The sequence below is a fragment of the Eschscholzia californica genome, unplaced genomic scaffold (assembly GCF_041429995.1).
Source record: "Eschscholzia californica isolate CP2 unplaced genomic scaffold, dmEscCali1.0.p SCAF_6, whole genome shotgun sequence".
In the NCBI taxonomy this organism is placed as follows: Eukaryota; Viridiplantae; Streptophyta; class Magnoliopsida; order Ranunculales; family Papaveraceae; genus Eschscholzia; species Eschscholzia californica.
In genome coordinates, this window is record NW_028238483.1 from 39096422 (window position 1) to 39300403 (window position 203982).

Here is a 203982-nt window from a genome sequence, read left to right on the forward strand (position 1 = left end):
TTAAACTAGTAACGGTAACAACTAACAAGTGGTTGTCAAGTCAATTTAACTCCCCCATTATCCACAATTATTCAAATTAATCCCACTTTTTTGGGTCAAATATTACCGTTTGGCATCTTTGGATTCAAATGTATTTCTATTGGGTCCATGGGTCTTAAGTCCAAAATAAAGTTCAAAAAGGGTTTAAGGTCCAATCTTCTTAAAAAATAGATTTTTAGTCCTTTTCCGTTTTGAAGAAACATTGTTGATACATAATGTGTTATGTATAACACATATTAAAAAAATGAAATAAAGTATGAAAAAAATGAAATAAAGTATGAAACTTTAACAATAAATAACAGGTAATTTATGAAACAAAACAAGAATCAATAAATAGAAAAACACTTTAATCTTGACATATAAACATACTTTAACTAAGTTGGACTAAATATCCATTATAATTATTATTTTGGCTTATAATCCTATATTAATATTAGGGTGGACTAAATGTGTGTTTAGGGGTAGATTTTTGGACTAGAAACCCAAAATTCAATTTCTATTGGGCAAAAACCACACATAGGATGCTCAAGTCAACATCTTCAAGTACCAATCTATCAACATCTAGATCCTCCACTTCACCTTCTTCCATTAAATTTTTTTTAAAGAGAAATGTTTCATTCAACAAAAGGAGAAAACAAATGAACAGTCCATCAACAAGAAGGGCTAATAAAAATACGCCATTCTTCCATTAATTTGCTTCAATGTTTGATCAAGATAAATGTTTTTTGATCGCGGAAATAGTCGTCAGATGAAGAAGAATTAAGTTGGGGAGCAGTTTACCATTTCTCTGTTTAAAATTTTACAATATTAAGATGTCACCGAGGCAAGTTTTATCTCCAGGTAAGACATATTGCGTATGAACCAAGGGGATAATATCCCTACTACATCAAAATATTTCTTGATGCTTTCAACCAATATTTTATTTTCATATTCTATGTCCAACTTTGTATGTATGTCAAGGAGCCTATCACACAACAAAAAGTTGTATGTTGAAACGATAATAATATGAGTTTCGTTTGAGTCGTATACCTAGTTGTATTCAAATTATAATGGAGAAAATATCTGGTTGTATCAAATGAGGCCCATTTTGTAGTTGGATTTGTTGAAGGAGCAAGTGTCACATACACGTGTGAGGGAGGCCCATCTACTTAACTTTAAAGAAAGAAACAAACAAAAGCAAAATTAAGTCACTAAAATCTCGTGTTTTACTACCTTACTACTGGCCAACTCATGTGAATAGTGTACCCCTTAAAGTTTCAACCAATGATTTTGACTTACTAAAGGCAATCACTTATTACCACACTAAAATCAACACTTTGATTAAGTGTTTAATACCACTATAATGAAATTATATAGTTCCTTTGATTCGTTGTTTCTTTTATTATATTTATTGATATTTTGAGAATAATTTGACGTATGTAAATGGTCATATAAAAAATACAGTATTTAAAGTTCTGAACTCAACATTAATTTGTTTTTTGGTAGTGCAATATAATGAGATTATGTAGTTTCAAGTTAGATTTGTCAAATTTCAATAAAAAAGGTTAGATCGGTCAATAAATTTTCAGAATCAACCACATTCTATATCTCTTTCAAAAAAAAAAACACATTGTATACCTCATACAAACATATAATTTTTCCATATCTATGGAAGCCTATGTTAGACGCACATATATGATATAACGCAATAGAGAGTAGTCGTAGGAGAATAGGTAGCCTCCTATGAACGAATTGAAGTTAATATATCATGTAAGTTTTACTCATTTTTATGTTTATGACAATTTCTCAAAAAATACTTGGCTTTTAATCAATATTACCTGGCCTTAGTACTTTTTAAGGGCATTACCCTTAGTATACACGTATCTAGTGCAACCTATATAAACTAGAAATATCACAAACCCAAACCAACTACAAAACTGGTGGGTATGGAACAACCACCACTACCGCCTTACACTAAAGAAGCTCCGCCAGGCATCACCGGAACAACCACCAACAGCCGCCAGAAATCTGACGACACGGCGCGAAATACAAGACACCCAGTGTACAGAGGTGTAAGAAAACGGCGGTGGGGGAAATGGGTGTCAGAAATCCGGGAGCCAAGGAAGAAATCAAGAATATGGCTGGGTTCATTTCCGACGCCGGAGATGGCGGCGAGAGCTTATGATGTGGCGGCGTTTTGTCTTAAAGGACGTAATAAAGCTCTACTTAATTTTCCTGATGAAATTGAGCTTCTTCCTCGACCTTCCACGTGTACGGCTAGAGATATACAAGCAGCAGCAGCTGAAGCAGCTACTAAGGTAATGGGTAATGAGAAAAGTAAAAAGGTAGAAAAATCCAACGGGCAGGATGAGAATGAGGATGATTTTTGGGCTGAGATTGAATTACCAGAGTTGATCAACGGTGGGGGAGGCGAGGTTTGGAATTCATTTAGTTGTTGGACATATCTTAGCGATGAAACATGGATCAACGGATGTAATTAGCCAAACAAAAGTTTCTATTCATAGAAACAATTGAGTTGTCTACTCATACAGATGTCTCACATAAGAAGTTAGTTGCAGAATTTTGAAGAATTTGTTCCATCTTATATACTTCATCAGACTTACTTCTAATGTGAAAGGTTTGTATTTACTCGTAGATAATCTAGTTGTTATATAAGTATATAAATACATATATATATATATATATATATATATATATATATATATATATATATATATATATATATAAACATATACCTAATATATGAAGTACTAAAATCTTCCTTGACTGGTGATTTCAAGAGGTTAGATTTGTGTTGTTTGTTGTCTACATGTCCAGTATTTAATGAATTTACTACAATTCTCGTGGAATAAATAGCCAATCAAGTAAATTTTCTTTACATTTCCCCAACAGTGTCAAAATTCAAATGTATGTGGTACAGAACATTGTACGAACTAGATTGTCTATTTTTACACTTACGAATTATGGGAAGAGTATGTATAAGTGTCAAAGCTAAAATGCATTTCTTTTTATTCTATCAATGGGATATAATGATGGCTTCTTTCTTAGATTGATTTCGTTTTATTTCTTTCAACGAAGAAAACTATTATAACACGTCTTTCCATATATATAACGGGACTTATATATAGTTGTTCTATTTTACAGCTATGCGTTATATATAGTTGTTCTATTTTACAGCTATGTAAGGATAATATGGAAACTTCTAAGGTCTATTTAGAGGAGAACATTTTTTTTCTACTACAAGAACAATGAGTGTATTTGCTTAAAAGTTGAGTTATTTTGTTTGATAAAGAATTCTCATTTGAGTTTGCAACGCGTTTGTTGAAGACGTGACTGTTTTGAATTCGTATTTATTTCATCGACATCAACGGAACTCAACAAGTGAATACTGTTGTAATATGTAAACTGAATGGGTAGCATACCATTTAGTCACATAATACTCGGAATTAGTCACGAGGTGTCCCAACATTTATTGATTTGTAATGAAATTAAAGTATGAGTACGAACATATATCGCTTTCATTTTATCATTATTCAAATTATAATCATATGGGTTGTCCTATTTAGACGTGTACAACTTGGATACCCCTCAGGGAACAAAATTTGCAGGCTTTGCTTGGTTGGTGGAATACCTCTTTCATGAATGACATATTACTGTAATTCTACTTTCCAAAATGATCATTCATAAATTTTGAATATACAAACTTAATTGGTCCGTACACCCGTCAACGGTTGGTAGCCCAAGTGGTTCCAAGGTGTTGACATATACACTAGAAATCCCTGGAGGTCCCAGGTTCGAAACCCCATTCCAGCTTTAATCTCTATTAATCTATTTATTTTCTTTTAGTATCTATAAATTACTCGAAAGATAAATTTATTTGTCAAAATTATTACAGTATGTCAAAATTATAACATTTTTTTTAGTAATTCTTTTTGTGTATAATTTTGAAATAACAAATTTAAATTGAATGAATTTCATATTTTTCATATGCAAATTGACAAACCAATAGATGAAAACCACAAGAAGGAAGAAAAAAAGAAGAATATAGAAGGGAGGTGGATGGTGAGTATTCAATTAATATGACTAGATGGTGGTCCATGAGTGACTATGACTATAAGTGAAAAGAAAATAAGAAGATAACAAAGAAGAAAGTGGTCCAAAATGGGAATGTGATTTTTGTATGAGTAGTAGTACTATTGTTATGATCTGTCCAAAATTTAAGCTGATTTGATGGGAGCTCTATAGTTTCTTTCCTTTTCTTTTCTAAGTTTATTACAAATTTACAATCAATAATATTATACACATTTCATCTATTGATCACAAGCGAGTAGAGTTTCAACAACAACAAAAAAAAAAAAAAAAAACTATTTACATATAACATGGAGGTAAATAATGCGACGATCCTCTTGCGTCGTCTGACTTGTTTGATAAAATCAAAATGGTTTTGTGATTACTGCGAGAAAAAATTGGATAATGAAAATGATCAATTAATATACTTTTATATTCAGGGCAAAGGTGTTGAGAGCATATAAGACTTATGGTAATATAGAGTTTTTTTTTTCACTAAGATTGATTGAGCTAGCTAGTTCTTTTAAATACACTGATTCTATGCATGAGCTGCCTCTTCTAAATACACCGATTCTAAGCATGGGTTGTTTCTTTGACATGCCGGGCATCGACCTATAGAGAAATTTAGACAATCGGAGTACAGTTAGGAGACATGTCCGACATAATATAATTTTTCTCTTTGAAAACATAAATTGATTACTTGGGTAGTTGGATATTTTTGTAATAGAATTTTGATAGTACCACTGACTTTAGAAAATGACATAGACACATTTAGATTAACTATCCTCGACTCAAGCAATTATCATATGATAAGAAACGCTCCACAAGTGTCCAATCCTAGCTAATAATTATACCCTAGCAGTTAGGGGTGGGAATCAGTTCGGGTCGGACCGATCGGGTTCATGTTTTTCATCGGGTTAGATCTGTCGGGTTTTTAAACTCTCTGTCCATTCGGCTTTCGGGTTAATCGGGTGGATTACTTAAAAAATCCTAGTACCCAAAACACGTCCACGTCCCTCAAACTTTTTGAGTTTTTCGGGTGTTGGGCAGTCGAGTATCGGGTGTTCAACAAAGTTTCAAAATATCTCGGTCGAAATGACCAAAATATTTCTATTTCGATGGTACTGAAATTTCAATAGAAAGTAAAATTTAATTAAGTTTTTCTTAACAATATTGTGTCACAGACACTCCGCACTTGGACAACAATATATGTATATATATCTATATTATACACTTCAAATACTTTAGAAATATATCTATGTATATATATATATATATATGTGTTATACATGCATACATAAATACATACATATAATGTGCATAGGTATTATTGAATAAATGGATGACATTATTAAGCGGGTTATGGTCGGTAAAGATTATCGGACGGAATGCTGGGTAGCACCTCAAAACCCGTATCCTTCCCGTTGATTTCATTGGGTCAGTCGGGCTAAACCCACTTTCGTATTTCGAGTGCCCGCGGACTCTAACAGACTAGGGTACCCGTGACTGGTTTCAAGTTTGCGGATTTTTTTCCCAACCCTACTAGCAGTCAATTGTTCTTAACTTTCCCTCTATTACTGGAAATACGATACACATTTTACATTGATAAAAATCCTTCTTAAAATTACGGTAAATATAAATAAATTGATCGGACCAAAATTTTGAGTCGTAAATCGAATTCGAGATCGACCTATATCTCCGGTACTTTTAACAGGTGGTCTAGTCTTGCTGGTGAAGACGTCAACATTCATGTTTGATGAGTAATGCCCTAACTTCAAACCCCAATAATGTTGGAGGAGTAGAGGACCCATTATCTAGCTTATAGTGTGGTCCTCTAACTCTGCAAAATGCTTGATCACTTAACTTTCATTCTCACTTCATTGATCACCAAGTAACGTGCATTGAACTAGGGGCTACAAGTACGATTCACACAAAATTACGTACTAGATGAAAAATGGAAATATATTTTTATCAATTTTGAAATTTACAATTCTTATAAGAATTTTTCAATAACATACATTCCGTTATCTATTCCAACAAAAAAATGATACCTTCTGTTATCATAATGGAATATATGTCGAAAAATTTAATTCTAAACAAAATAAAAGTTTATTTTTTGTTCCTAAATGAAAGATGATTGGCGGACTTTCACGATTGTAGATTCGAAACTCGGGTTATGACTAACCTATTTTAGAAAGAATAAATAAATAAACCAACCAAAGTAATTCAACTAGAAGGAGGATAGGTAGTCGGTTTGTAACTAGGTTAGATTGGACAGACCACCATAGCCCTACTCCATATTAGGTTTGAATTAATAAAGTAGAAAGGATGTTAATTACACAAAAGATGATACTCTATTAAAGTTACTATTATTTTGGTTATGTGAATGTGAGGACCCCATGGGCTTTAATGTTAGACCAATTTCACTATATAATAAAAGATCTAGACAGAGAAAATGTACACTGCTTAATCCATGTGAAGTTTCAAAAAGAAAAGGGCAAGAAATTTAATATTTAAGTTATTGTGTTTGGATTCACATATACTCATATTTATTATCGTGTCATATTGTGTCATAATGTGTAACATGAAAGTATAAATCTATGTAGCGAATGTATGATTTTGTTATTTTGCTTCTTGTACATTCAAATACTAATAGAAAATGATAAGAGGTAATTTCTAGAAAGGTCAAAATAATATTGAAAATGAGAAGAAAAACACAAAACATTTGAAAATTATTATTCAGGTCAAAAAGTGTGCAAATACTAAAATACCCCTTTTTGTCATTTTGTGTAACTAAATTCTTTTATTTTTTTTTAAATTTTAAATCGATATAACTTTTGTTTGAGATGTCGGATTTCTATAAAAATTATATATTTAGAAATGATTTTTCATTAGCTTTCTAACAAGATCCACGTTTGCAACAATCTGTTATGCAAACGTTTGTTTGCATTATGTAAACTGCAAACATGCGTTTGCATAATGTAAACTGCAAACTGTGTTTGCAACAATCTTTTCGACAAACATGTATATAATCTTGAATTGCATATCTTGCAAACTCGATTTGCAAATCGAGAATATAATCTTGTGATAAAAATCATTTGGTGACACCAAAACAGAGTTAAGAAATTAAGGTGAAAACAAAAAAGTAGAAGTGTTAGGAAACAAGAAAGCAATTAAACTCCCAACAAAATGATAACTAACAACATTAAAGTTGTTTCGAAAAAGATTAAAAAAGGCGGCGAACCACGTGATTATTTATCATTATAATGTAAACATTATCTAGTCCAGAGTACTCTTTATAACCTTAATATAGTCATGAACTAAGTAGACATAAAAAAACATTAATCTTCCCACCACTATCTCTGTAAATTTTGCTCTCACTCATAAGCAAAATGAATGTAAACAAACCATCCCCCACAAAGATCAACAATACAACCATAATGATCAATGAAGTAATATCAAAATTCTCACTCATCATCTCAAAATACTTCATTCCTTCAGCCACAAGACCTCCATGAACCCAAGCACACAAAACACCCAAAAACACACATTATTCGGCATCACCCCATGATTCTGCATCTGCAAAAACAAATTAAAGCATTCTTGATTATGACCATGCATTGCAAGGCCTGAAATCATGGCACTCCATGCCATCACATCTTTATCTTCTCCTAATCCATTAAACACCCATCCAGCTCTTTCAATACAACCACAATTTGCGTACATATCAATTAAAGAAGTCTCTAACATCAAGTCGATTTTCATTCCACATCTATCTATATAACCATGAACCCATTTCCCATGCTCAAGAGCACCTAATCGACCACAAGCCGATAATACACTACACATTGTAAACTCATTTGGTCTAACAAAATCAACTTTTAAATCTTGCATTTCTCTAAACAAAACTAATGCTTCTTTATATTCATCACATTTTACATACCCATTAATTCTAACATAATTAGTTCTGCACAAGCACTTAAAATGCAGGCAATGACAAATGGGTCTGGTTTAATTCATGGTTTTCTCATTTCATGGTAAAGTTCAAGTGCTTCTGGATAGGATCCATGGTGTGACTAACCAGTGATCAGAGATGTCCATGAGATCACATCCTGCTCATTCATACAGTGGAAAACCCTGAAAGCACATTTTAAGCTGTCATGCTTTGCGTACATATCAACAAGAGCATTGCAAACTAGTTTATATTTTTCAAAACCAGTTTTCGTTATCAAGCAATGAACATATTTCGCATTTTCTAAATCCATAATGGAGGCCAGCGAGTTCAGTACAAATGGGTACGTAAAATCATCAATTTTCATTTCTCTTTGATGCATTTTTCTGAACATGGATAAAGCTTCTTTATATGACTGAATTCCACAAAGGAAAATCCGGTTGAGGAATTTCATCAAACACCCGATGGGCAGAATCAAAACACCCATATGATGAATACATATTGATTCATCCAAAACTGTAGAACTTGAAGCCTTCAATTTCAAAGAAATAAAAAATACAGAGTTGATTCGTGAATAAGCAATTCGAAGCTTAATTGAATGAAAAAGAAAAAGTGAGGATTACCCGAATGTTTGAGTTTGATAGGATGAGAAGACTAGGAATACCACAAAAGTCGGATTGATTTGTTTGTTAAAGAGATGGAGAGAGATAATTGCGATCACATGAAAAAATTCTCCATAGAATCACCATGATTCAACAACAAAGAAGAAGAAGAAGAATGAGAAAACAACCCATAGAAACGTTTTGAGATATTTTGGAAGAGAAAATTAGTTTTAGTAGGAGGGTATTCTGGGAACAAAAAGAATAAGAAATGACCTGATTAATAATTTCTCATATTATTTCAAACTTAATGTACCATTAACCATAATATTTTGATAACTTCTACTTAATAGGAAAAGCTCTAGGTGTTTTTAGTTATTATGAAAATTTTGTAAACCTAAATAGTCATTTTCACATAAGTAAATAGGATCACGGTGTTGGTGACATGTAATGAGATGTTATGGCTTAACCACTTTGTTATATCATGTTAAATGTGCTAATTAGGTAGACCCAACAGAATGTGACATTAGAGTCATTTTGACATAACACATTTAGGAACATTGATGTTTTATTATGTTGACAATTTTTGGTGTATGATCTTGCCGATCATGTCTGCACATCTCGACAATGAAGTTCTAATAGTGTTCCTAGAAACCAAAATATAGATTAGGAAAGGGGCAACTTCAACCTTTTATGAAAATTCAAACCATAAAAGTATTTTACTTGAAGACATGCATAAGACAATAGTTGTATTGAAATTGATTTAGCAAATTAGGTCCAGAGGGGTCTCTAGAATATGAGAGATCGTCATGATATTCTCAACTAAAGAGGCTCCAAAACAATGAAAAGAAACTCCTCTCATCGAGGATGGTGGGTTGAAGAAAGAGCTGGTGATTGAATTGAAAGGACTTAGGGTGAGCCCAAAAATTTGAGCTCACACTTTATCGAGGACGGTGGTGCCTACAGGAATCTCCAATTTGGTTATAGAGCCAACAAATTAGGTATACTAAAATGGAACTCAGACTTCTGAGTGTCTATAGGCATTCCCTTTTATCCAACTATTTTTGCCCTATTTTTGAGTGAGAAGAAACTCAGAGCGAACTTTGGAGAAGGTAAAAGCCCAAGAAGTATTTCGTGAAGCAAATGAAAGTAGCATTTACAGAAGTTACGCGAAGGGAGGACTAAAAGACTAGAAGATGTTTCCGGATGAGTCATGGAAAGATATCAAAAACCTAACTTCCACAAAAAAATTTGGATGCAAGAGTCAAAAGAAATCATCTAAGCTTTGAAGCTAATCAAGTAGAAGAAGTCAAGCTCCACATCCTCTCCTAAACATTATATGAGACCCTAACTTGTAACTCCGTTTGGGGCCTCCTAAATATTTGGGCCAGATCTGAAGATAATGTTTCCACTTTTTTTAGAAGAGCATGAAAATATTTGCTCATTCGGAGCCAGCGTGGGTTTTGTATGATCCATGCATATTCTTATGAAGGATATATACAAATTTTAACATGAGGTAAAAAGTGCTTTTGGCAAGGGGTGCCTATTCCTTTTATTGTGTGATTCTAAAAACGCCTCTCCTAAATGTTAATAACTTAATAGCTCCCTCCCGTACCTTCTCTTTGGTTAGTACATTTTGAGCACACCATTTTACTAACACTCCCCCCTTCAATAATTTTGTGTGAGGGGAGCTAATAATGGAGAGGCGCTTATAACATAATCGAGGGGCCTCACAAAAACCATCCTTCTTGGCAGATATCTTGTCAAAGGAAAAACAAATAGTAAAATATATGAAAGATTTTTGCTAGTGAACTTTATATTAAATGAAAATATATAACCTTATAAGTATTTTCATTCGTGAACCTAAAAGTATTTTCATCAGTGAACTTCGTATGATATTTGTTTTAACGACTATGTTCATTCGAGACTTAAGTGGAAATACTAATCCTTATTACAATTACTTTTAGAATAAATTAAAGACTTGCATTCTTTAAAAACTAATATATTAATTAATTTTAACAGATGTTGGATCATTAGCTGTTTCAATTATCAATAATGTTACCTTAAAAAAAGAATGCGTGGTGATTTCCCTCTTGTCAAAATATTATATTTTTAAATAGTCATTATCTTATTATGGTCTTTGGGGTGCTTTATAAACCGGATTACATTTGGAATACCCAATAAGAAGACGAAAATGTGGTTATTGACTAGATTAGTGGATAGTTTGACCAATCATCTCCTCTTCATATGACTTGAATGATTAATTAAGGAAGTTAATCCAAAAGATTATTCTCCGAGCTGATAAATAATTTCATATTTTCTTGGTGGAAGGCTTTTTCCCTTCCTTTGATGACTAACCCTTTTTATTAGTGTGGGGATTACTTTTTATTTGTTTTAACACTCTTTGAATCCCTACCTCTTATTGATTAGAAAAGGAAGGACGAGAAATGATTCTCTCTAGATATTACTCAAGAAATTTTTATCACTTATTATACATATAATTACACACATAAGAATTTTGATGTCTCTCACCTTAGACGATGAAGTTGTTCAAGTTGAAAGTAGAAGTTATGTTTTGGAGAAATAAGAAAATTTTACGGGGTACAAAGTTTCGAGTGACAGTACCAAGTTTTGGGGAATTAAATTTTTTTTTTTTGTTGAATTAGTTTTTTTTTGTTGAATTAATTTTTTTTTTCTTCCTCCCTCTTCCCTTCACACCACCATTAACTCCGACGATCATGAACTCCGACAACCTTCCAAGACTAATTCCGGCCGACTCTCTTCCTCTCTCTCTCTCTATCTCTCTATCTTTCTCTCTTAGTCCATTTCTTCCCCCCTCTCCCTATCTTTCTCTCTTAATCCCTTTCTCCCTCCCTATCTCTATCCCTATCTCTCTCTTCCCCCTCGCCCTTTCTATTTTTGTATGTTTCGCCGAAGGGGAGGCCCCTTCACCGGAACCCAAGTCTGGTTCTACCAGACGAATCTGGTAGAACCAGACGAATCTGGTAGAACCAGACGAAGATTCCGGTGACATTCCTTCGTCTGGTTTTCCATATGAAGATTCCGGTGACGAACCATTCATTTCGCTGGAATTTAGAGAGAGAAAGGAGAGAAGAGAGAGAGAGACAGAAGAGAGAGAAGTGAGAAAGAACTCGCCACCTCATGGGTGTGTTTGGTTATGTTTTTTCAGTTTTCTTACTTTTTTTCCAAAAAAATTTCTTCTTTTCCCAAAACACCCAACAAAAGAAATTATTAGATATTTTGGTCAACCATTTAGTTGAGTTCTTATTTTTTTTTTGTTGAACTAGTTGAGTTCTTATCAATTCTAAAAATGTAATTGTTATGATATATTTTTTCGAATATTTTCTCGACTACATAGAATTTTGTGTTCGGAAGGACAAGTCTAAGAACTTTAAATTACTACCATACATATAAATTTGAAGGATTCAAACCAATTATTAAATCATACAAAGGAGAAAATATGTATGTGAAAAGTAGACACTAAATGACCTAATTGATACCAAAAATTGCTATTAGACACCTTAAATAACATAAATAAAAGTAACAACAAGATGACAATTTTGCCTACGTGAAAGCAATTAGTGAGAAAGATGAGAGAGGTCTCCACTCAAACCTTAAAAAGTTTCACTAACCCATGATTGTCCTCACATGTTTGACATGAGATTCCATCTCCCAAAATGCATTCATTCTTTAATGTTTCTCATGTACCAACATCAAGTAAACTAAACCATAGAAGCTAGGGCTTGGGATATTTTAAAGTGAATTTTATGTTATTGGGCACCTCACCCTCCAATAGATCTTATATTTACTAAAACCAAGGTGGGAAAAGAGTGAAAAAAAAAGAGGCTAAACCTCCATTATATGTGGAGGCTAGAGTTGGTGGTGGATGAGGTATATCATATTATAACAAGATAATACTAGAGAGACACCAAAAACGCCCGAAAAGAATGAAATAATGTCTATGTGAATGGTTGTCTCGTTATTTTATTTCATGAAAACACACATCTTTTGAAAAACAACAATTCACATAAGACCACAAACAAGTTTTGGTACATACATTACAGTTCATTTAGGTCTTTTCATATAAATAAGATATCGTACCTGTTGAGTTAGCACTATAGGTGGGATTATCTATCGAGATCTTAGATTGGGCAAAGTTGTTGAATTCTGGATCAAATTATAGGTGACACAACTAAAGGAGGAAGAACGGAATTGGTTGGTATTAAACCAACTTTTAGTTGGTTAATTATATCAGCAAAGACACAAGAACACTCTCGTGTACACCATCTTAAATAAGATTAATTAACACCACCTTAAATAAGATTAAGAGGTAATTGCGTCTTTTCATAATTTTTAAAGGGGGTGAAAAGATAAAATTGTCTGTGTACATTGGGTGTATTTTAAACTTTTCTAATCCTACCTATATAAATATATATTAGAGGAAGAACTCTAAAATTAATAATCCCCGCAAGTTTAACACTATTTGAAACTAATCCACCTCTAATTGTGCTCTGAATGATGCATTTATACACCTGCTGAGCCATACACCATAAATATATACTATTATTTAGATATAAACAAATTTCTTTTCCTCTATGTTTCTTTTGTTTTTCCTTTTTCATGAATTTTGGTCATTGTAATTCTTTCTTTGAAGAGATCAAAAGTAAGTTGTATGGCTCAACTCTATGATTTGAAATGAAGATTGAATTACTCAGGCTCAACTCTATGATTTGAAATGAAGATTGAATTACTCAAGCTCAACTTTATTTTCTATCATCTGGAGAAAAAAAATTAGTATAGTATTATGGAGAAGGATATTCTCAACAAAAAAAAATGGAGAACGATATAAATCTAAGTAGTATTATGGCAGCAAGACCAATTCCGGGGAATTTGATTTGGATCGAGTAAATTAAGTTTTCAAGTCTAATTTTGTTTTCACAGGCAGGGGAAAGCACCGGGTAAAAGCCCTCTTACAACCGAATCCTTGTTAAGTGTTTAGGGTTTTTGTGCTTTCAACAAAAAAAAAGTAGTACTACTAATTTTGTATAGGGAAATGAGAAGATACAAAAAAGAAATAAGATGGTGATTGATTGGTCTTTTCTCTTGTTTATATCTTCGGATAAGAAGACTATAATTATGTTTAGCACCTTAATCTATTCAGGGATTCTTATCCTAATCACCAAGTAAACTTCTTTTATCTAAATTAAATCTCTTACTTAATACACATGTCCTTCTTCAATTCAATAGATAAAAAGTAGTTGAAAAGCAAGATTTTCTATTGGTTGAAATTTAAAAGTAACACTTAGAGAGTCTCAAGTAGACACTCTCATTTTAGAGTTTCTCTGTCTAGACACTCTATAATAAATGTGTCCACCTCATATTAGAGTGTCTAACAAAGTGTTCCATTGGAGATGATTTTTTAACAAAAATTCCAAAAAGTCTATGTGGCACTCTAAGTGTTAGAGATTGAGTGTCCCATTGGAGATGCTCAAGGGGTACATTTTCTTTTCGGGAATTGGTATAATTCTGAGTCCATACTTCTTCAACCCAAAAAAACATATTATTACCGAACTAAAATAAACTTCATGTAAGTGCCTATTTTTCAACACTAGGATAGTAGGATTACATTGAAAACAAGAGTAGTAGAATATCACAACATTTCCTCCGGGTTAGTATTTCCCACTAAGAATATTAGATTAGATTATAGATGACAAACTCAATAGGTGAAACTCGACCATGTATCACGGGCAACAAGGGTCTAATACTTTTTTTTGAAATAAATCCATTGTAGTCAGCTCTCTCCCGAAGCTAGTTTACATAAAATTATTTTTCGTTCTAATATGATTCACATATTCAAACTAAATTTCTATTTACACTATATAGAGTTAAGCAAAGAAGACAACAATGACCAAGACAACACATGGAGCAAGTATTTGCGGCACTTATCGTAATCATATATCATGGCCCTCACGGGCATGAAAGAGGGAGTGTGACCGATGACATCGCACCAGCCACCCTCTTTCGAGGGGTTTCCTCGAGTAACACTAAACAACTCTTATGATGCTAGGTATTATGAGGCTCGCTTAGTTTTTGTAATATACTTTCGTCCCCATTATACTTGACCCCAGCGTGCACAAAAGGGAGCTTATTAGATTTAGCCTATTGAGGATCCCACTAAAAGAACATGAAAATAAAAGTTTTTTGAGGATCCCATTAAATTACTTGACCTTAGTATGCTCCAAAGGACCCTTAGATTTTTACCTCAATCCTCAAGGGACTACATCTTAAACACCTTTACACTAATGGCTTGATTAAATAAATTGTGTTGATGATGATTCCACTTGAATTAATTAATTTTAGTGAGGCTTTAGAAATGACTTTTGGTTATTCATCTATGGAAATGAATATTATGGTAATTGAGCGTGTCAAAATAAAACAACACAAACAAACTAACGATTGAATAGAATGAGATGATCTTGACTTTGTGAATAAGTGATAAGATCCAACAGGATAACGATCTCGCAATCTTCACTTCTGTAAACCATAACTGCCAAAGCCAACACCGATGACTTCAGAAATACCTAATCAAAAGCAGTACTTCGACAACCAAAAGCTTTTTTACATTTTACAATTAAACAGTGTGAAGTTACTAGGGAGGAGTATGGTATTCTTTTATTCCAACTTGGAGGGTTTGTGAATCCAACTTCAATCCATTAGTATTTTTCAAACAAAAAAAGAAAGAAACTTTAATCCATTATTATATGGTTAGATGCCATTAAGATTGGATTAAGCATGTGAGTTGCCATACTCCTTAATAAATATATTCCAAAAATCTAAGAAGGTTAACCATTACATTAGGTACGGACAACTTTAATTGCTGAAATGCCATCAACTTTAAAGGTAGCTAATCGTGCATATAAAATACTTCGTTACAAACACGATAAAAGAAACACCGAGCTTACACAACACAAAAATTTTACCCAAGGCAGTCCCATGGCAACACTTTTGGCCCATCTAGACTTTTCTTCTCAATGAAACGATCCGATGGAATTATGTCTTCTCCAAAGAGAAGTCAAACCTAATATGGAGTAGTGCGCGTATGCTAATCAGACTGCAGCCGGCTTGACATTAATGGACTTCTACAACAACTTTCTCTTTCTTTAAAATTAAATAAAAATGTAATGCAAACTATAATACAAACATAATTAAAATAAAATAGTAGCGGAATTAGTTGTCATTGAAGAAAGAAATATCCCAAAGAGTCCTATTATAATTGATTTTTCACTATTATTAATTGTTATTTGTCTGTGTTATATAACAAGTGAAGAATTGTGCATACCTCTCTAACGAATTAAGATAGTACCACACAATAAAAGAACCGTAACTATTAAGAAATCAACTAGACAACTACCACGTAAATTAATGTCAAAGTATACTAAAATTGGAAAAATATAGTTAACTAACTTTATATGTACTACTTAATATCGTTACTTCACAATAGCAGTAGAATTACACCATATGATCATGTAACTTTTTTGTTATCCCATTTTATTGGAATCATCATGATGCACGGACCAAACAAAACCATCTACAATATCACATTATAGTCAAGGTTATTATGTTTTTGTATCTAACTATCTAGGCTTCCACGAATTACCAAGAAATGTATCATTTAATTTTAGATTTTTCACATATATATCTCCATAGATACTCCTATCACCTAAATTTTACAAAAATTGAAATTTATTATAAAATACCTGTGAATTTGTTACTACAAGATAGATACTTCTATTGCTCAAAATAGGAAACTGTAACATAGGCATATACTTGTTATTTTTCTTTAACTGCCACGCATCTTAAATGGACCGTTGGAATCAAACATTACAAGGGACCACCTGATCAACAAATTTGACTGGGACTTGTGATCTGAGTATCTGACCAACTAATATATCCGAAAATATCTAAGTGAGATAAAATGTCTTAAATGCCACCAAAATCTTAAGTTCATAAGTCTCATAACCACCCACTGGTTTCTTCTCTCAATAGAGGACTCAAATAATCACTATATTTTATACTAGCATAGAAGATGCATAACCATTACTTACATAATAAGAAAACAACATTACAAAATGAATAAAAACTGTCATCACTACAAACATCTAAAATCGTATAAAGTAGTATCAAGACCTTTAAAACGTCATTTATTTTAATTTTTACAATATTAATCCAGCTTACACATAAGAAGTGGTGAGTTTAGACCTAGTGGGACGAAGTACATGCACATTTTAATGGCTCTCAATTTCAGAGGCGATCTGGGCCCAAAGTCATCATAGCAGTCACTTTGAGTCCGTATGTAGTTAAGGACCTCAAATTTCGAATTTTGTATGATATTTTTAAAATAATAATCATTTTTCAAGTAGATTTATAACATAATTTATGTTGTAGCTTAGTGGATAATAAACACGTGTTTTGTGTAAGAGGTCAAGGGTTCGATTCTTCTTCCTTATTAATACCTTAAATTTTAACTTTGCTTGGGGCCTCCCAAATAGACCAACACTGCTCAGTCTTAAAACTCAATCGAGTATTCTCTTACTTGGCAAAAGCTAAACTATTAAAGTTTCACAGAGTTACAAATGATGAAAATAATCGAGGGTGCTTCTAAAGGCACCGAACCAAAAGATTGTTAGCATCCGATAATTTTACTGTCTTGGGTCAATGGCCATTGACACGAGTTTTCTATTAGCACCGGTTTTTAATGTGGGTGACGTTCACCTTCGCATGCTTCTTCTATCTTCTTCTTCCAAAATAATACTTATTTACATCAATACTACTCTAGAGTCCTCAATTCTGAGTTGAATATCAAAACCCACACTTGAAATAGGCTAATTTCATTACTAATGTTGACATAGAACAGTTTCAGTGCTAACCCTAATTTCAAATTTTGTTCTTCCCAAAAGGAACCAAATTTCTAAAACCCTAATAAACAAATTAAGAAAACCCTAATCGAGCATACCTGTTTGAATCCCCTTGAAGATCAACAATCAATTTGTAACGATCCTCCATTGCTTACCTTCTACCTTTCTTAGGTAAACACAATAACTTTCTCTCTCTACCTCCATTTCCACCATTGAAGAATTTTTTTTCTCTACCTCAAAATTCAAAGAAGCAACATGAATATCAATCTTAGCAGGTGTTGGGTGGTCTTGGGCCTCTCTTACCCCAAAAGCTAGCTCAAGAGGTAAGGCTTCTCCTACACTTATTAACACACACCATGCCCCTTCCACAACCAATGTGGGATTAACCTAACAGCAGGTCTCTTCCTCTTCAAAAACGTAGTTGAAGAAGAACCAGAACTGAAACTAGAAGTAATACTACTAGTATTACGACCACATTCTTCCTTCTTACAAACTCGAAGCCCACTTGGAGATTTCTGAATCCGTAATCTAAATGGGAAAGATGGTCTACCACCAGGTAAATTAGCAACTGCGACAGAACAAGACATAGTTGATTATCGATTCTTCCATTTGGCCTCCTGGGTTTTCACTTGATTTGAGTTTTTCTCTCTCTATAAAGGGATTGATTTTAGAGAGAGAAAGAGAAGATGAAGAAACAGAGGAAACGGATTAGACAATTCGTGAGCATGTGAAGGTAACAAATTGGATTTTGTGGTTGGATTGAGAAATGGATGGAGGGTTACGATTAACTCCACTTGATCGGTGCTTACATAGTTAGACGGTGTTAATAGAGAAAGAAGCGGTTGGGTCTGGTGCTAACAAAGACGGATACTAACCGCCTTTTGCCCCGGTGCCTTTAGAAGCAATCACGTTCTCTTACCCCCAAACAGCTTCCAAAAGCGGACCCCTACTTTTTTTTAGGTAAAATCGTAATTCTTCCTAGTATTTAAGGTCAGAATGGTCATAGTCTCTTAATCATATAAAAATGTTAAATATACTCCGAAATTTTCTGTTTGGTTGACTTGAGCCAACACGGCTGCCTGCTATAAAGCAGACAACGAAAGTGACGGAAGTAAACTGAAAAATATAACTGTAGCTAATCCGTAACTTAACTTCGTAACGTTACCGTTAAAAATGATTTATTGTAAAACGCTGTTATCAAATGATTCGACGGAACAAGTTAAACCGCCGGCACCGTTATCAAACTGTTAGTTTGTCGAGAAGGTTGTACGGAAACAACATTAACTACGGTTATTATATAACCGTGGTTAAATTAGCACTTTTGTAACCGTAGTTAATTTCCCTTTAACGTATAATATGACCCCAAAGAGAGCGGTTTTGGGTATTTAAGTATCGACGGAGTTTTTCCTGGTTTTCAGGCGGGGGATAAAGAAGAAGGCAATTAGAAGAGAAAGTTAAGTTTTAGAGAGAGAGAGAGAGAGAGAGAAAGAAGCTGAAACGTTATCAGAGGATAAAAGTAAAGTGGTTTTTTAAGCTTTAATGGCGGTTTTGAAGCAGAAAGGATAAGTAGATAAGTGGATTTGTAACGGTAGAAGATCAGACAAGAAGTTATTTTGTTTTGGACATGATCATAATGGAAAGTTCGAAAAAGTTTGAGAAAGAAGTTGAAGCGTTTATGACTTTTCTTATTAAATGAGAAGAATAGATTACCGTGAATTTAATCCTATAAAATGAGGTAGATAAGGTAATTGAAGAGTATGATGATGATGATATTTGAAGTTTGATTAGTGATTTTCAAAGCTTAAAAGACTCGTTAATGGCGTGTTTAGATAATCTCAGAAGTTCATCAATTTCTCAACAGAATTTCTCTGGAGGAAAAACGGATTCAGGTAAATCACTTGTGATTTTCAAAATTCTATATAATCTAAGAATTTGAGTGAGATCAGTATAAGTAAAACTTCTACTATATAATTAGTCATTTCTTCAAAAACCTTGGATCGGAAACCCTAGTTTGACTCGCTATTCAAGAAATGCAATCTTCATACTGAATCTGTTAGTGTTTTAATGGATTTTTTTAGGTGAAGATCTGTATACTGAGCTATGGAAAGCTTGTGCTGGTCCTTTGGTAGATATTCCTCAGAATGACGAGAAAGTCTTCTACTTTCCGCAAGGTCACTTGGAGCAGGTGAAAATTTCAACTTCCAAATCACAACAACCAGATAGATCATCTTCTCTCCTTTGTTTTCATTTTCGATTTTTGTGTTTTGGTGTGTGATTTGCAGTTGGAAGCTTCAACTAACCAGGAATTGAATCAGAGGATTCCTTTGTTTAATCTTCCATCAAAGATCCTTTGCCGAGTTATTAATACTCAGTTATTGGTAGAGATCCTTCTTTCTTGTTTATGTTGATCTTGTTCATTTTTGAAATATTCAAATTGTTGATTTGGTTTTAAATTTCTAGGCTGAGCAAGAAACTGATGAAGTTTATGCACAAATTACCTTAATCCCTTTAGATGATGATGTAAGGATTTCTCAAACTCTTCCAAAATAGATTAAGATTATAATTCAAGATATGATTTTGTTATACTCTTAGCCACTTTCGTAAATCTTCTTTCTCCTTTTGATTTCGTAGCAAAATGAACAAATCAGTTCTGATGATTCTCTACCTGAAACTCCAAAACCCACTGTTCACTCATTTTGCAAAATTTTAACTGCATCTGACACAAGTACTCATGGTGGATTCTCTGTTCTTCGGAAACACGCAACTGAATGTCTCCCTGCTTTGGTAATTTGAGTTTCTGTTTCATATTCTTTCTTCTTATTCTTTCATGCCTATTTTGGTTTTCCCACTGGTTTCTTATTCCTTTGTGGTTTTCTATTTTTAGGACATGAACCAAGCGACACCAACTCAAGAGTTGGCTGCAAAAGATCTTCATGGATATGAGTGGCGATTTAAGCATATTTTCAGAGGTGACATTTGATCCGAACTGAACATTTTTCACTCTTAGAAATGACTGGAATTGATACTGCTTCGACTAACCATATTCCACAGTCCACTTGTGTGATCTGTGTCTTGATGTTCCCATGGATCCAGAATGGGAATTGGCCTAGAAGACTAATCTTATTCCCTTTTAGGATCAATTAGATTAATCACTTTTTACATTTAAGGTTGTGATTTGAAGAATAGGTGCCAAAATACCTGAATTCACAAATAATTTTCCTTGTTTCTACCACATATCTGAGTATCGAAAATCAGGAATAACGTAATGGCAAACCTGACTTACCAATGCCATGTTCCAGCTTAACTAGAATAACCCATTTAAGGGCCTTACTAGAAATCATATCTATTTCTGAATGAAATTCCGTTTTACTAAATATTTTACTTTTCTCTGTTATTTCTTGTCGATAAGCTATACGTGAGCATCTGGTTCAATTGAACAGTTTACAACTGTATTTGATTCTTTATAAACATGAAGTTGTGTCATAGTAAAGTCGATGTCAATCAAATATGCAGGTCAGCCTCGGAGACATTTACTTACAACGGGTTGGAGTACATTTGTGACGTCTAAACGGTTGGTTGCAGGAGATGCATTTGTCTTTTTAAGGTATCAAAAACTCTTCGCTTAAGCTATTGTTTTCTTTTCCATTTTGCTCCACAAATTTGGCTTCTTTTAGTATGGGGCGAACTTTTAAATTTCATGAGATTCTTTGGACAGAGGTGAAAGTGGAGACTTGCGTGTAGGCGTAAGGCGTCTTGCTCGTCAACAAAGTAGCATGCCAACATCTGTTATATCCAGTCAAAGCATGCATCTTGGGGTTCTCGCTACAGCATGTCACGCTGTAACAACCAAAACCTACTTCATTGTGTACTATAAACCAAGGTTTGAAAAATTCATTCTTTATGAAGTTAGAACTACGACACAGTACCAGTACCGAATAAGGCCATTAGGTTCCCTAAATTTACTCAGCATTGTGTGGTTTTGCCAGGACAAGTCAGTTTATAGTCAGATTAAACAAGTATTTGGAAGCTGTTAAGAATGCATTTTCCATGGGGATGAGATTCAAGATGAGATTTGAAGGAGAAGACTCTCCTGAAAGAAGGTATATAGACTTGACTACTTCTCAGAATCACTTTTTTCGAGTTGCTTTCTCCTCTGAAGATCATTTCCTTTTCTTATCCATATGGTCAGGTTTACGGGAACAATAGTTGGGGTAGGTGACATTTCTCCACAGTGGGAGGATTCTAGATGGAGATCTTTGAAGGTTAATATCTTTTGAAGCATTTCATCCACTTAAGTTCTTATGTTACTCTACTTAACCCTCGATATTATATTTCATTCAGGTTCAATGGGATGAAAATGCTCCCATTCAGAGACCAGATAGAGTTTCCCCATGGGAGATTGAACCATTTGTTCCCACTGCGCCTCCTCCAAACATGATTCAGCCAGCAACAATAAAACACAAAAGGGCCCGACCATCTGTCGATCTCTCTGTTCACGGTAGTAGGGATCTTAACTGTTCTCTTTATTAATGAATTTCTTCAGTGCAAGTTTTCTTATCGTTTAATTAAACTTTTCGTTTTCTCCGTTCAATTTTAGATATTAGTACCAGTTCCGCGGCTTCGTCTTTCTGGTATCCTGTATCAACTCAATCACACGATACTACTACTTTGAGTGGTCCAGAAGCTCACAATAGCGAAAGTCAATTTGTCTGGAACCCTAATCAGATCGAAGTAAAGAAAAATGTTAATAGTGACAACAAATCAATCCCAAATACTAGACAAGAAGGGAGGTGGCCTTCTCCATTACTGAATGTTTCCCTCAATTTGTTCCAAGATATGGGAAAAGATAGTGCTAATATTTCTACATGGCCAGATCACTCAAGTTATTCAATGCCCAATCCCCCGTCAATACCCAATCCCCCGTCAATACCCAATGCTCCCATTACAGAGGATATAGTGGAAAAGACGAAGAAACCTGAAACTCCTGGTGCATGTCGTTTATTTGGGATAGACTTAATCGATCACTCAACTGCCCAGATTTCTTCTGAAAATGTTACGACAACAAATCCTATTAGTGTCTCCATTGCTACGGCTGAAAGAGCTCTCGTAGTTAATGTATCTGGAGGTGACTCTGAACAACTCTCGCCTCTTTCTAAGACTTCCACAGCTACAAAACATGGTTTACTACAGAATTCACCAAAGGAAGTAGAGAGTAAAAGCTCCTCTATATCTACTACAAGAAGTCGAACTAAGGTATGTTCCAAGCAACTACACTAATAGTCTGTTCAGAATAGGAACTGATTTAACCAATTTAGATCCCATCATGAAGTTGCATATTGTATAATATCTAGACAGACTAGACCCAAGTACAAATGTTATCATGATAGTCGAGATCGAGATATACAAATTCCCAGTCTATAACAAGTTTAATGGTGAAGTTATTCAAAAGATTTAGTTTTAAGTGGTTTGGTAAAGCAATAGATGCTTTTGCATAAGCAACTGCTTTGGACGTAATAACCAACTAACCAAGTGTTTGTTTATTTGATAAGGTGCATATGCAAGGCATTGCCGTGGGGCGAGCCGTGGACTTAACTAATTTAGAAGGATACAACGACCTTATAAACGAATTGGAGAAGATGTTTGAAATAAAAGGCGAGCTTAGCCCACGTAATAAATGGGAAGTTGCCTTCACCGACGATGATGGAGATATGATGCGAGTTGGAGATGATCAATGGCCGTAAAATATCTCTCATTTTTCATCTTTGATAATTATATTCATGGTGTTTTTCCACTTTTTTTTTCAATGAATTCCTTCTTTGAATTTTGGTGTCTTTTCCAGGGACTTCTGTAAGATAGTGAAGAAGATCTTCATCTATTCAAGCCAAGATTTGAAGATAGCAAAAGGAAATAAGCTTGATGGCGAAGGAAATGTTGTAAGTTTAGCTTCAGAACTTAAATTTGAACAAACATGATAGCTTCAATAGATCCTTTTCCATTTGTAGTTTTGTGGTTCTTCAATGGTGGAATGAAACTACTTTGTAATATTTGGGTTCTCAATTTTTTTTTCCAGAGCTTAGTCTTATTAATGTAATGGTTGTATTAATGGACAAGATTAGAGGAATCATATCAAATAGATTGGGTGGTAGCATTAGGAATGTCAATTCTACTGGTTTTAGAATTTCTTTTCCTCTCAATTATGTAAATATTGTGCTTTGTTTAGGTTTTCTGGCCAGATAACTCTATTCAACTTCCTCTATCTATATCTATTCTATTTTTCAATTTTTTTTTCTTCTTTTGATATACTCCCTAGTTCCTATGACCTTTCACTTTCCCTATCTGCAAAATATTTAACAAAAAAAAGTGTATGAAAATGTGGTTAAGGCACTAGAAATAGAAAACCAACTAAATCGTCTGTAACATTTGATTCATGTTGGTGAAAAGTTACATATAAATGGAGTGAAATTAGTATCTCCCTATACAATAGAAACCTAATGTGAACTATAGAGAAACTTATGTGAACAATATGCTTGGTGAAAAATTACATATGTTGGCAAAAAGTTAGAAATAGAAATATGCCCACGATATGCTTGGGTGTTTGTTCTGCCTAGCATTGCCCTATACAATAGAAACCTAATGTGAACTATAGAGAAACTTATGTGAACAATATGCTTGGTGAAAAGTTACATATGTTGGCAAAAAGTTAGAAATAGAAATATGCCCACGATATGCTTGGGTGTTTGTTCTGCCTAGCATTGCCGTGAGAAATGCCGTTTGGCCCGATTGTCCGGTCGATTCCAACTCAAAATCTGATGGTTGGCCACGTCAGATTTCGGGTGAACTTTTGAAGGTGAAGATTCGTTTGAGTGATTGAAATTAAATAGATATTGAGAAGCAATTTGGTCCGACTTGGCTGGCCACGTCAGATTTCGGCTGATTTCAACCAGCCAATCGGGCCAAACAACATTTCTCCATTACATAGAATCAATAGCATAAAACAAAGAACTAGAAATCTAGCTCTCCCTTTGACAAGGTTCTTATTAGTTTAGGTTTTTTCTGGTTTCCTCCAACATCTCAATTGTGTTTCCTCGTAATTGTTGTCAATCTTTCACTTTCACCCTCAAATTTCGAGATACAGTGGAGAGAAATTACTTATGATGTATAGAAAGGATAGATAAAACCACAGGATACATCTTGGAGAATTTTATCACGAAAATTACACGCTAAGAGAAACTCATGTGAACAATCACTAACGTGTGAGCTGTTAAGTAAATGAAATTAATATGTAGTGAAGAGTTAAGTTCCACATACACCCTACTAATGGTATTTTGTGAGACAACAAACTTTGAACACATTACACGCTAAGAGAAACTTATGTGAACATCACTGACAACGTTACCATCTTCAATCGGATTTAGCCTATGCAGCTATGCTCATTGTATTGAAAACTCGTCAGTGCTGCAACCCCGACTCATTGCTGAAACAGACATGCATATACAAGACATGTTATTGGTATAAGAAAACTTGCATTGGCATGGTCTTAGTTACAATAGATTTTAAACTTACAAAAGTACTACAGAAAATTGCAAAGAAACTAGGTTTATAGAGTCTCGTCGTAGCACTATTGTAGTTGTGTTGTCCCAATAAGTTATGTTATGAATGTGGTGGACATCGAGTCACCAACTGAATGGATGTGCTCTCATTGCGTCCATTCGATAAACATAATTAATTTATTAGAATAAACCAATGGGGCTAATATACTCAAGTTGGTCAGGCTGGTCCCAGTGATTGAATGGAAGGAGCTAACTTTACCTTTTAGGATGGAGTTAGGGGTTAGATTAATGGAAGTGTCTATGGAATAAATGATGTTGTGTGCTTGTGAGGTTCTGTGTTAAACCTATGATTTGAAGAGGTTTAGAGGGTTGAAGAAGATTATGAACATGTATGTACATCTTGTGTGCACTTGTATATATCATTTTAGGTCCATGAAATACCAATCTAGGTTATTGTCATTTGTGTAATCAAGAACAGTAAGCTCAAAACTAAATTATTGTAAGTAAAAGTTATATGGTATACAAAGTATAGACGAAGAAAATATTGGTGCACCATATACTACCAGTATACCACGTCCCAGTTTTGGAAGTATTTTAGGTTTTCACATCTGATACTTACTGACCGTGTCAATGGCGAAGTCTCATTTTTAGTTATTACACAAGTAGGTCGGAAATCCTATAGTCTGAAGCCACAAAACAAAAATCACTTCCCTTGTACCTAAAGCAAAATGTTACGAAACCCCATTTAGAAAGCAGATGTGCGGCTCAGTCCACTTTGTCACGAGCATTTTGTGATTATGGATCACTGTCTTCATGCAACACTTATACTAAGATGGGGCAAATAATCCAGGCTTCCAGAACAAGTCAGTATTTACGCTTAAGTTTGCCAAAGTACTTTCCGACCAAGGCAAACCCGACCTAGTTCCTTGGTGTTGGAATCGCGGTCGCCCAAGAGACTCACCCGTCAAGTACTTAAGAGACCAAATCACTCAGGCCCTTGGTGGAACTAGGAACTCTTACTGCCAATAATAACCCTCAAGGACAAGTACAATATTGTGCATGTTTTACACACGTACCCAGACACTCCTACTCAAGCTTCCTTACACTTGATTCTAACTTGGTTGATTTACAAACGAAGACAATCTCTTGTATAGGCTTTGTGACACGACATTTACGACGCCACTATATTCACTAAGCAGAAAAAGAAGAGAAAAGTTTGAAAGGAGATAATATGAAATCTCTACTCGCGTTGTTGTACTGGGGGGGGGGGGGGGGGGGGGGGGGGGGGGGGGGGGGGGTGATAATGTATTTTCTACAAATTAACTCAGAAAATCAGAAACATAATGAAAATTTGATACTAAACTTATTAAACAAAAGAATGTATTAATATGGTATTTTCAAAAAGTTTGTCGGAGTCGATATTCTTTTCAGAAATTGATTACTAGAGTCATTACAACGACATTGATACATTAATTAAGATGTGATAAGCACGATAGAATTTAATAACTAAGATGTATAAGCTGGATCCTAAAATCCGACTAAACTTCTTTATTTATACATTTAATAACTCAAGGTGTATAAATCATAGATTTCACTTTCGCCGAGAACCGAATCTGAGATCTCCAGGATTTTGGAGTTTATGTCAACACTATTAACCACTTAAACAACCAAAAGTTGACTTGTGGTAATAGTAGTATAACATTTGCTATTCCCATAAAATCAAGATAGTTATTTAATTTCTGATTAATTGATTATTTTCACTCTTTTAAAGTTTGTCTCATCTATCATTTTCATTAGGGAATATGTTATACACTAGTTACAAATTTCATTTCATCAAATGTGTACTTAATCAACAGCTGTGATCTTTGTAATTTGCAAAACAAATATATTTCTTACACATGGGTTTAATGTAGAGGCCTTGGGCAAACGGCCCAAAATCATGGGGAGAATGAGGACCGGGCCCAAGGCAGTCCGGAATTATAGATCAGGTCCAAAGTGTCAGCCCCTTGAAAGTGCAAAACTAAAAAACCTTCGATTTCATCGATATTACGGATTTGCCATTAAAAAAAAAGCGCGAAATTGACGAACTTTTTGGCCAAAGTCTGACGTCAAGTCAGGTTTCGAATGACTCCTCCACGCCAACGTCACTTCCTCATTACCTCGAGCCCACGCCTTTCAGTTTTGGAAACCGCTCACTCTCTCTCTCTCCATTACTCCATCCTACTCCATTACTCCTGATTATTCGTCCACCATTACCAAAAGAAAACCGCTCACTCTCTCTCTCTAAAAACCAGTTCAAACTCTCAAGCTGTTCTTCATTCCTTTAGTGCAAGATCAGTGAAAGAAAAACTCTGAAGTTGTTCTTCATAAAAGGTAAGTTTTCTTTAACAAAAAGAAAAAGGATTTTTGAGGGAAAAACCCTAAATCTAAAGAAAAACCCTAAATCTGACGAAAAACCCTAAATATTCCTTCGAAATCTGTTACAAATTTAACTTGGATTACTGTTTGCAGATGGTGAAGAAAAGCACAAAAACAACCTCACAAAAAAAAATCGCTACAGAGCCAGCAACGACAAGGTCGAGATCCGTGAAACAAAATAAGATGAAAGAAAAACAACCAACTAGGAGTAGTCCGAGGGGGAAAACGAAGGTACAAAAGTCCACACTCTTTTTAATTTGATGTACACGATCCAGTGATCTAGAAACTTTTTAGTTTCCATGCACAATTTCGTTTTACTTTTTCACAAAGCTTTGAAATATTTTACTGTTACCATCCTACCTTTTTTTAGTTTCATGTACATGATCCAGATGTCTAGAAACTTTTTAGTTCCCATGCACAAAGCTTTGGTCAAGATCACTGTCAGTTTTATAACGTCCGTTTTATAGTTTACTGTTAATAGATAGTTTACTGTCAGTTTTATAGTTTACTCTAAGTTTATTTGTTCCAAAACAGACAAAGCATACCTTACTGTACAGTAGACATTACATAATGCACTGTCAGTTTTATAGTTTACTGTAAATTGATATGTTTCAAAACAAGCAAAGCATAGCATACTGTACACTATACATTACATAATGCACTAAAAGTTTGATAATTTACTGTAAATTGATTTCTTCCAAAAAACACAAAGCATAGGATATGATAAACAATACATTACAGAAAGCAATGTCAGTTTTATAGTTTACTGACAATTGATTTCTTCCAACACTCACAAAGCATATGATACTGTACACCATTAATTACATAATGCACTGTCAGTTTTATAGTTTACTGTCGGTTTTTAAATTTACTGTAAACTCCTTTGTTCCCGCAGGAAGCTGAACCAAAAATTGTGAAGAATACCAAAGGAAAGAGGAAAGCATCCCAAGAACCAGAGGCTCCTCAACGGAAACAAAAGAAGCCAACTAAAGCTCAAGGAGAGGGAAGTGAACAGGGGGAAAAGAGATGAAAAATCGACCCGACAAACTGAATAGCAAACTCTCAAAGGCATACAAGTGGTCCCTTCGTAAAATTTGGGACCAAATGAAGACAACTTATTTTAAGTTGAGTGACAGACAGAAGGAGTTGTTGGATGAGACTCCTTTCAAATACCTGTTGAGAGCCTTCAATGAAAACAAGCTCGATATGGCAAATCCAGTTCGACCAAACAAAGCTATCTTCGAAATCCTCAGCCTTTACAATACGAAGACTGAAAGATTCACACTTGCAGGCAAAGAGCTTCAACTGACACCAGAGGATGTGGCCCTCATCCTGGGCTTGCCAATGGAGGGGGAAATGGAAGATGTGATACCCAAAACCAAGGTATTAAGGCAACCACAGATTGACTTCTGTATCAAATATTTCTGAGAAATACCTGGTTATGTGACATGTCACGCGGTATCCGATGCTCTAAACAAAGCCGTAGACGATGAAGATGTGGATGATATGGATATTGTCAAGCTGGTAATCTTATCACTATCTGCTAATCTACTCTTTGCTTCGAGTACTGGTTACTCCATTCCCCCAATCTTCCTCAACTGCTTGGAATCGATGGACACCATAAAAAAAGTATCATGGGCAAGAGCAGTGCACGCGTACATGATGGACAGGATCAGTTGGCACCCACATGATCCAATCAAAGCTTCTGGATGCCTAATTGTCCTTCCTGTAAGTATTATTTTCTTCACCACACTTGGTATATTCAGTGACATTTTATTGGTTATGTAATTGTTTTTATCTCTGAGTAGATCTGGTTCTGCGAGCATACTCTATGCTACGATAGAATAAGCAAGGTGAAGGATGAAGTGCCTCGATTGGTGAGATGGTCTTTGCAAGAAATCGATAAGACCTTCGATGACAAAATTCAGAATCTTATAGAGGACCAGGTAAAATCCTGCATCTAATAGTTGAAAAATATAAACGGTAGTGAAGAATTTACAATCAGTGTTCTAATGTATAAACAGGTTTATAATGTACTGTGAGTGTGGTAATTAACTGTCAGTTTTCTAATGTCTTGTCAGTTGTCTAATTGCTTGTAAGTTATGTTACTTTCTGATGTATTTTTTTAAATCTTGCAGGTATATGAAAGAAGAATCTGGCCAGAAAATGATATTGAAAGTAGAATTTTGTCAGAAGGAGAAAATCCAAAGAGCTTAACCAATTTGTTGAAAAGAATAGAGAACCAAGAAAGAGAAATCTCCCTTTTGAGACAGGAGCTGGCCAAAGCATGCGAGGAAAGAGACTCAGCTTTAAAAGCTTATTCAGATGTGCTGCAATCACAAGATAGAATGGAAACAGCAACATATGAAGGGGGTCCAAGTCAAGAACAGCTAGAACCTGAGGGGGAACAAACTGGGCAAGCAGCAAGGGAGGAAGAACGAGAAGAAAATGTAAGTGAGAGTGATGGGAGGGAAGAGCAGGATAAAGGACAGGAAAATCTAGAAGTGGAGAAGGAACAAGAAAGAAGTGCAACTGATAGTGGTGAAACTGATAAACAAGAAGAGGGTCAGGATAAAAGTGAGACAGGAAAGGATGAGGAGAGGAATAAAGAAGGAAGTGAAACTGAAAGTGAGAGTGGAGAAGAAGAAGAAGAGGAGATAGAGAAAAATGAGGGGAACCAGGAAGGTAAGGGTGATAGTGAAAGTAGTGAAGAGGAAGAGGCAGTGAGAGTAGTAGAGAAAAAAGAGGTTAATAAGGCAGGGGAAAGTCAGATAAGTGAGAGTGAGAACAACAGTGAGAGTAGTGAAGAAGAACAGATGGAGATAAATGAGGGTAAGAAGGAAAGTGACAGTGAGAGTAGTGAAGAAGAAGAGACAGTGAGAGTAGTGGAGAAAAGTGAAATTACTAAGGCAGGAAAAAGTCAGATAAGTGAGAGTGACACCGACAGTGAGAGTAGTGAAGAAGAACAGAGGCAGATAGATGAGGGTAAGAAGGAAAGTGACAGTGAGAGTAGTGAAGAAGAAGAGACAGTGAGAGTAGTGGAGAAAAATCAGATTACTAAGGCAGGAAAAAGTCAGATAAGTGAGAGTGAGACCGACAGTGAGAGTAGTGAAGAAGAACAGAGGCAGATAGATGAGGGTAAGAAGGAAACTGAAAAAAAAGAAAAAAAAGAGAAGAAAGTAGTGAAAGTGATGAAGACAAGACTGAGAGTGAAGAAGAAACTGTGAAAGACGGTCAAGCAGAAAAAAGTGAGAGTGAAACAGATGATGATGATGAATCGTCCGAGTCAGAGGATCATGCAAAGAAGCAAAAGCATGCCGGCAAAGGAAAAGGCAATCTCTAATTTTCGATTACAGTCAAACTCATTTCAATCAAACTTAAATAGTACTAAAGAGTAGTTAAGGATAGGAGGTTTTATGACATGTCTAGTGTTAGTGGTTATCGTATTAAAATAGCTTGAACAAAGTTACTTTATGACATATTAGGTGGTTTCCTTTTAGTGAAGGTTTTTATGAACTTATGTTTACCTTAAGAGAACTTTAATTCATGTTATTCTGCATATTGTTTAACTACATGTTACTAAACGGGTACTGGGATTTAGTTTACTGATCGGGAACTTTACAATGCATCCTCAGTTGTTTTGTTACTTGTAAATTTGAAAATATCAGTGACATATATTAATTCCCGATTACATAAAAAACAGATAAATACAAAGAGAAGGAGGGAAAAGTTGAGAGAGATGAGCTTTGGGGAAAGGACGTTAATTTATCGAGCGACGATGACTCTTGGCTTCAAAGGATTCATAATAGAGAGGAAACACTTAAACTACAACAAAAAGATCAATTGTTAAAAGGTAAGATTCGCAATTTTTTGATTCAAGTAGATGAAGTTTATGTTATTATAGTGATTATAAATTATTTAACAAACCTAATCTCTAACATTGTATTAAAAAAATGTAGCAAGTGAAGAGAAGGGTAGTACAATCTCCAACAACCAACTAACGGAACCAAGCTTTGATCTGGGAATTGACTGCACACAAATAGTGGTTTGGACACCACCAGAAGAGGGGATCAGCAAACGTAATACTTCAGATGTTTTGCAGACACCACCTAATTCTGATTTTGCAGATATAATAAAAATGGGCAAAGAGTCAGTCCAAGAAGTGCTAAAGAAAACTGTTTCCCCTCCAAAGAGAGTGGCAAGCAAAGGAGAATCAGGGTCAAAGGCTCTTCAGAACTCTCTTATAAGAAGGGTGAAGCAAAACCCACGTGTGCGGAAAGCGACATTCAAGGCAGATAAGGGAAAGGAAATTGTGGCTGTGGAACCCATGAACTTGAACAAAGAAGACAAACAGAGCTTAGGGGACTGGAAAATAGGAGGGCTTTGGCCTTATGTGCTTCAGAAAGAAAGACCTCTACTGCTAGAGTTCTGCCAGAAAGGCTGGAAAAAGTAAGTTTCTTGTAAATATTTTAATTTATTACACATTTGCAAGTGTCACGTACATTATTGAATGTCTCGTAAATTTTGAAATGTACGGTACAGACTGGAGGTGTGGAACAAAGATAATGAACACCGTCTAACTGGAAAAGAGTTAGATGATCTAATGATGTATAGAGAGTGCGACTCTCAAATCATCGATTGGTTTGCAGACCACCTTCACAGCAGGCCAGATAACAAAAGCAAAGAGATCATATTCTTGTCAGCCTTGATCTACGTAAGATTGCTTCGAACTTTTTGTATTGTGTTACTGTCAAATATTTCTTAAAATGTATTATTGGTAATTTGCAGACGTTGATCAACCAGAAACGGCACCCCGATACAATAACTGCAAATTTGCAGACCAGAATTAAGGAGCAGTTTATCAGAGGCCATACCTCAGTGTTGTGTGTTCCAATTAACACACCATACACCAATGATGCATACTATGGTTACCACTGGACGCTTCTGGTGTATAGGTTCCATGAAAATGATTGGATACACTATAATTCACTAATCAATGATCGACAACTCGCTCAAACGTGCAACAAGAATGCAAGGGAGTTTGCAATAGTCCTTGCAGGTGTGTTAAATGAATTGAACTACGGACGAAAACGACTGAAGAAAAAGATCCCATTTTTAAGGGAAGAAGAATGTCCACAGCAAGGGAAAGAGTAAGTCCCATTCACTTTCAGTTTTATAATGTCCGTTTTATAGTTTACTGTCAGTTTTAGAGTTTACTATAATATGATTTGTTCCAAAACACCCAAAGCATACCTTACTGTACACTAGACATTACAGAATGCACTGTCAATTTTATAGTTTACTATAAATTGATTTGTTCCAAAACACACAAAGCATAACTTACTGTGCAGTAGACATTACATAATGCACTGGCAGTTTTATAACTTACCGTACTCTAGACATTGAGTTGTTTTCTTCTTTACTTCTTCTAATGGCTACAACTTGGTATAATGAAAATTTGTTTTTATCCTGCAGACCGGACTGCGGTCTTTTCGTAATGCTGCATCTGGAAAGAATATTCATAGACAGTCAAGACTTTCGCATGCCAGACAGTTGCACGCAGCCCGAACAATTTAGCGACAGAGCTAGAAGACTGAGAACGGAGGTGACGTACAAAATTTTAAGGGAGTCACAAAAGGCTTGGAGTAAGATGATGTAAAAGGAGGGGTTATAATTGTAAAAAATGTTGTGGAAATGTTATTAACTTATGTTGTACTGAAAAATACTTCTGTTTTGTATTATCCCAGAGGTATTTTACTTCAAAAGACTTCTGTTGTACTGAAAAAATGTTGTGGAAATGTTATTAACTTCGACCAAAGGTATTTTAGTTAGACGATGTACTGTCAGTTTTATACTTTAATGTCAATGTTTCTGTTCAAATACACATACAACATACATTACAGGTAGAAGCCTTTACATAATCTACTGCCAGTTATCTAATGTACTGTCCGTTCTATAATGTACTGTCCGTTTAGTGGTGGACAACGAAACTTTCTTAAGGGTAAAAACTTGTACAACTTAGACTCCATCATTATGTATAATTTCGACCAAAGGACACAAGATGTGAAAGGTACTCAATGGTTAGAAACAATCAAATACACATACAACATACATTACAGGTGGAAGGCATTACAAAATCTACCACCAGTTATCTAATGTACTGTCCGTTCTGTAATGTACTGTCCGTTTAGTGGTGGACAACGAAACTTTTTTAAGGGTAAAAACTTGTAAAACTTAGACTCCATCTTTATGTACAATTTCGACCAAAGGACACAAGATGTAAAAGGTACTCAATGGTGTATGTGTATTTGTATGAAATTAGACTCCAATCAAATACACATACAACATACATTACAGGTAGAAGGCATTACATAATTTACCGCCAGTTATCTAATGTACTGTCCGTTCTGTAATGGACAGTCAGTTTGGAGGTGGACAACAGAACTTTTTGAAGGGTACAAACTTGTACAACTTAGACTCAATCATTATGTACAATTTCGCCCAAAGTACAGAAGATGTGAAAGGTACTCAATGGTTAGAAACTATCAAATACACATACAACATACATTCCAAGGCATTAGATAAATGTACTTCCAGTTATCTAATGTACTGTCCGTTCTATAATGTACTGTCCGTTCTATAGTTTACATAAATTTACTTCCAGTTATCTTATGTTCTGTTCCAATAAACTTACAAAATACAATAATGTACACACAGGCATTAAAATACGTACTGACAGTTTTATAATTTACTTAAAGTTTTACAATGTTCTGTTTCGTAAACAAAACAGTTTACTGTAAAGAAACACATGTACTGCAAATCATCAAAATGTACTCTACATACACACAGTAGACAACAAAAAGAAAGTTACATTTCCAAAGGAAGTGCTAACAAAATACTGGGAACTTGAAGAAGTGCTAAACAAAAACAGATAGAGAAGTGCTAACCCATCGCTATATTGGTTCGTTACAAGATGCACGATTGTGGGTCGTCAGTTGATTACATCTGCCACAAACCCTCTGTCTTTTGGGAAAATACCCGGCACTTTCGATTCGAGTGGTGCGAGGTCTACCAGGACGTCTCTTTGTGAGAGGAGGAAGAATCATTGTGTCCGGGTCATACGATTTAGGCTCATCAAACGTAGGTACAGGCTTAACGGGATGACTGTACGTCTTACAATAGGCTTCGGTAGTGAAATTGGAATCAAAAAATGAAGAGGCATCACCACCGTTCATTTTTATACACAGAATCGCATGCTCGCATGGTATGCCTTCTACTTGCCACTTGCGACAAGTGCACGTCCGTAGGGCCAAGTCAACTGAATGGGAGGGCATAGACAATACCTCGTATTGAGCTTCTCCGGACTGGACGCACGTCCAACTACAAGCCACTTTGTAACGCAGTTGCATTTCTTTATCTACCTTCGGGCATAAGAAGGTAGACCAACTAGATGACTCAACTCGCCTCTCGTTCATCATATTCATGATCTTCATTCGGAGCATATCGAGCATGACTGTTATTGGCATAACTCTCTCGTCTCGGATCCAGGAATTGAAGGACCCAGACAAGGAAGAGCAAATTAAACCGTACCTTTTCCCTGGAAAGAAGGCATCTGCCCAATGAACAGGGTCGACTGAGTGCAAAAAAGCTTCAGCTCTAGCCCCACCCATTACACAAATCTCCCCAGTGTATTTGCTAAAGTCTGAGGCAGTAAGTGCACGAGCCGCTTTGAACATCAATGACTGAAAATAATCTGACTTCTTGGCACCATTTCTAACTCGTAAATTCAAGTTGTTCCGCAAATGCCACACGCAGTAGGAGTGGTTGGCCGATGGGAATACATTACGAACACCATTTAATATACCGTTATGCCTATCAGACATAAAAGTAAGTGATTCACCAATATCTATACAATTCTTCAAGTTCCCAAAAAACCAGAGCCAGTTGTGATCGTTTTCTACATCAACAACAGCATAGGCAAGAATGAAAAAACCTGCGTACAACACAATGATTGAGTATAAACATTACTGTTTCTTGTAAATGTAAGCATGTCTCGGGAACTAACAAATGAACAGATAACTATATGGTTTTCTGACAATTATACAATGTACAGGGAACAGTTTCAAGAGAAATAGAATAATTACCGTCGTTTCCATTCTTCGCAACTGCAGCAAGAATACATCCATTATACTTTGTTTTAGCAAACGTACCATCAACAAATATCAGAGGTCTACAATGCTTGTAACCTTCTATGCATGCTCCAAGAGCAATGAAAATTCTTACAAAACGATGCGACTCTTCATCAACTTCCAGATCGATATGACTGTTAGGATTAGACCTTGACAGAGCATCAACATACCAGGAGAGTTTTGCATAGGAATCAGCTTCATCACCAAATCCTATACAAATTGCCGCATTTCGAGCATGATATGAGTAGTAGTAACTCAGTTTAATACCATAATCTTTTTTGAAGGAACTAACAATATCCTTGGTGCTCTTGGTAGGGTTCTCTCTAATGTCTTCTGCAATCAATAAACTAACAGCTTCAGTCGATAGTCGAGGTTTGCGTACACCAGTGATGAAGTCTTCACAGGTGTGAACGGGGTTATAGGCTTTCAGGATAAACATAGATCTCGACTTAAGAGGAGCAACCGCGTGTATTTTCCACTTGCATTTTGTACTTTTGCAAACACAGGTGACACGATCGCGGTCATTCTTCACAAACACATAATTGTAACCGTGTTTTATTGAGTATCGACTGAGAGCCTGGCGAAATGCAATCACACCGCCAGGAAATTCTTGACCCTCATGGGTGAATACTTCAGGCCAACTCTCAGACCGGAGAGGTTCTCTTCTGACAAGAGCAGTGGAACCATCACCATGGTTAGAAGGCGGGGGTAAGAAGAAATCACTGGGCGACCTACAAAAATACACAAAGTTTAAAACCAGGAACGGAAAAACTAACCTTACATTTAATTGTGAACCAGACATTTTACAACTCCCAGTCAAAAAAAGGTATAACACACAAAGTACTGTACCGATTCAACTCTTGTGGAATCATTGAAGTGTATGATCGAGGCACAATTGACGAATTAGGCATGACAAAACCACATTCCAACCTGCGTAAGTTAAAGAAATATATAGATATATAGGAATAGGGAACTGCATAATGTACCGTCAACTATCAAACGACAAGGAAACAGGCGAACGGATCGGGAACTTAAATTTGTACAGTATACTTGACCAATATAATTGAAAATATAAGGAATGAAAATGTACCGATTCATTGCTTCTGTACTCATTGAGGGTGATGATCTTGACAAATTTGAAGCATTCGAAGGGAAGAATTCAAGTTCAAACCTGAATAATTACAGGAATAAGGTGAAGAGGTGAAGGAACATGTACAGAGGTGAAGGACACATGTACAGAAAACTGACCAAGTACAACACACCTTGTATAACTACGTAGGAACTACAACATGTAGAACCAACTATAAAGCACAACTGGAATTACATACTGACTAATAAATATACCTATTCATTAAGGGTGGTGATCTTGAAGTACTTGATGGGTAGGGACTGCAGAATTCACGATCTGCTTCACGAATGGAATCTTCATTTGACTGGGACGCCATTTCTTCTCTGCTCATTCTGCATAAGAGAAGGTCGGGAACTTTAGAATGTTCTGTAAACTATCAAAACACGAGGAAACTAAATAACGGATAAGGAGCGTAAAAATGTACACTATAGTTGAACAATAAAAACGAAAGTATAAGGAATGAAAATATACCGATTCATTAAGGGTGGTGATCTTGAGATACTTGATGGGTGGAGACTGAAGAATTGGCGTTCTGGTTCACGAATGGACTCTTCATTAGACTGGGACGACATTTCTTCTCTGTTCATTCTGCATAAGAGACTGTCGGGAACTTTAGAATGTTCCGTAAACTATCCAAAGACGAGGGAACGGGCTAACGGATAAGAAACGTAAAAATGTACAGTATAGTTGAACAATAAAAACGAAAGTATAAGGAATGAAAATATACCGATTCATTAAGGGTGGTGATCTTGAGATACTTGATGGGTGGAGACTGAAGAATTAACGTTCTGGTTCACGAATGGACTCTTCATTTGACTGGGACGACATTTCTTCTCTGTTCATTCTGCATAAGAGAGTGTCGGGAACTTTAGAATGTTCTGTAAACTATCCAACGAAGAGGGAACGGGGTAACGGATAAGAAACGTGAAAATGTACGGTATAGTTGAACAATAAAAACGAAAGTATAAGGAATGAAAATATACCGATTCAAAGTTAACGTGTTAAGATTAGAGATATGCAATCCAACCTGCAAAAGTTAACTAAACGAAAGTACAGACATATTGCAAAACGGGAACTGAACAATGTACGGTAAACTTGGCCACTGTATATAAACATGTACAGAAAACTGACCAAGAACAAACACTATATAACTAAGTAGAAACTACAAAATGTACAACCAACTATAAAACAAAAAGGAAACTGTATACTGACTAGTAAATATACAGATTCATTAAGGGTGGTGTCTTGAAGTACTTGATTGGTGGGCAATGAACTAGTGTTACAGTAAATCATTAGTTTCGAAGGAGTTGTTCAAAGGATCCTAATATTCATCATTTTGGTGACCTCTGTTGGAAGTACATCCATCATCTTGAAATTATTTCATTCAATGCAAGTAGATGAGTTTAAATGTTTTTGTTTTTGTTTAAGGAGTATTCAGGGCATAAACATGAAAGGGACAGTCAAGCAAAACAAATATGAATGAAATGTAGTGTCTAACTGTTTGTCTTTAAAGAGCAGTGGAGCAAAAGAAACATTAAATGATAACATTGAAGGCTAAAAGATGAGATTTAAGAACATTAAAATGATAACATTAAATGATACCATTCAAGGCTAGAAGATGAGTTTAAATGCTTTTGTTTTTGTTTTTGTTTTTGTTTTTATTTTTGTTTTTGTTTTGGTTTAAGGAGTATTCATGGCAGAAGATGAGTGAGGCAAAACACTAGAGTTCCCTTCAAGCCAGGAAGATGATGAACATTAAAATCACTAACCTGATGTGGAAGAACAGTAACAGTTGGTCTTTCAAAAGATGATGAGCTTCTGTCTATAAATAGAGCTAGAAACAGTTGATAGATTTTGAGCGGGACAGAAAATTTCAACCCAAAAATTTGGATGAAAAAATGGCGCCATTACAGGAGAGAGAACAGAGGATAGAGAGAGAAAGAAGAAAATAAAGGAGAGATTTGGGCGGGGAGATAAGGGAAGGAAATCAGATTAGAGAGGGAAGGAAATAAAATTTGAGATATTTTCTCCTCATTTAATGCTCCGGATTTGACAATTTCGGCTCATTAATTGCCATGTCAATCGGCCATTAAGGCAGGTAAGGGAGAAGCAGGCAGGGGCAAAACGGGAAGGGAATAACCCTTAGAAACAGGAATTATCAAATGGATCTGACATTTTGGACCTCTCCCGCAATTTGGACATGGGCTGGGGCGGAAGCTAATTTACCGGGCTAATTTTGGTCCTCTCCCTCAAAAATCCTTTAATGTATAGGTTTTTGTTCTCCAAATGAAATCTTCACTATATAAGCTCACTTTGTTTGAACCATTTACATGTATTCTCTCCAATACAGAGCCCAAGGTTCAAATTTTAATGTTTCCATAAAAGCTTACTGTTTTTGAGCTTTCTTTTTTCCTTTCTAAGCACAATGAGTATTAATTTTTGAGAAAAATCTTAGGCCATGTTTGGCTTGCAGGAATAGAATGTGAATTCTGGAAGTCACTTTCCCGTAACGTGATTCCAGGAAATCAGATTATCTTAGTTTAATGTTTGGTTTGACCAAGAATATGAACTCGATTGCTGATCGATTCCTAACTTGGTGTTTAGTTCGTACAAGAATAAGAATGTAAATTTTTGCAAAAGTATTGTTATATCAGTTTATTAAACTACAAAATTACACATCAACTTTGTTATATATTTTAAGTACTATTTAAAATTCTTACATATGAATTAGTAACGATATACACCATTTTAAATACTATTTAAAATTTTATTTAGACTAAATAAAGGTCTTAGTAAACATTTTGTCTAAAATAAAATTCTATTTTGACATGAACAGAACTTTCTGCTACCGTTTAATGATTTTGATGATAGACGTAGGATAACTCTCGGCATCAAAATCCATCAAATTAGGGTGAACAAAATACAAAGCTCTTTCTCTCTCTTTTCGCTCCATCAGCTCATCGAAACCCCATTATGCCGAGAGATAAAAGAAATTAAATCTATAGAGATTAATTTCATCTTCCCATACTAAAGCTCTCGGCTAAACATTTTTTTTAAACGGTATGAAATCAATTAGAATGAATAGAGCACGAGAAAGAATGAAAGAAATTAGAGAAAATTACCTTTAAGCGAGCGAGAGAGATAGCTGCTATGGTGGTTGTTGAAATCCTAGGTTTCACATTTTTTTAGTTGTAATATTATATTTAAGATGATTTTAATATTCTATTAAAACTAATTTTGTCCATAAATATTAAAACAAATACTAAATTGGAGTGTGATCCAAGAATAGGATTCTCCTTCCTTGGGTTGCTATTTCCGCTTTAGGAGAAATTCCCACCCCTAAATTGGAGTGTGATTCCAAGAATCACATTTCATTCCTTTCACACTCATGCACCCCAAATATGACCTTGATGTAGTTTGAAAAAATAACCATCTATTGGTGATGGCTGATGTGGGACTAAATTGGAATTACAATCTTTCAACATAAAAATTAGAATTACAAAACTATTAATAAAATAGGTTAGTCAACAAAATTATCCCTATAATTATTTGTTCACATAAGATTTTCATTAAACCACATATTAGCCACTAAAATTTTCATATAACTATCACACATTTGGCTTCTTGTCCCTTGTCTTTTTACAATTCCTTTTAATGTGATTACGATTTCCGATTGAATTTCCCATGCTAAAATTGAGTGACAATTTCACAAGATGAAAAAAGGTATTTTTATCTTATCACTCATAAAGACTAAGAACAAAATTAAAGGTAAAAGGTAACAATTTTGGTCCCCATGTCACTATAAGAAATAATCTCAGCCCCTTCTTTCTGAACATATATAAGAATGATGAATCAAATGGTGGAATTTTTTTTTCTGGTTTGCTCCAATTTCTCAATCTAATTCCTCTTAATCATTGTCATCAATTTTCCTCTCTCCCCCAAAGGTATACATTGCATAGGAAGACTACATTATAGAAACTAGAAATGGTGAATAAGATACATATAAAAGAATGCATCAAGAAAATTATACCATACAGAAACTAGGCAACCATTCACTATAAATGTGTGAATTTAGATAAAGGCAATTAATGTGTGGGAGAGTTAGCTCCCCCGCGTGCGGGCGAACGCCAAGATTTCGTTTGGGCTTAAGGAGGGAGCAACATGTCAAGTTAAATGGATGTCTCGAACCCTTGAGGCCTTGACCTCTAAAGTGGAAGATTATACCTCTTACCACTCCAACCAATAATTGTTGACAGTTAGATGGATGTTGGTTTTACCTACATGAACATTGAGTCCTTCACGAGTCCTTGTGACAACTAATTCAAATTGTAATACAAAATCAAGAAAAGTTATGTTTATATTCACACAGTGATCTTAATTAAAAAGTTTCTTTAGCTGATATGACACTATTGATGTAAGGTCATTGTTTAGGGTTTAATAGTGACAGCACAGACACTCTAACTAGAGCATTAGTGATGACTCCCATGATTAAATAATGTTGCTAAGATTATCCATTCATGGCAAAAACAAAATTAATAAATGATATATATATTATATACACAAACATATACATAATATATTACCGGGTGAAAGGAGAACATTATTAACCGGGTTATGTCAGACAAATATTAACGGATCAGACGGGAAGTCGAGTAGTAATTCAAAACTCGATGCCGACCGTTTATTGTCGGTCGGGCTGAACATGCGAGTTTCAAGTATCCATGGGCTAATTTCAACAAAAAAGATTACCCATCGTCTCTAATGGACACATGCTGAGTTTTGGGTTCTCGGATTCTTTTTCCCAGCCCTAATTTATAGCATCAATCACCAAACTCCTCCCACAGATGAATATGCATTATACAAAAACTGCAAATGTGTTTTAACTATTCATATCCATTCTCATCTCGGCTCGTGGGATGCTTCATCCAGATGAGCATATGTAACCCCCCATACTCTGGTTGCCGAATAGTGTTTTATTATACAACTTCCAATAGATTACCTTGAAATATTAAAAAAAAACTTAAAATTTGAAACACAAACTGAAGGATCCTGATGATGGATGAAAACCCAAATTGTTTGGGACACAGAGAGAGAGCTCAGACGAGATGTAGAGAGAAATGAGAGTTTAAGAGAGCTAGAGGTGAAATGGATGGAGAGAGCTCATTGCTATTATTATAACTCTATCTAGGGTTTGGCAAGAAATACTTGGTGGATCGGCCGATTTGAACTCGTATTACTCGTATTAATATTAATACTTGTAACGAATCATAACAGTCCAACGGTATCTCTTTTAGGTGGATTAAAATCAAGCATCCTTTATCTGAATCAAACTAGAATAAACCTAAATATGTTCTTGTGTTGGTACAAACAATCAAACGGTAAAGGGTGCTGATAATAACTGTTTCTCGAATTGCTGTCAAGCGAAGAAGGTTGAAGTATATAGGAATGCTGCAAAGTCAGAAAGATCAGTCCATTCTCCCCTTCACGACCGATTCCCTCACTTCAGTTGGAGTTCTGCATTTTGACACGCCAGGTAACAGAAAATCTTCATTAACCGATATTAGAAGAAGAAATTAACGACTTGTGCAAGTGGTGTTCTATTCAGAAACCTATGGAATCGTCTAAATAACAGTAAAATGGAATGGTAACAGCACGTGGAATTATGATTCCAACATATAACCTTCAGCTCGTAACAACATTTGTAACGCTGTAAAGAACAGTCGTGACAAAGGTTCCTCCCTTTACTTTTTTCAAATCGTATGGCGACAAAAACAGTTAAGGCAGAAAAGTGGAGGTCCCTCTGGTGGGAAACAGTAAAGAGTATGAGTACTCACACAAGAAGGACATGTCCTCCCCAACCACTCAAACAATCACGATCTACTGATGCCTGCAATGCTTGTGAGATTGTTTCGAATAATTCTTCTGGTTCCTGTGTGACAGAAACAAGATAAATATGAATAATTGCAAATTGAAATTCTACTGATTGATGTCGGAAGAACAAGAAAATGAATTTTCAAGTACATGTTGCTTGACGACATTAAGGATTCAACAGGACGTGGAAGTAATGGCCCATTTCTTGGGGTTTCTATTGGGTAGATAGCTTAAACCTGATTATCTTTTACCCATTAAATAAGTATTTTCTATATAGTAAGTTTTCAGAAAGTACCATGTCAGGCTTGTACATGGATTCACATGCACCATATAGAGACTCGGAGGCTGTTCCTGCTACGACAAAATCTTTGGCCAGCTCCCTGTGTATAGGAAAGACGTCAAAAACAAGCTAATCAAACACAATGAAGAAGAGAAAGGTGTAAGTGTGATTTTACTTTTTAAATTAGCGAGTCCATGTGATTAAGAGAGGTTAGTCATAAATTTCTCTCTTCTTTGCCTGGTTAACCATCTTGGCTTCTTTCAATAAATAAAACAGATATTAACGAAAAAAAAAACTCAAGTGCTGTTCATGCTTCTCCACTACATGATATTTCATCCTAAACATAGATATAATACATGAGCGACCTTCCCAAATGTCGCTTATGTATGAGATTGCAAGATACTATTAATGGAACAAATTCAGTAAAATATACTATGAATAGAATATATACTATTACTACATTAAAATATATGAAATTGGAGCTACGCCTCTTTACCGGCTCAAGGCCCTGCATGGCATTGTCAAAGAAAACTGCATTGAGGTGGAAAAACGATTTCTTAAACAGTGCAGATACTTGCTTGTCCGACATACTTATGAGATTGAAACCAAGCAGATCCTAATCGTCAATACGACAAATCTTTTATCCAATTAAAGTTCTCAATTTTCTCATGTGTATATCTAAATATAGTACACTCGCATAAAATAAGATGAAGTAACAAAATTAATGAAGAAAGAAATGAAAAAGGGTTATCGACAGTTCACCAACTTGGTGTCAAAGCCGAGTTTCGAGTGACTCGTAAGTTACTCAAAATTCCAAGCACATGGTCTATAAGCGCAGTTCAAATATCCATATTAACTAATATCATCAATGCTAATAAGAATTCGATTCTCAGCCCTCTCTTCATCAGCTTTCTCACAATACGGCTACAAATATGATTAAAAAGTCTCTACCCCTTGCTACTTATGAAACTTTGGATTAATTGCAAAGAGGAAAATAATAGAAAGCTTGCTACAGAGTCTGGAGCTAAAACGTAAACGCTAAAGGTTAACATGGAATGTATCATTGCGTTCCAAAATCTTGGTAAGTTGAGTCTACCGCTTGCTCTTTCACAGATAACAATCATTAACACGGTGTTTGCTTTACTTTCCATCTACTCAAAAACCGACCAATATATGCATGTAGGGATAGGACAAAATTCAATATTTTGCGTGTGAAATAGAAAGATGACAATTAGCAAGTAAAGATCTATCTATCATAAAGTTTGTATTGAACCACATAGAATACGTTACCATAGTTCTCCTTATTACCGATTTTTCCACTGTGTATCACCTGTATTTTACTTTTAATAACAACATAATAAGCAACCTTCTCCTCTCTTCAAGTTCTTCCGTATCTTACTTTTTTTCTTTTGTTGAACTATTCAGTATCTTAATTAATATGATAAACTATTTTATCCACATAACATACGTTTTTTCTAAGATATCCACATAGAATATGTTACCGTATCATGGTGTTCGGAAAGAAAAAATAAAGACTTCTTAAGTTCACCAATTTGTAAAAAAAAACTGATACAGATGACAGAACAAATACAAATTAGTAGTGGTTACAATCTAGAGAACAAATGCTATAATAAACATTCTAGGTTAAAACTATGATATTAGATTTCCAAAAAAAATAATAATATATTAGACATGAAAATATAAAGGATTGACATACTTGGCACCAATTGAATCCATTGTGCAGATAAAGGGCTTATCATCGTCTCCTAAACCAGCAATAACAGGTTGAGTAAAGTATGGACCAAACCTACAAAAGCATAAAAACTTATTGCATTTGTACAACCTTCATTGCCGAAAGAAGAAGAGATTCTATATAAGCAAAGTAGCACAGGTTATATTAGAAACCTATGCAACTTTTATATTGGAAAACAGATCAATTTTGAAACTCATCAAGCTATATAGAAACAAAAGTAAATAATTATTTTGCAAATGAAAAGATGGTTTTACACGGTCTATAAGAATATTACCATCAAGGAGTAACACCTGATAAGATTTTGATGAATGCATTTCGAAATTTTGTACGATTCCTAGTTTCAAACCCAAAATTAAAACAGACCCAATCCTTGCCATGAGCTACAAATTCCCCCACTATTTGCTCCTTCAATAGTTTCTAGCCAAAATTCTAATGAAACACCCACATGATTGCCCCGCTCGTTCACTTCAGAACTCAAACGATTTTGAGAAAATTGATAGTAACAACTTACAAGTAAAGAAGTTCCAATCTATGTTGAACAAAATAGGTTCATCTTATTCTTCTAAATTTCATATTTTGATCATAATTCCTAGTTAAGCAAAAGTGTTCTGAAATGAGCTAAAGAGACATAAAAACAATAAAATTAAACCCTAATTTAGTTCACATTATGAATTAAAAAACAGACCTTTTCTCATATAGAATAGCTGAAACCAAACTAGCAAAAGTTTGAGGCTTCATATCTCTCTCTTCTCGAAGCTGATATAATTTGTGACGAAAAACAAGCCTCTGATATCTACAAATTAAACAAAATATTCACACATCAACCCAAAGCCCAAAATCAATAAACTAAAATTAAAGATCAGAGAGAAATTTTTACAGAGTTTGAGCATCAGTTGCTAATCCTGATAAACCAACATATAGTTTATCATGGATTTTGAAGATCCTCTGAAAATCAGTAGCTACAGTTTGAAGTTGAACACCTAAACGACGATCACTAGCAATGGCGAAACAGTTCTTACCCACCATAGCAACTAGGGCACTTCCATTGTACTCAAAGATCTATATTTAGAAAGAGAACACAGAATCAAAACAAGTTCTTTATTTGATTGGTAACCTAGAAAATCAATTTCGATATACTAAGTAGAAACTAGGGTTTTTTGTGTATGGTGATCAGAATGACTTACCGACATGGGAGCAGTGATGAAGGTGCAGAAGAAATAAATTTGGGCGTTTTTTTTTGAAGAAAGTAGGAAACCTTATTTTAACTTATATTTTTCTTCCCTGTCTTGCACAAAAAGAAATCTCAGATTCTCCATACTACTTTTTCTCCCGTCTATTGTTTTTCTTGCACCAAGAAATTGGGCGGGTACGGGGTCCATGAGCACTTGAAGCATCGGGTCGGACCGGACCGGACGGGTACTAAACTTGAATGACTATTAGGATAAGCGGGTTGACCGGACGGGCAATTTCGAAATACGACTTGCACATTACCCGCCCAAGCTCATTAAAAAGCTAGGGTAATTCGAGTATGGGCGGGCGGGTAGCAGGTAAACTCATGACTTGAAAAACTCACTTCTTCCTCTCCTTTATAAAGTCTCCAAACATCTTTCCTAATTCTAAAGAGACAATGTGAGATTAAAACTAGACGTTATTTGTGTTGTTTCTTTTAGAAATTTAATCTCACATTGAAAATTAATGAAGAGTTCTCATGAGATATAATATAAACTTATCCCACTCCTTGTTCTCTCAAAGCCAAACACTACTTCGGTAACCTATTAGGAATTCTCTTGCGTCAATGCAAAGCAATGCATTGCGTTCGTGTGATTGCCCTTAACATATTGTTTACCATCTCAACTAGACCTAGCAACATGGACTGTTGGGCTTCATTGAACCAAAAATTTGATGTAATTTGGTTGGTTATCAATTGGGTGACGTTTAGTGGGTGCGAGCGTGGGCGGGTGCACGGGTAACCCATGCTCGCCCACCAAAACTTGGCGGGTTGTGCCCGAGATAGGTGCGGGTGTCCATGGTCCTCATTGGGCTAGGGTGCCCGTGAATGGGTTTGAGCTCATGGACAAAATTCTCACGCCTACTTACACCCATTTTACACCGCCTTACAACTTTTGGAAAGGAAAATGACCTTCGCTGCGGCCTGACAGATTCTGGCGAATGTATGTGGCCGAGCAAGATTTAGAGAGATTTGTTTTCTAAATCTTGTCTAGTCATATGACCTGGCCAGATATTAGCCGTACTCGAATTAGAATTACTATATTATTCACCAATTCAGTCTACTAGTTCAGCCTACTAGTTAGACAAGTTAATATTTGAGTCATGCAATTCAAACAACCTAGATGGTAGGATTCTCAGGTCTTGTTTATTATCAAAGTATTTGAAGTTGCAGTTTTCAACAAAAAAAAAAAAGAAAAGGAAATTTTGAAGTTGCAACAAAAAAAAAGAATACAATTTTAGTTACTCAAGGACAGAAATAGTATGAAACTAAGACCTTATATCACTCTATAAATGTGAATGAATTTCTCAAAACGATAGATACAATAGCTGTGAATTTTATATGGAGCCAAAATGGTGTTTATGGAGCCAAAATGGTGTTCATTCCGAGATGTAGGTCGCGATCATCTAATGAGAGAGTGAATTTTTATACTAACGTTTAGTTCATACACATTGTTCTCTCTCTCAAACAGTTCAAAGCTTTCAGAGTAAGTAGTTGGTTAACATCGACCATAAATAAAGTAAATCAAGCATAATAAAACATACCCACAAGTCACAACAACAGAAGAGAGTGAAGAGAGATCTCTCAGTTTACCAGTATCTAACAACTCCCCAAATATACACCCATTTACATTTGTACATGAAAATACAAACTTAGAAAACCTTAATTTACAACAAACTTCCCGAATCTAAATCGTCCAAGTTAAAAACTTTACATAAACACTATCGGCATTTTCAGACTTCATACTAGAAAAGGGGATGTCTAGTTGATTGAGATTTGAGATCAAAACCCCATGAAATCCCGTGCCAGCAAGATAAAAAAAAACGGTGTTTCACAAGCCCATACCAGTCTAAAACATTGGTAGCAACCACCCCATTGTCCATCCGAGTAGCAATCCTGCGCCAACTAAACCCAATCCAACTGCGAAAGCAAAAGCATACTTACCAATATTGTATCTTGCTGGCCGTTTCCTCTTCTTTGGCTTTTGCTTACCCTGCTTTTCTTGCTTTCCGCTGTTTGGCATCCATGGCAGGACCGAAGGGAAATGGTCTTTGTTCTTGAGCTGAAGGCAAATGGTTTCTACCTGAAGCATTTGTAGCCATTGCTTGTATGCAAAGAGATGTGAAGCTTGTTTGAAGAAGAGTTTGAGGATGTGTTGTTTCTCGGTGTAAGCTTGTTGGGCCACTTCCTCAGCTTCTCTGGCCCGTGTTTGTGAATGACGGAGCGCTACCAAAATCTGGGCCTTGCTTGGTTCACTCTCAAAAGACTGTCGGCTTTCCGTCGAATCCTTGCTGAAGGTGTTGCTACTTTTCGTGCTACTATAACTGAAATGAATTAACTTTAATAAGCACGGAAGAAAGTAGGTAAACAGAGGAAACTTAAACTTATTCAACATCGATTGAAAAAAATTACTCTATAATTTCCTTTTTACTACTTAGCATTCGACAAACATGATTATCAATATATGTAAAAATTATTCAACTACTCAGATCGAACAAGATTGTTCTTCTGCTTCTTCTTCAACCTTCCGCAGTCAAGGTCTTACTTATTTTCCACGGCTACACGTAAACTTTCCAAAATTTAACCTACATCGCCACAATACCCATAGTCTATCCTGGTAAAGGTCTATGAGAAACCCACTTTGGTGGGCAGTAACATGTAATGTGGGTCTCTCCACTCCACTGACAAGACCACGTTTTGAACTTACCGTTTCAAAGAAAACGAGGACGTCTATATAAACTTCTTCCTTCAATCGAAGACAACTCAAAACGACAAAGTGGGACACCAAACGGAAAATAATATAGTAAAGAAAGAGATACCTGAATGGTTTGTCTAAACCATAGAGTGATTGCCCTTTTTCTGCAAAACCAGAAGTGGGACTGCCACTTCGCACATCATTTCTGGGCTTCGGATCCGAAGATGAGGAAAGAACATCACCTTGGTCCAATTTATCAAGACAACAAAATAAACCTCTCCTTATTTTTGTGCTTCGGGGAGGAGGAAGGTCACAGTTTTCAATATGATCTAGTGACTTTTGCGCAACCAAAGAAGCCAATTCATCTTTATCCACTTTTCGCCACCATGGTTCAGTCTTCTCACTTCCCACCCAATGAGATTCCAAGTCAAAAGTTTCTTTAGATAATAACTCGTCGATTGGGTCCAAGTCCATCAAATCGTCATCTTTGGACCAGTACTCCTTTGGATCCTTATGCTTAAGAGGTGTTTGTTTGTCATTCCGAGTTACAGCCTTCAATCCTCCAATTTTAAGATCCGGGTCATTTTTCAAGCAAGTTCTAGATACCCTCCAGCTCGGATCTAACGAAAGCCCGGTATTTTTCTTGATGCCTGTATAGGTTTTATTGTCTTCATTTATGGGTGGATCTCCAACATTTTTCAAGCTCACTTCCTCGGTTCTTAACAACTCCAGCTCAGCTTCCAAGGCATTTAACTGGTCATGGTTGAATTCCTTTTCGTTCCCGTAGTTAGGCTGTAGATGGAGCCACCATTTCGGGTCCAGTGAAGGATTGGAATTTGAGGAATTCCAGTTAACATGCATAAAACAAGCAGGGGAATGATCTGAGCCATTTGATGCATCGTCCTGTTTTGAATCAACATGAGGTTTCGACGATGAAGATGATGAACAGTAAGCTAATTTTGGTGCTCTCTTTGCATCTTCTTGAACCATGCAACGGTTAGCTGTTCGCTGCCAAGCAGCCCTTGCTTCTGCGGCTGCCATTATTTCCGCATTATTTAGTACATTTTACTGCAAGATAAATAGAATCTCAGGCTTAGGAAGCTTGAATACATTGAAGAATTTGTTCGAAATGTTTTATACTCGACAACCGAAAATTATTGTTGATTCCTGACAGAAAGCAAAAATCATCAAAACAATTCTCTTCTTTCTAAGGTTTAAAACTTAGATATCAGTAGTGTATAAATAGAAATGAGGAGCAATACTCTAATGAAAGGTAAGATAGGTTCAACAAAAGATGGTCTTTAAGCTTCAAGCAAGATTTGGCAAGGTATCATACGAGAAAATAATGGGAAATGAAAACAATTTATGAGGAGTCAGGTAGTAAGTTTTTTTTTTGACATGAACTAAGGATATCCGGATTCATGAAAACCTTTCTGAGTAATAGGAACAAAAGTCGAGTAGCCCATATCCAGACGATAAACAACTTAAGGAACATAATATTATGTTTTCTACCTAAGTAAGAACGAGGAATTCTACAGAGGGGAACTTGTTCATGGAAGTTACTCTAATATATGAAATGACTCGGACTAATCCGTATAAACTTGAAAATTGAACCTATGTAGCTCTCTAAAGCGAACTACTACTAGTCCGTCCCTGCATAGCATGATAGATGTTATTCATATATGACATTAGAACGTGCTCGAATGCATTATTTCATGGCTTTAAGATCTATATGCACTAATCTAGGTTCATAAACAAATAACCTTACAAGTTAAGTTTTTCATCCTGATTCTGCCCTATCCACAAACGGGCGAAGGAATAAAAGTTTATCGCAACTAGAACACGATGGCATGTAAACACCTGACTAATTATACGAAAAAAAAAATGAAATCAAAACCTAAATAGCAAAAGGGGCATAAGGAACTCGAACTATTATTATTACTATCACCACCTTGAAATAGTCTAATACTAAGTAGTAGAATAGAGAACTCATTCACAAAACCCCTCAACAACCTTAAGCAAAATCTCTTCAACTAAGAACCCACTTGATAAAATCCCTCAGAGTTACCACAGAAACCAAAAGATCACATCAAACAATCTGAAACTAACTAAAATAACATAACCCACTATGCAGAATCCTCCATTTTACTACAGAAAGCAATGATAATTACACAGTACAAACACCAAAAAAGAATCAGATCCAGAATCACACTAACTGGAAAAGTTAACCACTTACAAACTCAAATCAGCAATCATAATTATCAGTGAGTAAGAAAGTAAAACAGAAGACCCATCTCAGAAATCCCCCAAAAAATTACATCATAAGCAATACTAGTAGGAGTAATAAAGAGATGATTTATTATGGAGAACTAAACTAGGTCTCAATTTTGGGTCATTAGAGATGAAACCCAAGTATGTAAACTCAAAGATAACAGAGAAATTAGTTAGTACTAGAAACATGAATGAATTAATTGGAAAGGAAAGATTGAAATGATGAAGAAGAGAGAGGGGGATATACCGGTAAAACATTCTTGGATAAGTTTGGAGATGCTCTTAGATTTGAAGAAGATGATGAATGATATGGGCAGATGGGTCTGAATTTTGACTTACGCGTCAACTGGACTCATCATTCACGGTTGGGTTTTCATATCACAAAAAATCTACAGATGACAGAGAGAGATGGCGCAACTTTCATTCTTTTTATAATAATTATTGTTTTTGTTTCTTACCTTCTTGTTTTCTCTTTTCCAAAATTTATATTCATAACTTCTTTCACTTTTTTACTTTACCTTTTTTTTCATGATTCATTGATTTGCTATGGTAAGAATAACGGGCCGGTAATTATAAAGCCCAAAATTGGGTTGGAAATAGGAAATGGGCCCAATCTTAAAAATTAATTGAAAAAAAACCCACTTTGAGAAAATACACTAATAACCCTCCTTAAACAAAAACAGTCCAACCTATCCCAGTTAAGATTACCGTCCAAACCGGTCCACTCCCCTCAAGTCAGACATGGTGTTAAATAACCCAAAACTTTCTCTTTCTTCATTCACTTTCTTTCTTACCTGGAAACCATCTCTTCTTCTCTCTACATCATCTTCAACTTCTCTCTCTAGATTTCTCAACTTTTCATCTCCATCTCCAAATATTTTATAGCTTCAGTTAAGGGTGTTAAAACAAAATCTAAAGGTAAAACGACATCTTTAAAGGAGTTTTGGTTCAAAGAAAATTATCACCGGAAAAACACTAAACGTGGTGGCTCTTGAGAAATTTAGGTAAAATGATACCAATTAGGGTTTTTCGTTTAAAGGTGATTTTGTTAAAGAAATTTAGTGTTTTGTTGGGGGGAAACCTTGGTTTTGATGATATGTTTGATATTTTACACATATTTGGTTTCTAATTTGAGATATTTGTTTCTTGAATGTTTGAAAGCTGGAGATGGATATAAACATGTCCTGATCTTCAATTTCGATGTTTATATGCTTGTTTTTTTTATTGAGCCTTTGATTGTCCATAGTTATATTGGACATTTTTCGATATGTTCTAGATATGCTTGATATGTTCGATTATAGTATGTTTCGATGTGTTGCGAACATTTTTCGATATGCTCTAGAATTAAATTAATGGTTGAACTTATGGTTGTTAATTTTTCAGTAAGTAGTATTTGTAAAAAAAACTGTAAAAAATATTTTAGTATTTCATGATTGGTTTTGAACATTTGTAAAAATGTCTTAGTATTTCGTTAGTAATAGTTCTTTTATATTTGTTTTGAACATTTGTAAAAAAAAATAGTATTTCATAATTATAGAAACTTTTCACAGCATCTATGTTTATTAGGTTGCATACCTTTTGTTGTTTTCACTAGATTATGAACTATTTTGAACATTTTATAACATGTTGTAGTCTAGTTTTGCATGATGAGTTTAAAGTGGAAAGCATTTTTAAGCACTGATAAAAGTATGTTTGCATATTTTGAATGGTTGTCGTAAAATTTCGATGGATTGTGAACATTTTCATATGTTTCAGAATGAAATGGTTGACTTAAGATTGTTAATTTTTCACAACACTGAGTCTTAATTGTTTGCATATTTATGATTGGTCTGAATAAATTTATTTTTGTTGAAAACATTTAAAATAATGTTACATCCTTGCATGATGAGTTGTTTGGTGGAATAATTTTTTTCAACACATATCATATTTTGTTTGCATATTTAAAAATGTACGCTGTCATTTTTATTTATTCTGAATATTTTTTTTATTTGTTTAGAATTTTACGTGTTTTCTGACAAAAGTCAATTTTGGGTTGCATATTTCGCATTGCTTTCAGTATATAATATTTGTTTTGTAAAACTATTACACTGTCGAGGAAAAATATAATTGTGGTTCTGACATATTGTTAGATGTTCTGAGCCAGGGTACTTCTACTGTGAACAAGGGCAAAAGAAAGTCCCATGATAAGGAGATTGAGGTCCTGGAAGATAATGTGATTCAATGGAGGTTGGCTAGGTAGTTTGTGGAAGTTGTGATTTTTTTGTGAACAAAAGTAATTATGTTATAGTTATTTTGTTAAGATTACATTGTTGTATGCACAATGTAAAAAGATGTTGGATGGTTTTTTCAGCAAATATGAAATTGTTCTGAGAAAGGGTTTATTTGGTTAACCACAAACTGACACAAGAGAATAATTTATAATTTGCTTAGAACAATTAAATATTTGTCGAAATTGATTCAATATGGGTTGTATATGATGAACATGTATTTTGAAAATAACTTTCAGATGAAATATAAATTTGTGGAATGTTATGTACAACTTCTACACATATTTACGCATAACATCTTATTTAATGTTCTAGACAACTTCTATAGTGACAAAAACCTAAACTTATTTGCTCGAACCATTTAATTTAGTGTGTTAGCCCTAATTTGAGAGTCTTGATAACAAAAAATAGATGAGCAAACAACATAAATAGTAGTGTTATTACCAAAAGCGTTTTGTCAGTTACAAAACATAATATGTTTTATACTTACGTGGTTGGATGCATTTCTTGGGTTGGTATTGGTCTTTTTACATTTGTTGTGAACATATTAAAAAATGTTTTAGTATTTCATGGTGGGTCTTAATGTTGAAAATTGTTCACATCGTCGAGGCATATTCGTTTACATATTTTGCATTGGTTTCAGTAAATTATGTTTTATTGTGAACATTTTAAGAAATGTTATAGTCTAGTTTTGCAAGTGAGTTGTTGTGAACTTTTTTGTAAATGTTCTAGACTAACCTGGTTACATACATTTTTTTGGTTGGTATTATCTTTTTACATTTGTTGTAAACATATTTAAAAATGTTTTAGTAAATCATGGTGGTTCTTAATGTTGATAACTTTTCACAACATTGAAGCATATTCGGTTGCATTGGTTTTAGTAAATTATGTTCTTTGTGAACATTTTAAGAAATGTTACAGTCTAATTTTGCAAGTGAGTTGTTGTAAACATTTAATGTTTTGTACAACTTTGATGGATTCCTCGTATCATCTCATTTAATGATTTGTACAACTTTGATAGTGTTGAAACCATATATGAGTTGAGTAAACAACATAAATTCAACTATTAATGCCAAAAGTTTTGTGCCACTTACAAAAAGTAAAATGTCTCCAAACAAAAAATAAATGTCGAGACTAAATTAATTTGAATGTCGACTTAATATCTTCCAAGAGTATCTCAGAAGGCTTTCGCTCCACTCGAAAATATTTTTTCAGTGTGAGTGTTCGGGACCCCAAAACTCCGAAAATATAGCCTAAGAGCCTCCAAAAAGCTTTCACTATTGCTGGTTAAAAATCAGTACCAAAAAAGAATATCAGTAACAAACAAGAAAATTGTTTTGAGAACAAATCATAATATGCACAGGGAAGTACGAAAAATTTACTAAACATATTTATGCATGTCAAGACCAATATGCATGTCAAGACCAATATTGTTGCAACAAAGAAGTACGAAAGAATTTTGTTGCAACAAAATGTCACAAAACTTTTAGAACATATAAAGTATGTTCAAAACTTATAAAACATACACACACCTAAGTGTTCGGATAGAAACATTTTATGGTAACGTTGAGAATATACTCGTTTCATAATAATTTTGATGAAAACATGTAACAAAATGCTCTGATAAGAGTGATTTTACTCATTGCATAAACATCTTTTTTACAATAAATTTAAAATGCTTAAAACACCTATCATTTTTGTAAGTAAGCACAAAATCTGGGTTTTGTTGGTAACATTTATAAATAAATAAATAAAAATTTGAGTTTGTTCGTTGTATCAACAACGTACTAACAACACTTTCGAGTTTGCTCGTTCCATCAAAATGGTTTCTACAACAAATTTAAAATGCTTAAAACACATATCAATCTCTGTAAGGCACAAAATCTGAGTTTTTGTCGTAACATCTATAAAAATAAGTAAATATTTTTGAGTTTGCTCACTGTGATAACAACGTATTGGCGACATATTTTAAAATGCTTAAAACAAAAGTCAATTTGTCTGTTAAAAATCAACATGTGCTAAAAACGTAATTTTTAGAGAGAGAAACTGAAAAATAGATCTAAAAGTGTACATTTGTTTTCTTAGAAAAAAAATGTGTGGATCTTTTTCTCTATGTTGAAAAAAATTAGACAAAAAACTAAAGATGTAGATAGTTTGTAGAAAGTTTAAAGATACTTTGAAAAATGATTTTGAATGCAAAAAAAAATGAATAATATAGAAATTTGAAGAAGATAGATTGAAAAGAGAAAAATAGAAAAGGATGGATGATGCACTATACATTTGTTGCAACAAAAGATGAAGATAGAAAGATGAAATAAAAAATGAAGATGAAAGATAAAGATCAAGAAAAAAGATAAAGATCTAAAGAAGATGAAGACAAAACAAGATGGAGACTGGAAATACTTACATTTAGGAAGATGAAATGTTGAAAATGATGGAGATTATACATTAAACAAGATGAAGATGAAATCATATTTGTAGTCCTAATTTACGACGAATCAACTTTCGGATTTGGTCTCCTAAATCCAGTTATGGTGGAGAGAGAAATAAGGGAAGAAAAAGAAAATAAAGTGAAGGGGAATAAACTGAAGGAAATTGTCTAGTTAATAAAAATTTTGGTCTCCTCATGGTAGAGAGAGAAAATAAAGTGAAGGAAATGTGTTTGATATATATGGAAGGGTATTTGAGGTATTAGAGAAAATTTGGGATGCCTAGAGATGAGAAAATGCACATTGAGATCCGTATTTGGGGTTGATCTTTATTTATTTTTAAAAAATTGGTTTTTTGTGAAATATTAATACATAGTGGGCCTGGTTTTGTATTTGAACTCATTTTTTGGGTTTTTGAATAAAAAAGTGGGTGCCATTTGTTTTTGTTAAATAAAAAAGATGACTTAGTTTTCATTTTTCACTCAACAAGAAAACCCCATCTTCAACCTACTTTCCTTTTCAATAGGTGTCCTTTCACTGTCCACGTCTCACCCAATTCTCTAGACATAGAGAGATGACAATATCTCCACCGGTTGGATAGAATGCTCAACAAGAAAACCGTTTAATTTAAACTGAGAATGAAAGAGGCCTAAAGCCCGACAACAAAGAGGCTTAAAGCCCGACAAATTATAACATTATTCATAGCCTAAATTACATAGGATAAATCTTGATGGCAACTGCTTCCGCCGAGACTCGATCCCACGACCTCATGGTCTTAAGAGGGGTGTCCAACCGTTACACCAAAAGGTGGTGGACTTATTTACACATAGTTACAGATATGTGACATGGTTTTCAAAATTAGATTTTGTCAGATGAACTACTTAAAATGTTGTGGTCTCCCTTGAGAGTCGGGAGAAGCAGTACAAAATCAAGTAACGTGCACAAAACATTCCCTTCTCTTTCTCAAACCATTATTTACTATCTTTTTTTTCTTTTAACAAAAACAAAATTATGGCAGACCTCTAGGTTGGGACTTGGGAGAATCCAAAATGACTTGTAATCCAAATTCATGTAGAGAATCAAAAAAGTGTACGTGTCATCCACAAAATTCAGTAGGTAGATTTGAGGTTGGCCACGTCATTCATCACTATTTTGCTAATCCGCAGCAAAGTAATCTGGAGTGGCCGACCATATGACTGTAAAACTATCATTCCCTTCCTGTTCTCTCTTTCTCCTCTTTTTCTCTCTCTAAAACTTTCAGTACACAACAAACAAATTACATGCAAGTTTCGACGATCTACTATTATCACTCATATATCAGACCCGATCAGGTAAATTTCTTAACTTCATTTCGACCCAAAATTAAAAGGATTAAAAAGAAAAACAAAAATTAGGGTTCTATTTTGGTGTTCATCTTCTTGGTGAAGACATATTCATCTTGTAATTAGGTTTATTGTAAACAACGGAAAGGTTTGAGATCTATCCAGAAAAGGGTAGTTTGAGATTTCCTTTAACGTTCAATACTTGTTATTTATCTGATATAAACCTTCTAATTTTCTCTATAGATCGAAACCCAGAAACATTTCAGTTTGGTGATTTAATCTCAAAGAAATGGTAAGAAAAATAAACTGATTTTTGAAACAAAATTTAATTTTTGATTTCTTTTCCAGGTTCATTTTTATTATGTGAATGTTAATTGATTAGGGTTTTATTGATTATGCAGTCAGCTCTTTTCAATTTCCATTCTTTTCTGACTGTGGTGTTGTTAGTAATCTGTACCTGCACTTATATTAAAATCCAGTTCCCCACCATTCTCCAACAGAAAACCGGGTATGAATGTTCATATCTCTCAGTTATTGTCCCATATCATTTATATATTCCATATACATTAATACATGTTTTGGGTATGGAAAATTATATGGTTTTGTAATCAAATCTTGATTGAGATGGTACCCTTTGCTTACTTGTTGGGTCTTAACGGATGCATATTACGAAGCATTTACGCAATTAATCGTTTGAGAATCCCACATCGACCAAAGTTATCCTGAGAACTACGTTTTAAAGGACTAGGGCCGTTCCACAATTGGTTTTGAGTTGGAAGCCATATTTCAAAGTTTGTGGCATTTGCTTAATAGTCAAATTTGGGAAACACACCTAGTTGCCTTAGAGCACGGAAAATTGATGTGATGATAGTTTCTTTAGAACGTCTTATTGAAGTTGACTTGGTAAGAATGACAATGATAACATAAACTGGAGGCGGTACTTGAAGTGACCTGTCTCATTTATGTTGTTGTTACCTAGAGGATTTTCTATTTAATTTTATCGTGTCCGTGAAGATTTAGTCTCGGCCAACGATGCTACGGAAAATTCTTGTTTGTAGTACATATTAGGGGGTTTTCTAGCGAATATGAGAGATTAACGCAAGATTTAGATACTGTTGTTCAGTTCGTTAGAAGAGGGGTTACATCTCTATGATCCCTTTACCATTCCTTGCTTTTGGATCTATTTTATTTTTGTCGTTCATGTTGGGTGTTGTTTGAGAGTACTTGTCAAATTCATGGATAATTGAGTATTTAGTATAATACTTCTTTGTTATGTGATCAACCTGGGATAATGTCCATAAAGGTTGTTTCTTAATATTAATATTTTATCTACTTCAATTTTTCCCAGGTTCCGGGGTTTCTTCTGGAAGGCAGCCAGAATAGGTATATCTATTCTCTGATAGCTTATCGCTTTCCTGTTTACTTGCATTTTTTCCAACAAAATCTCTTCCTATTTTTTCCCTTCCTCTCATGTCGATTCGTAGTAGTGAATGATAGGAAGCTATACGTGGGTTTGGAATTGATGGATTTATTTACCCATTAATGTCGTGGGAAGTTGTAAAGTACAAAATAAAGAAAATCATAATATACATCGGTATCACAAGCATACAAGTCTTGAACCCCCACCAACTCTTCTGTCTTTGCTAAACAAAAGCGTTAAGTTTGAGAAACGAATGTGAACTCCTAGCTAATTTGTCCTCAACAAAATTTCCTGACTTAGTTTGAAGTGTCTTATTATTGTAATTCTGATCCTCTTGTTCTTGATGAAAATTGATTAGGTGAACGCCTGAGTCCTTGGGTTGCAATGGGATGCTTCGCCATGGGTATCTCGATCATAATCTTTTAAGCATCAAAAGGTCCCCTTTCTGCATTAAGCCAAGAAACTCTCTTTTTTCCTTTTGGGGCTTGGGTTGTGATTGAGAGATGGCGCAACTAGACGCCATCATCAGATCTTATATGTTTTGTAATATAGGAGCAGATAATCAGAATCCCCCAGCATTGAAGATTTCACTGTTATTAGGGGAGAATCGAGAACTTGTGATTTTTGTACACTTCTTTAGTAAAAAAACCTCCAAACGTTTTGTGGCGTTGTAACAGTTCTCAGTTTTTGGAGTAAGATGGAGTTTTTCGTTTGATAAATTGTTGGTGCAATTGTTCATTTCAGCTGTCAAATAATTCTCACCACTTTACTTTGATCTTCTAATACTGTTTTCGTGGATGTGTATTTTGTGCAATGTTCTGATCATCTGGATTATATTATGTTGGGAAGGTGAGGATTAGCGATGTTTTTTTTTGAATTGTCAGTGTGCCTTGAACCCTCACCTTTAAGGTGGAAGACTAAACCTCTGACCACTCCAACCAAGGGTTGTTGGCAGGATTTGCGATGTTTACTTGTGCAACAATACGATATTATGCACAATAATGCTATCTATACTTGGAGTTTGGCATCACTTTACCTAGACGTTCTTGCACACTGGGCTAGCATTGCAGGATAAGGAATCCAGCAGTGCTCTACTCAATCGGCCGGGTGAAGAAAAATACCCTTGTCGGGACTACGAACTTTCCCAACTGGGGAAATTTGTTACCAACCGGAAACATTGGCCCCAATACTTGTCCAACTGGGGAAATTTAGCTCCCGAATAGGCCCTTTATCCTCCGAAACAAACTCACCCACTCTACTTTGCTCTCTCCCTCCCCTCCTTGCTCTTCAAAGGGTTTCCTGTAAAACTCACCCATTCTACTTTGCTCTCTCCCTCCCCTCCCCGCTCTTCAAAGGGTTTCGTGTATGCTGACGGAGGCTAGTTAACCAACCCTCTCTACGGATTTCTCTGTTTTTCCGACAGTAAAGAGGAGGATTAAAGTTCTCTCTTACATTATCATCACGTTAAGTCAGTCATGATGCAAATCTTAAAGCAATCGGTGTATACGGAATAGTTTACCAAGAACAACAAAGGGCACACAAACTGAAAATCATTGAAATGGACAACATAGCAACATACATTAAAAAAAAGTTCTTCATCCTTATTATGTCTAATCTGAAGTGGAAATTGGTAAAGAATACTTCTAAAGGAAAAAGGACTCGAACAAATCTCTAAGAGAAATGTGAAGAATGAGACTTAGTAAGCCATTACTGATGCCCAGAATATGAGTAAACTGGATAATCCCGTCCATGCTATTTTGCTTGAGCTGCCTTTGTTACCTGGAACACCTGCAGAATAATGAGGTTATTAGAAAATATAAGAGACCATAGTTTAAGAAATTTGAACTTTTCGTAAAATAAAGAGATGACAATGAGAAAATGTATTCACATAGAATCGTAATTTGAGCGCATCAAATTTTCTTTTGTTTGTTGAAAGTTGAGCGCATCAATTTGATTATGGAACATGTCATGTCGGACCGAAAAAGATTCAACTCTAGCCCACTCCACAAACTAAAGGAGCAAAGGGTTGGACGATGTAAAATAGCACTCCCCCAGAGCACATTTTAGGGCAATTGGGAAACTGAAGAATATTGACACATGAAAAAGCAAATACCGTAACTACTTTTATGTGAACATTAGTTTAGTTCAGTTGTAATATATGTCTTTTTTATAGAGCCAACATGTCCAATTATACTTTTTCCAAAAAAGAAAAAATACCTTCAGCCTTGGTAATCATCAAACCTAGGAAGAAGCTTCTCATTTTAGTTTAGTTGTAATAAGAAGTCTTTAATATGGCTTCCAGATTCAAGGAAGATATAATAAGAGGCGGGTTTCAAAATACTAACAATTACTATATTCTAAACAATTTTATAACTGTCATAGGGTGGAGGGAACTAATCCTTTGGGTTGTTCGGGATATTGTCCGCTTTGGCACCATCTTATATATTGTCCGCTTTGGCACCATCTTATAACACGTTATCAATACGATTTGCTCTACTGTGATGTGATCTTGGGAGGGTGTGTTGTGGCAACAATCCCACTGTGATGGCTAGACGGAATGAGGTGATTCTCGTAAGAGGTTAAGCACCCTTCCCTAGTGAGACCTTTTAAAACCGTGAGGTCCAGGTGTGGCAAAGCGGACTAGCAACTCAGAAGGCTGGTCCGCACCATCCTATAACAATAACAAGCTTTAAAGTGTAGTTTAGTGGTTATGAGTTTAGATTATGTGCAGATAATTAAGGGTTCGGGTCCTCCCACAAACACTGTTAAATTTTTTTTTTCCTAGCGTGATATAGGCCTTATTTTTTAATTTCACTTGGGTCTCCCAAATGTTTGGATCGGCCCTGCCACAAGTAAATTAATGGTGTTGTAAATCAAGCTTTTGATCTTCGGGTTTTTTAAGTATATGTGCAACTAACTATCTGAGATTTGCGAAGACTTTGAATTATCTGTGACTGAGTGTCTCAGACATTCACATACATTAAAATATCTGAGATTGAATGTCCAGACAATCACAGACTTTGAAATGTCCGTGATCGAATGTTGTGATTCTTGTGAACGTTTGTGGATTTTGAAATGCCAGCCAAAGTCGTCATTGACTACCCTGGCCGCCCTCTAGGCTCTCTATCTCACTCTTGGGTTGTTTTCATTATTTGATGTTGACATTTACTTACATATATCACTCTATTATTGTTTTTAGTCAAAGATGTTGACCAACGGTCAAGGTAGGTTAATATTTAAGAGGTGGGTAATGTTGAGTTTATGTTGACACATTTCCATGATTGCTAGAAACTGATCAGAAAGAGAAATTAAGATAGAGAGAGAGAGAATTGAAGTACCTGGAGGAGGAGGAGTGAGGCTGGTGCTCGGAGCAGGAGCTGAAACTGAACCAAAGAAAATATGGAAGGAGTGAATAAAAGAACAAGACTAGAATACCCAATTTCAACAAAAAAAAGGACCAGAATACCCACATCTTAAAGATAAATTACATTAAACAAATGTTGTGATAATAGAATAATTAAGGGTAACCTGACCGTGACCAATGTTTTTCCAAGGATTTGGTGGATTTGTTTTGTTCTCAAAATCTAGTCACAAATTAACTAGGAGGACTGAGATTTTAATCTACTTGAGTTAGATTTTATGATGGGTACTTGGTAATATATTATTTGTCTTTTTATTGACATAAAGCCAGATTTAAATTGATTCAAACAACACGGGCTTAAACTAGGATAACATTTGAGTGGACTAGGGTTCATAATACATTACTTGTTTTTTTTTGTTTTTTTCTCTTTTCCTTTTGTTGAAACTTTTTTAGAAAATGATTGTTTAGGTCTAAAAAATTATTATAATAACTAAAAAAGCCTAGACTTTTTTCTATTAGGTAGAAGTTACCACAATATTATGTGTAATACTAGGTGAAGTTTAAAATAATATTGATAATTATTATTAAGGTCATTTTCTTTCTATATCATTCCCACAATACCCTTACTTAATAAAACTCTCCCTCTCTCTCTCTAAAAACACATTTAGGTTTTTTTTTTCTTTCTTCTACTCGTTCTTCTTCTTCTACCTGTTCTTCTTCTTCTTCTTCAAATCATCTTATTCTTCTTCGAATCATCTTCTTCTTGACTCGACCTAAGTTTGAGGTTCCTGTTCTTCATCTTCTTCATCCAAAGATGATGAGTTTGATGTTCCATATGGTGGTCCTCTTGGATCAAACTATGGTGGTAAGAAGAAGAGAAATTTGATAATTATAATTGTAGTTGGTGTTTTGGGTGCTGTTGTTTCATTGTTGTTAGGGTATGCTATTTGGTGGTGGTTCTTCTTAAGATCAAGTCGTGGAGGTAAGGGTAGGGCAGGAACTGGTCAATTTGAGAATCAATTAGAACAAGGGCATCCATCAATTCTCACTATCCTTTCTTTAAATAAGTCAATCTTTATACCTCCAAATCTCTTACTTTCTTTAGATAAAACTGAATTTGAAAGAATGAGAATGATTGCTTATTACTATTTGAACAGTCTATACCATAGAATGATTGCTTATTACTTTCAACATTTTATGTTGTATTTGCTCATAAGGTGTTCGATAAAATGTGGGCCAACTTATTATTCACTACTTTGTTATCTAAGATAGCTAGACATTTCAATCATGTTGTCATTTTTTTGTATGATGAATGATGAAATCAATTCCGAACTCAAGATTTCGTAGACACGTCACTCTTAGTTTATATTCTCGATTTGCAAATCGAGTTTGCAAGATACGCAACTCAAGATGATATTCTGCAAAGCTTGCAAATCATGTTTGCAATCTATATTATGCAAACACACGTTTGCATTACAGATTGTTGCAAACACGTTTGCATAACAGATTTTTGCAAACACGTTTGCATAACAGATTATTGCAAACACGTTTGCAGAAAAACGTAAAGGAAAAAGACGCCGTTTTTTTTCTGGGTTTTTTTTTTGAAAAAAAGTATTGAAAGTGGATCTTGTTAGAAAGCTAATGAAAAATCATTTCTAAATATATAATTTTTATAGAAATCCGACATCTCAAACAAAAGTTATATCGATTTAAAGTTTAAAGAAAAATAAAAGAATTTAGTTACACAAAATGACAAAAAAGGGTATTTTAGTATTTGCACACTTTTTGACCTGAATAATAATTTTCAAATGTTTTGTGCTTTTCTACTCATTTTCAATATTATTTTGACCTTTTTAGAAATTACCTCAAACTTTTTTCTTTTATTATTTATTTTCTCAGTAGACACATCATGACGGACCGCTAGTTTAAGTATAATATAGAATTTACTCGAAGTGTGTAATTTATAAAAACATTATTCAAAAAAATAAGTTATGTTGTAAACAATTCCTCTGGTAGGAGGGAGTGTAGTGTTCTCATTAGACTAGTGAGACATTTTAAAACCATGAAGTTCAGAAGTGTCAAAACAGACAATATCATTAACAACTTAAGGTTGGTCCACGTCATTCCACAACATGTTACCAGCAATGAAAAAGTCACTTTTAACCAAAACAAAAAAGTTCCAAGAAATTTTGAACGAAATTTTACATAAAAAAAATTCAAGTTAAGTAGTAAAATGGTGGGTGTCCGATTTATCAAAGTTAGAAAGGAATTACCTTTACTACAAGAACTGGTATCAGAAGAAACACCACAGTATTTGGGAAATAGAAGAGCTTGAGTGACATTGATTCCAAGAGAGGGTAACAAATTGGGATCTTTGTAAAGATCAGATAAACATTTCTTTTGTTTCAACACGGCTTCTCTGAGTGGTTTACAACATGACTCGGGCGGTTTAGTTGAGCTCAAGAAATTAGCACATGGCGCCAACTTTGATGCACACTCTGTTCCTTGTGCTCTTGTTTCTTCTACCGTTAAAATACCCACTAAAATCGTCATTATCATCATCCAAACCATATTACTCTTCAAACTATTCATCTTTCCTATCTTCTCTTCTCTCTCTCTCTAAAAACTACCTTTTCTCCCTCTCTCTAAAACTACTCTGGCTGGTCTCACTTATAGCGGTTGAGAAGGGTAGCTTTGGGTTAGGAAAATGATTTGGGGACTCCCTAAACCCTCACATGAAAACTATTCATTTTTCCGAAGTGTACGTACTCCCCCTCACACGAAAAGGTCATTTTGATATTTTTAGTCTGACGACAACTCTGAAAACACCAAAATGACCTTTTTGTGTGAGAGGGAGTATACTTGGGAGTAGGGTTAGGGAGTCCCCTATCACCTTTGATTGGGTTAATGATCACATCATCACAATGAGAAGTCTTATAGGGGTCTCCCTTAAGTGTTACAACTTACACACGCGTCTCCTTCAGATATAAGATTGTCCGTTCGAAAATCTAACAAATTTCTACTCTCTTTTTCAGATTTAACAAATGGTTAGTTATTTTTTATGTGGTTGTGAAGTGTTTTTAAGAACAAAATCTCATCTTTGTTAGACTCGAATTAATATTTTTCATTGTCTCTATTAAAAACACGGAAACTCAAAATTGTAATTTTCTCAACTAACTTGTACCGTCGGTTTATGAGTAAGTATTCTATCATGTGACTTTAAAGTACATGTTAAGATACAATTATTCTGAATTTTAAGTTAGAAATTTAGGAATCACTACATTAAAAGAAGAAAAATATGAATTTTGATTTGTTAAAATTAAAAAAAAAAAAAGTTATGATTCATCCTAGAAGTACCTCATGAATTTATATATAAAGTGACTGCCTACCTACCTACCTACCTCTACCAATTTTCCAATATTATTAATTCAACAAAAAAGAAAAATTCCAATCTTATTCTCTGCATTATTGTCTCAAGTCTCAAAAGGTTTTCCTCGGTGTCTCTATCTTTGTTGGTTAATTTTCATATGACACGCATAATGTCAGCAGTTCGTCCCCGATTCATTTTTTACCTTCTTTTTTTACATTATCGGTAGTTCTCAAGTGAGATTGTCTTTCTAGTCTTTTTATTTTACTAAAGAACTAGTTGTCATGGAAAATAGACTAGACAAGAATGTGTTACAATATTAGAAGCCAACAAAACGAATTGGTCACACTACGAGGCCCTTTAGAATTTTTTTTTTGTTGAAACTGTCTTTTGGAGCGATTCCACTTGTTATATAGTGTAGAAATTGGCAACCATTTCACGTGGTGGACTTTTGAAATAGTTGACCACAAATAGTGTTTTTTTGTTCAGTATCCACCACAAATAGTTAGGTTTTATACTATGAGGTTATGAATCAATGATAAGACTCAATGATAATTAATTGACTATGAATATGTATTTATGAAAGATTAATATTCTAACAACAATTAAGATAAGGTTTATTGTGTTTTAAGTCCAAAATCGCATGATCAATGAGTCTAAAAACCAAAGATAATCTGAAATAGAAAATAAATCCACTCAAAGTAAATTACATGTCTATCCTCTCATTCTCTTTTACTACCTAACCTATCCTAAGTTAAAAAAAATAACCTAAAATAAAATATACCATAATATTTAGAGATTCATTAAATGATTTCCTTAAAAATAAACTTTCCTTCCGGAAAAAAAGTTGCCTTTTTCGTTTAGCAGAATACTTTATTTTATATTTATATTAGAATTGGTCAAAATCAAACCGAAGAGAGAGAGAGCATCATCACTTTCTAATATACGAACTAGGTTTTGATTTCATTCATCATCGACGCCAAATTAAACCGAGTGAAAAAGGCAAAAGCATCGAGTGGGAGAGAGAGAGAGAATCGATTGCTGGTTTCATTCATCATCTACAGTAGTGAAGAGTAAGAGAAAACAAACGTTAAAATAAAATGTTAAAAATGTTGTTAGACTCGATAATATTCTACCAACATAGAATTTTATTAGAATCGACCTATTGTAACAAATTCATATCAGATGGTAACAGAATCAAGAAAATGCTAGTAAAATACTGAAAATGTAACAAACACAATTTCACATAATATATTTTAATTACTAAAAAGTATTTGTTAACCTACTGTAACAAATTCATAAGATGCTAGCAAAATATTCTTGCTTTTTAAACTACGGTATTCATATTCATTCAACAGATGCTAATAGAATGTAAAAATTGCTATTAGAATCAATAAGATGTTAGCGAAATAGTATTTGCTTTTTAAACTACTTTATCAAATTCATTCAGCAGATGCTAGTAGAATGTAAAATATGCTAGTAGAATCAGTAAGATGCTAGCAAAATAGTTTGCTTTTTAACGTCACAAACGAATTTGTAGATGTCTAATTGGATCGAGATAGAAATAAAAAGCAAATCACAAATTCATACTTTCTTGAAATTCAAAGAACATAGAGTTACGGAGAGAGAAAATCGTTTTTGGGAGAGAGCATCTCGTTTTAGGTAAATATCCATTGAATTGGTAGGTTAATTTAGACAAATATTAGTTTTGGAAATAATATATTTTCTTGAACTCAAAGAACATATAGTTACAGAAAGAGAAACTCATTTTTAGGAGAGAGAAACTAATTTTAGGTAAATATCCATTGATTTGGTAGGTTACTTTAGAAAAAGTATTTGTTAACCTACTGTAACAAATTCATAAGATGCTAGCAAAATATTCTTGCTTTTTAAACTACTGTATTCATATTCATTCAACAGATGCTAATAGAATGTAAAAATTGCTATTAGAATCAATAAGATGTTAACGAAATAGTATTTGCTTTTTAAACTACTTTATCAAATTCAATTATCAGATGCTAGTAGAATGTAAAATATGCTAGTAGAATCAGTAAGATGCTAGCAAAATAGTTTGCTTTTTAACCTCACAAACGAATTTGTAGATGTCTAATTGGATCGAGGTAGAAATAAAAAGCAAATCACAAATTCATACTTTTTGGAAGTTCAAAGAACATAGAGTTACAGAGAGAGAAAATCGTTTTTGGAAGAGAGCATCTCGTTTTAGGTAAATATCCATTGAATTGGTATGTTAATTTAGACAAATATCAGTTTTGGAAATAATATATTTTCTTGAACTCAAAGAACATATAATTACAGAAAGAGAAACTCATTTTTGGGAGAGAGAAACTAATTTTAGGTAAATATTCATTGATTTGGTAGGTTACTTTAGAAAAATATAAGTTTTGGAAATAAAAGATTAACATTAAATATCCACCATAAATATTCTTTCATAAAATTTATGGAAAGAACAATTGTATTAACTCAACCATCACAAACCTTTGGTTTACCACTGGTTAAAAAATATCTATGAAAGGGCAAAAATGAGAGAAAATTAAAGGATTGATGCATGGGGCCCACCAAATAGTGAATTTTTGGACTTATTTTACATTTTCGATTTATTTTGGTTTTATTTTATTTATTGATTTAGGAGTGGATATATGATTAATTACCCCCCCTATTTTTGGACCTTAAACTCAAAAATCCTTAAGATAAACCAAAAAAATGTTTCATCTGATGGAAAATCCAGAATGATAAACCTTAATTATCAAAAACAATAATCTTCATTAATCATAAAACTAAATGCAATTACAAATTGTTTAGAGGATAAGAGAAATTATATTTGGAACTATTGCATATATTACATTAAGGCCAGCGCTTTGGGGAAAGCAAAATAGTTTCCGGGGTGTGAAGACTTGGTCAAAAATTGGTCAATTTTGTTTGACAATTTTATTTAGGGGGAAAGCAAAATAACTTCTCCACCTCAGCTTTCTCTCTCTCCACCTCACTTCTCTCTCTCTGCCATCTCATCGTCTTCACCGGTGAAGGTCGCCGGCCGGCGACCTTCAACCACAAAAATAAATTTTTTTTTTTTTTTTTTTTTCTTTTCCTCTCTCTCTAGATCTGATCTAGAGAGAGAGAGAGGAGACCTCCATTGGAGGTCCGAACAGACCCACCTCCAATGGAGGTCTCCTCTCTCTCTAGATCAGATCTAGAGAGAGAGGAGAAGAAAAAAAAAAAAAAAAAAAAAAAAAATTATTTTTGTGGTTGAAGGTCGCCGGCCGGAAATTGGCCGGCCGGCGACCTTCACCGGTGAAGACGATGAGGTGGCGAATACATGAGATGTTAGAAAATATTCCCCATAAAATATATTTCTCCGGAAAATTTTCAAAATTCTACATATTCCCTTTAAAATTTCACACCCCGGAAACTATTTAGCTTTCCCCAAAGCGCTGGCCTACATTAACAAACACTTTTCTTTAGAGACCTTCCCATTTGATGAGAGCAAACAAACAAAAAGGAAGAAAAGACGTAAAGTATTTCACATTTGATTGATAAATCAAAAGAAATTATTTAATTTTGAAACTTCAATAATCTCGTGTTCAAACTTCTTCTTTTTGTTGCAAAATGGTGTTCAAACTTTAGAAAGTAGACTAAAATACTAGTCTATGTTTGCTAATAAGAAATTGAAAGCCACGAGTTTTGTTGGAAGGTCCACTCCACTCGGCCAAACCGAGTGGACTTGGTCCCATAGGAATCCTATTACAACTAGGATTCCTTAGTAGTTAGGATTATAATTAGATAACCATTATAGAGTTTAGTTATTTTCAATTTCCTCTTTTGTATCCTATATATACATTACCATACATAATTGTATAATCAAGTTATTGTGTAATAATAAAAGGTATTTTACCAAAGGTATTTCTCTAGCACCAATAACTCGTCTCTCTCCCTCTCGGTTCAACCGAGTCTTCATCTTCTTCTTCTCCCACTCGGCTTCACCGAGTGTGATCTTCTTCATCTTCTTCCACTCGTCATCTTCGAGTGTGTACTCGGTTATAACCGATATATTAATCAAGTCTCTCTCTCGGCTTCATCCGAGAGTGACAATCATCAAGGTATTTATATTTTCACATGGTATAAGAGCCAATTTTTTTAAACCATGACTACTCCCGAAACAACTTCGGAAACTACTCAAGTTCATTATACTTCTAATGGTGGCCCGTTTGATGTTCACCATTCGGATTCTCCAACCACCATTGTCATCACACCACTTCTAACCGGTGATAACTACAACTCATGGTCTCGAGGTATGTCAAAAGCTTTAAGAGCTAAAGGCAAACTAGGTTTCGTAGACGGAAGCATCGACAAACCCACCGATCCTAATGAATTAGAACAATGGGGAAGATGTAACGATCTCGTTTCTAGTTGGCTTATTAATTCGGTAGACCCACCTCTTCGATCATCAATATTATATGATGAGACGGCATCCGATATATGGAAAAATCTCTTTGATAGATTTCATCAAACCAATGCCCCTAAAATCTTTCAATTAAAGAGGGCTATTTCTTGTCTCAAACAAGAGAATTTAGACGTTTCTACGTATTTTACACATCTCAAGGCTCTCCAAGATGAACTCAATTCCTTGCTTATAACCGAGCCTTGTATATGTGGACATGGTCGCTCTTTGGTAGAAAGAACCAACCAAGATAGAGCTATGGAATTTCTTCAAGGTCTTAATGACCGGTTCTCATCAATTAGGAGTCAAATTTTGTTGATCGAACCCTTCCCATCTATTCTTCGTATCCACTCACTTATCAAACAGGAAGAAGTTCAACAAAACCTTGTTACTCCAATGAATATTGACTCAAACACTGCTGCCCTTGCCGTTGGTTCAAACTCATATAATCACAATCGTGTTGATGGATCGGATAAACAAAGAAACAAGCGACCACGACCATATTGTGACAATTGCAGGATCCATGGCCATGACGTTTCAACGTGCTTCAAAATTCATGGATACCCGCCTAATTACGGTCAAAGGAACCGGACCCGGGCTCGGCAAGAACCGATGGCTGCCTCGGTCACGGACCAAGTAGGACCGGGGGTGCCTACAGCAACATCTCTCACCCCGGAGCAATACCAATCGGTTTTGGCCTTATTAGATCAACACAAGCTACCCACAACCTCGGTCCGTCTCAACAAGGATCCACTCGTTAATCTCACCGGTAAGTATACCTCTTCTTTTCATCCCCCTTGGGTTATTGATTCTGGAGCCGCTAAACATATATGCTCGACTCTCTCTCGCTTTTCTTCTTATTCTATTGCACCTCCCGACCTATACGTTCGATTACCCGACGGTTCACGGGTTAAGGTGCACCATATTGGTTCTATCTATTTTTCAAATAGATTTTATTTACAAGATGTGCTTCATATTCCATCTTTTCAATTTAATCTCATATCTATATCTCAAGTTTCTAAATCCCTTGGTTGTACCGTCTTGTTTGATAATGACTTATGTCTCTTTCAGGACCGAACAACGAGGACAAAGATTGGGCATGGTAGTCTTCATGACGACCTTTACTTCCTTCGCACGGAGCATCCCATCCTTTCGGTTTCAAGTTTAGTTCGAGATAATTCTAGTCATGAGTCTTTTGTTTTATGGCATAAACGTTTAGGCCACCCTTCTTTTTCCCGTTTTCAATATTTTAATTCTAAACTTCCATGTATGAATTTTGGTTTTTTATCAAATAAAATATCATGTGAAGTTTGTCCACTTTCGAAACAATGTCGATTACCTTTCCCTACTAGTACTTCTTCCTCCTCTCATATATTTGAGTTAGTACATGTAGATTTATGGGGTCCCTTTCCGGTTCCCTCCACCTCCGGGTGTCGTTATTTCTTAACCCTTGTTGACGATTTTTCTCGTTGTACTTGGATATTTCTCATCGGTTCAAAATCGGACTCGAATTCGATAATTAAAAAAATTTTTAATTACGTTCATACGCAATTCAATTGCAAAATTAAAACAATTCGATCCGACAATGGATCCGAATTCATGAATAATTCACTACAAAGTTGGTTTCTTGATAAAGGGATTACCCACCAACGTAGTTGTACTCACACACCCCAACAAAACGGGGTTGTTGAACGAAAACATCGTCACATTCTTGAGGTGGCTCGTTCTTTACGCCTTCAAGCTCACCTCCCTCTATCCTTTTGGGGTGAATGCGTTCTAACCGCCGTCTATCTCATTAACAAATTACCAACACCCATCCTCTCGGGAAAATCACCACATGAAGTCCTCATGGGTACTCCTCCGAATCTTTCCCACTTACGTGTGTTCGGATGCCTTTGTTTTGCACGTATTCCTTTAGTCAAAACAAAGATGGATGCTCGCTCTTCCGCCGGCATCTTCCTTGGCTATCCAAGCGGACAAAAAGGATATCGTATTTACGACATCTCCACCAAAAGGATTTTCGTCTCTAGAGACGTAACATTTTTTGAAAATCAATTTCCAATGTCCATTCCTTCACCTTCGGCGACAAACAATTCTCCTCGTCCGACGCCTTTCCTATCGATCGCCGACGACGACGACGACATTGCCTTTCCGGCACCAATTACATCACCGTCCAACAGTGGCACCGAAGTGCCTACTGTTTCTGCCATTTCGGTCAGAGACACCGATACAGAGGTGCCTTCAGACAGCTCTGAATCGGTCCCTGTCCGTTATGACGATGCAGAGGTGCCTTCAGACACCTCTGCTGGATCAGTTCCTGATCCACTTGACGTCACAGGGGTGCCTTCAGACACCCCCGTTGACACTCCTGTCAACCCCAATTCCGGGGCTTCTTCGGCTGCTGCCGACACCACCGTCCTTGACGGTTCTTCCCCTACCATTCCGTCAAAAGACGATGGGGCTTCGGACTCCGGCCGACCTTCACGGTCACGACACCCACCATCCTATCTTAACGATTATGTGTGTTCAAACACTAACATTGTTAAATATCCTCTTGAAAACTATTTTTCCATTAACTCGTTTTCAAACTCTCATCAACAATTTCTCTCTTCGGTTTTATCATCTACCGAACCAACCTCCTTCACTCAAGCAATGAAGTCCCCTCATTGGAAGGAGGCCATGGCCAAGGAAATTTCAGCCTTGGAAGAAAATAAAACCTGGACAATCACTGTTTTACCACCCGGCAAAAAGCCCATCGGTTGCAAATGGGTGTATAAGATTAAATTCAATTCCGATGGATCTATAGAGCGATATAAAGCCCGTCTAGTAGCCAAAGGCTATACCCAAATCGAGGGATTAGATTATAATGACACTTTTGCTCCAGTTGCTAAATTAGTAACTGTTCGTGTCCTTCTCTCTCTTGCCGCCATTAAAGGGTGGACTCTCCATCAATTAGATGTCAATAACGCCTTTCTTCAAGGCGACCTTCATGAAGAAGTCTACATGAAATTACCCCCCGGTTTTTCATCTCAGGGGGAGTCTAAAGTATGTCGTCTCCATAAATCTCTCTATGGTCTCAAACAGGCATCTCGACAATGGTTTTCAAAATTTTCCTCCGTTCTCATCGAACGTGGCTTTTCTCAGTCTAAAAGTGACTATTCTCTCTTTACTTTTAGATCTCACTCCACTCAAGTCTATGTCCTCGTCTACGTAGACGACATAATCATCACGGGAAATAATGATCATGCTATTTCCCAGTTAAAAATATTTCTAAATAAAGCCTTTTCCTTAAAGGATCTGGGCCGCCTACAATACTTCCTTGGTATCGAAGTATCTCGCTCATCACAAGGCATATTTCTATGTCAAAGGAAATATGCTCTTGATATTTTAAAAGATTCTGGCCTCACCGCTGCACGTCCTTCTGAGTTTCCCATGGAACAAAAATTACGTCTCAGTCCCACCGACGGTACACCTTTACCAGATCCGTCAGTTTACCGCCGTCTCATAGGCAGGTTACTTTACTTAACGGTTACACGGCCGGATATCACCTTTGCCGTAAACAACCTCAGTCAGTTCATGCAAACACCTAGCCAAGTACACTTAGACGCAGCTCATCGCGTTCTACGATACTTGAAGGGTACTCTTGATAAAGGAGTCTTCTTATCCGCAGACAGCTCTCTCCATATTACAGGATACTGTGATTCGGATTGGGCTGGCTGTCCTTCAACCCGTAGATCTACTACTGGGTATTTCACAATGTTGGGATCCAGCCCTCTCTCCTGGAAATCAAAGAAGCAACCCACAGTTGCAAAATCTTCGGCAGAAGCAGAATATCGAGCTTTAGCCATTCTTACATGCGAACTACAATGGCTCAAGTATTTACTACTTGACTTTGGAATCGACCACTCCGACCCGATGACAGTTTACTGTGACAATCGGGCCGCTCTCCATATTGCCGATAATCCCGTCTTCCACGAACGAACAAAACACATTGAGATAGATTGCCACATCGTTCGTGAAAAGATCAAAGACAACGTCATTGCCACACGCTTCACCAGTACAGAAAATCAGTTAGCGGACATCTTCACAAAACCACTTGGTGCAGAACCGTTCAAGAACATAATTGGCAAGTTAGGCGTTACTTCCATTCCCGCTCTAACTTGAGGGGGAGTGTTGGAAGGTCCACTCCACTCGGCCAAACCGAGTGGACTTGGTCCCATAGGAATCCTATTACAACTAGGATTCCTTAGTAGTTAGGATTATAATTAGATAACCATTATAGAGTTTAGTTATTTTCAATTTCCTCTTTTGTATCCTATATATACATTACCATACATAATTGTATAATCAAGTTATTGTGTAATAATAAAAGGTATTTTACCAAAGGTATTTCTCTAGCACCAATAACTCGTCTCTCTCCCTCTCGGTTCAACCGAGTCTTCATCTTCTTCTTCTCCCACTCGGCTTCACCGAGTGTGATCTTCTTCATCTTCTTCCACTCGTCATCTTCGAGTGTGTACTCGGTTATAACCGATATATTAATCAAGTCTCTCTCTCGGCTTCATCCGAGAGTGACAATCATCAAGGTATTTATATTTTCACAAGTTTTCATGAGTATGCCTCCGTAGTCTCTCTCACTAATCAATCAGTGTTCTTTTCACTTGTTAGTTTCTTCGATTTTAACTTTTTCTAAACTTTTTATACCTTCTTGCAAGAAAAGAAAAAAAGCAAAAGGGCGATATTATTTCAAGCTGTCATAATTTTATTTAATACTAAATTTATTGAAATATAAAGTAAGGAGTCGAACAAGGTGAATCTAGCATCTCTCTATGTAGTAGGTTTGTGTTTAGCTTTTAGTTTTTAGATCGATATTGATTTATCATACAAACTAACATTAGTTTTTCATGTTCTTTTACAAGATTACAAACCCGACCGTTCTTAGATCTGAATTTTTTTATTTATTTAGGTGGACGTCGTTAAAGTTGTTTTGTCGAGCAGTTTTATTAAAAAAGACTCCTCCTATACTAGAAAAACCATCAAATTTTTTATTTTGAGGAGGAAAAACCATCAATTAACACATCAATAATGGTTCATAAGGGTAGAAGACTGAAATAACTTTTGTGTGATGGGACCACAATTTTACATTTATGCAAATATTGAGCATTAGTTGAGTTATAGCTATATGTCATAACTACACTTGTTCCCAACTTTGAAACGGTCATCCATGGTTGTTCCAAATGCACATCCAAAGTCTGATATTTTCTTTTATGCTACTATACGCAACTCTAATTTTACTGAAAACAATTATTAGACAAAAATAGCTAATTAAAATAGTGTCTTAAATTACCAACAAACAAAAAAAAAATCAAGTATAATGGAATTTCTCTTCCATGCTATACACCATTCTATTATACTAAAAAGATACTGTTGGACAAAATTAACTATAAAAATAATTAAATACTGTCCTAATTTGCTAAACTAACACCACATGCAAAATCAAATGTGATCGAATTTTTTCTCCAAAAATCTTGCGATTCAAATTTCTATTACCAGAATTAATTGTTCATAAATAAAATTTTATCGAACATTTGTCCCCTCTCGATTAATCTATTCTTTAACTTGCAGTTGTAAACGGTCTTTTTGAGAATAATTATGTGGATCTTTTTCGTTAAATGAGTTGGTATATCACTTGGCTTGCACCCGCTTAACGACATGCAATGTACCAATTCTTTCTCACTATCTTTTAGTCGACCTAGGTAAAGATGCCCTATCAATGATTCTGGTATCATATGGTTATGAACCTTTACTAACTATCTCTTTTCAGTATTACAAGTGTTCCTTAACGTAAAAGATCAATAACATTTCCTCGTATTGGGTTTTCTGGGTTTTTGTATTTTGAAGATTCAATTTGGAGTTTTTTTTTGAGATTCTCACTATAATATTTGCTACATAATTTAACAGGGAGTGTCCAACCACTTCACCAAAAAAAGGATGCACAGTCTAATTCTATTTGAAAAAAAACAAAGCAAACATATATTGGATGTGTTCATGAAATTTAATTTGTTTGGTTGAATATATAGAAGAAAATCAGGGTCCATACGAGAAAAAAAAAACTCCCCAATTTGGAACGCGTAGTTTAGATTTTTATCCGCACCCCGTCGATACAATGACTGGGACACGTTATAGTCCCGGAGGATTCGTATGTGAAAACACTACGTCGGGGGGTAAACATCACCTCCTTGTCTCTTTTTGTTTTTCTTTTTCCTCTACAGATGAAGTAAACCTGTTCGAGAAAATGTCTTACTGAATCTCCCCCATTACCACCAGAAACCTAGAGAGAGAAAGAGAATCAGAAGAGAGAATTAGAAGAGAGAGAGATGTGGCGACGTGTAGCTTCTCATTCTCCATTATTTTGTACCATCAAATCATCTCATTCTAATCAGGTAATAAATCATTTCCCATTTTTCAATCAAATTTGACTTTCCAGATTCAAAATTATTCGAATTTCTGTTAATATCGAGGTATTAGTGATTTGATATTGATTATTCGAACAACATTTGGTCGAAATCATCTCTTCTGCTTTAGATATTATGGATTTGTGTTCACCAATTTAATGTTGAACCGGGTAATTTGATTAGATTAGTATCTGTTTGATCAGTAATTCTGTATGAACATCTATCTAGCCAAAAATTCTTAGCAAATTTGTCATGACCAATTTGAGAAGTTGAGTTTAATGTCTTGTAATTTGATTAATGTTGTGTCCTCTTTCCAATCCCTTTTCCAAGTTCTCTCTGCCCATGGATCATTTCAAATTGTTGTTTTGAAACTCTAAAATTTTCAAAATGTATAATACTAATTGGATTCTATTAGTCTCCAGTTCCTACTTGACTGACTCGACTAGTTATGCTCACCCTCCCAGGCTCTCAAACTGATTTATCCCCCCATTATGTGTCTTACTCAGCCAGACTAGATGTTTAAATTAATCGTCTATTACTCTACTCGACTTGTTTACCCATTTGCTGTATGTGTAGATGACTCCCAGACAAACTAGGCATCCTATCGTTTTTAATGCATTTCACCTGTGGACCATTAGATAGAGTTATCTAAGGAGTTGGTGAACTGATAATTAAGTATCTATAGTGGGTCTTTGTTGTATTATGTGGTACAATTGTTAATTTTGATGTACTAGGGTCGAGTTGTTTTTGGTCATTTTTATCGCAATTGTTTATTACACGGAGTTATACTTGTACATAGAATATTTGTCTACTATATATTATAAATAGTCCACATATTCTGAGCAATCCTAGACCAATTAGGTGCAGTCCTTGTCCATGGTCGGCCAACTAGCAGCCTATGTTACGAGGTTAACTTCAATATCACATCTCTTTGGTCATTTGAATATAACAGAGATATAATAATGGCTTTGGTTACTATCGGCAAGACCACCTAAGTTAACCAACTTAGAGAGACAGTTTTAGGTAATAATTTTATATGTAATAATCTGACAATTTTGGCATTGCTTCCTCACATATGCTTATCTATTCCATCTCCGGATTTTTTTTTATCATACTCATCCTTCGAATCTCAAATTTGAATTTAACAACACATTGCATTCTTTTGTGCATAGTTTTTAACTTTTCGTCAATTTAATGCAGGCAACCTACAACTGGAAGCTATTGGAGTTCTTCAGCACAGAAATTGGTACCCCGGTATAGTTGCTTCTTATTGTTTTTCTTTCTCTTTGAAACGTAGTAGTACTAAATGTGATAATGTAAGTTCAGAGAGAGAGAGTGTGTCACCATCAAAGAGCTGTAATCCTGTGAGAATTCCACTCTTCTTTCACTCATTACTCAATAGTAAGGATTCTTATTTTTTTTTTAAAAAAATATGAATTCATAGTCATTATGCGTTAACTTTTTATTAGAAACACTTTTATGGATTTGTCATTATCACAACCTTCTTTTAAAATGTGGGGTTTCTTGTTTGCACTTTCGCTGATCTTTTACCTTACATATTGTCGAGTTTGTGTTATGTGAATGTAATAATGCATCAGCTAAGGAATTGATCAAGTGACGTCAAATGTAATAAATATCATTTGATGACATGGAAGACTGAAAAAATCCTCGTTTTCATTTGATGTAGGCAAAAGAGGAACTTCCCTCTACAGAGAAAGCTCCATGTATAAGTTTTGTTTTAGGTAAGTAGCTACTTTGACAATTTCATTCATTAATAAAATAAAGCAATATTTGCTGGAATAAATGATGAGTTCTCTTTTGCATGAAAAAAAAACATGCTAAATGTTCATATGTCTACGAGTTTGAGTAGCATTGGAGACTACTGTGTTGATTGGTCGACCCTCGACGCCATGTGCTTCACCCAGTTACAAGGCTCGTTTAGGGGAGTCAACGACTCAACATGAATGAGAGCTTACGTAAAAATAATTGTCACTTTGTTTCCTAAGCGCCCTACCAAGAGTTGGACGTGGTAATTATATTTTGTATAGCCTCTTCTTGCTTGTTTAGTAATCTTTGTTCCTTCATCATTAAAAAAACTACCAAGATTAAGTTACTTGTTACTACTTCGCTTATAGTGGAGTTTATGCAGATAATGCTTGAATATGAATTTACTTCCGTTTTCTAGGTGGGCCTGGCAGCGGAAAAGGTACACAATGTGCAAAGATTGTGAAAACCTATGGATTCACACATCTGAGTGCCGGTGATCTGTTAAGGAATGAAATATCTTCTAACAGTGAGAAAGGGTATACGCAAATAACTATATATAGTTGTTTTACAATCTTTTTGTTTAGTTCACGTTTACAATTTGTGCTCAGTCTACATGTTTATACTCCTCTATCAGTGCTATGATCCTTGACACAATCAGAGAAGGAAAAATAGTTCCATCACAAGTAACAGTCAATCTGATACAAAGAGCTATGGAATCAAGTGCAAACTGTAAATTTCTCATCGATGGCTTCCCAAGAAGTGAGGAGAACCGCATTGCTTTTGAACAAATCGTGAGTTCTTTTCCACTTCATTATAAAGAAAACTTGTTGATGAAATATAATTTTCTAACTGTAGTACTTTTTTACTGTACCTTGTGCAACTGTTATTGAGAATTGACACATGTTCTAATAAAACTTAGCTAGTCATGGATGAAGAAATCTAATAGGTATTCTGATAGTTTAAATTAGTTACTTTCTTCTGGTAATCATGATATGATACGTGAAATAATTATAATGGCAATGCAGATGGGAGTAGAACCAAACTTTGTGCTTTTCTTTGACTGTCCTGAAGAAGAAATGGTGAAGCGGGTTCTCAGCCGTAATCAGGTATATTAATGTATTGCAGTCACAAAGTATGAAGTCTGTTTCAATTGTCTAGTCTTCCAGAAATTTTATCAAACGTTCATATTTTATGTGGTTATTGGTCAGGGCCGAGTTGATGATAACATAGATACAATCAAGAAGCGCCTTAAAGTTTTTTCAGCCTTAAATTTACCGGTTATTAACCACTACACCGGAAAGGGTAAAGTTTATAAGGTAAATCATGCACACATCAGTAACATTTAGAAAACGCAATCTATCTTCTGTATAGAGTCCGAGTAAGCTTATGTCCGCGCAACATGACATCCTTATGGTTAAAGTGTCTACCACTTTGTTCATGTATTAAGATATGCCACTGTTGTTATAGTGATGCTAACATATAATAATTTTGCAGATAAATGGTGTGGGTACGGAAGATGATATATTTGAACAAGTTCGCCCTATTTTCTCGGCGTATGAGGTATACTTCTGCGGAAAATTAGTATTTTTCATAGTATTGTTCCCTTGAGATTTTGAGATAAACACAATTGTCAAAGGCTTCAATGACAATTCAACTGGAAGTCTGGGCGAAGCTGAATAATCCAAACTTTGTTAAGGAGACCATTAGGACTTCAATGAAACAGCAGAAAAGAAAGAAAAACATTAAATGGCATAGTAGATCTGGAATAAGGACATGAAATGAAATGGATAAAATGCTGAGAGACGAAGTTCTTATGATCTGATGAATGAGATTTAACAAGCGAATACAACATTAAATGAAAACCCATCTATTATAAACTTATGTCATACTAAAGGCTGAAAGAATTTTCAGTTGTGAAAATAAACTTCTTTTATACAAAATGGTTTTGTAACTGTTTTTAGTGCACTAGATTGCTCGAAATGCTTCTTTGCTCGATTTATTGATTCATATAATGATTAAATTCATGTCTAATGCTTGTATTCCTGACCTTTAATGCTCTTGTTAAGCTATTTTATCTGCCGGTTATGTTCACATCATGATTCCTACTACTACTACTACTACTACTACTACTACTACTTTAGTTCTTGACTTTAGGTACCCATTTTCTAATTCGAATAAACATTGAATCTTATCAAGTTATTTCTCCTATTAAGTTTGTGAAGTTTCTCGTTCGCTGACTTAGTCTCAGAAAAAGTTAAGCAACATGGTTTATGTTCCTTATTCCATCATATACTAATTAACTGCAATTGAAGGGAGTGTGAAAATGAAAATGATGCTCAAGTAAGGAATTCGTGGAGAAATGTATTGAAGTAGGCATCATGTATATAAGGTGATTGACGGCAACTGTAGTTTCCACGTCAATCTTTTTTTTTCTTCGTTCTTCTTTTCAATGACTCAAATCTATTTCTTCTACCGCAGGTGTGAAATTGCAGGAAAATAAACAAAGCAAAAGCATGTAGAAGGAACAATTCCTAGCTTTATCGCACTTTCTGTTCCCTGCCTGGTCGTTCAAAAAACACCTCGTTTACGTTCATCCTCTGTTGACGAAATTTTTCCACTTCATCATTTTTTTGTTTGTTGTGATGTAGAACATGGAACTTTATAAAATTTTCTTACCTGTATTGAAGAGTGTTTCCTAATGACTGAATATTACATACTTATTTTCGTTTGCGTAATTCAAAACATGGTTTTGCTCAGGCTTTAACTACAGAAAATAATGTGTCAAAATATAACTCATTTGGTTGACTGGTGATACAGGTCCACTTCATTGTTAAACAATGGAAATCAATTAGTATTACTTTTAGTTGCCGATTAGCTTTAATTCTTCTTTTTTTGGATTATTTGAATATAGAGTATTCATATTTATCTTTCTACTTTAAATAAAATGATGAAAAGACAGACTTCTTATATGTTATTTTAAAACAACGGTAGGTAGTCTTGAAAAATAAAAAAGAAAGAGCGATAAACTGTTAACTTATATGCCTTTTAGAAAACAAATGAGGGGCCAAATAGGAGTCATCTGTTCTTAAAATTCTGTCATATGGTAACAGTTAGGTCTGCAACTCAATAAACGAACTGATTGAAACAGACAAGAGAAATGTTACAAGAATGGAAGAAAGATATCTATTTCAAAATTGAAGAGGTCATTTGAACCAAGAATATCATCAATTTCATACTTGAAAGCATCCAAGAAAAGACCCATAGAAAGCCCTGCCTTCCAATAATTAAACATGGTTATAAGGCTCTTAAACTTGTCAAGTAAAGGAAAAGAAGATTTATACATGAGAGCTCCAATGCCTTCGACGATAAACACAGCTAAACCAGCTGAAAGAATGTCCCAATCTCCAGTTTGTCCGATGACAGTGGCGAAAGCAGTTGCACAATAAAAACCCATCAAGAAAAAGAGTACCTTCATCGGGAATTTTTTCTTTATCTCCTTAATTCGTGAACTCAATTTGATTCGAAAAGCTTGAATAGCCCTAACCAGCCGGGTCTCACCATTGGTGCTACTTTCAAGAGAATCTTGTTCACCACCACCATCTACGCGACTTCTAACTGACCATGAAATCTTCCTATAGTAATCCACATAGAAATATCAGAATTGGAATTATTGCAGGTTTTGATAAGACTACTACTTCAAAATAACGAAATTAGTAGTTAATCTGAAAGTATGCTACTAGGTAGTGAAACAGGTCGAAGCCTTCATGTGCCTCGCCTTCTCGCCTTTCAGATGTCACAGCTATTTACCAATTCCAATATAACAAGATAAAGTTATCATCAATAAGAGATAAACCCGAGAGTTGAGCTAATGATAGCACATCCTTCCTTTTCAAGGGTTGGGTCTGGCAATCTGTCCCTTAATTGAATGGTGAAATAGGATTCAGCCGGACCTAGAACTAAATAAAGCATACATAAGGGTGATACAGTGTTGTGGGGTTTTCTCGTTAGGTAAAAGAATGAGTCTACACGAATTGTTTAACAAATGGCTCCATGGCTATTCTCTTCATTTTCTCTTTTGAGTATTCTCATAGAAATAGTCTCCTTCCTTTCCTCTCCAAGAAAATTCAGAACCAGTTCCGGCATGTATATGAATGAGATAACCTCCAACTACCGAGATTTGGTGTTTGGCTTTGGCATCCTCAAATACAAAACCCTCTTTATCCACTAGATGTATAAATGGTTTGGCTTCCATCTCAGGCACAAGCGCACTCAACAAAAGCTTATATGCGTCACTCAAGTTACTCCTTTTAAAACTGAGCTTAGAGCAAATTTGATCACATAAAACCCGAAATAAGGTGTCGTGAACTGTTGTTTCGTTGGAAAGATATTATTTTCTGATGCGAAAAGAAAGTCCCACAATTTTCTTACTCATAACTCCTGTCAATGCATTTGCGTGTTATACAAAGCATAAAAAGGTCTACTGGTGATTATTATGGTGAACTGTTGTTCTCTTTGCAAGATAAAGATCTTCTCTAGATTTAATAAATCGGAACTTTGAAATAAAGTTTATAAGCTCCAGACTTACTTGGGACTTTTGATGGAAGCAGATGGTCCTGCTAGAGGAAATAAACAACATTGAGGATAAGTAATCCAACTGCAAGCCAAAGAAGTCTTATGAAGACAAGTCAAAACAACAACTCTTGATCTCCGGCATCGAGGAGATGTAAATACTGCAGTTGTTGGATAATTAGGTGGGGCTGCCATCTTTGCAGCCATAGACATGAAGAAATCTACAAGCGAAACCGTTTTATTATGGCCAATAAGAAATCGACTTGACGCAAAATAGGTATCTAAGTATTTAACAAAACAAACATTGAGAAATCCGTGTTTAAGAGGGAAGGACCTATCTCAACGAGAACTAAACTATCACAACTTCAGTACTTACTAACTCAACTCAGTTCCCACTAGTGCACTGATATTGTTAACATGTTATCACAGTTTCAAAACAATTTAGTCTATATAGTGTGCAAGGAAAACTGCTGACCCTTGAAGCATACCAAATAGTTAGCAGGTTTCTAGTAAGACGTCTATAAAAAGATGCTTCTGAAACACCTTTCGTTCATACTAATACCTATTTGTGCACCAGTATGGTCTAAACTCTAATGAATACATTCTCATGAACGTGTTAACTTGGGTCAGAACGCAATACATTGCAATTTGTTTATATAAATATGGCCAATTGGTTTGGGTTCAAAATAAAAGATGAACCAAAACCATCAAAGAAAGTCATAACATAATGGGTACAGCGAAATTGCCCATTATACTAATTGCTTATATACGAAAATTGTAATAAAGATCAGCATGAAGTAAGCCATAAACTAATGAGTAAACCGAAATGGCCGATTATTCTAATTACTACTAATATTTATGAAACTATACTAAAAATCAGCATGTTTTCGCATTCATTTCAACATATTCTCAGATTTTTAGCTAAAATACCAACATTGTTCTGTTCTTTCATGGTTATGGGTGAATTCCATGAATCACCTCAATATTCATGTAAATATTTGATTTTTTTTTTTTTAAAGAACTCATCTCTGTGCCTACCAAAAGGTAACCTAGATTTAGGCTTCCATTATTAATCCTAATTTAGAAGAAAGAGGGTTGTCTAATAGTTATCAAATTTCTGGATAATCAAAAATTCCATATGAATAAACTACTATAATGTGAACAAGATTGAAAACAATCCACTAAAATTAGAGTGAGATAGAATTAGTAAAGTTCTTTAATAACAATTAGGAAATCGACAGTGAAAAAGAGTAAAACCTTATCAGAATTTTAGGGTTTCGCCCCCTTTCTAGTGGTAGATGTGATGATTTCTTCTGTTGGTATTTTTTCCTCTGAACCAAGTTTTCTCGCAGCCAGTGAGAAGAGAGAGGTCGAAGTCACGGCAGGTTAGAAAGGGAAGTCCGTTATAACGGAAAAGTAACGGATGGTTTAAATTAGATAAAATGTCCCTCTTAAAATAGAAATTGACATTAACCCCAAGTTAATGATAAATTTGGGATATACCCCTGTGTATTGAATGTCACTAATTTAAACCCCTCTTTTAATGAACACCGTCAACCCACATTTAAGTGGTACATGTGTGGATGACACAAGCCCTCCTTGTGTAGAAAATACAAAAATATCAAAGTTAGATTGGTCGACATTGGACAACCTTTTTCTCTTGAGAGAGGCCAAAAAAATTTCGGCATGTTTGAATGTTTATGTGTGCCCATAAGATGTAAGATTCAAATAAAGAAAAACTTTACCTTTATTTCTTATAATGTCAGCTATGTTAACCTATAGTCTTTGAATTTGCGCTTGTAATTTATATGTTTCTACTCGACGAAAATGAATAAATTCCTAATAAACATTTGAAAGTCGAAATAAAGTTATGTCTTTTTCAAGAACTGTTTATATCAAAGTGCAATAATAATTCACAGTTCTTAGAGTGTCATTGACATCTCTATACTTCATCAGTTTTTAGGGACCGTGTCTAGCATCGCCCACGTTTCATCACTTCAAATAAAGAAAAAGTTTGCAAAGAATGTCGTAGTATCGGAAAAATTAGTAATTAGGTGGGTTGAGTAGAAAACAACATCAAATGTAATTTTTAACTTTGTAATTATACTCAATTCCTATTAGTATCTCCATAAATGATGAAGCATGCCTAGTTTCTACTTGAATTGATCTTAGACATGCATCATTCTTGATTAACTAGTAAGATTAATACTAAATCATAACAGAAAATAATCAATTTCGTTGGTGAACCTGAAAAACAAAAATTATACTCCTTTTCTTTTTCAACTTTGGTTTATAAGATTTCACACACAAAAGCAAAGAAGTCTATATAATCTTCTAAAGAAGGAAAACTTATTATCATTTAAGCGAGGAAACAAAGGTGGAAATTGGGCAAAATATGGTTTAGGTTTTAATTATAAGTGTCTTATATTGGAGGGGCCGGAAAACACCATCCTTGTAACATATAGGAAGTGCAAAAATAAATGTTCACATAACAAGTAAAAAAAGCAACCTTTCAACAAAAAAAGAGAGTAAAAAAGCAACCTTTCAACAAATTTTTTTTTTCAAAAAAGCAACAATTACAACAATATCTACTACATTGCAATGTTTTTTTTTGTGTTTTTTTTTTTTGTTGAACTAAATGTTATTTTTTTTTCATTGTGGTGTTGGCTATGCAAAGACACAAACAATTAATATAGCAACCTAATTTTTATTATTTAATTGTTTGTCACAATGAAGCAAATTACGTGGACCGCCACAACAATCCTATTCACCATATACCAGTAAATATATATACTTCAAAAATAGAAAAGATATATTGAGACTCCATTCTTCCAAAATACAAAAATATACTTAAGGGTAGTTGTCAATATTTGCATCTAAACATTTATTAGACACCAGATACCAAGATCGCCAAAAGACTAGTGATAACTAACTCTTACAAATAACTGTAAAAATTTATTATATACTAATATGATACAGTCCTATTAGATTGAGACGATGGAAAAACAAACAAAAATCATGTCAAGTGTGATTGGCCTATAATTATCACATCGATCATGATGTTATGTCCGATCAATATCCTGATCGAATTTCTACTAGGCCACTTGATCTATTCAGATGTAGTGAGAGAAAATATTTGACTTTCTATCACTAGATATGACACATCCTATTGCCCGGACCAATCGGCTTTCTCTCACTAGATTTGAACGGTCCAAGTATTGGGGCGGCCATATTGGCCCGGCATATAGTATAGCATCATTTTTGTTAGTAGTATCATATTTAGCATAAAAATATGATTTGAGTTGGTGGGGAACAACTCACACAGTACTCAGTCCCCAAAAGAGCTTCTTTTGTAGATATGAAACCTACTACTAACAGTTAGTGCCGTAAATCTAACGGCAACCAACCACTATTATTGATTCTTCACTTGTTAATTGTTTCTCTCTCTATCTCTCTTTAAAAGAACAGAACCCCTTAAATCGGACGGCAACCAACTACACGAGGTTCGCCCCCCACCCCATTTCCTCTCTCCCTCTCTCTCTATCTCTAAAATAACACATATAACACGCCAACAGGAAGAAGCGACACCTAACTCTAAATTTTACCTGAGAAGAGTCCAGAGAGAGAGAGAGTGGAAGAAACAGCCGAGGAGCTAACTAATTTCAGCAAGGATAAAAAAAGAAGAAGAAACACATTGTTTCCCCCCATCACGAAATCCTCTAAATTTCTTGGTAAGAAAACGAAACCCTAATTTTATCTTACTCCAGTAATTACTTGTCTTATGACATACAAGTGATGATTTAAGTGCTTATAAGTTGTTTGGGTTGTTGTGTGATTTGGGTAATAGCAGATTGTTTATAATTTGAGGAAGGTTTAAATGTTCAGTACTTGTTTGTTTCATACAAAATCTCAAATTTTTTCTTTTTTCCTTGTAATTATTTGGATTGTAGGAACATAGATAGGAGGGAGGGGTATTATGTTTGTGGAATACTATTCATTGTTGGGATGTCAGCTATATAGGTGAGTTATCTACCTTTTTTATACCTTCATTTGTCTTTGTGTTTGAATTAAGGAATTCTAACCTTGTTAATGAAATTTTAATTGCATTTTCTATTATGTTACGACGAAGAACAATAAAACCGAAAAAAGTAATAATGACATAAACAACAATCACAAAGGAGCACATAAGGTTATGTGGTTCGGTCGTAAAACCTACCCCATCGCAAACAAAGCTGTTCAAAAGCTTCTATTGAAGCTTGAGATGATCAAACACCATAATTGTTTGTATTGGAGGATAATTTTACGTTTCGGACAAAACTTATTAGGAATGATTATGAGGGTATTCATTTTTTTGTTTTCTTTTGATTGTATGCATTTGACTCGTTTGACTTGAACTCGAGTTGTTTGAGCCTGACTTGTTTTAGTCGGGGACATAATAGTCATGTCAGAGAATGTGCTTTTTTATGTCGGACTTATTTTATGTCTCAAACAAACGGATCTATAATAAGACCGAGTTTGTCGTACGAGTAAGACAAAAGACAAACATTTTGAATCCTGACTCAAACACTAAGTGAAGTTGGAGTTGACTGAATTTAGAGGAAGTACAACAAAAGTTGGATGTACTTTTAAATGTTTCCAAGTTTTCTGATTTCGAGACATTTTAAACTAAGTGGCATGGATTACACTAATATAAGTATCAGTATCCAAAACTGATACGAGGTGTCAGAAGTGACAACCTGAAATGTCCCGAACTGGAGTACAGCCAGGAAGTTATCTCTTTCTTTTCGCCCACTGAAGTAACTGCGAGTAACTGATAATCGAATAGCCATGTCCACATTCAACTCAACAAAAGATACTAAAAGAAAAGCATATCAATGTTAATTAGGTAATAAAGACCTAATGTACCACCAGAACTGCAGATTTTTTTTGTTCAAATTAGTAATATGTATTTTGAGTGGCGAACTTCAGTAATGGTTTGGGATATAATGGTGGACATCAATGATTTTCTCGAGTTTTGCAGGTTGAGTTCTGGTGATATTTTTTCTGAAGGCAACTTAAGCGATAAATCCTTTCGAGGTAGTAGCTATGCTACCTACAGGACCAAAAGAAACCCAAACCCATGACACCAACAACCAGAAAGTTCACCCTCAACCCATGGAAGAAACCATGAATCAGAACCCAGAATCAACAGAAGCTCTGATTTCTAAGATTTTCACTAACATCTCTGCTCTTAAGTCTGCGTACATCCAGCTCCAATCTGCTCATACTCCTTATGACCCTGACAAGATTGAAGCTGCCGATAAACTTGTGATTTCAGAGCTTAAAAACCTCTCTGAACTTAAGCATTCCTACAGAGACAACAATCCCAAACCTGTTTCTGTTTCTCCTCAAGATTCACGTTTAGTATCTGAAATCCAAGAACAACAGAGCTTGTTAAAGACCTACGAGGTCATGGTGAAGAAATTTCAATCACAGATTCAAACAAAAGATTCTGAGATTCATCAGTTGCAGCAAAGGGTTCATGAAGCAAACCAGAAACGAATGAAGTTGGAGAGGAAGCTCAAGCTGAGAGGCTTATCAGCCAAAGAATCAGAGGACCTGGAAGATGAAAATAGTTTCTTCTCCACGGAATTGACACCATATCTCTTTACCTCTGCTGTAGAAGCCGCTTTCAAAGCTATCCATGATTTTTCAAAACCATTGATCAACATGATGAAAGCAGCAGGTTGGGACCTCGATGAAGCAGCTCATTCCATTGAACCATCAGTTATTTATACTAAGAGAGCTCACAAGAAATATGCATTCGAATCTCACGTTTGCCAAAGAATGTTTAGTGGTTTCCAGGAAGAGACCTTTGGGGTTAAGCAAGACAACCTTATCGTCTCTAATGAGAGTTTCTTCCATCAGTTTCTAGCCATCAGAACAACAGATCCATTAGATATCTTGACCCAAAATCCAGATTCCATTTTCGGAAAATTCTGTCGAAGCAAGTACCTTACAGTTGTTCCACTAAAGATGGAAGCTTCATTCTTTGGGAATTTGGATCAGAGAAACTACGTGCTAGGCGGTGGGCATCCAAGGACACCTTTCTATCAGGCATTTCTGAAACTGGCGAAGTCGATCTGGCTCTTACACAGGTTAGCTTACTCTTTCGATCCAAAAGTCAAGGTATATCAAGTCAGAAGAGGTAGTGATTTCTCAGAGGTGTATATGGAAAGTGTGGTGAAAAATATATCTCTAGATGATACCGACGAAAACCCAAAGGTTGGGCTCATGGTTATGCCTGGTTTCTGGATAGGCGGGAGTGTAATCCAGTCCCGTGTCTATCTCTCTGGCGTGAAGTGCATCGACTAAACTCTGGTGGATGCTAGTTTATATATACAAGTATGTAGCTGGAATACTTATTTATGAGTTTCTTTATTTTCATTTGTAAAATATACCCTTGGGAGTTCTGTCTGAATCATGGCTTGCTTGTTGCCATTACTGCTGATCTTCTTTGAGATCTAGGTTGTTTTATGGTGAAATTGGAAGTAAGATCTGAAGTCACTGTTCCAAGTGCTAAAGACTTAAATGTAATGATAAATTTGTAATGGAAATGTACTATTGCATTCAGATTTTAGGTTAAATTTATTAAATTTTGTGCTTTCATAATTTTAAAGAATTGTTTAAACATTATAATTTTAACTACTTTAACCTTTTTGAACAAGGGAAAAAAATATTAGGATAACCTAAAAAATTGAGTTTTTCGTTAAACAACACGAAAATATTTGTCATAATTATGACACTTCCACTAAAGCCATGTAAAGATCTTTACAAGTCATCCTAATTTTGTTGAATCTTAAGTGCTGGCGTGTTGCAGTAACTAGTGGGTGGTAAATATGGCAACTCCACGTCAGGAACACATTCTTGCATAGTTTTCACGACCGACTGTGTATATGCATCAACCGGTTGAGTTTGTAGACAAAAACTATCAAAATCATGTATGCCGATTGCATAAGGTGATCTACGATTTGAAACAAACTCCTCAAACTTGGTTTACTTGTCTTAGAACTTTTCTTCAAAAATTAGGTTTTATTAGTTCAAAATCAGATAGTTTCTTGTTTACTTACCGTACTTCTTCCTTCGTTACTATTTTACTGCTATATGTCAATGACATTCTTATAATAGTTTCGTATTCCTCGATCCGAGCGAGTATAATCTCTAGGCTTAGTAATCAGTTTTCAATGAACGATCTCGGTGACAGTTCTTAATTTCTTAAATATGGAACTCACAAGAAATAAGTCAGACCTCCTTATCACATATAGTCACCACCACTATGCCTACAGGCACAAATTTTTCCCACTTTTGTTAGTCGGCTATAATATCTAGTCGGTCACTCCAAATCCAAAAGTTAAAGTGTGAACCCAATTCCTCCAGCAAAAAAGGATGTGAAAGCAATTTAAGCAACAAAAAGAAAAATATCAAACTATGCTACTTCACTCCTAACACAAAACTTCTCTATATAAACCCTCAAACTCTCTCTATTATTTAATCACTCCATCTCAACTAATTTCATAAATCCTAGTCCTCCACAAAGATCCAACCAACCTATGTCTCAAATCCACCTCTCCTTTCTTCCCCTTCTCTTCTCATTCTTCTTCTCCTTCTTCATCTTGCAGACATGTTCATCTACTATACCTGAACGGTTCGGTTCCGCCGATTTTGTCAAAAGTTCTTGTAGAGCAACTGAGTACCCGGATTTATGCTTTCAATCACTCTCAATTTACAGAAACCAAATCCAACATAGCCCAAAACAATTAGCTCAAACAGCTTTATTAGTAAGCTTGACAAATGCAAAATCTGCTAGAAATTATGTCACCATGATTATGAAAGGTAAAGGAATGAAGAGTAGAGACTATAAAGCTGTGAAAGATTGTGTTTATAATATGGGTGATAGTGTGGATCAATTAAGAAAATCTATTACTGAATTCGGGTATATGGGTCGGGTTAGAAACGAGGAGAGTTTTATTTGGCATATGAGTAATGTTCAGACATGGGTAAGTGCTGCACTTACAGATGAGAATACTTGTATGGATGGGTTTTCGGGTTATGCTTCGGATCCTAATCTTAAAGCTTCTATTAAGAGTAGGGTTGTTAAGGTTGCTCAAGTTACTAGCAATGCACTTGCTTTGATCAATAGGTTTGCTAAAAAGCATTATTAGACCTTTCATTGGGTAATAATAGGGTTACATCTTCTCTTCTCTTTTTTCTTTTTCTCTTTTAAGATCGGATCTAGATTCCATCATGAAAAACAACGTATGCTATCATCCAACTGTTTTTGTCCGAGTTAAATAAATTCTGTTATTAGATCGAATTGAAGTAACTGAAATGTGATATACATATATATTAAGATATCTATTAGATATAATTGAGCTTTATGGTTACTGTTTTTTTTTTTTGAAATGTTCAGCGTGCCACGAACCCTTGACCTCTAAGGTGGAAGACTATACTTCTTGCTACTCCAATCGAGGGTTGTTGGCACTTTATGGTTAATGTTATTTTTTCCTCTCATCTCTCGCTAACATGTTTTGTTACTCTACTTACTACCATTTGTTACTATGCTATACATTCAAAAATTGGTTTTCTCTTCACCTTCTAAAGTTGGGAGAATAGACAATTTGTATAGCAATATCATAACTAGTGCCACTATGCCTGTCTCATCATTTTAGTGGACAGAAAGCGACATCGATAATGTCTTATACTTGCTCAACTCCTAACCCTAAATTCATACACATTATTTACTCTATGGGATGCTAGATACATCTAAAAACAACTTGGATGTATTTGTACAAATAGAAGATAATGGATCAATGATCTAGGCCATGACACTATGTCTATTAGGGTTCCACAAAGCATATTTGAACTCAAACATGTGAGTTGGGTCCTTGCCCATTTCTATTAATGAATCAAAAATGATGGATCAACTTGTATGTACTGTTCTATCGACGACAATAATAGCGATATAAGATATGAATAATTGGTGGGTTGTCGGGTCCTTGCCCATTTTTATTAAGAGTTAATTCCTATATGGCCCCCTACTTTGTGACCAGCTTCCTTTATGACCCCCAAATTTCTGTAAATTCAAATATGGCCCCCTACTTTGTGACCAGCTTCCTTTATGGCCCCCAAATTTCTGTAAATTCAAATATGGCCCCCTATTTTCATGGAAATGTCATAACTACCCTTCCCATTAATATATTTTCAAAATGAAATTAAAAACAAAAACCTAAATTCCACCTCACTTCCCTCTCCACCACTCATCTCTCTCCACGTCACCTCTCTCTCTCTCTCCAAGTCAGCACTCATAAAAAAAAAAAAAAAAAATTTTTTTTCACTCACCTCTCTCTCTCTCTCTCTCCAATCAGCACTCTCATGAAGGTCGCCGGCCGAAAATTTTTCCGGCCGGCGACCTTCATACCTAAAAAAAAAAAAAAAAAACCCCCTTCGCCGGAATTTTTAGAGAGAGAGAGAGATGAGTGAAAAAAAAAAATTTTTTTTTTTTTTTTTTTTTAAGAGTGCTGACTTGGAGAGAGAGAGAGAGGTGAGTTGGAGAGAGGTGACGTGGAGAGAGATGAGTGGTGGAGAGGGAAGTAAGGTGGAATTTAGGTTTTTGTTTTTAATTTCATTTTGAAAATATATTAATGGGAAGGGTAGTTATGACATTTCCATGAAAATAGGGGGCCATATTTTAATTTACAGAAATTTGGGGGCCATAAAGGAAGCTGGTCACAAAGTAGGGGGCCATATAGGAATTAACTCTTTTATTAATGAGGGGTGGTTCGAGTGTGACCTACCAACATGACTTTAATTTCCATCCACACTTTCCCTTTGCCCTAAAAAGTCAAAGATTTCATAAATAATTTTACTAAGAAATAAGCCATTTGCTGAAAAAATCCACTGCATGCCAACTTGTAACAGATTTCAGTACTATTTTTCGGTGTTGGTTCTTCTTGCACAATTGTGAAGTTGTTGGTTCAAAATTTAATAGTTTGTGAAGTAATCTAAGTTATCACACTTGATTCTGATAATCATTTGAATACATAAAAGAGAGTAATGAACAAAGCTAAAGTTTGGAAGGTGACCGAGTCTAAGGAAATTATCAAGACGATCAATGAAATAAGTTGCTAAATGTAATAGTCACGACTCACGTATATAAGTACTAGATCACATCCTTAAGATCTTGCTTCAATTATCATGTCTTTTAGGGCAATTATCATGTCTTTCACTATACGGTAAGTGACACGTTTAATACATACTTCTCCACATTTATACATCAGTATATGGCAAGCGTAAACTTCATAAACACATGAGCACAAAGAGTTTTTTATTGATCTCGGCATAATTTCATATTGAAATAAGATGATCTATTGTTCTTACAACTTGTTCTATCATTATCTAAAACGTTACACATTTGATTTCCTGAAGTCATAACTTGAATAAAAGAGAGTACAAGGAGAGAGGAAGCAGACAAAATGTAATACCTTTGGTGCAGATACGATCCAGCGATGTGGGTCCAATTGACACACATCCAGCTGACTTTAAACCTCTGTTGAAGCTTTCACCATCAAGTTTGCATCGCTTTTATTCACCTTTTAGCTCATTTTGGTGTTGTGCAAAGAAATGTTTTGCATTTTGTGCCACCTCGGCTTCTAAAATTGCTTCAAGCATAATATCCGACCCTTTTGCATCACCTAGCATGAACCATCAAAAGTAAATGAGAAGGGACGAAGAGGAAGTAGGGGAAACACTTGGGAAATTTTAGGAACCAACAAAAGGAAATAACAAATAGAGGACGGTGGAAAAAAGAAAAGTATTTAGGAAGAATTTGTCGACAAGATTATTTATTAGCATTACGCATATGACCAGAGTTTCTAACTCTATAACTTCTCCATAAAGATGGTAGTTAGCGACCGGCCAAAGTTTCATATGGGGGAGAAGACAAGAGGCTTTTAAGAAGTTTGGGGCTTTAATAATATCCTGACATAACTCGTATATACAACCGCGAAACTAACTGTGTAGAACCTGATAAATAATCAAAATTCTATAGTAACCACCTAGAATAATAGTCGGTAATGACAAATTGACCATAATTATCCTAATGCGAGAAACACCAAAAATGACACAGATATCAACTCTCTATCTCCTATAACTCTTATCTCAAGACATAAATGTGATACTTCCACATAGTAAGTGTACAGTAAATGTCAACGCCAAGCAGTAGCACAAAACTTGTCTTCAATCTTTGTGGTCCTCTTCCTGATTGTAGGTTCAACAATTATATACTACACTAGCAAGCACCAAAAACCATCTACACAAACAAAAACTAGTGAAATTAGCACGACAAGCCATCATATTGAACCACGGGGGGCTCATATGGGACTTAGCCTGCAGGTTTAAGTTCGTACTGTAAGTCGGACTTTCCACATTCAAGAATTAGATTGCTTGAAAGTTGGACATTTGAGCTGATATCAACACCCAAAATCCTACATTTATTGGTGTTTTTAAGTATAACATTCACCCTCACAACAAAATCACAATTAAATTTCTAATTGCAGTCAATGAGACAATGACTCACCAATGTTGGGGTCACCTACATAAATTGTGTTCACCAACTTAGTGAAACTAGTCTAGCTGCGTCACGAAGGGAAGAACATCTCCTTTTGGCAGTTCCACTTTTGTTTTAGATTAGTAAGAACTATAACTAAATCCTAAAACAAGAACATCTAATTATTAACAGCACGTAGATACTATTATTCTAACGTGTAGGGGAGGTGGGGAGGATTGTATTAGTAACTAAGTATTTGGAAAGCTAGAAAATAAGTACCTTTACTTTTCGGTAGTAACCCAGCGCTTTCAGCAGACACAGGAAGAACAGATAAAAGACCAATTTCTTCTTTAAGCTTCTCAACATCTCCGCCACTTGTCTCCAGAGATGATAACTCAGCTAATCTTGCATAAGTTGATGCTTGACTATGCATATTAGTTGCAGTTGAGTTTGTTGAACTACTTTCCTGCATGCTTTAAACGGAATAAATTAAATATAATGAACAATGGTCTCTACAAAGAAATATGCTTTCTTTTAGAGTCTGAGATTGCTATGAAACCTCCACGATGAAGTTCGCTGGCCGATGCTCTACATTAATCCTCTGAGGTGCAACGTTTCCTACCAAGCATAAGTGTCATCAGTTGACAACATTCATTAGATATAACAGCATATAAGAAAGCATAGTTAAAGGCTATGCATCGTGGATACCAGCCTTTATGTCTTTATGATAACCTACGATGTTAGTGTCACACACTCCAATACTCGTAAGCTGAAGCCGGATAGTGCCAATCACTTTTCCAGGTATACTGTAAGACTTTTACGTGTATCTTGTGCTTAGTTCAAAAAATTGTACTAGGACCATAAAATACCTCTTTATGATAGCATGCTTTATGTATAATGTAACAATTATTGATCCAAAAGCAAAACATCCATTAAATTATTAAAGACCGAATAATTAAAACAACAAAGACATTGAATGCCTAACCATGTCCCTGTTTAGCACTTTCCCCACTGACCATATCCGAAACCTCGTGCTGGATATCGATACTGAGACCTGTATGAGTGTCCATGTTACATAGGTTAAAACTAATGTAACTAAATAAACAGAAAGGAAGGCATTTAAGAGTTTAGATACACTGGATTTCTATTACCATTGCTGGCAGGCTTAGACTCCATATTGTCCATCCTCCTAGTCATAGGACCTGGGTTTATCATTGATATGCTTCGTATCTCATGCCGGATTGCTTCTAGTTGAGCCATTGTGTCCTGAAGTTCTTTATGCACCTTAAGAGTAAAGAAAATATTTAGGAGATTAATGAAAATATGACATCCGTTTCTTGAAACTCATCCCATCCTAGTAACTAAAGTACTAAACAAAACTAGAAGTCTGTTAACAAGCTTTTTTTTCCTCTCTTTTTTTCATCGATAGATCTAGGATCCACAAACACCATCACTATGTCGGTCATTCAAATTATAACTCGATAAATCATGTCAATCATTAAAATGTGACATGGATAATTGGTTTCACATGGGAAACAAGCATGGTACCAACTAGTACCCCCAGAAAACAATACAATTTTCTTTTGTCAACAAAAATTTCCCCGTTCCTTGCTATGAACAAAATTTTTTCTCTATCTCGGACTCTTCATTTGCCTTGAGCAACTGAGTAAACGAATTTTTACCCTCTTGTTTCAGCTTATGCTGTCTTTAAGAAAAAAAAGTAACCAGGACACTAAAATCAAGCATTAGAGCTTTGACTGCGGAGGACAAAAACTAATAAAAAATTTGGTAGGTGAGGCATTCTGAATGGTATGTGCATGATATCGGAGAAGAATTACCTGGCTAGCTTGAGACTGCTGCAAGACATTTTCAAGCTGCCCACGACCTAATTGAACATATCCAATCGCCCTACCAGCCAACCTCCCTGCTGTTCTAGCTATTTTTGGTAGATCTTTGGGGCCTAATTAATTAAAAAAATATGATACCCATAATTATTTCCATCAAACAAACTCATTTCATCATTTACACAGATATTCGGGAAAAAATTGAAACCCCTAGGACAACTAATTCTCGATACGAAGCAAGCATGAGCCCTGGAATGTCTATGGTCAGATCAAAAACCCATGTTAAAGAACTAAATAAGTATAATATAAGGAACAGTTGAAGAAACAAAGGCCACAGAGAACCTCAAATCCAGCTGATTCATTATAGATTTCAAAACTACAAACATAATCTGAAAGATTGTTAAGAACAGAAAAACAAAGCTGAGAGAGAGAGAGAGAGAGAGACAGGAGAACCTATTAAAGCAGCAGTTGCTCCGAGTATGAGGAAGATCTCCCCGTACGAAATCCCCAACATTTTCACACCCCAAACCCAGTCCGAGCTTAACAGTCTCTTCCCCTTCTCGCACGTTAGAGGAGTTTAAACAACAGAAAGAAGTGCAGTTTCTTCAAGTATCCATGTCTTCGTCATGTGTTTTTGTACGCAAATAGAGTAATTTTATGCTTAATTGTAAATAACTCTGACCATAATTAAAAATAAATTGCAATCAGAGGAGAAACAAGAATTCATATAGGAATTAGGAACATGCAGAAATATGAAGTATAAAATTACATATAATTTGTCTATTGAGTTATAAGCGACTTAACACGTCAAACCTATCATCTTCTTATTAATTCTATAGCTAAAATCCGGTGCTTTCAACTTTCGGAATCCATATAAATTAGGACAAGAATAATATTAACCTAAACCCTTTTATGAGGAAAAGGTATTATGAGTGCTCAGATTTTCCTTGCTCTATTTGGTAACCAGTAAGGAACCTTGAGATTCATGAATCCTTCCTCTAAACTCTTTTCGTTTACTTCGCAACCAAAATGAAATCCTAGGTTTCCTTAAAATCATTTTTAAACTGACAAACCACAGGAATTTTTATCTTCTCTCATGTAGGAAATTGATCAAACACCTTGAGTTCAATTTCCCAATATGATCGTTTCAACGACTAAAACAAAAACCTGTAACTTTCATCCAAAACCCATTATTAATTCCATGTCCAAACTCCTCTAGGGAGGCATCCACTAATTGATAGACTAACCCTACCACTATTTTGATTTCTCTGTTTCTATTGAAAACTCAAAAATCCCATGTTTAAAAACAAAAAATCAAAGATACCCAGTAAACCAAATCAAGCATAAAATGAAATAATTAAGAGAAAATACCCACTGGCAAATATAAAATTCAAGAAAGAAAACAATGAAGAAAAGGGATTACAAGAAAGAACCTTGTTCAAAGATTTCACCTTTACCTTGTTCAATATGATTTTAAATTTCACCTAATTCAGGAAGAGAAAACACATACAGATAAGTCAGATTGGAGATGTTAATATTTGAAATTAGAGCATTTCCATTTAAAACCCTAAAATATTCAACTGGAATTCACCAAGATGGTCAAAGACAAAGGGAATGGAATTGTCGCCGAGAGAATGAAAACGCTAGAAGAAGAAGATTAAACCCTAGATCAAATTCATCTGTATGGAATGGGAAACCTTGAATCCAGTTGGGTGATCAGTTTCGCGGGTTCGACATAGATGGAGCGGGCTATTATGAACTTGCCTCCCTTTTTCTTGACGGGGCCCCGCGCTCTCACTCGCGCGTGTTGTCCGGGCGGGCCAACTCAATTTTTAATGAATTAGAGCATCTCTAATGGAAAAGAGAAAGAGATAGAAGAAGAGGGACTTTGACATACATTCCAGTTGAGCTTATATAACCTTAAAATGATGAAGACTTGAGACCTCTCACCTCTCCATTAGATTCACGCAATCACAGTTCTATCTCTCTCTGATGTCGGATTCCTCTCGGGTTTGAAGTTCAGAACTTTAGAAATTAGAAGTCACGGCTCTTTCCAGTTCTTTCAAGTTTCAACCGAGATAAGAACATCTCCAATGCAACACTTAACAAAAACTCAACTAATCTAATGTGTCAAATATGAATTGAGATTCTCTTTCCTATGTGACACTATTAAGATTGTCAATTCAAAATACTTCTCCAATGCAATACTCAAAAAATTCGACCTTTACTTTATATTTTTATTGTTGTCACATCATATTGAAATTGAAGTTGAGTGTTGCATTGGAGAATTTTTTTTTTGTTAAAAACTCAAGTAATCTTAAGTGTCAATTTGAATTTTTCAAGTGGGGTGTTGCATTGGAGGCGCTCTAAGTAAAAATAAAAAAGGTTAATTCTGTTTTGGCCCCCAATTTGTGACCAACTGACCGATTTGGCTCCCAATTGTGTCTGATAGTTCGTTTTGACCCCAATAAGTGTCTGCCAGTTTGTTTTGACCCTCATAAGTGTCCGGCAGTTCGTTTTGACCCCCTATTTTTGTGACACTATTAAGATTTTCAATTGAAAATACTTCTCCAATGCAACACTCAAAAAATTCAACATTTAATGTATAAAATGACGATGTGGGCTCATTGAGATACAACAATTTATTGTTTCCCCATCATATTGAAATTGAAGTTGTTGGAGATTTTTTTTTTTTTTTGTTAAAAACTCAAATAATCCTAACTGTCGATTTGAAATTTTCAAGTTGGTTGTTGCATTGGAGACGGTCTAAGTAAAAATAAAAAAATAAAAAATTAAAGGACCCCTGCTTGTTTTACTAATGTAACCCTATTCTTGTGAGAAATCAACAAAACTACCTCTGGTTGTTGGGCGGTATGTTAATGCATTCACCCCTTGCAGAGACTTGAAAACCCGCACACATTTTGTAATGACTTTGTATCGAAGAAGAAGAATACGAGTATGACACGAGTTTTTTTTTTTAACTTTTAGTGAGACTTCAATTTTATATTTCGTGTTGAATATTTACATGACTTTGGATCAATATAATGTTACTTGAAAAAAAAAGATAAATATATTGACATGCTAACTCTTTTAAAGATTTATTAACCCCACGAAGTCAAAGTCACTGCGTTCTTTTTTTACTTGGCCACGGCTTTGGGAAATAAAGAAAAATCTCTGGGGAATAAAGACTTGAGAGACATATTTTCTTTTTAGACAAAAATTGACATGATTGTTATTAACCCCCTAATCTTCATCTCCTCACATCTTCATATCAAGTCCCAAGAACAACAAAGTAAATCAACCTACCAAATGCTCAAAATATGACCAACAAAAGATAAATTACATATTGATACCATTAAAGAAAGAAATTTTTTTCACAAATCTCATTTAAAAGCTTCAACCAATCCACATGCTCATCTAAAATCTAAATTCCTCATTAGAGTTAGTCACCACCTCCATGTTTTCTTCTATAGAACTAACATTACAAAAATTTTCTTTTTGTGCCTAAATCTCACTCTACAATTATCAAAATTTACCTTCAATAGGCAGGAATGAACAACAAGCACAAGAATCATAACAAACGCTAAGTTATAGAAACTTGTTTCCATAGGAAACCCTACATGAGGGAGATAGAGATAGATAATTTAGAAACCCTAGATTAGGGAGAGAGATGGAGAGAGAAAGAGAACGACAGAAAGAGTGAGGGGGAGAGAGAGAACGAGAGAGAGGGGGGGAAAGAGAGAACGCCAGAGAGAGGGGGAGAGAGAACGACAGAGAGAGGGGAAGAGAGAGAACGACAGAGAGAGGAGAAGAGAGAGAACGACAGAGAGAGGAGAGAGAGAGAGAGAGAGAGAGGGAGAGAGTTTGTGAGATTCAGTGGGAGAAAGAGGAAGAAAGGAGGGATAATGAAGAATGAAGATTAGGAGGTTAATAACAATCATGTCAATTTTTGGTCTAAAAAGAAAATATGTCTCTAAGTCTCCCAGAGATTTTTCTTTATTCCCCAAAATCGCGGCCTTTTACTTCATTTCCTTTTCACTTCTGCTCACTTCCGCCAATTGTTCACTTCAAATTGTGTAACTAATTTAGATTTTATAGGATTGCGGAGTTTAAGTTAGTTCCAACTAATCGTAGAAGATTATGGTAATGATTATGTCATATCTTTTTAAGATTTTTTTATGCTACCATTTTATTTTCTTAATATTATTATTTTGGCTCTTTATATTTCTATCCTTACATGGTTTGACGATGTTTTCCTTTTCGACAAATTTCTGTTATTTCCTGTAAATGTACCTTATCTAATGGTCTTAGATATCGGACCAGAGAGATGTGTATGTTTATAATATTTTTTGGTGATTTCTCCCCAAAATTTGTGTTATGATAATATTTTTTCAAGATACCGTGGCTTTAGGGCATAAAAAAAATCTCCTGAGTTAATACAGATTTAATCACCATATTGACTTATGGAGCACATTTATCTTTTACCTAAAAAACTGACGTGATTGAAAATTTCCTCACATTTATTTTCATCTTCTCTTTATCCACTTCCACCATTATTTGATTGAAAAGTGACTTTAGGGAAGTGTGCGGAGGACATGTACGAGTCATCAACCATAGTTGGTCGACCACGAAACATTTTGTGACAGACATACTACCAAACTCTCGAAGAGGGTTTCACCAGAAACCTTCTTCGAGGTGTAATTCCGACGAAGGGAACACTTTTCTTTGCCAAAACTACGATGTGAGAGGGAAATAAGGGTGAGAGATGGAAAAGGTAGTAAGAGAGAAATAAGGGTGAGAGATGGAAAAGGTAGTAAGAGAGAAATACAATAAGGGAGGCGCGAGATAAGATCGAGAGCTAGACAGATTGTAAGAGAGAGCAAGAGAAGGAGAGAGAAAGATATTGGGAGACGAAGATTAAAAGGTAAATTTTAACCAAGTAAATGTCCGAGCTAAAAAATAAATATGTCCCCTAGATCAATGTTAACTACCTAAGTCTTTATGCCTAAGAAAATTTTTTATGCCCCAATGATGATAATTGGTTTGAGCATAGCTTACTTTATTCCAAGTTCTAGAAATTTTGTTTTACGTTTGGTTAAATTTTTGTTTTTTTTTTATGAAAGGGTTAAATTTTTGTTGCGTTCGCTTTATTTATTTTAACTACCCTATTTACATAAAATAAGTAACTTTTAAATTGCCAATCAGGGAGTCCTACAGACACAAAACAATTTGATTCAATTTGTGACTTGATGACTTACCTTTACTAAAGGCAAAATAATTCAAGGCCTGACTACGATCTGGACCGTTTTTTCACCCGCGGACTGAGTGTTGTATCATGAATTAAGACAAGATCTTTTATACACTTCAGTAGTTATCAGTTAATTTAGATTGATGAAAATAGTGTACCCCATTCCCCTAACCATCTTCAACTATCTCTTTCTTGATTGTGTACTCTAAGGTCTAACAATATTTTCTCTTGTCCAGCCTTTCATCCCTTGAATCAAAATTGATGTTGACCCATATTTGTAATTGTTGACTATCATTAACTGCCAAACCCTAACTGAAATTTAGTTTTTCTTGTTGAAAGTAACAGAATTTTTTTCTTGTCAGATTCTTGATTTCCAAATCTTGGGGGTATTAATTAGAGTAGTATTAATAGGTGATAAAGGCTTCTTCTCCTTTCTCTCATCCAAAGTTAAAAAAAAACTTCTCAGACTAATTTCATCAACCACCCACCAAAAACCTTCTACTTCTTCTTCTTCTTCTTCTTATCAGACTTTCTCTCTCTCCTAATCTTCATCTGTTCCCCTGTTTCAACTAGTATGATGTCATATAGTTTCTCTCTCTACAAACGGAAAAGGTATGTTGAACCCCATACCATTCTCATAATATTAAGTCCCACATTGGACCAGGAATTCGCGTCCATTTCGACCACGCTTGTCAATCAAATATTCTCCAAAGGTATTTTAATCCAATTTCACTTGTCTTTCATTTCACTTCTCTCTCTCTCTCTCTCTCTCTCTCTATATATATATATATATATATATATATATCTAATGACTAATGTGGTTATCATTTTTACAGTGAGTAAATTGACTAATCAGTGTAATACTGCATATGAAGTTATTAAACAACTCAAGGATTTGGCCTACATTCAATTTTACCAAAAAATACCTCCTCCAGTAATTTACAATCTTAATTCTTCTTGAAATTCAAAAATTTGAGTTTTCTTGATTTATTTGATGATGAATTTTTCATTTTATTTTCTTCTGATTGTTTAGAGGGAAGAAAGAGTCATAGTGATAACAGAATTCAAATTGTTTGATATGACTTGTTTTGAATTTCTTCAAAGGGTTAAGGTAATAACTACATTAATTGTCATTATACATAATGTCTCTTTAATTCATCTCTTCCTCCTCTCTATTTGTTTCTCTCTCTCCTCTCTTTCTAAAATTGCAATGAATTATCAAACTGCAGCAAATCCGCAGTCCTCCTGGATACATACATGTTGCCGTTGTCGATCCTGATTTTAAAAGAACAAGGCAGTTTAGGTATAATATTATTAAGATTACCCACTACTTGTTCATTCTTAAAGATTCTTGATTCTTGATTATGGTTGTTAATTAGATGTAATCAAGGGGGAGGACATTATTACAAGAAGCCTATGGATACATTTGCAATAGAATTGTTTAAACTTGATATACTTCGTAGAGAAGCTCCAAGACAAGACGCTCAACGTTTTGTCGAATTCCAAAGACGAGAAGCTGCAAGAGTAGAAAGTCGTTTATTCCTATTCGAAAGACAAAGACTAGAAGCTCTTCGTATTGAAGAAGCACAAGGATCTCAGGAAGAAAAGGAGTTTTTTGGTTTCAAAGAAGAAACACAAGAAGCTCTTACTACTGAAGAAGCACCAAGAGAAGAAACTCAAAGACAAGAGGCTCTTGGTAATGAAGAAGCACAAACACAAGAAGCTCTTACTACTGAAGAAGCTCAAAGGTAGTTTGAGTCACCAAGGAAGATGTATACTTACTTTGACCTGTCTTGATTTTCTCATGAAATAAGGTTTCACAATAAAGAGAATATCGATCGACTTAAACTACTACTGTTTTTTCTTATTGTTGTTTTGTACTAGAGGCACATTGTAGCTTGGTAAATTTCTATTTTTTCTTATTGTGCCTTCGCTTTTTTTTTTTCATTTTTTTGGGGTCGTCTAGACAGCAATGGACAATGATAACATTATGCCTTCTTTTTTGGAGAACTTGTCATATTTTAGTATTACTTAAAATTCGATTTTGAGCATGTAATTTTACTCGTTCTCTCTCAAGTCTCACCGTCTACTTTATACCTCTATAACAATCTCTGAAAAAATCCAACATTCACTTACTCTTTTAAACCTTCAATGAGCTCTATGTAAACTTTTAAACTAAAAGGGAAATAAGAAGAAACAGAGAAGATACGAATTTTTGGGATATTTTGGATTGTTCCGGGTAATGTCATACTTTCCTACGCACCAAGCATCGAGGCCGATGTATTTATACCATAGTTGTTATCTTTATATTGGTTGTTATTACATTAGAATCTAATCGTCTATAATGAAATATGATATTGTCTATATTATATTCACTTGTGGAGTAATAACTTTCATGCATCTAATTTTGTTAACCGGGATGTGAAGATCCTGCCTCAAAAGGGATCAATGTTGGCACTCAAGTAACTAAAGTAACGACAAACATAGCTCCATTAGAGGACAATGTTCTAGAGTATTTAAGTTGAAGAAAAGTCTCGACGTATACAAAATGTAGGCCCATCTTCACAAGATCAAGTTATTGAAACTCTGGCTCAAAATGTTGAAGTTGAAGAAAAGGAAGAAAACTAACAAGGTATTGATGAGGAGAAAAATGGACCAGATTCTATCCATGCTGCAAGCATGGAAGAGAAAGTAAATCATCTATTTTTACTCCAAAGAGCAGAAAAATATTATTGAATCATTGGTGTCAAGGGTAGGTAATTTATTATTGTCACAGGCGGAACTACAGCTTGGCCTGAGGGGGCCATGACCCCCTCGACCTAGCCGCAACGGCTTACACTATAACCATGATTCCAAGAAAGGTTAACTAAAAGCAAACGTGAGATGTAGCATATGAAGTGTTTTAGCTTTCTGGTAGTAGAGTGGGGTTACAACCTCACCCACAAGGGACCATTCATTCAAAAGGACTGGACAATAAAAAATATGTGTCTCTTTTAGCAAAAGTTTTGTCTCAAAAACCTTTATTTAAAAGACGTTTTCAAGTGATGAAAATAATATGAAATTAACCAAAATCTTAGTTTTTAACTGATGGTACTAGTCTTATTTCACATTATATAAAGATCATTATTATAAGTGAAGCATAAATATAAAATCTAAATAACTCGTCAAATAAAAATAACCGATTGCGTGTTAGATTGGCCCCCTTAGATTTTAGTCCCGATTCCGTCCCTGATTATTGTCTAACTATGTTTTCGTACATTATTAATGTTGGTTACTCGGTTGGTACAATTTTCACAAAGTATGGAGCTAACAAGAACCTCCTCCTGCAGAATCCATGTGGGAAGGGGACTAACTTCAAATTGGAGATGAAACTTAACAAGTCCGAGAACATGTATATAGAGTCCTAGAAGAAGGTGCCATTTAAAAGAACCAGTACCTTATCTTTTTTCAGATTGGAGAATTGCAAGATGAAAATTTTGAGTTGACTACAAAATTGGAAGGGGCTAATGCCAAGCTTGAAGAGATGTACATGTGTCCCTATTCATTCACGTAACCATCCTTGTTCACATTTTCTTTTGTGGGTCTTGACATTTTTGTTGTTAAAGTAAAAAAAATGCTCCTTTAGTAGTAGTTGAAGTAAAATTGAAAAAAGTAAATGTCCATCTCTCTGGTGCATTTGGGTCATTGAAGGATGTAATAAGTTTGTCGGATTAGGTTTACAATGAATGTCAACAGAACTGTAAAGGGGTTTGCTAAAGGATATGGAAATGAAATGAAGGTCGAGAAAACTGTGAAAGGTGTTAGTTAGTAAAGCTGGTGATAATGGATAGTATAGCCCCATTCCCCTAACTAACTCCAACTAACCCTTTCTTGATTCTGTGCTTTAAGATCTACAATATTTTCTCATGATCGTGCCTTTCATCCGTTTGATCAAAACTGATTTTGACTCATATTTGTAATTGTTGACTGTCATTAACTGCCAAACTCTAACTGAAATTCAGTTATTCTGTTTCAAGTAACAGAATTTTTTTTCTTCTACCTGATTCTTGATTTCCAAATCTTGGGTGGGGTATTAATTAGAGTAGTATTAATAGGTGATTAAAGGCTTCTCGTTTATCTCATCCAAAATTTGACCCAGAGCTTCTCACTAATCTCATCAACCAGAAACCTTCTTCTTCTTCTTATCAGACTTTCTCTCTCTTAATCTTCTTCATTTGTTCCCCTGTTTTAACTACTAGTGTGAGATTAACATCTTGTTTCTCTCTCTCTCTCTACAAACTGACAATGGCTGCTGATTATACCCCTACCTTTCTCATGGTAATAAGTCCCACTTTGGACCAGGAATTCGTATCCACTTACTACACACTTGTCGACCAAACATTCTCAAATGGTATTTTTAATCCTCATTCAACTCCACTTCTCTCTCATTTCACTTCTCTCTCTCTCTCTCTCTCTCTCTCTCTCTCTCTCTAATGTGGTTATCATTTTTATAGTGATTGAACATTCCTGTTGGGAGGGTGGAACTACTGCTATTGAACAACTAAATGAGTTGGTCTACAATCAACAATTTTCTCAGGTAAATTGACAATCTTAATTCTTCTTCAAATTCAGAATTTGAGTTTCTTGATTTCATGATGACTTTTCATTTCTTCTTCTTCTTATTTTTAGAGAAAAGAAAGAGTCATAGTGATAACAGATTTCATATTGTCTGATATGCATTGTTATGAGTTTCTTGCAAGGGTTAAGGTAATAACTACAATTGTCTTTATACATAATGTCTCTTTCATTGATCTCTCCCTACTCTCTATTTGTTTCTCTCTCTCTCTCTCTCTTTCTAAAATTGCAATGAATTATCAAACTGCAGCAAATCCGCAGTCCTCCTGGATACATACATGTTGCTGTTGTCGATCCTAAGTTTCGACTTCCAAGAAAAACTGGGTATAATAAGATTACCCACTAGTTCATTCTTAAAGATTACCCACTAGTTCATTCTTAAAGATTCTTTATTATTGATTATGGTTGTTGATTAGTTGTAAGCAAAGAGGAGCACAGTATTACAGGGAGCCTATGAGTACTATTGAAATGGGATTGTTTCAAAGTGAAATAATTCGTAAAGAAGCTGAAATACAAGAAGAACTTCGTATTCAATCCCAAGCACAAAGGCAAGACGCTCTTCGTATTCAAGAACCACAAAGACAACAAGCTCCTCGTAATGAAGTAGCTCAGAGGCAACTTGGGTTACCAATGAAGAGGAAAAGAAGTAAATATTGATTCTCTCTTGATTTTCTCATAACACAAGGTGAAATTTCCAATAAAGAGAATATCGATCGACTTACACTACTGCTGTTTTTTTTCTTATTTTGGTACTAGAGGCACATTGTAGCTTGGTAAATTTCTACTTTTTTCTTCTTTTTTTGTCATGTAGAGAGAGGATTACAACACTATGCCTTCTTCTCTTCTTTTTTTTTTCGTTCTTTTGGGATCGTCTAGACATCAATGTAGAAAGAAAGAGAGGTGGTCTTAAGAGTGACTTTTTGTAATCTTGTATGCATTTACAGCAATGGACAATGATAACACTGCCTTTTCTTAGGAGAACTTGTCATACTTTAGTATTATAATTCGATTTTAAGCATGTAATTTACTTGTTCGCTCTCTCTCTCAACGTCTACTTTCTAACTCTATAATAATCCTGAAAAGTTCCAACATTCACTAACATCCCCGTAGCTTAATTTTGTCGAGCAACGAACAAAAATATAAGGAACCCATTTATTGATGATCAAATAGAAAAATAAAGTAAATTTATCGAATTCACTTGTGGAGTAATAACTTACATGCATCTAATTTTGTTAGCCGAGGTGTGAAGACCCTGCCTCAAAGGGAATAATGTTGGAACTCAAGTAACTAAAGTATCGACAAACATAGCTCCATTAGAGGACAATTCTCTATAGTTTTAAGTTGAAGAAAAGTCTCGACGTATACAAAATGTAGGTCCCTCTTCACAAGATCAAGCTATTGAAACTCTAGCTCAAGATGTTGAAGTTGAAGAAAAGGAAGAAAATCAGCAAGGTATTGACGAGGAGAAAAATGGACCAGACGATACCCATGCTGCAAGCATGGAAGAAAAAGTGAATCATCTATTTTTACTCCGTAGAGCAGAAAAAGATTATTGAATCTTTTGTGTCAAGGGTAGGTAATTTATTATTGTCCAACTATATGGTTTCGTATATTGTTAATGTCGGTTACTCGATTGGTTCAATTTTTACAAAGCATGGAGCTAACAAGAACCTCCTTCTGACTCCTGCAAAATCCATGTGGGAACAGGTCTAATTTCAAATTGGAGACGAAACTTAGCAAGTACGAGAACATGTATTTAGAGTCCAAGAAGAAGATGCTTTTTGTAACGCTTAATCTATTCCATGTTGTTTGGTTTTTCTATTTTCATGTATTTACTCTGTTTCTTTATGTCATATCGTCCGAAAAAGAACGATTACCTTATCTTTTTCAGATTGGAGAATTGGAAGATGAAAATTGAGCTGACTACAATGTTGGAATGGGCTAATGCCAAGCTTGAAGGGATATACATGTAATTGTTGACTATCATTAACTGCCAAACCCTAACTGAAATTCAGTTATCCTGTTTCAAATAACAGATTTTTTTTACTTCTATTTGATTCTTGATTTCCCAAATCTTGGGGGTATTAATTAGAGTAGTATTAATAGGTGATTAAAGGCTTCTTCTCCTTTCTCTCATCCAAAGTTAAAAAAAAAAGCTTCTTACTAATCTCATCATCAACCAGAAACCTTCTTCTTCTCATCAGACTTTCTCTCTCTTAATCTTCATCAACTGTGAGCAGATTAACATCTTGTTTCTCTCTCTCTCTACAAAACTGACAATGGATGCTGATGATGATATCTCTACCATTCTCATGGTAATAAGTCCCACTTTTGACGAGGAATTGGCATCCATTTCCAAGACATTTGTCAAAGAAAATTTCTCAAATGGTATTTTAATCTTCATCAACTGTGAGCAGATTAACATTTTGTTTCTCTCTCTCTCTCTCTCTCTCTCTCTCTCTAATGTGGTTGTCATTTTTGCAGTGAATAGATTTCCCATTATACGGAATACTGGAACTGCTTCTATTGAACGTCTCCATCGTTTGGCGTCCAAACAATTAAGAGTCATAGTGATAACAGAATTCGATTTTCCTGATATGACTTGTTATTATTTTCTTCAAAGAGTTAAGGTAATAACTACAATTGTCATTATACATTCTCTATTTGTTTCTCTCTCTCTCTCTCTCTCTCTTTCTCTCTAATTCTCTCTCAAATTGCAATGAATTATCAAACTGCAGCAAATCCGCAGTCCTCTTGGATACATACATGTTGCTGTTGTCGATCCTGATTTTCAAGAAACAAAGCAAATTAGGTATATACTATTGAGATTAGTAGATTAGCCTTTTGTTCATTCTTTAAAGATTCTTGATTATTGATTATGGTTGTTAATTAGATGTAATCAAGGAGGAGCACAGTATTATGTGAAGCCTATGGGTACATTTGAAATGGAATTGTTTAAAACTGAAATACTTCGTAAAGAAGCTCAAATACAAGAAGCTCGAAATATTCAATTCAAAGCACAAAGACAAGACACTCTTCGTATTCCAAAAGCACAAAGACAAGACACTCTTCGTATTCCAAAAGCACAAAGACAAGACGCTCTTCGTATTCAAGAACCACAAAGACAAGAAGCTCCTCGTAATGAAGTAGAAGAGGAAAAGATGTAGAATTTGATTCTGTCTTGATTTTCTCATAACACAAGGTTTCACAATAAAGAGAATATCGATCGACTTAAACTACTACTGTTTTTTCTTATTGTTGTTTGGTACTAGAGGCACATTGTAGCTTCGTAAAATTCTCTATTTATTTTTTTTTTATCTTTTTTGTCATCTAGACACCAATGTAGAGAGAGGATTATAACACTATGCCTTCTTTTCTTTTTTCGTTCTTTTGGGATCGTCTACACATCAATGTAAAAAAGAGACAGAGGAGAGTGAGTTACTTGTAATCTTGTATGCATTTACAGCAATGCACAATGATAACACTATGCCTTTTTTTGGAGAATTTATCATATTTTAGTATTAAAATTCGATTTTGAGCATGTAATTTTACTTGTTCGTTCTCCCTCACCGTCTACTTTCTATATCTATAACAATGCTGAAAAGTTCCAACATTCACATACATCCCCGTACCTTAATTTTGTAGAACAACGAACAAAAATAGAAGGAACTCATTATCGACGATCAAAGAGAAAAATAAAGTTTATTGAATTCACTTGTGGAGTAATAACTTACATGCATCTAATATTGTTAGCCGGATGTGAAGACCCTGCCTCAAAGGGAACAATGTTGGCACTCAAGTAACTAAAGTATCAACAAACATAGCTCCATTAGAGGACGATTCTCTATAGTTTTAAGTTGAAGGAAATCTCGACCTATACAAAATGTAAGTCCATCTTCACAAGATCAAACTATTGAAACTCTAGCTCAAAATGTTGAAGTTGAAGAAAAGGAAGAAAATCAGCAAGGTGTTGACGAGGAGAAAAATGGACCAGATGCTACCCATGCTGCAAGCATGGAAAAAATAGTAAATCATCTATTTTTACTCCGAAGATCAGAAAAAGATATTGAATCTTTGAGTAGTAATTTATTACTATTGTCTAACAATGGTTTCGTAACTCGGTTGGTCCGATCTTCACAAAGCGTGGAGCTAACAAGAACCTCCTCCTGCAGAATCCATGTGGGAATGAGAGTAACTTCAAATTGGAGATGAAACTTAGCAAGTCCGAGAATATGTATATAGAGCCCTAGAAGAATGTGCTAATGCTTAATCTATTCCATGTTGTTTGGTTTTTCTATTTTCATGTATTTACTTTCTGTAAGTCATATAGTCCTAAAAAGAATCAGTACCTTATCTTTTTTCAGATTGGAGAATTGGAAGATGAAAATTTGAGTTGACTACAAAGTTGGAATGGGCTAATAATGCCAAGCTTGAAGGGATATACATGTCTCCCTGGCTCCCTGTTCAAGTCTTCATTCATGTAACCATCCTTGTTCACATTTTCCTTTATGGGTGTTGGCATTTTTGTTGTTAAAGTACAAAGTGTCTGGTGCATTCCTTATCCTCGAATCAAGAATTCAAGATGGGTCGGAGTGCGATTTTTTTTATGTAGAGTCGAGTTCTGGAGGCTTGATTTGAGAAGAGGCCTGTTCAATTGGGAAGTGGGGGAGGCTAATAATCTGCTGGAAGTCATTTCCCCTTTCTCCATATCCGATCAGTCTGACTCTAGAATTTGGAGATCAACCCGGTTTAAGGATTTAACGGTTAACTACCTATATAACATTTTAGACCCTGGGAACCAAGAGTGCTCTCCCATCTTCAAAGAGATTTGGAAGAAGAATATCCCCGAGAGGGTTAATGTCTTCTTATGGGCTGTGTGCTTGGAGAAAAGTGCCGACTATGGATAAATGGAGATTAAGAGGATTGGCAACTCCTAATAGATGCCCTTTGTGTGGGATGGGGGAAGAATCTGGGCCTCACCTGTTCATTTTTTGTGATATCTCTTTGAGTGTGTGGTTCAGTTTCATTAACAACTTAGGGATTTTGTGGGCGTTTCCTAGTTCGGTTGCTGCTATCCTTTTGGCTTGGAAAGGCATTAAAAGATCTAAGCATAGACGTAACATCATCAACATGATACCTAAAGCTATCATTTGGGCGATTTGGAAGGGGAGAAACGATTCAATTTTTTCAGACAAATCTCAAACTAAGGATAAAATTATCTTCTCGGTTAAATGCCTCATTTACCTCTAGAGTAGACAATACCCTTGGGCTAGGAGTGTATCTTTTGTCAGTATGGTGGAGTGTTCGAACTCTTTCATTGTCTCATTATGATGGTGTATGTTGTTTGCTTTTTCTTGTTTTTTGTCTTTGCTCTTTTCTTTCCTCTGTAATCTCACTTTAGGAGTCTTTTCCCCATTTCCTCTTATATTAAATCATCCTATTAAAAAAAAGGTGTCTGGTGCATTTGATTGTTTCATTTGGTGTGTTTAAGTCAGAATATTTTTATTTCATACCAACCCGAATATTTGACTGGGGGTTCAAAAGAGACTCTCGAGAATGGTTCTTGACTTAGTTGTTTAGAATGATGAAAATAGGGTTATTTCTCGATTGACCCCCCTAAAGTGTGACCCGATTGGTATTTTAACTTTCCAAGGTTGCCCTTTTCTTTTTCTTCTCTCATTTTGGATTTAGTCCCTAATAATTATCTCTCTTCATTTTCTATCTTCATCATCTTTTTCCTTTCTCTATCTAAAGAGACCTCCGTTAATGGAGGTCATTAAAGTGACATTTTTTCAAAATATTTATTCTTCTCATCTCGAATTTCATATTGCAGTTCTTCTCCATCTCTCGAACCGCTACTTTCTTTCTCCACAAAAAAGAACGTTCTTCAAACAAATATTTCAGCTTAAATACAAAATTTCTTTAGGAGGGAGAAAGAGCTCTAATTCTCTTCACATACACTTCGACGCCTTCTTGAATCTCCAGACATTCACCAAGGCCCTGCTTGTTATGATGCTCTTAGTGCAAAACTTGTTGAAAAATCGGGATTCGATTTATGTTTCATGAGTGGTATGATTGATGATTACCCCTAACATTTCCCCCATTTCAGTTCTTCTTTCATTCTGCTTTACTTGATAATATTATTGATTTTTACAGTTTTCTGTTTTGACGAATAGATTAGGTTTACCTGATGTGGGACTAAATTCATGTAGGGAAATGGTAGAAAAAGGTCTTCAAATTACAAACATTGTGTCAATTCCTGTAATTGGAGATGAAGATAATGGATATGGCAATGCAATGGAATGAATGTCAAGAGAACTGTGAAAGGTTTTATTAAAGTTGGTTTTGCTGGCATAATTTTTGAACGTCTGGTTCATTCCTTTTACTTGCATTATTACTTCAGATTAGTATCAAGATGACAAGATGCAACACTTTTCATCAAATTAGAACCAGAGATGAGAAAGGGAAGAAGATGATGATGAAGATAGAAAATCTTTCTTTCATTTAAAATTCCAAATTTTTTACTCTCTCTCTATATATCCTTCTTTTTCTATCTCTCTTCTTAAATTTTGTTTTAATTTCCTATTGAATTTTTTTAAAAATATTTTTTAAGGACAAATAAAATAAAAAAAAATATATTTTAGAATTTTTTTGATAACTTCCATTAATGGAGGTCCCTTTATTGAGCTAACAGAAGAAGATGATGAAGATGCGAAATAAAGAGAGATTATTAAGGACTCAACCCAAAATAAGAGAAGAAAAGATACAGTAAATAGTTTTATCTTAGAAAGTTAAAATCTGACTTTTTAGTCAATACATAAAAAATCAGAAAACGGGGTCATCTCCACATTTCATATACTTTAGGGGGTCAGGCAGGAATGCGGTCATACTTTAAGGGGCCAATCGGGAAATAACCCATGAAGTCTGAAGATAGTTTAACCCGTCCCCCCTAACCAACTCCAACTAACCCTTTCTTGATTCTGTGCTTTAAGATCTACAATATTTTCTCATGATCGTGCCTTTCATCCGTTTGATTAAAACTGATTTTGACTCATATTTGTAATTGTTGACTGGCATTAACTGCCAAACTCTAACTGAAATTCAGTTATTCTGTTTCAAGTAACAGATTTTTTTTCTTCTACCCGATTCTTGATTTCCAAATCTTGGGTGGGGTATTAATTAGAGTAGTATTTAATAGGTGATTAAAGGCTTCTCTTTTATCTCATCCAAAATTTAACCCAGAGCTTCTCACTAATCTCATCAACCAGAAACCTTCTTCTTCTTCTTCTTATCAGACTTTCTCTCTCTTAATCTTCATTTGTTCCCCTGTTTTAACTACTATTGTGAGATTAACATCTTGTTTCTCTCTCTCTCTCTCTACAAACTGAAAATGTCTGCTGATATCTATACCCTTCTCATAGTAATAAGTCCCACATTGGACCAGGAATTGGCATCCATTTCCACCACACTTGTCAAACAAAAATTCTCAAATGGTATTTAAATCCTCATTCAATTTCACTTCTCTCTCTCTCTCTCTCTCTCTCTCTCTCTATATATATATCTAATGACTAATGTGGTTATCATTTTTACAGTGAGTAGATTTACTTATAGGTGGGATACTGCAACTAATGCTATTGAACATCTCCATCGTTTGGCGTCCAAACAATTAAACCCACAACAAATTCCTCAGGTAAATTGATAATCTTTAATTCTTCTTGAAATTCAGAATTTGAGTTTCTTGATTTATTTGATGACTTTCATTTTTTTTTTTCTTCTTATTTTTAGAGAAAAGAAAGAGTCATAGTGATAACAGAATTCGGATTGCTTGATATGTCTTGTTATGATTTTCTTAAAAGGGTTAAGGTAATAACTATCAATCATTATAAATTCTGTTTAATTGATCTCTCCTCTCTATTATTAGTTTCTATCTCTAAAATTGCAATGAATTATCAAACTGCAGCAAATCCCCAGTCCTCCTGGATACATACATGTTGCTGTTGTCGATCCTGTTTTTAAAAGAACAAGGCAAATTAGGTATAATATTATTAAGATTACCCACTACTTGTTCAATCTTAAAGATTCTTGATTATTGATTATGGTTGTTAATTAGATGTAATCAAGGAGGAGCTGAGTACTACTTGAAGCCTATGGATACATTTCAAATGGAATTGTTTAAATTTGAAATACTTCGTAAAGAAGCTCAAATACAAGAAACTCTACGTATTGAAGAAGCACAAAGACAAGAAGCTCATAGACAAGAAGCTCTTCGTATTCAATTCGAAGCACAAAGACAAGAAGCTCAACGACAAGAAGCTCTTCGCATTCAATTCGAAGCACAAAGACAAGAAGCTCAAAGACAAGAAACTCTTCGTATTGAATTCGAAGCACAAAGACAAGAGCCTCTTCGTATTGAATTCGAAGCACATAGACAAGAAGCTCAAAGACAAGAGGCTCTTCGTATTGAATTCGAAGCACATAGACAAGAAGCTCTTCCTAATGAAGAAGCTCAGAGGCAACTTGAGTCACGAAGGAAGAGGATAAGATGTAGATTTTGATGCTGTCTTGATTTTCACATGACACAAGGTTTCCCAATAAAGAGAATATCGATCGAGTTACACTAGTATTGTTTTTTCCTATTGTTGTTTGGTACTAGAGGCACAATGTAGCTTTGTGAAATTCTATATTTTTTTTTCTTTTTTTGTCATCTTGACACCAATGCAGAAAGAGGATTATAACACTATGCCTTCTGTTCTTTTTTTCATTCTTTTGGGGTGGTCTAGACATCAATGTGGAGGGACAGAGAGGTGGTCTTAAGAATGAGTTACTTGTACTCTTGTTTGCATTTACAGCAATGGACAATGATAACACTGTGCCTTTTTCTTTTTTGGAGAAGTTGTCATATTTTAGTACTAAATTCGATTTTGAGCATGTAATTGTATTTGTTCGTTCTCTCTCACCATCTAGTTTCCATCTCTATAACAATCCCTGTAAAGTTCCAACCTTTACTTACATCCCTGTAGCTTTATTTTGTAGAACAATGAATAAAAATAGAAGGAACCCATTTACCGATGACCAAATAGAAAAATAAAGTTATTAGTGTCAGTGAGTATAAGTGGGAGATGAAGTGAAGGGCCGATATTATTGCATATATAAGAGGGAGATGCAGTGAAGGCCCGACCGCACCGGCCCCCTGATCTTCACCACAACTTCCATGAATCACAATTATCCCTTCTAGTATATACAAGAGGGAGAGGAAGACAAAATCCTCGTTGACGGCTTCGTTCTCAGACGCACAGGGCTACTAATGTCATCGACAGAGAATAAGTACAGATGAGAGAAAATTGAGAAAGAGGCATGGTGGTAGTGGCTACACAGTGATGGTGGTGGAGATGAGTAAGAGAATTAAAAAAAAAAAATGGTGCGTGGGTTTAACAAATGACTTGGTCTAAGTCAATGGACCAAGTGGAGTACGATGTGTGTGGGTAGGGGTGGGAATCGGGCGGGTATGGGCGCCACGGGTAAAAACACTCCGGGCTCGGTCGGGTCGGGTCGGGTAGATCTTCTCTTTGACTATTAGGGTAGTCTGGTAGATCGGGCGGGTAATTTTTTATTTTCCTCTGCCCAAACCCCGCCCAAACCCACTAAAGGAGTCGGGTTGTCAGGCAACGGGCGGTTCGTGTACCGGACATAGTTCTGCATCCAAGTCTAAATCATTTTTTTATTTGTTTGTTTAGGAAATCAATTCATTTTTCTTTCATATTTTAGTAGATTGTTAATGTTATATTTTATATCGATCAAATACTGATATATATATATATATATATATATATATATATATATATATATATATATATATACACGCTTGTATTTGGTCTTAGTAATAGATCTTAGAGATCCCTCATCTAACGGCATACGTTCTCCCCGCCTTATTGAAGATTTGAAGTGGATTTCTTCTCCTAATGGATCACAAACGGGGCGAATATATATGGGCACCTATCGGGCTTGCCCTATCGACTCGGGTGTGGGCGGGAGGCCGGGCAACGGTTTTAACCCGCGCCCGCCCACCAAATTTCATCGGGTCGTGCGGGATCTACCCGTAACGGGTAGCGGGTGTCCGTGGTCAATCATGGGCTCGGGTATCCATGGACGGCTTTGGGCTCGGGGAAAGCGTTCCCACCCCTGTGTGGACATGTAAAAATCTAGTGGGTCTCTACTTACCCACTAAAAGGTAATCTATTCTAGGGTCAACCCCTTAAAATGACTTATCCACCAAAATATTTTTTTAAGATGCCTATCTTTTCTATATTTTATTAGTCAACTTTAACGGTTTCTCTGCTTACCTTTCCTTCCCTTTTGCACGAATCCTCCCCAATTCCACATGAATTTGAGGTTTAGGAGGGTTCATTTGGGATTCAAATCTAGACAAATTTTGTTGGGGCAACTGTGCTGGCAACGAGAAAGTGATGGTTGTGGCTAGAGAGGGAAAATAGTGGTAACCAACAATAACAGTAACGCCGATAAAGTGACAATGGTGACCAACTAGTATTGGTCGGAGGAGAAACCAGAAGAACTTCTTAAAGAAGTCGCGAGTAGATGGTCGACCACCTTTCTACAGGTGACCTTCTGAATTGAAGAATGAAGAGAGAAGACAATGAAGGGAATAACTTTTCAAAAGAAAGGGAGACAAACAAAAAATTGTTAAAGTTGACTAACGAAAAAAATGAAAAAAAGATCATTCTAGAAGTTGGTTGTTAATAAAGGGTCAATTTGATGAGTTGGTCATGTTTAGGGGTCAAAATAGAATTAACCCTATCTCTTTCTCTTCTTTATCCAGTTGGAAACGGATATATTTACTTTCAATTTCGAGCCAGAAGGTGGAAGCTTGGTGGGCAATTGAAGACCCCTCGTACCTCCCTCGTTATCCCTAAAAATACCACTCTCCAATCTCATCTCTAGAGAGAGAGAGAGAGATAATCACTTGGTTGGAGATTCATTCATTAGGGCAAAATGAAGGGAGAGACTATGAGAATATCTGCTACTAGTTCAACTTTCTGCTCCATCAATGGCTCAAGAAGACCACACTCTCTTTTACCCAATAGATTACTTGGACTTAACAACAGCCTTAATCGATCATCTTCTCTATCACAATTCTTTGGAAATGTTCGTCTCAGCGCGAATACTTCAAAAGTCTCAATTTTTCATGAACAGAAGAAAAGGGTCTCTATTGTTGCCATGGCTGCTGCTGAAGGTCAGATTTTTCTTCCTTTTTACTACTTCTTTTGGCGTGTTTAAGTAATTTTCATCATACCCAGTTCTCAATTTGATTGAATTTGAGTGTTTGAAGTTCTTTATTTGGTTACTGTGAAATGCTTACTTTATTGCCTGCTAAATGTTTGAAGAAATTAGTCTACCAGAAAAAAATTTGGAATAATTTGATAGCTGGTTTTGAATTTGTAAGTTTAATCTCTTAAATGATTATTTGGTGAAAAGACAATAGAGAATTGAATTAAATTTCGAGTTGTGGGTCTTTTATATAACATAATTTATATCTTGCAGACCCTCAAAACTTGAATTGTTGTCTATGATAACAATCGAATTATCTCACGATAAGTTGGAACCTTTTCCAACTCAACTAAAAAATTGAGGACTAGTATCCAAATTTTGTTGAAATTGTTCGTCTATCTTCATCACACGGAGGCTTGAAGGCCATGTTTGGTGCGCAGAATCACATTTCATAATCGTTGTTTGGTGCACGAGAATGTAACAGGGATCACATTATCAGGAGGGATATTATTCCTTCTCGAGGGGGAGTTTCAAAATTCAAACCCAGGAGGTGGGTGGGTTTGCGATTCTCTTTCCCTTGGAAGCGTCAATTAAATTAGTCTACAGACGAAATCAATCTCTTACAATCCTATTCCCAACCAAACCAAACAATACAGTATGGTGTTGTGATTACTAGGAACCACAGTACGGAATTAGTGTTCTTGATTATCACATTACTTTCCTTCATGCCAAAAACATGACCTACAAGTGATATCCTATTGGTTGAACAATGAAGAATTTTTTTCCCCCGTTTGATGTCAATTGATATATTAAGTGTTTGACTCAACTGATATTGAATTCTGTGGTTTTTTCATTTCCAGAGGGAAAGCGTGTGGTTCCATTGAAGGACTATCGAAACATAGGAATTATGGCTCACATAGATGCAGGAAAGACTACTACAACAGAAAGAATTCTCTACTATACTGGAAGAAACTACAAGATAGGTGAAGTTCACGAAGGAACGGCGACAATGGACTGGATGGAACAGGAACAAGAAAGAGGAATCACCATTACTTCTGCTGCTACTACTACCTTCTGGGATGGACATCGGATTAACATTATCGACACTCCTGGCCATGTCGATTTTACACTTGAGGTAGAACGTGCTCTTAGGGTTCTAGATGGTGCTATTTGCTTATTCGACAGTGTTGCAGGAGTTGAACCACAATCAGAAACTGTATGGAGACAAGCTGATAAATATGGTGTTCCTCGAATTTGCTTCGTTAATAAAATGGATCGACTTGGGGCAAATTTTTTCAGAACAAGGGACATGATTGTAGCAAACTTAGGTGCTAAACCTCTTGTTCTTCAAATACCCGTTGGTGCCGAAGATAATTTCAAAGGAGTTATCGATCTCGTGAGAATGAAAGCTATTCTCTGGTCTGGAGAAGAATTAGGTGCTAAATTTACATACGAGGATATCCCAGCTGATCTCGAAGAACTGGCTCAAGATTATAGAACTCAGATGATTGAAACGATAGTCGACTTAGATGATGAAGCAATGGAGAATTACCTCGAAGGAGTTGAACCAGACGAGGCCACCATTAAGAAATTAGTTAGAAAGGGAACAATCGGAGGCAGTTTTGTGCCTGTTATGTGTGGTTCGGCATTTAAGAACAAAGGAGTTCAACCTTTACTTGATGCAGTTGTCGATTATTTGCCTTCACCACTTGATATTCCACCAATGAAAGGAACTGACCCCGAAGATCCAGAAGTTGTTATTGAAAGAGCTCCAAATGATGATGAACCATTTGCTGGATTAGCTTTCAAGATCATGAGTGATCCATTTGTTGGGACTCTAACGTTTGTCCGAGTATATGCTGGGAAATTAAGTGCAGGATCTTATGTTTTAAATGCAAATAAAGGGAAGAAAGAAAGAATCGGAAGACTTTTAGAAATGCATGCCAATAGTAGAGAAGACGTTAAGGTAGCTTTAGCTGGTGATATTGTTGCTCTTGCAGGTCTGAAAGATACCATCACTGGTGAAACACTTTCTGACCCTGAGAAGCCTATCGTGCTTGAACGAATGGACTTCCCTGATCCTGTTATTAAGGTTGCAATTGAACCAAAAACTAAAGCTGATATTGATAAGATGGCAATTGGACTTATCAAGCTTGCCCAGGAAGACCCATCTTTCCATTTCTCAAGAGATGAAGAAGTCAATCAGACTGTCATTGAGGGAATGGGAGAGTTGCATCTTGAGATCATTGTCGATCGGCTTAAGAGGGAATTCAAGGTTATATATCTTAATCTTCTCTCTTCACTTCATATGAACGTTTTAACTTGTTATCCTAAGTCCTAACAAATAACCAAAACCCAAATCTTTCATATATCTTGATACGTAAATGCAGTAAACCTTGAGATGTACAGTTTTGTGTCAGAAAATGATATTTTCAGTTGCTCTGGTTTTCGAGTTCACACTTTCTTCAGTATAGAGTATATTATCCTTTAATCGATACCTTCTTCATTTTGCAACCAAATTAATCCAAGAAGTTTCAGAATCGCTCTAATTCTTTATCCTAGTCTGAAATAGTTTTCTATCTGTGTTTTTGACGACTTGATTATCACAAAACAGGTTGAAGCTAATGTGGGTGCACCCCAGGTAAACTACCGTGAAAGCATTTCAAAAATTGCAGAAGTGAAATACGTCCATAAGAAGCAATCCGGTGGACAAGGACAATTTGCGGATATTACAGTAAGATTCGAGCCAATGGAAGCAGGAACTGGATATGAATTCAAGAGTGAAATTAAAGGAGGTGCAGTACCAAGAGAATATATACCAGGAGTGATGAAAGGTTTGGAAGAATGCATGAGCAATGGTGTTCTTGCTGGCTATCCCGTTGTTGACGTTCGAGCTGTATTAACCGATGGATCTTACCACGATGTGGATTCAAGTGTATTAGCTTTCCAGCTTGCAGCTCGAGGAGCTTTCAGAGAGGGAATAAGAAAAGCTGGTCCAAGGATGCTGGAACCAATCATGAGAGTCGAAGTTGTTACACCAGAAGAACACTTGGGGGATGTCATTGGTGATTTGAACTCTAGGAGAGGTCAGATAAACAGCTTTGGTGATAAACCCGGTGGCTTAAAGGTATAACTTATCACTTTTCCTTCCCGTATACTGTTGTAAGCAAGGCCGTCAGTAGGAGTTAGAGATTATAGCAGAGGAGGTACGGACTGGATTTTGCCAGAGTCTGCACATAAAGACTTTCATGATCTGACACGAAAAATTGTTCCATGCCCATGATGAACCTAGGTTAGGTAGGTTTCATTCCCACATCCCGTGGTCTTTATAAAGAAAGACTTAACATAGCCCCCGGTCCAGTTTGTTGGGGAACGTCTCTATGTATATTGTTGTTCCAATCATCTGGTGTGATGCCCGAAAAATAAGAGAGAAAGAGGAATTCTACTTTCCTTATTGCTGAACGTATAGTCGTTTCGATTATCTAATATCTCGATTCTTGTTTTGTTTGGTTATGCAGGTGGTTGATTCCTTAGTACCTTTAGCAGAGATGTTTCAGTATGTGAGTACTCTTCGAGGTATGACAAAAGGTCGTGCTTCTTACACAATGCAGTTAGCGAAATTCGACGTTGTTCCTCAACATATTCAAAACCAACTGTCATCAAAAGAGCAAGAAGTCACTGCTTAGCCTACTCGTATCGACCGCAATCTCCATTACGAGTTTATCAATCTTGATGTCAAAACACCAAGATACTCTGCTGCACTTGTATTTTATGTCATATAATCAACTGCAACCATAAGTGTAAGCACATGACAGTTTTGTGAGAGAATTTCTTACTTATTGATTGAGCTATTTATGTTATGTTATTGTGATTGTAGTCATATTTCTCATCTCTTATTCTTTTTCTAGGTGGGTAAATTACTGACATCCCTTTATGAAATGTCACTTTTTTCATTTCAAATGAAAAACCAGACAATTGCTAGTTGTCTAAACTCCAAGTTCCGAAGTGTGTAGGGATCTCAAAAAGATGCAACATTGGGACTATATCGGGCCGTGCCCGTCCCCCATTGGTATGCCAATGTTAAGCCGTGGCGAATATATGTAGGATCCACTTGATTCAATTTTTCTCCCTGAACCCATTTAGATACAACAGAAAACATTGCAAACAACTAAATTAGTCTTAGAATTTCTCTTTATTGATTTGTTCAAAGAAGTACATCAATAAAATAACAACAAGATGATGATTTGATTACATAGATAATAAATACTAATCTCATAAAGTTGTTAAAGACCAATAGAGAGGAGAGAGAGAGAGAGAGAGTATGTAGAAAGAAACAAGAGAATGAGAGTAATTAAATTGATTTCCTCAAATAGTACAATTTTATGCAATGATACAATTTATCAGAGAGGTCAATCTTCTCATATTTTGTGATCAAGAAAAAGAACAAGAAAAATGGAAACCTAGAACTACATTGAAGAATTAAGAAGCCCTTTTGGGAGGAGACATGTTCTTAACAAGCGAGATTGTTGTGGTAATAGCCAATATCTCCAAGAACACGCCTGATCAAGAAGGAAAAATAATAAGCTTTCTATTTGTATAATAAACGTAAGATATGAACTCATTTGTATAATAAGGTTAAGATATGAACTCACTGAGTACTACACGACCAGACTCAATCAGCTCGAACTTCTTCGTTGTCCACCCACTCGGATCTCTTACAACCTAACACAAAAAAATTATACTCCTTGTCAAAGCTCCTTCAAACAGTTCCTTGAAAATTGGCAGCAGAGTAGAATTCACAGTAACAACTTTGACAAGAAAAAGAACAGAATAAAACAGCACCAGTAGCTACTTTTTCCAATACCAAATTTGAGATACGTATGGTTACTCAACTAACGTACATATAGACCAATTTCCATACCTATATCGATATTTAAACTTCAACGCCGAATTCATTTCTTACCTCTAGTACGGTACCATTTGAAGCAACACACGCAGCGGAAAGAAGTGCAGCAACCGAAGAACCAACCACGTAGATCTTTAAGAAAATAGATTTGCTGTGCTTCCGACCTTCAATGAAATACATACTCCGGCACATAAAAACTCATATAAAATAGAAATGCAACAGAAATGAAGTGTTGTTCGAGTTTATGTGGTAAGAACCTAATTCTCCAATAATTAAGGAAAGGGAACCAGTAATGATAGATAAGATAGCAACTCGGATAAAATCCTCCTTTGGTGGCATTAAAAATGTCGATAGGATTCCTAGAATTTGAATGACAGCCTACACGAAGATGCATTAAGATAGTGTAAGTAGTGAATCTTGGTTCGGTAAAAAAAAAAACTTCAAGATATAAATTGATGCGAAATCTTAATGGTTTAACTTAAAAGGACATCAAGAAAATGAGCACACTCGCTTAGATATATTCGTAGATTCATCATTATAATTTAAAGCAAAGAGATCTGGACCCTCGCATAGGTCCAGATCCTTAGAAGCTGAAGAATATCAATTAAAATATGAATTTTATACATCTCGACTTCATTGAGCATCATATATCAGAATTTTCAGCTTGAAAGGTAAGAAAATTCAAGTTATGCTGTAAGCATAAAGCACTTTGGGTTCTAAGCAACACTTTTTCCCTTCTCTCCCTCAAAATATAATAGCTTTAAATCGCAAAATGAAGTCTTCTTCTAAACTATTATTATTTCTAAAGATTTTCCAGCACCTACCTAAGATCCCAAAGCTAACAAGATATCAAGATGGATGTGTTGTTTGTTTCTTGTGGGAACTCAAACTGGAATGGATTTCTAATTTCTTTATACACATCTAAACTAGTCACTAAAACAGCATGAAGCGGTCTTTCTAATACTCAAACAGCTTCAAGGCAAAACTGAAATATAATGAAATTTTCACAATAGTAGCATTCAAGTCACAGAATATACTTGCTAAGATTGGAAATATATATAGACCTGAACAATGATCAACTTTTGAAGTCGAGATTTTCCTTCAGCGACTCTGGTATACCCTAGAAACAAAATAAAATCAGAACCCTGAGACAACAAAGAAAAACAAATAAACAACCAGATCAAAGCTAAGACCCAACGACTTGCTTACGTGGATCAACAACCATACGGTAGTTGAAATCCGAGCCATCGGTTCCAAAAGGTCGTCTTGATGCTTGGTCCCTGCGTTGCATCTTTTCTTCTTCCTGTTGGTTTCCACCAAACAATGCAATTTATTGAAATCACTTTTACCATTAACAAAAACATAAAATTTATCGTCGTTCCCTAAACCCTTTATACACACAAAACCAGTTAAATAGCTCTTGCCAAACAGCACAATAACAAAACAATGTGGGTTTTCAAAATTAAAATGTATCTTTGGCTTTATCAACCCTAATACCCCTAGTCATCATAACTACAAGTGTTGTTGATTGTGTTTTACAACAAAAAAAAATATGATATTACTAATTCCAGCATAAAAAGAATAGAACTCGAATAGCTAGATAGGAAATTAGAGAATACTGAATATTATTAGCTCAAAATTCTGTTGTTGATTCTAACAACTGATACCATTTAATGAAAGACATTGTAATGAGTTGAGAAATTAATCTAACAACAATCACATAAAAAACCCAAAACGAAAAATGAAGCACCCAATCAAGATGAGCATTTTCTATAAACCCTAAACCTAAAAAAAGAATGAAACATAAATCCACCACTGCAAAATTAACTTACAACAAATAAATAAATTGACGCAAATAACAGGATGAAAGAAGTGCTTTAAAGATAAATCATTCACAATATTCTGACAATCAAAATTATATATAAAAAAGGGTTTGAACAAAATTAACATCAAAAGTTGGGATTAGGGTTTCAGTATTTGTGATCATAGGATAAAGGAAATTCGGAGATATGAACTTACCGAGATGATGGTTGAAGAAGAGAGAGAAAGAGAGAGAGTTACGTCGCCGTAGTACTCAAATTCACTTTCTAGTCGGAAATGAGTTTCTCAATTTGGGTTTTTGCCTGTTTGGATCGAACTACTTCATGAGTTCATTTGTTAAGAGTTAATTCTATTTGGTCCCAAAATGTGACCAACCAACTATTTTGGCCCCCTATATTCTCCAACAAGCTATTTTGGCCCCCATTGACAACATTTATGTTAGGACTTGGGAGCAAATTAATTTTAGGTACTTTTCCAAGTTTCCCATTCCCCTTATTTGTAATTTCTCTATTTTTGTCCCTTATTATTCTTGGCTCATTTAGCTAATTGTTGTGTTAGGAGAAGAATAATTTCATGTGTTTTCTAATTTTGCCCATAAAGTTATTTTTAATTTCTCTTTTTCTTTTTCTTCTTGGCCCCTTTAGCTAACAGTTTTATTGTGAGAAACCGCCGGATCTTATAATTAGTTGAAGGTAATGTCATAAATTACATTTTTAACTATTTTTCCTCTCATAGAATTGTTTGTTTACAGTAGGATAGAGAGAGATAAATGTTGGGGGTGGTGGTGCTCGGAAGTGGTGGTCCATAGAAATTCTAGTGGTGGAGGTGGGGTGAAAACAAAGATCATGGGACAAAATTTAATCAAGTAAATTTAATCAGAGCTATCACGGATCTTTCTCTCTCTAGTTCTTCCTTCAAGTTTTAACGAAGATAAGTGAAAAAAAAAAAAACAAGACCCCTGGCTGCTGGTTTTACTAAACTAACCCTACTCCTTTGAGAAATTAACAGAACTTCTCCCCGGCTGAAGCCAGGGGTCGTCTGCTAATGCATCCGCCAATCTTATGTACATTTGTACAAAAGAAGTGTTGGCACAAAAGATGTGTCTTTGAGTTTGAAATGAGGGAGCTGTGAGTTAATTTCTTCTCATTTTCATTTTCGGAGTTGTAATCATATGTCTAATTAAAGTAAAGAAGTAAACAATGTTCGATGATAGTGGATGACATGTATTTCAGTTTGTCGAGGCAATTTTGTACTCGATTTAAACAACTCTCATAACCCGATTACCAAAGTGTGGTCCATCTATATATATGTATGTTACTGAGGTTCTTTTCTTATCCAAACTCCTCGTTTGCTTATTACATATGCGCATGTGTACATAGTACATGAATCCTGATTTATTCTAATATATTATGAACACGATGTCATTGTTTATTTCGTATGGAGATTTCGAAGAGCACATGTGTGAATAGGGAAAGAAAGTGACGTGTGTTTTTCCTACATGTAATAGGAAAAAAAAACTGTGGTTTGGTTGAGTGGTTTCTACTAGAATGTCTTTTGCAAAATTGAAAACATTTTAAAATTTATGAATTTGTAAATTATACTTTAATTTTGTTCGAATTTGATGAATGGGTTATATAGGGATAATACAACTATAATACTAAAATGCTAAGTGTACAATAGTTTCAAACTCAATAACTCTACGAGATGAACACAACGATATCCAAAATTAAGATATTGGATGAGTACAGCTCGCTCAAAACCTAAATATACAAATTGTAACTATGTAAAGGGACTCTGTGGTGGGGGTTGGTGGAGGGCACAACTATAAAAGAGGGTTGCAAGTTGAAACATGCGTGAAACAAGAACTCTTGGAACATCCGCCCGGCCTGCATCCCCCACCACATGCTACTAATTTCTCAAATTCTAAGTTTCTTCTACTAGGAAAAGGACGGAGTCCTTAAAGATCTCTTCTCATAGTTGATTTTGAAATGAATATTTTCTTTGTTATTGATACTAAACTAGGGTAAACAAAAATGTGGTCCTAAGTCCTAACTAAGCTAAGATATTTAAATAAACCACTCAAATCGATCTCACTTTCTTAATCTTATAATAGTAGTAAACTCCACTTCAATACATCACCATCTCTTACTTTATCATTTATATGCATTAAAGGACGATTGCAGTAGATCTTTACATTAAACAAATGTCAATTAGTTATCATTAACATCGATCTCCCTAATTAATTAACAAGTCTGGGACCACTTGATGCGAGTAAGAAACTTTTAGGAATAATTATTATATCCACTCTCCCCAAGTTCTATTTATCAACCCATATATACACTTTACACTATTTCTACACTAGCAAATGACTGCCTCTTGTTCTATTAATTGGGCGATATTTCATCATGTAGATCATATTCGGAAAAAAAAATGTAATAGCGTAAAGGCGTTGGAGTAATAAGTGTTTAGAACTGTGTATATCTGAGACTCGACGAGTATATCATTATTATAGAAAGTAGACAATTCTACCATCTAGATGTGAGCCTATTTATTGTGTTGGTGGTCCAAAAGTTACTCCAAGTGACTTTGCATTTTAGTAGGTATTTGGGTCTAATAATAGAAGATCACTTTGCATGTAGTCTGGTGGTCCAAAGCCTATTTGTGAATGTGCTTCTCAAATCCTCTCGGGTTGGTGGCTCCCGGCTCCACAGCTAGCAAATTAAACTAGTTCTTCTATGCACCAAAGATTTTGAGCTATCCGTCACTTGCTGAATGAGTCAACAAGTCATAAATTTAATTCAAATTTTACTCGATTACATATCTAGTCAGAATTTAGGCTGGATAGTGATCGTGCAAACTATCACGACCGATAACTGAATGTGAAACAAGAAATCTAAAGAAACAAAATAGAGTATGTGGAATAGGTGGAGAATTTCTAACATGTTACAAGAAAATGTATGTTGATATAACTCTAAACAAAGTGAATTATTACTTCCAAAATCGTGGGATCCAACAAATAGTATATCAAAAGAAATTATAGAAAACAACTATTTTGGGTTGTGAGATTCATTCTCCATGGAAATGCAATGTCACATTATTGCCTATACTTATAAACATAAATAAATACTGATTGAGAAAAATTCAATGGTTTAATGATAGTGATATGTCAAGTTACTTATCTACCTCAACTACTTAATTAACATCTAATTAGTTAATTAATAAATTAAATTTAGTCAAACAATTACAACAAAAGTCCACATACTGAACGGCTTAGATTGTAAGCTCACAAAGATTCTTATCAATTTTATACCTAGTCAAAATGTTGACTCTTACACAATGTACGGTCTAGATTTATGGAACAGAATAAAAGTACAATACTTTTGTGGTGTTTTAGTGAGAACATAATCTCGGTAGCTATTGGAGGAGGTCTATGCATAAGGGCATATGTCTTTTCATTACACACACATATTCTTGAAAACAAGTCTAATTTTATATCTCAATTATTTTGAGGACCCTCTTTTGAGAAGTCTTCCACTAAACTCTCCCTTCCTTGCAGACCGGTATTCCTCTTTTAAGTCTATTCTCTATCAAAGACGTTGTGGGCTAAGACTCATACTTACTAGATTACCATGTATGCCAGTTTCATGCGACTCGGTGGAGTGGCACACACACAGTCTTTGTTGTGTTTGTTCTTGAACGGCTGATGTGGAAGGACGCTAACTGAAATTGGACCATTGGGGATAAAGGCTTAGTTGATTCGGCCTTAGTGCACCGTGAGCACCGATTGAAAATCTCTCTCGTCATTTTTTCTTCATCTTCATATTTTCTTTTTTCTCTACTCTATTTTCCATATGTTATCATCCTCTATCTATCTTTTATTAAGAGAAATTTTGATTAGAGAGAGACTCTTTTCATTTGAGGGTTTTCGGCAAATGAGACTTTCATTTAAAGATTTTAAGTGGATATATGAATTTTCGATTGGATCCGGGGTTCTCAAACTAAATTTTGTAATCTTAAAAAGTTATTACATTACTTTCTAGCCCCTAAAAGTGATCTCCTACTACTAACTACTAGTAACACAGATAGAACTAAAAAGTTGTTTTTCTATGATCTCCCTATACCCCTAATAAATCTCTCTGTATCAACTACCATTATGTATCTCTCTTCTTCTCTCTCTTTTTAACTTTTTAAGATTTCATTTTTCGTCCAAGTTGCACAAGTCGTCATTGAGGACAACACAGAAAAGATTAGATAAAACAGATTCTATGGAATCAATCACAGACTTCCATTACTTTCTCTCTCTTCTACATTTTTCTCTCTCTCTAAACTCCCCCCCACACCACAACCACAACCAGAAGAAGAAATGTCTTCCGACCCAGAAGAAGAAAATCCCCTTCCCCTTCTTCCTCCTGCAACTCCTACCATAAGTTATACTCTTCCAAAACCACCATCATTAATTGATAAAGGAGACTCATTTATGGATCTTGATCTTGATTTTGATTCATCATGGCTTGTAGATCAAAATCTATTCCTCCCCAATCCTTCTTCTCCTCTTTTACTCTCTATTCTTGCTTCTTCACCTACCCATCAAAATCAAAATCAAAATCATTTGATTCTCAATTCCTCAGATCAACCCACTTCACCTCTTTGGGTTTTCTCAGATGGAAACGATGAGAAATTTGGCGGGAATGCTACTAAGTCCTCAATTGGTGAAAGTTTTCGCCTATCCGATTGCCCTAGATTGATTTCCAGTAAGTTCTTTCAAATTTTATCAGTTCCCAGCTTGATTTTCTTTATAAATTTGAGCTAAAGTTTGAACTTTTAGAAAATTGAAGATACAGTACATAAGTGCTTAATTTTGGTAAAGTAAATAGAAGTAGTTGGAAAGTTCTTTTATGTTAAGAATTTTCCATATCCAATCTTTTGAGAACCTTTAAGTATTGATTTTGTCAGTTCATGTGAGCTTTAACTAGGATTAAGTGGGAACAAAAGTTAGCCACTTTTGAGTTCAGATTTTGAAGAATTGGGGATTTTGCTTTCAAAATTGTAATTGGAGTTCTAGTTTTCCTTTTTATTCAGAGATTTAATGGTTATTTTGTTTTATATACATGAAGATATTTTCGATTTGTTTTTCACTGTAAACTTAAAAATCTAAAATTAGGGCTGGAACTTATTGTAATAGGGGGTTTGACCATTTTTTAGTTTTTTTTTTTTTTATGAAAACATTTTTTAGTTAGTTTGCAATTTTTTGGAAATCTAATAGAAAATTTCAGGTTATGCTTTTCGATTCCAAGTAAAACTAAAATGGGAAAACATGTTGACCTACTAAACAACGACGAGAAGTTAATAGACTTTTAGAGTTGTACGGAACGGTGAAAATTACCCTTATTTGTTCCTTTGGCTTCGGACACAATGTTAACTGTTTGTGATGTTTTATGTTAACGCTTTTCTCAAGTATATTTCAGTCAGAAAAATATTAGCATGTGATTTATGAGGTAGCACTGTTTCTTCTAGTGTTCTTTGAATTGGAAAAGCATATTAACGAAGATATTTCAAGAGTCTCACTGAGTGTCTGGGTCGGACACTCGCCATACTCACCAGACTAGATACGACAAACTCAAGATCGGCATTCGACAGCCCATCCGTGACCAAAGATTTTGATACCATATATGGTTTTGTGGTTTAAACTCAAAAGCAATTGGTCACGAATTATGAGTGAAGTCGATCTTATCCTTTCATAGTTATTACCTGGCTTCTGTTGGTTCATTTGGAAACTTCTCTCAATGTTTTCCTCCTTCACGTGTGACACACTCGAGCAGAGTTGGTCCCTTTACGCCTAGCTCTTGTACTATGTGGAAGCTCACTATACCTTATTTCTTTAAAAAAATATTTACACAGAAAGGATTGCCCAAGCTTTGCTTTAGGTTTCAACTGATAATCTAATTTGTTGTTTTCCTTTTACTCAGGTACACTATACATGGCCATTATTCATGAACTGTTTTTTCTTTAACTCATCCATCTAATTGTAGAGTCTACTAGTTGGTTTATTTCCTTTCAACACTTCTTTATGATAAGTTTAAATGTGTAGCTTATTTTGAACTTTCATTCTTTCATCTCTCTTTTCTCACGTAAACTTTCACGTGTTCCAGAAAATGAATCTGTAACCGGAAATGGTATAAGCGACGAGGTCAAAAGAAGATCTTTACCGCCAACCATGGGGCTAGTGCCACTAGATAATCTACCAAGTCGATGGATGATCAAAGAGAAGATGACACAAGCGCTTCGTCATTTCAAGGAATCAACAGAGCAAACAGTTCTTGCTCAGGTTTGGGCACCCATAAAGAACGGCGATCGTTATGTACTTACAACTTCTGGGCAACCTTTTGTTCTCGATCCACGTAGCAATGGACTTCTTCAGTATAGAACGGTTTCGCTGACTTATATGTTTTCTGTGGATGGAGAGAGTGATGGAAACCAGGGTCTTCCTGGTCGAGTTTTCTGGCAAAGATTGCCAGAGTGGACTCCAGATGTACAATATTATAGCAGAAAAGAGTACCCGCGGCTTAATCATGCTTTAAACTACAATGTCAGAGGAACCTTGGCTTTGCCAGTCTTCGAACCTTCTGGGCAGTCTTGTGTTGGAGTGGTTGAGCTTATAATGACTTCACAGCGAGTTAATTATGCTACTGAGGTTGATAAAGTTTGCAAAGCCCTTGAGGTTGGTAATTTCCTGAGTTTACATTTGATAATTTCGTAAGTTCCTAGTTGTCTTGGAGTTTTAGCTATCATGAGGGTATTTGCTTAATACCATGGTTTGCTCTGACCTGGTTCAGATCAATTGTTGTTCTCGACCTTCTTGGAAACAAGGAAAAAATTATGATGAAGGATTGGATGGCATTGCTGTTTACCTGAAACATAGGGTAGTTGTCTGTTTAAGATATACGAATGAAAAGAAGATAAATAGTTTTCGGTTACCCTTAATTGTATATTTATTTACAAAAACAACCAACAATCATAGCAGCGGGGCTCCTCAGGATGGGCCTATGCATTGATCCAAATTGAATCAATGCTCACAGATGGCGTTCTTGCTAATCACGCTTAACTTTCTCATTTTTGTGGACATCAGAAGTTTCTGTCACTAACATACTTTCAGTTTCCTTGCAGGCAGTTAATCTAAAAAGTTCTGAAATATTGAGTAATCCTAATTTGCAGGTAAGTTGTGTTTTTAAACTTCATGAAGACAATGTCTTTATTAGCCGACATTTCCTTTCTATTCTTCTATATCTTTCTTTGTAAATTCTTCCTCTTTCTAATAATATTTTTCCGTTACTGATAAAAGATGGTGAATTGCAATGATGAATTATACATTTTTACCTGTTCTCTCTCCTCAAGAATATAATTGTTGATATGTCATAACCAGATTTGCAATGAAGGCCGTCAACATGCTCTCGCTGAAATCTTGGAGATATTAAATGTAGTGTGTGAATTGCATAAATTTCCTTTTGCTCAGACATGGGTTCCTTGTATGCATCGAAGTGTTCTAGCTAATGGTGGTGGTGTGAAGAAGAGTTGTTCAAGTTTTGACGGAAGCTGCATGGGGCAAGTCTGCATGTCAACAACCGATGTTGCATTTTATATTGTAGATGCTCACATGTGGGGTTTCCGTGATGCGTGTGCAGAGCATCACTTGCAAAAAGGACAAGGAGTTGCTGGAAGAGCTTTTCTCTCTCATAGTTCTTATTTCTCGAAAGATATCACTGAGTTTTGCAAGACCGATTACCCTTTGGTACATTACGCACTCATGTTTGGGTTAAAGAGTTGCTTCGCTATTTGCCTACGTAGTATACATACGGGTATTGATGATTATATTCTCGAGTTCTTTTTACCACCTAGCATCACTACTGATGATGAACAAAGGGACTTGGTGGCTTCCCTTATGGTCACAATGAAGCAGCATTTCCGCAGTTTAAGGGTTGCTTCTGAACAAGACTTTGAAGACGAGAAAGCATCGGTTGAGATTTCTAAACAAGAGATGCTCGATTCAAGACTTGAATCTTGTAAAATTTCTTCTCCTGGGACATATAATTTGCCGAATGATGGACAGGTGAACCAGTCGGTTTCGTGCAAGCAGAAATTGAAGGGAGAGTCTGATGCTCCTCAAAAAGAGGAGAATAACGTCAATTTGGACACAGACCAAGCTAGCGCTTCTTTGCCTGATAACAAAGGTAAGAAAACAACGGAAAGGAGGCGTGGTAAAACTGAGAAAACTATCAGTTTAGAGGTTCTGCAGCAATACTTCGCTGGGAGCCTCAAGGATGCAGCGAAGAGCCTTGGAGGTAATACTTTCACTGTTAAGTTTGTGGAAATCACAATGAGTGGAGAAATCCTGGATATTATATTGTTAGTCATGAGATTTTCCTCTCTCCATGTGGGACTATACTCAGACTCCCCAAACACGTGGGTTTCTTCGAGTCTAACACATGTCCTATTGTTAAGTGACATGGAGCACGTGTCATCATTAGGCCTATCACGCGTGGGTCTTGTCTGCGACCATATTATCTTTGTGAACATCTAACTTAAAATGAATTGGCAATGAGTGGAGACTGGTTATTATATTTTTGGTGAGAAAATCTCCCTTCATCTATGTGGAGCTGTTCTCACATACTCAGGCAAACTAGCTCAAATATTTCAGTATTATATGTTCCTATTCAAACTTAAGTAACATCATTTAGGGTGTGTGTGATTCATGATATACAATCTTAACAGAATTCATGGTCTTGCAGTTTGCCCAACCACCATGAAGCGCATATGCCGACAACACGGTATCTCAAGGTGGCCATCGCGGAAGATCAATAAGGTTAATCGTTCGCTCTCCAAGCTCAAACTTGTGATTGAATCAGTTGAAGGAGCTGAAGGATCATTCAATCTAACTTCACTTTCAACAAGTCCTCTTTCTGTTGCCGTTGGCTCCATTTCTTGGCCTGTTTGCTTAGATGGAGGACCTAAAGAACAACACTCACCCGTCGCAAACTCAGAATTTCAGAATCAAAAGGAGATGGAAGCAACTTACCAAATGGCTAATGGACATATCGAGACAGTGAACCAGATATATGAAGGTGAAACGTCGTTATCTCATCGAAAAGCCTCTCATGAACAAAATGGGTTCCACCAAAAAAGACCAAATTGGTTTAGAATGGCTACTGGTTCAGCAGACGATAGCACAGGGAACCCAAACTTTCATGGTTCAGAATTACCGATGGGGGGAATGTTACTAGAAGATGCAGGAAGCTCGAAAGATTTGAGTAACCTTTGTAATTTAGAAACAGACGGTTATCTAGATGAGAGGGCTACAGATCCTAATTGGATAAGCCCACGGAGTCTGGAACAAGCCCATCAGCTACGCTTTACTACTCGCACCACGCCACATATAACAGCCACCCAGGATATGAGAAACATGACTATTAAGGTTGCATATAGAGACGATATAATTAGGTTCCGACTCTTGTTAACTTCTGGTATGACAGAATTGAAGGAAGAAGTGGCGAAAAGGTTGAAACTAGAGGTGGGTACATTCATTATCAAATATTTGGATGATAATCAGGAATGGGTAGTATTGTCTTGTGATTCAGACTTGCAAGAATGCATGCAAATTGCAAGATTGTCAGGAAGGCATTTGATCAGATTGCTAGTTCATGATGTACTTGCCAACTTGGGAAGCTCCTGTGAGAGCACCGGAGAATGAACGAAGTGATGTTTTAGGGTTCTTGTGACACCATTCTTGGTAGTTTAGATCCTTTTGCAGATCAAATTGTATATGTTTTCTTATAACTTGCCTCTGTTGTTGAAACACCTAAAATTAGGTTTTGATGTAAACTCTCTGGTGGAAACATTGATGGTGAGTTGCACTTATTAAAAATAAACTGTGGGGATATTTTGGCTATATATCAAAAAAGATAGTTTGGTGGTACAATGAAATATTTTAACTTATTCTGTAACCGCGAGGTGAGTCCAATAACTAATTTCTTAGAAATTTGAATTGATATAGAGAAAAAAATTATACAAGATAACATAATAATGAGATTCATGAACAACATGGCTGATAAAAAAAATGAAGATATGCCGATCAATAAAATATATATCTTTAACTTTTGTTGACTATTGGACCTTTATCTTCTCGATCCATTACGTTATTCACGTATCTCATCACAGAAGACGTTAAACATATTTATATATATATATATATATATATATATATATATATATATACATATCTTCCTCTAGAGTTGTTAAGGCCTAAATTAGAAAACTGGTAACATATTCTCACAACGTTACTATTAGACTAAATACTGGATATTAGTTGGATGAATTCCCAGTATATATGAAAGTACATATGAACACTTTCAACAAAAAAAAAAAAAAAAAGAGTACATATGAACAATTTTTTGCTTAAGATAATCTAGAACGTTAGGACTTAAAACAATCTATTAAGTTATTAATTGACTATTAATTCTAATCACAAGCATTTATCATGTACAAAAAATGACTAGTTTGTTGTAAAGAGATACTCCAAGTATTTCATTGGTTATATTATTCCAAGTCTTCAATCCCATCTGTAATCTGACGTGCCATTACATATAAAAATCAGGCATAATCTGTTTGATGTTGACAACTGTGTTTGTTTTGTTGAAGAGGTGAAGACAACATCAAGAAAAAGGGGAAAAGACTTCAAAAGGTTACTCGGCAGAAACCAGCTACACAAATCTATCATTATACCAACACAATATAGAAGTATATATATATATATAGTCAATTCAACAAAAATAGAACACACTGATAATTCAGTTAGGATGATGTCAAATGATTTTATTCATCCATAGTATACAAAAAACACCTGGTGATAAGGACAGGTGCCATGAGTAGTAAGTATATCATCTTGGTATAAAGATATGGGTCAAAGTCTTTAAGCCCTCACACCACTAATCTTAAAAGTTACAAAACATTAGGACGGACCCAAAAATTGAAAGATAAAAATGTATTTTGGGGACAAAGAGAACGAACTCGAAAAACAATCTAATTCAACCAACAAGTTGATTTTGCTACCGGGTGTTTCTGCAATTGCAATAGAACTTCGATGTATCTTCTTAGTTGTTTCTATTTTCAAAATAAAATAGGTATTCAGAAAATTTTTAAACTTTAGTCAGATTTCAAGTTTGTTGGACCGAGTAGTAGACCTGTTCGTAGATGCACCGAGATTTTGGATTGAGCTCAATATACTAATGATGATACACCGAGTAGAAATGTGGACCGAGTAGTAGACCGAGTTCTTTCCGTTATATTAAATATTTAGTGATGTGCATGGTTTGTGCAATCACAATATACTAATGACGATATACTATGTGTAATGTGGTCCACTGTTAATATAGTGTATAAATGTCGCATTAGCTACACCTTCCTCGAAAATATGCTTGCATGAGGGTACGACTATCTGGGACAACAGACACACTTTCCCTCTCTCTTTCTAGTAGGCTGGAATTTATGATGTTTTAAGAAGTTTTTAACTAAATAGTAGTAAAATATTAATTCCAAAATCAGATAGCTTTAACTAAATATGGTAGTAAAATATTAACATACAAAATCTAGAGGGCCTGAAAAAAAAAAAACACAACAATGTCGGCCTGATTTGACTTGATCATAACATGATGAGAATATTTGATGATAATACGTGGTATACAACAACAACGACCTTCCTATGACTAGCACAACCAACACCGCCAGCATGGGTGGAGGTGGTGTCCCTAGGTGGCAGAAGCGATGGTAAACCCTCATCAGAAAATCAAATGAAGGAGGAACTGTTCAAAAATATTGGATTTCTTTGGAAAGTTGAAATAGTCCATTCAAAGACCTGATCGTGGAAACAATATTTTTCAACCAAACAAGTAGTGACGATTCTGACACGTCATGTGGGAGCTTTTGTCTAGTTGGGAGCTTTTGTCTAGTTGGAAGGGACGGCTCAATCAACTGTCTCCAAAGAAGTTCATCTAGACTTTTTTGGTATTCAAATATTGTTATACGAGTTACTCTCATATCTTTAGGAGGGATTGGGAAAAGGCCAAATTCTTGACCCAAAACAAGAAGCAGATACACTGCAGGAAAAAAAATAAAGGGCAGGTCCAATAGTCAAGAGGTGGGGTAAAATAACGATTTTAGTCTTTAGGTTTTACGAAATTACAAGAAATACCGTTTGCAGACATCCCGTGCAAAGCACGTTATTTTTCTCCCTACGGCACATTCACTTTCTTTCTCTCTCTCCCTAATTTCTCTCTCATAAATTAAGACTTTCTTTAACTAACTTATGTCTCCAGATTTATCTTTCCTTTTAATTTCTCTCTTTCCCGTTAGTTTTTTTTTCTTAAAATCTTAAAAAGAAATTGGATAGATTTCATCTTTCATTCCATTTATATTCCTCTTTTTAAGTTTTAGATTTATCTATAGATTTCTTTCCTTCTTTATAATTTTTCATGAAAATAAGGAGTCAAATTTGAATTTACAGAAAGTAAGAGGCCATAAAGGAAGCTGGTCACAAAGTAGGGGGCCAAATAGGAATTAACTCAAAAAGTTTCTTTGATGTTGTATTTTTAAAAATAAAGATTCTGCATAAATTAAAGAAAATGTCAACACTTTTATCAGAATGCTCGCCGTCTTAAGATTGGTGAACCACTGGACCCAGTAGTAGTCTAGTAGACCAGTTCTTGGAATTTGGATTGTTCTCAATCAACAATTGCCCTTATGCTTAGCTTGGTTTGGGCGTTTGGCTAATAGCCGAGCCCAATGACTAGCAAAAAAACCACGTTGAGCTTCTTCAATTTAAAACAGAATAGATGGCCTAAAAAAGGGGATCGACTACAAGTCCACAACGTAACGCTGATGTGGCCGGCAAATATATCATCAAATTGCAAAAGAACTAGTGGTTTCAAGATTTTAAAGAAAAAAATAATTGCGCATGTAAAAATGAATTGTTCACTGCAAATACAAGCATCTGAATAGAAGAGAAATAATAGAAAGTAAAGAAAAAAATTAGTACGATATGGACGTGGTTGGACTTGATCATAAGTACAAGGTTTTTTTTCTTTTGTTGCAATAGTACAAGTGTTTTCACTATTCATTTTTACATGCCCAGATTGTTTCCTTAAATGTTTATTTTCTTCTCTCTTTTTATCTACATAATATAAACACAAATATACAATATCTGCTGAGGCACTTATATACAATTATTGCTCCAAATCGTACTTTTCATCACCAACAATACTGCAATTGCCAGCAACACAGTAACAACCACCGTCTGTACCACAGCCACAACAAGCAGCAACACAATGGGTACACGGCGATTACTAGCAGTTGGTGGAGGTGGTGCAAGGAGGCGGCAGAAGTGATGGTAACCCCTCATTAGAAAATCAAATGAACGAGGAATTGTTTGAAGAACCAAATATCGCAAGTCTTCTAGAAGTTGAAATAGTTTCTTCAAAGACTTCACAGTGGAAATAATGTTTCTCAACCAAATGAATAGTGAACATTTTGATTGATTCTCATAGGCAAGTTGTGGTCCGGGCCGCCAACCGGTGGTGGCCTCTTGAGAAATCCTCTTTACAAAATCATATAAAGGAAGAATTGTTTGAACAACCCAATCTCGCAAGTGTTTGAGTAGTTTAATTACTAGTTGAACGAACAAAGTTACAACCATTATCAAACACCTAAGAAAATCATAAAGTGGAATTGTTTGAACAACCCAACCTTGCAAGTGTTCGAGGAGTATACTTACAAGTTGAACGAATAAATTGACCGCGATTGTCAAACATCTAAGAAAATCATATAAAGGAGGAATTGTTTGAACAACCCAATCTCGCAAGTGTTTGAGGAGTTTAATTATTAATTGGAGTACGAATGAAGAGAGAGCAAATATGAAAGAGCCAATAACCCAAAATCGTGATGATTTTGGGTCATGATAACTTCCGGTGGTATTGTTGCCTCGAAAATGGGATTCCATATCAACTCTTTTTGATAGAATATGTGGGGAAATAGAAGCACAGGTAGCTAGGAAAAGGGGAAGAGGATATTCACTTCTCAGATAATATGAAAATATAAAGTGAGAAAGCTAGAGATGGAGCTATAAAACATGCTACTCCTGCACTCCTATTTATAAAAATCCCAAGTCCTGGGATCTTTTAATATTTCATACATCTATAAAATATATTAGTATAGAAATCGTAATAGGCCCCGAAAATGAGGGCCGACCGTAAGCCAAAAATCTGACGTGGCAATCTCTCATTAGTCCGGATGTTTTTCTCCACGTGCATGGATCAATGGGAGTCGACCACTTCATATTCCGGTTTGTGTTGGGTTTCGTTTTCGGACCAAATAGCATTTATCAAATTAGTTTATTTACTTTGGCCTCGTATTACAATCTAACTCACCTTGAATGAACTTGTTTTGAGCGGTTTTTCTTAAGCTATTCTGAGTTGAGTGGAACTAATACTAGACCGCGTTGCCTAGACCGTGTTAGTGTGCCTAACGGGATATATTGTATATTAATGGGGTTGGTTCACTTTTAAGACAAAAGTCAGCCAGTATATAATAGGGAGCCAATATACGGACAATCGAAATTTTTATATGGACAAACAGATTGGGTGAAAAAAATAATTTTTTTACTTTTAGTGGAGGGACAACTGAATCCCTAAATTTCCTTCTTCCTTACTGAAAAATGCTTCTAACCCTAAACTCAAGAACACCAATTCATTTTCTTAATGTATGGCAGAAAACAAAATGTATGTTTTTATCATCATCATCAATTATATGAATACAACGCATCAAGTGTCTGATTTTGAGTAAACGATATATCTCTTAACATATCTGATTCAAGTAGAAATTTGACTAGCAATAATTTTCTAATGAAGAAATCGTGTAAGCTTCAAGTAAACCAAATCCAGGCAGAAGAAAGATAAATTACAGAGATGCCGCACCACATTTACAGGAGTAACACAAGAATAATGGTAAATAAACATGTAGAAGTTAGGTTATTGGGTGTTCACTGTTAATAGAAATCCTAACTTTTGAATTTAACTTTTTGGTGTATGAAGTAGGGTTTTAAAATCTTCATACCAAAAAACTTTGTACTGGCAATCAATTTTGGGATCTCACTGTTAGTAAAAGGTGGAGAGGAATAAGACTGGAACTGTGGGAGTTCATTGAGATTTGATGAGGAAGAAGAGGGTTCACGAATCAAGTTATCTCCTTAATAATCTCTTTTTACAGTTTGTGCCCAAATATGAGTTGTCCACATAAGAAATTCGATTGTCCACGTATTGGCTGCCATATAATAATATAAGAGTCACAAATCAGTTCTACAGTTGTATATAACATCTTAAGTATTACATAATGTAAGGAAAAAAAAAGAACTTATGACTTTACGAAAATGTGAATAAAATACTTCTTACAAGAGATGAAGTGTTTTCAGTACATCAAATTAATATTATTGCAAAAAAAAAACATTTAATATTGTTGACTTTCTATGGTCTCCGGTTTTAAGATTGTTTTTTGGATTTCCTAAAGTTTCGAGAACAATGACACGAAACATAAGAGCAAATCCAGTCTGTCTTAGGCTGAAAAACCCATTTTTTCACTCAAAATTCTCAGCCTCATTTCAACCTCAAAAATTCAACTCCAGCCTCAGCCTCTCTGGAGGTCGAAAATTTGAATTTTCCTCTTTTCTAACCATCCAACCATCATATTAAATATCTCATATTTCTCTATAAATACATCTCTCTTTCTCCTCAAACTCATCAAACTTCATCTTCTTCTTTCTCTACAAACTTCATCTTCTTTTTCTCTATCATGAATCCCATGAATCCCATGAATCTCGATGTTACTTTATTAAATTTGATGCTTGAAGAAGATGAATGGACTCGACAAAGAGATGATTATGATCTTAGAATGTTAGAAGAAATGGAAAAGAACATTACACGAAAACGTTCTCTTTATGTTGCTTCTGTTTCGGGTCGCCAAACGATAAATCGTAGTTTACAACTCGGTCATGAAACCATTATGAGAAACTATTTCAATGAAACTCGAACTTATGATGATACAATGTTTCGCTCACGCTACAAGATGAATCGTGGCTTATTTTTGCGTATTCTCAATGTTGTTGGAGAATACAACCCAAAATTTACTGAAAGAGTTGATGCAGTGGGGCAACAGAGATTGTCACCTCATCAAAAAATAACATATGTAATGAGGATGCTTGCATATGGATGTGAGCCCGATTCACAAGACGAATATTGTCGGATTGGTAAGTCTACTGTCATTGAATCTTTAAGAGAATTTCTAATAGGAGTCATCCATGTCTTCGGCCCTAGATGCTTGAGAGATCCGAATGAGTCAGATATATCTAGACTCCTAGCACTTGGTGAATCGCAAGGATTTCCTAGAATGCTAGGGAGTATTGATTGTATGCATTGGGAATGGAGTAAATGCCCGCCACATCGCACAGAACCTGCACTGGCAATGTCCAAACCCAACTATCATCCTAGAAGCAATTGCATCGTCAGACCTCCATATATGGCATGCATTTTCTGGGATGCATGGATCATGCAATGACATTAATGTTCTTGAACGTTCACCGATTTTTGATAAATTGTTAATGGGTGAGAGTCTCCCAGTTAATTATGTAGTTAATGGCACACAATATGATATGGGTTATTATCTTGCTGATGGGATATACCCTCAATGGGGTACTTTAGTTAAAACTATTGCTAATCCATATGATCCAAAAGAAGCATATTTTGCCAAAAGATAAGAGTCGGTTCGAAAAGATGTTAAACGCGCCTTTGGTGTACTGCAAGCTCGTTGGGGAATTATTCGGGGACCGTCACATTGGTGGGACGTAAAGACCATGAGTGATATTATGAAGCCATGTATCATAATGCATAACATGATAATTGAAGACGAAGGTCCAAATGCAACTATCAATGTTGAGGGATGTGAAATGAATCTGATAGATCGATGATAAAATTTATCGGACGAAGTGCTTGAACGTGTAGGTCGAGTTAGAAGCCAGGAAATTCATACTCGATTGAAGGCAGATCTTGTTGAACACTTATGGATTACGAGATCTAATGATGACAATGAATAGATTTTGGTCGTTAAATTAGTTAGTAATGTAATTTAGATCGTTGGATTATTAGTAATGTGTTTTGATCGTTGGATAATTAATGCAAAAGTCGGTTTGTATTAATATATTTTTATTATTAATGTTGGTTATTTAATTTTTAAATTATTTTTAATTTACAAAAAAGAAGGCAGCAAGATATAGCCGTTGGATAATACAACAGCCAAGATCATCCCCAACATGACCGTTGAAGGAGTCGGGCGACTGTGCTTTGATTAACGGACTGAGGCACCGGCCCCACACTGGATTTGCTCTAAGCATATTCAAAGGCAGTCTCAAATGAAATCGGCATTAATATTAATTATTCTAAACTAATACTATATATCTTAACAAAAAATACTAATACTATATAATAAGGTACCAAAGTCAACAGTTGGTAGCCCAAGTGGTTACAAGGTGTTGACATAAACTCCAGAAAGTCCTGGAGGTCCCAGGTTCGAATCCTAGAGAAGGTGGAATCTTTAGTTATTCATATTGGGATTATTAGGGTGTAAATAATGTTGTTGGGCTTTAGGTCATGTTCTAGTTAGGATTATTAAGGTGTAAATAATGTTGTTGGGCTTTAGGCATGTTCTAGTTGGGCTATAGGCCCAGTCCTGTTAGTGTTTGAGTGGGCGGTTATCGAACTTATCACATCTATGATGTATCAAGTGCCAATGTAACGACATACGTAGATCGTAATCCCGTTATGACATTAAGTTGTTATCCAGATTGTCCTCTAAAATGTCAAAAAATAATAGTTCAAAAAGTTTACATTAGATTACCCTTTTATATAACAAACAAACTCTCAGATTTTATATTACCAACTTCAAACATTTCATCAAAAAAAAAATTCAAACAGGAATAACTTTCTCATCACATGTTCATATCAATAAAATTCATATATTTAAAGATAGCTTTTTATGATCTCTCAGATAAGATATAGTTTTGAAACAAAATCTTGAAAAAGAATTGAGTTATGCTTTACTATTATATTTACCACGGGTTGTTTGCTAAACTAAATAGTTCCCCGAATTCCATAATAAGAATTAGAAGGAAACAAAAGGACACCACACAGCTTGTTCGGAGTCACGTCCATATTCACAGATCAACTAAAAATGTTGTACTTCTCCTAGAATTTGTACACTGCTAAAACTGAAGAATCTGGATCCAACACAATATTTGGAAGATTTTCAGAAGCTCCCTGCTATTCAATCCTCAAATGGCGATGAAACTCGCTCATCTCCATCGCGATGTTCTATGTTTCTTGAGCCCAAGAGCATGAATCAACCTTGAGTGAAGCCTGCTTCGCCATGAAATCAGATACTACAACACCATCTTATAACAATTGTTCCCGATTTATGCAAGATATCCACGGAAGACTTCAGAGTGTAAGAGAGGATAAAACTGCTGGTCATAAGTCTGTCGTGTATGAGTGTGCAAAATCTTTGATCCTTTGTTTCAGATGCTGAAAGAATAATGTGAAGATAAAACTGATCAAAAACTTGCAGAAACGGAACAATTGTACAAGTCTAGAGTACAAGACTTCAAGGATAAGAAGGTTTAGAGAAGATATTCACCTTAAGCTCTTCATGAAGCACAATGAAGATCTTCTTCAGCCTACTGTGCTTCTGCATCGTATAAACAACAGTACATAGTTATTACAGAAATGTGTGTATTTTGTCGGTCATATGTTTACTAGTGAAGTATCATATCTTTTTCTAGTAGCACAACGAAAAGATGTGTAACATTTTAAACTAAAAAGCACTTCAAACATGCTGAACATTAAATTACTAAAAACAAACATTTCCCCGTTTCTCGTTGAGCTGTTAGAAAGTTCAGGTACATATTTTTCTCACAGGCAAGTATGTTTTATTATCCTGTCATTTACGAAATTGAAACTGAAAACCTAGTTCAATATGCAACAGAACTATGTCCGGAAAAAATTGATCAGTGAGATAACACAAACAGAACACCGAACAATGATTATCTTCATAGTTCAAGGGGAAAGGAAACCAAGTGCTACTCACTTGGCACAAAATGTCCAAGTCGTATAAGATTATATTAGAATGGTTAGAAGGTAGTGTATCTTTTTCGGGCGTCTGGATTTGAGTCGTGGAGAATTTACTTACCATAGGTAAATTGAGTCCGACTAGTTTGAATGGATTTACATATTGATCGAATCAGATTGAAAATCAGCTATTTACTAGAAAACTTCAATAGAACTCGAGATGATGAGTTAAACGTTGAATATATATAAGTTGATGATCATACAAAATAAAATGAATTATGTGGAATATTCAAAATGCTTAAACTTTTAACTGAACTGGAATACGGATTCATCAATAACAAAACGGGGAAGAACACATAAAAGAAGTGATGTTATTAGCATAACTTACTGTTTTACATTGACCATAGCTTTTCTTCAACTGGTTCAAGAGGGTTCGATATTTCTCCATATCCCTACCTTTTGCAAGTTCAAGATCACGCCCAATTTTACTGAAATCATTCCTGCAACAGATATGCATGTCACAACCGATAACAAGTAAATCAGGGCTTGTCAAACACATACAAAGAAAAACTAATAAATTAAGAAAAAGACCTGTAAATCTCTAATTGCTTGTTTAAAGAAGAGTAACTATCATATTTGTCGCAATACTCCTGCACATATTCCTTGTATCTGCATAATAACATAAAAATTATCAGCACTAACTAGTTGTACACATCATAAGATGAATATGCAGTTTAATTACTTACTGTTGGAAATCCTTTATCGCTCCTTTGAATACTGGCCCGTCCTTTTCGAACTTCGAGTAAGAACAATTATCTTCATCAGAAGAAGATTCTCTCCTCATCCGACCATTGCTATTGCTCTTCAACCAGAAGTTGCCCTTCTTATTATTTGACTCACTAATGGCACTGGATATTTGGACGGAAGGCTTTTTCACAGTGTTTGTAACCAAATTCGAGATGAGCGCAGTTCTTCCTTTAGTCAGACTAGCTACTGATTCTGAGTTATCTGTAGCACAGGGTTTACTCTTTAACGTCTTTATAGAGTGTATTCTATCGAATTGCTTCTTAAGCCCTTGAGCTTCTTCTGTGGGTATCGGCTCACGAAGTTCACCCGACTCCAACTCTGAAACCTCTCTTCTCAGCACGTTCCCTTTTCCATTAACGAGTAGAGGTTTTCCTGGGAGATTTCTGCCTCCATCCTTATCAGGAAAATACCCTTTATGTGAGTCAGAGGCCATTGACTGTTTCTCTACAATGTCACCTACCCTGCTACTTTCTTGGACGCTTCTCAAAGCAGTAGCATCTGATTTCAACCTTTTGGCACTCTCACATTTCTCGTCAACGTAATTCAGATCCGAACTCCTTTTGCGTTTGGCTTTTAACATTTTGTACGAGCTATGGGGCTTTTCACTTAGATGCTCTTTAGTAACCTGAGTTTCATTAACATCATTACAAACAAAGGGCACCTCTTGACTAACTTGTGGCTGAGCAGAACCATCTTGAAAGGGGATACTCTCTTCCAAAGATATCTTATTTGCTTCGTAACGAACTGTATCCACATCACCAACAATGTCGATTTCAATATCATCATCAAGTAAGTCTTCACTAGCGTTAGCTGTATCAGATATTTGAACATTCGGTTTATCTATCCCATTTCTTATGGGGCCATCAATAGGAGATCCCCAAGGCATGGGTACCTCACAGGTTTGTAATTTATCCACAGGTGCTTTGTCATCAGTATCTGACATAATATCAATATCAACATCAGAACCCTCTTCACTGCTTGAAGGACCATCACTTTCGCTGTCACTACTACTTTCACTTCTAACCGGGCTTCTACTTTTGCTTCTGCTATCTTTTTCAATGTCACTATCACTACTATCACTGTCACACTCAGTATCACTTCCACTAGAGGTGGGATGCCCTTCAACATTATCCGGGGCTTCCTTGTTACCAAAGAGATCAGGAGAATTTTGTAAGATATCAATATTCTCCATTGCATTTGATTCTTGTAGTTTTGAGCTGAGTTGCGTCTGGGTTTCAAATTCTTCAGTTACTTTCTCCAGAGAATGTGATTCTTGAACAGGTGTTGGTTCATGAACGAGCTGAGGAGATCTGAAAATAACCAAGCATGAGCATTAGATATACGTCCAGAACATTTCATTAAAGGAACATGTCTTTGGACCAGACAAAAACTTACATTATACTAGATAGCAAGTTAGCAACGATCAAAATGCTACATACAAGGACACTTTCTAAGAGCATATAGCAGATAACTACTTGCATAAATTGCTGACATCGAACTCAAAAAGCAAGTCACCAGTGAACTGGTGGTGTATGGATACAATGCAGCTAAGCTAATCCTAATCCTGAAGAAAGTAAGACCAGAAAACTGTAACTTCTTATTTGATCAAACAGGATATCTTTCTGAGTCTAAGTACTTGAGGCTCGGCATCCCGTTCCAGCTCGGCTAAGGCCGGGCCGAGCAGAGGGGCAGTTACTCGGGAGAGATCTCGTAATCATGTAATTTTTTTATATCTTCGCGTTATCCTTCTTCCTCGCACTCTCTCTGAAAACCTTAGCCGTACTGCCTTATGAGAAAGAATGAAGCAAACCGAGCTCACCAAACTCAGCTCGTGCGGACTACACCAGAGTTCGAGTAACTTGGGAGTTACAACAGAGTCAGATTACACAGCTTTAGATATCCTTCTATGTAAGGAGAAAATAAAGCTCTTAAAATTTGATGACTAAAATGGAAAAGAAGGGAATATCTTTAAAGCAGAAATGAAATAGGATGACTAATATCTGATGAAGACAAACCAACACATAATCAAGTACATGATAAACACAGCTGAACTGTACTACAAATTCTTTAACCTTTCTTATAAACAGTACAAGGGAACGTGAGGTACCTTCCACTTCCAGATGAAGGTCCCTTGAAGCTTTCCAAATCGATACCTGGTTTCAGATAATATCTTCCTGGAGCTCGGAAATTTGCAATCTAATGGTCAACATAAGACAGTAAAGTAAGATTTTTAACCTTTCATTCAGTTTATAGATTAAAGTTTTTTTTACTACTAACCTTTTTTAAGATCGGATCCATCTTCTTAACACAGTTGGGGACCTTGTTCCCAATTGATTTCTCCAATACCTACAAAAAGACAGAATGCATAAAATATAAGCAAGTAAAAAAAACAATTTTAAGCAGAAATCAAGTTACCGCTATCCAATTCAAAGGGGAAAATGAATAGTCTGAAACGCTATATACAGGACTACGCCATTTTGTCCACAACAAAATTCCAAGATGCAAAGATACAAATACAGAAATAATACATCAGAATGTAGACCCTTTTTTCTCCTAAGTTTTCCATACATAATTGGTCATCCGCATCTCGAGAATAATGAAGGATCATCCGAGATCATAACTGCCTTTAAGCATTTTGCAAATCCATTTTTAACATGTTCATTTTAATTAAAGAAGGATAAGTGGTTTTCGTATTAGCTAAACTATTTACGATGTACTTTCATTCGAGTTATCCCTTGCATTTAGCCTAAGCTATAAGAGCAAGGATCCCACTAGTTGATTAGCCTTGGGTTGTTATTTTCTTTTATGTTTTGTTTTTGTTATATTTTTATGTGGCTAGCTATTTGCTTTTAAAAATTTGAGTAGGGCATTCCTTACATTAACACTAACATCTTAGTGATGTTACAGATGTTTATGCATGATCTTAGAATATTTTTGGGTTAAATAGATCTCATATATGCATATCATGTCCATTTACATCGTATAACATCATTCATGCATCTTACGTGGGGATTCTTTGCGTTAAAATTATGTACTCAGATAAACCCCATTCCATAATCTTTCTTCCCACTTGTTTACACACTTAAAACATGAACCGATACAATGCTAACTATTGGCATCACTTCTCTTTTCGTTATTTTTTTAGTTGAATAGATATATTAGAAAGAGACAAATAAGACAAATAAAACAAAGACCATCACAACCAACTTCCTTTTGTAATCTCTAGAAACTACTCGTTGAACTCTCTCTTATTCTTGTTCTCAATATGTTGATGAATCCAAATCATCTTTGTTTAAACTCAATCTGAAAAAGCAGTTCAGACAGATACCTTTAAGCTCATCCCCTTCGGATTCTCCGACAGCAGGGTAATCAACATACTCTGCAAATCCTTAGGCGCTGCTCCTGCACCACACTTTGTTGCCACAACATCACTCCCGACACCATGAGCAAACCTATCGGGTGCTTCTTTACCAACATTTGTGTTTTGCTCCTTATTTGATGCCTGGATGAAATCTTTACCTACTGGAGCATTTTTAATGTTTCCAGTTCTAAAAGGAGATGCTGAAGCACCAGGTTGCTCAGGTGGAGATGGTATTGGTAACCTGCCTTTAACAGGAGGTGCTGAAGATAATCCCGGTTTGGAAACAGATTTAAGGGGCCTTACAACTGAAACTGATGCAAATAACATCGAAAAAAAGGAGCTAAGTACAACATGTATGTGATTTATATATGATCAACATTTTCCATTCAGAAAGGAGATTGCCTCTATTTGGTAACTTAAGGATACAATCCAATGATGAACAAGAAAAAGTGAACTTTCTAAGAGATCATTAGTGTATACAGTTTCTTGCTTACCTTGAGTTTGCTCGACTTTCTGTTTCTTTAAAGCAGGTTCTTTCGTCGAGTTAGGTGGCGTTTTCCGTGGATTAACTAGAAAAACACATCAGTATAAGATGATTACATAGGGAAGGAGAACTTAAATACAAGTAACTGGTATCACACATAAACAAAAGAAACAAGAAGCTTTATTTTTTCAAGACTAGAATCCTTATTTAGTCGAATCTACTCATACTGGGGCAAGCAAAACTTGGCTCCCTAAGTTAATAAACAAGACAAACGGAAATTGTTATAAACCCTAGTGTCAAGTGTCAACAAATTAGCAAACTACGACACCAATTAATATCACAGTCATGATTAAAAGTAATAAAGAACTCACAATCAACAGATGTCTTCAACTTATTCTTAACTGATTGATTCCCGTGTTCCAAGATAATGGATCTGTTTCCCAGAAAACAAAAAGGAAATTAATATGATCGTAAATGCATAGAAGGCATCATTTTCTACTCTTACACTAGTACTAATGAGGCGAGAATTATAAACAGCAACCATAAGGAAAGCTAGTGGCAGTTGCCATTTACCGTACACTGGAACAAATGTAGAGTACTACTCCATTCACACAATCAACAACTTGGTATGGAACGAGGTTAAATAGCTTACTAAATATTTAGGTAACATTATTTTCTCCTTACTTGAAGTATGTGTATAACTCAGTAACAAATTCATAGAAGGGAGTACAAGGATTTATCTACAAATCAAAACAATATATTCCTACAAAACTAATTGTTCGCGAGAAGTTAGAAAAATTGAACCGTACTTAAAATAGGAGAGGCAATGAGATTGAGTCGACATTAACATTGAACAAATCTATACAAATTCTCTCAAGCCGAACTTCACAAATTGTAATGAAGCAGTTAAATATTAACAACCTGAAACTGCACTAGGTAGTACTAATCTTACATTCTCATAATTAATGAGGAATCTCTCGATATGCCTTCTATCGATACAGAAGTAATTTTGAACCCTCAGAAATCTAAAACCTTCTATGCCGTAAATCTTTCAAACCGTGATTCCTCAGAGTGACTTTACTGACTATGTCCAGGTTTCAACAACAGTGCCTACTTGTGTGCCCTTGTCAGGGAACAGATATGCAAATATAACACTCTAAAATCCAAATCATGATAACTTCTTGGATAGCAGGCCACCTTCACAGCCCTTACTTTCCAGAGGCTGCCCTCTTTGGAACCCCGTGGATTAACTTGATAAGTTACAACCTTTAATACAGTGAAATCATTCTCCATCTAGCATTCCCCATCACACACAGAATACCTAGGTATCATATGTCAGGTCATCCCCCGGAAAAAAGCTTGATAATAACTAGGGTATTAACTAGGTGTGTACAGAAAGAAACAAACCCACAGTTCATTCAACAATCACACAAAAACATTATGAGAACTAAAAGACAGAACTAATTAACCTAAAACTATCTAAACTGGTGAAAATCCAAATTATCCTTAACAAATGACTCCAACCAGGCAACCAGTTAAGAAGCAATCATTAAACACAACATAACTTACTTGTTAGATTTTCTTTTATGCTCGGCCTCCTCCGACCGCATTTTCACATGTTTCTTTGTAGATTCATCCAAAATGCGTTGCACATTTAGCTTTCTCATTGAACAACCAGTTTCAACAAGCAAACCATTTCCATCATCGCCACTTTGACGTTCTTCATAAATATCACACAACAGATTACCCGGTTCATCCGACCACGTAAATTTGAAGTCCTTACCGCCTACATCGATTACCTGATCAACCATGGAAGTTGTAATTTGTAAGGCCCGCAATGCTCAAGAACATAATTGGAACTAAGTACTAACAAATTAAACATTACCACATATCAAAATAAAATAAAAAACATCTCAAAAAATTTTCAATTAGACATGTAAACTATGGACCGCATGCAGTCCGCAACATAGTAACGTACTAAACTACATTCCGATGTGTGGGGTATCATGTGAATAAAAGGATGCGCTTGGTAACCAGGAATTGGAAATCCGATACCGGTATCTACATTCTTGTGCATTAACAGAGCCAGGCAAAAAGAGTCTCCAATGGGTAGTTGACAAGGTGGGATATATGTCGGCATATTTTAGTATCCGACCATTATTGGATGAATCTAATCGACAATGTGGCCCCAAATTGAAGTTTTAGACTCTTGTTTAGCAACTTTGACTATAGGCAACTGATGTCAAAGTGAAGGTCTAGACAATCAAACATAATGTAAGGCACTAATTCTGATCAAAAGTTGTGATATTTCCAAAAACTAAAAAAAAATGGACCAAATTCAACAAAAATATTGTATAGAAATTTGTAATCTTCAACAAGTACGTCTAACCATCATAACCTAATTGAAAAACCAAATTTTAGGAAATAGTAGTAATTCTGCACAATGTTGAGATTTTGAACATAAAAATCATAAATCAAAACCGAATTCAATTGAAAACCCTAATTGAATTGAATTTTCAGTGAGAAGATTACGTTTCCAGATGGATTTTTAGCGTTAGAATCAAATTTGATTTGAGAAGTACCGCCTTCAGCTTCTACACGTTTCATCTCGTCAATAAGGTCAGGAGTAAGACGAATAATCATGGCATAAGAAAGTGGATCATCACTAACAAGTTTGAAACTCTCGTCTGGTACCACCGAAGGGTTTGTGGATTCATGGAGGTTACGAGAAGCGACGCCGCCAGTGGAGAGACGGTTTGGAAGGGCAGATGGCGGTGTAGCGATGGTACGATGAGACGGAGGTTGCGGTGGATAGAAAGGAGAGCGTTTTCGTTTAGCACCACCGCGACCACCACCACCTCCGCCTCTGCCTCTACCGCCGAGCTTGCCTGAACTCCCATACATCTCCAATTTCTATTTTCGTTACTGAAAACGTGTTGGAAATTGGTTTACGTGGGTTTCTGCAAGAGGATGGTTGAGAGAAATTGAGCAGTCAACAGATGGAGAGATACAGAGAGAGAAAGTTTCTGGTTTTCTGAAAGGCCGGCGCTTTGGGGAAAGCAAAATAGTTTCCGGGGTGTGAAGACTTGGTCAAAAATTGGTCAATTTTGTTTGACAATTTTATTTGGGGAAAGCAAAATAGCTTCTCCACCTCAGCTCTCTCTCTCTCCACCTCATCTTCTCTCTCTCTCCACCTCATCTTCTCTCTCCCCACCACTATCTCTTCTCCGACAGGTCGCCGGCCGGAAAATTTTCCGGCCGGCGACCATTAAAAAAAAAATTCACTCTCTCTCTCAAAAAAACTTTTTTTTTTTTTTTTTTTTTGCTTCTTCTCTCTCTCTCTAGAAATCTAGAGAGAGAGAGAGGACCTGTTGAAGGTCCCGAACGGACCTTCAACAGATCCGTTGAAGGTCCTGTTCGGGACCTTCATCAGATCTGATGAAGGTCCGAACAGGACCTTCAACGGATCTGTTGAAGGTCCTGTTCGGGACCTTCATCAGATTTGATGAAGGTCCCGAACAGGACCTTCATAGATCCTCTCTCTCTCTCTGGATTTGGTCTAGAGAGAGAGAGAAGAAGAAGAAAAAAAAAAAAAAAAAAAATTTTTTAGAGAGAGAGAGTGATTGAATTTTTTTTTTATTTTAATGGTCGCCGGCCGGAAAAAAATTTCCGGCCGGCGACCTTGTCGGAGAAGAGAGAGAGAGGTGAGGTGGAGTGTTTTTTTTTTATTTCCCCTTAAAATTTATTTCCCCGGAAAATTTCTAAAATTCTACATATTCCCTTTAAAATTTCACACCCCGGAAACTATTTAGCTTTCCCCAAAGCGCTGGCCTTTCTGAAATTCTTTATTTGATGTTGAACTTGAAAGGTCCTTACACTTCCGGTTAATTCTAATTTAGCCCCATATTTAACTTGAATAGATCTTTTTTCAACTTTTGCCCTTTCATTCTTTTACCCTTTCATTCTAATTTGGCACCATAAACTTCAATAGATATTTGTTTCTTGAGAATATCAGATATTTAAAGCAAAGGTTTTAGATTGTTATTCATATTGAGTAATACTTGAGTACATTTCAGTTCGTAATATTCTACAAAGAAGATTTATTTTGTCATTCTAATTAAGTGTATAACACAAAGTGGATTCTTGTCAAGAACAATCTGGCAAGGACATTATTTGGAAGTTGTTTTGAAATATAGAGTGAATATTGTTTGATTGATTTTACTGAGAAATTCCCATGTTTGAAGAAGTGAAGTTGTTGGGTAAATCTCGATTGATGGTCAAATTTTTTTTAAAAAATTAAGATATTTCCTTTTGGCAAGTTTCGTATGTGCCTCCCATAATTGTCGAAGGCACCTCCGCCCTTCAGAAGCTTCCTCTCGAATCTTTGTGGGAGGTGCTTATAACACTATTAAGGGCCATGTTTTTTTTTGTTGAAGAAATTAAGGGCCATGTTTAGAATTTCCTTTTCTTTGGCTCCCTAATTCTCATAAATTCAAAAATAGTCATCATTTTATAAACCATCCATTAACTTTAGAGTTAATTCCTATATGGCCCCTACTTTGTGACCAGCTTCCTTTATGGCCCCCTTTTTTTCGTAAATTCAAATATGACCCCCTATTTTCAAGTAAATGTCATTACTACCCTTCTTAATTTTAAATTTAAAACATTTAAAAAACATTATTTCCACCTCACCCCTCTCTCTCTCTCCACCTCATCTCTCTCTACAACTCACCCATCTCTCTCTCTCCAATTCACCTCTCTATCTTTCCAACTCACCTCTCTCTCTTCCAAGTCACCTCTCTCTCTTCCAAGTCACCTCTCTCTCTCCCTCCAACTCACCTTCATCTTCCCCGTTTAAGGTCGCCGGCCGGAAAATTTTCCGGCCGGCGACCTCCAAAAAAAAAAAAAAAAAAAATTCCTCTCATCTCTCTCTCTCTAAAAACTCCGGCGAAGGGGGTTTCCCTTCGCCGGAGCTCGTGAACAGACCAGATCGGTCTGTTCACGAGCAGACCGATCTGGTCTGTTCACGAGCTCCGGCGAAGGGAAACCCCCTTCGCCGGAGTTTTTAGAGAGAGAGAGATGAGAGGAAATTTTTTTTTTTTTTTTTTTTTTTGGAGGTCGCCGGCCGGAAAATTTTCCGGCCGGCGACCTTAAACGGGGAAGATGAAGGTGAGTTGGAGGGAGAGAGAGAGGTGACTTGGAAGAGAGAGAGGTGACTTGGAAAGATAGAGAGGTGAATTGGAGAGAGAGAGATGGGTGAGTTGTAGAGAGAGATGAGGTGGAGAGAGAGAGAGAGGGGTGAGGTGGAAATAATGTTTTTTAAATGTTTTAAATTTAAAATTAAGAAGGGTAGTAATGACATTTACTTGAAAATAGGGGGTCATATTTGAATTTACGAAAAAAAGGGGGCCATAAAGGAAGCTGGTCACAAAGTAGGGGGCCATATAGGAATTAACTCTTAACTTTAACACTTAAAATTAACTGACATTTTAAAAAGTAGTCATTTTTATGAAAATTAATAGACTAAAAAGAACAAACTGGATCCTTCTCTTCCAGAGAATTGAATGAACCAAGTTTGCCTAATACAAGAGTGATGGGACATAGCTGACCTTGTTAATCCGTTCTCACAAGGGGTGGTGGCAAAAGAGGTCAAAAAGAGGGAATAACCAAAAAATCTTATGTATAAATGGGAAAACCTTTCTATATAATTGGGTAAAAACCATTTCTATGGAAATAGAATATTTCATTCAGTTTTATTGTTTCATAAGGTATATAGTATTTCATTGTGAAGGTGATATATATTAATTGAAAATCCCAAGTCACCATCATTGCCCTATATTTATGTAAGAAAGGGGAAAAACCGGAATCATTAATTGCTAGACCACCTATCATTCACAGATTTATAATAGTCCACGACAATCGCCTTATGGGCCAACAGGAGCTCCAAATACTGCATCCTTTAGATGCAAGAAGCTTCAAAGCTAAGTTTTGGTATCAACACCCACTCACATTTATCAGATAAGAGATTGTTGGAGAGTCTACTAAAAAATGCAGTAAAAAAAAACTAGTACTTCTAATTATCAAAAATGTAAGGAGAATGCATCCAAAAACTGCAGTTGGATTATCCAAAACAAAAACAACTATAGTGGATGTACTCTACTTTCAGTTGAGGGGAACAAAATAAAAGACAAAAGAGAAATCTATACCCCCGGCTCCGGACATCTTTTTTTTTGTTTAAGGATGAGGATGGATGTACATACTGCACCAACTCTTCGTATATGGATCCATACTTAAGTATTTACCTAACCCCACTAGTAGTTCAGAGAGTCTTCTTGTGCTGAAAGAAAACATATAATACGTTATTATTGGCAACCATAAAAGAGAAAAATTCAAATATCGTATTAACATAAAACTAAGGACAACATTGTAGAGGAACATACGAAAATACAGGTCAAGTCTTGTTTGGATGCGAGTTCTCTTAGACGATGGAAGCCACTTAGCGGCCATGCTTTATCAGAACTTGGTGCCTACAATGTCGGAGATAGAGAAAATCCCTTTCATGGATATACTCAGGAAGTGCTTAAGACACCAATCTGGGATCTTATATCGTTGTTGCCGTTAATTGGTTTTTATGACAGCAGATGAGCAACCACATTTTTAGGCCAGATGATCTTATGCAGAGCAATAATCACGGAAGATAAATTTAATATCTTCGTATAGGCCTCTCTAGATATGTAGAACTAGTTTGTTCTAGTTTCATGCTTTCATTGTCTAGTCGGGATGCTTTCCCCGTGGGAGAAGTTTAGCTTTATTTCTCTTTAGGGGAATCTCTAAGATCATTGTATTTCTTTGACTTCCTTTTGTATTTCTTCTTTCGATGCATTATATTCTTTTGTTGCCTCTGAGGCTTCTCCATCAAAGGCTTCTCCTTCAAATTTCGCGTTTTCAGAAAGATAGAAATTTAGGACCTAGTAACTCTTGAAGACAAATTCGGTTACAACTTGTTCCAGTAAGGATACTCTATCCGGACTCCATCCATGAGAGCTGTATGAGCCTCAATTTTAATTTCTCTGAAAAATAAAATAAGAGAGAGACAGAAATCAAGAAACAACGGGTAGGACAGGACGACTTACTGCTTAAAATAAACCCTTGAAGCAAGCTCTGCGCTCTCTCAGCCTGCTCTGGTGAACCAGATATTTGGATGATGTTTCCAGATTCAGGCCTATCTTCGATTAATTTAACATTAGCTCCTGACAACTGAAAATACAGAAGGTAGAATGAAATAATAAGTATATTTGAACAAAACTGGACTAGCAAAACAAGAGAAAGGGAAGGAAACTACTTGTGGGAGATAAATTACCTTGCTGATCTGAGCAAGCTTGTTTCCTGATCTCATTGTGAGTTTGGATATTGCATACTCTGGTACGACAATTTCCAGTCTACTTCTAGCTACAAGTGGCACAGATAATCTACGGGCATAGACATGAAATTGGGTGCTTAGCTGATGAAAGATAGTTGAGCAAATAACAAATTCAATACAAAGAAAAGAGGAATTGTGAACAGTTCATCACCTGTTTAAGGCACTCGAAGATTTTTCATGAGCACCATTCTCGGTTGGGTGGATAAATCCACTAAATGACATCATTAAGTCCTACATTCACAAAGAATGCCTTTTTGAAAACTACCTCTAAAAATTAAATAGCATGAGCCATAAGAATGATCTTGGGGAATCGTTTCCCTGCACGCCCGTTTTCAAGGATAGTTATGGCCAAATGTCTCTAACATGGTATCGGTGCTAGTGTTTCAGGGACGAGTTGGAATCACCTTAACCCTACGTGGAGGGCGAGTGCCAAGTGACTCCAGCCCTGGAGTTCAAGGGATGTATGTAACGAAGAGAAGTCTTGGGCAATCCTTTCCTTGCAAGCTGGTTTTGAAGGAGTTAGACCCATTGGCCTCTGACACGAAGGACTCAAAAAGTTACGACTAATCTGTCAATCCCTTACCTTAGAGGGACATGAAATTGGTGCAGTCTGCACAGTCGCAGGTCCTGAACCTGGAATTCCAATTTCTTGAGGTGTAATCTCTGGAACTGACATGCCTCTTGAATGAGCAGGTGTGGGCATTGATGATGGCGGTAAATCTCTTGGAGGCGTAATCTCCCTAAACAAGTAGCTCCTTAGCTTTTCTGTTACTTCAATAAGTGCTTTCCTAGCTGCTGTTATCTCCCCTACTATCTGAAATTAGAACATTTTATGAAACCTTTCAACTTCAAAGTGACAACACACCAACAGCTCATCTTATAGACCAAAAGATGATTCTTTTGTTATCTTTGAAAATATATGTACTTAGTACACATACCTGAACCACAATCACCGACATAACTTAATAGGCAAAGTTTTACACATTGATATGTAGGAGGAACTGTAATGCTTTCATGGAAATAAAGTATACAGTTATACACGCTTGAGATTCATAACCATAAGAATGAACAAAGAATGTGAAGGAAAAGAGAAAAGAAAGTATAGGACGGAGGTTCTATCATGACAGGTTAAGGACTCGGCAATTCATCGAAGATGACTGCTTCAAGCTTCAAAGAGTACTTGGACACCTTGTCACCGATTTTCTAATATTTATGTTTCTATCAAAAATAAAATTTGTCTGAACTAGTTGGTACATGCAAAGGGTACTATCAATATACATAAGTTGGTCCTCTTTAGTATCGATTCGAGGCAGGCAGCAGATCAGCGCAGAATCCCTATCAGTTCAGATATTACTAGTAGTTGAAGTATTACAATCAGATGTTTACATTTTGACAGTTAAACTGATTTTTCGGTTTCGGATCGACTAGGAGGATCCATCAATCCGTCTAAGTGCGGAAAAAACCTGCATGTACAATATGCATGGCTGACATTGTAATCAGACTATCAAATGGGCAATGAACAGAACTGAAGCTCACAAAACTACTTATGGATTATTTTTTGAAGTATCATGGTATTAAATATCAGTACATATCTTTCGCAAGAATGAAATTCTGTCCACAGAAACAAACAGAAAATATAATACAGCTCAAAATGGTCAAATATATATTGAAAAAGCAGTGAATTTCCACTAAGAGATAGCACCTGATAGATGTTTATTAAGTCACTAAGACTAAAAAGAGAAACTACATTTGGAAGAATACTTCTACTGGAAAATCTATTGATTTTAGAGCAAACCTAAACTGAAGCTTCCTTCAACATTTTAACAGCAAACAATTTGAGCTATATGTCTTTCATATTCCATTGGTTATTTCCGAGGCTCTAATCAAGAATTCTGAAGTATTGCAATCATTTTCTTATGAAATTTCCATCAATGAAATTGTGATTATTTTCAGAATAACCACATATATTAGTTCCCAAGCAGGTCAAATTATACTGGGCGGACCTCAAAACCTCGAGTATAAGTGTTTTAAGCAAATATAGTAGAACAGTGATGAGTTTTCTTAAAGTAAGCATTTATGTAGTGTAACCGATAAGAACTTGTGATAATGATGGAGCTATTATTTGTTCATAAAGATGATCACTAACCTGAACAACCCGATTTGCTCCCAGAGAAACCAAGGGAAGATCTTCGTTTGAAAGGATCTTTATACTAGTACCAGTTAATTTTTCAATCTCGGACAATGACCCCTCTTGATCAACTAAGCATACGATCTCAGTGGATGGAACAAGCAATCTTGTTGTTACAGTATTATCTGTTTCCAACACCCAATCAACAATTTTTGTCTGGATATGCAGCAAAGCTTCCTGAGCTGGAAAAAGCTCATCTTTAGGACCCTAGCATACAATAACCAGCCCAAAAAAGTTAAATACTATCAGAAATTACTTATGCCATAAATTGCTGAGGGGAATGGAGGTACCTCATCAGATGTAACAATAATTATCCTTTCATCAGAGCCTGCAACTGAGTCTGTCACTCTGATGTCAACACCAACTTCACCTTGAAGCAATTCTATAAGTCCGTCCTCCCCCATAATTCTCTCAACTTTGTCGTTGGGGCAAAAAATTTGAAACACAATTTTCCCAGTGGAGAACGACTGTACATTGTCATCCATTGGAAGAGGTCCAGACTCAAATATGTAGCCAGAAACAGGTGAGAGGTTCGCACTGCTCCGACCAGAAAATCGTGCGTCCAGAGGAGGGCTATCCATAGAGGATTGACGTGAGATATTGTTCATTTGAGGAGTGAAGTCTTCATCAGGAGGAAAATGTCGATCTACAAATCGTCCCTTAAAAGGACCACGTTCACGAAGCTGGCTATCTCTCAGTCGCGCTGAAATATCTGATACTGCTTTTTTGACATTGTTAGCATCACCAATAACCTGAAAATGGCAAATACGAAGGATAGTGTAAATCGTGGAATGTTTTTACATGTTATTTTGAAGATCAGTACATCCAATATTTCAGAGATAGGTAAAATTCATGAGACTTTGAAGGGAATGGCAACATAAGTAGGTAATAATTTCAGTTTGAGATCTTTGATTACTATGGTGACAATAGAAGAACCCTCGAGGTTCCTCTGAATTCACTATGTTCTCGTGATGATTAAGAATGATGCTTTTGAAAATGAAAACAGTAAGAAGGAGAAATCTTGTCAGTTTCTTCTAAGTATGTTCCAACACACTTCTGCTATCTTGTCAAACGAATCAAGGCACAATGGAAACAAGCATACAGTTATTAGTATACACCCCTTTTAATATCCTTCAATCAGCTAACGAGATACACCACTACCTAGTTAAATGAAGCTCCTAACCCGCGATACTACTTTGATTGAAACCACTCTTATACCTCAATCATGCCCAAGAAGAGCCGTATATAGAATTTTGATCCACACTAAAAGTGAGAAAATATCAAGAAAAACAACCTATAGTTCGCTCGAATCATTTTTTTTCTTTGTTATATCAAGAAGAACAACCAATGTATTGAGTATGTTTAGAACTCTAATCTATTAAAGTACGTTTTTGCTTGTTTGGGACCTTGGGCACATCCAATTGCCTTCGGAAGCAGAAGGATATCAATACCAACCCAAAGGCACACTTGACTGATCATCAATTTCGGTCTCCTTCATACTTAACTTTTTGACGAAAAAACACAACTCAATATCCAAAACCCACAGAAACTATAGCAAGTATTGCCACAGAAAGAAAATACAACAAATAGTCATTCCGAATTCCCAGAGGTTATGAACGGATCTAGTGAAATGGGATGCCTGCTCTTATTTGGCGAGTGCTCATAACACCGACAACTTAGTACATGAACTGAGCCGCAGACTGGATATCCTGTTGGTCTTGGTTACAAAGACATGTCAATAATTTTTGGACTTGAGCCTCTATGCAAACCTGTGGAAACTTGTACAAACTATGTGCAGAACTACATCTACTACAAACCATTTGTGAACTTGCGTAAACCTTACTTTGTGCAAACTTTACATAAGGAGCTGAAGTCCAAAAAGAATAAATGTATCCTTTCGACATATTTGGCCTAGGAAGCTGTTATATTTTCCAATCATTTTAACATTCTAAACCTGAGAGATATAGCTCCAACTATTGTGATTTGTTAACTACTCACAAGACCAAAACTCAAGTGAACAATCTAACATATTAGTCTCTCTTTTTGATACCATATGGGCACCACTCTGAACCTTTAGTCGAGAGATTTAACCTAGTAGTATATCTACATTGTGTCATTGTCAACTTATCTAATGACCAGATAAATCGAAACTTAAACTGAATTAAACTGAAAGAAGCTCAAATAAATCTTTACCTGAACAATCTCCTCCGAGCTGGATACACAGCTAGGCAGATAACGGTCTCTCGGGAGAACCCTAATTTGAGTCTTGGTTTTTATCCTCATATGTTCAATAATATTCCCACCTTTTCCCAATAAACTCCCCACATTTGCATTGGCCACAACAAGTCTGGTTGCAACTTTTGCTGCACCACCACTTCTAGGGCCAAAATCATCACCATCATCATTTCCTACATCAGTTTGAAACCCTAATTCAAGATCATATTCGATCATTCTATCATGGATCATGAGTAGAGCCTCTTGTGCAGGAGAAAATGCCCCAGTACTTCCATCAGGATCAGTTATCTCAATTATCCGTTCCTCGTCACCAGGGAGAAGTGAATGGACATCAATCCAAGCTCCAGTTTCTTGCCTGATTGCTTTAATTGTACTCCCTGATTTACCAATCACACCTCCAGCTTTAACATCATCACAGAGAATTTTATAACTAGTCGTAACAGTAGAACCATCTTGATGTTTCGGCAATCGTCCTCCACCACCACCACCACCGCCGCCGCCGCCGCCACCACCACCACGGCGGGGATTATTATTGAAATTGTGATTATTGTGGTAGCGATGGAAACGTTTACTCCTAGGCATGTTCTGGGCATTATACCCTTGATCATGGAAGTAATTCCTCTTCGATCGAGATCTCTCCATTCTTTCTCTCTCTAAGATTTCAGATATGTATATGTTAGAGAGAGAGAGAGAGAAATCAATATCAAAAGGCCTTAAGCTTCGATTAACAAAACTTTAGGGTACGTATAATCTGAGTCGTTTAAATATCAGTCCTGATAATATGTCAACTTACAATCTTAAAGTTCGTCCTCTGCTTCTTCTTAAACTGATACAAATTTAGGGTTTATCAATATTCTTCTTCCAAGTCATTTATCTAAAACATTTGGCAAGAACATCAAAATGTGAAGGAGAAACAATCATTCATTTCCTCATCAAAGTCAATTTCCGATGATTCTGGTATACTTGTGGCTGTTCATCAGAAAACTTGAAGAAGCTTTGAGCTGCTACGAAGAAACAAGCAATTTCTAGGGCTTGAATCTCTCTTCTTGCTACTTCGATTATTTCCCGTTCTTTCTCGCTCTTTATAATATAGTACTATGAATTTAGCGATCACCTCGTGATGATATCCCTATGATTTCTCTGATAGGTCAAAAGAATACATCTCTAGGAAATCTAACGGATTACAATTACGGAAGATGGGAATAAAAAAACTGCGTGCTAAAGAAGATGGTAAGCTGGTATCAGTCCAGCACTACTGGCTGCTCCATAAGTCCATCACAGTTGGAGTTTTGAGTGATACCATAACCTACCTGGTCCAGCTAGCTATCCATAGTGACACATCTGTTTTAACAAAAAAAAAAAAATCCATAGACATGTCTTTTTTCCTTTCCGGAAAGATTTTAAAAATTCGTTATGTTGTACGGAGATAACACATCAGATTATAAACAGTATAACGGTCATGAAACAACATTCTATCCTATATAACTACTAGTCTTCCGTTCATGAAAATAATGTTCACAAAAGGAAATAACATTATTTTTGTCGGTTGATTGATTTTCGAAATCATTTCTGAAGAAAAAATATAGGCCCCCAATTCCCGACCCAAAAATGAATAGGAAGCGGGGCAAGGATCTCTCTCTCTCTCTCATTAAAGGGGGAGGTGAGGCTTTGTTCTGGGGGCCGCCTTATGAGAAGTTAGGCAGGCAAAGGAATTCATGCTTATGTACACAAAATCGATACTTAGCAAGGATAATGAAGCACCAAACCAGATTCATATCCTAGTAGGGAAAAATGGAAATGTGTTCCGTCCCGATTTCATTTTAGGGAAGGCAAAAGCAGCATCACGGAGCTTTTCCAAGAACAAGACGCGGAAGCCACGGCAAAGCTTAATAGAAAAGGGCTTTAGCTTGGACTGCCCTGTCCTTACTCTAAAGGTCATCGTGGGCCTCAAATCTTACGGCGTAATGAGCCAGAGAGCTGCGAACCGAGTTACCCTAGCAGGCTAGCACTATATGATGAGCTAGCTGTGTGCCACATAGGAGCCTTACACATATTCAAAAGGTGCTACTTCAACTCAAGCGCAAACACCTTCTCTTTGACCATAAGCGAAGTGTCACGTGAATGAGACGCTTTCTTCTAGGTTAGGTTTTATGGGGTGTAGTTTCCTCCTCCGTACTATCGTAGGCCTTCACACACAAGTCTTCGATCTGATAGAGTTCACTCCGACTCTTACTGAGATAAAACTGGAATCGTTGATGGAGAATAAACAAGCAAGGCAACAATAGTTGTCTTTACAACAAGAATCCACAAGGCTACGGTACACTTTACTTTATTCAAACATGATATTTATAATTTACGTAGGAGTTAGGACAAGTTTTATAAAGTAACCTACGATATCATAAAATTTTATAATTTACATAGGCCATGGTACTCTTCACTGTTCTCACAGTTGCAACATAGCCCGAGTTAGGACCAACTGCCCCACAAGCTCTCTCTCACCCAAAAATAGATACGTGTTAATAACGTCACATATGAGGATTGCGAGAAGAAAAAGGATACTCCCATAATCAAAAATATAATATTTTAACCGCTCATTGTCCCTAACATTAGACTTGGATGACCGCAAAACTTGACACCTATTACCATAAAGTGTGTACATCTTCGGCCAAATTAAGCTGAAAACTCATACACCAACAAGAATTATTGTGTGCTTCAGACATTCCAACTATAAGATTAGATTTGTTTCACTTATATCTTAGACGGGACGATGAATAGCTGGGCATATTCTCCAAGAGAACTCTTACACAGGAGTCAGTTAATGCAAAACAAAATTAAATCGAATTCCTATTCATGTTTTAACTAAACATCAAACTAAAAAATTCTTAGGAATTACGTTATGGGAATGTGATTCCCGCCTCAAACATGCCCAAAAAGTATTTTTATAAAGTGTATACATCTTCGACCAAATTAAGCTGACAACTCGTACACTAACAAGAATTACAGCGTGCTTCCGACGTTCCATCTATAAATAGATTTTATTTCACTTATTTCTTAGACGGGACCATGAGTATCTGGAAATATTCTCCAAGAAAACCCTTACACAGGAGTAAGTTAATGGAAAGCACGATAAAAATCTAACTCTTTGACTGAGATAAGTATTAGTTTGACAGCTTACAAACACAATTTTGACATAGAATAGATATATACACATCAATACTGATTCAAATAATCTGAACTTTTCTTAACTAAAGTGGAACATATTCAACATCACAAACCCAATAACACATCAAAATAATAAAACAAATAGAGAACTTGTGGGAAGAAGCTCAAAAAAACAGGGGAAAAAAGTAGTCAAATTAGCAAACCTGAAGCTTTATACATTCTTCTTCTTCTATGTTACATATATTATGCTTCGTTTTTTTCTTTCTCTTTTCTAACTTTTGAAACCCAAACCCGTCCATCTCTTGGTTACTTCTTTTTTCATCTTTTGAGAGGTTGAGTCGAGTAAGTTTGTGAGTGATTTCGTTTTCTTGTTAGGAGCTCTTCCAGCTTCTTTTAATAACTCAGCTAATCTTTTCTTCTCATCGTCAACATCAGGATTCGCTGTTCCTAGCTTCTCCTCCCTCACCTTTAGAATGTGCTCCAATATCTCGATTGCATCCTCAACTCTGTAATAAGAATTGACATTAAAAATGTTCAACAAAAAAAAATTACTACATACGCTTTCTTCATCTGATGCAATGCCTGTCTCAGTACCACTCATATTCGGGCGACCAAGTCCTCGAACCTACCAGTGTAGTCCCTGGTTAGTCGCCACTTGCCACATGTGACCTAGGGTTTTGTCGTGAGCTTTCAGAAGTTCACCCAAAAAACTTCGACATGCCAAGATACTAGTTCCGCATCTATACGGCAGGGTCTAGACGCTCACCTAACAATACGGGACTGAGTGTTATCTTGCACATGAGCCACTCACAAGTGGGGTCATTTTGCAGGCACACGCACATCCCATTTCGACAGGATAGTTCTTGGCACGGCTCATTAGTGCTGCCTAGACCACTCTAGGTTTCTCAACCTAACCATCCCGGGCACCAAATGCAACGGACATTAAACACGAGGTGAAGAAGCCTGGGTGATCTAAGGAAGGCCCATGCCAAGAGAAAACCTTGTATCATGTGAAATTAGGGTTTGTGTCCTCCGACATCAAGAATGGTTCAGAATAAGGAAGGGACTAAGTGCAAGATATGAACCTTCTGGTTCACATTGTTTGCAGGATATCACTTTGTATATACCACCATTTTCATGCAAAACTAAAGGTTGGGGATAATCCATGAGAATGTGTTCTTGTTTCAGTAGTCTAAAAGGAGATCAATAGCACAAATAGCATGGTTTGAACTTAAACCTTTGTTTTATGCGAAAATAACTGACCGTCAAAAATGAGTTTACTCCCAGAAGAGCTAGATATAGAAGATTTGTTACCTTCCCATGGCATCATAAGTTGCAGCAAGGTTGCTATAAACACCTAATGTTTCAGGGTCGAAAGGGCCACATTCTTGTTCAAGTATAATCCTTGCTTCTTCAAATAATTCAGCAGCTTCATCAATTTTATATAATTGAACAGAAGCTAATCCCATCTGATTCAAAACAACACCAAAGAATGCCGATTTCTTCTCCCCGCTAGCTCTAAGCTTTGCTACAGAGCTTTCGAATGAATTTCGAGCATCGTTGTATCTCCCAACCATATAAAACATGACACCCATTTGTGCTTCTATACCTGCGATTGTGTTTCTCTGGCCTGGTCTATCATCCAACAACTTCATTGCTTTCTGCAGAAGTTTCAATGCCTCTTCTGGGTCGTTCATTGCTTCATAAATAGCTGCTATTTCTGTTAATCCACTAGCAATCTCCTCTGATGTAGTTCCAGGAACAGGTTTCAAATAAATTCTTAGAGCATTCTCACAATAAGATTTTGATTCTCGGAATTTACCCGTTTTGTAATAAAGATCTGCAAGACGAACAAAGACCGATGCAACAGAAGGATGATTATCACCCCTAGTAGATTTGAATACTGTGAGAGCCTTTTGGTATGAAAATACAGCTTCATCAAAACGGCAAAGAGAGAGGTATATATCACCAATTCCTACATCTATAGCTGCAACTTCATTTTCTTGTCCATCTGAAATCATGGCCATACTAGCAAGAACAAGGTGTTCAAGTGCAGATTCGTAGTCGCCTTTTGCTTCACAGATGAGAGCCATTAAGCGACGATCAGCGGCTTCTTCTAGTGATGCTGGTGAACTATGCTCTCGATGAATTTCAAGTGTTTTCTTGCATAGAGCTTCTGCCTCATCAAATTGCATGGCTTGAACATTTGCCTCTGCCAAGTACCTGTCATTTCAAAACAATTTTTAGTATTATAAACTAAAGTTTCGGAATAGGGTTTTGGAAAATTGGATTAAAATCAATTCGATCAAGAATCATTATATGTCCTTATAAAAAAATATACAAATTTACTTCTAGCTTGAAGTAAAACCAGACATAAAAAGTATAGTTAAGATGCCTGAAGAGGCAATCAGCCCATTTAACAGTTTCAGAGATGTTTTATTTATATTTTATCAATCAAGAAATTGTAAACATTGGGTTTTGATTCTTTTAGAAAACAAACAAAACTGTGAACTTCCTGATTAAAAAATGGAAGCTAGTTAGTTGTAGGAAATCTATGAAAAGATTAGTTAAAAATAATTATAATTAATTAACTTAATGTAATTAAAATTAAAAAGTGCTTTGAATCATGTGATCACAGAATCTCAAGCTAATGGAAAAGCACCAAGTGGGTTAATGTGACTGAACTTTTTGAAGTTTTCCATGATCAAGTAGGAATAGAGTATATCAAACACCTGGCGCACGTTAATTCACTGAGGGATAACTAGATAACATGCACCGAAGGGGAGAAGCCACCGTATCTTAGGGTGCGTAGGATAAGAAGACATCGCTAACTTACGCCAAGAACATAAATCTTCACTAGCTCAGAAAAGATGAGTGCTATTATGCGCCAGAAGCTAGAGAGGGAATTACCTGCAAGTTTCTGCAACTCTTGGATCAGATTCGCCTAAAGTTTGGATTTGGATCTTCAAACCAGAATCGTAATTAGCAATTGAGCAATCTAATTGACCTAACATTGAATGTGTATCACCTAATTGCATATACCCTGAAAACGCAGCAAGTGCATGATCTGGTCCTTTTGAAACATCAGGAACCCTAATTGCTTGTTCTAAAACAGGAATTGCTTCTTCAAATCTTCCTAAACTGCAATATATTGCTGCAACAACGTGTAAACTCATAGCTAATTCCAAACTTGGTTCACCATCAACTGCACAAATTTCAAATGATTTTGAAGCTCGAATCGCGTAATCCAAAGCTTTAATCGGACTATCACCTGATGCAATTGTATCACGAGCTGATTTAAGAAGAAATGGACCTAGATCTGGATTGTCTAGAGCTGATTCATCGATTTTTGATTTCTCTGGTGTTTTTTTCTTTCCTGATCCTGGTGAAGGTTTAGCTCGTGAAGTTGATGGAGATGGAGATGGTGTTGTTCTTCTTGGAACTGATGATCTGGTCGTTTGATTTCTTGGTTCTGGACTTTGTTCATCATGATTTTGACTCTGATTACCATTTTCTGAAACTGAAATTCGAAGTGGAGTAGATCCTGGTGGAGTTTTAACTGAAACTAAACCAGGCATCTTGAATAAATAAGAAACAAATTGAAACTTTTACAGAGATCTAACAATTCAAGCTGAACAAGTTGTAGAGAGAGAGAAAGAGAGAGATGTTGATTATTACTGTAACTGGAACAAATATCAGCAAAAACAATCCAAAAAATGGATTAACGAGGTAGAATTAATGCAAATTACAAAACCGAATTGAATAGAAGCTATTTTTAAGAGAGAATTAATTTCTACTGTTTCTTTGAATATAGAAATTTTTAGAATTGAAGTTCAATAATAACTCGGAAGGTAGAGAGACAGAGTTGCAGATTCGCCATTAAAGAGAGAAAGTTAGAGAGAGAAAGTTAGGAGTACTACTTTCATGGTTGCTTGGGATAGACTTTTTCATCTCATCTAACTGAGACATAATCTGACGGTTCAGAAAAATTGTATTAATTAATTTGGAAAAGTAATTTAAAAAGAAAAGGAAAGAAATCGTCATCAGCTTACCACAGTACTACTTCAACCAATGGACTTCTTCAGTTCCCAGAACTTACTGACTTTTTTTTTTTTTTTTTTTTTTTTTTGAATCCAAGGGAAACATATCCATTAATATGTGATAAACATCACAATGATACAAGGATGATAATTGTTATTTCTCTCCTCAACTACATGAGAGTTATACAAGTAAAGTTCATAGAACTTTCGAATATAAAGTGCCTCATGAAGGGACAGAAATGGGACTAGACACCGACTCGATAAAATGACCCTAAAGGTCGCGAATGAAAAGACCCTAAAGGTCGAGAATGAAAAGACCCTAAAGGTCAACAAAAATAATACTAATACAAAAACGAAAATAACCATAGTAGTCTTCACCAGAGAACCGTCGTCGTCACCGTAAAAAAAAAACTGTTTTCATCACCGGAAAACCGTCTTTCATCGTCGGAGAACCGCCGCCATCACCGGAGAACCACCACCACCACAAAGGAACCGCCGTCAATGCAGGAAGAACTTTATTAAGAACACTACAAAGAATAATTCCACTGCTTAATCCAACTCAAAGTGGTAATTCTCGTCTGAAGAAGAACTTACTGACTTATTCGTGCAAATTACGGAAATACCACTTTGAGTTTGGGCTTAACCCATTGACAATTAGATCAAGGACTCGGATACCCAGGCCCACATAAGGTCTTGTTCTAAGGCTGGAAAAATAAAGTATCAGAACACAAAGTTGGTTATAGATATCTCATTCGTTACAGCTTATGGACACCTGAATTCCTTAGAGATTATGGATACCTAAGTGTGTTAGAGCTTAGGGACACTTGAGTCCATTAGAGCCTATGAACACATGAGTTTGTCACAGACACCTGAATCCGTTAGCGCCTATAGACACTCGAAATTCACGGACTAGGTCCAACCTGTATGACATGATGAAATAAATGTATTAGGTTCGGTTTCTGAAGTATTATCCATTCTTTATAAAGAAAGATCATGTTTTGATGACCTTAATTTATAATTAGATATTCTCAAATATTCATTAAGCTGAAGTGACCTGATGGGTCTTGACATTGATGAGTTCATGTCGACAAGGACTTCTAAAATAACCCACTCAAATACACCCGACACGATGAGTCCATGAGAATATAAACCTATAGTCATCCGACCAACTCCCACTCCTAAATAGGTTTTTTTTTTTTTTTTTTGACAAGATAACATCTATTGATTAAGAGTTAAACCACATAGAGAGATGTTACAATGTGATGAGGAGCAGTTAGGAAAACAAACCGAAACACAAGAGTTGTTTTTCCTAGAGTTTGCAGCAAGGTTATGAGCCATGCTGTTAAACTTTCTATTTACATACAAAAAGGTATAGCTATCAAAAGAAGAAACTATGCTCCTAAATAGGTTTATCAACACTAGTCTTATCAATGGGAAATAGAGAGAGAGGTGACTATCGTCCCATTGTAATCCCTGGACATCTATATCTATACAATAAAAGGGTTGAGGTTAGCCTTCGATAGAACTGTTTGCGGCCCACAGACACAGAATATACCCTGGCAGCTAATATTTCTTGTGCTACAACAAACATAACTGAGATAAGAAAAAAAAAAGTAAACACTAATTTAAGAACTAGAAATATTTATGTATAAATGTGGCAGGGAAGTAACTATTCTACCTGCTAGAATTGACATTTTATTAAAAAAAAAACTTCCTTTACTACAAGATAGGTCACCTAAAAATAAGTGTGATGCCAACTTGATTAGTACAGTCCCCGCTCTCAAGTCTGGACCACCGTATTCAAATAATTTTGAAACAACAAATGATTTCCTTTTTCATATCTTGAAAATCAAGATACATAAAGAGTGATTGACTAGTTGTTAAGCTTTATTCTTTTTTTCAAATGATTGAACTTTTGCAATAGAAGGTTAAAATATGTGAACCTCATATGATCTTCATTTGCTTTTGTAATCGGGACTACTATCAAAATGCTTTTGTAGTGAAGAAATAAGCTACCATAGATCACAATTAATCCGAATACAATTTTATGGAACTCAAGCAAAAAAAAAAAAAGAACACTTTCATAGATCACAGTTCCTTACTATCAAACACAACCTATACTTTCTTCTTGTCTGAAGAAAATGAGCTACATCGATACAAGAAAGTAAATATAGCAGCATAGGTAGCTTGAGGGAGGAAAATAAGAAATTCTATAATTAAAGAATAATAGATCAAATTGGGTGTCAATATAACAAAATCATTACTCATTCCTGTAATTTGAATGTATCCGACAACTGAAGTTTCATATCATCATTTCTATAATCCCATTGATTACATAAATGGGAAAAAAACATCCAGCAACAACAGCAAACACCAAAACAAAAGCATGTATTTGATTTCAATAATGAATATATATATATATATATATATATATTAGAATATATATTTTTTAGAATATATATATATATATTAGAATATGGTTTGACGAACGCATGATATATTTTGAACACTTATTGATGGTCGCGAGAACGACGACAATCATTTCAAGCCCCGCGAAAAGAGCACAAAGAAAACAAAATGAGATGCAATAGAGACAGAATGGAACTGACTATCGACGACTCGGTAACCTAATGCAGATGAAATCCAAACTCTGCAGAAAAATAAGGAATGGAAAAAAAAATGGAAGGACCAGCCAATTTAGCGTCAGACAACTCAGTAAGTTCACGGATTATCATCATCCTCTGGAAACAACAAGGGGTTTGGTTGTTTGCCCACCGCATGCAGAAGAGGAATCAGTATCACCATATCAGTCTGGTGTAGAAAAGTTCGAGTTCAGGGTTTAGCGCCTGTGACAATGATAAAAAGTGGGGGCACAATTGTGATAGTATATTGGAAAACAGAGACCAGAACTCTTGCTCTCCCCCTTTCTGCAAATTATTCTGATCTTTCTTTCTCGGTTACTCACATTTTTTGGACAAATCTGCATGTTAGTGGAGTTCCGTGGGTATTTCGAGTTTCCAACCCACATCTCTGTCAAAAGAACCTGATACTACGGAACTGACATGAGTTACATTGACAACCTGACCACACCTCCAAACCATGTGACACAAATGATGACGCGACATATGTAATGCAATCCCGGACCCTTGACTCGACGCCACCCCAATGAATGCAGACCACTAAAAGAATATACTGAAGGTGCAGACTACCTCAACCAGAAACCTTTACGATTGTCGCCTTGGCCCATTCAGCCGATTCCTTGATCAAAGGGTCATCGGACAATAAGCATTCGCTCAAGAAGTCTTTGCTTGAAACAGATTGTATAATCAACGGAGCCACATTGCTTCCCAGTGTGTCAGCTAGATCTCCCAAAACCCCAATTGCAGTCTTTATTACAGTGTCGTCCCTGAAAAAGATAAGAGATTGTTAACAATGAAAAGAAAGCGTTCAAGATCGGAACAAGGAAAGCACAATCGAAAGATTCTAGTAGAGCTTACATATCTCCTTCTAAGTACAAGCTATCTAAGAACTGGAGAACATGAGGTGCATAAGGCATTATTTTTTGTGTCTTGGGGGAATTCTTAAACCCTTGTAAAATCCCTGAATATGCCTCCAAAATCCCATTTCTTAAGAGGTTGTTGTATTCCAATAAATCCTCATCGGCATTCGACGTATGTGCAGAGACTTCTGCTGCACCTTGAAGCATTGGCATGGCATAACTTAAATATTTCTCGAAATTCTCTCCAATAGCAAGGGCAATATCGCCGAAGCACGAAAATATTGGGGGCTTAACTGAACGATGTAGTTGGTTGCTTGATAAATCCTTGAGGAGTTGAGTCATGATACCATCACAGTAAGGAAGAACTTTTTCGTCCAAAGCCCTGCAAATATCTCCAACAACGCCAACTGTGACTGCACAAACCTGATATTCTTCAAAGTTTTGGAGACCCATTTCAAGATATTTATAAAACTCAGGCATGTATTTGGCGAACTCAGCCCCAGTTGCATAAGCAAGAGCTCCAATAGCAAGCATAGCTTCCTCATGCACACTGGCACTTCGGCAAGCAAAAACTCGCAAAAAGAGGCCCATTATCTGGTCCGCATGTTGCATCAATGCATATTTAGTTTGCTCAGATGAGCTTAACTTCTGTATGATAACCTGCAAACACCCACATAGAAGGCCCTGCAACTCAGCTTGTTTTTCTCTCTCATCAGATAGGAGTTTTTGTCCTTCCAGTGTTTGGTGGAGCTCCATCATTATAACTGGAGTTAGTTGAACAACCATCGGAGCTGTTTCGCCGGTTGAACACCGAACGACTTCATTTAGAGTTTCATAAGCAGAAGTACAGAGGCGGGATTCTCGAGAATCTTCTCTGTGAGTCACCATTAAAAGTGCTTGAACAATGTCATGAAAGAAAGGAGTCAAAATGGAGGGAGATGAACCAACATCCTCAAATCCTTGAGCGAGAAAATATAGAGCGCCACAAGCTTTCTCGGCAACATTTGAAACATCTTTCATACCGTGGAGCAAAACTGTGATAATTTGTTGGCAATTTACTTGGGTAACTATGGGTGTCTCCATAGTTGAACAATGAAGAAACCCAAATATTCTGCCGAGGGTCCAGGCAGTAGTGTCCTTTACATGATTATTTGGGTCACTTGTCAAAGCATTGAGCATGAAGCTCAAAGCAACATTCACTATAGAAAGTAATTTATTGGGAGATGGACCTTCCAAAATGGAACCAAAAGCATAAGTAGCTGCCTCCCTTTGCCTCCAATCCGGTTTAGTTATGTTCTCTTCAATGAAAGGCATGACAAGTGGGACAATATCGTCTCCTACAGCTCGAGCAACCAAACCCAAGCATGTTCCCCCAGCCATTGCAAGATTCCACGCCCCTTCATCCTGATCTTGATCTTCTTCTTGCTTAAGGAGAGTCTCTAATAACATAGGAACAAGGAAAGGAAGTGCCTTTTTAATAAAATAAAAGCAAGGAATATCGGAGTCGGCACTAAAATCACCTCCATACTCTTCCAGAATATCAATTTCCTCATCACAGATCGAGCTCCAAAACTCAATGGCTTGAAGAGCCACAGGCTCTTCATCTTCCCTCACGGCTTTGGCTGTGATATTAAATATGTCTTGCATATAAGCAGCTAACTTTTCATAGTAAGTCGAAGAAATAGCTGCCAAACACTCAAAGGCAGCTTGTCTAATTTTAACTTCAGGAGAGAGAGTTGCCTCACACACAACCCTCATGATATAATCCCGCTCCATATCATTAGTGAAATTAGCTTGAGCAAAGCCCAAAGCGTTATATAGTGCTCGAGTTGCTGCAAGCCTGACATCGTTGTTTGTCTCAGAAGAGTTCATTCCTTGAACAACAGCTGTAAGTATTCTATTGACATTATCTTGATCGACCACACCTGAAGAAACCTCCTCACACAAATAGCCTAGAGTCTCAAGAGTTGCTTGTTTCACATGAGATGGAAGTTGGGGAATGTTTGATAATAGTGATCCAATAAGTTCTGGCCACTGTTTTTGTGGCAACTCAATTCCTGCCACTTTTGCGATGACCTGGGAGGCGGTTGATCGAGCATCAGGAACGAGGGAAGTGAGGGTCTTCAACAAAAACGCTTTTATCTGGGCTCTTGTAGAGAAGTCCAATGATAACCATCTCTGAACTAGCTCTAACTTTCTGTGTTGTTCTTTTGCGTCCAAGGCATTCTTGAGGATTAAACCTGCTAATTTCCGACTTTCAATGGGTTTTTCCTCATTTGCCAACTCCCCTGAAAGAGATAACAAGAAACTAGGAAGGTTTTGCTCTTGAAACTGTTTAAGGCTTTCTTCAGCTTGCTTTCGTACAGAACCATCTACCGCTTGTGCATTCAAAAGAACCTGAGTAACTTCCATCGCCATGTTTTATCTGAAATATATTTAATGGCACAAACCAGACAATTTTATCAACGAAAAACACAGGAAGAGTAATTCATCTCAACCCACAGAAGGGGGCAACTTAAATCAAGTACAAGTTCCACTGAAACTTAATCTGTAATTTGTCAAACTGACGAAGATTTTGGAGCATTATATGATAAAACTTCTGAAAAATACCAAACATGACAAATTAAAATCAACATATATTACTCATAAATAAGGATTGTGAAATAACATATGGCTAAGAAAGGACAAATATAGAAAATCATATAAACCAGCACAAGAATCCGAAAGCACCAATTGGAAAATCCCAAAATATACTTTGCAGTAAGTATTCCCGAGAATCTAAGATGGATATCAAAAGATCTACATCCAAAAACAAGTAAGGAACGAAGCTAGCCCGTTATGAACTTGGGACTGATCCAAATGTGTTTCGATATCAATTCTCAGACCAGAGGTTACACTAAAATCGTGTCCTTAAGTACCCTACTATAACCATCTCGATTATGGAATATACACGTAAGATCCTAATTCAAATATACAAACTGTTAGTATATAGAAACTCTAGCATTACAATTGAACCAATTTTTTCTCATTAGAAACGATAAGAGATCTAAACTTTCCAATAACAAAACCAGGAACACAATCATAATCGAATTCCTGTAGAGGTAACCACATCAAACAAATCAATTGATCAAAATCCTCTTTATAGACAAAGCAAAATCATAAACAACAATTCAGAATCAATCCAAACAAAGAAAATTTAATGAGAATCCAATAAAAACTCTCGGATCAGATCAAAAAGCGAAATACGAAACACTCAATTTACTGTAAACTAGAGCTAAAATCAACTAACCCAATCACCAATTATGTAACCCCAATAAAAGCCCTAGCTCAATCCTTCAGAACAAAATCGAAATAGAAAATTAATGGAAAATTGGATGTAATACCTAGATCACAAATGATAAAAGCTAGTATCGGAATCTGAATCGCTTGAAAAAACGAAAAAGGTTTGAAATTTTACCTAGTTGGGATGGAAATAATAGAGGAATATTGATGATAATGAAGGCGGCTGTATGTATGGCGGACAGGACTGTGAAACCCTAACTAACAGAAAATAAGAAAGAAAGCTAAGAAATCAGAGAACTTGACTATCTATACTTGAGTGAGCTGGAATTGTAAATGATGATGATTTCATTAGAGGTTGTTAGTACCTGACTTATCTGACGAAAATGATTTCCTTTTCTTTTTCTGTTCTTAGTACACCATGAAATGTAAAGTCGCCCTTCAAGGGCGCAGCGCAGGTAATAAATACTATCTGATCGAATCGTGAAAGTGCATAATGTCAGGCGTAAAACAAATAAAATGTTGATTCCTAGTTCATTTTGGCTTAACCAAATATCATTTTGGAATGCATTATGATAGGGCGACAAAAAGGTTACTAGTGTTGGACTATTAGGAGACGATTCAAAAATCGAAATTCTCTGGGCACTGGATATTTCTCGAACATCCAATTTTCTAAGGGCAAGCACTTAGTACGGTATGTAGGAGCGCACTTTCTCTCTCTGCTCGCTCTTTTACTCTTTGCCCCTCACTTCTCTCGTGTTCTTTAATCTCTCTTTCTGACTCTTCTCTTCTTGTTTATTTCTTTCTCTACTTTTACTCGCTTTTTCTATAAATTTCTAAGAGATTAACCTGAAGACGTACTTAGTCGAAGAAATCGACTAAGAAAGACAGAACTATAACCTCCATTTGTTTGTGAAGGTTGATTTAAATTGCTCTAATTTTTAAGAAATTTAACTGTGTTTCAATGGTTTAAGAAGTGAACAACATATTATAAATTATTAAACATATTCTTTCATGAGTTCAAGTAAATTTTTAATGTTTCAGAGTGATTATAGATAATGAATCATCCGGGTTTTTATTTTGTGTATGAGTTGTCGTGTGACGAGTATCGGTGCCGAAGAATTACTTGCCTAGACCTGTGAGCTGTGCTCATTCTTAGAGAACAACAGTCGTCAGTCGTATTCCACCTAGTTCTATCTTGAAATAATTTGGTTTTCTCCAGTATGCAAACACTAACATATAAACAGTACCCCTGCTCCTTCATTTTACTCTTGGGCCTCCTCATCGCTTCGCGCCCCACGGCTTGCATAGTCCGAGGGCAGTCAGAACAGCCAAGAGAGGGGTGGGGAATGGGGTGCCTTAAGAGGGCCCATACTAAAAAACCGTTTTATGATCTTTCTACAATGTAGAAGGTTCTAGTTTGCCTTAAAATCTAGGTTATTCCAGGAGTTTTCTACTAATAATCAAGGGTCCCAAACAATTCCAACTCAAGAACGATTACGATTGGCTGAACACTCAACCCACCAATTTTGATTGGTCCACGTCATTCAAGTTGACGTTTCATTTCTCTTCCTTTACGCGAAAAAATCGAACATGAAAACTATATAAACTTCAGTCATTTTCTCATCTCTTAACAAAACTTAGGCGTGAAACATTAAAAAAACATCTGATATTTTCTCTCTCTAATCTCTCTCTCACTTGGTTTACTTCTCTCTGTAAAACGCCATGGCTAGCTCATGGAGAAATCGCGGGTCTTCGATTGTCCTAGCAATTATACTATTCGGTAAGTTTGATATTCTCTAATCATTTCTTCCATTTTATTTAAGCATTAGAATTTGGTTAATTTCTTAATTTGTTTTGTCATAACTATAGAGTAACTAGGGTTTTAGGCTATAAATTACTTATGTTAAGATATGAATTAGGTTTATTGATTTGTTTTGACAGTATAGTAGTAAAATATTGACTAACATTATAAATTATCTCTTCACAGGATGTCTATCTACATTAACAATTGCTAAAGAGGAAGAAACAAAATTAGGAACTGTAATTGGAATAGATCTTGGTACAACCTACTCATGTGTTGGTGTTTACAAGAATGGTCATGTTGAAATCATAGCCAATGATCAAGGAAACAGAATTACCCCATCATGGGTTGCATTTACTGAAAATGAGAGACTTATCGGTGAGGCTGCCAAGAATCAGGCACCTGTTAACGCCGAAAGAACTATCTTCGATGTTAAAAGACTTATCGGAAGAAAGTATACATCTTTAATTATCCTCACATTGTTCATAAGTTTCTTCTAAATTTGATTTTGGGTTTTAGGTACTAACAAGAAATTTGCAGGTTTGATGATAAAGAGGTGCAGAAGGATATGAAGATGGTTCCTTATAAGATTGTGAATAAGGATGGGAAGCCTTATATTCAGGTCAAGCTTAAAGATGGGGAGACTAAAGTATTCAGTCCTGAGGAAATTAGTGCTATGATTTTAACCAAAATGAAAGAAACAGCTGAAGCATTCCTTGGGAAGAAAATCAAGGATGCCGTCGTTACTGTTCCTGGTAAGATAAGTTCTATTTTTGATGGAAAATTCTTGTTTCTTATGGAAATTCATTTACCCATCTATGAATTTTGCAGCATACTTCAATGATGCTCAGAGACAAGCTACCAAGGATGCTGGTGTGATTGCTGGACTTAATGTAGCAAGAATTATCAATGAACCGACTGCTGCTGCGATTGCTTATGGTTTGGACAAGAAGGGTGGAGAAAAGAACATCCTTGTGTTTGATCTTGGTGGTGGTACATTTGATGTCAGTATCTTGACCATTGATAATGGAGTTTTTGAGGTTTTGGCCACAAATGGAGACACCCACTTGGGAGGTAATCTACTTGATTCCTTGTTAATTTGCAAATTCGATATGGGTTCGAATATATATGGAATAAGGTTTTTGCACATACAGTCATGAAATGTTCATAATGGGTGATTTTCTGCAGGTGAGGATTTCGATCATAGGGTTATGGATTACTTCATCAAATTGATCAAGAAGAAGCATGGAAAAGACATCAGCAAGGACAACAGAGCTCTTGGAAAATTGAGAAGAGAGTGTGAACGAGCTAAGAGAGCTTTGAGTAACCAACATCAAGTTCGTGTCGAGATTGAATCACTATACGATGGGTTGGATTTCTCCGAACCACTAACACGAGCTCGGTTTGAGGAATTGAACAATGACTTGTTTAGAAAGACCATGGGACCTGTGAAGAAAGCAATGGAAGATGCTGGTTTAGAGAAAAACCAGATCGATGAAATTGTTCTTGTTGGTGGTAGTACTAGAATTCCCAAGGTTCAACAACTTCTTAAAGATTTCTTCGACGGAAAGGAACCCAACAAGGGTGTTAACCCCGACGAAGCTGTTGCTTATGGTGCTGCTGTTCAAGGAGGTATTTTGAGCGGAGAAGGTGGAGACGAAACAAAAGGTAATATTGTGAAGTATCTATTTCCTTTCCCTTATTATCCTGAATGAAAGATCGAAAAGAGATAAAGATATATGGTGTGGTTTATTTCGTACTGAGTTCTTCGTCGTGTTTGCAGATATTCTTCTCTTGGATGTTGCTCCTCTCACTCTTGGTATTGAAACTGTTGGTGGAGTTATGACCAAGGTGATTCCAAGGAACACTGTCATTCCCACAAAGAAAAGTCAAGTTTTCACTACTTACCAAGATCAGCAAACAACTGTTTCTATCAAAGTTTATGAAGGTGAAAGGAGTCTAACTAAGGATTGTAGAGAACTCGGAAAATTCGACCTATCAGGCATTCCTCCAGCTCCAAGGTACTAACTACTCTATCACCTTTTTGAAAACTATATATTTACCATCACAAGAAAGCTAACTTCAAAATTCTGTTGTTTTGAGCAGGGGAACTCCTCAGATTGAAGTCACATTTGAGGTTGATGCTAATGGTATTCTGAATGTTAAAGCTGAAGACAAAGGAACTGGGCGGGCGGAGAAAATCACCATTACAAACGATAAGGGTCGATTGAGTCAAGAAGAAATTGATAGAATGGTTCGGGAAGCAGAGGAATTTGCCGAGGAAGATAAGAAGGTTAAAGAAAAGATCGATGCACGAAACAGCTTAGAAACTTATATTTACAACATGAAGAACCAGATAAATGACAAGGACAAACTTGCAGATAAGTTAGAATCTGAAGAGAAGGAGAAAATTGAAACAGCAGTGAAAGAAGCTTTAGAATGGCTTGATGAGAACCAGAGTGGTGAGAAAGAGGATTATGATGAGAAGCTCAAGGAGGTTGAAGCTGTTTGTAATCCAATCATTAGTGCTGTTTATCAGAGATCTGGTGGCAGTGCTAGTGGTGGTGCTGGATCGGAGGGAGAAGACGATGACGACTCACACGATGAACTTTGAAGAGTAGAACGAAAGTAGTTAGAGTAGAAACTGATGTTTAAGGTTTTGTTTGACAAAAAAAAACATTAAAAAGAAGGGGATGTGAGTTATGGGATTCTCCCTTCTCTCTTTGATTTCCATTATGTCTCTCTCTGTCTTCTCTAGTTGATGATTGAGAAGGAGAGAGAGTTTTTGCGTACTTGAATATATGAATTTAGTTTTGTGCAGAAGGTTTCTTTTTCTACAACTATCTCTCAGCCAATTGAAGTACATAACTTGAAAAACACAAATTAATGTTGTAAAATCTGTTTTCCGTTAGTATTAATTAGCGCTGCAAGAGTAAGGTGGGTCTGTTGCTAATCAGTCTTGGCTCAATGAAAGCCCCAACTAATCAAAGTTTTGGCCACAAACACGTTTATGAAATCATTATAGTACTCATCTTACCAAACACTTCAATTTCATATCAAATGAGAAAATCAAACTCGGGTTCTAATTATTATGACAGAAAGCAAAAAATGTAATCAATTTTCACAAACCCAAGCAACTGAGAAATTATTCAAAAGATCCAGATCTTCACCATTATCCACACTTCAGTCATCTTCTTTTGTGCTCACTTCTGCAACTATATTCTTCACTTCTCTTTTATGCTTTTAAATCCATATGAAAATGTTCCCCTATATACACAAACACAAGTGTTTCAGAAATTACTCCTTTATACTCAACCAATACAACTCTTAATTAGTGCTGGTGTAAAATAATCAGAACACCATACCTAGCCGTTTCGTCATAGCTTCCTCTATGATCTGCAACAAAAACTAAATTTAAGGGTGTTTTAGAAGACAATGAAATGTTGAATTCAATTTCTGAGGTGTTTTTCGAATCCAACTTGCCTGAATCTGACTACTTTGTTGTTCCACCAGCTTCTTCATTTTCTATAGTCTTCACCACTTTCGCAGTTTTAATCGTCACCTCTTTCTTTCTATCCTTAAAACTCACATGAAAGAATTCTCCTATACATATTTCAATAAATCACACATTCTCTATAGTCAGACTCAAACAATAGAAAAACACTAACGTAAAAAAAGAAGAAGAAACATACCTAACTGCTCAATCATATAATCCGCTATGATCTGCAACAAAGACAAGATTCAAAACTTTAGAGGACAAGGAAAATGGACATTCACAATCGAAAAAACCACCTGCAACGAGGGGAAAAAAACTCTGAATGAACTAAAATGGCACCCACGTCGCAAAGATCTACTTCTTTTAAGATATTATAAATTGCTCCATTTATCTCTTCACTGCTAGGTTCTTCGTTATGATTCACAACTGCTTCGCCCTTCCCTGGATTTCGTAAAATTGGGTTCATCATTAGAATACATAGTTAGACTCCACGAGTATCATGCTTAGGGAAAGTCAGCCTCGATCGAGCCAGATCTAGATGTGTCAGACTCCGACGAGTCAGACTATTCAGAGAAACAAACAAACAAACATCACCTTAGGTTTGAGTTTCTAGTCTTGAAACAAAAATGTGTATACCTTTATTGTTTTTAGGAGCAGCTTGAGACGCACTGGCTGGTGACTTACTAGAAGCCATTCCTTCCTTGTTCGTCCCAGCTTCGGCAGGGGTATGATTCACAACTGCTTCATTTATCTCTTCACTGCTAGGTTCTTGGTTATGATTCACAACTGCTTCGCCCTTCCCTGGATTTCATAAAATTGGGTTCATCATTAGAATGCATAGTTAGACTCGATGAATATCATGCTTAGGAAAAGTCAGCCACGGACGAGCCAGATCTAGATGAGTCAGACTCCGGCGAGTCAGACTATTCAGAGAAACAAACAACCGAACATCGCCTTAGGTTTTGAGTTTGTAGTCTTGAAACAAAACGTATATACCTTTATTATTTTTAGGAGCAGCTTGAGACACGCTGACTGGTGACTTACTAGAAGCCATTCCTTGCTTGTTCGTCCCAGCTTCGGCAGGGGTATTGTTACTCGTGTGTTGTGCATCATCACGATAATTACTCGCATTGATTATTGCACAACTAGGAAAAATATCTCGACCGAACTTTCTCTTTATACCCTTTATTGGAAAGATAAAATCAAGTAGAATTTACTGTTATATAAGTATAAACTTCGATTATAAAGAAACAAACACAAACTAATGAAAGAATCAGATGGACTCAATTCTACCTGTCTAACTTTATCAAGGTGTGAGGTTACTGATATTTCTTTGGGACATTCAAGAAATTCGAGCAACGCCTCTATGATCTCCTGAAAACAGATGAACCAATTATGTAACCAACCATTAACACTTTAAGGGTAATATATCAGAATCAAGACAGAAGTATGCATGATAATGATATTAACAAACCTTTTCAGTGTCCCATTTAGAAATTGGGACATCAAGCAAAGTACATAAATGGATCAAAGTTTCTTTTTCGCATTCGCTAAGCTTTTTCTTTGTGTTTTCTCTTTCCTGCAAAAATTTTTGGCTTCTTAATTAGTTCTAATTGTATGAAGTTGATTCAAATTAGAATGGAATCATATCCATAATAGTAACTTCATATACGAGTTATGAGTTATCGTACCTCATCGTTAACCCAAACAAAGCCTGAAAATTCGTATAGGTTATTCTTTACTGCGTAAAGCTGCAAAAAGAAAAACCTAATGTTCATAATGACAAGATTCCATTTCTAACTATGAAGATCATAACAAGATATGCTTCTTTTACCTCTAATTCTTTCTCTCCAAAAAGAAGAGTGTGAAGTAAGCGTAAGAGGTCTTTATTAAGATCTCTCTGTGATAGATTCCACTTAACTGAAATATTCACAAGATCGATGAAAATTTAACCTAAATTCTGATACTGAAGAAGAATTTGATTGAACAAAAAGTAATTCAATGGAAGATAAAGAGAGATGTTACCATTTTGAATATCTATTAGTCGTCTTCCTCTACCCTGCAGATATAATTAATCGACGAATAGAGCAATATTAGTTGATGAACAATAAAGAGAATTAATCTTAATTAAAGTGATTAATTGTCTACCTTGACAATAACGACATTATCGTCATCTGTTCCATCATAATCTTCATCAGGCTCTTCTGTTTCAGAATTTCCTCTGTTTTTCTCTTTTAGTTTCTTGCTTTCTTCCTCTTCATCAGCATCTTTTTCTTCTTTTCCATTTTCAATCTCTTTATATTCATCTGTTCCATTAGAATCTCCCATTTCATCCTTAGGTTTCTTGCTTTCTTCATTTTCCTTTGAACTTTTAGCCTCTTTATCTTCTTCCTCTGTTCCTTCTTCTTGCTGATCATCAGCTTGATTCCTCTCGTCATCATCTCCTTCTTCTCCACTTTCGCTTCCTTCATCTTCATTCGATCCTTCAGATTCTCCTCCTTTATCCTCCATCTCCTCCGGTTCCTCAGGTTTCTTGCTTTCTTCATCTTCTTCTGAACTTTCAGTTTCTTCCTCTGTTCCTTCTTCTTGCTCATCATCAGATTTTTTCCTCTCGTCATCATCTCCTTCTTCTCCAATTTCACTTCCTTCATCTTCATCAGATCCTTCATATTTTCCTCCTCCTTTATCCTCCATCTCCTCCGCCTCGTCAGGTTTCTCGCTTTCTTCATCTTCTTCAGAACTTTCAGCTTCTTCCTCTGTTTCTTCTTTTTCTTCTTCACTTTCGCTTCCTTCTGAACTATCATATTTCATCATTGACTCATAACCTTCATCTGAACTATCATCCTCTGTTTTATCAGGATCTTCTTCTTCTTCTTGCTTATCTGATTTATTCCTCTCGTCATAATCTTCCTCTTCTCCACTTTCTCCATCTTCATCTTCCTTCGATCCTTCAGATTCTCCTACTTTCTTCTCGTCATCTTCAGATTTCTTCATTTTCTCGTCATCATCTTCCTCCGATCCTTCAGATTCTCCTCCTTTCTTCTCCTCATCTTCAGATTTCTTCATTTTCTCATCATCATCTTCCTCCGATCCTTCAGATTCTCCTCCTTTCTTCTCCTCATCTTCAGATTTCTTCATTTTCACATCATCATCTTCTTCTTCTTGTGCACTCTTAACATCATTTCTGCTTTTTGATAGTATCTCCATTTTCCTGTCCTTTCGTTCATTCATCTCAAATTCCTGATTCTTTCTTTTCGATCCTAACTCTATAATCTCATCTTCTTTATCTTCATCTTCTGTAATTTTAACCTCAGATTTCTCTTCATTTTCCGATTTCGAACCTGAATTTGATTCTTCTCTACTTTTACTAGCCATGATTTTTGCACAGAAGAACTAAAACCCTAAATTTCGAACCCTAGATTTTTGGAATCGACTTACAGTATAAAGCTTTTCTAAGAAATGTGAACTACTCTCTTGATTCTAACAGAAAAAATGAGCTCCAGTTCTATTCAGTTATCAAGTATTTATAGGAGGTTATTCTTGTTATTTGTTTCTCTTTGTATTTCTAACAAAGTCGGTGATGCCTGATCTTACTCCACGTGTATTACTCAATACCAAAAGTACAAGAAAGCCCTTCACTACTACTCGTGTCACGAAAACAAGAAAGGTTGTAGGTTAAGACAATAGTCCCGAAAGATTTTAGCGTTCCTATACTCTTAGTGGCAAAAACTGTAGTTCCCGCCAACTAAATCGTTCTTACAGATTCAAGGTATTTCAATTTTGGTGGTCAAAGCAAGAGAGAAAAATAGTTGAAACAAGTCTCATAGTACAATGTCTATCTAAGTTTGTTTTTATTTTGAATTGTTAGCCTGTCTCAAACTTTTGATCGGTAAAATGGAAAATTGAATTTCTTACCCCTCCTCCGATCAAGGGTCGTTGCAACAATGTCTATCTAAGTTGGTGACGTAGATATATTCTTCCCGCCTCAAGACTTATTTATTTGATTATTGGCATAAAAGAAAACCAACTCCATTTTTGCAGAAGAACCTCCACCTTATGATCAACAATATGCATCATATTTAAGTCTGTGTTCAACCATGTCAGCAAAGTGCATGTATTTTTCAATTTTACCGACTACTTCTGCCCCTACACACATCGATCATTTAAAACTTTTCTTTTGAATTATAAATCAACTCCATATTGGTTTTGGTTGTTTGTTCCAGCACATCTCAATCGTCTATTTGTTTTTTGGACGAGATGCCAAGGTGCAAAATAGGAAGTACATTGCCTGTGAAGACATGATTTAAAGGAGTAATAACTTAAATCTTCAATGTTTTATACTCGTAGCCTTGATCTCATTAGATGGAAGAATTCTTCGTCTTAGTTTCCGCTTTTTCGTGCAAAGCAAGTCTAAACTGTCAGTTGTATTAATATTTTGATTATGGAACTGTATCCTGAACTGATAGTTTGAGATTTCCAAGCAGATTATAAGCTAATGTAGTAATGTTGTTATTTGTGGTGTTTTTCGGAGAAGGATTCTTCAAGTTGTATCAGACTTCCATTTGTATAAATTGAAAACGATTGCCAGTCGACTTTATAATACAATTTCTTAGATTGGATTTTTATTGAAAAAAATACAGAGAGCAGCAGGGCTATTTAGAGAACCCCTATTTCTGACGCTTTTTTTTTTGGGTGGGACGTTATATAGGCACACGCATGGTGTTTTTTCTACTATGCCGCCAAAACATCATACTTGACTTGCACCAAGTCAAATGTAAAACCCATCTTCATCTCCATTTATTTTCTTCACACCCCAAGCACCACTGTGGTGCCCCAAATCTTAGCAGGTTATCTATATTGTCTTCATTTTAGACACTTCAGACCCATCTTTCCACTCTCATTTGTTTGACTACTATCACTCTCTCAATTCACCTTCATCCTCATTTCCATCACCAAACCACAACAAAGTCACAAACAACTACCATGGAGGTAGAGGTGAAGATCAGAGTGACTAAGAGAAATAGGCATTTGACACCTTTGACATTGATAGTCCACCTTAAGCATATATAATCTACAGTGGCGTGGCTATAAGTTTAGGGGTCCGGTGCAGAATTTCTCATGAGGCCCTTTATATGTTAAAAGACAATCAATAATCTCAATGTTCGAAATTTTATATAAAATTAAAAATTGAATAAAAAAGTGAAAAAAAATAAATTAGTTAAGAATTCGTGAACGATTTATACGTAAATTAAATTAATCAATTGAAAATCTTTAATCATCATAGGATTGGGTAAGATTTTAAAAGAGTGAAGTATGAATTAATAAACTTTAATGAGAGATTAGCTCTTCATAGTAAACTACTTTAATGAATCCATTGAAATTTTTGCAAGTTCTAACTTTAAGTTTGGATGGAGAGAATGTATTGAGTATTTGAGTGAGTTAAGCTCAAACTTTTATTAGTTAAGTGATAGAGCACCAACAGAGATTGTGAGTGTCTTAAAAAACTAACTTGGGTCGAGAGAGATTGTGACAAGTGAATTAATGTGTTTAAAAGAGAGTATGTATTAGGGCGTTGATGATGTTAAGGAAGTAATCTTTTTTTTTTTTTTGTTGGAGTTAAAGGAAGTAATCAAGTAAGAGAAATAAAAGAGATGTAGAAAAATTGTCTGTGCCTTGGGTCCATGACTTGAGTTTTGTGGGCCCTTAAATTCCAAATGATAGTGTAGATTAGGTACAAATTCAGAACAAGCTTTGTGGGGCCCATGTGGTGGAGGGGCCAAGTGCGGCTGCCCTGCTGGCACCCCCCACCACTGATAACCTACGACTTCACGTAAAATTCATGCTTAAGCACGAATAAAGAACAACAAGGTGGAGATAAAATAAACTCATTTACCTCGTATTCAAATAAAACCACAAAAGTTTAAGTGACAAACCCATAATAGAAAAGGAATGGCAAAGATAACGAGGTGAATGATAACCACTAATTATAACCAAAGCAATATGTGACAAAGTAACATTTTTAGATGATTTACTTATTCAACAATACTACCTTACAGTACTATTAGACTGTATTTAGTTTATTTTTATGAGATTATTAGACTGTATTAGTTACTTATGGATTAGTGGAAACAACACAAGTCAACCACAATAGTAGTTTTTCCTCTTTTTAGGAAGACAACATACCCAACTTAAATTAGTAAGGCTACAAAAGACATATCAAGGCATACAAAATTATATCTCATAAAAAAAAAGGCATACAAAATTATTTTATTTTCTATTACAAAGCATATGAATTGGTATATTCAATAAAACTCTTCCTTTCTTTTTGTTGAAAGAAATGGAAGTCTTATTTTTTTTTTGTTGAACTAAAATAAAAGTCTTCTTGAAAAATTCATTTGATTGTGAAAAGGGTTTCCCTATCATGCCTTCAGGATACATCTTAAGACATAACTTTCTTTTTTGTTTTAATGTTAGAAATCTTGAAATCAATAAAAGTTAGTAAGGAGAGTTATAAGTTAACTTGAGTTTTATGACCACCCAATCCCGTGACCATGAGGATTAACCCTTGTTAAAATGGTAATTTTTATTTATGATTATGCCTTTGTTTAACTTCGTCATAGAAAAAGAACAGCAATAGTGCTTAAGAAGGATCGTTTAACATAAGAGATAAAGAGAAAACTTACAAAGGAGAGCAGAAACCAGACTTAATCCCAAATTTAAGAAGGATCGTTTAACATAAGAGATAAAGAGAAAACTTACAAAGGAGAGCAGAAACCAGACTTAATCTTCAAAATACCGATAAAGAGAAAACTTACAAAGATGGGAGAGCAGAAACCAGACTTAATCTTCAAAATACTTCGGCTTTATTAATCTTCTAGCTTTAATTACAAACTACTATTACAGAGCTTGACAGAGAAAGAGAGAAGAAACTAAAAACTTGAAAGGGAAAAACTTAGAAGAAAAAACTTAGGTTCAGAATGAACCAACATTCTGAATTTATAAAAATTTTTAGATGACCGGAACAGTTCCGGTTTCCAGGTCTACTTCGTCGTCTTCTGATGAATAGTGAATAGTAAAATTGACTTTTACTATTTGCCTTTTACTATTTGTCACAGTAAGCCGCCATCTACTGTTGGCACAGTAAGCCGCCTTCTATTGTTGAGAATAGTTCTTGACTCTTCCTGTCGAAATAGTTCTTGACTCTTCCTGTCAAAATAGTTCTTGACTCTTCCTGTCGAAACAGTCTTGACCTTTACTATTTAAGCTGACAATCAATATTTTGAATAGTGTCTTCTAGATGCTGATACTGTCGAATAATACTGAAATACGGATTTACTTTACAATTGTACAGTAACTGTAGCATACTACTGATCTTTTTGTTTGCCTTTTGCAGATTTAGTAACTTCTGAGAATGCACTTCGATGATAGCATCCCAGTAATCTGCCATTGAGGTATCCGATTTTGCTGATTTTGAGTCATCGAAATCCTCATTCGGATCTTGGCTTTCTCCAGCCAATACAGCATACTGATTTTCTTGAGATGACGAGTCATCTAGAATTTCAGTCTCTATATCTTGCTTCTGATGATGAGCTAGGAATTGATTTTTAATTATTTCCATAGCTTTAATCTGTTGATCTACAGATGAAAGGTTCGGATATTTTTTCTGAATATCATCCAATAAAAATTGGAAAATATTATCAGAAGGTGAAATAGATACGGATTTTTGAGTAGCCTTATAGGCATTTTCATACTCAATTACAGTTTGACAAATGAGTTTATGGGTATCTGTAATAGGAAATCCATCCCACCATTTGTAATGAAAAGTTCTGCTAATACATGGAATTAATAGATCATCAAAGTGAAATTCTAGATCCCATCTCCATATCCATGGTATTTTGAACTCTGCCATATAACAGAGTGCTGATAACCCTTTTGGGGTTTTTTCTGCAGTTTTTCCCTTGAGCTTTGGATGATACTCATACCATTTTAGCCAAGGGTCTTTCAGTGTATCTGGTAAGAAACTCAGTTCTGGACCGAATTTCTCCCACCAATGCAGAAACCAGAGAGGAAAACCTTTTCCTTTAACAATTTCAGGGTTAATACTGATAAACCAGGAGTGTTTTCTGATTGGATTCTGATAATAGAACATGAATTACCATGCCAAAACATAATCCCAATAATTATAGTTTTGACCATTCAATTTCAGGCTTCTGGGTCTTGAGGGGTCAAGAGCCCATTCTGTTATATGTAAGACTTTTACTATATAACACTTAGAATGTGTTATAGGAGACTTACTGTCTTTCAGATTATAATGGTAGTGTACCATTTGTACAGATTCTGTTTCATTCAAAATGGCTTCATAGATATATCTATGCTTGCCATCTTGGATAGGATAGTTTTGTACTCCTAAGTACCGTTCTTTGATGTGCCATGGATCATGTCTCCACTGGACATCTTCTAAGGATACAGATAGAATTTTTTCAGTTATTAACTTTTTAGCATAAATGATTTCCTTTTTTAGGATATCTTTAGCAGTTAGTTTCGGATTGGGTTTATCCTGAGAGGATGATCCTACTACAGGGAATTCTGATAGAGAAGAAAATTTCCCTTTTTTCTGATTTACTTTCTTCGGATATCTAGATCCTCCTGCTCCTTTATCAGGTGGTTCCATCTTTATCCTGCAAAAATTCACGGGTTAAAAAATCAGGAAGAGAGTTCTGATTTCCTTTAATATATTCAATTTTAAAATCGAATGCAGATAATTCAGATTGCCATCTTGCAAAAATTTGTTTAGAAACTAAATTTTTAACATCCTTTTGCAAAATATCTTTTGCAGCACTACAGTCAATACGGAGTAGAAAAGATTGATTTAATAAATCATCTTGAAATTTAGAAATGCATTTGACTATTGATAACATTTCTTTTTTGATGGTGGAATAGTTTTTCTGAGCATTCTTCCACATTCCAGATGCGAATCTAAGTAATTCTTCTTTATTAGTAGAAGGGTTTTTCTGTTTTAGAATACCTCCATAACCAATATCAGAGGCATCCGTTTCAACAATTTTGAACCATTGAGGGTTTGCTAACCCTAGACATGGTAATTGTTTTACTCTAAGTTTGATTTTTCGGACTGCTTGGGTATGCTGATCATCCCAAGGTAATGGATTCTTTTTAAGCCTATCATATAAAATAGCACTATCCATTGCTATATTCTGGTAGTAGTCTGCTATATAATTAAGACTTCCTAAAAATCTTTGCAATTGATTTTTGTCTCTAATTTCATCAGGAAATTTAGAGGCAAATTCAATGCTTCTGTCAATAGGGATTATTGTCCCTTGACTAATATTCTGTCCTAGAAATCTAACTTCAGTTTGAAAGAGTTTCATTTTAGGTGCAGATATGACTAAACCATTTTTTCTGATAACATCTTTTGTAATTCTAAGATGTCTAAAATGTTGATCTATATTAGATGAAAATACTAATATATCATCTATATAAACAATAGTAAAATTTGAATACGGAATAAAAATATCGTTCATAATATTTTGAAATTCTGAAGGGGCATTTTTTAAACCGAATGGCATAACATTCCATTCATAATGCCCAAAGGGTACAGTAAATGCAGTTTTATATCTATCTTCTTCAGTTAGTTGAATCTGATAGTATCCAGATTTAAGATCAAATTTAGAAAATATTTTTGCAGAATGCAATCTATCTAAAAGATCTTTTTTGTTTGGAATAGGATATCTAATCCATTTCAGAGCATCATTCAAAGGTTTGTAATTTACTACAAGCCTTGGAACACCTCTTTCCTTTTCAGCTGCTTTATTCACATAGAAAGCGGTACAACTCCATGGTGAATAACTTTTTCTGATAAGCTTCTTTTCTAATAAATCTTGAATTTCTTTCTTACAAAGTTCAAGATATTCAGCATTCATTTGACTAGGACGAGCCTTAGTCGGAATCTGAGTTTTTTCATCAAATTCAGGTTTATAAGGTAAAGATACAATATATTTTTTCCTTTCCCAAAAAGCATTGGGAATATTGCTACAAACTTCGGTTAGAAATTGATTTTCAATTTCTTTGATTTTTAGTTTTATTTCTGGGGAGTTCAATTTCTCGGAAATATTCAAATTATGTATTTCTTCTTGTAAGAAGTTTAGATGAGCAGTTTTAGAATTAATTAAATATTCTAACTCATTTAAAGTCCTGGTTTCAGGGCTAGTAATAAATTCAAAATGTATTTTATGATTCTGAAAACTAGCATATAATCCGGTTTCATCTATCTTGTCATAAGGGAAAAATAAATTAATAAATGGAGTTCCCAGAATAACTTCTTGAGATAAATTTCGGATTAAAATAAAGGTTTGTGGAATACAGATTCCTTTATTACAAATATAAGCTTCAGGTAGCTTATAATTAATTGACATTCTATCTCCACTTGCAGAATGTAGAGATTGTACGGTTTTTTCGAAGTATTTAGTCGGAACTAAACCTTCTCTAATACAGTTCATGTCAGCTCCGCTATCCACCAATGCTACTGCATTAGTAATGGTATATTCTTTGTTGATAACAATATTAATACTTATATACCATTTCTGATAGGTAATTTTCTGCATAGTATTTAAAAAGATAAGATTATTATCTAAAATACTAGATGGTTCTGTGTTTAGAATAGCAATCGATTTATCTTTTGATTGATGTTTTTCAGCTAGACTTTCTAATTGAATAAGTCTGATATTCTGGTTATGTAACTCTTCTCTGATGAGTTTTATTTCAGATTTAACTATATTTACCTCACTTCTTAAATCTTGAGAAGTAGAAGGTTTTAAAGAAGTTTCTGGTTTTCCTTCAAGTCTTTGAAGTACTTCTTTCATACTGTAATGTTTAGTAATATTCGGTTTCTCAAAGGAACTAGGAGAGTTTTTTGTCTGTTCTAAGCAAAATTGTAATATTTTACTTTTTAGCAGAGGGTCTGTTACTTTATCTATCATAGATATTATTTCTGATTGAGTATCCGTTAAAACATTAATACTCAAGCCATTCATTTCTACAATGGCTTTCCAATAGTCTTGGTTTTTAGAACATTGTCCTGAACAAGGTTCCTTTTCAGATATATCTTCTGATTGGCTAGAAGATAGAAAGTCAATTTCATTGACATCCTCAGAGTCACTAGAAGATGAAGATTCTTCTTCAGTATTAGAGGTCAGGAAAACTTTGCTTAATTCAGCTTTTAGATTGTCATCAATTTTTAATTCATTCAGTTTTCTTTTTGTAGAACATTTATTAGCATAATGCCCTATTTTTCCGCATTTAAAACAAGTTTTATTACTTGTTTTTTGTCCTGATTTTGTTTCAGATTTATTAGGAATATAATTTCCTTTAAATCTTTTCTTATGTCGAGGCTTCTGATAATAAATTTCTTTATTCTGTTTGTATTTTCTTCTTTTCTTATAATAAGATTTTCGAGAATACTCTTTCGAATCTCTAGAATTCCTTTTATGAGATTTTGGATAATCAATTTTCATATCATATGCAAATTGACTACAGAATTCACCAATTTCTTTTTTCCCATGCAAATTCTGTTTTTTCAATTGGTATTGTAATTTCATATCATTACAAATTTCTAATCCAGTTTGAACACAAGTAGTAATTATATGTCCATAAGTTAGATAACTATAAGAGATGATGTTTTCATTATTTTGATCTCTTAGTCTTTGTCTAACTTTTTCAGCAAAAAGAGGAGGAAGTCCATCAATGAACTTAGCCTTCCAATATTCAGAATTAGCATCATTGCGTTGCATAACTTTACAGATAAAGACATCTTTATACCATCTAAAATGGGTTAAAGATGGACATCTAAGGTTCTGTAAAAGTTCTCGACTTTTCTCTTGCCTTTGAGGATGACTCCCCACAAAATGCAAAAGAATAGTCTGAAGTAAAGTATAAACTGCATCAGGTTTAACTTGTGCAGTATTTGGTTCAGGTTTTGTAGCTGTGAAAATTTCAGTCTGCTGGGCAACAGTGAGAACATTATCCCACCATCCTTTTAAGGCACCAACAAAACCAGTAACAATGAATTTAGCCACAGCCGAATCATCATTACCACTAGCTTTGCAAATGCTGGCATACATTAACATTTTATGAACAACTTCATAAATTTGATATTCTGAAAGACCATCAATATTCCATTCATAAATGGAACGACCATTATAAGAATTCTGATTTTGATAAAAGTCTTCCTCAAAGAGGAGATCTTGAGGAGTAGGTCTTTTATAATAGGTCTTAAAACCTGTATTAGGTTTTTAACATAAGAGATAAAGAGAAAACTTACAAAGGAGAGCAGAAACCAGACTTAATCTTCAAAATACTTCGGCTTTATTAATCTTCTAGCTTTAATTACAAACTACTATTACAGAGCTTGACAGAGAAAGAGAGAAGAAACTAAAAACTTGAAAGGGAAAAACTTAGAAGAAAAAACTTAGGTTCAGAATGAACCAACATTCTGAATTTATAAAAATTTTTAGATGACCGGAACAGTTCCGGTTTCCAGGTCTACTTCGTCGTCTTCTGATGAATAGTGAATAGTAAAATTGACTTTTACTATTTGCCTTTTACTATTTGTCACAGTAAGCCGCCATCTACTGTTGGCACAGTAAGCCGCCTTCTATTGTTGAGAATAGTTCTTGACTCTTCCTGTCGAAATAGTTCTTGACTCTTCCTGTCAAAATAGTTCTTGACTCTTCCTGTCGAAACAGTCTTGACCTTTACTATTTAAGCTGACAATCAATATTTTGAATAGTGTCTTCTAGATGCTGATACTGTCGAATAATACTGAAATACGGATTTACTTTACAATTCTACAGTAACTGTAGCATACTACTGATCTTTTTGTTTGCCTTTTGCAGATTTTAGTAACTTCTGAGAATGCACTTCGATGATAGCATCCCAGTAATCTGCCATTGAGGTATCCGATTTTGCTGATTTTGAGTCATCGAAATCCTCATTCGGATCTTGGCTTTCTCCAGCCAATACAGCATACTGATTTTCTTGAGATGACGAGTCATCTAGAATTTCAGTCTCTATATCTTGCTTCTGATGATGAGCTAGGAATTGATTTTTAATTATTTCCATAGCTTTAATCTGTTGATCTACAGATGAAAGGTTCGGATATTTTTTCTGAATATCATCCAATAAAAATTGGAAAATATTATCAGAAGGTGAAATAGATACGGATTTTTGAGTAGCCTTATAGGCATTTTCATACTCAATTACAGTTTGACAAATGAGTTTATGGGTATCTGTAATAGGAAATCCATCCCACCATTTGTAATGAAAAGTTCTGCTAATACATGGAATTAATAGATCATCAAAGTGAAATTCTAGATCCCATCTCCATATCCATGGTATTTTGAACTCTGCCATATAACAGAGTGTTGATAACCCTTTTGGGGTTTTTTCTGCAGTTTTTCCCTTGAGCTTTGGATGATACTCATACCATTTTAGCCAAGGGTCTTTCAGTGTATCTGGTAAGAAACTCAGTTCTGGACCGAATTTCTCCCACCAATGCAGAAACCAGAGAGGAAAACCTTTTCCTTTAACAATTTCAGGGTTAATACTGATAAACCAGGAGTGTTTTCTGATTGGATTCTGATAATAGAACATGAATGACCATGCCAAAACATAATCCCAATAATTATAGTTTTGACCATTCAATTTCAGGCTTCTGGGTCTTGAGGGGTCAAGAGCCCATTCTGTTATATGTAAGACTTTTACTATATAACACTTAGAATGTGTTATAGGAGACTTACTGTCTTTCAGATTATAATGGTGGTGTACCATTTGTACAGATTCTGTTTCATTCAAAATGGCTTCATAGATATATCTATGCTTGCCATCTTGGATAGGATAGTTTTGTATGCCTAAGTACCGTTCTTTGATGTGCCATGGATCATGTCTCCACTGGACATCTTCTAAGGATACAGATATTCTCCTCCAATTCGGATTTAAGCTATCATGGCTCTGATACCAAATTTAAGAAGGATCGTTTAACATAAGAGATAAAGAGAAAACTTACAAAGGAGAGCAGAAACCAGACTTAATCTTCAAAATACCGATAAAGAGAAAACTTACAAAGATGGGAGAGCAGAAACCAGACTTAATCTTCAAAATACTTCGGCTTTATTAATCTTCTAGCTTTAATTACAAACTACTATTACAGAGCTTGACAGAGAAAGAGAGAAGAAACTAAAAACTTGAAAGGGAAAAACTTAGAAGAAAAAACTTAGGTTCAGAATGAACCAACATTCTGAATTTATAAAAATTTTTAGATGACCGGAACAGTTCCGGTTTCCAGGTCTACTTCGTCGTCTTCTGATGAATAGTGAATAGTAAAATTGACTTTTACTATTTGCCTTTTACTATTTGTCACAGTAAGCCGCCATCTACTGTTGGCACAGTAAGCCGCCTTCTATTGTTGAGAATAGTTCTTGACTCTTCCTGTCGAAATAGTTCTTGACTCTTCCTGTCAAAATAGTTCTTGACTCTTCCTGTCGAAACAGTCTTGACCTTTACTATTTAAGCTGACAATCAATATTTTGAATAGTGTCTTCTAGATGCTGATACTGTCGAATAATACTGAAATACGGATTTACTTTACAATTGTACAGTAACTGTAGCATACTACTGATCTTTTTGTTTGCCTTTTGCAGATTTTAGTAACTTCTGAGAATGCACTTCGATGATAGCATCCCAGTAATCTGCCATTGAGGTATCCGATTTTGCTGATTTTGAGTCATCGAAATCCTCATTCGGATCTTGGCTTTCTCCAGCCAATACAGCATACTGATTTTCTTGAGATGACGAGTCATCTAGAATTTCAGTCTCTATATCTTGCTTCTGATGATGAGCTAGGAATTGATTTTTAATTATTTCCATAGCTTTAATCTGTTGATCTACAGATGAAAGGTTCGGATATTTTTTCTGAATATCATCCAATAAAAATTGGAAAATATTATCAGAAGGTGAAATAGATACGGATTTTTGAGTAGCCTTATAGGCATTTTCATACTCAATTACAGTTTGACAAATGAGTTTATGGGTATCTGTAATAGGAAATCCATCCCACCATTTGTAATGAAAAGTTCTGCTAATACATGGAATTAATAGATCATCAAAGTGAAATTCTAGATCCCATCTCCATATCCATGGTATTTTGAACTCTGCCATATAACAGAGTGCTGATAACCCTTTTGGGGTTTTTTCTGCAGTTTTTCCCTTGAGCTTTGGATGATACTCATACCATTTTAGCCAAGGGTCTTTCAGTGTATCTGGTAAGAAACTCAGTTCTGGACCGAATTTCTCCCACCAATGCAGAAACCAGAGAGGAAAACCTTTTCCTTTAACAATTTCAGGGTTAATACTGATAAACCAGGAGTGTTTTCTGATTGGATTCTGATAATAGAACATGAATGACCATGCCAAAACATAATCCCAATAATTATAGTTTTGACCATTCAATTTCAGGCTTCTGGGTCTTGAGGGGTCAAGAGCCCATTCTGTTATATGTAAGACTTTTACTATATAACACTTAGAATGTGTTATAGGAGACTTACTGTCTTTCAGATTATAATGGTGGTGTACCATTTGTACAGATTCTGTTTCATTCAAAATGGCTTCATAGATATATCTATGCTTGCCATCTTGGATAGGATAGTTTTGTACTCCTAAGTACCGTTCTTTGATGTGCCATGGATCATGTCTCCACTGGACATCTTCTAAGGATACAGATAGAATTTTTTCAGTTATTAACTTTTTAGCATAAATGATTTCCTTTTTTAGGATATCTTTAGCAGTTAGTTTCGGATTGGGTTTATCCTGAGAGGATGATCCTACTACAGGGAATTCTGATAGAGAAGAAAATTTCCCTTTTTTCTGATTTACTTTCTTCGGATATCTAGATCCTCCTGCTCCTTTATCAGGTGGTTCCATCTTTATCCTGCAAAAATTCACGGGTTAAAAAATCAGGAAGAGAGTTCTGATTTCCTTTAATATATTCAATTTTAAAATCGAATGCAGATAATTCAGATTGCCATCTTGCAAAAATTTGTTTAGAAACTAAATTTTTAACATCCTTTTGCAAAATATCTTTTGCAGCACTACAGTCAATACGGAGTAGAAAAGATTGATTTAATAAATCATCTTGAAATTTAGAAATGCATTTGACTATTGATAACATTTCTTTTTTGATGGTGGAATAGTTTTTCTGAGCATTCTTCCACATTCCAGATGCGAATCTAAGTAATTCTTCTTTATTAGTAGAAGGGTTTTTCTGTTTTAGAATACCTCCATAACCAATATCAGAGGCATCCGTTTCAACAATTTTGAACCATTGAGGGTTTGCTAACCCTAGACATGGTAATTGTTTTACTCTAAGTTTGATTTTTCGGACTGCTTGGGTATGCTGATCATCCCAAGGTAATGGATTCTTTTTAAGCCTATCATATAAAATAGCACTATCCATTGCTATATTCTGGTAGTAGTCTGCTATATAATTAAGACTTCCTAAAAATCTTTGCAATTGATTTTTGTCTCTAATTTCATCAGGAAATTTAGAGGCAAATTCAATGCTTCTGTCAATAGGGATTATTGTCCCTTGACTAATATTCTGTCCTAGAAATCTAACTTCAGTTTGAAAGAGTTTCATTTTAGGTGCAGATATGACTAAACCATTTTTTCTGATAACATCTTTTGTAATTCTAAGATGTCTAAAATGTTGATCTATATTAGATGAAAATACTAATATATCATCTATATAAACAATAGTAAAATTTGAATACGGAATAAAAATATCGTTCATAATATTTTGAAATTCTGAAGGGGCATTTTTTAAACCGAATGGCATAACATTCCATTCATAATGCCCAAAGGGTACAGTAAATGCAGTTTTATATCTATCTTCTTCAGTTAGTTGAATCTGATAGTATCCAGATTTAAGATCAAATTTAGAAAATATTTTTGCAGAATGCAATCTATCTAAAAGATCTTTTTTGTTTGGAATAGGATATCTAATCCATTTCAGAGCATCATTCAAAGGTTTGTAATTTACTACAAGCCTTGGAACACCTCTTTCCTTTTCAGCTGCTTTATTCACATAGAAAGCGGTACAACTCCATGGTGAATAACTTTTTCTGATAAGCTTCTTTTCTAATAAATCTTGAATTTCTTTCTTACAAAGTTCAAGATATTCAGCATTCATTTGACTAGGACGAGCCTTAGTCGGAATCTGAGTTTTTTCATCAAATTCAGGTTTATAAGGTAAAGATACAATATATTTTTTCCTTTCCCAAAAAGCATTGGGAATATTGCTACAAACTTCGGTTAGAAATTGATTTTCAATTTCTTTGATTTTTAGTTTTATTTCTGGGGAGTTCAATTTCTCGGAAATATTCAAATTATGTATTTCTTCTTGTAAGAAGTTTAGATGAGCAGTTTTAGAATTAATTAAATATTCTAACTCATTTAAAGTCCTGGTTTCAGGGCTAGTAATAAATTCAAAATGTATTTTATGATTCTGAAAACTAGCATATAATCCGGTTTCATCTATCTTGTCATAAGGGAAAAATAAATTAATAAATGGAGTTCCCAGAATAACTTCTTGAGATAAATTTCGGATTAAAATAAAGGTTTGTGGAATACAGATTCCTTTATTACAAATATAAGCTTCAGGTAGCTTATAATTAATTGGCATTCTATCTCCACTTGCAGAATGTAGAGATTGTACGGTTTTTTCGAAGTATTTAGTCGGAACTAAACCTTCTCTAATACAGTTCATGTCAGCTCCGCTATCCACCAATGCTACTGCATTAGTAATGGTATATTCTTTGTTGATAACAATATTAATACTTATATACCATTTCTGATAGGTAATTTTCTGCATAGTATTTAAAAAGATAAGATTATTATCTAAAATACTAGATGGTTCTGTGTTTAGAATAGCAATCGATTTATCTTTTGATTGATGTTTTTCAGCTAGACTTTCTAATTGAATAAGTCTGATATTCTGGTTATGTAACTCTTCTCTGATGAGTTTTATTTCAGATTTAACTATATTTACCTCACTTCTTAAATCTTGAGAAGTAGAAGGTTTTAAAGAAGTTTCTGGTTTTCCTTCAAGTCTTTGAAGTACTTCTTTCATACTGTAATGTTTAGTAATATTCGGTTTCTCAAAGGAACTAGGAGAGTTTTTTGTCTGTTCTAAGCAAAATTGTAATATTTTACTTTTTAGCAGAGGGTCTGTTACTTTATCTATCATAGATATTATTTCTGATTGAGTATCCGTTAAAACATTAATACTCAAGCCATTCATTTCTACAATGGCTTTCCAATAGTCTTGGTTTTTAGAACATTGTCCTGAACAAGGTTCCTTTTCAGATATATCTTCTGATTGGCTAGAAGATAGAAAGTCAATTTCATTGACATCCTCAGAGTCACTAGAAGATGAAGATTCTTCTTCAGTATTAGAGGTCAGGAAAACTTTGCTTAATTCAGCTTTTAGATTGTCATCAATTTTTAATTCATTCAGTTTTCTTTTTGTAGAACATTTATTAGCATAATGCCCTATTTTTCCGCATTTAAAACAAGTTTTATTACTTGTTTTTTGTCCTGATTTTGTTTCAGATTTATTAGGAATATAATTTCCTTTAAATCTTTTCTTATGTCGAGGCTTCTGATAATAAATTTCTTTATTCTGTTTGTATTTTCTTCTTTTCTTATAATAAGATTTTCGAGAATACTCTTTCGAATCTCTAGAATTCCTTTTATGAGATTTTGGATAATCAATTTTCATATCATATGCAAATTGACTACAGAATTCACCAATTTCTTTTTTCCCATGCAAATTCTGTTTTTTCAATTGGTATTGTAATTTCATATCATTACAAATTTCTAATCCAGTTTGAACACAAGTAGTAATTATATGTCCATAAGTTAGATAACTATAAGAGATGATGTTTTCATTATTTTGATCTCTTAGTCTTTGTCTAACTTTTTCAGCAAAAAGAGGAGGAAGTCCATCAATGAACTTAGCCTTCCAATATTCAGAATTAGCATCATTGCGTTGCATAACTTTACAGATAAAGACATCTTTATACCATCTAAAATGGGTTAAAGATGGACATCTAAGGTTCTGTAAAAGTTCTCGACTTTTCTCTTGCCTTTGAGGATGACTCCCCACAAAATGCAAAAGAATAGTCTGAAGTAAAGTATAAACTGCATCAGGTTTAACTTGTGCAGTATTTGGTTCAGGTTTTGTAGCTGTGAAAATTTCAGTCTGCTGGGCAACAGTGAGAACATTATCCCACCATCCTTTTAAGGCACCAACAAAACCAGTAACAATGAATTTAGCCACAGCCGAATCATCATTACCACTAGCTTTGCAAATGCTGGCATACATTAACATTTTATGAACAACTTCATAAATTTGATATTCTGAAAGACCATCAATATTCCATTCATAAATGGAACGACCATTATAAGAATTCTGATTTTGATAAAAGTCTTCCTCAAAGAGGAGATCTTGAGGAGTAGGTCTTTTATAATAGGTCTTAAAACCTGTATTAGGTTCATTACCAAGTTTATATAACATGGTTTGAACTTTACTGATATCTGGTCCAGACTCAAGATCAGAGTTTTCAGTACTAGAATCTTGGCTAATAATATTAATCTTTAAATTTTTCATTCTTTCAATGATTAAATTAGCAAAGTCTATATCCTGTTTATCAGACAGTTTAAAGTCTTTGATTTCTGGACTAGGTTTAACATCTACTTCAACAATTTCTTTGTCTTTATTTTTTGAAGTGGATTCAACCTTGGTAGATAAAACTTTAGGTGTATCCTTAAGTTTTTCTTCAATACTACTCAATTGATTATGAATAGTATTTTCAATTCTGATTAATTGACTACCAATAGTCTGAAGACTTAGATTGGTATGATTGTGCTGTTTTATGACGGTAGTTACTGATTCACTAGGTATAGCATATGGAACTGCTTCTAGTGCTTTACTTTCATTGTCATTTTTAAGAGTCAAGGCTTCAGGTGGAGGATGAATAGAATTAATCTTAGTTCCATCACTCTTAGTCCACATTTTTGTATAATCTTCTATAACATGGATAGTTTTCTGATTAGGGTACCAATTATGAAACCAAATAGTAAAGGTTGTCATTTTTTGATCCCTTTCTAACTCTTGATAATAAATATTTTTAATATTTTCAAGAGTCCTACTATTAAAGGCTGCAAAAAACCAATTTCGGAAAGCTTCATGTTTTGTCATCATGAGCTCCTGATTAAGCCACTGTCTAGGTATTGATCCTGGACTATAATCCATAAAATTTTATAAATGGAAACTCATTTCAGATTGAGTCGGAGAAGTCCTTTGTTCTTTCTCCTGTTCAGTTGTCTGTCCAACATATACTCCATGTGGAATTTGTTGATCAGAAATCTTTAATCCTCGGATGATCTGCTCTTTAAGTTCATCATTTGATACAGAGTATCTAGATAAACTACTAGGATATGAGACTTTATAGTCTTCTATCCTTTTGGCGGAAGAGCTTCTAGTTAAGCTTAGTTTACTGATTTTATTAGGGGCAAATGTTATTTCAACATCTCCCTCAGGTGTTTGGGTTATTTGATTTAAATTCCTGTTCATAATATTGACAGGTGGTACAGCATCCTGTACAACCCATTCATGTGGAAAGTCAATTTCTTCCCATTTAATTAACTTCGGAATTGCAATATTAGTAGTCAAGCAATTACTATCTATTACTATAGTCTTGCCTGGTTCACTACGCAGTATTGCGTTAGGAGTCAAGGTATTCATTACCTTATAATGAATCCTATATATTACTGATATTGTCTCAGATCCAGGGAGATAATTATATCCCTGTGTTTGAATATGCAGGGACACGACCTCAAACAGATTTCTATCTGTCAAAGATAAGGTCAAATTCGGGTAAACATTAAAATAAACCGGTCCATGGCATAAACTAGTTTGGATTATTCCCATTAAAGATGGTAAGAAATCCAAACACCTAGCATCTCGCAAATAGGATAAGATACTGGCATTTAATCCGGCCAAAGTCAAAGGTTTGAATGCTATTTGAATGCATCCAACGTGCAGGTAGTTGTATTTAGATTTTAAATACTTTTCAATATCTTTAAGACTCAAAAGTCTAAGGGTTTTGACTTCTTGGTCAAGTCCGATTGACTGTTCAAGAGTCTTGATATTATTTTGACTAATGAAATCAAAAAATCCTTTTTTATAGATTTTATTTGATTTTATTGCGGGTATGGTCCATTGATTTAATTGTTTAGTTTGGTCAAACTCTTCAATTACGGAGTTCTTTATAGAACTTTCAGTTAAGTCTCGAGAATCCAATTGATTCATTGAATTAAATTAGAGGAAATCATATAGACTTAGCATAAATAGCAGATTATGATTTTTAGTAATTTCCTTTAAAATTATATTCTTAAAAATATTTATATATAATTATTAAATTACACGTCTGTCAACGGTTTAAAGGGTATCAAACGATCCTCAACGCCTACCCGGCAACAACGGATCTAAACCCATACGCGACTTGGGTGACGTACCATAATTCAAGGATTATAATAAATTATTTTTAAGAACAAATTTCTAAAAGGAAATTTCTAACTATCATAATTTGGATTTAGTCTATATCTACATATTCTCCTCCAATTCGGATTTAAGCTATCATGGCTCTGATACCAAATTTAAGAAGGATCGTTTAACATAAGAGATAAAGAGAAAACTTACAAAGCCATGATAGCTTAAATCCGAATTAGAGGAGAATATGTAGATATAGACTAAATCCGAATTATGATAGTTAGAAATTTCCTTTTAGAAATTTGTACTTAAAAATAATTTATTATAATCCTTGAATTATGGTACGTCACCCAAGTCGCGTATGGGTTTAGATCCGTTGTTGCCGGGTAGGCGTTGAGGATCGTTTGATACCCTTTAAACCGTTGACAGACGTGTAATTTAATGATTATATATAAATATTTTTAAGAATATAATTTTAAAGGAAATTACTAAAAATCATAATCTGCTATTTATGCTATGTCTATATGATTTCCTCTAATTTAATTCAATGAATCAATTGGATTCTCGAGACTTAACTGAAAGTTCTATAAAGAACTCCGTAATTGAAGAGTTTGACCAAACTAAACAATTAAATCAATGGACCATACCCTCAATAAAATCAAATAAAATCTATAAAAAAGGATTTTTTGATTTCATTAGTCAAAATAATATCAAGACTCTTGAACAGTCAATCGGACTTGACCAAGAAGTCAAAACCCTTAGACTTTTGAATCTTAAAGATATTGAAAAATATTTAAAATCTAAATACAACTACCTGCACGTTGGATGCATTCAAATAGCATTCAAACCTTTGACTTTGGCCGGATTAAATGCCAGTATCTTATCCTATTTGCGAGATGCTAGGTGTTTGGATTTCTTACCATCTTTAATGGGAATAATCCAAACTAGTTTATGCCATGGACCGGTTTATTTTAATGTTTACCCGAATTTGACCTTATCTTTGACAGATAGAAATCTGTTTGAGGTCGTGTCCCTGCATATTCAAACACAGGGATATAATTATCTCCCTGGATCTGAGACAATATCAGTAATATATAGGATTCATTATAAGGTAATGAATACCTTGACTCCTAACGCAATACTGCGTAGTGAACCAGGCAAGACTATAGTAATAGATAGTAATTGCTTGACTACTAATATTGCAATTCCGAAGTTAATTAAATGGGAAGAAATTGACTTTCCACATGAATGGGTTGTACAGGATGCTGTACCACCTGTCAATATTATGAACAGGAATTTAAATCAAATAACCCAAACACCTGAGGGAGATGTTGAAATAACATTTGCCCCTAATAAAATCAGTAAACTAAGCTTAACTAGAAGCTCTTCCGCCAAAAGGATAGAAGACTATAAAGTCTCATATCCTAGTAGTTTATCTAGATACTCTGTATCAAATGATGAACTTAAAGAGCAGATCATCCGAGGATTAAAGATTTCTGATCAACAAATTCCACATGGAGTATATGTTGAACAGACAACTGAACAGGAGAAAGAACAAAGGACTTCTCCGACTCAATCTGAAATGAGTTTCCATTTATAAAATTTTATGGATTATAGTCCAGGATCAATCCCTAGACAGTGGCTTAATCAGGAGCTCATGATGACAAAACATGAAGCTTTCCGAAATTGGTTTTTTGCAGCCTTTAATAGTAGGACTCTTGAAAATATTAAAAATATTTATTATCAAGAGTTAGAAAGGGATCAAAAAATGACAACCTTTACTATTTGGTTTCATAATTGGTACCCTAATCAGAAAACTATCCATGTTATAGAAGATTATACAAAAATGTGGACTAAGAGTGATGGAACTAAGATTAATTCTATTCATCCTCCACCTGAAGCCTTGACTCTTAAAAATGACAATGAAAGTAAAGCACTAGAAGCAGTTCCATATGCTATACCTAGTGAATCAGTAACTACCGTCATAAAACAGCACAATCATACCAATCTAAGTCTTCAGACTATTGGTAGTCAATTAATCAGAATTGAAAATACTATTCATAATCAATTGAGTAGTATTGAAGAAAAACTTAAGGATACACCTAAAGTTTTATCTACCAAGGTTGAATCCACTTCAAAAAATAAAGACAAAGAAATTGTTGAAGTAGATGTTAAACCTAGTCCAGAAATCAAAGACTTTAAACTGTCTGATAAACAGGATATAGACTTTGCTAATTTAATCATTGAAAGAATGAAAAATTTAAAGATTAATATTATTAGCCAAGATTCTAGTACTGAAAACTCTGATCTTGAGTCTGGACCAGATATCAGTAAAGTTCAAACCATGTTATATAAACTTGGTAATGAACCTAATACAGGTTTTAAGACCTATTATAAAAGACCTACTCCTCAAGATCTCCTCTTTGAGGAAGACTTTTATCAAAATCAGAATTCTTATAATGGTCGTTCCATTTATGAATGGAATATTGATGGTCTTTCAGAATATCAAATTTATGAAGTTGTTCATAAAATGTTAATGTATGCCAGCATTTGCAAAGCTAGTGGTAATGATGATTCGGCTGTGGCTAAATTCATTGTTACTGGTTTTGTTGGTGCCTTAAAAGGATGGTGGGATAATGTTCTCACTGTTGCCCAGCAGACTGAAATTTTCACAGCTACAAAACCTGAACCAAATACTGCACAAGTTAAACCTGATGCAGTTTATACTTTACTTCAGACTATTCTTTTGCATTTTGTGGGGAGTCATCCTCAAAGGCAAGAGAAAAGTCGAGAACTTTTACAGAACCTTAGATGTCCATCTTTAACCCATTTTAGATGGTATAAAGATGTCTTTATCTGTAAAGTTATGCAACGCAATGATGCTAATTCTGAATATTGGAAGGCTAAGTTCATTGATGGACTTCCTCCTCTTTTTGCTGAAAAAGTTAGACAAAGACTAAGAGATCAAAATAATGAAAACATCATCTCTTATAGTTATCTAACTTATGGACATATAATTACTACTTGTGTTCAAACTGGATTAGAAATTTGTAATGATATGAAATTACAATACCAATTGAAAAAACAGAATTTGCATGGGAAAAAAGAAATTGGTGAATTCTGTAGTCAATTTGCATATGATATGAAAATTGATTATCCAAAATCTCATAAAAGGAATTCTAGAGATTCGAAAGAGTATTCTCGAAAATCTTATTATAAGAAAAGAAGAAAATACAAACAGAATAAAGAAATTTATTATCAGAAGCCTCGACATAAGAAAAGATTTAAAGGAAATTATATTCCTAATAAATCTGAAACAAAATCAGGACAAAAAACAAGTAATAAAACTTGTTTTAAATGCGGAAAAATAGGGCATTATGCTAATAAATGTTCTACAAAAAGAAAACTGAATGAATTAAAAATTGATGACAATCTAAAAGCTGAATTAAGCAAAGTTTTCCTGACCTCTAATACTGAAGAAGAATCTTCATCTTCTAGTGACTCTGAGGATGTCAATGAAATTGACTTTCTATCTTCTAGCCAATCAGAAGATATATCTGAAAAGGAACCTTGTTCAGGACAATGTTCTAAAAACCAAGACTATTGGAAAGCCATTGTAGAAATGAATGGCTTGAGTATTAATGTTTTAACGGATACTCAATCAGAAATAATATCTATGATAGATA

The 203982-nt window shown here is 35.4% G+C and overlaps 25 protein-coding genes across 47 annotated transcripts; 13 read left to right on the plus strand and 12 right to left on the minus strand.

The window, feature by feature from the left end:
• Positions 1-1946: 1946 nt before the first annotated feature.
• LOC147534663 (ethylene-responsive transcription factor ERF023-like) lies at positions 1947-3086 on the plus strand. The gene has a single exon (XM_086648044.1). It carries the CDS (start codon positions 1965-1967, stop codon positions 2517-2519), a length of 555 nt encoding a protein of 184 aa, XP_086504170.1. The 5' UTR covers positions 1947-1964; the 3' UTR covers positions 2520-3086.
• A 15621-nt stretch (positions 3087-18707) lies between these two features.
• LOC147534664 (auxin response factor 9-like) lies at positions 18708-23873 on the plus strand. 2 transcript variants are annotated; one of them, XM_086648172.1, is made up of 14 exons: positions 18708-19483; positions 19673-19779; positions 19877-19972; positions 20055-20114; positions 20226-20378; positions 20479-20563; positions 21108-21198; positions 21310-21474; positions 21581-21694; positions 21784-21856; positions 21936-22092; positions 22192-22847; positions 23144-23331; positions 23434-23873. In XM_086648172.1, the coding sequence occupies exons 1-14, from the start codon at positions 19411-19413 to the stop codon at positions 23564-23566; spliced, it is 2151 nt and encodes a 716-aa protein (XP_086504298.1). In that variant the 5' UTR covers positions 18708-19410; the 3' UTR covers positions 23567-23873. The 2 variants fall into 2 exon arrangements, with proteins under 2 accessions (XP_086504298.1, XP_086504296.1); XM_086648170.1 differs by having other exon boundaries at positions 18951-19483; positions 21936-22095.
• A 10642-nt stretch (positions 23874-34515) lies between these two features.
• On the minus strand, positions 34516-37452 carry LOC147534665 (uncharacterized). The gene is made up of 6 exons (XM_086650144.1): positions 37352-37452; positions 37096-37212; positions 36842-36922; positions 36601-36681; positions 35707-36482; positions 34516-35555 (listed from the first exon to the last, which is right to left on the minus strand). Exons 1-6 carry the CDS (start codon positions 37450-37452, stop codon positions 34516-34518), a joined length of 2196 nt encoding a protein of 731 aa, XP_086506270.1.
• A 4633-nt stretch (positions 37453-42085) lies between these two features.
• On the minus strand, positions 42086-46261 carry LOC147534666 (proteasome subunit beta type-3). Its single transcript, XM_086648298.1, has 7 exons — positions 45969-46261; positions 45662-45843; positions 45470-45577; positions 44749-44838; positions 43047-43131; positions 42715-42809; positions 42086-42394 (listed from the first exon to the last, which is right to left on the minus strand). The coding sequence occupies exons 1-7, from the start codon at positions 45972-45974 to the stop codon at positions 42346-42348; spliced, it is 615 nt and encodes a 204-aa protein (XP_086504424.1). The 5' UTR covers positions 45975-46261; the 3' UTR covers positions 42086-42345.
• A 1230-nt stretch (positions 46262-47491) lies between these two features.
• Positions 47492-51529, minus strand: LOC147534667 (uncharacterized). 2 transcript variants are annotated; one of them, XR_015227528.1, is made up of 3 exons: positions 51226-51503; positions 48495-49775; positions 47492-48442 (listed from the first exon to the last, which is right to left on the minus strand). XR_015227528.1 is itself a non-coding variant. In XM_086647397.1 (3 exons), the coding sequence occupies exons 2-3, from the start codon at positions 49746-49748 to the stop codon at positions 47862-47864; spliced, it is 1392 nt and encodes a 463-aa protein (XP_086503523.1). In that variant the 5' UTR covers positions 49749-49775; positions 51226-51529; the 3' UTR covers positions 47492-47861. The 2 variants fall into 2 exon arrangements, 1 of the variants encoding a protein (XP_086503523.1); XM_086647397.1 differs by having other exon boundaries at positions 47492-48336; positions 48832-49775; positions 51226-51529.
• Positions 51530-56856: 5327 nt separating this feature from the next.
• Positions 56857-59135, plus strand: LOC147534668 (uncharacterized). Its single transcript, XM_086648085.1, has 5 exons — positions 56857-57005; positions 57240-57288; positions 57398-57504; positions 58345-58379; positions 58775-59135. Exons 2-5 carry the CDS (start codon positions 57286-57288, stop codon positions 58840-58842), a joined length of 213 nt encoding a protein of 70 aa, XP_086504211.1. The 5' UTR covers positions 56857-57005; positions 57240-57285; the 3' UTR covers positions 58843-59135.
• Positions 59136-59949: 814 nt separating this feature from the next.
• Positions 59950-64787, minus strand: LOC147534669 (non-specific lipid transfer protein GPI-anchored 7-like). Its single transcript, XM_086648084.1, has 3 exons — positions 64051-64787; positions 61755-61799; positions 59950-60204 (listed from the first exon to the last, which is right to left on the minus strand). The coding sequence occupies exons 1-3, from the start codon at positions 64367-64369 to the stop codon at positions 60113-60115; spliced, it is 456 nt and encodes a 151-aa protein (XP_086504210.1). The 5' UTR covers positions 64370-64787; the 3' UTR covers positions 59950-60112.
• A 10963-nt stretch (positions 64788-75750) lies between these two features.
• On the plus strand, positions 75751-80596 carry LOC147534670 (P-loop containing nucleoside triphosphate hydrolases superfamily protein). The gene is made up of 10 exons (XM_086648523.1): positions 75751-76043; positions 77256-77309; positions 77743-77797; positions 78241-78358; positions 78457-78613; positions 78848-78928; positions 79031-79138; positions 79317-79382; positions 80135-80211; positions 80301-80596. The coding sequence occupies exons 1-9, from the start codon at positions 75978-75980 to the stop codon at positions 80141-80143; spliced, it is 714 nt and encodes a 237-aa protein (XP_086504649.1). The 5' UTR covers positions 75751-75977; the 3' UTR covers positions 80144-80211; positions 80301-80596.
• A 345-nt stretch (positions 80597-80941) lies between these two features.
• Positions 80942-83799, minus strand: LOC147534671 (YCF20-like protein (DUF565)). The gene is made up of 3 exons (XM_086648524.1): positions 83649-83799; positions 82408-82612; positions 80942-81454 (listed from the first exon to the last, which is right to left on the minus strand). Exons 2-3 carry the CDS (start codon positions 82602-82604, stop codon positions 80983-80985), a joined length of 669 nt encoding a protein of 222 aa, XP_086504650.1. The 5' UTR covers positions 82605-82612; positions 83649-83799; the 3' UTR covers positions 80942-80982.
• A 1891-nt stretch (positions 83800-85690) lies between these two features.
• On the plus strand, positions 85691-89003 carry LOC147534672 (protein GRAVITROPIC IN THE LIGHT 1-like). The gene is made up of 3 exons (XM_086648053.1): positions 85691-86122; positions 86342-86411; positions 87412-89003. The coding sequence occupies exon 3, from the start codon at positions 87477-87479 to the stop codon at positions 88743-88745; it is 1269 nt and encodes a 422-aa protein (XP_086504179.1). The 5' UTR covers positions 85691-86122; positions 86342-86411; positions 87412-87476; the 3' UTR covers positions 88746-89003.
• Positions 89004-89058: 55 nt separating this feature from the next.
• On the plus strand, positions 89059-90808 carry LOC147534673 (21 kDa protein-like). The gene has a single exon (XM_086648054.1). The coding sequence runs from the start codon at positions 89981-89983 to the stop codon at positions 90590-90592; it is 612 nt and encodes a 203-aa protein (XP_086504180.1). The 5' UTR covers positions 89059-89980; the 3' UTR covers positions 90593-90808.
• Positions 90809-92737: 1929 nt separating this feature from the next.
• Positions 92738-97865, minus strand: LOC147534674 (uncharacterized). Of its 10 annotated transcripts, none has more exons than XM_086647247.1 (9): positions 97517-97816; positions 97253-97303; positions 96273-96496; positions 95814-95935; positions 95127-95259; positions 94961-95029; positions 94535-94593; positions 94255-94441; positions 92738-93121 (listed from the first exon to the last, which is right to left on the minus strand). In XM_086647247.1, exons 3-9 carry the CDS (start codon positions 96331-96333, stop codon positions 93012-93014), a joined length of 741 nt encoding a protein of 246 aa, XP_086503373.1. In that variant the 5' UTR covers positions 96334-96496; positions 97253-97303; positions 97517-97816; the 3' UTR covers positions 92738-93011. The 10 variants fall into 10 exon arrangements, with proteins under 10 accessions (XP_086503373.1, XP_086503369.1, XP_086503371.1 ...); XM_086647243.1 differs by having other exon boundaries at positions 97411-97805; XM_086647245.1 differs by having other exon boundaries at positions 97277-97303; positions 97411-97784.
• Positions 97866-101500: 3635 nt separating this feature from the next.
• Positions 101501-103070, plus strand: LOC147534675 (uncharacterized). Its single transcript, XM_086650616.1, has 5 exons — positions 101501-101780; positions 101904-102001; positions 102101-102178; positions 102297-102370; positions 102447-103070. Exons 1-5 carry the CDS (start codon positions 101642-101644, stop codon positions 102817-102819), a joined length of 762 nt encoding a protein of 253 aa, XP_086506742.1. The 5' UTR covers positions 101501-101641; the 3' UTR covers positions 102820-103070.
• A 2105-nt stretch (positions 103071-105175) lies between these two features.
• Positions 105176-106656, plus strand: LOC147534676 (uncharacterized). Its single transcript, XM_086648855.1, has 5 exons — positions 105176-105457; positions 105561-105643; positions 105736-105813; positions 105932-106005; positions 106098-106656. The coding sequence occupies exons 1-5, from the start codon at positions 105352-105354 to the stop codon at positions 106336-106338; spliced, it is 582 nt and encodes a 193-aa protein (XP_086504981.1). The 5' UTR covers positions 105176-105351; the 3' UTR covers positions 106339-106656.
• Positions 106657-107811: 1155 nt separating this feature from the next.
• LOC147534677 (uncharacterized) lies at positions 107812-109227 on the plus strand. Its single transcript, XM_086651289.1, has 4 exons — positions 107812-108069; positions 108166-108311; positions 108420-108493; positions 108575-109227. The coding sequence occupies exons 1-4, from the start codon at positions 107961-107963 to the stop codon at positions 108846-108848; spliced, it is 603 nt and encodes a 200-aa protein (XP_086507415.1). The 5' UTR covers positions 107812-107960; the 3' UTR covers positions 108849-109227.
• A 3619-nt stretch (positions 109228-112846) lies between these two features.
• Positions 112847-114566, plus strand: LOC147534678 (uncharacterized). Its single transcript, XM_086648661.1, has 5 exons — positions 112847-113174; positions 113274-113371; positions 113467-113544; positions 113642-113715; positions 113792-114566. Exons 1-5 carry the CDS (start codon positions 113072-113074, stop codon positions 114234-114236), a joined length of 798 nt encoding a protein of 265 aa, XP_086504787.1. The 5' UTR covers positions 112847-113071; the 3' UTR covers positions 114237-114566.
• A 1991-nt stretch (positions 114567-116557) lies between these two features.
• Positions 116558-120844, plus strand: SCO1 (Translation elongation factor EFG/EF2 protein). The gene is made up of 4 exons (XM_086647254.1): positions 116558-116929; positions 117825-119239; positions 119579-120091; positions 120483-120844. Exons 1-4 carry the CDS (start codon positions 116689-116691, stop codon positions 120648-120650), a joined length of 2337 nt encoding a protein of 778 aa, XP_086503380.1. The 5' UTR covers positions 116558-116688; the 3' UTR covers positions 120651-120844.
• Positions 120845-121306: 462 nt separating this feature from the next.
• On the minus strand, positions 121307-124096 carry LOC147534680 (jagunal-like protein). Its single transcript, XM_086647255.1, has 7 exons — positions 123890-124096; positions 123080-123173; positions 122935-122990; positions 122128-122248; positions 121928-122034; positions 121617-121686; positions 121307-121523 (listed from the first exon to the last, which is right to left on the minus strand). The coding sequence occupies exons 2-7, from the start codon at positions 123159-123161 to the stop codon at positions 121444-121446; spliced, it is 516 nt and encodes a 171-aa protein (XP_086503381.1). The 5' UTR covers positions 123162-123173; positions 123890-124096; the 3' UTR covers positions 121307-121443.
• A 3670-nt stretch (positions 124097-127766) lies between these two features.
• On the plus strand, positions 127767-133661 carry LOC147534681 (protein NLP6-like). The gene is made up of 5 exons (XM_086647256.1): positions 127767-128442; positions 129841-130409; positions 130856-130903; positions 131112-132027; positions 132475-133661. The coding sequence occupies exons 1-5, from the start codon at positions 128055-128057 to the stop codon at positions 133431-133433; spliced, it is 2880 nt and encodes a 959-aa protein (XP_086503382.1). The 5' UTR covers positions 127767-128054; the 3' UTR covers positions 133434-133661.
• Positions 133662-141777: 8116 nt separating this feature from the next.
• Positions 141778-150945, minus strand: LOC147534682 (uncharacterized). Of its 3 annotated transcripts, none has more exons than XM_086647257.1 (12): positions 150084-150945; positions 149121-149350; positions 147923-147984; positions 147562-147636; positions 147035-147378; positions 145984-146052; positions 145814-145902; positions 143646-145016; positions 143491-143568; positions 143288-143399; positions 142469-142519; positions 141778-142356 (listed from the first exon to the last, which is right to left on the minus strand). In XM_086647257.1, exons 1-12 carry the CDS (start codon positions 150453-150455, stop codon positions 142303-142305), a joined length of 2907 nt encoding a protein of 968 aa, XP_086503383.1. In that variant the 5' UTR covers positions 150456-150945; the 3' UTR covers positions 141778-142302. The 3 variants fall into 3 exon arrangements, with proteins under 3 accessions (XP_086503383.1, XP_086503385.1, XP_086503384.1); XM_086647259.1 differs by having other exon boundaries at positions 147035-147327; positions 150084-150588; XM_086647258.1 differs by having other exon boundaries at positions 147035-147372; positions 150084-150588.
• A 2655-nt stretch (positions 150946-153600) lies between these two features.
• LOC147534683 (RNA-binding KH domain-containing protein RCF3-like) lies at positions 153601-160809 on the minus strand. Of its 2 annotated transcripts, XR_015227393.1 has the most exons (9): positions 159353-160692; positions 157450-157911; positions 157118-157366; positions 155555-155785; positions 155123-155202; positions 154912-155020; positions 154685-154808; positions 153992-154595; positions 153601-153888 (listed from the first exon to the last, which is right to left on the minus strand). XR_015227393.1 is itself a non-coding variant. In XM_086646759.1 (8 exons), the coding sequence occupies exons 1-8, from the start codon at positions 160034-160036 to the stop codon at positions 153863-153865; spliced, it is 1965 nt and encodes a 654-aa protein (XP_086502885.1). In that variant the 5' UTR covers positions 160037-160809; the 3' UTR covers positions 153601-153862. The 2 variants fall into 2 exon arrangements, 1 of the variants encoding a protein (XP_086502885.1); XM_086646759.1 differs by lacking the exon at positions 153992-154595 and having other exon boundaries at positions 159353-160809.
• A 1802-nt stretch (positions 160810-162611) lies between these two features.
• Positions 162612-166654, minus strand: LOC147534684 (protein KINESIN LIGHT CHAIN-RELATED 1-like). Of its 2 annotated transcripts, XM_086647260.1 has the most exons (4): positions 166609-166654; positions 165467-166528; positions 163871-164779; positions 162612-163062 (listed from the first exon to the last, which is right to left on the minus strand). In XM_086647260.1, exons 2-4 carry the CDS (start codon positions 166132-166134, stop codon positions 162828-162830), a joined length of 1812 nt encoding a protein of 603 aa, XP_086503386.1. In that variant the 5' UTR covers positions 166135-166528; positions 166609-166654; the 3' UTR covers positions 162612-162827. The 2 variants fall into 2 exon arrangements, 1 of the variants encoding a protein (XP_086503386.1); XR_015227508.1 differs by having other exon boundaries at positions 162612-163452; positions 163507-164779; positions 165467-166617.
• A 2171-nt stretch (positions 166655-168825) lies between these two features.
• Positions 168826-173920, minus strand: LOC147534685 (importin subunit beta-1-like). Of its 7 annotated transcripts, none has more exons than XM_086647265.1 (5): positions 173743-173886; positions 173553-173635; positions 173385-173428; positions 170094-172520; positions 168826-170002 (listed from the first exon to the last, which is right to left on the minus strand). In XM_086647265.1, the coding sequence occupies exons 4-5, from the start codon at positions 172511-172513 to the stop codon at positions 169807-169809; spliced, it is 2616 nt and encodes an 871-aa protein (XP_086503391.1). In that variant the 5' UTR covers positions 172514-172520; positions 173385-173428; positions 173553-173635; positions 173743-173886; the 3' UTR covers positions 168826-169806. The 7 variants fall into 7 exon arrangements, with proteins under 7 accessions (XP_086503391.1, XP_086503392.1, XP_086503387.1 ...); XM_086647266.1 differs by having other exon boundaries at positions 173553-173631; positions 173743-173852; XM_086647261.1 differs by lacking the exon at positions 173385-173428 and having other exon boundaries at positions 173743-173920.
• An 852-nt stretch (positions 173921-174772) lies between these two features.
• Positions 174773-177998, plus strand: LOC147534686 (luminal-binding protein 5-like). Its single transcript, XM_086647269.1, has 7 exons — positions 174773-175157; positions 175365-175632; positions 175719-175933; positions 176010-176252; positions 176367-176846; positions 176962-177199; positions 177285-177998. Exons 1-7 carry the CDS (start codon positions 175100-175102, stop codon positions 177790-177792), a joined length of 2010 nt encoding a protein of 669 aa, XP_086503395.1. The 5' UTR covers positions 174773-175099; the 3' UTR covers positions 177793-177998.
• Positions 177999-178211: 213 nt separating this feature from the next.
• On the minus strand, positions 178212-182284 carry LOC147534687 (uncharacterized). 2 transcript variants are annotated; one of them, XR_015227511.1, is made up of 13 exons: positions 180823-182210; positions 180700-180733; positions 180509-180594; positions 180366-180425; positions 180149-180253; positions 179968-180048; positions 179671-179857; positions 179311-179475; positions 179018-179115; positions 178871-178901; positions 178662-178781; positions 178544-178586; positions 178212-178445 (listed from the first exon to the last, which is right to left on the minus strand). XR_015227511.1 is itself a non-coding variant. In XM_086647268.1 (13 exons), exons 1-11 carry the CDS (start codon positions 182047-182049, stop codon positions 178672-178674), a joined length of 2184 nt encoding a protein of 727 aa, XP_086503394.1. In that variant the 5' UTR covers positions 182050-182284; the 3' UTR covers positions 178212-178445; positions 178544-178574; positions 178662-178671. The 2 variants fall into 2 exon arrangements, 1 of the variants encoding a protein (XP_086503394.1); XM_086647268.1 differs by having other exon boundaries at positions 178544-178574; positions 180823-182284.
• Between the last annotated feature and the right edge of the window lie 21698 nt (positions 182285-203982).

What these genes read in the sequence shown, in the direction of transcription:
- LOC147534682 (XM_086647257.1), bottom strand. Translation starts at nt 150,455, where the DNA reads ATGTATGGGAGTTCAGGCAAGCTCGGCGGTAGAGGCAGAGGCGGAGGT. An exon ending in CATAAAAGAAAATCTAACAA is followed by an intron (nt 147,985 to 149,120) that starts GTAAGTTATGTT and finishes TCTGGGAAACAG; the next exon opens with ATCCATTATCTTGGAACACG. An exon ending in CGAAGGGGATGAGCTTAAAG is followed by an intron (nt 146,053 to 147,034) that starts GTATCTGTCTGA and finishes GTCTTTTTGTAG; the next exon opens with GTATTGGAGAAATCAATTGG.
- LOC147534671 (XM_086648524.1), bottom strand. Translation starts at nt 82,604, where the DNA reads ATGTCTATGGCTGCAAAGATGGCAGCCCCACCTAATTATCCAACAACT. An exon ending in GCTTCCATCAAAAGTCCCAA is followed by an intron (nt 81,455 to 82,407) that starts GTAAGTCTGGAG and finishes GGATTACTATAG; the next exon opens with GAAGATTTCATGGTCAGTTA.
- LOC147534663 (XM_086648044.1), top strand. Translation starts at nt 1,965, where the DNA reads ATGGAACAACCACCACTACCGCCTTACACTAAAGAAGCTCCGCCAGGC.
- LOC147534673 (XM_086648054.1), top strand. Translation starts at nt 89,981, where the DNA reads ATGTCTCAAATCCACCTCTCCTTTCTTCCCCTTCTCTTCTCATTCTTC.
- LOC147534686 (XM_086647269.1), top strand. Translation starts at nt 175,100, where the DNA reads ATGGCTAGCTCATGGAGAAATCGCGGGTCTTCGATTGTCCTAGCAATT. An exon ending in CCTAGCAATTATACTATTCG is followed by an intron (nt 175,158 to 175,364) that starts GTAAGTTTGATA and finishes ATCTCTTCACAG; the next exon opens with GATGTCTATCTACATTAACA. An exon ending in GGCATTCCTCCAGCTCCAAG is followed by an intron (nt 177,200 to 177,284) that starts GTACTAACTACT and finishes TGTTTTGAGCAG; the next exon opens with GGGAACTCCTCAGATTGAAG.
- LOC147534667 (XM_086647397.1), bottom strand. Translation starts at nt 49,748, where the DNA reads ATGGCAGCCGCAGAAGCAAGGGCTGCTTGGCAGCGAACAGCTAACCGT. An exon ending in GGTTTAGACAAACCATTCAG is followed by an intron (nt 48,337 to 48,831) that starts GTATCTCTTTCT and finishes AATTCATTTCAG; the next exon opens with TTATAGTAGCACGAAAAGTA.
- LOC147534678 (XM_086648661.1), top strand. Translation starts at nt 113,072, where the DNA reads ATGTCTGCTGATATCTATACCCTTCTCATAGTAATAAGTCCCACATTG. An exon ending in CAAACAAAAATTCTCAAATG is followed by an intron (nt 113,175 to 113,273) that starts GTATTTAAATCC and finishes TCATTTTTACAG; the next exon opens with TGAGTAGATTTACTTATAGG. An exon ending in ATTTTCTTAAAAGGGTTAAG is followed by an intron (nt 113,545 to 113,641) that starts GTAATAACTATC and finishes ATCAAACTGCAG; the next exon opens with CAAATCCCCAGTCCTCCTGG.
- LOC147534677 (XM_086651289.1), top strand. Translation starts at nt 107,961, where the DNA reads ATGGATGCTGATGATGATATCTCTACCATTCTCATGGTAATAAGTCCC. An exon ending in CAAAGAAAATTTCTCAAATG is followed by an intron (nt 108,070 to 108,165) that starts GTATTTTAATCT and finishes TCATTTTTGCAG; the next exon opens with TGAATAGATTTCCCATTATA. An exon ending in ATTTTCTTCAAAGAGTTAAG is followed by an intron (nt 108,312 to 108,419) that starts GTAATAACTACA and finishes ATCAAACTGCAG; the next exon opens with CAAATCCGCAGTCCTCTTGG.
- LOC147534683 (XM_086646759.1), bottom strand. Translation starts at nt 160,036, where the DNA reads ATGGAGAGATCTCGATCGAAGAGGAATTACTTCCATGATCAAGGGTAT. An exon ending in TCTTCGAGTGCCTTAAACAG is followed by an intron (nt 155,021 to 155,122) that starts GTGATGAACTGT and finishes CTATGCCCGTAG; the next exon opens with ATTATCTGTGCCACTTGTAG. An exon ending in AGCTTGCTCAGATCAGCAAG is followed by an intron (nt 154,809 to 154,911) that starts GTAATTTATCTC and finishes CTGTATTTTCAG; the next exon opens with TTGTCAGGAGCTAATGTTAA.
- LOC147534684 (XM_086647260.1), bottom strand. Translation starts at nt 166,134, where the DNA reads ATGCCTGGTTTAGTTTCAGTTAAAACTCCACCAGGATCTACTCCACTT. An exon ending in AGAGTTGCAGAAACTTGCAG is followed by an intron (nt 164,780 to 165,466) that starts GTAATTCCCTCT and finishes TTGAAATGACAG; the next exon opens with GTACTTGGCAGAGGCAAATG. An exon ending in ACTTATGATGCCATGGGAAG is followed by an intron (nt 163,063 to 163,870) that starts GTAACAAATCTT and finishes TTCTTATTACAG; the next exon opens with AGTTGAGGATGCAATCGAGA.
- LOC147534687 (XM_086647268.1), bottom strand. Translation starts at nt 182,049, where the DNA reads ATGGCTAGTAAAAGTAGAGAAGAATCAAATTCAGGTTCGAAATCGGAA. An exon ending in TTGTTTGGGTTAACGATGAG is followed by an intron (nt 180,254 to 180,365) that starts GTACGATAACTC and finishes AAATTTTTGCAG; the next exon opens with GAAAGAGAAAACACAAAGAA. An exon ending in ACCTTGATAAAGTTAGACAG is followed by an intron (nt 179,858 to 179,967) that starts GTAGAATTGAGT and finishes TTTCCAATAAAG; the next exon opens with GGTATAAAGAGAAAGTTCGG.
- SCO1 (XM_086647254.1), top strand. Translation starts at nt 116,689, where the DNA reads ATGAAGGGAGAGACTATGAGAATATCTGCTACTAGTTCAACTTTCTGC. An exon ending in TGCCATGGCTGCTGCTGAAG is followed by an intron (nt 116,930 to 117,824) that starts GTCAGATTTTTC and finishes TTTCATTTCCAG; the next exon opens with AGGGAAAGCGTGTGGTTCCA. An exon ending in GGCTTAAGAGGGAATTCAAG is followed by an intron (nt 119,240 to 119,578) that starts GTTATATATCTT and finishes ATCACAAAACAG; the next exon opens with GTTGAAGCTAATGTGGGTGC.
- LOC147534685 (XM_086647261.1), bottom strand. Translation starts at nt 172,513, where the DNA reads ATGGCGATGGAAGTTACTCAGGTTCTTTTGAATGCACAAGCGGTAGAT. An exon ending in TTGTACTTAGAAGGAGATAT is followed by an intron (nt 170,003 to 170,093) that starts GTAAGCTCTACT and finishes TATCTTTTTCAG; the next exon opens with GGACGACACTGTAATAAAGA.
- LOC147534670 (XM_086648523.1), top strand. Translation starts at nt 75,978, where the DNA reads ATGTGGCGACGTGTAGCTTCTCATTCTCCATTATTTTGTACCATCAAA. An exon ending in GCACAGAAATTGGTACCCCG is followed by an intron (nt 77,310 to 77,742) that starts GTATAGTTGCTT and finishes CATTTGATGTAG; the next exon opens with GCAAAAGAGGAACTTCCCTC. An exon ending in GAAAGGGTAAAGTTTATAAG is followed by an intron (nt 79,139 to 79,316) that starts GTAAATCATGCA and finishes ATAATTTTGCAG; the next exon opens with ATAAATGGTGTGGGTACGGA.
- LOC147534669 (XM_086648084.1), bottom strand. Translation starts at nt 64,369, where the DNA reads ATGAATAGTTTGAAGAGTAATATGGTTTGGATGATGATAATGACGATT. An exon ending in TACCAGTTCTTGTAGTAAAG is followed by an intron (nt 61,800 to 64,050) that starts GTAATTCCTTTC and finishes TCTTTGGTTCAG; the next exon opens with TTTCAGCTCCTGCTCCGAGC. An exon ending in CCTCACTCCTCCTCCTCCAG is followed by an intron (nt 60,205 to 61,754) that starts GTACTTCAATTC and finishes ATTATTCTGCAG; the next exon opens with GTGTTCCAGGTAACAAAGGC.
- LOC147534676 (XM_086648855.1), top strand. Translation starts at nt 105,352, where the DNA reads ATGGCTGCTGATTATACCCCTACCTTTCTCATGGTAATAAGTCCCACT. An exon ending in CGACCAAACATTCTCAAATG is followed by an intron (nt 105,458 to 105,560) that starts GTATTTTTAATC and finishes TCATTTTTATAG; the next exon opens with TGATTGAACATTCCTGTTGG. An exon ending in AGTTTCTTGCAAGGGTTAAG is followed by an intron (nt 105,814 to 105,931) that starts GTAATAACTACA and finishes ATCAAACTGCAG; the next exon opens with CAAATCCGCAGTCCTCCTGG.
- LOC147534664 (XM_086648170.1), top strand. Translation starts at nt 19,411, where the DNA reads ATGGCGTGTTTAGATAATCTCAGAAGTTCATCAATTTCTCAACAGAAT. An exon ending in CTAGATGGAGATCTTTGAAG is followed by an intron (nt 21,857 to 21,935) that starts GTTAATATCTTT and finishes TATTTCATTCAG; the next exon opens with GTTCAATGGGATGAAAATGC. An exon ending in CTACAAGAAGTCGAACTAAG is followed by an intron (nt 22,848 to 23,143) that starts GTATGTTCCAAG and finishes TTATTTGATAAG; the next exon opens with GTGCATATGCAAGGCATTGC.
- LOC147534681 (XM_086647256.1), top strand. Translation starts at nt 128,055, where the DNA reads ATGTCTTCCGACCCAGAAGAAGAAAATCCCCTTCCCCTTCTTCCTCCT. An exon ending in TGAGTAATCCTAATTTGCAG is followed by an intron (nt 130,904 to 131,111) that starts GTAAGTTGTGTT and finishes TGTCATAACCAG; the next exon opens with ATTTGCAATGAAGGCCGTCA. An exon ending in TGCAGCGAAGAGCCTTGGAG is followed by an intron (nt 132,028 to 132,474) that starts GTAATACTTTCA and finishes ATGGTCTTGCAG; the next exon opens with TTTGCCCAACCACCATGAAG.
- LOC147534672 (XM_086648053.1), top strand. Translation starts at nt 87,477, where the DNA reads ATGCTACCTACAGGACCAAAAGAAACCCAAACCCATGACACCAACAAC.
- LOC147534674 (XM_086647246.1), bottom strand. Translation starts at nt 96,333, where the DNA reads ATGTTGGGGATTTCGTACGGGGAGATCTTCCTCATACTCGGAGCAACT. An exon ending in AGCAACTGCTGCTTTAATAG is followed by an intron (nt 95,936 to 96,272) that starts GTTCTCCTGTCT and finishes TTAATTAATTAG; the next exon opens with GCCCCAAAGATCTACCAAAA. An exon ending in AGCAGTCTCAAGCTAGCCAG is followed by an intron (nt 95,260 to 95,813) that starts GTAATTCTTCTC and finishes TTTACTCTTAAG; the next exon opens with GTGCATAAAGAACTTCAGGA.
- LOC147534675 (XM_086650616.1), top strand. Translation starts at nt 101,642, where the DNA reads ATGATGTCATATAGTTTCTCTCTCTACAAACGGAAAAGGTATGTTGAA. An exon ending in ACCAAAAAATACCTCCTCCA is followed by an intron (nt 102,002 to 102,100) that starts GTAATTTACAAT and finishes CTGATTGTTTAG; the next exon opens with AGGGAAGAAAGAGTCATAGT. An exon ending in AAAAGAACAAGGCAGTTTAG is followed by an intron (nt 102,371 to 102,446) that starts GTATAATATTAT and finishes GTTGTTAATTAG; the next exon opens with ATGTAATCAAGGGGGAGGAC.
- LOC147534665 (XM_086650144.1), bottom strand. Translation starts at nt 37,452, where the DNA reads ATGTCGTCCCAGTCTAATGAAGAGTCCATTCGTGAACCAGAACGCCAA. An exon ending in AGTACAGAAGCAATGAATCG is followed by an intron (nt 36,682 to 36,841) that starts GTACATTTTCAT and finishes TAACTTACGCAG; the next exon opens with GTTGGAATGTGGTTTTGTCA. An exon ending in ATTCCACAAGAGTTGAATCG is followed by an intron (nt 36,483 to 36,600) that starts GTACAGTACTTT and finishes GTATTTTTGTAG; the next exon opens with GTCGCCCAGTGATTTCTTCT.
- LOC147534668 (XM_086648085.1), top strand. An exon ending in ATTCTCCAACAGAAAACCGG is followed by an intron (nt 57,505 to 58,344) that starts GTATGAATGTTC and finishes AATTTTTCCCAG; the next exon opens with GTTCCGGGGTTTCTTCTGGA. An exon ending in CTGGAAGGCAGCCAGAATAG is followed by an intron (nt 58,380 to 58,774) that starts GTATATCTATTC and finishes AAAATTGATTAG; the next exon opens with GTGAACGCCTGAGTCCTTGG.
- LOC147534666 (XM_086648298.1), bottom strand. An exon ending in ATGGATTCAATTGGTGCCAA is followed by an intron (nt 43,132 to 44,748) that starts GTATGTCAATCC and finishes TCCTATACACAG; the next exon opens with GGAGCTGGCCAAAGATTTTG. An exon ending in GGAGGACATGTCCTTCTTGT is followed by an intron (nt 42,395 to 42,714) that starts GTGAGTACTCAT and finishes GTCAAAATGCAG; the next exon opens with AACTCCAACTGAAGTGAGGG.
- LOC147534680 (XM_086647255.1), bottom strand. Translation starts at nt 123,161, where the DNA reads ATGCAACGCAGGGACCAAGCATCAAGACGACCTTTTGGAACCGATGGC. An exon ending in CAAATGGTACCGTACTAGAG is followed by an intron (nt 121,687 to 121,927) that starts GTAAGAAATGAA and finishes TTTTTGTGTTAG; the next exon opens with GTTGTAAGAGATCCGAGTGG. An exon ending in GTCTGGTCGTGTAGTACTCA is followed by an intron (nt 121,524 to 121,616) that starts GTGAGTTCATAT and finishes CTTCTTGATCAG; the next exon opens with GCGTGTTCTTGGAGATATTG.